Raw genomic sequence first — 263,087 nt, forward strand, 5'->3', positions numbered from 1 at the left:
AAAAGTTCAATTTTGGTTTCATCTGACCAGAGCACCTTCTTCCACATGTTTGGTGTGTCTCCCAGGTGGCTTGTGGCAAACTTTAAACGACACTTTTTTATGGATATCTTTAAGAAATGGCTTTATTCTTGCCACTCTTCCATAAAGGCCAGATTTGTGCAAAATACGACTGATTGTTGTCCTATGGACAGAGTCTCCCACCTCAGCTGTAGATCTCTGCAGTTCATCCAGAGTGATCATGGGCCTCTTGGCTGCATCTCTGATCAGTCATCTCTGATCAGTCTCTTTGTATGAGCTGAAAGTTGAGGGACGGCCAGGTCTTGGTAGATTTGCAGTGGTCTGATACTCCTTCCATTTCAATATTATCGCTTGCACAGTGCTCCTTGGGATGTTTAAAGCTTGGGAAATCTTTTTTTTATCCTAATTCGGCTTTAAACTTCTTCACAACAGTATCTCGGACCTGCCTGGTGTGTTCCTTGTTCTTCATGATGCTCTCTGCGCTTTTAATGGACCTCTGAGACTATCCCAGTGCAGGTGCATTTATACGGAGACTTGATTACACACAGGTGGATTGTATTTATCATCATTAGTCATTTAGGTCAACATTGGATCATTCAGAGATCCTCACTGAACTTCTGGAGAGAGTTTGCTGCACTGAAAGTAAAGGGGCTGAATAATTTTGCACGCCCAATTTTTCAGTTTTTGATTTGTTAAAAAAGTTTGAAATATCCAATAAATGTCGTTCCACTTCATGATTGTGTCCCACTTGTTGATTCTTCACAAAAAAATACAGTTTTATATCTTTATGTTTGAAGCCTGAAATGTGGCAAAAGGTCGCAAAGTTCAAGGGGGCCGAATACTTTTGCAAGGCACTGTAAATACCCCTTGAAACTTTTCCCATTCATGAAAATGGCAAATGAAATGAAATAAATATATTCAAACACAAGCTTAGCCTTTTGTTAACAATACTGTCATCTCAGATTTTCAAAATATGCGTTACAGCCAACGCTAGACAAGCATTTGTGTAAGTTTATCATGGCATAATGGCATAACCTTTGAAGAACTTCAGATGCTTTCACTCAGGAGACTCCCAGTTAGATAGCAAATGTTCCTTTTTTCCAATAATATTATTTTTTGTAGGCGAAATAGCTCCCGTTTCTTCATCATGCTTGGCTGAGAAATCGACCGGAAAATGCTGCAACTATAACGCCAAACTGTTTTCAAAATTTGCTCCATAATATCAACAGAAAGACGGCAAACGTTGTTTAGGATCCATCCTCAAGGTGTTTTTAACATACATATTCGATAATATATCCGTTGAGGCAATTGGTTTCTCATAAGAAGCGATTGGAAAAATGGCTACCTCAGTATTTTACGCAAGATTTTCTGCGGGAGACACCATGTGACCACATGCTATATATGGTCCCTTACAGCCATTCTTCAATGGAAATGCCTAAAAAGACGTCACAATGCTGTAGACACCTTGGGGAAAACGTGGAAAACGTAAGCTCATTCGTAGCTCATTCACAGCCATATAAGGAGTCATTGGCATGAGGCGGTTTCAGAAAATGCGGCACTTCCTGGTTGGATTTTTATCTGGGTTTCGCCTGTAACATCATTTCTGTGGCACTCACAGACAATATCTTTGCAGTTTTGGAAACGTCAGAGTGTTTTTTCTTTCCAAAGCTGTCAATTATATGCATAGTCGAGCATCTTTTCGTAACAAAATATCTTGTTTAAAACGGGAACGTTTTTCATCCAACATTTTTAATTAGCGCCCCCTAATGCATAACTGGTTTTAAGATGTTGCTTCAATATATCCACATAATGTTCCTACCTCATGATTCCATCTATTTTGTGAAGTGCACCAGACTCTCCTGCAGAAAAGCACCCCCACAACATGATGCTGCCACCCCCGTGCTTTACGGTTGGGATGGTGTTCTTCGGCTTGCAAGCGTTCCCCTTTTTCCTACAAACATAACGATGGTCATTATGGCCAAACAGTTTTGTTTCATCCGACCAGAGGACATTTCTCCAAAAAGTACAATCTTTGTCCCATGTGCAACAGCAAACCGTAGGTCTGGCTTTTTTATGGCGGTTTTGGAGCAGTGGCTTCTTCCTTGCTGAGAGGCCTTTCAGGTTATGTTGATATAGGACTCGTTTTACTGTGGATATAGATACTTTTGTACCTATTTCCTCCAGCATCTTCAGAAGGTCCTTTGCTTTTGTTCTGGGATTGATTTGTGCTTTTCGCACCAAAGTACGTTCTTCTCTAGGAGATAGAACATGTCTCCTTCCTGAGCGGTATGATGGCTGCGTGGTCCCATTGTAACGCCCTGACCATAGTGAGCCTTGTTATTCTCTATTTTGGTTAGGTCGGGGTGCGACTAGGGGGGGTGTTCCTATCTAGGTTAATTATTTATATTTTGGCCTGGTATGGTTCCCAATCAGAGGCAGCTGTTTATCGTTGTCTCTGATTGTGGATCATATTTAGGCAGCCATTTCCCCACTGGTTTTTGTGGGATCTTGTTTCTGTGTAGTTGCCTGTGAGCACTGCTTGAGCTTCACATATTGTTTTTTGTGCATTTGGACTATCAATAAAATGTGGCAAACCGATTCCACGCTGCTCTTTGGTCTGAGTATGATTACAACGACAATTGTGACACCCATGGTGTTTATACTTGTGTATTATTACCTTCAGGCGTTCGCCTAAATGGCACAAAAAATGTATCCCTTTTTATTTTACTACTACAAGCTGTTCATCGGGCAAAACTGGAAAAAAACGACTTGTGTAGAAAGTAAACATCCACACCTCGACGGTGTCAACTGTGCTTAAGTCTGCATAATGAAAAGGTAGAGAAAAAATAAAAAAACTTCTGACTATTTCTGGTCTAGCGATCGATGCTCGGTCTTACATAATTACAGAGGAGATTCTCTTGATAAAAATGGTGCCCGACTTGAAAAAAATCTTAATATACACAGTGAGATATTTGGCAAAATAGACCCCCATAGGAAACAATGGGAAGACCGCAGAGTTCCAATATCATTTTTTTGTTGTTAACATTTGAACTATAAAACAATGTGAGCAGGTCTCTTTGCCAACAATAGCGAAGCAGGCATTGTGACGTTGAACAATATGCTGGGAATAGAACATTCAGAAGGCGAGTTGGTGCCACGGTGCTCAATAAAACTAATAGGAGCTGGCAGGGTGAAAAATGCACAAAAATTAGGCCTGTTTTTTCGCGATTGCTTAAAAACGACGGCAAGCAGCTGGGAAATATGGTCATATTATGAAACTGGCTGTCCCCAGTCCAACTGGTCGTGCTGCAACTCCAGTTTTAACTGTTCTGCCTGCAGCTATGGAACCCTGTCCTGTTTACTGGACGTGCTACCTTGTCCCGGACCTGCTGTTTTCGACTCTCCGTCTGTCTCTACCGCACCTGCTGTCTCGACCTCTGAAAACTCGGCTATGAAAAGCCAACTGACATTTACTCCAGAGTTTCTGACCTATTGTACCCTCTACAACCACTGTGATTATTTGACCCTGCTGGTAATCTATGAACTTTTGAACATCTTGAAGAACAAACTGGCCTTAATGCCCAAATACTGTACTCTTCACCCGGCACAGCCAGAAGAAGACTGGCCACCCATTAGAGCCTGGTTCCTCTCTAGGGTTCTTCCTAGGTTCATGCCTTGCTAGGGAGTTTGTCCTAGCCACCGTGCTTCTACATCTGCATTGTTTGCTGGGGTTTTAGTCTGGGTGGAAAATGAATGACAGTCATCCACTCCTGTAAGTGATGCTCATTGTAATAAGATGTCTTTAATAGAAATAAGGCCATGCTCATAAAAAAAATGTCCTCATGTTAAAAAGCATCGACTGCCACTGGTGTCTACATATAGACTGTCTTAAAGATGTCTTCATTTTCTAAGACATATCTCGAGATTGTCTCAAGACATGGTGATGGCTGGGTATGTGGAAAATGATACAAGGGTACAGTGAGCCTGTTCTTATCTTGAGGTAGGGAGCAGGGTCAGAGCAGATAATTCCAGCACCAGCAGCATAGCTACTCTTTACCACAGCCCATTCTGTTAAAAACACAATTTATTTCCCCCCTTTATCCAGAGTTCGAGATAACAGAGCAATTCAAGGGAATTCACCCATGACAGGTCTGGGTTATAAAGAAGTCTCATTGACGATTTCAGCCACGTTTTGTTGCAAGCTGCCCAGGTGCCCACAGCTCCAGCCTGCCTGTGCATGCCAAACTGTATTATCCACACCTACTGTCAGTGTCTGCTTTTCTCTATTCAAGATCTGACTTCTGCCTAACCACACTCAGCCCATGTCCTCTGACCCCAGCTATCTCCTCCAATCACCAGTATTGCCTGGTGTCTGCCACTTCAAAGCAACTGCAGAGGGAACTGGAGGAGGAGGATAAATTATCAGAGGAGGCACATTTTACAAAGCTTCCCGTCGAATGAGATTCAAGAGAGGACGTTACACTGCATAAAAGCTCGTTTCGAAATTATTTCTAAATTCTGCACAATTAATTGTGTATTGACTTATGTCAAAGGCTGGTTCTTCAGGAGTGTCACGGCTTTCTTCTGTTGAAGGAGAGGCGGACCAAAACGCAGCGTGGTTATTGTGATACATCTTTAATAAAGATGAAAATAGAACAATATACAAAAACCATGAAAACCCGAAACCAGCCCTATCTGGTGTAACAAACACAAAGACAGGAACAATCACCCACAAAACCCAACACAAAACAGGCTACCTAAATATGGTTCCCAATCAGAGATAATGACTAACACCTGCCTCTGATTGAGAACCATATCAGGCCAAACACAGAAACAGACAAACTAGACACACAACATAGAATGCCCACTCAGATCACACCCTGACCAAACAAAACATGCAAACATACAAAGCAAACTATGGTCAGGGTGTGACAAGGAGACAATTATTTTAAGGTGAGAAAGCAGTTATATGATTGTCTTGAATCCCCTTTGAATTGCTGTTTGCACTTTTCTTCAGTCTTTTGTTGGGATATCAAGTTGAAGGTTCTGTTTGAGATTGAGATTCAGATTGTGGGCATTTAATCTGTTTGCACAAAGGCTCCATTGTGAAGCTGGAAGATTAAATCTCAGGCCTCTATTTTACAGTTACAGTTTAGGATAGGGCAGAGGCAAAATGGGAGCTTCACGGTCTTGTGTCAATTTTAGGATTTAGATTTAATGTGAATAATATCAGTCAGCATCAAAAGAACTTGACACGAGAGCAGAATACAAACAAAATGACAAACTGCATAGGGGGAAATCCTTTTGTAAATATATTTTATCTAGAGTGTAATTTCCATGGTGAAAGATCAGACTCAGTGCCAATTAAAGAAGATAATGAAAATACATTCCCATCACAAGATTAAACCCTCTCCCCCTCCTCTCAAAGTGCACACATGATTTTATCCAAAGAAAACATCACAGTCCAATATTTTAACCCTTACATTACCATCTATGCACAGACCAGGTAAAACAATTGGTTTCACAGTTGGACTATACTGCTGTGGAATTGCAATTTCTATTCTTGATTGCCAGTGAAATATTACATATACACACACCCAGGAAAAATATGACAAGTTTTTTTAAACATAGAAGTGAGCACTTAGTTATCATTTTCACATTTCCATACATTTTTGGTAATTACGTTTACTAAATCATTTGTGATAAATCTATAGCAATATAGAGTGGGAAGTAGCCGTGCGTTTGAACAATTAATAGACACTGCAGTAAATAAAACCATCTGTCTTTGCCCAGGACCTGCGTCTACGCTGACTGGTGTGCCATAGCAAACCAGAGTTACAGTAGGCTTGTATGCAAATAAGCCGTTTTACCACACAGACCTGCCACCATTCACTTTGAACTGGACTGTGTTCTTACAGGCTGTTGCAACAGCGCAACTTTAGTTCGACGTTTCTTAAAGTATGGGTCGTGACCCACGTACAACGTAAATGTATCATTATTACTGGAATTGATTTGGCCAACTGCGCTCTCAGTTCAGTTTGGCAGCTGCGCAAGTGGGAGTGGTAAGAGGGAGATGCCCATGTGCTTTACCTGATCTTTTATCTGCAGTTTTCTTGAAGATCATTCCGCAACCCACACGCTGCAGCACTGTGGTTCAAACCACTGACTTATTATTTTTTTTATTTATCAATTTTTATTTTACCAGGTAAATTGACTGAGAACATGCTCTCATTTACAGCAATGACCTGCGGAATAGTTACAGGGGAGAGGAGGGGGATGAATGATCCAATTGTAAACTGGGGATTATTAGGTGACCGTGATGGTTTGAGGGCCAGATTGGGAATTTAGCCAGGACACCAGGGTTAACACCCCTACTCTTACAATAAGTGCCATGGGATCTTTAATGAACTCAAAGAGTCAGCACACCCATTTAACATCCCATCCAAAAGACAGCACCCTACACAGGGCAGTGTCCCCAATCACTGCCCTGGGGCATTGGGATATTGTTTTAGAGCAGAGGAAAAAGCACCTCCTACTGGCCCTCCAACACCACTTCCAGCAGCATCTGGTCTCCCATCCAGGGACTGACCAGGACCAACCCTGCTTAGCTTCAGAAGCAAGCCAGCAGTGGTATGCAGAGTGGTATTCCCACTCACCATCACTCACCTCTGTCATGAAATGGACTCATGCTAGCCACAAGTTCTGACTGAGCTCAATCGTCATGAAACACATATACAGTGATGACTTTTTGTCTCTTCAATACAAACTTTGAGAAATAACGAGGAGCGCACTAAATTTGTTTTGTGTGGGGAAGTGCTTAGTAATGAGTTACTCAAAATGAACAAATTAATAAAACGACATGTCCTGACCAAACATCCAGGCACAACATGGGAATTAGGGAATTAGGGAATTATTTCAGAACAGGGCAGAATGGTTCAGGAAACACTGCTTTGAAAATGGAAAAGTAAGTCAACTATCAAGGCATTGTTGTAATTTTATAACAGGTGATGATAAGCAGGAGTACTATCTCTCATAGTAGTAGATGTTAGTTTATCTTTCAAACAAACCCCTGGCCTTGTAACGTTACACAGCAAATAGCTAACAATAGTGCAACCATAAGAAACAGTACAGATGAAGATGAAAAATTCAGGCCTACATTTTACTGTAGAAATTGTTGAAAACAAGTCTAGGTTGGAACTGTTGCAAGTAATATTTTTTATTCTGAACTGGAATAAACTGATTGAAGAAAGATGCTATTTGGGGCAAACACTCACACAGTTCCTTGTTGTGCATCTGCAGCAGGAAGCGGTCTCCTGCCTGACTGAGAAAGCAGTAGATGTTCTGATCAAGTTTTTGCACTACATACCTATGCAAATCAGGGTTCTCAAGTACAGAAACAGTGTCAATGCTGAACATGACTTAAGTGTTGCACTGTCAAAAACTGAGCCCAGAATAGACATGCTTGTTGAAAACTTCAACCAGCCATCACAGTCTACATCTGTGTGATATGATCAGTTTATTCCAGTTCAGAATGCATTTTAACAGCAGCAGTTCCAACCTAGACTTTTTATCAACAATAATTTATACAATAAGATGTACAGTAGGCCTGAACATGAAAAGATTTATGGGTATTTCATTATTCATTTTTTTCTATATTGACTTTTCTTTTGGCATGGCAATGAAATGTATCGATATTTATGTATAGTTGCATATTTTCCAACGCTTGGGTCCCAGGAAAACACTGAATTGCTTATTTGGGTCCCAGGGTGAAAAAGTTTAAGAACCCCCCTGCTTTAGATCATTGGAATGCATTTGCCAAAAGCCACAAAATACACCTGAATGAATGTCTGCAAATATATACAGTGCCTTGCGAAAGTATTCGGCCCCCTTGAACTTTGCGACCTTTTGCCACATTTCAGGCTTCAAACATAAAGATATAAAACTGTATTTTTTTGTGAAGAATCAACAAGAAGTGGGACACAATCATGAAGTAGAACGACATTTATTGGATATTTCAAACTTTTTTAACAAATCAAAAACTGAAAAATTGGGCGTGCAAAATTATTCAGCCCCTTAAGTTAATACTTTGTAGCGCCACCTTTTGCTACGATTACAGCTGTAAGTCGCTTGGGGTATGTCTCTATCAGTTTTGCACGTCGAGAGACTGAAATGTTTTCCCATTCCTCCTTGCAAAACAGCTCGAGCTCAGTGAGGTTGGATGGAGAGCATTTGTGAACAGCAGTTTTCAGTTCTTTCCACAGATTCTCGATTGGATTCAGGTCTGGACTTTGACTTGGCCATTCTAACACCTGGATATGTTTATTTTTGAACCATTCCATTGTAGATTTTGCTTTATGTTTTGGATCATTGTCTTGTTGGAAGACAAATCTCCGTCCCAGTCTCAGGTTTTTTGCAGACTCCATCAGGTTTTCTTCCAGAATGGTCCTGTATTTGGCTCCATCCATCTTCCCATCAATTTGAACCATCTTCCCTGTCCCTGCTGAAGAAAAGCAGGCCCAAACCATGATGCTGCCACCACCATGTTTGACAGTGGGGATGGTGTGTTGCTTTTACGCCAAACATAACGTTTTGCATTGTTGCCAAAAAGTTCAATTTTGGTTTCATCTGACCAGAGCACCTTCTTCCACATGTTTGGTGTGTCTCCCAGGTGGCTTGTGGCAAACTTTAACCAACACTTTTTATGGATATCTTTAAGAAATGGCTTTCTTCTTGCCACTCTTCCATAAAGGCCAGATTTGTTTAATATACAACTGATTGTTGTCCTGTGGACAGAGTCTCCCACCTCAGCTGTAGATCTCTGCAGTTCATCCAGAGTGATCATGGGCCTCTTGGCTGCATCTCTGATCAGTCTTCTCCTTGTATGAGCTGAAAGTTTAGAGGGACGGCCAGGTCTTGGTAGATTTGCAGTGGTCTGATACTCCTTCCATTTCAAAATTATCGCTTGCTCCTTGGGATGTTTAAAGCTTGGGAAATATTTTTGTATCCAAATCCGGCTTTAAACTTCTTCACAACAGTATCTCGGACCTGCCTGGTGTGTTCCTTGTTCTTCATGATGCTCTCTGCGCTTTTGACGGACCTCTGAGACTATCACAGTGCAGGTGCATTTATACGGAGACTTGATTACACATAGGTGGATTGTATTTATCATCATTAGTCATTTAGGTCAACATTGGATCATTCAGAGATCCTCACTGAACTTCTGGAGAGAGTTTGCTGCACTGAAAGTAAAGGGGCTGAATAATTTTGCACGCCCAATTTTTCAGTTTTTGATTTGTTAAAAAAGTTTGAAATATCCAATAAATGTCGTTCCACTTCATGATTGTGTCCCACTTGTTGTTGATTCTTCACAAAAAACAGTTTTATATCTTTATGTTTGAAGCCTGAAATGTGGCAAAAGGTCGCAAAGTTCAAGGGGGCCGAATACTTTCGCAAGGCACTGTATATATATATATAAATACCACGGTACCACGTTAGCTGTAACGATGTACGCTGAGAGTCGGGAAGCAAGTTCAGGGAGTGAATACATTTAATAAATAAATGAACAAAACAAGAATCACGAACAGTGCACCGACGTGAAACAGAAACAATGATGACTGGGGAAGAAACCAAAGAGAGTGACATAAAAAGGGCAGGTAATCAATGAGGTGATTGAGTCCAGGTGACTGTCATTACGCGCGTAATGCTGGTGACAGGTGTGCTGCCGGAGAGGGAGCACACATGACAGTACCCCCTCCATGACGTGCAGCTTCAGCCGCAGGACAGTGACCAAGATGACAATCCCGGGGATCAGGAGAGGACCGGTCACCTCTGCCAAGGCGCAGGAACCTGTCGATCCGGCTGAGGCGCGGGACCATGCCGACCTAAAGCGCCGGAGAGAGAACATACGTGACAGTACCCCCTCCCTGGCGCGTTCGAGCTACAGCCGCAGGACGCCAACCAAAGGGTCGATCGCGGGGATCTGGAGCGGACCGGTCGCCTCCGTGGGGGCGTAGAAACCTGATGAACCGGCTAAAGCATGAGAGCCTGATGGCTTTGCTGAGACCTCCCTGGTTGCCTCGGTCGAGACACGGGAACCTGTACACCAGCTGAGGCATGGGAGCCTATCGAGGCCGCTGAGACATGGGAGCCTATCGAGGCCGCTGAGACATGGAAGCCTATCGAACCCACCGAGGAATGGCAGCCCGTCGAGCCAGCTGAGGCATCAGAGCCCATCAATCCCACTGAGGTATGGAAATCTGTTGGGCCAGCTGAGGCAGGGGAACCTGACAAACCCTCTGAGGCCTCCCAGGAAGCTCCGGTTCGAACACCCGGACCAACATCACCCCCAACACCAAAAAAAAAACACTCCTTGATGCTTCCCTTTGTTGAGTCGGATAGGTCAAATTAGCAAGCAAGTGCAAGCTAACTAGCTAAATTGCCATAAATGTTTAATGCTTTTCGACCTGTCCCCAAATTAATGTCATTGGTTTAGAGTTTGTTTTGATATTTTAACCTGTGTGTCGTGATCGCGTGTGGTGTGGGGGGACAAAATATATGTATGCACGATGCCGGTTTGGGTTCCTTGTTAGGCTGTTTACATGTTGTCTAGAGAGTTCAACTATTACATTTTTTGCCTACCTTTACTGACACCGGACATATTCCACGGGTGTTGCCCATTCCTAAATTTATCCGTTATTTTGTGGTCTGGCACACTCAAGGCGAGAGTGCTCTGAAATCGGAGTAGATAGCCAGAGTGAATTTGCAAACGCAAGAGATATGCTAACTGGATAACAACCAAATTACAATTGTAGCTGTAGCTATGTATGGCCACCGCAAAAATGTATAAATACGCTAGCCTATTAGCCAAGTTATGGCTGACTTGTGATCATTTCCCTTGCTAGTGTGATTGTTTTGACATTCCCATCCTTAGTTACATAAGTGTGTTTTTGTCCAAAATATTGAGGTATTCATACTGAAACAGTGCATCCCGAATGGAGGCAGCAAACAACGTATCAGGCCAGCTGTGATTTAAAACCCGATAAAAATATTTTTTGGACTACCAAGAAATATCAGTGAATTCTATTAATTATGCATTATTAAACTGCATCCATCTACTCTGCAAATAATGCCTTAGTGTACATCATGGAACGTTCAGTCAAATAGAACCTAATTTTAAAATCTCTTAAAAAGTTGTTTTTTGTAGCATCAACTGGGAATTGGATATTTTTGACTGATTATGATTGTCTGTTTCATTACTGCAAAGTAGTTAAAACACTGTCTGTTCCACTTTAAAACTCGTAAACAATTCATGGTAACCTGGTAAACAATACATTTAGATCTGGCGTTTATCTGAAACAGGCATTTATTTGCTGAAATATGTGCTTAAAAGTTAAAAGGTACAGGTGGCTATTTGAAACTGTGTTTAATTGGCGTTTTACGTTAATAACCATGATAAATGCATAGAATATACTGTACCCTACTATGGATATAGCCATACTATTTACTTATCCACTTTTTAGTAAGTAAGTAGGTTAAACTTACTAGTTTAAGACAGGGCCCCCCTAGTGAAAATAATGTAGTCTTTAAAGAGTTCTGCTAACTTGTGGTTATTTTGTCAATGGCATGTGACTCCAAGCTCAGAGACAGCCAAGGTCACCATGTTTGAGCTGGTGAAATACACTATACAGTTGAAGTCGGAAGTTTACATACACCTTAGCCAAATACACTCAGTTGTTCATAATTCCTGACATTTAATCCTAGTAAAAATTAGGTCAATTAGGATCACCACCTTATTTAAAGAATGTGAAATGTCAGAAAAATAGTTTAATGATTTATTTCAGCTTTTATTTATTTCATCACATTTTCAGTGGGTAAAAAGTTTACATACTCTCAATTAGTATTTGGTAGCATTGCCTTTACATTGTTTCACTTGGGTCAAACGTTTCGGGGTAGCCTTCCACAATAAATTGGGTAAATTCTGGCCCATTCCTCCTGACAGAGCTGGTGTAACTGAGTCAGGTTTGTAGGCCTCCTTGCTCGCACACGCTTTTTCAGTTCTGCCCACACATTTTCTATAGGATTGAGGTCAGGGCTTTGTGATGGCCACTCCAATACCTTGATGTCCTTAAGCCATTTTTCCACAACTTTGGACGTGTGCTTGGGGTCATTGTCCATTTGGAAGACCCATTTTCTACCAAGCTTTAACTTCCTGACTGATGTCTTGAGATGTTGCTTGAATATATCCACATAATCTATTTTGTGGAGTGCACCAGTCCCTCCTGCAGCAAAGCACCCCCACAACATGATGCTGCCACTCCCATGCTTCACAGTTGGGATGGTGTTCTTCAGGTTGCAAGCCTTCCCCATTTTTCCTCCAAACATAACAATGTTCATTATGGCCAAACAGTTCTATTTTTGTTTCATCAGACCAGAGGACATTTCTCCAAAAAGTATGATCTTTGTCCCCCTGTGCAGTTGCAAACCGTAGTCTGGCTTTTTTATGGCGGTTTTGGAGCAGTGGCTTCTTCCTTGCTTAGCGGCCTTTCAGGTTATGTCAATATAGGACTTGTTTTACTGTGGATATAGATACTTTTGTACCTATTTCCTCCAGCATCTTCACAAGGTCCATTGCTGTTATTCTGGGATTGATTTACACTTTTCGCACCAAAGTACATTCATCTCTAGGAGACAGAAAGCATCTCCTTCCTGAGCGGTATGATGGCTGCGTGGTCCCATGGTGTTTATACTTGTGTATTATTGTTTGTACAGATGAACGTGGTACCTACAGGCATTTAGAAATTGCTCCCAAGGATGAACCAGACTTGTGGAGGTCTACAATTTTTTCTCTGAGGTCTTGGCTGATTTCTTTTAATTTTCCCATTATGTCAAGCAAAGAGGCACTGAGTTTGAAGGTAGGCCTTGAAATACATCCACAGGTACACCTCCAATTGACTCAAATGATGTAAATTAGCCTATCAGAAGCTTATAAAGCCATGACATCATTTTCTGGAATTTTCCAAGCTGTTTAAAGGCACCGTCAACTTAGTGTAGGTAAACTTCTGACCCACTGGAATTGTGATACAGTGAAATATAAGTGAAATAGTCTGTCTGTAAACAATTGTTGGAAAAATTACTTGTGTCATGCACAAGGTAGATATCCTGACTGACTTGAAAAAACTATAGTTTGTTAACCAGAAATTAGGTGAGTGGTTGAAAAACGTGTTTTAATGACTCCAACCTAAGTGTACGTAAACTGCTGACTTCAACTGTACATACAAAAGTATGTGGACATCCCTTCAAATGAGTGGATCCGGCTAGTTCAGCCACACCAGTTGCCAAAAGGTGTATCGAGCACACAGCAATGCAACCTCCATAGACAAACATTGACAGTAGAATGACCTTACTGAAGAGCACAGTGACTTTCAACGTAGCACCGTCATACATTGCCACCTTTCCAATAAGTCAGTTCGTCAAATTTCTTCCCTATCAGAGCTGCCCCGGTCAACTGTAAGTACAGTTATTGTGAAGTGGAGCAACAACGGCTCAACCGTGAAGTGGTAGGCCACACAAGAAAAGACGAGTGCTGAAGCACAAAGTGCATAAAAATTGTCTGCCCTCGGTTGCAACACTGACTATCGAGTTCCAAACTGCCTCTGGAAGCAACATCAGCACAAGAACTGTTCGTCGGGAGCTTCATGAAATTAGTTTCCATAGCTGAGCAGCCGAACACAAGCCTAAGATCACATGTGCAATGCCAAGCGTCAGTAGGAGTGGTGTAAAGCTCTCCGCCATTGGACTCTGCAGCAGTGGAAACGCTTTCTCTTTAGTGATGAATCACTCTTCACCATCTGGCAGTCCGACAGAGAAATCTGGGTTTGGCGGATGCCAGGAGAGGCTACCTGCCCCAATGGTTAGTGCCAACTGTAATGTTTAGTGATGGAGGAATAATGGTTTGGGGCTGTTTTTCATTGTTTGGGCTCGGCCCCTTAGTTCCAGTGAAGGGAAATCTCAGCGCTATGGTTTGTTGAGATAGGTGTGGAAGAACTTGACTGGCCTGCACAGAGCCATGACCTCAACTCCAAAGAAAACCTTTGGAATGAATTGGAATGCTGACCACAGCAATGTTCCAACATCTAGTGGAATGTTTTTCCCAGAAGAGTGGAGGCTGTTATAGCAGCAAAGGGAGGGACAAACTCAATATTAATGCCAATGATTTTGGAATGAGATGTTCAAAGAGCAGGTGTCCACAAACGTTTGGTCATGTAGTGTATAACGGGGGAGCAGTGTGGTTTATCCACTGACACATGCAGAGGTGATGACAAGGAGGAGATAGCAGGTCAGGTGGTTAGGCTGTGCTCTGTGCTGATGGTTTGTCTGTTCTGGGAAGGTAATCTAATCACTGAGGAGGTGGGGATCCTGAAAAATGCTAATGAAATCAGAGAATGAATAAGAAAGGCTAAACATGGACACTTTTGTGACAAGGGAAATGTCAGACCGGCGTCGACTCTAACACATTTTACCAAATTGATTTTTGGGGGGGAATTAATCGTGGGTACAGGCTATGTGATCATCTTGGAGCAGAGAAGGGTGAGAAAATGAACATAAATATTAATGGGTACGCTTTATTCTGTATCTGCATGGTTGATGATTAAATCATTATGGAAAATAACAATTATATCTATAAATACAGAGGAATATTGTTGATGATTGAAACCTTTGTGTGAGGTTACCATTACAAGGCAAATCTGATTCATTAGTCATTATAAGTACCGAAAATGCAAAGGGAGAAATATGCTCTGCGCGCAGTAGCCTTCTATAACAATGGACAAGTAGCTCCCTGGGATAACACACCAGGTGTGGTCAACAAGTGTGAAGGCTTTTGTTCCAGCCCAGCTGGAATATGTTTTACAGTATGGAAAATAGTGCTGGGAAATATATTACAGCATTTCTACTGTAAAGCAAAATTACAGTAATGCTGCCAGTATAATGTTGTACATTCACAGTGAAATTCTCCCTGAAATCGAAATATTTGTACATAGAATAGATGTATTAAAATTGTTAACAGAATTGTTATTAGAAGTAACAACAGTTAACACTTATAACCAAAGAAGAGCATCATTACAACATTGATTTTAAAATTATAGTGCCTGTGTGTGTGTGTGTGTGTGGTAGAGAGAGACAAAGTAAGAGAGAGAGGGAGTGAAGTTAAAATTGGGTTTGGTTACAATCCTAGATCTATTTTTCAGGAGCAAACTATATCCAGGGTAAAGGTGTTAAGAGGTGTTGAAACACACAACGGCACAACCCTCAGTCTGGATGCGTCTCGCCCCTCACCCAGTCTCACCCCGTGGATTCTTCTCACCCCTAGGGCAAGCATAGAAAAAGAAAGTATAGTATGAGAGACAGAGAGCACAAGGTCTGTTACTCTGTGGGTAAAAAGACAGGTGACAAGGGACATATCAAGCTGGTGTCGTGTGCGTGTACTTACCTCAGTAGAGGTCTTCATATAAAGTCTGTGGGCTTTTGGAAGAAAGGGGCAATATGGGGGTTGAGAACAGCTGGAATCTCAACCAGGAATCTGTACAGCCATATATCGAATATAGTTTATGAAATAAATTGAGCGATTGAACAAATACAAATAAGACCGCTAGATACATAGGGTTAAAGCAAAAAAAATCCCATAATTGAAACTTAATTTGATATCAGATTGATTGTCTGGGGCCAAGTTGTCACGACTTTTGCCAAAGTCGAAGCCTCTCCTTGTTCGGGCGGTGCTCGGCGGTCGACGTCACCGGTCTTCTAGCCATCATTGATCCATTTTTCATTTTCCATTGGTTTTGTCTTGTCTTCCTACACACCTGGTTTCAATCCCATTCATTACCTGTTGTGTATTTAACCCTCTGTTCCCCCTCATGTTTTTGTCAGAGATTGTTTGTTATACAGTGTTGTGTTGTTTGTATTGGTGCTCGACGGGTCCTCGTACCCATTTAGTTTTATTGTTACATTTAGTGTTGGAGTTATGTTTTGTTTATTGTTGTTAAATACCTCCATTACATTCAGTTTGATTCTCCTGCACCTGACTTCCCTGCCACCTATACACACGACTCTGACACAAGTAAACCTCCCCTTTCATGTAAGAAAATCATGACCATCATGCTTTTGGGAAAGAGGATAATTTTGTACATACACCGAGAGTACAAAACCTTAGGAACTCCTGCTCTTTCATTGACATAGACCGACCAGCTGAAAACTATGATCCCTTATTGATATCACCTATTATATCCACCTAATTCAGTGTAGACAAAGGGGAGGAGACAGGTTAAAGAGGGATATTTAAGCTTTGAGACTGATTGTGCATGTGTGCTATTCAGAGGATGAATGAGCAAGACAAAAGATTGAAGTGCACGGGGTATGGTAGTAGTGAGTGAGTGTGTCAAGAACTGCAGCGCTGCTGGGTTTTTAACCTCAACAGTTTTCTGTGTGTATCAAGAATGGTCCACCACCCAAAGGACATCCAGCCAATGGCAGGCCAGTAGTCAAAAATGGGTCATTGATGAAAGATGACAAAGGAGGCTGACGAATTGTGCAGAGCAACATACGGTCCACCGTTAGTCTAATGACAGTCCTGTACAACATTGGTGCCCAAAGACCTATAAAAGAATGCACAACTCGTCGTACTCATGACAACACGACCAACTTCTTCAATATAGCGTACCCCCAACAGTGCACATGTTCATTGTAGCCCTGTACAAACACACCTCATTCAACTCATTGAGGGCTTGATGATTAGTTGACAAGTTGAATCACGCGTGCTTGGCCAGGGCTACAATGAAAATGTGTACTGTTAGGGGTTCATATTCCCAAAGTAGCCATATAACAAACTACCATCTCTAATGTAATATTAGATAGACCATTATAATTTTAGGTTTTGGCTCTATGCATCCTAAAACAGTAGAATTTTACAGGTGAACGGACAGTTGATCTGTTGCAATGAAGTGTGTCTACTACTGTAGGCCACTGTAGTTTAAAATGTTTTCTGAGTAAACAATGTTTCAGACTTCGCTGGCAGTGCAGCATATTTAGGTTTTGGAAGAAGTAAATGCAAAACATTGAATTCAAACGATCTGTTTACTGATCCACGACAATATGCAACTGTTTTTCTTTCATAAAACGGTCATACAGCAAACGTCACTGCAAAAGAAAACATTCGGCCAAACACCTCCAAAGACATTTGATCAAGTTTACCATTGTTCTTTCCTTTCAGCTACTGTTTTGGCTGAATTCCAATGCTTCCAGAGTATACAGCAAATAAGAGTGTTAAAGGTGAATGATGGGTAAGTTTTTCAAGCGTTATAATGCTCGTTCAGGCAGTTTTACGACAAGTCTGATTTATAACGGGAAATGTGTATGTATTACATGCGCCACGTTTATAAATCTCAATATTGTTGTGCGTGCGTCTTTTCAGAAATGACACACACAGATGAGGCCCCTGAAACGGTGTATGTTCAGTAGGTGTCATTCCTCATGCTGAACAAATTTGTCTCAAGGATCCGTAAGGTCTGTCAGGAAAGACTTTCCTCCATCTTGGAAAAACTTCCTCCAAATAAGTCCAAATAACACCAATTTGGGTTTGTAGGCCCTAACTTAGTTTGAGAAAAGCTCAGGGATTGGTTAAGAGATGGCTGAGTTATTGATAAATCATGAAATCAGATTTTAGGGGTCCGTTTTAAATCCTTTGTAAATTCACTCGAGAATGGCCTAACATGATGAACCATGTTAAGTTTGACATTGATAACTTTCAAATTAAGGAACTACTAACAATGAACTTGTTTGAATATGTAACGCTAATGCTTAAAATAATCATAAACAATCTTCTCATGGACAAGCCAGATTCACTTCAAATGTGATATTTTGACTATCACAAAAGTCCCTAAAGAGTTTGAGAAAATGGCCACACTATACCAGTAGATTCATATTAGCACATACAGTGCATTCGGAAATTATTCAAACCCCTTGACTTTTTCCACATTTTGTTACGTTTCAGCCTTATTCTAAAACTGATTAAATACAATTCCCATCAATCTACACACAATAACCCATAACGACAAAGTAAAAACCTGGAAAAATGTTTTGTGCAAATTTATTACAAATAAAAATACAGAAAAAACGTATTTACATATAGTAAGTATTCTGACCCTTTGCTGAGACTCAAAATTGTGCTCAGGTGCATCCTGTTTCCATTGATCACCCTTGAGATGTTTAAACAACTTGATTGCTAGAGTCAGTTGATTGGACATGATTTGGAAAGGCACACACCTGTCCATATACAGTTGGCAGTGCATGTCAGAGAGAAAACCAAGCCATGAGGTTGAAGGAATTGTCCGTAGAGCTCCCGAGACAGGATTGTGTCCGGGCAAGGATCTCGGGAAGGGTACCAACACATTTATGAAGCATTGAAGGTCCCCAAGAACACAGTGGCATCCATCATTCTTAAATGGATGAAGTTTGGAACCACCAAGTGTCACGTTCTGACCTTTATTTCCTTTGTTTTGTATTTATTTAGTATGGTCAGGGCGTGAGATGGGTGGGCAGTCTATGTTTGTTTTTCTATGATTTGGGGATTTGTATGTTTCGGCCTAGTATGGTTCTCAATCAGAGGCAGGTGTCATTAGTTGTCTCTGATTGAGAATCGTAGCCTGGGTTGTGGGTGATTGTCTATGTTAGTGGCTTGTGTCAGCACAGGTCTCATTTGTGGCTTCACGGTCGTTGTTGTGGGTGATTGTCTATGTTAGTGGCTTGTGTCAGCACAGGTCTCATTTGTGGCTTCACGGTCGTTATTTGTTTATTGTTTTTGTATGCAGTGTTCAGTACTTTCTTTAATTAAATATTCACTATGAACACATACCACGCCGCGTTTTGGTCCTCTGATCCTTCTTGCCTCTCCTCTTCAGATGAAGAGCCATGACAGAATCACCCACCAACCAAGGACCAGGCGACGTGGTAAAGGACAGCGACGACAGCAGCAACAACAGCGGCCAGCATCACAGGACTCCTGGACATGGGAGGAGATATTGAACGGAGAGGGACCCTGGGCACAGGCTGGGGAATATCGCCGCCCCAAAGCAGAGTTGGAGGCAGCGAAAGCTGAGCGGCGGCGATATGAGGAGGCAGCACGGCAGCGCGACAGGTACGAGAGGCAGCCCCCCAAAACATTTTGGGGGGAGGGCAGACGAGGTGTGGGGCTAAGCCAGGTAGCAGACCTGAGCTCACTCCTCGTGCTTATTATAAGCAGCGCGTTACTGGTCAGGCACCGTGTTATGCGGTTAAGCGCACGGTGTCGCCAGTACGTGCCCATAGCCCGGTGCGCTATAGGACAGCCCCCCGAAAGTGCCATGCGAGTGTGGCCATCGAGCCAGGGCATATGGTGCCTGCTCAGCGTGTCTGGTCGCCGGTTTTGGTCCAGGGTATCCTGCGCCGGCTCTGCGTACTGTGTCTCCGGGGCGCTGGGAGGGTGCAGTGCGTCCCATGCCTGCGCTCCGCTCGTGCCGGGCAAATGTGGGAGTGGAGCCTAAGGGAGAGGTGCACGTAGTAGGCACTAGATCTCCAGTGCTTACCCACAGCCCGGTTCAACCTGTGCCTGCACTCTGGAGGGTCCGGGCTAGAGTAGTGATCCAGCCTGGGGGAGTGGTGCCAAGGCTGCGCACCAGAGCTCCAGTGCTCCCCCACAGCCCGGTCCTTCAGGTGCCTCCTCCTAACACCAAGCCTCCTGGAGGTCTCCCTACAGGTGCTCCCGCCTGTCCGGCGCTGCCGGAGTCTCCGCCGGAGTCTGTCCGCTGTGTTTTGGTCCTCTGATCCTTCTCGCCTCTCCTCTTCAGATGAAGACGACCGTGACACCAAGACTCTTCCTAGAGCTGGCCACCTGGCCAAACTGAGCAATCGGGGGAGAAGGGCCTTGGTCAGGGAGGTGACCAAGAACCCGATGGTCACTCTGAAAGAGCTCCAGAGTTCCACTGTGGAGATGGGACAACCTTCCAGAAGGACAACCATCTCTGCAACCCTCCACCAATCAGGCCTTTATGGTAGAGTGGCCAGACGGAAGCCACTCCTCAATAAATGGCAAATGACAGTCTGCTTGGAGTTTGCCAAAGGGCACCTAAAGACTCTGATGAAACCAATATTGAACTATTTGGCCTGAATGCCAAGAGTCATGTCTGGAGGAAACCTGGCCCATCTAATCAATCACTAAAGCAATGTTCACTGATAGATAAAACATGCTAGCTACCAGTAATGAAACACAACTATGGCTAGCTAACGTTAGTTATATGACATTCAAGGCCATACCAGGGTATTCTGCACAACCAATAGAAGCCATTTTTTGTGATTATGGGTCATTGCAAAGCAATTTATCGAGCCGTAGAACACCATTGGGTACCTTAAGTTAAGGTAGATGTCTGTAAATGTTATGGTAGATGTCTGTAAAACATTTTTATAGGCAACTACATGTGTGCTGTTGCCCTATGATCAGATTAGGTCAGAATACCATAAATAGTCTGCTATAATCACATGCATCTTCAGAAAATAGACAACACTCAAAAGGTTGTACATTTAACAATATTAAATGCATGTCAACATGGAACATACCTAAACTATACATGGAGGGCATTTGATCACAGCCTGGAAGAACACGTTGTGCGCGCATCGCCTCTAATTCGGAAGAAGACAGACATACACCATGTGTAGAATTAAGAGCATTGCTTCAAAAGATAAATTGGGCGGTTTAAGAGGGCAGCAACTGAAAATGTCTCATAGGGTAGGATAAAGTGTGGGTCTCTTTTCTATAGTGTGTCGCTCATCATTCAACGGTTGTTATGGTGGTATCTCACAGAGGGGAAAGTTTCAGATTTGATTGAAGAGAAGGAGCGCGACTACAGGGATGGAGTCCACATAAACTACTAACTATAGCAGGACACGGTCAGTAAGAACGCAAGGTCCTCATTTGGGTACCTGTCACAGGAGTAGCAAGAAAGGCTGCCTTTCTGATGACTTCTGGAGTCTACGTCACACTCCTCTTACAGAGAGAAAAACGACATGGCTGCTGTTTAAATGAAGTGAAGAATACTATTAAAAACAACCAATCAGGGTGAATAACAGGGATAGAGGATATAACCACAAACTACACTATACTACCACAGATGTTATAACAACCACTACAAAACAGAAGACCTTAAGCATAGACCCAACAGAAACTAGAGTAGAGGGGAGAAAATAGAAAAGGAGACCATGAGCATAGACTCAACACCAGCAGATGATGCCAAATGTAGTTCGGGTGGTCTGCAGGAGGTTCGGGTGACAGGGGGAGGTGTCCTCGGCTTTACGGGCATCTAAAGGGCTTTTGAAAACTTCAGTGTGGTGTAGAGAGAAATGAGAGAACATGGATCGAGAACACAACCATAAACATGAAACTAAACACTAGCCTATATAAGCAATGGCCGGGAGTACCAGGGAAGAGGTTTAAAAAACAACTTGATGTTGTAGATTCCCAGAAACTGCAAAAGGCCTCTCCTGCTCCTGAAAAGAGTAGACGCTGCTCTCGCAATTACTCAGAAGGAAGATTTGGCTGACGTAGGGACATCAGTCGGCAGAAGTCCTTTGAGGATCTGAAGAAAGGGGGTTATGCTGTGTGCGAGGAGCACTTTGAATGGTGTTTTATTCGGATTTAAGGTACCGATTTAAGGTACCGCTATTTCAGTCAAATGATACTTTTCTGGTAAAAATGTGTCTCTTTCAACAGGGTTTACAGAAGACACTGTCCTCCGAGGCAGCACCTACCAGAATAAATTGCAGGAATCCCACCCCTCAATCTGCAACAGATGCACGGCGTAGTAGACTAAAATGAGACAGAGGAGGCAGGAGGCATCCTCACAAGCATACAGGAAGGAGCATGAAGCACAGGTGTCATGCAGGACGAGGCCATCATGCAATTGAAGGAGGTCTATCGTATATTAATAATACACCCGCAGTGATTGATTGCACACACATTGAAACAAAAATATCACAAAGTTAATCTCAGAGAATACAGTTCTTGAAAAACGACAGCAAATGAAAAGCAGGCATGCCTCAAGACTAAAAGCTATCAAAACCAACTAAGTCGTCATCTTATAGATTGGCGTAACATGTATGTTGACTTCAAATAGACAAGCTTAGGATTGATTACACAATTAAATGGTGATTTCATCATCATGCATCTACAGTATACTCTTTATAATTTGTAGAACAAAACAAGATCCAATGTTGGAGGCCATGGAGTTGCTACCTCCACAACTAAATGACTTCAAACTTCAGTGCAGTGTGCAGAGAAATAAGAGAGAGTGGAGGTTCTCTGTGGAGATAAAAACAACTTGAAATATAGCTGTACCACCAGTCCTTCCACGTAGATTTCTTCCCCCTGCCATCCCGTAATAGCCTCCATCACTACCTTCCCGTGCCATTGGTTTCTTCTTATTTTTAACCTTTTTTTAACTAGGCAAGTCAGTTAAGAACAAATTCTTATTTTCAATGACAGCCTAGGAACAGTGGGTTAACTGCCTGTTCAGGGGCAGAACAACAGATTTGTACCTTGTCAGCTCGGGGATTTGAACTTGCAACCTTTCGGTTACTAGTCCAACACTCTAACCACTAGGCTACCCTTCTTTTCTGAAAGGATACATATTACATGTTGTTTTTACATGAGGATTAATTTGTTGGACTGCATGTTTTCAGAAATTATCTAAAAGATGGTATACATTATTATTTATTTTTTTGATGCCTGGATTCCATGACATCGACAAGATGGAACTCAGAGTCAGAAATATGAGCACAAAACAAAGAAATGTGTCCCTCTTCTATGAGGAAATGGCAATAAAAAAAACCCATCTAGATTACAATCGCGAAAGGGACGCCATCGACGGCTTAACCATCAAGTCCAATGTTGCCAATCAGGCAACCGTTGTTATGGTTAGGAGTGTCACATCGAAATGGAAACAGGTATTTATGTGACCGAGCTATCAGACAACTACATGACTACGGTTGAACTTTCCTGAAATTCCGCTCCCTAATAAGACACTTCGTTTTTTCCAATTGCCTAACACACTAAAATGTCATGCACAGCACAATTAATTAAACTGACACACAGAGAGCAAAACCTCTTCTCAAGTCTCCAAAAGTCTAAACACATTTTCTGCTTTACACACATTTTGCAATTCAAAATGGCATCTTTTAAATGCACTACACACGGTTCTCTGCATAAGACACAAGAATCCGACAAAGTCACGTTTCCCATTTCAAAACACTGCCATTCAAAATGACACTACATGAGCTAATTGGCCAATACATGTGCCACTTGGCCAAACAGCTCAATGGTTAACTGTTACCACTTCAATCAGGAAGCAAGCACTATGAAAAGACCACAGCACCTTTTGTTTTACAACAACAATGGAAGCCGTTGCAGAGAGAGGAAGAGGAAGAGGGAAGGTGAGAATGAGAGGGGGAGGAAGAGTGAGAGGTAGGGGTAGAGCTGATAGAGGAGTTCATGGCCAAAGAAGACAACAACTTTCAAATGAAATCAGAGCAACCTTAGTTGATCATGTCATCAACCATGGGCTGACAATGCGAGAGGCTGGACAGAGAGTGCAGACCAACTTGAGCCGTTTTACTGTCGCCTGTGTCATCCGAACACTTAGACTGGAGTACAGGTATGTAACCAACATTTATTTCACACTATGTTGTACACCCCATGTCATAGTGTATCAGTTGGGTGACACCTGTTTACTTCATGAATGGCTGATGTCATACACTAACTGCACACATTTCCTGTAGAATTTACTCTACTGTGGGGGAAATATCTTTAGGCTGCATTGTCCAAGAACCTATATTTTTGTTTTTCTAAAGGACTGAGAGACGCAGCCATGGTGGAGAAAGGGGCCAAATGTTCACCGGGGTACAGGAAGCTGCCATTGTAAACTTGGTTTTGGAAAATAATGAAATCAGATTACGAGAAATTCAAAGCCACATCATCCAAGACAGCACCATATTCAACAACGTTCAACGAGTCAGTTTGTCCACATAGGCTCGCATTCTCAAGCGAAACCAAATCAGAATAAAACAACTTAATAAGGTGCCGTTTGAGAGAAACTCTCAAAGAAACAAAGAGGTCAGACGAGCATATGTGGATGTAAGTACAATATTGACTGCAGTACACTACACTCAACATTGTAATGGATAACACCATATTGACTGACTGCTTTTGTTCTTTGTTTTCAGGGAGTACTGGAAATGGATGCTCATGCAATCCCACATGAGTTCATCTTTATAGATGAGGCTGGGTTCAACCTAGCAAAGACCAGAAGAAGAGGGAGAAACGTCATTGGCCACAGAGCCATTATAGATGTTCCTGGCTCACAATGTGCGCTGCCTCTTGCACATGCCTCTTGTGCAGGCTATGGAAGAGGCATGTGATGAGATTGATGTGGGTGCGATTCAGGGATGGATAAGGCACTCAAGGCGCTTCTTCCCTCGATGTCGGGCAAAGGAAGATATTGCCTGTGATGTGTTCGAGGCGTTGTGGCCAGACCCAGCTGTGATGTGGTCGAGGCGTGTGGCCAGACCCAGCTTTGCGGCAAGATGCTGCCTAATTATTTTTCTTGCCTCTTTTTTCGATATATTTTTTCTGAAATTTTCTTTTTCAGTTTACTGTTTTTTTTGTGCGCACATTTTTGTTCAGTCCAATGTAAATATATCTGCTGTGCATATGTTGCACTGACTTGTTTGGTGAAAAATAAAATGTTTCAACAGCATGTGTGTGTATCTGCAAATATGTCTGTGCATCTGAAGAATTTTCTACAATTTGAACTATTTTAGTATTATGGCAAAGCATACTAAAGTTGAGAGTGCTTTTCATTATGCCCAACAGTGTGTAGTTGGTTCGACAAAAATCTCGTAATATGAATGAAGTGTGTGCCATTTCGTGCAAACGTTTGCTTTTGATAATGCTATATGTAGTTTTGGTTGCAGTGCTTCCTTTTTCACGATATAAGAGGTATTTTACAGTTTGGGTGTGTGGTTTTGTGAATTGTGTTAAGTCTTTTGATAAAACCAGCCTAGTTTGCAAAATTGTGTTTTAGCAATTGGGAAAAACTGTAATTCTGTCATGTACTGTCATGTTGTGTCTTGTTTCTGTCCTTTCCCTTCACCCTGTCTCCCTCTGCTGGTCGGTGTTAGGTTACCTTTTCTCCCCCTCTTTTCCCCAGCTGTGCCTTGTCTCCTCCTAACTACCTCGTCACCCCTTTTCCCACCTGTTCCCTTTTTCCCTCTGATTAGGTCTCTATATCTCTCTCTGTTCCTGCTCCTGTCCTTGTCGGATTCTTGTTTGTGTTGTTCATGCCTGAACCAGACTATCGTCATGTTTGCTGCAACCTTGTCCTGTCCTGTCGGAACCTGCCGGTCCATCTGAGCCTACGTTTTGTTTTGTTATTAAAGAAGCTCTGTTTACGTTAATTCGCTTTTGGGTCCTCATTCACGCACCGTAACAGAAGAATCCGACCAAGAATGGACCCAGCGACTTCGGATCCTCTCCACTCAGCCGTCGAGATCCAGGGAGCGATGCTAGGCAGACACAAGCAGGAATTGTCTGCTGCTCGGCATGCCGTTGAGACCCTGGCCACCCAAGTCTCCAACCTCACAGAACAGGTTCACCATCTCCGCCTCGATCCACCGGCCACTTCCAGGGCTTTCGAATCTCCGGAGCCCAGAATCAATAACCCGCCGTGTTACTCTGGGGAGCCCACTGAATGCCGCTCGTTCCTCACCCAGTGTGATATTGTGTTTTCTCTCCAGCCCAACACTTACTCCAGGAGCACTGCTCGTGTCGCCTACGTCATATCTCTCCTTACTGGACGGGCTCGTGAGTGGGGCACGGCAATCTGGGAGGCAAGGGCTGAGTGTACTAACCAGTATCAGGACTTTAAGGAGGAGATGATACGGGTTTTTGATCGATCTGTTTTTGGGGAGGAGGCTTCCAGGGCCCTGTCTTCCCTATGTCAGGGTAATCGATCCATAACAGACTACTCTATTGAGTTTCGCACTCTTGCTGCCTCCAGTGGCTGGAACGAGCCGGCTTTGCTTGCTCGTTTTCTGGAGGGTCTCCGCGCAGAGGTAAAGGATGAGATTCTCTCCCGGGAGGTTCCTTCCAGCGTGGATTCCTTGATTGAACTCGCTATTCGCATTGAGCGACGGGTTGATCTTCGTCACCGAGCTCGTGGAAAGGAGCTCGCGTTCTCCGTTGCCCCCCTCTCCGCATCACTACCATCTTCCTCTGCCGGCTCGGGTGCTGAGCCTATGCAGCTGGGAGGTATCCGCATCTCGACTAAGGAGAGGGAACGGAGAATCACCAACCGCCTCTGTCTCTATTGCGGTTCTGCTGGTCATTTTGTCACTTCATGTCCAGTAAAAGCCAGAGCTCATCAGTAAGCGGAGGGCTACTGGTGAGCGCTACTACTCCTGTCTCTCCTTCAAGATCCTGCACTACCTTGTCGGTCCATCTACGCTGGACCGGTTCGTCAGCTTCCTGCAGTGCCTTAATAGACTCTGGGGCGGAGGGCTGTTTTATGGACGAGACCTGGGCTCGGGAACATGACATTCCTCTCAGACAGTTAAGGGAGTCCACGGCCTTGTTCGCCCTGGATGGTAGTCCTCTCCCCAGGATTCAGCGTGAGACGCTACCTTTAACCCTCACTGTTTCTGGTAATCATAGCGAAACCATTTCTTTTTTAATTTTTCGTTCACCTTTTACACCTGTTGTTTTGGGCCATCCCTGGCTAGTTTGTCATAATCCTTCCATTAATTGGTCTAGTAATTCTATCCTCTCCTGGAACGTCTCTTGTCATGTGAAATGTTTAATGTCTGCTATCCCTCCTGTTTCCTCTGTCTCTTCTTCACAGGAGGAGCCTGGTGATTTGACAGGGGTGCCGGAGGAATATCACGATCTGCGCACGGTGTTCAGTCGGTCCAGGGCCACCTCTCTTCCTCCACACCGGTCGTATGATTGTAGTATTGATCTCCTTCCGGGAACCACTCCCCCCCGGGGTAGACTATACTCTCTGTCGGCCCCCGAACGTAAGGCTCTCAAAGATTATTTGTCTGTAGCTCTTGCCGCCGGTACCATAGTCCCCTCCTCCTCTCCCGCCGGAGCGGGGGTTTTTTTTGTTAAGAAGAAGGACGGGTCCCTGCGCCCCTGCATAGATTATCGAGGGCTGAATGACATAACAGTGAAGAATCGTTATCCGCTTCCTCTTATGTCTTCAGCCTTCGAGATCCTGCAGGGAGCCAGGTTTTTCACTAAGTTGGACCTTCGTAACGCTTACCATCTCGTGCGCATCAGGGAGGGGGACGAGTGGAAGACGGCGTTTAACACTCCGTTAGGGCACTTTGAATACCGGGTTCTTCCTTTCGGCCTCGCTAACGCTCCAGCTGTCTTTCAGGCATTAGTCAATGATGTCCTGAGAGACATGCTGAACATCTTTGTTTTCGTTTACCTTGACGATATCCTGATTTTTTTCACCGTCACTCCAGATTCATGTTCAGCACGTTCGACGTGTCCTCCAGCGCCTTTTAGAGAATTGTCTTTTTGTGAAGGCTGAGAAGTGCTCTTTTCATGCCTCCTCCGTCACATTTCTCGGTTCTGTTATTTCCGCTGAAGGCATTAAGATGGATCCCGCTAAGGTCCAAGCTGTCATTGATTGGCCCGTCCCTAAGTCACGCGTCGAGCTGCAGCGCTTTCTCGGCTTTGCGAACTTCTATCGTCGTTTCATCCGTAATTTCGGTCAGGTGGCAGCTCCTCTCACAGCCCTTACTTCTGTCAAGACGTGCTTTAAGTGGTCCGTTTCCGCCCAGGGAGCTTTTGATCTCCTCAAGAATCGTTTTACATCCGCACCTATCCTTGTTACACCTGACGTCTCTAGACAGTTCATTGTCGAGGTTGACGCGTCAGAGGTGGGCGTGGGAGCCATTCTTTCTCAGCGCTCCTTCTCTGACGACAAGGTCCACCCTTGCGCGTATTTTTCTCATCGCCTGTCGCCGTCGGAACGTAACTATGATGTGGGAAACCGCGAACTGCTCGCCATCCGCTTAGCCCTAGGCGAATGGCGACAGTGGTTGGAGGGGGCGACCGTTCCTTTTGTCGTTTGGACTGACCATAGGAACCTTGAGTACATCCGTTCTGCCAAACGACTTAATGCGCGTCAGGCGCGCTGGGCGCTGTTTTTCGCTCGTTTCGAGTTCGTGATTTCTTATCGTCCGGGCTCTAAGAACACCAAGCCTGATGCTTTATCTCGTCTCTTCAGTTCTTCAGTAGCCTCCACTGACCCCGAGGGGATTCTCCCTGAGGGGCGTGTTGTCGGGTTGACTGTCTGGGGAATTGAGAGGCAGGTAAAGCAAGCACTCACTCAAACTCCGTCGCCGCGCGCTTGTCCCAGGAACCTTCTTTTCGTTCCCGTTCCTACTCGTCTGGCCGTTCTTCAGTGGGCTCACTCTGCCAAGTTAGCCGGCCACCCTGGGGTTCGGGGTACGCTTGCTTCCATTCGCCAGCGCTTTTGGTGGCCCACCCGGGAGCATGACACGCGTCGCTTCGTGGCTGCTTGTTCGGTCTGCGCGCAGACTAAGTCCGGTAACTCTCCTCCTGCCGGCCGTCTCAGGCCGCTTCCCATTCCCTCTCGACCGTGGTCTCACATCGCCTTAGATTTTGTCACCGGACTGCCTTCGTCAGCGGGGAAGACTGTTATTCTTACGGTTGTCGACAGGTTCTCTAAGGCGGCTCATTTTATTCCCCTTGCTAAGCTTCCTTCTGCTAAAGAGACGGCACAAATCATCATCGAGAATGTTTTCAGAATTCATGGCCTTCCGTCAGACGTCGTTTCGGACAGAGGTCCGCAATTCACGTCTCAATTTTGGAGGGAGTTTTGCCGTTTGATTGGGGCTTCCGTCAGTCTCTCTTCCGGCTTTCACCCCCAGTCTAACGGTCAAGCAGAACGGGCCAATCAGACTATTGGTCGCATCTTACGCAGTCTTTCTTTTCGCAACCCTGCGTCTTGGTCAGAACAGCTCCCCTGGGCAGAATACGCCCACAACTCGCTTCCTTCGTCTGCGACCGGGCTATCTCCTTTTCAGAGTAGCCTCGGGTACCAGCCTCCGCTGTTCTCATCTCAGTTCGCCGAGTCCAGCGTCCCCTCCGCTCAGGCTTTTGTCCAACGTTGCGAGCGCACCTGGAAGAGGGTCAGGTCTGCACTTTGCCGTTATAGGGCGCAGACTGTGAGGGCTGCTAATAAGCGTAGAACTAAGAGTCCTAGATATTGTCGCGGTCAGAGAGTTTGGCTCTCCACTCAGAACCTTCCCCTTAAGACCACTTCTCGCAAGTTGACCCCGCGGTTCATTGGTCCGTTCCATATTTCTCAGGTCATTAATCCTGTCGCAGTTCGACTTCTTCTTCCGCGATACCTTCGTCGCGTCCACCCGGTCTTCCATGTCTCCTGTATCAAGCCCGTTCTTCGCGCCCCCGCTCGTCTTCCCCCCCCCCCCCCCCCATCCTTGTCGAGGGCGCACCCATCTACAGGGTCCGTAGGATTTTGGACATGCGTCCTCGGGGCCGTGGTCATCAGTACCTAGTAGATTGGGAGGGGTACGGTCCTGAGGAGAGGAGTTGGGTTCCCTCTCGGGACGTGCTGGACCGTGCGCTGATTCGATGATTTCCTCCGTTGCCGCCAGGTTTCCTCCTCGAGTGCGCCAGGAGGCGCTCGGTGAGTGGGGGGGTACTGTCATGTACTGTCATGTTGTGTCTTGTTTCTGTCCTTTCCCTTCACCCTGTCTCCCTCTGCTGGTCGTTGTTAGGTTACCTTTTCTCCCCCTCTTTTCCCCAGCTGTGCCTTGTCTCCTCCTAACTACCTCGTCACCCCTTTTCCCACCTGTTCCCTTTTTCCCTCTGATTAGGTCTCTATATCTCTCTCTGTTCCTGCTCCTGTCCTTGTCGGATTCTTGTTTGTGTTGTTCATGCCTGAACCAGACTATCGTCATGTTTGCTGCAACCTTGTCCTGTCCTGTCGGAACCTGCCGGTCCATCTGAGCCTACGTTTTGTTTTGTTATTAAAGAAGCTCTGTTTACGTTAATTCGCTTTTGGGTCCTCATTCACGCACCGTAACAAATTCACTTACCTCTGTCTTGTTTACGTCTCCCACGCAGGCATTTGGTTAAATTGGCAATGCCAGCCAAAGAGACCACTGACACAGTGGCTCAGGCAATAAAGAGACTAAAAAGCATAGGACTAACTGTGTAACAATGTCTATATACAATACTCCAGTTTCATCACTACTATACGTTTGGTATATACAGTAATTACTTTAAATGCGACAGGTCATCAATGTGGTGTGTGACCAGTGACCCTGTAATATGAAGTCCTTAAAAGCTCCTTGGAGTAAGTCTAAATGTTGAGGAGCACACTGACGTGGCACACTGCATCACAGTTGAAGACCACAATATCCCCATCATCTTTGAATATCCGCACTTGCTAAAATCCATGCGGAACAACTTTAAGCGTCATGGGATGAAGGTAGATTCAAAATTATCATATTTACAATTGAATATACATTTTTAACAATAAAAATGGACTGCTGTCATTCCTTTTAACTTACCAAATCGGAGATGATGAAATCCTTTGGGACCATCTGGTGTCGTTTTACAACCTGGACAAAAGGCACCCAATCAGGATGAGAGGGACAAACACATTCATCTAGCACCCTTCACAAACATGCCACACTGTCTCTGCAGGTAAATAAGCACATTAACATATGCTGTTTAACAGTCAATCATAATATCTACAAATACAATAATTTACTAATCCTGTACTACCACATAACTATTCAAGTATAACTAGATTTTGGCATGGAAAGATGGAACATCGTAAAAATGATGTAGTAGTACTAACGAATGCTTCATTTACTCAAACTGCCTGAGATGGAATGCACAGCCAATTTCCTTGAAAAAATTAACAAATTGTTTGACGTTCTGAACTGAGGGTATGTTCAATCAAATGTAAATGCAATCAGTACAGGGTGTATTACACAGTTGAAAACCTCGTACATAGAAATCACTATCAAACCAACACAAGCTTTTTCCTTCCATCTCTTGCTGGGAAAGAAATCCATGAAGGAGGGCACTCAGGCGAGAACAGCTTCAAGTTGGACTTCCTTCGGGAAGCAATATGATGGACTGACACATGGAAATTTAAGCAAGTTGATTTAAATATGCCATGCTTCTTCAACCTCAAGCACTTCCAGACTAAGACCCACTTACTGACACACTATTTGTGGAGTTTCTCTCATTCTTCTCTGGAGATCCACTCAAACTCTATCAGGTTAGATGGGGAGTGTCGCCGCACAGCTATTTTCAGGTCTTACCAGAGATTTTAGATCGGGCTCATTTCTGGGCTCTAGCTGGGCCACTCAAGGACATTCTGAGACTTGTCCCAAAGCCACTCCTTTTCTTGGCTGTATGCTTAGGGTTGTTGTCCTGTTGGAAGGTGAACCTTTGCCCCAGTCTGAGGTCCTGAGTGAGTGCTCTGAGCAGGTTTTTATCAAGGACCTCTTTGTACTTTGCTCTGTTCATCTTTACCTTGATCCTGACTAGTCTCCCAGTCCCTGCGGCTGAAAAACATGCTGCCACCACCATGCTTCACCTTAGGGATGGTGACATTTCCTCCAGACGTGATGCTTGGCATTCAGGCTTGGCGCTTGGCATTCTTGATATCATCAGACCAGAGAATTTTGTATCTCATGGTCTGATAGTTCTTTAGGTGCCTTTTGGCAAACTCCAAGTGGGCTGTCATGTGCCTTCTACTGAGGAGTGGCTTCCATCTGGCCACTCTACCATAAAGGCCTGATTGATGGAGTGCTGCAGAGATGGTTGTCCTTCTGGAAGGTTCTCCCATGTCCACAGAGGAACTCTAGAGCATCGTCAGAGTGACCATCGGGTTCTTGCTCACCTCCCTGACCAAGGCCCTTCTACCTCGATTGCTTAGTTTGGCCTGGCGGCCAGCTCTGGGAAGACTCTTGGTGGTTATAAAATTCTTCCATTTAAGAATGATGGAAGTCACTGTGTTCTTGGGGACCTTCAATGCTGCAGAAATGTTTGGTACCCTTCCTCAGATCTGTGCCTCAACACAATCCTGTCTTGGAGCTCTAAGGACAATTCCTTCGACCTCATGGCTTGGTTTTTGCTTTGACATGCACTGTTAACTGTGGGACCTTATATAGACAGGTGTGTAACTTTCCAAATCATATCCAATCAATTGAATTTACCACAGGTGGACACCAATCAAATTGTAGAAACATCTGAAGGATGATCAATGGAAACAGGATCAATTTTGAGTCTCATAGCAAAGGGTCTGAATACTCATGTAAATACATTTTTTCTATTTGATACCACCACGAGCCCGTTCTCTCAGATATGCAGTCCTAGCTACCTAGCTACAGTTTGCTATTTCTCTGGCACGTGCAGAATCGGATTTATTGATTTACTAACTTAAGGTTAGCAAAAACAACTCAAATAAGCAAAGAGAAACGACAGTCCATCATTACTTTAAGACATGAATGTCAGTCATTCCAGAACAGAATGACTGACATGGGTCCCCATCAAGTGCTATGAGGAAACTGTGGTGGTCCTCACAGGAAAGGAAAACCCAGAGCTACCTACCTCTGCTGCAGACAATTTTTATTTATTTATTTGACCTTTATTTAACTAGGCAAGTCAGAACAAATTCTTATTTACAACGACAACTAACCGAAACCCAGAAGACACTGGGCCAATTGTGCACCACCCTATGGTATTATACTCCCAATCACAGCCGGTTGTGATGCAGCCTGGATTCGAACCAGGGTGTCTGTAGTGACTAAGACGCAGTGCCTTAGACCAGTGCGCCACACAGGACCACACAAAAAAATTCACTAGAGTTACCAGCCTCAGAAATTACAGCCCAAATAAATGATTCAGAGTTCAAGTAACAGCCACATCTCAACATCAACTGTTCAGAATGACTGTGTGAATCAAGCCTTCATGGTCACATTGCTGCAAAGAAACCACTACTAAAAGACACCAATAATAAGAAGAGACTTGCTTGGGCCAAGAAACACCCGCAATGGACATTAGACCAGTGGAGATCTGTCCTTTGATCTGATGAGTCCAAATTTGCGCATTTTGGTTCCAACCGTCTAGTCTTTGTGAAATGCAGAGTAGGTGAACGGATGATCTCTGCATGTGTGGTTCCCACCGTGAAGCACGGAGGAGGTGTGATTGTGTTTTTCTGATGACACTGGTGATTTATTTAGAATTCAAGGCACACTAAACCAGCATGGCTACCACAGCATTCAGCAGCGATACGCCATCCCATCTGATTTGCGCTTTGTGAGAAAATCATTTGTTTTTCAACAAGACTAAGTCCCAACACACCTCCAGGCTGTGTAAGGGCTATTTGATCAAGAAGGAGAGTGATGGAGTGCTGCATCAGATGACCTGTTCTCCACAATCACCCGACCTCAATCCAATTGAGATGGTTTGGGATGAGTTGGACCGCAGAGTGAAGGATAAGCAGCCAACAAGTGCTCAAGACTGTTGAAAAAGGATTCCAGGTGAAGCTGGTTGAGAGAATGCCAAGAGTTTGCCAAGCTGTCATGAAGGCAAAGGATGGCTACTTTGAAGAATCTACATTCTAAAATATGTATAAAATATAAAACACTTTTTTGGTTACTACATGGTTACTATACTTTACTATATGTATTATTTCACAATTTTGATGTCTTCACTATTATTCTACAATGTAGAAAATAGTAAGAAATAAATAAAAAACATTGAATGAGTAGGTGTGTCCAAACTTTTGACTGGTACTGTATATATCAAGCTAGCAACTATTTCTCTCTTCGACAAATATTACGAAAACAAGCAACAACCAAACATGATGGAGAGTAAACAAAGAGAACCAATCTCCAAAAGAAAATGCGACTCCTCGACGGACACAGACGGTTTAAGCTTTTCACCACCGGGGGATGGTAAGGGTGGAAACCGATCGATGAAAATCGATAAATGACAAACTGGGCATACTTGAATTACACAGTAAAGATATATAGGAGTTGTAGGCGAGCCTCGAGATGAGTGACGAAAAAGCTGCGACAATGGAGAAAGAAACAAACAAGCTAAAAGGGACAGTCAATAAGATTGAAACAGATATGAATGAATTTAAAAAGGCGAATGTCTTTCTGAGAGAAGCCTTACTTGATATACAAACTAGATCTAAGAGAGAAAATCTGGTACTTACTGGTATCCAAAAGAAAGACTAAGTTCCTGAGGGTGCGGTGAGGGAGTTTCTTCTTACAGCACTTCAGATACCATGCGAATCTTTGGACAAAATCCAACTCGAAAGTGTACAACGTTTCGGACAGAGATGTGAGCGTCCAGTTGTTGTCAAATGTGACCCATTTCAGGAAACTGTCGTGGGCGTGGGTCACTACTACACAGGAGGGCTATTTGAACGTAAAGACACAGTTTTGGTCAAAATTAGTTTTTTGTCAGAAATGCCTTCTTGAACATGTGAACTTTCATGTGCCTTAATAACAAACTTGTATGCCATCTGTAAATACGAATATCTATAAATACGAATTGTTAAATTACGATTTGTTGGCTTAGCCACATAAAAAGACAACTTTCCCGCTAGCCATGATTGGCTGAGATAATGAGTGGGCTTGACATGCTGTGCAATCAGTTGGGATTGATCTGCCATATAGCACGCTTCTGTCTATTTCAGTTGGTCAGTATGTCTAGGTAATCCTGTCTAGCACGGCTTTTTTTTCAAATGTATCATGTGGTACTAAAACTGCATACAGTGGTTGCTCAACTAAACGTTTTCGATGATGCTGCGGTACTTAGAGCAAATGTGTGGTTTAGTACGGTACCCTACGTCAACACTTCATTGCTCCAGACCAGCACAAGGGGGAGTTAGAGCACTGATTATGCTTTTGGGTCTACTGTGTCTCTAACTGACAATGAATGGGTGACATAAACCTAAATAGAAACTGATGATTGTGTACGACTTCAGTATTACTTAATAAAACTGTTGTTACACTAAGGTTTTTATTATTTTATATTATTTTGCTCTTACTGTAGTAGTGTAGCCCACTCCCGACTGATCACGCTGTACAGCGCCTCAGTGTTGCTACGGTCTAAGACACTGCATAGCAGTGCAATCTGTGTTGTTACAATTGCTGTGCTGGCCTTGACTGGGAGACCCCATGAGATGACTGTAGGTTTTTTGGTTTCTCTCCCTCTAAAAACAGAAATAAAGAATTAAAAATAACAATCTGGCTTTATTTACAAATTAGTAACAATGTCTCACCCCATGTTCAAGAATGGGTCTTTTTTTCACTCATTTTACATTATTTGAAAACAAATAACAAATCTCCAAAATATTGTTATTTTTTAAACAAAGCGATTTATCACTATTATTATTTAGAATTATATAAAAGCCCCTTGGATATTCTAACATATATTATGAACCCTGTTAGCAAGACATATATTGGTCATATCTCCTGGGATTACCTTGCAGTTCTCCAGCTGTATCCACCATTATGTATCACATCCGACCGTGATTATGAGTCCCATAGGGCGGCGCACAATTGGCCCAGCGTTCCTCTCCCTCTAAAAACAGAAATAAATGTTTTGGCCTTTACAAATATTATTTTGGCCTTTTCCGAAATGTTGTTATATTATCAAGTTGATGGCACAGTCATGTAGCGGCACCTACATAAAGCTGAGTGACTCACCCATTTATGGCTTTGGATCAAAATGAATAAGGACAAACATTCTTTCTGATAGTTTTTAATAAAGAAAGATTGTTTATCCTGACCTGGACCCCATGTACAGTATTATAATAGCCCATTATGGGCTATTAGCAGGACAATATACCTTTACCAACACCTCTGTATTTTGATACTTTGTGGATGGGGCTTCCCCAGTGGCGCAGCTGTCTAAGTCACCGCATCGCAATGCAAAATGGGTAGCTACACGTGCCAGGAGACCCATGAGGCGTTTTTTGTTTTTAACTTCTTATGGCTGGGAGATGCTGTTTCCACATTCGGATGAAAAGCATGCCCAGAGTAAACTGCCTGCTACTGAGGCGCAGAAGCTAAGATATGCATATTATTAGTAGATTTGGATAGAATACACTCTGAAGTTTCCAAAACTGTTTGAATGATGTCTGTGAGTATAACAGAACTCATATGGTGGCCGAAAACCTGAGAAAAATCCAACCAGGAAGTGGGAAATCTGAGGTTTGTAGTTAATCAAGTGATTGCCTATCCAATATACAGTGTACATTTGGTCCGATTGCACTTCCTAAGGCTTCCACTAGATGTCAACAGTCTTTAGAATGTTGTTTCAAGCTTCTACTGTGAAGGGGGAGCGAATAAGAACTATTTGAACCAGTGGTCTGGTCGAAAGCCTTTAGTTTAGTCACGCACAAGCTCTGTTCCTTTACATTTCTAAAGACAAAGGAATTGTCCTGTTGAAACATTATTGAAGATTTATGATAAAAACATCCTAAAGATTGATTCTATACATCGTTTGACAAGTTTCTACGAACTGTAATATAACTTTTTTGACTTTTCGTCTGGACTTCGTGCTCGCGCGTTGTGCATTTGGATTACTGGACTAAACGAGCGAACAAAAAGGAGGTAATTGGACATAAATTATGGACTTTATCGAACAAAACAAACATTTATTGTGGAACTGGGATTCCTGGGAGTGCATTCCGATGAAGATCATCAAAGGTAAGTGACTATTTATAAAATGCTATTTCTGACTTCTGTTGACTCCAACATGGCGGATATCTGTTTTGCTTTATTTGTTGTCTGAGCTCTGTACTCAGATTATTGCATGGTTTGCTTTTTCCGTAAATTAAAAAAAAAATCTAACAGGTTTCATTAAGGAGAGGTATATATTTATTTCTGTGAATAACAGTTGTATCTTTTATCAATGAGTATTTCTGTAAATTGATTTTGATCTCTGCAAAATCACCATATGTTTTGGAAGCAAAACATTGCTGACAGTAACGCGCCAATGTAAACTGAGATTTTTGGAAATAAATATGCACTTTATCGAACAAAACATACATCTATTGTGTAACATGATGTCCTATGAGTGTCATCTGATGAAGATCATCAAAAGGTTAGTGATTAATTTTATCTATATTTCTGCTTTTTGTGACTCCTCTCTTTGACAGGAAAAATGGCTGTGTGTGTTTTTGTGACTTGGCTCTGACCTAACATAATCATATGTTGTGCTTTCGCTGTAAAGCCTTTTTGAAATCGGACACGAGGGGTAGATTAACAAGAGGTTTCTTTCATTTGGTGTATTCATTTGGTGTAATATATGAAAGTTACATATTTCAAAAAAATATGTTTGAATTTCGCTCGCTGCCTTTTCAGCGGAATGTTGTCGAAGGGTTGCCGCTAGAGGAACCCCTAGCCATAAGAAGTTATGATTTTGTAAATTGGAAGGGTAGTTATGTCCTTCATGTGTTTATCTGCATTGTACGGGAAGGTCTGCTCAATCCAAGAGTAAAACCAATTGATTACTGCATTACCCCAAAAATGGAGGAGGCAGGTGGCAATGGTCTGTCTGCCCAATATAAAGGATCAAAACTGTTGGAGGAATACAAATATCATAAATAGGAAAGTATACCAGTTTTATTTGAGGACCAGGATGTTGACAACTGCCATAAAGATTGCAAAATAGTTGGGAAGAGATTTTTGATCTTCCGACTCCATGGTAAAGGGTATATGAGTTAATATATAAAACAATGGAAGATTCAAGACTTTGTACTTTTCAGCTAAAATTATTATATAGAATTCTTGCCACCAACAACAATTTGAATATCGAAGCTCTGTAGATTTTGTTGTGAGGATACAGAATCAATAGACCAGGTAGGTAGCCTGGTCTCAGGTTCAGTAATGGCTGAAAATGCATAGCACTGACTTAAAATTTAAACAATTTAATTTAATTTAATGCTTCAGTTTGTTTTTAGACCCCATCATAGCACTGAGACTGCACTTGTGAAGGTGGTAAATGACGTCAGATCAAGGCTCTGCATCTGTCCTCGTGCTCCAAGACCTTAGTACTGCTTTTGATACCATCGATCACCACATTCTTTTGGAGAGATTGGAAACCCAAATTGGTCTACACGGACAAGTTCTGGCCCGGTTTAGATCTTATCTGGTGAAAAGATATCAGATTGTCTCTGTGGATGGTTTGTCCTCTGACAAACCAACTAAATTTCCTGTGTTCCTCGAGGTTCCGTTTTAGGACCACTATTGTTTTCACTATATATTTTGTACATTTCAATGAAACATGGTGAAGCACCAAAATTCCCCTCCCTAGAAGCCTGTCTTTCAGACATAAGGAAGTGGATGGCAGCAATTTTTTCACTTTTAAACTCGGACAAAACAGAGATGCTAGTTCTCGGACCCAAGAAACAAAGATCTTCTGTAGGATCTGACAATTAATCTTGATGGTTGTACAGTCGTCTCAAATAAAACTGTGAAGGACCTCGGCTTTACTCTGGACCCTGATCTCTCTTTTGACGAACATATCAAGACTGTTTCAAGGACAGCTTTTTTCCATTTACTTAACATTGCAAAAATGAATCCATGCGTTTGTCACTTCTAGATTACTACTGCAATGCTCTACTTTCCTGGATACCCGGATAAAGCACTAAATAAACTTCAGTTAGTGCTAAACACTGCCAAAATTTTGACTAGAAACAAAAAAAATGTATCATATTACTCCAGTGCTAGCCTTTCCACTGGCTTTCTGTTAAAGGCTAGTGCTGATTTCAAAGTGTTACTGCTAACCTACAGAGCATTACATGGGCTTACTCCTACCTATTTTTCCAATTTGGTCCTGCCGTACATACCTACACGTACTCTACGGTCACAAGCCGCAGGCCTCTTTATTGTCCCTAGAATTTCTAAGCAAACAGCTGGAGGCAGGTCTTGCTTCATTTTTATGGAATGGTCTGCCTATCCATGAGAGATGCAGACTATGTCTTGACCTTGAAGTCTTTATTGAAGACTCATCTCTTCAGTAGGTCCTACGATTGAGTGTAGTCGGGTTCGTGCCGTGGGGTAGATGTTCGTGGGCTAGATCTTCGTGGGCTATACTCAGCCTTTAAGTATGCTCCCTCTAATTCTCTCTCACTCTCGCTCTCTTTTTCCTCTCGGAGGAAGCTGAGCCCTAGGACCATGCCTCAGGACTACATAAATGGATAGCGTACGATCATAGATACAATTTGGCTACATAAGCCTACAAACATTTACAATAGCAAAATCACAAGAATGGCTTCAGATCAGTCTATTTAAATTATTTAAATTAAAGATCCAGGCAGCCTCTCGTTTTACCAATAAATTGTCGAGGTCACCCCCTCTCCTAGGGAGGATGGCATGTTCGATGCCAATATAACGTAGAGATGAAATCGAGTGGTTTTCTTCCAAAAAGTGTGCCGCAACTGGGTCAGTCGCGTTTTTGCATCTAATGGTGCTATGATGCTCTGAGATACGTTCTTGTAATTCACACTTTGTTTTACCCACACAATTTTCACCACAAGGACAAAAATTGTGTAGGTAAAAACAAAGTGTGAATTAAAGGAACGTATCTCAGAGCATCATAGCACCATTAGGTGCTAAAACGCGACTTACCCAGTTGCGACACACTTTTTGGAAGAAAACCTCCCTTATCTCTGAGGTTTCTGCCCCGCGAGAATACGACCAAGGGAAGGTCCGAAAACACATTACCGATACTATCATCGGATCTTAGAATGTGCCAATGTTTGTGAACGATTCCCTTAACTAGTTCAGAGCACTTTGAAAAGCGGGTAGTTAGAACGCAACAATGCTTATTTTTGTGAAACTGACCTTGAAAAAGGTCATGTCTCATTTTGGTTTGAATTTTCTCAATGGCAGTATTCATCTGATCATTTTTCTACCCCCTCTCCTTTAATTTATTTGATTTCTGTCGAAATATGATTGTTTTTTACAAATTCTTTTGATTCGACAGAATTGGCTGTAGGGCAAACTGTTTTTCAAAGGAAGTGGGTGACAACTATCAGCCCTCAACAAACTGTTAAGATCAGTTGGTTTCCTGTAAAGATCACACAAGATCAGAAGATCAAGAAAACTGATTTGATGTGTATGAGATTGCATAGTGAATCTCAGATGCTCAGAACAGGAGTTAAGAACATGGAACGCCTGGAGCTGTTTTGCATCACCCCTCCATAGAACAAAAATATCAATAAAATACATTTTCCAAATAATGATGTTATGCAAGAAAATATTTTTTAGAAGAGGGTGTGGGAAGTCTTCTCTGCTAACATGCCAGTGTTCTTTCTGGAAGATTCTTCTCTCAAACTAGTAGATCTGATGTTGCTTCATGTTGCATTGATGGCAAGCAAGGAAATCGCATTGAGAGGAGAAAGAAAACATGTTTGAGTAAAACATTCATAATATTTTTGGGTAAATCTGACAGCCCACCTTGTCCCATTTTTTCAGTGTAGCTACCTCGACAAAGCCTTTTGAGAGATGGAGCTGCAAACAAGTTTTGATGGCTTGGAATACGTCTCAACCACAGCTAACTTGTGGAGAGCATACAACAAAGTTTTATGCTAATGACAGCCCACTTAATCCATCCCTCTACTTTGCAGCGTGGGAAAGCTGTGATTGCATGCAGAAGAGTCAGGGGAAGAAACACATATGACACGATTGCCGGTGAAAGGGAGCAGATACCTTCATCATATGGCCTGAGTCAAAAAGTGACTGCCACCGTCACTGACAACGGCTCCAATTTTGTGAAGGCATTTAAAATGTTTAAGACTGATTCTGAGGATCAGTGAAGATTTTACATTTGCGGATTTAGATGCAGTGCTCAACGGCAGTGGCGAAATTGATTCCAACGACAACAAACAGATTGTTCTCACGCCACAACACAGGTGCGCAACCCACAACCTCATTCTTATATCAAGTAACGACGTTGACAAATGGCTGTTGGCAAACGGTGATTCAAAAGCTGTGTACAGGAGCGCCATTGGAAAGTGCTCGGCCCTGTGGACCAAAGCTAGTCGATCAACGTTGGAAATAAAGAGCTTGGAGGAGTATAGCAGGAGAAAAGCTTCTGGTAGCCACTACAACCAGGTGGAACTCATTTCTCAATTTAACCTTTATTTATCTAGGCAAGTCAGTTAAGAACAAATTCTTATTTACAATGACGGCCTGCCCCGGCCAAATCCGGACGACGCTGAGATGCAGTGCCTTAGACAGCTGCGCCTTTCGGGAGCTCTTGGGAGTGCCCTGTGCATGGTCACCGACTGGACATCAAGTGCATGACAAACAGAGAATACCATGTCCTGAAAGAGGACTGCCTGATACTGAAGCCACTCTTGATGGCCTTGGATATCCAGACAAATGCTTTCATGGTAGTCTACAGCCAACACTTGAGGTCCTGATGGCTAGAACTGTGGCATTGAAGGACTACCTCTCCCATATGATAGCTGGCCTCCCAGATGCCATAGTCCAGGTACACAAGTTTTTGTTAATTAGGCTCTCAATAATAATTGTGCCTCAGCGCACCTTTGTTCTTTATCAAAGTACATTTTTGTTTCTTCCATTATCAATTTAGTCTTTAAACTTTTCCTTATTAACATAATAAAGTGATACAAGCAAATCCAGCACATCGAATGGTTTTATAATGTTTAGTAATTTATTAGATGTAAATCTAATCTTGCAGGCCATCAAGACACAATGCTCATACACGCCGGACAGCAATGAGGCTTTACTGGCTGCGTTGACTCTTCCCAAGTTCAAGCTGTGCTGGGTGAGACACAGGCAAAAGACAGCATCAAGTTGCTGCTCAGGAACCAGCTCTCCGACAGACGCTTTGAGAGACTTCTGCTCCTGCGTTAGTTGCTACTTTGTAGAAAAGCTCTCTGCGCTTTTAACGGACCTCTGAGACTATCACAGTGCAGGTGCATTTATACGGAGACTTGATTACACACAGGTGGATTGTATTCATCATCATTAGTCATTTAGGTCAACATTGGATCATTCAGAGATCCTCACTGAACTTCTGGAGAGAGTTTGCTGCACTGAAAGTAAAGGGGCTGAATAATTTTGCACGCCCAATTTTTCAGTTTTTGATTTGTTAAAAAAGTTTGAAATATCCAATAAATGTTATTCCACTTCATTAATTTGTCCCACTTGTTGTTGATTCTTCACAAAAAAATACAGTTTTATATCTTTATGTTTGAAGCCTGAAATGTGGCAAAAGGTCGCAAAGTTCAAGTGGTCTGCTTGAAACATGTTATTACAGACTCGGTCAGGGACAGCTTGAAAATGTCAGTGAAGACACTTACAAGTTGGTCAGCTCATACTCGGAGAGTGTGATCATACATGCTCTGATGCATGCTTCAATGTTGCTTGCCTCGAAGCAAGCATAGACATTATTTAGCTCGTCTGGTAGGCTCGTGACTCTGGGCAGCTTGCACTTTGTAGTCCGTAATAGTTTGCAAGCCCTGCCATATCTGTCAGAGCTTGCATAGTACGATTAAATCTTAGCCCTGTATTGACAATTTCTTATAAGCGTTTGGGTTAGATTCCCACTCCTTGAAAGGAGCAACTCTACCCTTTAGCTCAGTGAGGATGACCTATGGCTTCTGGTTGTTATGTACGTACGGTTACTGTGGGGACGTCTTCAATGCACTTATTGATGAAGCCAGTGACTGATGTGGTGTACTCCTCAAACATATTCCAGTCTGTGCTAGCAAAACAGTTCCTATAGCTTAGCATCTGCATCCTCTGACCACTTCCTTATTGAGTCACTAGTACTTCTTGCTTTAGTTTTGAAGCTGCCTAAATATTGGTGTCACTTATGCTCTCTCTCCGGCGCTCTAGGTCGACATGCTCCAGCGCCTCACCTCTGCGGTGACTGGTCTGCTCCTGATCCCCGGGATTGTCATTTTCGTCTGCGTCCTGCTGCTGAAGGGGGTACTGTAGTGTGTGTTCCCTCTCCGGCCTCTAGGTCACCATGCTGCTGATTATTGCGCACACCTGTCACCATCGTCACGTGCACCAGCGCCTCATGACACTCACCTGGACTCCATCAACTCCTTGATTATCTGCCCTATACATTTGTCACTTCCCCTGGTTCTTTCTTCAGGTGTTATTGACTCATATGTCAGTGCGTTGTTTGTGTTTCTTATTTTATGTTCCGTTTATTTATTAAAACACTCACTCCCTTGCTTCCGGACTCTCAGCGTACATCATTACAATTGGTTTTGATTTATGGACAATGTTCCTTTGTTTCCTTTCGATTGATTAAGATATAATTTTGTTTAAATGCAATACTTCTTTGCATTCATCAGACATTTCAATCGTTTAGTATGGAATTTCATTAGAACCCTTGGACATAGGTTATTATTTATACATCTTCACATCATTAATATGTGTATACATTTCTCCTCCTTCATGCATTTTTGTGGAACAGTTACATTTCAATATAGCCTGCTGATCTTCATAGTCCAAATAAATTGATGAAAAAAACAAACATTTTATTGCAAAATACACAGTTCAATTTACTAAAACAACTATTAGGAAATCTGAAAGATCTAGGTCTTGAGCTCCCATGATGTCCGATTGCATCAGTGCTGCTGACAGTGTGGCGCATTGACAACTCTTTGTGCTTAGCGGAAAATATTCCACTTTGAATATCCCGCAAGTACTAAGTAGGCAAGCCATTCTAAAGAATTGTGCACCCTCGACTGGGAATAAGAATGAACAATGCATAAGGCATTTGAGGATTTCCTGTTTTTGGCAACGCAAAAGTAGCGTTGCAGTGCAACCTAATGAGATACTTTTAAAACTAAATGTTCCCCAATGGAAGTCAAACAACCTTGGCTCTGACACATTCCATGGAGTCCATCAGTGGAATCAATTAAGTGTGTAATATCCCATAATATAGCATTGGTCTTGCTTTTAACACATTTTGGACACCCCCAAAGAAAGCAGGCAAAGGCACAGAAACATGATTAATGGCATCTATGGGCCTGGACAATGATCCAGAATAAAAACATTTCTGCCTGCGGTAGAAAAGCATCCATCGCAAGTTAATTGTGCTTGAAAAAAGCTGAATTGTCTGAATGAAATAAAACCCTTCCTCCCTACTGATATTCAAAAGGGTTGCAGCAATAGTCACATTGAACAGGGTGCTGCTGATTATTTCCCAAACAAATTGGAAAACTGACTGTGTCACTAGCTGTGCAAGAAAATAATTTGTATTGGAAAGCCTGCAGTGTTTATGGTGGAATTTTCCTTTAAAGATCTGCCTGTAATACATACTCTAAGTGGCCCCCATTGATCAGAGAACTAATTTCCCTCGGCAAGACACTCTGTCTTACGTACTCGGGCTTGCATCCCAAATGGCACCCTATTCTCTATATGGTGTACTACAGTAGCCCTATAGGTCCTGGTCAAAAGTAGAGCACTATATAGTAAATAGGGTGCCATTTGGGATGCATCCCTGAGCAAGATGTGGCGTAAGCCTCCATAAAGCTAAATGCTCCTTGTTAATAGGGACAGAAGTGCTCAGTCATGCACACACAAGCAATATGCATGGGTCTATGAAAGTCTCATCAGTGAACCATTTTAACAGTGGAGGTCAATATTTGGGTGTAGGCATTTTTTTGCTAAGGAGGAAGCCTAACATCCTAAATACCAGTGGCCCTATAAAACTGACTGACAGAGCAATGTCACCACCTGGTGGACAATACATATTTTCATTTGGTCAATTGCACCAAATCTGAATGCACTAAGTGGCGACTGAATAGACACGTGATAATCATGTCTAAAATTGTTGTCAAATTAAGGTGCCTTCTCTCACACAGAGATGGAAGAACTCATTAATTTTAATTCCTATTAAAATGGGCTGGCAAAGGACACTCAGCATCAGTAGTGCCTAACTAGTAATGGCACTGGTTACTTTCCCCAGCAGGAAGGGGGAACTAACAAAAAGTCACTGACAAGCATAACTAGACAGGTGGGTGTTCATGGTGGGGGTCTTAGGTTAGTTCCTATATTTGGCCAAGAGGCAGCAAACAAAACAAAAAAAAACACACCAAACTTAAAGACAGGAAGGAAAAGAAAGTGGAGGAAAACAAAAACAGGGAAGACCAGATAAAGGGTGGCTTTTCAAATACGGACCGCCAACTAAAGGTGTAAACCCTCCACATCTCTCTAGACAACTGAAGCACTGTGTCAGCCACTCTTTTTTGTCCATTAAAATAACATCTAATGGATCAGAAATACAGTGTTAATGTTGTAAATGACTATTGCAGCTGGAAACGGCAGATTTTTTATGGAATATCTACATAGGCGTACAGAGGCCCATTGTCAGCAACCATCACTCCTGTGTTCCAATGACACATTGTGTTAGCTAATCCAAGTTGATCATTTTAAAAAGGCTAATTGATCATTAGAAAACCCGTTTACAAATATGTTAGCACGTCTGAAAACTGTTTTCCTATTAAAGTCATTAGACTATTTGAGTATCTGGAGCATCAGCATTTGTGGCTTCGAGTAAAGTCTTAAAATGGCCAGAAACAGAACTTTCTTCTGAAACTAATCAGTCTATTCTTGTTCTGAGAAATGAAGGCTATTCCATGCGAGAAATTGCTAAGAAACGGAAGATCTTGTACAACATTGTGTACTACTCTCTTCACAGAACAGCGCAAACTGGCTCTAACCAGAATAGAAAGAGGAGTGGAAGGCCCCGGTGCACAACTGAGCAAGAGGACAAGTACATTAGTGTGTCTAGTTTGAGAAACAGACGCCTCACAAGTCCTCAACTGTCAGCTTCATTAAATAGTACCCACAAAACACCAGTCTCGACATCAACATTGAGAGGCAAATCCAGGATGCTGGCCTTCTAGGCAGAGTTGCAAAGAAAAAGCCATATTGCAGACTGGCCAATAAAAATAAAAGATGTTATGGACAGACATCTAAGTTTGAGGTGTTCGCATCACAAAGAAGAACATTCATGAGACGCAGAAAAAATGTAAAGATGCTGGAGGAGTGCTTTGACGCCATCTGTCAAGCATGGTGGGGGCAATGTGGTGGTCTGGGGTAGAGGTCAACCGATTAATCGGAATGGCCGATTAATTAGGGCTGAATTCAAGTTTTCATAACAATCGGTAATCTGCATTTTTGGACACCGATTATGGCCTATTACATTGCACTCCACAAGGAGACTGTGTGGCAGGCTGACTACCTGTTATGCGAGTGCAGCAAGGAGCCAATGTAAGGTGCTAGCTAGCATTAAACTTATCTTATAAAAAACAATCAATCTTAACATAATCTAGTTAACTACACATGGTTGATGATATTACTAGTTTATCAATATTGTCCTGCGTTGCATAAAATCAATGTGGTGCCTGTTAATTTATCATTGAATCACAGCCTACTTCACCAAACGGGTGATTTATCAAGTGCATTCGCGAAAAAAGCACTGTCATTGCACCAATGTGTACCTAACCATAAACATCAACGCCTTTCTTAAAATCAATACACAAGTATATATTTTGAAACCTGCATATTTTGTTGATATTGCCTGCTAACATTAATTTATTTTAATTAGTGAAATTGTGTCACTTCTCTTGCGTTCTGTGCAAGAGTCAGGGTATATATGCAGCAGTTTGGGCCGCCTGGCTCGTTTGGGCCGCCTGACTATTTCTGTCATGTTCTGACCTTAGTTCTGTTGTTATGTCTTTGTTTTAGTATGGTCAGGGCGTGTAGTGGGTTGGTTGTCTATGTTCCTTTTTCTGTTTTGGGATTTCTGTGTTTGGCCTGGTATGGTTCTCAATCAGAGGCAGATGTCAATCGTTGTCCCTGATTGAGAACCATTCTTAGGTAGCCTGGTTTCACTTTTGAGTGGTGGGTGATTGTTTCCTGTTGTAATGTTTGTTTCACATTTCAGGACTGTTTTGGTTTTGGTTTGTATCATTCACTTTGTTATTTTGTATTTTGTAGTGTTCAGTTTTACATATTAAAATGGACGCTTACCACACTGCGCATTGGTCCGACATCTCTTACTCCTCGCCAGAAGAAGAGGAGAGTTGTTACAGAATCACCCACCACCAAAGGACCAAGCAGTGTGGTAACGGGCAGCAGCAGCCATCTCAGGACTCCTGGACATGGGAGGAGATTCTGGACGGCAAGGGACCATGGGCACAGGCTGGAGAATATCGCCACCCCAAGGCAGAGCTGGAGGCAGCGAAAGCTGAAAGGCGGCGGTATGAGTAGGCAGCACGGCAGCGCGGTTGGAAGCCCGAGAGGCAGCCCCAAAAAATGTATTGGGGGGGGCACACGGGGAGTGTGGCGAGGCACACGGGGAGTGTGGCGAAGTCAGGTAGGAGACAGGAGTTCTCTCGATCGAGGATCCGCCGGAGTTCATCCATAACCTGACACACAGACAGACAGTGTAAGACTCTGTCTATCTAGCTGGAGGCGTAGGAAGCATTAGCCTGGTTACTACCAGACCGAATTCTCGCAAGCTCACTGTTTTACATTTGCCCAAAGTAGTTTACCCCCGTCCCTGCTACTATGGCTTCCCACGCTGCTCAGTTCCAACACCATATCTCATTTGAGATTCGGTCTGGTGTTAACCAGGCTAAAGAAGCATAGGCCTACTTAAAATTAATACATTTGCTTACATGATCCAGTTCTCTGAAGCAGGGATACGCTTGAAGTATCATGGTAGGCCTGTCCTGCTCCTTAGTAGCATCAGAGTCTATGAAGGCCCGTCTTACTTGGAATTCAAGGTCCAGGAGCTGGGAACCATCCTTCTGGTTGGGTCTGGCCTTGGTTTTGTGCATCTCCTGTAGAGTTTTATAATGTCTCGCCTGGTTCTGTAGGCTCTCAGTAGTTTCTGAAGCCAGAAAATATAACAAACCCGACCAATTAACATTTAAAAATGTAGACTGAAATTAAGACCAGTGATTCCGCTGCTACTACCCCCCCCCCCCCCCCCCCCCCCAACAAAAAAAATAAATAAGCTCTCATTCCACAGGAAACACTGAAGACTAAATAGTCACTTTGTTTCTAGTCCCTCATTTAGAGTAGTAGTAGAAGTTGCATTTATACAGAAACACTATCCACCATCTGCATCTAGATAGTGGGGATCTCTCCAAGATCAGGATTGAGGAGGTGGATTCGTCAGTCTCATCAGTGGACATCTCCTGGCTGCTCTGAAATCTAAGGCTTCGTGGCCTCTTTCTTGAAGGGGTCGCTCCCTGCTTCTTTTTGGGGGTTGTCACATTCTGAATCCTTTTCAAAAGCTGCTTCTTCACAGATTCCTAACAAACAACAAATTGTTTGTGTTATAAAATCACATGAAACAAATTTGAATCCAGAAATGAAACGATACAAGCATACACATTTTGCCCTGATTGTTCTGGATCCCTCCTATTTTGAGTGTCAGAAGTTTGCAATTTGGCTGCCAGGTATCCAACAGTGCTGCGTTTGGAAACATGTTGAATACCTGAGTAGTGACTTACCCACTCAGCTCCACTTGTTGTAGATCTGTCCCGCAGCATTGGGTAGTATTTTATGAGACGCTTCGCCATTACAGTGAGTTCGAGGCTGCATGGATACTGGAAGTCATCCCCTGCCGCTCTCGTAATGGAAATCATGCTTGTTACTGTATTCCTGATTAATCGACAGCGAAGATCTTTGGAAAGGATATAGTCTCCTTGTCCAGCACGCTGTTTTTCAAAAAAGGTGCTTATTGATTGCTCTAAATCTGTGTCTGTGTATAAGACATGACAAGCTGTACGGTTCTGGTGGTACCATGTTGGTCTCTTGGGTTTGGAGAGGGTTGGGGGGATGGAGGGTGAAGGAAGGGGGGGGGGGGCTGAAATCACAGGTCCCAGAGGAGGTGCCTGGTGCCTGAGGAGGTGCCTGGTCTACAGGTCTGATTCTTAACCCTGTGTAAGACATAGAATTATTCAATGGTAATTATAAATACAAAATTGAAATACAATCCTAACAGCAAACACCAAAATAACTACATATTTAGATACATGTATTGTAATGATGGCCAGGAAATGCTACTTTGATAACAGGAAACACTGACTACATGGTTAGATTAAATGTCCAAATCTAACATTACCTCATTTTCACCATGAGTAAATCTCCAAATTGTTCTCCTGAAGAAGTGCTCTGGCACGGGAAAGAGAGCAGGTAAATCCTCTTTAGAGAGGCTGGGCAGCATGTCTGTGCTTATATTAGCAGCTGAAAACACATTTAACCACATGGTAAATAGTTAAGTAATTTGCAACTATATCATAGTTTATAGACGCAAAGTTTCAGGTTGATATAGATTGAGACATTAGCATAATGTCTTTCCTTTCTAGTTAATGCAGGAATGATTTACCAAGCTAGCTAATGTTAGCTAACCAAATTAGACTACCAGTATATCATTAACGTCGACGTCAATTACTTTAAACCAAAAGGTAGTGCCTAGTTATTTCTAGTTATTTTCTATTGTTAATAGAAAGGGGGCCAAAGACCGCGAAGCTAAATATTATCAACGGTGTCAGTCATTAGGGCACATTTACACCTCATTAACACTATTTCTGGCAATAAAGCAGTCTCAATCTAACCAAAATGCTAGTTTTTTTCAACTAATGGCCGTTCGTGCAGTTATTAACTGCTAAAAGTCAATGTTGCCTAGTTAAAATTAGCATGCTAACTTGGCTTGCCAACTTTCCAATTCAAATGAACGTTAGCTTACTAAGGAGAAAGGTAGACAGGTATAAACAAATTAACATGACCTTTTAATACTGCGGTTGATATATGATCCATGCCTGGATATATGTCATCCATTCCATTTTGGTATTGGAAGACCATTTCTTCCTAATGTTAGATTGCGTCAGGATAAATATGACAATGAGTCACCGATTGTATGCTATGTATTTTTTATTAGCTAAGCAATAAGTGGTAAATGCAATTTTCGTATATACGGGCTCACTGTCCCACCTCGCAGGGCAAACAGAGAACTGACTTGTTCCTGACAAAGATATTATAATATACCCTGATGACAGTAGTAGTTCCTGCTTCCGAGCCGGCCTGTCAGGGTAGAGACTGGAAGTGGTTTAAACTCACCCAGCCTATCGTTGATTGTTGTCGTACGAGCTGGTACCAGCCCCCGGGCGCTCCAGTTGATAGATGTAACTTGCTGTGTTGAGTATCTATGCGCTCATTCCCTAGATACCGTTATCACATATCTGGTTTCTGTTAAGTTTGAGTTCTAACAAAAACAGTCTGTGGTTTGCTACACTACGTTCTGTATGTGTCCGTTTTTATGTTATTCTGTATTTTTCCATCATGAGAAAGGCCCATGGCCCTGAAACTGTTAACAATGTTTCAAGTCAGCTATGTTGCATAACACCTACATACATCCACACAAGCCAACAGCAGATAATATTCAATCACATATATGGTAACGGGCTATAGTGCATAACACAGAATCCTCATAATCCCCCTTTTTACACCCCCAAGGGGTGTAACCACACCATCCGATATACTAGGTTGCTGATGAATCCAGGAACTTTAAACGTTTATTTTGTGAATATATGAAGTGATGCACGTCCCTTTGTTGAATAACATATATATTAACTGGAGTTTTTGATTCCCACTTTTGACACTCATTATCCTTTATTTCAGCGGTCCCAACATAGTATATGTTAATAGCATTTCATGAGAATAATAAAACGTTTATTATTAATAAAACACTATAAACAAATATATATATCTTTATTATTTTACAGAAAAACAGAAAAGAAAAATTAACCAAGAGAAATAGAAAAAATAAAAATCATCAAGTGATACATGCTTTTGTCTCCCCCTTTTGACACCCACAAAGGTGTCACTTAGCAAAAACAGGATAAAACTTTATTGACATGTAAGATATAGGATAAAACTTTGGTCATGGAAAACAGAGTAAAGCAGAGCAAAGCATTATTATAAACCATCTGGTCCTCTCAGCTACTCCTATCCTGTACCAGGTGGGCTCCTTGCCACCCAGGGACTCTAAACCTTCACATAAGAGAGGACAAGTTATATCGTACACGTTAAGTATTTAAGAAGGTATCATTCCACGACCTCACCCACAGCAAACCAGGGGTCATCCTTAGTCAGCCCCATCTGTCTCCGGAAGTTAGATTCCGTATCTGCATCTCCTTCAGGAGCATCAAGCAAGGGCATCATACCTGAAGCCTGTACCACATCTGTAACAGACTTCTTCAAACAAGGTATGATGCAAGCAGCACAACACATCAATAACAAAAATACAAGAATTAGGGTCAGAAATCCAGTAACCACCCAGCCACACCCCCACCCAAGACATCCAGCCAGACTCCTACACCCCAGCCATGCCTGTCACGATTCTTCAAAATCGAACCCAGAAGCAGACCAGGACAAGGAGAGTAGGAAAAAGGTGAGTATTTATTTACAAGTGAATGGGTAGATATATCCAGGTGGTGTAGCGGGTAGCGGTGATGAGTTGATGGGAGTAAATAGGTGGATCCAATGGGGAAGCGGAATCCTCTGAAGACCAGGCGGGAATGGGGTAAATGATCCGGGTGAATAACTGAAGACAGAACAAACAGAGGTAAGTTCAAGGCAAGCAATACGTAACAAACAACAAAACAAATACTATCCAACTTGAGGCTGATACTCTGGCACAACATACTGTTCATGGCTAACGATCCGGCAGGGAATGGATGTCAGGTCAGAGCTTTTGAAGGGGAGAGGTGATGATCAGGACAGGTGTGCAGATTACTGATGGGATACAGGTGCGGGTGAACATCGATCTCCCAACAAGCTAAATCGCCCGGCAACCAGACAGGGTGCATTCCAGGACACCGGAAACACACTCCAGGACAGAAACACAGGCAAACAGACTCAGGAAGCGAGATTCGTGACAATGCCCTTCATTTCTGTCAAAAGCTCGTCCAACCCAATCAAGGCCTTTGAAATGCTCCCATCTGGGCTAGTGTTATTGGGGATAAAGGCGCAACACTGTTCCCCAAACATTTTACCGACATCTCCCTGGTTGGCCAGTATCATATCTAGGGCAAGCCTATTCTGTCTAGCAGTCCGGGAAGTGGCTTCCAACTATTCTGCCATTCCCGTGAGTGCAGTGTGGGTGTAGTTAACAAATCGTTGTTGGTTATAGTAAATGTAATTTATCCAGGCAGTTTGTTTGGCATTAAATATTGCAGGACCACTAATGGGCAACAAGTACTATAAGCCACCATTTCTATTTAGAGCCTGGAACTCTTGGGGGACCCCTATTGGGACCCCCAACATGTTGGTGCGAATGCTATCGGTACTCTCAGACCAGGGAGCATCGCGTTTCTGTCTGTTATTAGACCGTCCCTGAGACTCTGAGTCATGAGTGGATCCCAGTAGTTGGTTAGCTGTAATTTCAATAATAGTTATTGGAATTATGAGACTGGTCAGGGCATAGGTTCCCTGCCAATCGCCCCTTAAAATGGGTGTCAATCTCCTGTTTGGTCCACACATCCACCATACTTCAGCAACACCCCTTGTCTGGTTCAGGCCTTCTACAGGCCAGGTTGCGTTAGTGGTGGTGTTGGTACTGCAGTCCTCCTCAGGGAGGCTCCCATAATCTGTGCCCCTACCTGTGCCCATCACACAGCTGTGGTTTCCTCCGTACGCTCTGACCCCCACGGAGCCTTCTGAGGTGGGATGTCTGGGAACACAAGACTCAGGGCTTTACGCAGGGTAGAAGTAGGCTCATTATGATAGAAGGCTTGTAAAGTACACCTCCACCCTTCCCCACTTCTAAGTGCAAAAGGGTGAGTGGCCAGTACAGGCCTGGCATGTCCACAAATAACACAGTCCTTTCTATTAAGTGTCTTGGCAGTGAATCTCATGTAGGCTAACCACATGTTTTCCCTACCTTCGTAGCCAGTTTCAGTACCCAATTGATCATCTGCCGAAATGTCCCTTATATTGATTACCTGTACCGGGTTGGCGAGCTTAGGTGGTGGGGCGGGAGTTGACCCAGGGGCGGAAGAGGAGCCCAACTGTTCCCTGTCCGCCAGGGCAACAGGTGGCCTTGGCAGCACTTTTATGGTAAACATCCCCATCGTGTCTGCCTCGATTCTTTCCAATCCCAGGGTATAAGTACCTGCATCAGTGATCTTAACAGCCTGAATGGTTAGTAGGATTTCATCACCTTTACATTTATCTAACGGAGTCCCCATTCCCCCCCCCCCCCCCCCCCCACTTCATGGAAAACCTATCCACTTTTGTTGGATCTCCAATGCTGTATGGATGGCCTCGTCTTCATTCCCAAAACCTTCCCGTGTTGGTTACCACCATTTTTCATTACACAAATACGCTGGTATCCCTCTATAGGACCTTACCAGCCTAACCTCATAATCGTCCGAGTTACACCGTGAGTGGCAGGTACAAATGTCCTGGTTCCTTCCTCCTACAGTCAGAATGTCACATGCTTCTAATACGATCACACTGGAATCTCCCTCAGTCAATGTTACCACCACAGGAGCTAACCCAGACAGTATCCTCTCCCCAGTCCTACAACGTCTGTTATAACCTGATCTAGGGTTCTACCTGGAGTCTTTAGCACAATGAGTTCTGTGATACCACGTGTCCTTCTTCTCTGAGTTCACTCTCAAGGAGTGACTTGATACCTCTTTCACCTGGGCTCAGTCCACTTCCTGGAGTGCACCTTCACTCTCACCCAGTCTCCCACCAGGATGTCCCTGTTTTCGTCTGTGGTTTCCACTGCAGGTGTGCGGACCTCCACCACCTGTTTTGACAGCCTTTGAACAAGAGAGGTTAGAGTTTGCATGTAATCTGTGTATCTTATTTTAGCAATGTCTAGCCTGGGCAAACTCATGTTATCAGCAGGTGGACCTGGCATTCTTCTCCCTGTCAACAGTTCATGTGGCGTGAGGTGTGTGTCTGACCCTGGCGAGTTTCTCATGGACATTAAGGCTAGAGGTAATGCATCTACCCATTTTATCTTTGTCCCGGCCATAATATTGGCAATTTTTCGTTTCAAAGTTTGGTTGGCTCTCTCTACGAGGCCCTGGGATTGGGGGTGATACACTGACCTGAATTTGTGGGTGATCCCTAGTGCCTGTTCCACTTCCTTCAGATGCTCATTCTTGAAATGGGAGCCATTGTCAGACCTGATTATTCGGGGAACTCCAAACCTTGGGATGAGGTATCTTCGCAGCCATTTAATAACAGCCTTGGCATCCTCTTTGGCAGTTGGTATGGCCTCCACACATCTGGTGAACCTTTCCACCATTACTAACAGGTATCTTTTTCCTTCCACTCGGTTGTCTTGTCCCATGTCAGTAAAGTCAATGCATATATCCTGGAAAGGTGCATCTGGTATAGGGAAACTCCCTATCACTGCTCCCAATGAGATCTTGTTGTTGTAACCTTTACAGACTTCACAGCTCTCCGAAACTTCTCTCGCCCATGTCCTGCATGTGGGGGTGCCACCACACAATTTCCAGAGCTTTAGATACACTCTTCCAACCCCCATGTGCCTTGTTATGTTCTTCTCGTATCATTGACCGGAGCAGTTTGATGGATGCTACTGTCTTTCCCATGTGTGATCTCCAGATCCCTTGGTGGTCTCTTCTGGCTCCATGCCTATTCCAAACAGTTTGTTCATATACACCTGCAGCTTCTTGTAACTGCCTGACTGTGTCCATTGTAAGTTCATCTTGTATTTCTCCAGTTCTCTGCACCATCTGTTGTGCAGTGTATCCTCCTGCTTCCTTGGCTGCTTGGTCTGCCCTGTCATTACCTTCTCTCACTCTGGTGTTCTCTTTACTGTGTCAAGTGCATTTCATAATGGCCACACTTGTTGGTAGTTGGATTGCTTCAATCAGTCATTGTACTTCCTGTTTGTGTTTTACGGGTTCATTTGAGCTGGTCAGGTAACCCCTCCTCATCCACTGTGGTCCATCTATGTGTGCAATTCCATGTGCATATGCAGAGTCTGTGTAGATGTTTGCTCTTTTCCCTCTGCTCAACTCCAGAGCTCTCCTGAGTGCTCTTAGCTCAGCCAGCTGGGCTGAGGCCTCAGAGGGGTCCAATTTCTTTGCTTCCACCACCTCATGCGTTCCTGAAAGTCCTTCCTGTTTCACCACTGCATAGGATGCTATGTTGCCTTCTCCTGGGTCCTTTGACCTGTAACAGCATCCATCTGTAAAAGGGTCTCCGCTGGTCCCTCCAGTGGGACATTTTCAAGGTCCATTCTCACCTTTACTTGCTTTGCTGCCCTGTCCTCACAGATGTGTGGTTCTCCATTCCCCATCCCATCAGTCATGTTGGTCCCTTCTGTCACGTAGGTAATATGCTTTGCCGTGATCATTTTTGTGATATTTGATTTTCTCTTGCTTGACAGGGTAAACAGCTTTGAGCCAATGAAAGCCGTCACTCCATGGTCTGTGTTTATTTCCAATGGGTGTCTCATCACTATGTGTGCAGTTTTCCCTATGGCTTTTGCTAGGGCTGCAATATGCCTTGCACAATCAGTTTGGCCACATTCAATGTTGTCCAGTTGGGCACTGTAGTAATGTAACACTCTTCTCTCCCCCTTTTGTTTCTGGTAAAGGATGGAGTGAACATACCCATCCTGTTCAGAAACATCCAAACGGAAAGGGATGGTGTAATCAGGCAGGGACAGGGCCTTCGCCTGAGCCAGGGTCTGTTTGAGGGCAATGAACGCAGCTTCAGCGTCAGTGGTCCAGGTGAGTTTGGCAGTCAGGTTCCTGTTTCCAGCTTCTCTCAACATTCCTCGCAGAGGGTCAACCTTAAGGCAATATTCAGGCACATGTGTTCTGCTATAGCCCGTAAGTCCCAGGAAAGATAAAAGGTGTTGCACTGTGATGGGTTTGGGGTGTTCCAGGATGGAGGTCCTCTGGGCTGTGGACACAGCCTGACCTTTCCCAGACATCACCCTGCCCAGGAATTGTACAGTTTTTCTGCAGCATTGTACTTTTTCCTTCTTGACCTTGTATCCTTTGTCAGCCACATGTTCAAGCAGCAGTTCAGTTGCTTGAAGACAGGTTTCGGCAGTAGGAGCGGCCAACAGCAAGTCATCCACATATTGGAGGAGTGTGACACCTTCAGGTAAGGTGAGCTCCTCCAGATGTTCCTTTAGGATAGAGTTAAACATTCCGGTACCCCTGTGGAATTCTCGTATACATAAATTGATGATTTTGATACGAAAAGGCAAACAAAGGCTGTGAGTCCTCATGGAGTGGTATGCAGAAGAACGCATTTGCCAAATCAATAACAGAAAACCAGTCTTGGGTTGGTGAAATGTTCTGTAGAGCCAGGTATGGGTCTGGAACAGGTCTGACATCAGGCACGGTAACATCATTAATCGGCCTGAAATCCTGAACCATCCTCCACTTTCCATTATCTCCTTTCTTAACAGGGAGGATGGGTGTGTTCCATTGGGACCTCGTAGGTGTTAACACCTGGCTTCCGCGTAAGCCCTTAATGGTAGATTCAATACCCCTTACCTTTTCATCACTCAGTGGGTACTGAGGTTTGTAAATCGGAAGGTGAGTTTGGACATCCGTTCTGATCCTGATCTTGATGGGTTCAACATCCACCAGTCCGACATCCTCAGGACTGGTGGTCCATAGTTGACCTGGAACTCGAGAGAGAATATTCTCCGTGTCAGGGTGATCTGTCATTTCTCTTCCATGGAAACGAGCCCTTCGTACCACCTCAGGAATCTAGGTGTCCTCCACATTGATCTTTATTCTCCACACTTGTGTTTCCCCCATGTGAGCCGTTGAGATATTAGAGAGGTTGGTTTTACTCCATGTCAGAGCTTCAGCCTTTTTTACAGCAGGACCAAGGGAACGAGCCTCGTATCCGAACCCGACCATCAGTGTAACATGTGGTATAGAGTCCAAATCCTTTGTGATCCATTTGTCTCTGAGACCCACATCTCCGTCCATCATTACGCAGCTGGTGGCCACGCCTTTCTTGAGGACATATAAATGATTGCTGTGTATAATAGGTCATCTGTCAACCATATATTCATACCATGCTTCATCATATATTTCATCCCTCTCCCTAGAGTAGTTCATTGTAACATGTGGAGGGTCATCCGGTGGGTAGTAGGCGTTCAGTGTTTGCATCCATGGTTTCCACATCTGGAAAGTTCGACACAGTCTCGGAGTATCAGGGTCACAATCAAACAGCTTCAGCCAGTAGATATATGTTTTGTCTTCCAGGTCCTCCTGAGCGTCCCCTAAGTACAGCATCCTGGGTGGGTCTGAAAACTTTTCAGTCATGAGTATGGGCATCAGTTCACGTGGAGAAATGGTGGTGGCATGTAAGCCCTTTCCATTGCAGTAGATACTGCAGCCTAATTTCAGAGAGTAGGTCTCTTCCCATCAGGCCAATTGAACATTCAGGGTTGTATAGAAATTGATGGGTAACTTTTTGATCATCCCAGTAGACATCCAGTGGTATAGTAAAAGGCTTTCTCATAATTGTTCGCGAGACCCCTGAGAAAGCTTGTGTTTTGTTGGTAAGGGGGTATGATGCTTGAACAGAGGACCAGGTGCATCCTGTGTCAATTAGCATACGTTGTTGTTTTCCTCCAATTAAACAATTAACTACTGGTTCTTCACTAGGTGGAAATGTGAAGATGGTGGCACTGCAGTTGTTTGGGGTCTCTGGGCAACTTCATTGGTGTGGTCCAGTCTCATGACCCAGCCAAGCCATGCTAGGGACAAGGCTAGGGTTAGGGACTTCCGTTGCCAGGACTCTCCATGTTCAGCACCATCGGGTCTTTTTTTATAATTTATGGTAGCCGTGAGGTCCAGCACGGGGGCCATTACCCGCGGACCTTCGTAGGGTGGGGGTGAAATAGGGAGTTGCGGGTATAATTTGTTGGGAGTGGTTTTCTCCTTCTCACACATTTTCTTGAGTTTCTCCAATATAGCCAATCCTATGCGCTCCTTTAATTTAGCCTTCTCCATTGCTTCTTTATTTTTACCCTTGGTGGACTCCCCACCCTGTTTCCATTCGGAACAGGTTTTGTTCACTTTCCGCTTCAACGTCTCCAATATCCTACCAGGTTCCCCCTCGACTGGGAGTCCGTTGGGCGCGGCAATGCTGCCCTCTTCTGTCCACTCCCCGTATAGTTTGTATCCTTTCTTCTTCCAGTCCTTTCCCTCTTTTCCTCCATTGGTCTCTAATGTTGATTTCAATGTTTTCAACACCTTCTCTACCTCCTGATTAGCCATTGTCTAATGTATTTCAATTACTTGTTTTAATTTGAATACAATATAAATTATCAGGTTCAATTGTGTGCTGCCTTAGAATGTGTCCCAATCTAGCCACTGTCTAGTAAACACCGTGCACTTCTCTTTTACCGTTTCAAAACATAACCTAGTACATCGACTTAATACCTACTGTACCACAATCATACAGTTCGACTCTCTCAAACCTTCAAACATACATCAGTTCGAATCACTCAAACCTCACAAATATACACGGTTGAATCACTCAAACCTTACAAACATACGTCAGTTCCAATCACTCAATTTAAATAAGAAAAATGGGCAGTTATTTATCCTCCCTTAATCTTATGCAATACAATCAGGTACTATAACCCTTATGAGGATCTATAAACCTTTCATTCAAACTTGATACCAGCTACAACTGAAATATCTAATGTACTACATATGCTTCAGCAACCATCCAATGTAACACAGGTCTTTTTAATTTGTTGGCCTGCAAATTCTATCCGTAGATCATTCACGCTGATACAGTGCGCCCACTTATATCCCAGTGTTACTGCACTCACTCTAAATTTACCCAAAGTAAATATTCATTTATACTAGAAACATTTCCTCCTGCACACCAGTACACAGCATTCATTGTTACATTGCGATCCTGCTCACACACACACTAGTGAATTGCTTTAACCAATCCGATTCACCGTCTTTCAAACAACTGGGTACGCGTTACATCAACCGACCCATTTAGTACATTACATTCATTGTTATTTCATGAGAGCGATCGATCAGTTCAAAATTGCATTTACCACAGCATATGTCATATTCAATTATAGTATTCACATAATTTGGTAACTTACATCAAACAGTTGTCTCACAAAACTAAATTTGGATAACTCCAATGTGCAGAACAGGTGTCTGCTTACCTTTTTTAGTTGACCGGTCAGGATTTGTGAGACACACCGTCCGACGACAGTACTGGCCAATCGGCTGGCACACCAATGTCCAGCGAAATCCTTCACCAGATCACGTTCGGGGTCACCAATTGTTAGATTGCGTCAATTCGAATCTGGTATCAGGATAAATATGACAATGAGTCACCGATTGTATACTATGTATTTTTTATTAGCTAAGCAATAAGTGGTAAATGCAATTTTCGTGTATACGGGCTCACTGTCCCACCCCGCAGGGCAAACAGAGAACGGACTTGTTCCTGACAAAGATATTATAATATACCCTGATGACAGTAGTAGTTCCTGCTTCCGAGCCGGCCTGTCAGGGTAGAGACTGGGCGTGGTTTAAACTCACCCAGCCTATCGTTGATTGTTGTCGTTCGAGCTGGCACCAGCCCCCGGGCACTCCAGTTGATAGATGTAACTTGCTGTGTTGAGTATCTATGTGCTCATTCCCTAGATACCGTTATCACATATCTGGTTTCTGTTATTGTTAAGTTTGAGTTCTAACAAAAACAGTCTGTGGTTTGCTACACTACGTTCTGTATGTGTCCGTTTTTATGTTATTCTGTATTTTGTCATCATGAGAAAGGCAGATGGCCCTGAAACTGTTAACAATGTTTCAAGTCAGCTATGTTGCATAACACCTACATACATCCACACAAGCCAACAGCAGATAATATTCAATCACATATATGGTAACGGGCTATAGTGCATAACACAGAATCCTCATACTAACAAAGACCGTAATTAATTTGCCAGAATTTTACATAATTATGACATTGAGGTTGTGCAATGTAACAGTAATATTTAGACTTATGGATGCCACCAGTTAGATAAAATACGGAACGGTTCCGTATTTCACTGAAAGAATGAACGTTTTGTTTTCGAAATGATAGTTTCCAGATTTGACCATATAAAAGACCTAAGGCTCGTATTTCTGTGTGTTATTATATTATAATTAAGTCTTTGATTTGATAGCGCAGTCTGACTGAGCGGTGGTAGGCAGCAGCAGGCTCGTCAGCAGTGTTGCCAATTTAGCGACTTCGTCGCTATATTTATCGAGTATTCAGACCCCTCTAGCGACACATTTTTTAAAAAGCGACTACCGACAAATCTAGCGACTTTTTCTGTTGTTATTGGAGACTCTAACGCGAAAAAACCTATTGTTCTTACTCTTCTCAACTCCGTCCCAAAGCACTCACAGGCGGCCCAGTCCTTGCGCAGCAGTCCCTCCCAGCTGCGGTCAGAGCAGGTGATGCTCACCCCTCCGCTTCCAGACTGCAAATGAATCGTACATGCGGGAAGCTGCCGCTGGCTGATCCCGCCCTGGCTTACATTAAAAAAATGACCTGAATTAGGGCCAGACTAGTTACCATAATATTCTCACATTGCCATTGACAGTTTTTTCTATTGTCTCTTTTTGGTACATTTAAAATGTTAATGTTTTACTGTGACTTGTTGTAGGCTCCTAAGTGGACCATAAGGTTAAAAACCAAACCGAAAACTAAAATAAAAATAAACAAACTCCCCCAGAGTGTCTCTTTTGGGTCACTTTTGCCGGTTCTGTTAAGGGTTGCGTCAATCGAATCTGGTATCAGGATAAATATGACACTGAGTCACCGATTGTATACTATGCACTTTTTATTAGCTAAGCAATAAGTGGTCAATAAAATTTTCGTATATACGGGTTCGCTGTAACACCACGCAGGGTAGAACAGAGAACTGACTTGTTCCTGACAGTTATTATAATATACTCTGACAGAAGTAGTTCCTGCTTCCGAGCTGGCCTGTCACAGAGTAGAGACTGGGCGTGGTTTAAACTCACCCAGCCTATCGTTGATTGTTGGCGCACGAGCTTGTCCCAGCGCCCTAGGCGCTTCAGTGGTCAGGCGTTGTTGTGTAGAATATCTGTGCGCTCATCCTCTCGATACAGTTATCACACCTGGCTCCTGTTATCTAACAAAAGACCATTTGTTCCCTACACTACGTTCTGTATGTGTCCTCCGCAACTCATTGCACCATTCCTGTTTTGTGTTATTCTGTATTTTTCCATCACGAGAAAGGCCCATGGACCTGAAACTGTTAACAGTGTCTCAAGTCAGCTATGTTGCATAACACATACACCCACACAAGCCAACAGCAGATAATATTCAATCACATATGATATGGTAACGGGCTATAGTGCATAACACAGAACCTCACAGTTCCAAGCCCGGATAAAGGAGGAGGGTTCGAATTGTGACATAAAAAAAAAAACAAGAATCGACAGAAGAAAGTTAATTTGTAGTTCTAAACATATTTAGGGTGTTTTTTACCCACTTTTTGTCTTTCCCACAATGTTATTCCGCTCTCTTACAGCGTCCATCACAATTATACAAATTAGGCGATGACGTAATTTAGCGACTTTTAGGACAGCCAACAGCTACTTTCCTTACTGAGGAGTTGGCAACACTGCTCCTCAGCATTCACTCAAACAGCACTTTCCTGCGTCTGCCAGCAGCTCTTCGCAATGCTTCAAGCATTGCGCTGTTTATGACTTCAAGCCTATCAACTCCCGAGATTAGGCTGGCAATACTAAAGTACCTATTAGAACGTCCAATAGTCAACGGAAATACAAATGGTATAGAGAGAAATAGTCCTATAATAACTACAACTTATAATAACTACAACCTAAAACGTATCACCTGGGAATATTGAAGACTCATGTTAAAAGGAACCACCAGCTTTCATATGTTCTCATTTTCTGAGCAAGGAACTTAAATGTTAGCTTTTTTACATGGCACATATTGCACCTTTACTTTCTTCTCCAACACTTTTTTAAAAATTATTTAAACCAAATTGAACATGTTTGTTTATTTATTTGAGACTAAATTGATTTTATTGATGTATTATATTAAGTTAAAATAAAAGTGTTCATTGTTCAATCAGTATTGTTGTAAATGTCATTATTACAAATATATATATAAAAATCGGCCGATTAATCGGTATTGGCTTTTTTTGGTACTCCAATAATCTGTATCGGCGTTGATAAATCATAATCAGTCACCCTCTAGTCTGGGGGTGCTTTGGTGGTGGTAAAATGGGAGATTTGTACAGGGTAAAAGGGATTCTGATTAAGAAAGGCTATCACTCCATTTTGCAACGCTATGCCATACCCTGTGGACGGCGCTTAATTGGAGCCAATTTCCTCCTACAACAGGACCATGAGCCAAAGCACAGATCCAAAATATGCAATAACTATTTAGGGAAGATATATATCCTGTATATACAGTACCAGTCAACATTTTGATTTATATATACACCACCGGTAAAATGTTTTAGAACACCTACTCATTCAAGGATTTATATTAGTGAAGACATCAGTACAGTAGTAATCAAAACAGTGTTAAACAAATCAACATATATTTGAGATTCTTCAACTAGCCACCCTTTGCCTTGATGACAGCTTTGCACACCTTCTTGGCATTCTCTCAACCAGCTTCATGAGGTATTTACCTAGGATGCATTTCAATCAACAGGTGTACCTTCTTAAAAGTGAATTTGTGGAAATCCTTTCCTTAATGCGTTTGAGCCAATCAGTTGTATTGTGACAAGGTAGGGGTGGTATACAGAAGATAGCCCTATTTGGTAAAAGACCAAGTCCATATTATGGCAAGAACAGCTGAAATAAGCAAAGAGAAACAGTCCAACATTACTTTAATACATGGTCAGTCAACACTGAACATTTCAAGAACCTTGAAGGTTTCTTCAAGTACAATCACAATAACCATCAAGCGCTATGATGAAACAGGCTCTCATGAGGACAGCCACAGGAATGGAAGACCCAGATTTACCTCTGCTGCAGTTCATTAGAGTTACCAGCCTGATAAATTTCAGCCCAAATAAATGCTTCACCGAGTTTAAGTAAGAGACACATCTCAACATCAACTGTCCTTCATGGTCAAATTGCTGCAAAGAAACCACTACTAAGAGACACCAATAAGAAGAAGAGACTTGCTTGGGCAAAGAAACACGGGCAATGGACATTAGACCATTGGAAATTTGTCCTTTGGTCTGCAGTCTGAATTTGAGATTTCTGGTTCTAACCGCCATTTCATTGTTTGACCCAGTGTGGATGAACGGATGATCTCATGACTATTTCCCACCGTAAAGCACGGATGAGGTGTTATGGTATGTGGGTGCTTTGGTGGTGATTTATTTAGAATTCAAGGCACACTTAACCAGCAGGGCTACCGCACCATTCTGCAGCAATACGCCATCCCATCTGGTTTGGGCTTAGTGGGACTATTATTTGTTTTTCAACAGGACAGTGACCCAACACACCTCAAGGACTATTTTACCAAGAAGGAGAGAAATGGAGTGCTGCATCAGGTGACCTGGCGTCCACAATCCCACGACCTCGACCAAATTGAGATGGCTTGGGATGAGTTGGACCGCAGAGTGAAGGATAAGCAGCCAACAAGTGCTCAGCATATGTGGGAACCCCTCCAAGACCGTTGGAAAAGCAATCCAGGTAAAGCTGGTTGAGAGAATGCCAAGATTGTGCAAAGCTGTCATCAAGGGAAAAGGTGGCTATTTAAAGAATCTCAAATATAAAATATATTTTTATTTGTTTGAAACTTTTTGGGTTACTACATATGTGTTATTTCATAGTTATTCTACAATGTAGAATATAGTAAACAAAGTAAAACCGTTAAATTAGTTGGTGTTCTAAAACTTTTGACTGGTAGTGTATGTCTGTATATACACTACCATTCAAAAGTTTGGGGTCACTTAGAAATGTATTTGTTTTTGAAAGAAAAGCACATTTTTTGTCCATTAAAATAACCTGAAATTGATCAGACCTACAGTGTAGACATTGTTAATGTTGTAAATTACCTTGTTCCCTTGTGAATGGTGGTTTCCAGCATTGACTCTCCATGACTCTAGAGGGGCCTCTCTACTCCAATGACCAGGTTCATTACCATCTCTGGTGGTGTGTAGACCATCCTGGAGACTTTCTGAGAGCAGAGGTAATTGTGGAGCACAGTCGCGGCAAGGACAAGATCTCTAACTTTCTCTGGATCCAAATTGATGGTGGTCCTGAACACACGCCATCGGTTTGCAAACACTCCAAATGCGTCCTCCACACAACTTATAGCACTGGACAATCTGAAATAAAAGTAGTAATGAGTATATATAATATACTGTATACAGTGAGCATGAACTACACCTTTTTCGTAGATCACATCGGCTACCACCACATCGGCTACCCCCCATCGCTCACTCTACCATCCACATAGGTACATTGGAGGTCTGCATCCACTAGAGACATTAGTACAATGGAATGGTTACCCTTGTAATTGTGGTACTGGGATCTATTGTGTTTGGGGGTTGGATGTTGACGTGTTAGCCCATGCCTACACCAATCGAAATGCTTTCAGATTTTTGCAAAGTAGCGAAAGAATATACACTTCCGGACAGTGTCGTGAGTGGGAAGTCAGGCGCAGGGAACAGAGAGTTCCATATAGTGCTCTTTTAATGCACACACAGTGAACAATGGCCACCCCACGAAAAACTGGGTGCTCAAAACAAATGCCCCAGACACGAGGGACGAAAACTGTCCAGCAAACATAAACCAACACGTTCGTCTACACCAAACACAAAGGTTACAATAATTAATGCCGCACAGAGAAACGGGCGGGACGGCTGACTAATAAAGCCCAACTAATTACAACAAACTCAAAACAGGTGTAACCAATAAACACATAAGGAGGGGGAGGAAAGAATCTGTGGCAGCTAGTAGGCCGGCGACGACGACCGCTGAGCGCCACCCGAACGGGAAGGGGAGCCACCTTCGGTCGGAGTCGTGACAGTATACCCCCCTGACGCGCGGCTCCAGCAGCACACCGACACCGGCCTCGAGGTCGACCCGGAGGACGAGGCGCAGGGTGATCCGGATGGAGGCGATGGAAATCCCTCAACATTGATGGATCAAAAATGTCCCCCACCGGTACACAGCACCTCCCCTCCGGACCTCCCAGTCCACGATGTACTGCTGGCCCCTCACCCTCGTCTCGAGTCCAGAAGGGCCCGTATCGTGTACGCCGGGGACCCCTCGATGTCTAGAGGTGGAGGAGGGACCTCCGTCACCTCACCGTCCTGCAGGGGACCAGCTACCACTGGCCAGAGGAGAGACACATGAAACGAGGGGTTAATACGATAATAGGAAGGGAGTTGTAATCGATAACAGACCTCGTTTATTCTCCTCAGGACTTTGAAGGGCCCTACACACTGTGGCTCCAGCTTCCGGCAGGGCAAGCGGAGGGGCAGGTTTCGGGTCGAGAGCCAGACCCTGTCCCCCGGTACAAACACGGGGGCCTCACTGCGGTGTCGGTCAGCACTCCTTTTCTGCCGTCCACTAGCTTGTTGGAGGGATTCCTGGACGGCCCTCCAGGTCTCCTTGGAGCGCTGCACCAATTCCTCCACTGCAGGAGCCTCGGTCTGGCTCGGATGCCATGGTGCTAGGACCGGCTGGTACCCCAACACACACTGAAAGGGGGACACGTTAGTAGAGGAGTGGCGTAGTGAGTTCTGGGCCATTTCGGCCCAGGGGATGTATCTTGCCCACTCCCCTGGCCGGTCCTGGCAATACGACCGCAGAAACCTACCTACTTCCTGGTTCACTCTCTCCACCTGCCCATTACTCTCGGGGTGATCACCAGAGGTCAGGCTGACCGAGACCCCCAGACGCTCCATGAATGCCCTCCATACTCGGGATGTGAACTGGGGGCCCCGATTAGAAAAGATGTCCTGCAGCACCCCGTAGTGCCGGAAGACGTGGGTGAATAATGCCTCCGCAGTCTGTAGGGCTGTAGGGATACCGGGCAACGGGAGGAGACGGCAGGACTTAGAGAACCGATCTACAATCACCTGAACCGTAGTGTTCCCCTGAGACGGGGGGAGATCGGTCAGGAAATCTGCGGATAGATGAGACCATGGCCGTTGTGGAACGGGGAGGGGTTGTAACTTCCCTCTAGGAAGGTGCCTAGGAGCCTTACTCTGGGCGCATACCGGACAGGAGGAGACATAAACCCTAACATTCCTAGCCAAGGTGGGCCACCAATATCTCCCCCGAAGGCTCCCCACTGTCCTCGCCACCCCAGGGTGACCCGAGGAGGGTAGGACGTGAGCCCACCGAATCAGTTGGTCCCGGACACCAAGCGGCAAGTACTTCCACCCCGCCGGACACTGAGGAGGCGCGGGTTCCGCCGGTAACGCCCGCTCGATGTCCGAGTCCACCTCCTATACCACTGGTGCTATCAGCCTCGAGGCGGGAAGGATGGGAGTAGGTTCGGTGGACCGATCCTCCGTGTCGTAAAGGCGGGACAGTGCGTCAGCCTTTACATTCTGGGAGCACGGTCAATATGATAATGTAAACCGGAATCGGGTGAAGAACATGGCCCACTTTGCCTGACGTGGGTTCAGTCTCCTAGCTGCCCGAATATACTCCAGATTCTGGTGGTCGGTCCAGATGAGAAAGGGGTGCTTAGCCCCCTCAAACCAGTGTCTCCACACCTTCAGAGCTCTGACCACCGCTAACACCTTCAGAGCCCGGTCCCCCACATCATAGTTGCGCTCCGCTGGGCTGAGCTTCCTCGAGAAGAAAGTGCAGGGGCGGAGTTTTAGTGGCTTACCCGAGCGCTGTGATAGCACGGCACCCACCCCAGCCTCAGACGCGTCCACCTCCACTATGAATGCTACAGAGGGGTCCGGATGCACCAACACGGGTGCATCCGTGAACAGCGCCTTCAAACTGTTGAAAGCTCCGTCCTCCTCTGCTGATCACCGCAACCGCACCGGGCCCCCCTTCAACAGTGAGGTAATGGGAGCCGGGCCCCCCTTCAACAGTGAGGTAATGGGAGCCGCTACCTGGCCAAAACCCCGGATAAACCTCCGGTAGTAGTTGGCAAAACCCCAAAACCACTGCACCTCTTTTACCGTGGTCGGAGTCGGCCAATTACTCACGGCCTTAATGCGGTCACATTCCATCACCACCCCGAGGTGGAAATGCGATAACCCAGGAAGGAGACGGCTCGTTTGGAGAACACACACTTCTCAGCCTTGACATATAGGTCATGCTCCAGTAGTCTACCAAGCACCTTGCGCAGCGTGAGTGGCTGAGTAGATCAGAATGTCATCGATATAAACAACCACTCCATGCCCTGCAGGTCCCTGAGAATTTTGTCTACAAAGGATTGAAAAACGGCTGGAGCATTCTTTAACCCATACGGCATGACGAGGTACTCATAGTGGCCGGATGTGGTACTAAATGCGGTTTTCCACTCGTCTCCCTTCCGAATACGCACCAGACTACACGCCCACCTGAGATCCAGTTTTGTGAAGAACTGCGCTCTGTGAAATGATTCCACTGTTGTAGCGATGAGAGGTAGTGGGTAACTAAACCCCACTGTGATGGCATTTAGACCTCTACTATCAATACACGGACGCAAACCTCCCTCCTTTTTCTTCACAAAAAAGAAACTCGAGGAGACGGGTGAGATGGAGGGCTGAATGTACCCCTGTCCCAGAGACTCTGTGACATATGTCTCCATAGCCAAAGGCCTAAAGGTGAAATCCCTGAGTGGTTTCCTTCGTCTCCGGCAACTGCATTAGGAAGGATACCTGTATCTTTCTCATGACTGGGTGCATTGATACACCATCCAAAGTGTAATTAATAACTTCACCCATGCTCAAAGGGATATTCAATGTCTGCTCCCTCCCATCTACCAATAGGTTCCCTTCTTTGTGAGGCATTGGACAACCTCCCTGGTCCTTCTGGTTTGAAATTCACTGCTCAACTGCGGGACCTTACAGACAATTGTATGTGGGGGGTACAGAGATGAGGTAGTGATTCAAAAATCATGTTAAACACTTTTATTGCACACAGAGAGAGTCCATGCAACTTCTTATGTGACTTGTTAAGCACATTTTTACTCATTTACTTATTTAGGCTTGCCATGACAAAGGGGTGGAATACTTATGAACTTGAGACAATTCAGTTTCAAATGTTTTATTCATTTGTAAACATTTCTGAAAACATAATTCCACTTTGACATTATGGGGTATTGTGTGTAGGCCAGTGACAGAACATATCCATATTAAATTCAGGCTGTAAGACAACAAAATCTGGGAAAAGTCTAAGGGTGTGAATACTTTCTGAAGGCACTGTATTCTCCATTTGTACATGGCATCTACTTGTCCCGATCTACTTGTCCACAAGATGGAGCTGTTGTGCTATGTTGGGCTCTTTTCCCAACTGCTACATGTTTTGTTGTTTTTGCCTTTTTTGCTCAGTTGGTTTGTCCCTCACATGGAGAGGTATGGGCCTGGATAAGATCAGAGGCAAGGTGGGGCACATCCATCAGAACACCAAGGCGCTGCATCTGGACTGCCTCAAAGCCCACTGATTCAACCGCACCAAGGCTGTGTGCACTTACAAGGCCAAGGACACTGAAAGTATGGAATGTGAGTAATAGTATGCATCACAAATGGCACCCAATTCCTTATGTAGTGCATTATTTTTGGCCAGAGCCTTTAAAAAGTAGTGCACTATGTAGGTAATAGGGTGCCATTTGGAACACAGACATGGACACCACTTTGATGCTCTCAATGTTATTCTCACCTCTGCAGTTGCCTAGCATAATTACTAATTCAGAGACGTTCATACTTTTATTTTATCCTGTCTTCAGGTCCTCCCTTCCCTCCAGAGAGGTCTGTCTGGGTGCTGCTGTACGCTCCTTGTAGCAGTCTGGGACAGAGCCCCAGCATGGCTTGCACCTGGAGCCTGGAGGAGATCTGTTCCTACCAGCCTTTACAGCGCAAGCTCTTCCGCACACTTTGTCTCACACACGCACAAACACACACACAGATGCATGCACGCACGCTGGAACACATGCCCGCTCGAGTACAGACACAAGCACACAGTGGCTGTGACATGCATGCACGCATACTTACCTCACATAACATTGGCTGTGACCAGTCCTGACCAGTAGAGGACAGTGTTGGCAACACAGATTGTTGTAGAGCTCTGGGCTACGCTACTCTGATGGAAAGTTTAAGTACAGCCGGCAGATGGATTACTGTGTAGAGATTAGGGTCCAATAGTGAGCACATCACTTATCCCAGCGGCACAAAGCGCTCCATCAGTGTCCACTGGAGTTTCCTGAAGGCCATTTAATATCTAGGCTCTGGAGAGACTGCAGTAAGGTGAACATGTGTGTATGTTTGTGTGTGTACAGTGCTGTACTAGCGTTTGGACAATGCAATTTCTATCTATTGAGAGATTAGGGCCTGTTAAGGAGTTTTTACTGTGAGTGTGACCTTGGTGTGTGTCTGTTTAGTGTGTCTGTATATAATTGGCAGGTGGTACGGCTCCTGAAATGCGGTGGGGTCCTGGTGTACAGCAGCTGCACTGTGACTCTGGCAGAAAACGAGGAGCAGGTGTCCTGGGCCCCTCAACACCTTCCCCTGCCTCAAACTGCAGCCTCGTTTAACACAGGCACACCAACCCTCTCTGTCAGGAGCCCCACATCGGAGTAGAGGGCATCCTCCAGAGGTTCAGTCCAGAGTTGGGCTGGAGCGTGGCCGAGGCTAGAGCGAAGGACGGCCCCACAGAGCAACCAGAGTCCCCTACCCCAACCCCCCTTGCTCACCAAGCCAAAAAGGACCCTATCGGCTTCTTCATCGCCAATTTCCTGAAGAGCTGACAGGACTAGACTAGTGGTACTCTCCCCTACCTGGTCAGAACAAAGATGTTCTCCCTGCCTTCACATGGAGCCTGCAGAGAGGAAGAATTGTGATTACACCTCTCCCTGTGCTGTTTACAACATCTACCTCTTAGTGCCTGTCTGGCTGCCTACTAAAACACTGGGCCATGTAGGGATGAGTTGCATAAACAGAGAGGAGAGAGGAGGGGAGTAAGGGAGAAAATGCAGAGAGAGTGAGTATCAGCGAATGCAGTTCTGCCGTTGCCATAACAACAGTGACGACACAGCTACCATGGTGACATTGGATTTGCTGGCTCTGGAAGTGGAGATCAGGAAGTAGCGTGCTGAAAGAGGTCACAAGCGGTATTAACAATTTACTGCCTTTTAAGGTGGATTTACATGAGTTAAATATGTTTAGCGAGATCTCTCTCTTTTCAACATCATATTTGAAGACTGTTTACACAAGTATTGAATGTGGTGTGGCCAAAGCAGAGACTTAGATAGACATCGCTTCATTATATCTGTCCCATTATGGCATCTGTGAATGCACGGGCAGCGCCATTAAGGCCACCTCCATTTTGAAGTAGTACATTTTCTTCTACTACTAATATGAGTTGGCAAAAAAAACTCAAAGGGTGCATACTGCCACCTGGACTGTGTTGTTTGCACAGGTATAATAGTTTTTGTAAAAATGTTTTGGGGATTTTATTAGGATCCACATTAGCCGATGACAGTGGTGACAGCTAGTCTTACTGGGGTCCGACACATAATGAAAAAGACATTACAAACATTTTTTTATTTATTTATTTTTTTTATTTTACCTTTATTTAACCAGGCAAGTCAGTTAAGAACAAATTCTTATTTTCAATGACGGCCTGGGAACAGTGGGTTAACTGCCTGTTCAGGGGCAGAACGACAGATTTGTACCTTGTCAGCTCGGGGGTTTGAACTCACAACCTTCCGGTTACTAGTCCAACGCTCTAACCACTAGGCTACCCTGCCGCCCACATTAACGTGTTGTGTGTGTACATCTGTCAGTAACACATACATGTCAGTAAATACAAAAAGTAGGTCACATGGGGAGAGATATTGTCCCATGAGGTGGTGCTTTATTTTTAGCAGGTTTGGTGTTCACTTGCGCTATAAGAGATGTAAGGGAGTTCCATGCAATCATGGCTCTGTATAATACTGTACGTTTCCTTGAATTTGTTGTTCTGACCCAGGGGACTGTGAAAAGACCCCTGGTGGCATGTCTGGTACGGTGTGTGTGTGTGTGTGTGTGTGTGTGTGTGTGTGTGTGTGTGTGTGTGTGTGTGTGTGTGTGTGTGTGTGTGTGTGTGTGTGTGTGTGTGTGTGTGTGTGTGTGTGTGTGTGTGTGTGTGTGTGTGTCAATGCTGTGTGTAAGTTGACTATGCAAACAGTTTGGAATTTCCAACACATGAATGTTCTTATAAAAACAAGAAATGATGCAGTCAGTCTTTCCTCAACTCTTAGCCAAGAGAGACTGGCATGCATAATATTGATATTAGTCTGCTTACAATGAAGAGCAAACAGGCCGCTCTGTTCTGTGCTATCTGCAGTTTAACTAGGTCCTTCTTTGCAGCACTTGAACAAATGACTGGACAATAATTGTTAGAGCCATTTGTTAGATCCGTTTATAGAAGTAACCTTTTAGTGTATGGAAGCTTAGCCATTACAATAATCAAGATAAGAACAAACTAGAGTGTTGGGTCAAAAAAGCAGAGCATCTCAGACAGACTTCCCCCCATCTTTACAACCATTGAATATACAGTTGAAGTCGGAAGTTTACATACACCTTAGCCAAATACAATAAAACAATTCCTGACATTTCATCCTAGTAAAAATTCCCCGTCTTATGTCAGTTAGGATCACCACTTTATTTTAAGAAAGTGAAATGTCAGAATAATAGTACAGAGAATGATTTATTTCAGCTTTTATTTATTTCATCACATTCCCAGTGGGTCAGAAGTTTACATACACTCAATTAGTATTTGGTAGCATTGCCTTTTAAATTGTTTAACCTTTCGGGTAGCCTTCCACAAGCTTCAAACAATAAGTTGGGTGAATTTTGTCCCATTCCTCCTGACAGAGCTGGTGTAACTGAGTCAGGTGTGTAGGCCTCCTTGCTCGCACACGCTTTTTCAGTTCTGCCCCACAAATATTCTATACGATTGAGGACAGGGCTTTGTGATGGCCACTTCAATACCTTGACTTTGTTTTCCTTAAGCCATTTTGCCACAACTTTGGAGGTATGCTTGGGGTCATTGTCCATTTGGAAGACCCGTTTACGACCAAGCTTTAACTTCCTGACTGATGTCTTGAGATGTTGTTTCAATATATCCACATCACTTTCCTGCCTCATGATGTCATCTATTTTGTGAAGTGCACCAGCCCCTTCGGCAGCAAAGGACCCCCACAACATGATGCTGCCACCCCCGTGCTTCACGGTTGGGATGGTGTTCTTCGGCTTGCAAGCCTCCCCCTTTTTCCTCCAAACATAACAATGGTCATTATGACCAAACAGTTCTATATATTTTTCATCAGACCAGAGGACATTTCTCCCAAAAGTATGGTCTTTGTCCCCACGTGCAGTTGCAAACCGTAGTCTGTTTTTTATGGAGGTTTTTGAGCAGTGGCTTCTTCCTTGCTGAGTGGCCTTTCAGGTTATGTCGATATAGGACTCGTTTTACTGTGGAAATAGATACTTTTGTGCCTTTGTCCTCCAGCATCTTCACAAGATCCTTTGCTGTTGTTTTGGGATTTATTTGCACTTTTCACACCAAAGTACGTTCATCTCTAGGAAACAGAACACGTAACCTTCCTGAGCGGTATGACGGCTGCGTGGTCCCATGGTGTTTATACTTGTGTACTATTGTTTATACAGATGGATGTGGTCTACATTTTTTTTCTTGGCTGATTTCTGAGGCACTGAGTTTGAAGGTAGGCCTTGAAATACATCCATAGGTACACCTCCAATTGACTCAAATGATGTCAATTAGGCTTCTAAAGTCATGACATCATTTTCTGGAAATTTCCAAGCTGTTTAAAGGCACATTCAACTTAGTGTATGTAACTTCTGAACCACTGGAGTTGCGATACAGTGAATTATAAGTGAAATAGCCTGTCTAAACCATTGTTGGAAAAATTACTTGTGTCATTCATAAAGTACATGTCCTAACCGACTTGCAAAACTATATTTTTGTGGATTGGTAATTTGTGGATTGGTTGAAAAACAAGTTTTAATGACTCCAACCTAAGTGTATGTAAATGCCCGAATTCAACTGTATCTGTTTTCACCATGACAGTTTACAATCTAAGGTAACACCAAGTAATTTAGTCTCCTCTACTTGCTCAACAGTCACACCATTCGTTACCAGATTCAGCTGAGGTATATAACTTAGGGAATGATTTATACCAAATACAATGCTCTTAGTTTTATCATGTTCAGGACCAGTTTATTATTGGCCACCCATTCTAAAACTGACTGCAACTCTTTGTTTAGGGTTTCAGTGACTTCTCTAGCTGTGCTTGCTGATGCATATAGGGTTGAATCATCAGCATACATGGACACACAGGCTCTGTTTAATGTTAGTGGCAGGTCATTAGTAAAAATAGAAAAGAGTAGAGGGCCAAGAGAGCTGCCCTGCGGTACACCAAACTTTACATGTTTAACATTAGAGAATCTTCCATTAAAGAAACACCTCTGTGTTCTATTAGATACATGTAGATAGCTCTGAATCCACGATATGACAAAAGTTGAAAAGCAATTACATTTTCTCAACAGGTTATGGTCAATAATATTAAAGGCTGCACTGAAATCTAACAGTACAACTCCCCCAACCTTATTATCAATGTATTTTAACCAATCATCAGTCATTTGTGTCAGTGCGGTACATTTTGAGTTCCCTTCTCTACAACCATGCCAAAAGTCTGTGGTTAATTTGGTTACAGAGAAATAGCATTGTATTTTCCAACAGTTTGCTGAGAGTTGGCAGCAAGTGGTCAGCTGTTAGAACCAGTAAAGGCCGATTTGGGTAGCGGAATGACTTTGGTTTCCCTCCAGGTCTGAGGACAAATATTTTCCTCTACGCTCAGATTAAAGATAAAACAGATAGGAGTGGCTATCGAGTCAGCTACCACCCTCAGTATCTTTCCATCTAAGGTGTCAATGCCAGGAGGTTTGTCATTATTGATCAATAACAATAATCATTCCACCTCTCCCACATTAACCTTTTGCGACTAGGGGGCAGTATTTTAATTTTTGGATAAAAAACGTTCCCGTTTTAAATGGGATATTTTGTCACGACAAGATGCTCGACTATGCATATAATTGACAGCTTTGGATAGAAAACACTCTGACGTTTTCAAAAGTGCAAAGATATTGTCTGTGAGTGCAACAGAACTGATGTTACAGGCGAAACCCAGATAAAAATCCAATCAGGAAGTGCCGCATTTTTTGAAACCGCTTCATGCCAATGACTCCTTATGTGGCTGTGAATGGGCTACGAATGAGCTTACGCTTTCTACCTATTCCCCAAGGTGTCTACGGCATTGTGACATCTTTTTACGCATTTATGTTGAAGAATAGCCGTAAGGGACCACATTGATCAAGTGGTCAAATGATGGCTCCCGCAGAAAATCTTGCTTAAAGTACTGAGGTAGCCATTTTTCCAATCGCTTCTTACGAGAAACCAATTGATCTATCTGAGATGACAGTGTGATTAACAAAAGGCTAAGCTGTGTCTCAATATATTTCATTTGTGATTTTCATGAATAGGAAGATTTTCTAGGAAGATTTATGTCCGCTGCTAATTAGATTGAGGCGATGATTACGCTCCCGGATCCAGGTTTGAGAGTCAAATGAAGTTAATTTTACAAAGTTCTAACTTACAATGCTTTTTTTTTCATTATTAGTTTATTTATGCATGACTACGATGGCTCACAGTTCGTTGTTATCACCTTTCAAGTAAGACCCAGATGCAGACAGTGTCGGAAGTAATAAAAGTTCATTACTAGTACAGGGCCAGGCAAAACGACAGGTCAGGTGTAGGCAGGGGTCAGTAATCCAGTGTGATGTGGCAAGATACAGAACGGCAGGCAGGGTCAGGTCAAGGCAGGCAGAATAGTCAAAACCGGGAAAAACTAGAAAACAGGAACTAGAATCGACCGGATCAAGGGGAAACACACTGGTAGTTTTCACGAAACAAAAACGAACTGGCAACAGACAAACAGAGAACACAGGTATACACTGGGGATAATGGGGAATATTGGCCACTTGAGGGGGGTGGAGACAAGCACAAAGACAGGTGAAACAGATCACGATGTGACAGTTGTTGGTATTTCCTGCATAAGTTTGCCGACTTTGCCCCAGAAATAATGATTCAAATAATTGGCAATATCAAATAGTTCTGTGATGAATCAGCCTTCTGATTCGATGAAAGATGGACATTAATGTCTTTCTGCCCATCATTTCATTTAAAGTACTCCAAAGTTATTTCTATAGCAATGATCTTGGCTTCATAAAACAGTTTCTTCTTTTTGTTGACTTTAGATGTGCAGCCAGACTTACTAGTCACTCCTTTTGCCCCATCTATTTCAACCATACAGTTTCTCAATTCATGGAGCCTTTAAAACATTTTTTGGCCCTTTTTCGTGATTCCAGTTGGTAGTTACAGTCTTGTCCCAATGCTGAAACTCCCGTACGGACTCGGGAGGGGTACAGGTCAAGAGCCATGCATCCTCCGAAACACAACCCTTCTTCTTGACATACTGCTCGCTTAACCTGGAAGCCAGCCGCACCAACATGTTGGAGGTAGCACCATACAACTGGTGACCAGAGTCAGCTTGCAGGTGCCCGGCCCACTACAAGGAGTCATTAGAGCGCGATGGGACAAAGATGTCCTGGCTGGCCAAACCCTCCCCTAACCCAGAAGACGCTGGGCCAATTCTGTGTCGCCTCATGGGTCTCCCAGTCACTGGCCGGCTGAGACACAGCCTAAGACCGCTGAGCCACTCCGCAGGCCCAGCCTTAACATTTTTAACAGTAAGTTTCTTAACAGGTGTATGTTGATCAATAATTGAAATAAGCAATTTTATAAATTCATCAAGTGCAACATCTGGATGCTTCACTTGACTATGCTAAACAGAATTATTAATAGTGGGTGATCTTAATATGAATTGGTTGATGCCCGTATCTGATAGCCAGAACGATATTTGTACTAAGCTAAATCTAACTCAGTTGATAACTAAACAAGCTAGTCCCAACTTTAAACACCCTGAAAAATCTACTCTTTTAGATATTATTCTAACAAAAGCTCCTCATAAATTTACAACCAATGGGATATTTGCTAATGAGTTCAGTGACCATTGTCCTGCCTGCATAAGAGATGTTATGTTATGATGTTATGGCTGCAGGGGCAGTATTGAGTAGCTTGGATGAAAAGGTTCCCATAGTAAACGGCCAGCTCCTCAGTCTCAGTTGTTAATATATGCATATTATTAATATAATTAATATAATATATTAATATAATATAATTAATATATTATTAATATAATTAATATCAAAATATTGTCTGTGAGTATAACAGAACTGATATTGCACGCAAAAACCTGAGGACAATCAAGGTGTCAACAGTCTTCAGACATAGTTTCAGGCTTTTATTTTGAAAAATGAGCCAGAAAGATAACATCGTGTCAGGTGTTCGCATGAGTTTTGCGCGCGCAACAGAGTTTGAGCAGCCATTGCCTTTCCCTCTCCTACTGAAAAATACAGTTGCGGTTGATATATTATCGGTTATATATTTTAAAAACAACCTGAGGATTGATTATAAAAAAAACATTTGACATGTTTCTGTGGACATTACGGATATTATTTGGAATTATTGTCTGCGTTGTCGTGACCGCTCTTTCCTGTGAATTTCTTAACATAACGCGCCAAACAAACTGAGGTATTTTGGATATAAAAATAATCTTTATGGAACAAAAGGAACATTTATTGTGTAACTGGGAGTCTCGTGAGTGAAAACATCCGAAGATCATCAAAGGTAAACGATTAATTTTATTGCTTTTCTGATTTTCGTGACCAAGCTACTTGATGCTAAGTGTACATAATGTTTTGTCAAGCGATTGATATACTTACACAAACGCTTGGATTGCTTTCGCTGTAAAGCATATTTTCAAATTCTGAGATGACAGGTGGATTAACAAAAGACTAAGCTGTGTTTTGCAATATGGCACTTGTGCTTTCATGAATATAAATATTTTTAGTAATATTATTTTAATGTGGCGCTATGCAATTCAGCAGTTGTTGATGCGATGTTATCGTTCTGGCTCATTTTTCAAAATAAAAGCCTGAAACTATGTCTGAAGACTGTTGACACCACGAGGAAGCGATAGGAAAAGGAATCTGGTTGATATCCCTTTAAATGGAGCAATGGGAGGCAATGGAACATGGAGTTTTCAAAATAGAAGCCACCTCCTGGTTTGATTTTCCTCATGGTTTCGCGTGCAATATCAGTTCTGTTATACTCACAGACAATATTTTGACAGTTTTGGAAACTTTAGAGTGTTTTCTATCATAATCTGTCAATTATGTGCGCTACCTTGGAAAATAGTTAATAGAAGGTGTGTATAATAGACGGGAGTGAGAAATCTAAAACACCCTAGACACAGTCGGGAGAGGTTTGGGAATAATAACTTTTCATATAGCGACAGATGACCCGATTCTCCAAGCAGAGCTAGAGGGTTTTAATAAAGCCATGGAGTCACTGAAAGAAGTGCACTAGCATTCTACAAATTCAGCTCGAATATGGGGAATTAATAGAGGTACTTAGCTACAAAAAGACTGGGTACTTGAGTACAGTGCCTTGCGAAAGTATTCGGCCCCCTTGAACTTTGCGACCTTTTGCCACACTTTTGCTTCAAACATAAAGATATAAAACTGTATTTTTTTGTGAAGAATCAACAACAAGTAGGACACAATCATGAAGTGGAACGACATTTATTGGATATTTCAAACTTTTTTAACAAATCAAAAACTGAAAAATTGGGCGTGCAAAATTATTCAGCCCCTTTACTTTCAGTGCAGCAAACTCTCTCCAGAAGTTCAGTGATGATCTCTGAATTATCCAATGTTGACCTAAATGACTAATGATGATAAATACAATCCACCTGTGTGTAATCAAGTCTCCGTATAAATGCACCTGCACTGTGATAGTCTCAGAGGTCCGTTAAAAGTGCAGAGAGCATCATGAAGAACAAGGAACACACCAGGCAGGTCCGAGATACTGCTGTGAAGAAGTTTAAAGCCGGATTTGGATACAAAAAGATTTCCCAAGCTTTAAACATCCCAAGGAGCACTGTGCAAGCGATAATATTGAAATGGAAGGAGTATCAGACCACTGCAAATCTACCAAGACCTGGCCGTCCCTCTAAACTTTCAGCTCATACAAGGAGAAGACTGATCAGAGATGCAGCCAAGAGGCCCATGATCACTCTGGATGAACTGCAGAGATCTACAGCTGAGGTGGGAGACTCTGTCTATAGGACAACAATCCGTTGTATATTGCACAAATCTGGCCTTTATGGAAGAGTGGCAAGAAGAAAGCCATTTCTTAAAGATATCCATAAAAAGTTTTTTTTAAAGTTTGCCACAAGCCACCTGGGAGACACACCAAACATGTGGAAGAAGGTGCTCTGGTCAGATGAAACCAAAATTTAACTTTTTGGCAACAATGCAAAACGTTATGTTTGGCGTAAAAGCAACACAGCTGAACACACCATCCCCACTGTCAAACATGGTGGTGGCAGTATCATGGTTTGGGCCTGCTTTTCTTCAGCAGGGACAGGGAAGATGGTTAAAATTGATGGGAAGATGGATGGAGCCAAATACAGGACCATTCTGGAAGAAAACCTGATGGAGTCTGCAAAAGACCTGAGACTGGGACGGAGATTTGTCTTCCAACAAGACAATGATCCAAAACATAAAGCAAAATCTACAATGGAATGGTTCAAAAATAAACATATCCAGGTGTTAGAATGGCCAAGTCAAAGTCCAGACCTGAATCCAATCGAGAATCTGTGGAAAGAACTGAAAACTGCTGTTCACAAATGCTCTCCATCCAACCTCACTGAGCTCGAGCTGTTTTGCAAGGAGGAATGGGAAAATATTTCAGTCTCTCGATGTGCAAAACTGATAGAGACATACCCCAAGCGACTTACAGCTGTAATCACAGCAAAAGGTGGCGCTACAAAGTATTAACTTAAGGGGGCTGAATAATTTTGCACGCCCAATTTTTCAGTTTTTGATTTGTTAAAAAAAGTTTGAAATATCCAATAAATGTCGTTCCACTTCATGATTGTGTCCCACTTGTTGTTGATTCTTCACAAAAAAATACAGTTTTATATCTTTATGTTTGAAGCCTGAAATGTGGCAAAAGGTCGCAAAGTTCAAGGGGGCCGAATACTTTCGCAAGGCACTGTACATGGAAGAATGAGTGTAAGTAGATATGGAGCCTGCTGTATTTGGAGGGAATGCCGCTATGCAAGTGTTTGCGTGTTTCTGTTCGATCGATAGTGGTTCATAGAGACTACAGTTTCGATGTGAAGGAAGACGAGTGAGATCACGTCTTACCTAACTTTTTAGTAGAGCCCAGGGATCAAATATCACAGATTCCTTATGATAAGAAATGGTCTAAATTTGCCACAGGAAAATGTATTTTGGGTTGAAGAATCTAGTCGAAATGCCAGGGGAATGGATTCTAGAGGTAACAAATTCAAATGATCGGTTATAGTACATGCTAAAAAAAAGATGCATAAACGTTCGTGGATTGAAACAAACATTTAATGTTTGGGAGGTTTTGAAATGGTTTCTGAAGGACAGGGAAAGGAAAGGGAGGAAATATTTAATGGTGTCGAATGCCCTGTATCCTGACGTTTTGGTGAGGCCTGTTCTATCTCACTAGAAATTATAGAAACAGGTGGGTTTTAATTATCAAATGAATGAGAAACACCAGTTTCTGTTCTATTTTACCATTGCTTTATGAGATAAGTTGATTGGTTATTCGAATGTGTTTCTTTTTGATTTAACATGTTGTTTTTGAATCACGATGTGAATCGTGTTTGAAGGAAAAATGACCAATTCCCTGGTGTTTGGGTACATTTTCAAATGTACATTGTTCAGTCTGCATATAGAAGGAAAAATATGTTAAATATGGATGACAGTTACTCCCAATAGATTGTGATATGTGTATTGCTGATTTCTTCTTCTTTTCTTTTTGATACAAATTTCACCAGATTGGGATTTCTGGGGTGGGGGATTTCCGGATGGGTTAGGGTGCTAACTTCCTGATCTGGTAACTCTTCCGAGAGGTCGCCAGTAAAATAAGGGAGTATGAACTAATTTTGAAAATGTTTTTTTAGCAGTAACAGTATGTTGTTATGCTCTTTGACATTTGTTGTAGAGATAAGGTTAGTAAGAAAAGGTTAATGTAATAATTTGTCAAATAGTCAATGCTTGTCTGGATTTCCTGAAACAGAAATTAATTGAACTAAACTGTTGATCTGATCTGTCCTTTTTGAGGTTATTATGGAAGGTGGCGTCAGATCGTGTCTTAATGCATGGTAGGAATAATTTGACCGCAAACAGTGTGTGAACCTCAAAACCCACCCTAACCGGCTGAAGAAAGAGCGACAAAGGCGCTAAATGCGACAGTGACTTTTAACACTTCTATCTGAGTCCGAGTCATTAACCTGGGTACAGGCGGCAGGAAAACCAGAGTCCTGAGACTGCGCGTTTTGCGTCGTGAGCGTGGAGAGAGATAATGGCTCAGGTGAGAGACTCGTGTACGTGGGAGAAACGGATGTATCTATTTGGATATTGAAAAGGTCTACACACACTGCAAACAATTTGGACCGAGAATGCATTGAGATACCGGTCTTTCATTACCAGGCCACTCGTGAAAGGAAAACAGGGACAAAGGGGGACTGTATAATGAGAAGAGTTATTACTGGCAATAAAAGGTCTCATTTATAAATGTACATTCTAACCATGATGATGTGTGCTAGGTTGAGAAGATTCAAAGGAAGCACTAAGGACTGTTGTTCTAAATTTGGGTTGGATCATTTATAAAATGTTTAGGTTATGATTCGGATACAGCGAAAGATAGTTGCGAACGGCGCTGCTCAAATTGATGAGGCCTAGGGAGGCTCTAGAAACCTTATCTAAGTATCCTGATACGGGGGGTTGTTAGAGAACTCACTGGATGATAGCTTGGGTCAACCATGGAGGTTTTTTTTGTTCTCTTTTGTTTTACCATGTCATCAGAATTATAATGTTAAATCACATCGATGAATAGAGATGGCGGGATGATACGGTACAATTAATTGCATACAAGGCTCATAGTTTCGCGATAACACCCAAGGATGAAAATGAAGGAGAGGGCATGGAGACCAGCATAACCTGGGCATAGAATGTAATGGGTGGACGGTTCTTTCCCCAATTTTAGTCGCATAAAGTGTGGAGTGAAGTTATTAAACACGTCTTTTTTTTTCTCTTTCCTTTTCAAGTCAATATGTTTTTAGGTTTCGTGGAACATAAGAGTGATCATTGTTCCAGAGGAGGGACTGATGTATGTTGACTAATTGATTTGAGAATGTTTGTGTATGTTTATAACTGTAGAAGTGCGTTAGGAGTAGTGACTAGTGTGTTATGGGTTAGATGGAATGATATATGTGCAAATGTATCTGTAGCAAGAGGTGAGGTGTTTGAGACATAATGTTTACATAGGGCTGTTAAGTGGGATGGAACATGCCTGCAGTGGAGATTTGTGGTGGCTCATAAAATAAGGTTGCGGTGGTAGAGGGGTATCATTCCCAGAGACTATGTATATTGTTATAGGAGATGGCTCGTAGGAGAGGGAGGACAGCTAACTATGCATAATAGGGACTATTATGAAGATAAATTGAACATTACATATACCCAGATCATGGTGAGAGTAGAAGAGATAGTGGTGGCATTTCAGACACCTTGGTAAACTTTCAAGAAACCTGTGACTCAGGGTTTTGTTAGGTTGGATATTCTTCCAACTCATTCAATATCTTTAACAGCTGGAAAACGCTTGAGAGATTACATGCAGAAGTTATTCTCAAGCAGTCGCTGTAGGGACCGTAATTGTTTTTTATTTTATTTTCTATTTCACCTTGATTTAACCAGGTAGGCAAGTTGAGAACAAGTTCTCATTTACAACTGCGACCTGGCCAAGATAAAGCAAAGCGGTTCAACACATACAACAACACAGAGTTACACATGGAATAAACAAACATACAGTCAATAATACAGTAGAAAAAGTATATTACAGTGTGTGCAAATGATGTAAAATAAGGGAGGTAAGGCAATAAATAGGCCATGGTGGTGAAGTAATTACAATATAGCAATTAAACACTGGAGTGATAGATGTGCAAAAGATGAATGTGCAAGTAGAGATACTGGGGTGCAAAGGAGTAAATAAATAAATAAATATCATATGGGGCTGAGAAAGATTGGATGGGCTATTTACAGATGGGCTATGTACAGGTGGGGTGATCTGTGAGCGGCTCTGACAGCTGGTGCTTAAAGTTAGTGAGGGAGATATGAGTCTCCAGCTTCAGTGATTTTTGCAGTTCGTTCCAGTCATTGGCAGCAGAGAATTGGAAGGAAAGGCAGCCATACAAGGAATTGGCTTTGGGGGTGACCAGTGAAATATACCTGCTGGAGCGCGTGCTACGGGTGGGTGCTGCTATGGTGACCAGTGAGCTGAGGTAAGGTGGGGCTTTACCTAGCAAAGACTTGTAGATGACCTGGAGCCAGTGGGTTGGGTGACGAGTATGAAGTGAGGGCCAGCCAACGAGACCGTACAGGTCGCAGTGGTGGGTCGTATATGGGGCTTTGGTAAGAAAACGGATGGCACTGTGATAGACTGCATCCAGTTTGTTGAGTAGATGTTGGAGGATATTTTGTAAATGACATCGCTGAAATGTGTCTTACATCATTTATAAGCTTAACTTCTTGTTGATCCAGTCAGATTTCAAAAAGGATTTACAGCGAAAGCATACCATGCGATTATCTAAGGAAAAGCATTAAAAACATTTTCCAACCAAGCAGATGCATCGCGAAAGTCAGAAATAGCGATAAAATAAATCCCTTACCTTTGAGAACCTTCATCTGGTTGCAATCACAAGGGTCCCTGTTACATAACAAATAGTCATTTTATTCGATAATCCACTTGTTTCCCCTCGTTCAAAATGAATCCTAAACGTTACCAATAAACTTGGCCCAAACATGACAAACACTGTTCCTAATCAATCTTCAGGTACCCTAATATGTAAATTAACCATCAAATTTAAGACGGAAAATAGTATATTCAATACAGGAGATACATAACCAAGTGCGTGCCTTCACCGGAGAGAGTCACAAACATTTTCCAACCAAGCAGATTCATCACGTAAGTCAGAAATAGCGATTAAATAAATTGCTTACCCATGAAAATCTTCATCTTTTTGCAATCCCAAAGGGCCCAGTTTCACAATGAATGGTCCTTTTGTTCGATAAAGTCCTTCTTTATATCCCAAAAATGTCTGTATATTTGGCACGTTTGATTCAGAAATACACCTATTCCAACTCGCCCAACATGCCTACAAAGGAATGTAAAAGGTAACCTGTAAACTTGGCCCAAATATTTCAAAAAAAAATTCTAATCCAACCTTAGGTACCCTAATATGTAAATAATCGATCAAATTTAAGACGGAATAAACTGTTCAATACCGGAGAAAACAACGAGGAGTGTGCACTCATTTACGTGCACCAAAAGACTACAGTCCTTTTGAGTGACACTTAGAAAGAATACAAATACTTCCTCATAAAAAAAAAGAGTCTGTTGACATCTAGTGGAAGCCATAGGAAATGCAATCTGGGTCCTAATAATTAGGCTTTCCCATAGAAAAGCATTTCTAAAACTTATAACATAACTGATTTGGTAGGTGAAACCCTGAGGAAAGTCCTTTCCATTAAATGTTTGTTTTAGGTCATTGGACTTTCCTCAGGGTTTCACCTACCAAATCAGTTATGTTATAAGTTTTAGAAACTTTAGAGTGTTTTCTAATCCAATACTACTACTATGACTACATATGCATATCCTAGCTTCTGGGCCTGAGTAACAGGTAGTTTACTATGGGCATCTCAGTCATCAAAACTTCAGAATTCTGCCCCCTATCCCTAAAAAGTTAATGTGAGTCTGGAAGGACAGTTTACAGTTAACCAGACACCTAGGTATTTGTAGTTGTCCGCATATACTAAGTCAGAACCGTCTAGAGTAGTGATGCTGGACTGAAGGAGGCTATAGTCATGGGCCATGTTAGTAGTAGCAGAGGTTACTTCAGTAGCATTGTTTGGATATCAGTTTATGAAGACTCGTGCCACATGGCTTGGTAACTGGTTACTGGTAGACCGATGGGAGTACAGGGGGGGGGGGGGGGGGGGGGGCTGTTAATCAAATGTCACAAATTAGTGATCTTGCCATAAGAGGAGAGTCTTTGTTGTCAGGAAATGACCCATGTGTTGCAGTGTGTACATCCTCAGGTGAAAGCAGCACATGAGGAGCCAGAGATAACTGAGGGCACGGGCTGAATTCTGGAGATTGAGTGTATATCAGGGGTGTTGGGACAGTGTTGGTCTGGTCCACACACAGTACTCCTTACAACACCTGCAGCGGTAAATATCGTCATGTGGGCGCATAGTTTTCATGTGAAGTGGGTTCCAGCTGCATAATGGGAGAGCTTGAAGAACAGATGACAGAGGAAGCGGAGCTAAAGAGAGAGAGAGAGAGAGAGAGAGAGAGAGACTAGATTCCACTGTAAGACATGCAGATGGGTTGAGTCTGGGAGCTACTTTGAACATCATAGTTGGGTTGGAGTTAGCTGCTTTATTGGTTAATACATCATATGAAAGAGGATAAATGTTGGGGTAATTGTACTCTAAACAACATTTTGAAGGCATTGATGTGAAAGCATATACAGTGCTGAGTTACCTCAAGAGGATGTAGGGTTGATTAGTGATACGCACTTTCCTATCAGGTGACGTGCCTATCAGCTGGCAAAGGAGGAGATGGGGGAACAAAGTGAAAGTTACATGGCTTGGGAACACCTCTCGGAACCTGGGGCTGGAAAGGGGAAGACTGGGTAAAAGCACGAGGAGGCTTTTTAGAGCTTTCTTTTTGTGGAATCCAACAGAAAAGTATCCTGGAGGCATAGAGTCAGGTGAAGAGAGTGGGAATTGTCATGGTCTCAGACTTTGGTTTTCATGCATATACAATTATGCATAGCTTACCACATTGTTAATACTGTTATGTTTCGTGTGTCTTTTTGTTGTTTTCCAAGTGTTATGCTATCACTCTCTTGGGAACCAGAAGGAGAAAGTGGAGAAACTAACAGCAGCTCCAGCTGGAGGGGAGGAAGCCAACAGATTCAGTTGGAATGGCATTCTGTTGTATGATGAGAGATGGAAATAAGAGTGTTGGGGGTAGGTTTGACAGTCATAAATACCTCTTCCCCCCTTTTTCATCTCTCTACCCTACTGATGTTACATTTGCAAACCCCTTTGGTTAACATAGAGATTCTGGGAACATCAGAAGGTGGGGGGAAATTAACTATATTCTGGTAATCTGACCAATTGAACATATGCGGTGGTACTTAATGAATGTGATGTCAGTTCGGTTGTCATCTGAGACATTCTCACCAATGATAAGATGACATAAACTCTACAGTGGAAAGTCTACACATCAGAGTTATCGGATTCACATGGAATTGTTGTTCAATTTAAATGTTTGAATATGAAATGATTCGTGATGGGATGAAATGTAAAATATGACTATGTCTGTAAGAGTTTATTCGGAAGATAACAGCTCTATAAATATTATTTGTGGTGCCCCGACTCTCTAGTTAATCACATTTACATGATTAGCTCAATCAGGTAATATTAATTACGGAGAAATTATTTTATAGAAATGCATGTCATATCACTTAATCCAGCATAGCCAAAGACACGACAGTGTGCATTTAGAACAGAGGCTGTAAGCCTAACTGTGAATGTTAATCATGTTTTATTTTTTGTTCATGTTTTATTATTATTGTTTGTCCATTTAGAAGTAATTTTCAAGTGTATGTAATGTTGAACAGTATGGAGTTAAAATGTTCAAAATGTGGGACTGTTAGATTCTGTGTTAACCTTGTTATACTCAGAAGTATCGTATCTAAGGAGTGATAGAGACATTTTTTTACATCAGAAGCTAATCGTTATCTGTAGGAGCCAGATGGCTTTGGAATGTGTTGGGTGGTCGGGAGGAAGTCACAGGATTGCTATAGGGGATACAGATGGACATCTGTGGATTAGGCAAATGAAGGGTTGAGGTCAGGTCAGATCCCCTTAACTTTTTATGGCTGCAGGGGCAGTTTTGAGTAGCTTGGATGAAAAGGTGCCCATTGTAAACGGCCAGCTCCTCAGTCTCAGTTGCTAATGTATGCATAATAACATTAGTATTGGATAGAAAACAACCTAAAGTTTCCAAAACTGTCAAAATATATTCTGTGAGTATAACAGAACTGATATTGCAGGCGAAACCCTGAGGAAAATCAAAACAGGAAGTGGCTTCTATTTTGAAAACTCCATGTTCCATAGCCTCCCTTTGCTCCATTTAAAGGGATATGAACCAGATTCCTTTTCCTATTACTCCCTCAAAGAGTCAACAGGCTTCAGACATAGTTTCAGGCTTTTATTTTGAAAAATGAGCCAGAACGATAACATTGCGTCAAGTGGTCAAATGAGTTTTGCTCGCGCAACAGAGTTTGAATAGGTATTGCTTTTCCCTCTCTTACTGTGAAAGACATTTGTGGTTGATCTATTATCGATTATATATTTTAAAAACAACCTGAGGATTGATTATAAAAAACGTTTGACATGTTTCTGTGGACATTATGGAAACTATTTGGAATTTGTCTGCGTTGTCGTGACCACTCTTTTCTGTGGATTTCTGAACATAACGTGACAAACAAACAGAGGTTTTTTGGATTTAAAATAATCTTTATGGAACAAAAGGAACATTTGTTGTGTAACTGTGAGTCTCGTGAGTGAAAACATCCAAAGATCATCAAAGGTAAACGATTAATTTGATTGCTTTTCTGATTTTCGTAACCGAGCTACCTGATGCTAAGTGTACTTAATGTTTTATCGTGCGATCGATAAACTTACACTAACGCTTGGATTGCTTTCGCTGTAAAGCATAATTTCAAAATCTGACACGACAGGTGGATTAACAAAAGGCTAAGCTGTGTTTTCCTATATTACACTTGTGATTTCATGAATATAAATATTTATAGTAATATTTATTGTATGTAGTGCTATGCTATTCAGAGGTTGTTGATGACACGTATCCCGATATCGGGATCGCAGCCATAACAAGTTAACCTCTAGCGTCGAGCAATCCCGTATCCGGGAGCGTAATCATCGCCTCTAGCTCATTACCATAACGCAACGTTTCCTATTCATGAAAATCGCAAATTAAATGAAATAAATATATTGAAACACAAGCTTAGCCTTTTGTTAACAACACTGTCAACTCAGATTTTCAAAATAAGCTTTAACCAAAGCTACACAAGCATTTGTGTAAGAGTATTGATATCCTAGCATAGCATTAAGCCTAGCATTCAGCAGGCAACATTTTCACAAAAACAAGAAAAGCATTCAAATAAAATAATTTACCTTTGAAGAACTTTGGATGTTTCAATGACGAGACTCTCAGTTAGATAGCAAATGTTCATTTTTTCCAAAATATTATTTGTGTAAGAGAAATTGCTCCGTTTTGTTCATCACGTTTGGCTAAGAAAAAAAAAACGAAAATGCAGTCACTTACAACGCCAAACTTTTTTCCAAATTAGCTCCATAATATCGACAGAAACATGGCAAAAGTTGTTTAGAATCAATCCTCAAGGTGTTTTTCACATATCTATTCGATAATCTATCAGTGGTGGCAGCTGGCTTCTCATCGGAAGAAAACTGAAAAATACTGCAGCTGGAGATTACGCAATAATTGTGACGGAGGACACCAAGCGACCACCTGGTAAATGTAGTCTCTTATGGTCAATCTTCCAATGATATGCCTACAAATACGTCACAATGCTGCCGACACCTTGGGGAAAACGTGGAAAAGGTAAGCTGACTCCTATCTCCTCCACAGCCATATAAGGAGTCATTGCCATGAGGCGGTTTCAAAAAATGCGGCACTTCCTGATTGTATTTTTATCTGTTTTTTTTCTGTAACATCAGTTCTGTGGCACTCACAGACAATATCTTTGCAGTTTTGGAAACGTCAGAGTGTTTTCTTTCCAAAGCTGTCAATTATATGCATAGTCGAGCATCTTTTCGTGACAAAATATCTTGTTTAAAACGGGAATGTTTTTCATACAAAAATTAAAATACTGCCCCCTATATCGAAGAAGTTAAGGGAGAAATTATGGTTTATTACCCTATTACTTCGTCTTCCTGTTGAACCATAAAAGATGTAAGGATTGGAGAGAAGGAGGTGTGCCTATATTTGTGGTGGTGGAAACATGTTTTGTCTGAATGCCGCTGTATTGACCCTCTGGGAAGAATTAAACTTGGTCAAGCTTTCCTAATGAGTGAGTGTTTTACTTTGAGAATTAGAACCTAACACTGGTTAGAAAAGCAAAATAGACTTATTTCTTGAATTGTGTATAGGAGAGTGGTGGTAATCCAGCCAACTTCTGGTAAGTGGTCAAATCTTTTAAACAAAACTGAGGCTCACTAACTTTATTTTCATTTCAACTGTACTGAGTGGTTTGCTAAAGATTGATGTTTAAAAAAGCTGTAAGGGCTGATTCACTTGATCACTTCTTACTGCATCTCTCTGCCCCACTTATTGCAGAACCAGTGACCTACATTTTTTACTTGACAATTGTCTGTTGTGTTATCCCTACAATCTGGAAAGCGGCACATGTCCTTCCCTTACATAAAGGAGGAGATTCTCCTGACTTAGATAACTACAGTCCAATTTCCAAATGATCTTGTCTTTCAAAAGTTTTAGAATCGCTGGCCAACTCAGCTAAGAACGTTAACATCTCACTCTATTCTTAATGTGCAGCAACACAGTTTTAGACCTTGACATAGCGCCGGTTCAGCTGCTACGCTTGTTTTAGATATATTAAATTGCTTAGCTCATAAAAGTCATTGTGTTGCCTTATTTATAGACCTTTCCAAAGCCTTCGACACTATTGGCCATCACATTCAAAGGTTGACTGAAGTAGGCTTGGATGAGGCTTCTCGCAAGTGGTTTGAGAATTATCTGTCAGACAGGACACAATGTGTAATTTCTGATGGTGTTGTCTAGTGTCCTGGATATTATGAAAGGTGTGCAGTACAGGTGTCGGTTTTGGGACCTGTCTTTACTATTTATATAAATAATATTGGTCTATCTGTTAACTTGTAATATTCATCTGTATGCAGATGATACTATTATGTATGCCATTGTCCCAACTGTAGATCAGGCGTTGTTAGAGCTGCAATCTGACTTTGTTGACTTACAAAAAGCCCTGGTGGGTTTCAAATTAATTCTCAACCACAAAAAATCAGACTACATATTTATTCATTGAATGGTTCTCCCACCTATAAATATCTGGGTATTTGTATTGACAAGGATTTGTTTAAAAAATATACTGATGAGCTATTACATTTTTTTTTTTAAAGTGGGCTTCTTTTTTATTAACAGAACTTGCATCTCCCTCAACAGCAGGAAGACGATTGTACAGTGAACTTTCCTGACAGTCCTTAACTATGGTGACACCATTTACCAGAATGCAGCAGCTACTACTCTTAAACCTTTGTCACAGGTGACAGTTTTAGTAATGATCACTGCATCAAAAATTTGTCTGGCCCTCATTAAAGTCCAGTATTTCATTTCATTATTCCATTTTTTGTTTACAAAGCTCTATTACACAAGCTTCCGACTTAACTTCGTTGTTGAAGTATAAGAACATGGGCTACCAAACCCTTTCACGGGGTTTGAGGTTTCTCGGGTCTCCACCCAATTAATAAGTAAATCCTCCCCATTTTTGGAATAACCTGCAGAACCCCTGCATCTTGATTCCCTGGTGCCGCTACGGCAGTTTAGTAGTCGAATGTTGATTTAGTTAAATGAGAATTGCATTTGTCTTGATTACATGTGAAAAATGTATTGTTGTGTTGAAATGGTAGTTTTTCAAATTGTAACCTGTCATTTTTATACATTTTATTGGAATGTTCGTGTTGAATTTGTTGTCCCGGGGGTACTATTTAAAATGAAACTATGATGTCAATGGGCTCCCTTGATTAAATAAAAGTTGAATAACACATTTATAAAAATTAAACATTCCTGGTCAGAGTGCCAACGTCAGCTGCAAATGTCATTCTCAGAGGGAGCAGTTGCTTTTACACACACACACACACACACACACACACACACACACACACACGGTAAAGACAGACAGCACAGCTTTGTAAGAAACAGCATTTCATGAAACATATTTCCAATAGATCCAAGACCAATAGATATTATTGTACATCAATTCTTTGTTGCCAAGTTTATTTTTTTGTATTGATACATATGTACATACATATGTACACTCTTAAAAATGTGTAGTGCTACTAGAGTAGCATATAAATGGATAATCATAATATTTTAGGCAAAAATAAAAGCAAAAACTTTAAATTGTTCTAGGGGACTGGCTGGTTGGTGGTAATGTAAACAGAGGGCCAGAGTATGTGACCTCGTATGCATCTCAAATTGTACCCTATTCCCTAAATTGTGCACTACTTTTGAGTAGATCTCTATGGGCCCCGGTCAAAAGTAGTGCACTATATATAGGGAGCAGGGTGACATTTGGGGCACATACCCCTAACCTCCTTACAGAGGGCAGCCTGAACTAAGAAACCTCACTAGGGATCTACTTCTTATAACTCAGACATTCACCTAAATCACATTTCCTCAAGTAAGGACCCTATAACCTCATCATCAATGCAAACTTTATAAATAGCTCTTGTCCAGTGCGTTATGTGGGGCTAGCCGACACTGAGGCTCAGCGTTAGAAAGCCACATGTAACGCCCTGGACTGGAGCTATGTTATAGCTATGTTATAACTAGGTTATTACAACTGTTCTTGAGCACCATAGCCTGGCAGAAAGGCTAACCTTTAGCATCCAGTTGATTTCACTCAGTGGTTGTGATTGATTTTCAATTAGACATCGAAAATAAATATAATTCAAGGGAATATTTTTGGGGTATCTCATAACGCACATTTATAGCTAATTGGACTGTACTAAGTGCATGGAACTGTCCATAAGAAAGGGTTTCACTTAAAAAGACATACCATCATGGAATAAAGTGGATTGATTTTACCCGATAACTCTACTCTAAAATATAAAATAGTTGTACACCTGACACCAACAATGTGATTCAGTCTACAGTATGTTGTACTAAAAGTGCTGAACAGAGTGTGTATCAATGTTACAAAATGTTTCTGGACCCTTTAAAAATTGAACAACAGTACTGTAATGTCACTATTCTTTTTGTCTTGTAAGGCCAGACTAAGGTGTGGCCCAATGGAGAGGCAGCATCAACATCAGAGGACCAAACACCGAAAATGAACAATGCAGATTTTTTTTGGAAACGCAAGCAAGAAAACAGGAACAATTAAATTAAACAAAAACAATTGCAAATATATAGCATTTAACCCAGTTACATGGTTTCCCACTTCTCAGTCATTGCTAACAGTAGTCTGAATGAACAAATTCTTCTTTTAAGTGGCAGCATACAAAAAATAAATAAAAAAACCCTGACAAATATTTTTTAAATGCTAGTCACAGAAAGCAGTACAGTACAGAAGATAATTCTGCTGTTGTGTCATGCTTCATCAAACACAGGTTTAAAATATGCATATTTGAGAAGATCCATGCATATCCACACATAAACGAAAATGTCTATGTATCGATACACACACACACACACACACACACACACACACACACACACACAGACACACACACACACACACACACACACACATATATATATATATATTTATTTACTATATATAATAAAAATACTGCCATTGCTAAGGATGCAACGGCCTTTACAAAGGAAGCATACATAAACGGGTGTAGCAGCAAGATGGGACAACAGAACGGTTTCAGAGAGAGGGGAGTCCTACCACTGTCTCAGTGTGTGAGGGGTTGGAGTCTCGGGGCTAGGCTGTCACTGGTGAATATAGGGGTCTCTGGCCCAGTCCTCTGTGTCACCCCTCTTTTTGGGGGCAACCTCCCCCTCCCTGTCCCGGTCGCGGTCATAGTACTGGTGGTGGTGGTGGTCGCGGGCCGGTCGTTGATGGTGGTGACTGCGCGGCTTGTTGCGCTCGTTGTGGTCCTGCTCGTTACGCTCCTTAGAACGGTGGTGTCCTATTGTGCTTTGGCCCGCCTCCTCGCCAGCGCGGTGATGGTGGTGGTGGTGATGATGATGGTCCCTGGGTTGGGGCTGGGCCTCGTAGCGCCCCTGCTGCTGCTGGGGGTGCCCCCCCTCTCCAAGCCCCTCCTCATCATACTCCTCTCCAAAATCATCCTCCTCTTCCTGGTGTAGGAGTTGAGACAGGGGCTCTATGTACGCTGAGTCTCTGCTTTCTCTGCTCTCCCGGCTCTCGGGGGTCTCTGAGTCCTGTGTCTCCCCCCGGGAGAGACCCTTGCCACCACGATGATGGTGGTGGTGGTTGTGGTGCTGCTCAGTTCGCTGGGAGGAGGAGCGGTGGTGGATGTGCTGGGGTCTCCTGGAAGACTCTGTCCTTAGGGGCCTCTCCTCCTCCTCCCTCTCCTCCTCCCCATCTGGCTGCTCCTGGCTCTGATGCTGGCTGTGGTGGTGATGGTGGTGCTGGTGGTCCTCTCTGGAGCCCTTCCTCTCCCCACCTTGTCCTGCCTTGTCCCCTGCTTTCTCCTCTGCCCCGCTGCCCTGGGGTTAGCAACACAACACGCCTGTTAGTACAGTTAGACACACCAACACGCATATGCAGAGTAAAAAAGACAAACACACACCCTCAATCACATGCAAATCAAACACACATTTCAACCATTTCCAGACAACATTTCAAATTCACACACGGAAACCTGCATGCATGAAATTCAAACAGCACACTTGTACACATACACACATGTGCACTGCACACTCAAAGGTTGAATATAGGTTATCAACCAATCACTGAAGGTTGACTATGGTCCTGGAGAATACAGTTTCCCTAAAAATCCTCATATCCGTTTGCTTTCAGATTAATTTGGCCTGGTTTATTATTTTAAGTCTCCAGAACCAAGGCCGAATCCCCATGGAATACTAACACTTGGTCCAAGTCCCAAATGGCACCCTATTTCCTACTTAGTGTACTACTTTTGACCAGAGCCCTATGGGCACTGGTCATTAGTAGTGCACCATATAGGGAATAGGGTGCCATTTTAGATGTATCCCTGAAGTCCACACAGCTCTTATGACGGAGTATCTCACTCACCACAATCACAGACATGTTAACCTCACTCATCAGACGCATTTTCATCAGCATTTTCAAGAGTTTCAAAAGGACTCTCATTGTCAGGAGTTTCAGTCTTACATTTCCCAATGGGGGAGCAATGGATGGGGATGGGGAAAAGACGTGGACATTTTAAAAACAACTGAAACAGACCTGAATCAATCAAATGACCCAAACAAATTGTTCGCTACTCACCGTTAAATACAGAACCTTCAAATAGATCATTATTTTCAAACTGACAGAGGTGCATAATGCAAAACACATCATGATCACCTTATTCATTCATTTTCCTCTAAGTATTAATTATTTCAAAGGAATTCATTATAGCAACCCACTGTGTTAAACCAATTAAAATGACAAGCTCCTGAGTTGTCAGCGTACTTTCCTGACTTAATGACCTTTGACTAGTCATGGTTAGCAGGCCCACCACCGGTCATGTTCCTCGTCTCTCTATTCCTATTACTCTCTCTGCCCTGCTCTTTCCTACCGTGGTCAGTGTGTCATGACTCTGACTCAGTGGCGGTACAGGCTGCTCATGGCCAGTGAGCTACTGGTCTCCCCGCTATCCCTGTCTGGACCATGGAGCAGGCTGCCCATGTTGGCCTAAAGCCTGGTCAGCACCTGTACCTGCATGCTGGAGACGGGAGCGGGGCTGGAGGGCAGGGCGTCTGTGGCCAGCTTGGCCAGCAGCGGGTTGGGGGGGTTGCAGCTGGCGGGGTGGGTGCTCTTCCAGTAGGCCTCCAGGTAATCAGCCATGTGCTCACACGCATCCTCCAGCTGGTTCTCATCCAGGATGATGTCAAACATCTCCTACATGAGCGATAAACAGAGGGAGGGAGGAGGGGAAAACGGTATACTCTTAAAAAAATAAAATGCTATCTAGAACCTAAAAGGGTTCTTCTGCTGTCCCCATAAGACATCTCTTTGAAGAACCCTTTTTGGTTCCAGGTAGAACATTATTGGGTTCCATGTAGAACCCTTTCCCAAGAAGGTTCTACATGGAACCCAAAAGCGTTCTACCTGGAACCAAAAATAGCTCTCCTAAGGGACAGCCAAAGAACCCTTTTGGAGCCCTTTTTTCTGACTGTATTGTTAGTGTTTTATGTGCCCAAAACAGAGAGATAAAGAGAGGAAGAAAGGAGGATAGGAAAAAACTCTATTGTTAGTGTTTTAAGAGCTGAAAACAGAGAAATAAAGAGAGAGAAAGGAGGATTGGAAAAAACTCAATTGTTAGTGTTTTAAGGGCTGAAAAACAGCATGTGTATGTGCTATGTATGGGCCAAGAATAGCATCATAACAATTTTAAAACAGCGGATCTACTTTTTCTTCGTGATAAAAAAGGACAGACTTCGGGATTCTTTGGGAATAACTTCCAAATCGCTTCTCGGATTAAGAAAGTTAGACAAAAACTCAAAAAATTAAGAAATTAAATAAAATATTCATTTGGCAAGAATTTTCTGATCAGTGAGATTGTTGAAAGCTAAATCCCACTAGGGATGCAATGGCGCTACAGAGGGTAGTGCGTACGGCCCAGTACATGACTGTACCTGACATCCACGACCTATATACTAGGCGATGAGGAAGGCCCAAAAAAATGTCAGTCTCCAGTCACCCAAGTCATAGACTGTTCTCTCTGCTACAGCACGGCAAGCAGTACCGGAGCGCCAAGTCTAGGACCAAGAGGCTCCTTAACAGCTTCTACCCACAAGCCATGAAACTAATTCATCAAAAGCCACCTAGACAATTGACATTTACCCCCCCCCCCCCCCTTTGTTTTTACACTGCTGCTACTCGCTGTTTATTATCTATGCACACTTTACAAATTACCTCGACTAACCTGTACATTCACTGGGTAACACCACCCCCTGTATATAGCCTCGTTATTGTCATTTTCTTGTTACTTTTTTTCCCCCATATTTTTTTTTCTCACTTTAGTCTATGCAGCAAATATTGTCTTAACTATTTCTTGAACTGTACTGCTGGTTAAGGGCTTGTAAGTAAGCATTTCACGGTAAGGTTGTACCTGTTGTATTCGACGCATGTGACAAATACAATTTAATTTGATGCTATTGGATGTACATTAGGGCAGATGTTCCACAAGGCTGAAATGATTGCACTCATATTCTAAAAGAATATCCAAGAAGATCACAGAAGGACGGAAATAGAATTGGCAGGAGATATGAGTCTTTCTGAAGCATTCCACAACAGTATTATTAATATACGGGCAGAATCCTACCGGGAGATATACGCACACGACTCAAAACCTCCACGCAAATCTGTGATCAACATCAGTGGCAATACACATAAGACTTCAAGTAACTCGAGTGTGTATTTTCAGTGTGAGTTCGCAAGTTAGGATTCAGCCCGCAATAGTCTCCTTTACAGTATCAACAGAGGCTTGATGCACAGAATCCCAAATCTTCAATCGGCACACTGAAACAATATTATGAAATGTCCAGGATGTGTTAGATGTGATATGTGGTGGGTGTCATCCAGGTAACAGTGATCTCCGGGCAGTGGTGTGGCTATACTCACGGCAGGGCACTGGGCCAGTTTGTCTGCAGCAACCATCTGGACATTGAGGTGCTTAGCCTGGGACTTCCCTCTGGACTTGATGAGCCTCTGCAGAACCTGTGGGACATATGAGCGAGGGGCATGAGAGGCCATCAGCACCATAACGGAGTAAACTCGATCCCATTAAAGTGTTGTCAGCACCGAAACTAAGTCAACTCCAACACATCACAGCATCATCAGCACTGTGAGGAAGTCAACTCCGATGTAGCAGCAACGTGGAAACTTGAGCCTAACATCAGCACTAAAGTAGAACTGTGGTTTTACTGATTCACAGCAGCAGACGTTGATAAAAAGAGGAGTCAAATACACTTGGTTTATCCCATCGAGGTGCGATTCAGACTACCGACACTTTGATTTAGAGCCGTAATTCACATTCCTTCAGCGACGCCTTCTTTCCTTTTCTATCTTACTCAAATGCCAGCGTTTTTTGAAGGATATTTGAATTATGGGTGTTATTTACACTAAGGCTGAAGGTTAGCGTGATGAATCAGTCGCCCCCACTTCACTCTCTCCCATTCAGACGAGCGGAGTAGTCAGCGCTGACAGGCCGTGTTTAATAACCCAAACAGGACGCCGTTCAGTTAGAAAAATGCGATATGAGCAGTGACAAGACATCCATACACCACTTGCTCCCCAATGCATCAGGGACATCCATAGACCTCCATAAACCAGTAGGAGACTACTTCCCTACTCAGGAGACTTTCACTTCAGCTCAGTTTACTTCATCAATCTGTCACTCACTGCTCTCACACTGGACCGTTTACACGTGTTCTCCTGGCCTGCATCTACCTTTCCACAATTACACATAATATTACTGTGTGTGATATGGAAGGTTGGCTGAATACATTACTAGAAAATAAAGGTTAGTATTAGAATATGAACCATGTAATACACTAGGGCACACTGTACACTAGTACACTGCATTCAGTTTGACATGTCAAGTTTAAACTACCAAAGTGCATTTTGTGGAATGGAAATGTAAGTTGCCATTTTTTTGCATTGCTTGGCCTCACCTTAGGAGAGGAGATCTTGACGTAGACGATGATAGGGGCCAGGGATGTCTTGCCCAGTTGGGCTGGGTGGTTGATGGTGTCTGCGTCCAGAACCACCAGCTGTAAGGTCCGGGCCAGTTCAAAGATACGCTCTATCTCACTCTGCACTTCAGCTACTAAGAGAGAACGAGAGGGGCAGAGGGAGGGACAGACGAGTCACAGACAGAGAGAGAGAGAGCGAGAACGAAAGTCAAACCATAGATCCGTTTCCATTCTGCCGTTCAGTTAGGCGGCGGTGAGAGAAGGAGATATTAGCAAGACAATGATTATAATTTTTTTTTAAAGTGAAATATTAGCTTTTCCCTCAAAAAAAGGAAATTCAAAAGCTAATTTGACCTTTGTACAAACAAGGATTTTCAACATAAGCAGCTTGACTACTGCTAGACTACTCCAAGATTTATTAGTCAGATTAGTAAGGAAGAGGTTGTATTTGCTCGGTTGCATCTAGGACACTGTACATTGAACTCATTACACCTGGTTCGCAAGCATGTGAACGGCTTGTGTATGGAGTGTATGGTTGATGAAACAGTGAAGCATGTGTTTGTTTCTTTATTCATTTATATATCATAACCGGCATCGATAAAAGACAGTACTGTGCAGCCGTTTTCATCGACCTGGCCAAGGCTTTCGACTCTGTCAATCACCGTAGACTCAACAGCAGACTCAACAGCCTTGGTTTCTCAAATGACTGCCTCGCCTGGTTCACCAACTACTTCTCAGATAGAGTTCAGTGTGTCAAATTGGAGGGCCTGTTGTCTGGACCTCAGGCAGTCTCTATGGGGGTACAACAGGGTTAAATTCTCGGACTGACTCTTTTCTCTGAAAATGTCAACGATGTCGCTCTTGCTGTGGGTGATTCCTTGATCCACCTCTATGCAGACGACACCATTCTGTATACATCTGGCCCTTCTTTGGACATTGTGTTAAAACCTCCAAACGAGCTTCAATGTGATACAACACTCATTCCGTGGCCTCCAAGTGCTCTTAAATGCAAGTAAAACTAAATGCATGCTCATCAACCGAATCGCTGCCCGCACCCGCCCGCCCAACTAGCATCACTACTCTGGACGGTTCTGATTTAGAATATATGGACTACAAATACCTAGGTCTCTGGCTAGACTGTAAACTCTCCTTCCAGACTCATATTAAGCATCCTCAAATTAAATCTAGAATCGCTTCCCATTTCTCAACAAAGATTCCTTCAACGACGTTGCCAAAACTACCCTCGTAAAACTAACTATCCTACCGATCCTTGACTTCGGCGATGTCATTTACAAAATAGCCTCCAACACTCTACTCAGCAAACTGGACGCAGTCTATCACAGTGCCATCCATTATGTCACCAAAGCCCCATATACCACCCACCACTGCGACCTCAATGCGCTAGTCGGCTGGCCCTCGCTACATTTTCGTCGCCAAACCCACTGGCCCCAGGTCATCTATAAGTCTTTGCTAGGTAAATCTCCGCCTTATCTCAGCTCACTGGTCACCATAGCAACACCCACCCGTAGCACACACTCCAGCAGGTATATCTCACTGGTCATCCCCAAAGCCAAGACCTGGATTGGCTGCCTTTCCTTCCAAGTCTCTGCTGCCAATGACTGGAATTAATTGCAAAATCGTTGAAGTTGGAGACTTATATCTCCCTCACTAACTTTAAGCATCAGCTATCTGAGCAGCTTACCGATCGCTGCAGCTGTACACAGCCAATCTGTAAATAGCCCATCCAACTCCCTACCTCATCCCCACATTGCTTTTATTTACTTTTTTTGCTCTTTTGCACACCAGTGTTTCTACTTGCACATCGTCATCTGCACATCTATCACTCCAGTGTTAATTTGCTAAATTGTAATTACTTCGCTGCTATGGCCTATTTATTGCCTTACCTCCTCACTCTATTTGCACACACTGTATTTGGATGTTTCTATTGTGTTATTGACTGCTTTTGTTATCCCACTTGTAACTTTGTGTTGTTGTTGTTTTTCGAACTGCTTTGTTTTATCTTGGCCAGATTGCAGTTGTAAATTGGAACTTGTTCTCAACTGGCCAACCTGGTTAAAACCTCTTGAAGCTAGGGGTCACTATTTTTATGTTTGGAAAAACAACATTCCCAAAGAAATTGCCTATTTCTCAGGACCAGATGCTAGAATAGGCATATAATTGACAGATTAGGATAGAAAACTCTCTAAAGTTTCCAAAACTGTCAAAATATTGTCTGTGAGTATAACAGAACTGATATTGCAGGCGAAACCCTGAGGAAAATCAAATCAGGAAGTGCCTCTTATTTTGAAACCCTTCTGTTCCTTTGCATGCCTATCCTCCATTTAAAGGGATATCAACCAGATTCCTTTTTCTCTGGCTTCCCTAAGGTGTCAACAGTCTTCAGACATAGTTGCAGGCTTTTATTATGAAAAATGAGCCAGAAAGATAACATCGCGTCAGGTGGTCGCATGAGTTTTGCTCGCGCAACAGAGTTTTGGCTGCCATTGCCTTTCACTCTCCTACCGTGAAAGACATTTGCGGTTGATATATTATCGATGATATATTTTAAAAACATCCTGAGGATTGCTTATAAAAAATGTTTGACATGTTTCTGTGGACATTACGGAAACTATTTGGAATTTGTCTGCGTTGTCGTGACCACTCTTTCCTGTGGATTTCTGAACATAATGCGCCAAACAAATGGAGGTATTTTGGATATAAAAATAATCTTTATGGAACAAAAGGAACATTTATTGTGTAACTGGGAGTCTCGTGAGTGAAAACATCCGAAGATCGTCAAAGGTAAACAATTAATTTGATTGCTTTTCTGATTTTCGTGACCAAGCTGCTTGATGCTAAGTATACATAATGTTTTGTCAAACGATCGATAAACTTACACAAATGCTTGGATTGCTTTCACTGTAAAGCATATTTTCAAAATCTGACACGACAGGTAGATTAACAAAAGGCTAAACTGTGTTTTCCTATATTGCACTTGTGATTTCATGAATGTAAATATTTTTAGTAATATTCATTGAATGTGGCTATGCAATTCAGCGGTTCTTGATGGCAATTATCCCGTTAACGGGATTGCAGCCATAACAAGTTAACAGAGCTTGAGAAAATCTGAAAGGAAGAATGGGACACAATCCCCAAATCCAAATGTGCAAAGATGATACAGGCATACCCAAGACGACTCAAAGCTGTAATCGCCGCCAGAGGCGCTTCTACAAAGTGCTGATTCAGAGGTGGGAATATGTAAATGAGATATTTCTGTATTTAATTTTCAATACATTTGCAAACATTTCTAAAAACATGTTTTCACTTTGTCATTATTGGATATTGTGTGTAGATGGGTGGACAAAAAACATCTATTTAATACATTTTGAATTCAGACTGTAACTAAACAAAATGTGGAATAAGTCAAGGGGTTTGAATACTTTGAAGACACTGCATCTGGGACTGGGAAATAGTGTGACACCAATCAGACCCCCGAGGGCTGGAGTACCAGATCGAGATGGAATCAACAGACTCGACACAAGATCCAGCATGATCTGATGCAGGGCTCCCCTAGAGAGTTAGCGTCTTGTAGGTTTTTCTCCAACCCTAATCTAGTGCACCTGATTCTAATAACTATTTGATCGATAAGCTACAGGAGGGTAACTCTCCATGAGATCTGAACCTCCACCTAGTCCCCCCCACCCTTTTCTCTTGTACTCCACCTCTCTTTCTCTACTATAGCTGTCTTTAGTGATTGGACTGAGAGAGATGGAAACACAGACAGCCGGCCGCTACGACATTTAACAATGTGTCATTCATTCGCCATTAAATCATCATGTAAAATAAAGTAAATCTTTGTTTCATATTCTTGTTTGTTTGTACTAAGGACGTCCAGTAGGTTAATATGAATAGTACTGATGACTGTATTACAATCATGTTGGTAAGATATTGTAATACTTTCTGTAAAGTGAGAATACATCAGGCTAAGATGCTGCAACATCAGTCAACAACCATTGTAGTGCAGAACAACATTGCCTTAACACTTGTGATGAGACTCTATTGGAGATATGGCCAAAGAGTAGCTTATACCAATGATCAAGGTAAGAATATACATAGCTATAAAGTTCTATTTCTGTTTGATTAAATTGTTGCGGCATTATGCTATGTAATTTGAGCATTGGTTTAAATTGATGCAACAAAATGAACATTTGTAGCCGATCTGAGCTCATGCCTGCATGTTAGATAGTTAATCTACCTTGAATAATACTGTGAGTATTGCTGAGATAATTTAACAAAAGAAGTATGTTGAGGGTCAATGTTGTCACAACGAGGGAACAAAAGAAGTATGTTGAGGGTCAATGTTGTCACAACGAGGGAAGAAAAGAAGTATGCCGAGGGTCAATGTTAACGTAAACTCGTACATAGCCTTGGTCCGTACAATTGCCCTTATTTTAGCGCCCCAAAAACGTAATACTTCCAGATCAACTGTAATGTAAATACCATTGTGAAGCACAATTTCTCCCCCTTCCAACAAAATCAATTACATGACCTAAACGCTGCCCTTTCTGCATAATTCAAGCAGGCAATGAGCCCGTCGAGTCTTTTTAAAAATGGCGGGTGGGGAAGCGAAACAAATGTGTGATAGTGAGAAGGAGAGATGTCGTGTGGGAAAATTGCTATTTTTCACTCGATCTGTCCAACTTATCACCTTATCGCCTCTAAAAATGTAAATAAAACACTATAAAGAGTTTATATAATGTGTCATTACATACCTATTTGAAGGTTTGTGTCGAATTTGAATCGGGTTTTTAGGGCGGTGCTAAAGTGATCTTAGAAGTAAACAGCGGCTTTGAGAATGATGATCCCGTCACTGTCCATTTCTTGTTTTTAAAGGATGATAGAAGTGCTACACCTGGTGGAGAGAGATTCTAAGAAATAGTTGCTTTATGCGTGCTGTACGTTGCGCCATGACACGTCACAATGTAACGGAGGGTCAGTTCTTTCAACTTTTCTCCAATACTATAGCGCCATTACCATGTCGATCAACGCTTGAATAGAAACCTAGTTCACACCCCTGATTTTGACGTCAACACAGTCACTACAATCCCATTAGTTTTCTTTGTAGCCTCGTTTGAATGTTGCGGTTGCGCACATCTGTACGGTATGGGGTGTGTTTACGTTAACTAGCTAGCCAACTTGTGCCATAGTTGGGCTGCTCAGACGAGATGTGAACCCGTGAGCCTGGCTGGCTAGCAAGCTACCTAGCTAGTAGATAGCGTTACGATGTCAACTAATTAAACATACAATTTCAACAGTGTAGGCTATCTGGCTTGAATTCTATTTTGAATATGGCTTAGATATGTCTGAGAACAAAAATATATTGTGCATCAATGTTGTCAAGATATAACGTTAGCTAGTTAATTAATAACTTGTGTAGGTAACTAGCTAGCTACTGTTGCTAAGATACAAGAGTGGCTTGGTTTCAGTTTTACGTCACGGCTCAGTACATAGAACAGATATATCGTCAATGAGGACCTGCTGCATTTCTCACCTTGCATGGGACTGTATGATTTCTGATCCTGCTTCTGTCTGTCTTATCTTTTCTGTTTCGCCTTCAACCACAATTAAATATTAGCCTGCTAGCCCCCCATGTAATTACTTAGCTTTCCGTCATGAGTTGCTGTAAAAGAGCAGTGAAAATATTGTTTTCAAATACATCCACAACACATTTCTCGGTTAATCAAATGGAAGGCACTTCCGCCAACTTTCTTGGTCTTTCGAGCGTAACTGTTGACAACTTAGTGGAACTTCTTAAATGTCTTCTTAGAGAATCCTGACGGGAGAAGGGTACATTTTATAGATTATTTTAGCAAGAAAAATCCATCTGCTGACCATTTAAGGAATTGAGTCCTCAACCGGTGGGCCAAATTTCATTCTGTGATATGGAATATTGACAAGCGCAACTATTGCCACGTCTATAATACTATAGGATTGTGTGGAAATCGGAAGTATTCTTTTTTTAATTTAACCTTTATTTAACTAGGCAAGTCAGTTAAAAGCAAATTCTTATTTATAATGCCGGCCTACCCCAGCGAAACCTATGTGACTGCCACGGCCGGATGTGATTTAGCCTGGATTCGAACTGAAGACTGTAGTGTCGCCTCTTGCACTGAGATGCTGTGCCTTAGACCGCTGTGCCACTTGGGAGTAACCAGTATTAACTAATGCATTTTTCTCCAGTTGGGTCAAATACATATATCATGAACAGTCCAGGAAATCTCCCTAGCAACACTTTTTATTACATTTCATTAGCAGCTCAAACAAAGCTTGTGTTTGCCCATCGAGAGCTGCCCATGACTAAGATACACCCACCTCTTGCCCTATTCGTTTGTGATCGGAAATTGCACTGATGGTCCAGATGTGTGTCTGATAATTAATAATTCAGAGATTGTCATTAGGCCCACTAAACTTGTAGCCAGAATTGATGTGTACACTGTTGTATGCGCGAGTCTTGGTCTTGAACACTTATCTCCGCTTTGGAAAAATATTAGTGTTCTCGTGAACCACAAAGCAATTTGGAGGGTATACTGCCCATTTTCAAGTCAAGAATTGTCATGCAGCTGACATGCGTAATGTTAAATAATGATGTAATTGCCTATAGTTTTCTTGCATTGACCTACCCCTACTATTTATTTTGCCAGGACGCCGTACAGGACCGTACTGGCTTAGTCCACTTTCACCCCTGTATCTATCACCATCAAGACAGAGTCAGGGTTCAGCATACAGTCAAAACATCAGTCCCCAAAGTGACAAAATAATTATCCAGTTGCATTGGCTTCAAGTTAAAGCTTTTAGTCAAAAGTGGAGCACAAAGAGTAATGTTTGTGCAGCGTTTTGAGTGTGTCCCAGTGCTAATGTATCTTTAAAGATGGGCGGGTTTATCCCATAACTACTCTCTTAGAAAAAAAAAGATTCCACCCCTATGGGGACAGCCGAAGAACCGTTTTAGTTTTCTAGATAGCACCTTTTATTCTAAGAGTGTAATGGAGCAACCGGCACACCATGGATGCATCCCAGATGGCACCGTACTCCCTATTTAGTGCACTACTTTTGACCAGGGCCCATACGACTCTGGTCAAAGGTAGTGCACTATGAAGTGAATAGTGTGCCATTTGGGACACAGCCCATGAGTAACGTTACAGAGCACCACGGCGATCCAACACAAAGATTAGCTACATGGCTTCCGTAGTTTCGTTGGCTCAGTGAGGTCCTGTTTCATTGTTATCGCAGTTTGTTACTCAAGCCTGGTAAAAACAGCTGCGTTCTTGACCTTGTTATCTGGCAGCAGGTATCTAGTCTCTCCTTTCTTTCTCTCTCTTTCGTCCCAAAAGCAAACCTTTTTAATCACAGGCCTGGCCAGGTCATTCTTCGCCTCCAACATCTGTAGGTCTGCATTATAACCATCTCCAAGGTTGCGCCAAAAATTGCACCCTATTCCCTATATAATGCACTACTTTCAACTAGAGCCCTTTGGGCCCTGGTCAAAAGTGGTCCACTATATAGGAAATAGGGTGCCTTTTGGGAAACATCCGAAGACTTTCTTTCATCTTTTATTCTTTCTCTTCTCTCTATGCAATGAATTAGTCTCTCTACAAACAATGGGCCCTAGAAGAACACAGAGGTTCCCCAACCTCATACCTCCAAACTTACCAAGGTTGGAGCGTGTGTTGGATCGCTCGATGATGGCGTGTTTACTAGGGTTGTTGAGGACGGAGCGTTTGGCAAGAGAGATGTCTGCAGTGACTCGAGTGATTGATATTCTGATAGGAAGGCAGAGAGAAAATAACTGGTCACCGAGAGACTAGAGTGTGCTCTGATTTCTGAAACAGCCTTATCAATCAAATATTTAACACTTGGGAAAAAGTACAGAATTAGAAACAAAAAGGCATAGCAGCAAAATCACCATCCATAAGGAAGAGGGGAGAGTTTTGGGATTTCTAAGCAAGGTTTGGTAGAAGAGGGAAGAGAGTGGTGAGAGTATGCTTTGTAAAACTCATTGTTGGTTATCAAAAGGGTTGCACCTTGAGAGGGATATAAAACAATGCACAGTATATGCTAATGATCCTATGTTTTGTAAAATAACTTCCCTACTGCGAATGGGAAAGTGGCCAGGCAGCCGGAGAGGAGAGGAGCTGAGGAGATCCCTGCACTGCACTAGGGCCCACTATAGCCTATTAAGGACATGGAGAGGGCCTATTTAAAGTAGCAGCGAGCACACATCTCCAGGCCAAACAAACTTGTTACACACTCCCTCTGCGAAACCTCCAGGGATGACTAAATACCAGCCTATAGGACTCGGGCAGAGCATACTGAACAAGGATACAGAGAGAGAGAGAGAGAAAGAGGGAGGGAAGAAAGGAAAGCAGGAACAGCTCAACTTACCTTCCCTCAAATCTGTGTTTCAAAAAGTCAAACAGTGCTTTTTGCATCATATCTGTCACCTGAAACCAAAGGGGCAATAAAAACATAGTGAACATTTTAGAAATCACCATCATGAAAACAGACAATATGTGTGTGTGCATGGGTGGGTGAATCAAAGCAAGCTCTTTGTTGCTGAAAAAGGGAGCCCCACAGCACAGATTGCTGTTTCAGTATTGACTGAGGGCACGTCAGCCTTCCCCTGTGATCCTCCTCAGCTTAGTGTGTCCTGTTCTCACCAGGTTCCAGATACCCCTGTCCCTGTCTGCATCCCACAAATACAGTGCCTTGCGAAAGTATTCGGCCCCCTTGAACTTTGCGACCTTTTGCCACATTTCAGGCTTCAAACATAAAGATATAAAACTGTATTTGTGAAGAATCAACAACAAGTGGGACACAATCATGAAGTGGAACGACATTTATTGGATATTTCAAACTTTTTTAACAAATCAAAAACTGAAAAATTGGGCGTGCAAAATGATTCAGCCCCTTTACTTTCAGTTTAGCAAACTCTCCAGAAGTTCAGTGAGGATCTCTGAATGATCCAATGTTGCCCTAAATGACTAATGATGATAAATACAATCCACCTGTGTGTAATCAAGTCTCCGTATAAATGCACCTGCACTGTGATAGTCTCAGAGGTCCGTTAAAAGCGCAGAGAGCATCATGAAGAACAAGGAACACACCAGGCAGGTCCGAGATACTGTTGTGAAGAAGTTTAAAGCCGGATTTGGATACAAAAAGATTTCCCAAGCTTTAAACATCCCAAGGAGCACTGTGCAAGCGATAATATTGAAATGGAAGGAGTATCAGACCACTGCAAATCTACCAAGATCTGGCCGTCCCTCTAAACTTTCAGCTCATACAAGGAGAAGACTGATCAGAGATGCAGCCAAGAGGCCCATGATCACTCTGGATGAACTGCAGAGATCTACAGCTGAGGTGGGAGACTCTGTCCATAGGACAACAATCAGTCGTATATTGCACAAATCTGGCCTTTATGGAAGAGTGGCAAGAAAAAAGCCATTTCTTAAAGATATCCATAAAAAGTGTTGTTTAAAGTTTGCCACAAGCCACCTGGGAGACACACCAAACATGTGGAAGAAGGTGCTCTGGTCAGATGAAACCAAAATTGAACTTTTTGGCAACAATGCAAAACGTTATGTTTGGCGTAAAAGCAACACAGCTCATCACCCTGAACACACCATCCTCACTGTCAAACATGGTGGTGGCAGCATCATGGTTTGGGCCTGCTTTTCTTCAGCAGGGACAGGGAAGATGGTTAAAATTGATGGGAAGATGGATGGAGCCAAATACAGGACCATTCTGGAAGAAAACCTGATGGAGTCTGCAAAAGACTTGAGACTGGGACGGAGATTTGTCTTCCAACAAGACAATGATCCAAAACATAAAGCAAAATCTACAATGGAATGGTTCAAAAATAAACATATCCAGGTGTTAGAATGGCCAAGTCAAAGTCCAGACCTGAATCCAATCGAGAATCTGTGGAAAGAACTGAAAACTGCTGTTCACAAATGCTCTCCATCCAACCTCACTGAGCTCGAGCTGTTTTGCAAGTAGGAATGGGAAAGAATTTCAGTCTCTCGATGTGCAAAACTGATAGAGACATACCCCAAGCGACTTACAGCTGTAATCGCAGCAAAAGGTGGCGCTACAAAGTATTAACTTAAGGGGGCTGAATATTTTGCACGCCCAATTTTTCAGTTTTTGATTTGTTAAAAAAGTTTGAAATATCCAATAAATGTCGTTCCACTTCATGATTGTGTCCCACTTGTTGTTGATTCTTCACAAAAAAATACAGTTTTATATCTTTATGTTTGAAGCCTGAAATGTGGCAAAAGGTCGCAAAGTTCAAGGGGGCTGAATACTTTCGCAAGGCACTGTACACAGAGACAAAGCTCAACTCTGTCATTGTATCTACAATGTAAACTAGTAGTAGAAGTGTAGTTAGTGTAAACAGTATGCATTAGTAAATTGAGTAGTGGTGCTAGTTCAAGTAGAAGGGTTTCAAAATTCCAGCAACTTTTCCAAAATGTCTAGGTTTTCCAGAAATCAGAAGGGAATAAGCAGGACATCCAGAATCCTCCAACCAGGACTTCTGGAAAACCGGGGTAGTTTGGGAACGTTACACATTGGTTTCCTTACCCTGTAAACAGTCTATGGACAAGGTATGACAGCAATCCATCGTTTGGTTTCATTTCCCTGGCAGTTGCTTGCACAAGTCCCATTGAAGTCATGGGATCGATATTAGCATTTTCCAAATCATATCATATATAAAAGTGACTTTGTTGAGCTTCACAATAAATTGTAGTTACATTCGAATGATTTGGACATGATGTGTGAAAAAAATTATAATATCAGTCCCATGACTTGAATGGGATTTGTGCCACAAATGCTAAAACGTTAATATTTGGAAACAGTGCCCGGGAAACTAAACCACCTCATTAGTTTGCTGTCATACCTTAAAGGGTAAGGAATGGTAATAAAGGGTTAATGCGTAAGGGTAAGGAAGGGTTGCTGTCATAGCTTAAAGGGTAAGGAAACCAATATATAATTTAAACATTTGGGTGAACTATCCCTTTAACAAGTAGGTCACATTCCACTGCTTAGACATTGCATGCATCAACCAATGGTTGACACGTCATCAACTGTGTCATTGACTGACAGATTGCTATAACATATGATGTGGTTAGCTGTAAAATGCCTATCAAGGTGATGTAAGATCTGGCAACATAAGTATTGGAATGCGACCATTGTGATCTAAATAGAATGTCCTTGTGAGTGTAGTAGTGGTAGTGTCAGTAATAATCCCTTATAAAAACTTTACAGCAATTTATAACAATTATGTTACCTCGTAGCCCTTCAGTGACGGTCCAACCAGGACCACAGGTCGCATGGAAGGCACAACGTCGTATGGAGGAATGTGTTCCGTCTGCCCAACGAGAGAAAACAAACCATCAGCTTCACATCCAGGGAGATTATTAGACATAGGATGCATCCCAAATGGCAACCTATTCCCTACACAGTGCAGGGCCCTGGTAAAAAAAGTAGTCCACTCAATAGGGAATAGGGTGGCATTTGGTACGCATACACAGAATTACACACACACAGAATTACACACTACGTCCAGCAGGGAACAGCAAAGCACAACCCATTAGACCAGGGTTTCCCAAACTCAGTCCTGGGGCCCCCCTGGGAGCCAGTTTTGGTTTTGCGCAGCAAAACTAACTCATCATCAAGCTTTGATTATATGAATCAGCTGTGTACTGCTAGGGCAAATAAGTAAACGTGCATCCGGGAGAGGGGCAGGACCCAGTTTGGGAAGCCCTGCACTAGACCATTTAATAGAACTGAAAGGAACTATGAAATTAGTTGTCCTAATTGCGAGTCCCAGTTTACACTCAACACACAAGGATGCCAGCTAGAATGTTCGGACCCATAGAGATAGGGGTGTTCTGTTTTCAAAAGTAACAAATGATACCGAATTATATCACACACTGAACAAATATTAAGATAATCTATTAGTATTTGCTCTTAGAATACAACATTCTTATCTTCACCCAACCCCTAAATGAATTGAAAAGAAGCGTCACATGAACAACAATCAATCAATGTGTGGAAGTCAAGGTATACAGTGGCTTGCGAAAGTGTTCACCCCCCCTTGGCATTTATCCTACTTTGCTGCCTTACTACCTGGAATTAAAATCAATTTTGGGGGGGGTTGTATATTTTGATTTACACAACATGCCTACCACTTTGAAGATGCAAAATATGTTTTATTGTGAAAATAACAAGAAATAAGGCAAAAAAACTTGTGAGTGTGCAATACTACCCCCCATCAATACTTTATAGAGCCACCTTTTGCAGCAATTACAGCAGCAAGTCTATTGGGGTATGTTTCTATAAGCTTTGCTCATTTTTCAAGGCAAAACTGCTCTAGCTCCTTCAAGTTGGATGGGTTCCGCTGGTGTACAGCAATCTTTAAGTCATACCACATATTCTCAATTGGATTGAGGTCTGGGCTTTGACTAGGCCATTCCAAGACATTTAAATGTTTCCCCTTAAACCACTCGAGTGTTGCTTTAGCAGTATACTTAGGGTCATTATCCTGCTGGAAGGTGAACCTCTATCCCAGTCACAAATATCTCTGGAAGACTGAAACAGGTTTCCCTCAAGAATTTCCCTGTATTTAGTGCCATCCATCATTCCATCATTGGGGCGGCAGGGTAGCCTAGTGGTTAGAGCGTTGGACTAGTGAAGGTTGCAAGTTCAAACCCCCGAGCTGACAAGGTACAAATCTGTCGTTCTGCCCCTGAACAGGCAGTTAACCCACTGTTCCTAGGCTGTTATTGGAAATAAGAACTTGGTCTAAACTGACTTTCATAATTAAATTAAATTCCTTCAATTCTGACCAGTTTCCCAGTCCCTGCCGATGAAAAACATCCCCACAGTATGATGCTGCCACCACCATGCTTCACTGTGAGGATGGTGTTCTTGGAGTGATGTAAGGTGCTGGGTTTGCGGCAGACATAGCATTTTCCTTGATGGCCAAAAAGCTCAATTTTAGTCTCATCTGACCAGAGTACCTTCTTCCATATGTTTGGGGAATCTCCCACATGCCTTCTGACAAACACCAAACATGTTTGGTTATTGTTTTCTTTGGCTTTTTATCTTTTTATCTTTTTATCTGAACACTCTTCCTTAAAGCCCAGCTCTGTGGAGTGTACGGATTAAAGTGGTCCTATGGACAGATTCTCCACTGTGCAGCTCCTTCAGGGTTATCTTTGGTCTCTTTGTTGCCTCTCTGATTAATGCCCTCCTTGCCTGGTCCGTGAGTTTTGGTAGGTGGCCCGCTCTTGGCAGGTTTGTTGTGGTGCCATATTCTTTCTATTTTTTAATAATGGATTTAATGGTGCTCTGTGGGATGTTCAAAGTTTGGGATATGTTTTTATAACCCAACCCTGATCTGTACTTCTCCACAACCTCCAAAACCCTGCTCCTGTTTGGTGAGCTCCTTGGTCTTTATGGTGCCGCCCCTTGCTTAGGGGTGTTGCAGACTCTGGAGTCTTTCAGAACAGGTGTATATATACTGAGATTATGTGACAGATCATGTGACACTTAGATTGCACACAGGTGTCACTTCTGAAGGTAATTGGTTGCACCAGATCTTATTTAGGGGCTTCATAGAAAAAGAGGTGAATACATATGCACGCACCACTTTTCTGTTTTTATTTTTTTGCATTTCACTTCACCAATTTGGACTATTATGTGTGTGTCCATTACATGAAATCCAAATAAAAATCCATTTAAATTACAGGTTTTAATGCAACAAAATTGGAAAAACGCCAAGGGGGGTGAATACTTTTGCAAGGCACTGTACTTGTGTTGAGTGTGGAGACAGCAGAATCTCTAATTTCACAATTCTTATCTACTCAAAGGGGAATGTCAGTAGAGGAACTTGTTAGTCAGAACAGGGATAATCACAACAGAAGGCTAGAAATGCAAACGAGAGAGGAGCAGACTAGCAGAATAAAAAACACCCAGTCACACAGCAACAGAGTAGGAGCTCAGTGTATCTCAGTGACAGCTTCAGAGGGATCCGTCTGTGTGTGTGTGTGTGACAGTGAGGCAGTAGACTTCTAATGCCACATCTGCGTGTGCTGTCACAGTGGTGTGACAGTGCAGTGTGAGGAACACTCCGACAAACTGACAGACAGACAGACACGCCATTGCTTTGCAGGGAAATGAAAGCAGAGCGAGCAAGCGAGAGAGAGAGGCAGACGTTGCACTGAGTCGGTTTGTCACACTTCTACCTCCTCTTCTGTGCAAAATTAATGGACAATAACGTTTTCAAATGTGATCTAATCTTCTTTCACGACTCTGCTACACTGAACTACACTGAACAAAAATATATACGCAATTTCAAATATTTTACTGAGTTACAGTTCATACAAGGAAATCGGTCAATTCAAATAAATTAATGAGGCCCTAATCTATTGATTTCACATAACTGTTAATACAGATATGCATCTGTTGGTCACAGATACCTTAAAAAAAAGGTAGAGCGTGGATCAAACCAGTCAGTATCAGATGTGACCACCATTTGCCTCATGCTGCGTGACAAATCTCCTTCGTATAGAGTTGATCAAGCTGTTGATTTTGGCCTGTGGAATGTTGTCCCACTCCTCTTCAAATGGCTGTGTGAAGTTGCTAGATATTGTCTGGAACTGGAACATGCTGCCGTACACGTCAATCCAGAGCATCCCAAACATGCTCAATGAGTGACATATCTGGTGAGTATGCAGGCCATTGAAGAACTGGGATATTTTCAGCTTCCAGGAATTGTGTGTACAGATCCTTGCGACATGGGGCAGTGCATTATCATGCTGAAACACGAGGTGATGGTGATGGATGAATGGCAGACAATGGGCCTCAGGATCTCGTCAAAGTATCTCTGTGCATTCAAAATGCCATTGATAAAATGCAATTGTGTTTGTTGTCCATAGCTCATGCCTGCCCATACCATAACCCCAGCGCCACTACTCTGTTCACAATGTTGACATCAGCAAATCACTCGCCCACACGACGCCATCTGCCCGGTACAGTTGAAACTGGGATTCATCCGATTCTCCAGAGTACCAGTGGCCATGGAAGGTGAGCATTTGCCCACTGAAGTCTGTTACAACGCCGAACTGCAGTCAGGTCAAGACCCTTTCCTGAGACGGATTCTGGATTCTGACAGTTTGTGCAGTAATTCTTTGTATGTACATCATCAGCTGTCTGGGTGGTTGGTCTCAGATAACCGCGCAGGTGAAGAAGCCGGATGTGGAGGTCCTGGGCTGGCGGTGGTTACACGTGGTCTGCAGTTGAGAGGCCGTTTGAACGTACTGCCAAATTCTCTAAAACGACGTGGTTGAGAAATTATCATTAAATTCTCTGGCAACAGCTCTGGTGGACATTCCTGGAGTCAGCATTCCAATTCCACGCTCCCTAAAAACTTGTGTTGTGTGACAAAACTGCACATTTTAGAGTGGCATTTTATTGTTCCCAGCACAAGGTGCACCTGTGTAATGATAATTCTGTTTAATCAACTTCTTGATATGGCCAAGAAGAAATGGTCACTAACAGAGACATTTTACAGATTAGCTTTTGGAACATTTCTGGGATCTTTTATTTCAGCTCATTAAAACATTGGAGCAACAATTTACATGTCGCGTTTATATTTTTGTTCAGAGTACCTATTGCTCTTGCAGTTTTTTTCTCCATCTCACCCTTTTTTTAATATCTTAGTCTCTCTGCTGTCTACCTGTCTTTTCCTCTCTCCATCTCATTCCCTCTCTCCATCTCATTCCCTCTGTCCCTCTCTCCATCTCTTTCCCTCTGTCCCTCTCTCCATCTCTTTCCCTCTCTCCATCTCATTCCCTCTCTCCATCTCATTCCCTCTCGCCATCTCATTCCCTCTCTCCATCTCTTTTCCTCTCTCCATCTCTTTTCCTCTCTCCATCTCATTCCCTCTCTCCATCTCATTCCCTCTCTCCATCTCTTTTCCTCTCTCCATCTCTTTTCCTCTCTCCATCTCATTCCCTCTCTCCATCTCATTCCCTCTCTCCAGCTCTTTTCCTCTCTCCATCTCATTCCCTCTCTCCATCTCATTCCCTCTCTCCATCTCTTTTCCTCTCTCCATCTCATTCCCTCTCTCCATCTCATTCCCTCTCTCCATCTCTTTTCCTCTCTCCATCTCATTCCCTCTCTCCATCTCATTCCCTCTCTCCATCTATTTTCCTCTCTCCATCTCATTCCCTCTCTCCATCTCATTCCCTCTCTCCATCTCTTTTCCTCTCTCCATCTCATTCCCTCTCTCCATCTCATTCCCTCTCTCCATCTTATTCCCTCTCTCCATCTCTTTTCCTCTCTCCATCTCATTCCCTCTCTCCATCTCATTCCCTCTCTCCATCTCTTTTCCTCTCTCCATCTCATTCCCTCTCTCCATCTCTTTTCCTCTCTCCATCTCATTCCCTCTCTCCATCTCTTTTCCTCTCTCCATCTCATTCCCTCTCTCCATCTCTTTTCCTCTCTCCATCTCTTTAACTCTCTCCATCTCTTTAACTCGCTCCATCTCTTTTCCTCTCTCCATCTCTTTTCCTCTCTCCATCTCTTTTCCTCTCTCCATCTCTTTTCCTCTCTCCATCTCTTTTCCTTTCTCCATCTCTTCTTCTCTCCATCTCTTCTTCTCTCCATCTCTTTTCCTCTCTCCATCTCTTTTCCTCTCTCCATCTCTTCCCCCCCCTTCCCCTCTTTCTCTCTCTCTATCTCTCTCCCAGTATCTGTCTCTCTCACTTTCATTTTTCTTCTGCTACCGTCACTGGCGGTCCCTGGGGAACTCTTGTTACATCCGAGTGGGGAAAGTGCTGCTAGATGCGGGCCAAAGCTGACCACGTCTGGAGAACCACCGGTCACTGTAGTCACAGATATTTTAGGGCATATTTTCCTGGCCTCGACTACAGGGTTATTGTTACAAAAGAAAATGCATGCTGCTAGATGATTGAAAACGGTGGCTATTGTCGCCATAGTTGTTGTATGGTCTTAGAAAGGACATTAGGCTGTACCTCTGTATCCATTTGGTATGCTGATTATTGTGAAAAGAAAATGAAAAAAAAAAATGTTTTAAAGAAAGAGGATGGAGATGACGTTGGGGTTTGACAAGATTTGCTCCATGTCAAGACACGGAGTGCACACTTGGACTAAGAACGCTTGTGTTTGTTATGTGTATAAGGTATGCCTACACACACATCCCGTCATGTGCCAAGAAAGCCCTGACGGGATGTTCCTAACTCCTTTGGAATGGTGTATTAAACGTAGCAGTGCTTTACATAAGAATAGATTTACGTAAGTTGTTTCATAATAAGACAAACACAAGAAGAGTTGTTGTATTTGTTCTAAAAGAGGTCACACTTGATTCATGCTGCTGTGTGATAAACACAACCAAACCAACAAGAGGACAGCAATCGCAGTTACTGTGGATATACACTTCTGGTTTTAGAGCTGGATACGCTGAGTTCCCACTAAATCTGCATCACGCACGTACACACGCACACACACAGAGACCACAGCGACGACAGTGAGTAAGAGGGGAGTCAAGAACGACCACAACCACCGCAGAGAAATCACAGAGGCACATCCCCCAGACCCCCAAGGCCCTGCTGGGGGTTTGGTGTGTGCTGCATGCTAACTTAACTTACCGACTTCTGCTTCTGCTTAGCTACAGCCCAGATGGAAGAGGAGAGAGAAAGAGCGTTAAGAAACAGCGCAACATGCATGCTAATGGCTCAAACGCCCAGCGGGGGAGAAGAGACACGGACTGCGGCAGTAAGACACGTAGGATAAACAGAACGGACAGACAAACGTATTTTGGACAGAGTGATGCTGAGCAGCCACAGTCAGGAAGTTGTCATGGGTAGCCGGACGGATGGACGGAGAGAGGAGATACAGGTCGAGAAAGAATACCAGCGTACTGCCATGTTTACCTTCTTAAAGAAGGGCATTCGTTTGTCTTTGGCTAGGGTGGGTGACATGACAGTGTTTGGCTGACTGACTTTAGGGGAGCGAAGGTGGACTGGAAGCTCATTGTCCTCGGGGTCTAAGCCTGTGGCGTCTATGTCAACGGCTATGCACACAGACATACAAGGCCACCGTCACACAGAAGCAATACACCAAAAGGCTACAGAGGTAACAATGAACACCTAACACTGAACAGATACACAGGTTATTCCAGCACATATAAAAACTATACAAACCATAAACGCGCCATAGCCAACTATGGTCATACTATGGTTTGACTATTCAGAAAAAGAGCACTGACAGTAACCAATAGCACATAAGTTAAGCAAACATTTAAGGCCACAGTAAAACAAAAATACCATTCTAACATTTTTACTATGGGCCTACATCCTGTTGATTTAACTACTGATTGGTCAAATTTCCTGACGTGTACTAATGACAGGTCAGCAGTAAAGTCAAAATAATGACCTTACTAATAAAACTTACCATCGTCTTCTATTTCTGTCCCCCTTCATACTCAAGCCCTCTTAGAGGTTGATGGAAGTTTGATAATACTCAAGTGTTAAGAGTAAAGAGTTTGTGTTAGTGAAAAACATGTCGACCACTGTCAAAACCCTGCTCCAAAACCCTGCTCCTGTGTCCTATACTCACCAGAGGAAGGGGGGGTGGATTTCCGCGAGTTAGGAACCACTTCACCTAAACTGGTAGAGGAGTTTGCTCCCGATTTACTGCGAAGATAAATTTCATATCAGTATATCATTCATATCAGCATATTTGAGGTGTTGCTAGTTGATAGTGTGGGATATCTCAAGCGGGGCTTGACATGAACTTTTTTAGCCACTTGTCTTTCGGGACAAATAGGACAGATTTTTGACTTGTCCGAAAGCTGAAGTCACTTGTATGGCCTTTAATACCATGGACCAAACAGTGACTGAAAATTGTGTTCTATGATGCAAGGAACCACGTCACAATATACATTCGTTATTGTCACTGGTATGGAATGGAAGGCTGCTGGTTTCTGATCCCATGTATTATATCTCCTGCCGTTGTGGCCTTCAGCAAGGCACTTAACCCCCCCCACAAAGTAAAATACTTCACTGAAAGGCTACTGTATAAAAACACATGTGGTCTGTTATCTGGAGAACTGCTGGGTGTGCTGACTGTTGAACCAACCCTGCTCAAACACACCAGAGTCAGCTTATCAAGGTCCTGTTGAGCAGCCGATTTTTTGACTATGTGGTGTGTTCATGCAGGACTGGAGCAAAAGCCTAAAGTAGCTCTCCTGGACTCTCCAGGAGGATGGTTGGCCACCCTGAAACATTACAATTATCAACCAAATACTTTTTATGTATTTTAGAAAATAATTCCTTCACTCACTCACCCACGGATCAGATGGGGCGGCAGGGTAGCCTAGTGGTTAGAGCATTGGACTAGTAACCGAAAGGTTGCAAGTTCAAATCCCCGAGCTGACAAGGTACAAAATCTGTCGTTCTGCCCCTGAACAGGCAGTTAACCCACTGTTCCTAGGCCGTCATTGAAAATAAGAATTTGTTCTTAACTGACTTGCCTAGTAAAATAAAGGTAAAAAAAAAAAAAATGGCTAAGGTCGGTGAGGTAGCGAACTAAGATGTTTTTCTATTTGTAACATATTCAGTGTTCAGTCCAGGGAGATATTGACAGCACAGGAGTTAGGCTACTTGTCAATTAGGCTGTTCTTTAAAAAAAATACTTTGTCAGAATTACATGGCTGGTATTGAATAGAGGCGAATCCTAGACAATTTGGAGCGCTTGAGAGACTGTTTTACAACTGGGGTATGCAGCATTGGTTTCATCAACTGCACACCTACAAAGTATGTGGGCACTTGCACATCGAACATCTCATTCCAAAATTATGGGAATTAATATGGAGTTGGTACCCCTTTGCTGCTATAACAGCCTCCACTCTTCTGGGCAGGCTTTCCACAGATGTTGGAACATTGCTGCGGGGGCTTGCTTCTGTTCAGCCACAGGAGCATTAGTGAGGTCGGGCACTGATATTGGGGGATTAGGCCTGGCTCGCAGTTGGCGTTCCAATTAATCCCGATGGGGTTGAGGTCAGGGCTCTGTGCAGGCCAGTCTAGTTCTTCCACATCGATCTCGACAAACCATTTCTGTATGGACCTCACTTTGTGCACGGGGGCATTGTCATGCTGAAATAGAAAAGGGCCCTCCCCAAACTGTTGCCACAAAGTAGGAAGCACAGAATAATTTAAAATATAATTGTATGATTTAGCATTAAGATTTCCCTTCACTGGAACTAAGGGGCCTTGCCTGAACCATGAAAAACAGCCCCAGACCATTATTTATCATCCACCAAACTTTCCAGTTGGCACTATGCATTGCGACAGGTAGCGTTCTCCTGGCATCCACCAAACCCAGATTCGTCCACTGGACTGCCATATGGTGAAGCGTGGTTCATCACTCCAGAGAACTTGTTTCCAATGGCGGAAAGCTTTACACCACTCCAACCGACGCTTGGCATTGAGCATGTCGATTTTAGGCTTGTGTGCGAATGCTCGGCCATTGAAACCCATTTCATGAAGCTTCCGACGAACAGTTCTTGTTCTGACGTTGCTTCCAGAGGCAGTTTGGAGCTCGGAAGTAAGTGTTGCAACCGAGAAGAGACGATTTTTACGCACTACGCACATCAGCCTCAGCGGTCCCATTCTGTGAGCTTGCGTGGCCTACCACTTTACGACTGATCCATTGTTGCTCCTAGATGTTTCCACTTCACAATGTCAGCACTTACAGTTGACCGGGGAAGCTCTAGCAGGGCATACATTTGACCAACTGACTTGTTGGAAAGGTGGCATCCTATGACGGTGCCACGTTAAAAGTCACTGAGCTCTTCAGTACGGGCCATTCTACTGCCAATGTTTGTCTATGGAGATTGCATGGCTTTGTGCTCATTGTATACACCTGTCAGCAACGGGTGTGGCTGAAATAGCCAAATCCACTCATTTGAAGGTGTGTCTATCAACTGCGTGTTGGCCATTTGCGGTTATAGCCTAGACGAGTGTCGGTGGAAATGTATTTTAGGACATTGGACACGACAATGACATTAATACATTCCAGTAGCGAAATAGTTAGTCTGTTATTTTACCTGCTGCGCAATGTCTCTCGCTCTCCTTCTCATTTGGCAATGGCCCACTGGTAAACAGGTGATGCACACACCATGACTTTTCCAGGACTTCAGTGCTGACCAAAAATTTGCTATAAATGTGCAAATAACTCTCTAACTAACAATGAATATCAATAAATTGTGCAAATGCAGCTAGGCTCACTTTTATCTCAAAAAACGGCATCTGGCGACTGCATGATTGAAATACCGCTCGGGCCTGTCAGAGCAGGCCTACAATAATTATACCCCAACGCGCTCTGCAGAGGTTGGGAGGTAAGTGTGTAATTTACCTCCCAATCTCTGATACAATTCTCATAGAAGTAGCTTAATTGTTTGATATTGTGATTTTTGCATGATTCTTCTGCACTTGTTCATGCGGACAATTGAATCGGTAACCTGCTTGTCAGGCAATTACTTTTACTTGACCCGAGCAAGCGGACAAGCGTTAATGTCGAGTCCTGTCAAGTGTTGGCTCCATGGCAGCATCATGATTGGGTGAGGTGCATGTTAGTTTCCGTGATGATTTTAATGAGTGAGGGGGCTGGTAGCTACCTGGAGTGGAACTTGCCCTGTTTGGCTCTCTGCTCGTGTTGTACCCGAGTGTTCTCGATCTTCACAGGACTGGGGATGAAACCGATTTCACAGCCTTCCTTCACCAGACGACCTATCCACCAGTCATTATTAAATTTCTACAACAGTGGGACAGATGTAAGACAGATCAGCCTTCTCCTTTTGCTCATCATCACCAACATCATTGTTACCCTCATCATTGTCGTCATGGTTATCGTCATCATAGTTGTCATCATCATCATCACCACCTTTATCATAATCATATTTAACCTCACCCTCCTCCTCCTCATCGTCATCATTGTTATCGCCATCATCATAATCATCATCATCATCCTTCTCCACCACATCATGATGTGATATTACTGTGACCCCTGACCTCTTTGACGTGGAGGAAGTCTTTAGCCTCAAAGGAGATGGCCATGCCCGGCACGGGGACGCCATCATCATTGGTGGCGCAGTAGTTGACATTTGTGCGGACAGCAAATGCAACTGGTTTAGTCTGCCAAAGGAAGAAAACGGAGGGGTTAAAAGTTTTGGCTCCACAAGACATGATACTTATGGGTGTGAATGTTTAAACATTCAAACGATTCAAGTAAATTGGGATCCTTAACTTTATGAAAAATCCCTAACTGAAAATTGATGTTAGTGGGTCAATTTGTGGGGAATAGTGGGTCGAGTTCATCAACAACTAAGAGCGTTGAAGCGCGAGGCTACACTTCTCTGCTGTTTGGGGCCCTGGCTACCAAGCTGAAGCGAACCCGTGCACATGCGCACATTATATTCTTCAATAATTAAGGGGTACATATCATTAATTTATAAGTCACTAAATGGATGTAACAACTACAGATTGAGTTATTCAGAATGTGTCTGACTCCAACAACAAATACAAGCATTGCACCCTATGCAAGTTAGTTACGGTACATTGAATATTGAGCGATGACTTGGCCAAAGGTGACTGTGTGAGAAAGAAGTGTTGCATCTCGCTCATCTCAATATCCTAGCCTACTAATTGAAGTTGCGAGACATTGCAAGCAAAGAAATGACAAGATACAGCATTCAGATACAGATAGTGATCCTAAACTTGTGAATACCAGTGCTGGACAAAAAAGTTATACTGAGATATACACTAGAAATGAGAGGACTGTACACATCATTTTGCTGCTCTGCAGTGCTTTAGTACACAACATTCCCACTTCACATAAGTCAAAGCTGAACTCCACGGAATCGGGAGACAGCAGCGTTCGTTCCCTGAATGTAATTATACGTGATGTTTTTTTATAGCTGAGAAGAGAGTTGTGCTATTCGCGGGGCTATTTTCTCCCCCATTGTGTGAGGTGTAAAAATAACTGCAGTCAGAGATGCTGCCTGGCAGGCAGATTGTGACTCCCGCACACTCACTTCTTTCTTTATCAATGACCACGCTGATGTGCTGGATTGCGTTCCAAATGACACCCTATTCCCTATGTAGTGCGCTACTTTTGACGAGAGTCTGGTCAAACGTAGTGCACTAGATAGGGAATAGAGTGCCATTTGGGATGTATAGATTCTCTGCCCCTTCCTCTACCACCCTGCTATAGGCTACACAGCCTGGATGACAATCAACTGGAGGAAAGCAACACAACATGAGTTAGTGGCATAACCAACATACTGTATGAGCAAAAAGATCAACTAGGGTTGGAGCCTTGGAGCGATTGGACGGTTTCATAGCCAAGCTTTGTTTTTGTCTTGTGTTTCCTTCTGACTAACAATGAGCCAACTGTACAAATGCAAATGATCGGTAAATATAACCGGTACAATGGCTGGATCAATGTGTCCCAACATGTCCCCCTCTGGGACAGCCATTCATCCAGGTTGTGTCCCAAATGACACCCTATTCCCGTTTTTAGTGCACTCCTTTTGATCAGGGCTCATAGGGCCAAACGTATAGGGAATAGGGTCGAGATTTGGGATGCAATGCCAGTCCATCTGAATAAAACAAACAGAATAAAATGTTTTCCCTCCTAGGGCCTGACACAACAGCTTTAAGACAGAGAGATCGATCCAACGCAAGAGAATGCAACGAGGTCAAATCCCCCCCCCCCCTCCCAAACTTTCTAAGAGACAGGAGGGAGCAACATGTCGTGCAAATCCACCCCCACTGTAGTAAAGGCATCACACTTTCTGGAAAAATGAATTTAGAACATAAAGACCTTTTAAAAAATAGGTCACTGACAACAGAAAAGAGACAGAGGAACAAATCGTAACCTGACCGTGGCCTTAAAGAATATCCTTTTTTATAACTTGTTTCGAGAATGACATAAAATGTTATGGGACATTATCGTAATCTGTGCTGAGTCTGGCCGTGGCAACGGGTAGTGGCAGTTGGTAACATGGACATGGCCCTATCCGGATGACATTTCCTCTGCCTGTGAAAGCATGACAAGCCCCTCGGCCACTGGCGGTCGACGGAGAGCCAAGCCAAATGCACAATGATTACAACCCACATTAATCTCCACTGGCCCTTTTGCTAAATGTTTACCTGAAGATGAAAGAGAGAGGGAAGGGGAGCTATCAGAGAGTCATACAGCATAAACCCAATGTGAAACCTTGAAAAATGCTATGCAAACACCAAAGGAATCATAAAGCTAAATCTGACTGGCCATTGTGCAGTTTGGGAAAATTCCAGAAGGGCTGATCAATCTTTAGCACAGTGCAACTGACTAAATTGTGTTTTTTGCATAGAATGATCATTATTTTGCTAATTATTGGGGCCTGCGTGGTGTGTACAGACGTTGGATCATAATTTGAGCCAGTTTGCTACAGCAGGAAAATAATCCTGCAGCAACAGGAAATGTGAATTATTATGTGGATTATAATTAATGGACATTTTTGCGAGGGTGGATACATTTTTCGTAAGGGAAAGGGGAGAGTCTGAAATTACAAAGTGGAAATTACAAACTTCAGAAGCCGTTTTAAGCCTCAAATACACAACACATTTTAAATAGTTCTCCTGCAACATGGCGATCCAATTAAGATCCTACATCTGTAATGCCCAGACTCATTTCTGGTCCCAGTCCTTCCCTGTGTTGAAGAAGCCATACAAATGGCCCTGGAAAGCACTTAAGCCTGTATTAAAACCCAGAGATGTTGCAACAACTGTTAGGTAAGAATCCTCACTCGGAGGAGGGAGTGTAATTCTTCCCAGTCACCTTCAGCCGTCGGCCTAGCTTATGGGACCATCGGCTGTCACCAGGGGCTCAGTCGTGAAGACCAGGGGCTGGGGGGGGGGGGGGGTTGTGGGTCCCTTTCCTGCAATTCTACATCATTTTACATGACTGGAGACATTACGAGGATATTTACTTCTACCACACAAATTATCCAGATGACAAGCTGACATTTATAAAATGAAAGACCCATGTCTTAAATGCAACCAATAGCATGGGCCAATGGAAACAGTGGACACACAGCTTTTAGGCCTACAACATGAAGAGATTTCCGTCCACCGACTCTACAGTGGCACTCACTTATTCAAACAGGTTTTTCCCACCTTTGCATTTTGAAATATTGCGAAATACCTTCTACCTGCTGCCTGCTGTTCATTGACAGCCACAACTCAACAATCAGCAGTTTTACATGTTGTTGCCCAATTGCGTGATTCCCGACTGTGGACTAGGCCTATGTGCTCATAATGTGACAAAACACAATCCACAGGAATTTGTCATAATAAGCTAGTGATCCTCTGTGGCTAAATTCTGCAGGTGTGGTATTTTCAAAGATGTCATCTATCTTCATAGAGAAAGGAGTAATTATGTAAATTGGCAAATGTACTTCAATATATCTGCAGCACTTCCTGCAGCGCTATGTTTCCTTCCATGTTCCAAGGCCAAATCAATGAATCAACACTTCTTAATATTCATTCAATCGATTGTGGCCAGTAAACCCCATATGAGGTTGTGTAGGTAGGCCTACTGTTACAATTATTTAAAATAATCTATCCGCAAGTAGCCTAGCCTACAATTACAATGAGAATCAATTCAGTAAGTCAATGAAGCCAGTAGTAGTTTCAGCTATATTGTTATTGAAACGATGTAGGCCTTGTGAACTTTTTAAACGACGAAACAAATGTGTCAAATGACTTCGCAAAAGTAGACTGAAATGACTGAAATGCATCATAAAAGGATTGGAAAGTTCAGGAAAACAACAGGGGAGCTCATCGGGTAAGCTACAGTATAGGCATAATGTGTGTGTAGAGAGAAAATCTGTATTGCTTTCAATTGCAAGACTAATGGTCATGAGCACTCACCTCAATTTAGATAACATTTCCTAGCCTAATTGTGACCAAACATCCAAGCGGAGATTCAGTGAAAGCAAAAAATATGAGTTCCCATGCTTGTCTCAAAGCAGGGCATTGAAGCTGTCCCAATTAAAACGGTGCTCGAATTATCAGTTGACCGCACATGGCAATTGCTTCAAAAACAATTTTTTAGGTATCCTGCCGGAGCACCATTTTTTAAATGATTACTAAGCCATCATTTCTGAATGAAAGTTGATACCGAAGCCTATTGTATAAAATAATTGTAGTATATACTGACAATGCATCATCCAAATTGGATGATTGCCTGTGCCGACACATAGTGTAAGTGGCTAAAGGAAAAGGTTCTATTTTGTTCATCCTAAAACACCAAATTAGGCCCACCTTATCATACATTAGGCCTACCCTATCATACATTAGGCCTACCTTATCAGAAATTAGGCCTATCTTGAATGATGTAAGTGAGGGTGGCTAACCAGCCGAACCAATAGAAGTATAGAGCAGCCACCGCATGACAAAAAAAACATTCTACCATGAATGTGCACCATTAGACTGATTGCCCAGATTTATCTTGATCTGTAAATGGGTTTTTCCACTGTAAAAAACACCGTCTTCCCTATATACGCACTACTTTTGATCAGAGCCTTAATGGCCCTGGTGAAAGTAGCACACTATCAAATGGAATGGAGTACCATTTAAAACACCGTCAGCTAGTGTGTGCTTGTGTGGTCTGGAGAACTGGGACTACCTTACTTATGCTCCACTGCTTCTCGCTCTCTAGCTATTCAGGGATCAATTACCTGGTCTGTGACGTCCGTAGCCCATGCTAGCCCAATCATATGATCATCAATCATATGTTTTGCCAGCTGTATTTCTGCCTGCTTGAGCAGCAATAGCTCAGATACACATGAAAACGCGAAATGACCCCGGAAATCGATAGAATATCGCTCAGAGATGCACAAAAACGACATAGCATTCAAAATGTGTGAATCTTTCTTTTAATGCTATTTCAGAGACCTGTGTGCATCTGTGTATCTCCTCTCCTGACCTTGTATGGCACCTAGGTACACTGTGTACACTATCACCCCCCTGTTCCTCTCCTGTCATCCCCCTGTCCATCCCTGTGTTCCTCTCCTGTCCATCCCTCTGTTCCTCTCCTGTCATCCCCATTTTCCTCATCTCCTCTCCTGTCCATCCCCCTGTTCCTCTCCTGTCTATCCCCCTGTTCCTCTCCTCATCTCCTCTCCTGTCCATCCCTCTGTTCCTCTCCTGTCCATCCCCCTGTTCCTCTGCTCATCTCCTCTCCTATCGATCCCCCTGTTGCTCTCCTCTCCTGTCCATCACCCTGTTCCTCTCCTGTCCATCCCCCTGTTCCTCTCCTCATCTCTCCCCTCCCATCCATCCCCCTGTTGCTCTCCTCTCCTCTTGTCCATCCTCCTATTCCTCTCCTCATCGCTCCTCTCCTGTCCATCCCCCTGTTCCTCTCCTCATCGCTCCTCTCCTGTCCATCCCCCTGTTCCTCTCCTCATCGCTCCCTCTCCTGTCCATCCCCCTGTTCCTCTTCTGTCCATCCCCCTGTTCCTCTCCTCATCTATCTATCCCCCTGTTGCTCTCCCCTCCTCATCGCTCCTCTCCATCAACCTGTTCCTCTCCTGTACATCCCCATGTTCCTCTCCTCATCTCTCCCCTCCCATCCATCCCTCGGTTGCTCTTCTCTCCTCATCTCCCTGTCCATCCCCCTGTTCCTCTCCTTTATGCAACACAGAAAGGCGTTCATTAGGCATGCAGTATTGACCGCAGCAAGAGAGAGGGTGAGAGAAAGCGAGGGGAAGAGAAAGAAGGCTGGTGAGAGTGAGTGAGGGGAGAGGGAGAGAAAAGAGAGGGATGAAGAGGGAGAGAATAGGACAGAGGGGGGAAAGGCCGGTGAGAGAATGAGGGGTTGGAGAAGAGCGAGTGAGGGCATAGGGAAAGAGAAAGAAGGGAGGAAGAGAATGGAATAAAGAGTGGAACCCTGGTAGGTTGCGCTGTGGTTGATGGCCAATTAACACCACAGAGACCTCTCTCTTTCTCTCTCTCTCTCTTCCTTGTCTTTCTCTCTCTCTCTCTCTTCCTTGTCTTTCTCTCTCTCTCTCTCTCTCTTCCTTGTCTTTCTCTCTCTCTCTGTCAATATGCATATTTTATTGGCCAATAACCTGGAGCCTTCTCTGTGCCCGTACTGACAGTGTTATTAGACACCTGTCCTGTGTGTTGCTGTGCCCGCCTTGTAACTTGTAATCTGGCACCGTCATTGCATAAGCACGCAACGGTGGATCTCGCACCATAAATAAAGATTCTCGTATCATTTCACCTTGAGCAAACGTTTCAAATTGTTCTGAAGTCAATTGTAAATCCTTACTGCGCGCAGAGCGGGCACAATGTGTTAGCTGTGAAGTAGGAGCCCGTAAAATGTGCCGAGGTAAGGTCCCCTTAAAACTTCATCAATCCAGCATTTTTTATTTTTTATTTTTTTCAGAAATGAGCAGAGCCATATGGTCATTTCAGCACTGCCTATGCATAATGCAATAGATAATGAGGACAGTTCTCAGAAGTCCAGACAACTGAATATTTTACATTCATATTGTACGTAATTGGGTGACATTGATTGATTGTTGGGGGTATTTTTACAGAGGAAACGAGAGGTTCGCCTTGGTTTGAATCTGGGGTTATGTCTGAAACTGAGCCCCATTCCCTATAGTGCACTACTTTTAACCAGAGCCCTCTTTCTTTAACACTATAATTTTCTCTCTCTCTCTGTCAATCTCTCTGTCACTCTATATATGTTGCTCTGTCTCTCTCTGTCACTCTCTCTGTCACTCTATATATGTTGCTCCCTCTGTCACTCTCTCTTTCACTCTATATATGTTGCTCTCTCTCCCTCTGTCACTCTCTCTTTCACTCTATATATGTCGCTCTCTCTCCCTCTGTCACTCTCCCTCTGTGTTTTTCTCCGTTTTGCTGACTCGTGTATCACTGACTCCTTGGTGTTGCTCTGAGGTGATGGAGGGGAGGAGGGCAGACAGACAGCGTTGGTTTGCTGTCAGAGTGTGTTTTGGGAACAGCCTGTAGAGCTGATTAGAGCTGTGCAGTCAGACAGAGGGGCTCAAATGCATGTGAGGGGCTACTGATGAGAGAGAGAGAGAGAGAGAGAAAGAGAGAGAGAGAGAGAGAGAGAGAGAGAGAGGTACCTTGGCCTTGTCGAGCTGTGCCTGAGCCTGCCGCTCTGCTTCTCGTCGCACTGCCTCCTTATCCTCCTCCAGGGAAACATCGGAGTCTGATGGACGGCTGGTGTAGGAGTCCGCCGAACCCTGCAGAGTAGAGGGAAACACACATTAAGGAAAGATACATGACAGATTAATGCATCCGACCTCAATAACACACAACAAGAGACTAACTCTTCAGCCCTCAACATCAAACAACAGACTTACTCTTCAGCCCTCTACATCAAACAACAGACTTACTCTTCAGCCCTCAACATCAAATAACAGACTTACCCTTCAGCTCTCTACATCAAACAACAGACTTACTCTTCAGCCCTCAACATCAAACAACAGACTTACTCTTCAGCCCTCTACATCAAACAACAGACTTACTCTTCAGCCCTCAACATCAAACAACAGACTTCCTCTTCAGCCCTCAACATCAAACAACAGACTTACTCTTCAGCCCTCAACATCAAACAACAGACTTACTCTTCAGCCCTCAACATCAAACAACAGACTTACTCTTCAGCCCTCAACATCAAACAACAGGCTTACTCTTCAGCCCTCAAAATCAAACAACAGACTTACTCTTCAGCCCTCAACATCAAACAACAGACTTACTCTTCAGCCCTCAACATCAAACAAACAGACTTACTCTTCAGCCCTCAACATCAAACAACAGGCTTACTCTTCAGCCCCCAACATCAAACAACAGACTTACTCTTCAGCCCTCTACATCAAACAACAGACTTACTCTTCAGCCCTCAACATCAAACAACAGACTTACTCTTCAGCCCTCAACATCAAACAACATACTTACTCTTCAGCCCTCAAAATCAAACAACAGACTTACTCTTCAGCCCTCAACATCAAACAACAGACTTACTCTTCAGATCTTAACATCAAACAACAGACTTACTCTTCAGCCCTCGACATCAAACAACAGACTTACTCTTCAGCCCTCGACATCAAACAACAGACTTACTCTTCAGCCCTCAACATCAAACAACAGACTTACTCTTCAGCCCTCAACATCAAACAACAGACTTACTCTTCAGCCCTCGACATCAAACAACAGACTTACTCTTCAGCCCTCAACATCAAACAACAGACTTACTCTTCAGCCCTCAACATCAAACAACAGACTTACTCTTCAGCCCTCAACATCAAACAACAGACTTACTCTTCAGCCCTCAACATCAAGCAACAGACTTACTCTTCAGCCCTCAACATCAAACAACAGACTTACTCTTCAGCCCTCAACATCAAACAACAGACTTACTCTTCAGCCCTCTACATCAAACAACAGACTTACTCTTCAGCCCTCTACATCAAACAACAGACTTACTCTTCAGACCTCAACATCACACAAGAGATGAACTCTTCAGACTCACACTCATCAGTCACACCAACACTCACTGTCACAGAATCTATACACCATGCCCGTGCTGTCAGTGAGGCATCACATTTGAAAGGTCCAAATTTGAAGACAATTGCTGGTAAACTAGTTTGCAATGGACATTCCTGCCTTGTTCAGCAGTGTCTCACTGAAACTCAAGCAGAAGCACTATTTTTTGGAGAGGGGTTCTGTCAAAAACGAAAAAGTAGTTAAAAAACACTATGAGACCACAAATATATTAATGACCACACTCAACGCCAGAGGTACAATGCATCGTCGGAGAGCATCAGAACCTAGTTAAGTGAACTTAGTGAACAGGCGCACAACGTCTAAATCACACAATATTCAAACCCAGAGGGAGGAGAGGCAGAAAGAAATCACAATAGCTAATTGGATGCATGTTTCAAATGGACATTCCCCTGCTTCTCATAAAGCAGCGGGACAACCACTATCTCACATTGCCTAAGGACACATCAGTAACTATAGGGTACTATAGCTGTAGGTTTGTCTTCCATGACGTGAGCGCCCTCTCTCTCTCTCTCTCTCTCTCTCTCTCCTCTCTTACTATTTTCTACATTGTAGAATAACAGTGAAGACATCAAAACTATGAAATAACACATGGAATCATGTAGTAAACAACTAAATTGTTCAACAAATCAAAACATATTTTACATTTGAGATTCTTCAAAGTAGCCACCCTTTGCCTTGATGACAGCTTTGCACACTTTTGGCATTCTCTCAACCAGCTTCGTGAGGAATGCTTTTCCAACAGTCTTGAAGGAGTTCCCACATATGCTGAGTACTTGTTGGCTGGTTTTCCTTCACTCTGCGTCCAACTCATCACAAACCATCTCAATTGGGATGAGGTCAGGTGATTGTGGAGGCCAGGTCATCTGATGCAGCACTCCGTCACTCTCCATGAGCCTGGAAGTGTGTTGGGTCATTGTCCTGATGAAAAACAAATGATAGTCCCACTAAGCGCAAACCAGATGAGAAGGGGTATTGCTGCAGAATGCTCTGGTAGCCATGCTGATTAAGTGTGCCTTGAATTCTAAATGAATCACTGACAGTGTCACCAGCAAAGCACACCCACACCATAACACCTCCTCCTCCATGCTTCACAGTCGGAACCACACAGTTTATACACACAGGCAGGCACAGACAAGCTGGAACACACGCACATACACACACTCAGACACACACACACACACACACTCTGCAAAGTTACAATGTGGGCAGGCAGCCCAGTATGTTTATAGCCCTGTTTTGTTATTGTCAGACTCAGAGGGACTTTTTGAACAGAAGGAAGGGTGATGCATTCTCTTACCTGCACAGAGAGGCATGGCACTGCCAGCCACACAATATCCTCACTGCACCATTACACTGCTCTCTGTTCTCCTCTGTCTGGGTTCAAAATAAAAAATAAATAACCTCAAACTCTACCCGGCTGATTTAAAACTATCCAAGCATCCCGTAACCCTTACAAAAATATCCATTAATTATAATCCACCTAATAATTGACATTTCCTGTTGCTACAGGATCATTGTAATGCTGTAGCAAACTGGCTCACATTAAGATCCTACATCTGTAGATGAGACACTGCTCATTAACAATTTTTTTTTATTTTTTATTTTTTTATTTCACCTTTATTTAACCAGGTAGGCTAGTTGAGAACAAGTTCTCATTTGCAACTGCGACCTGGCCAAGATAAGGCATAGCAGTGTGAACAGACAACACAGAGTTACACATGGAGTAAACAATTAACAAGTCAATAACACAGTAGAAAAAAGGGGAGTCTATATATACATTGTGTGCAAAAGGCATGAGAAGGTAGGCAAATAATTACAATTATGCAGATTAACACTGGAGTGATAAATGATCAGATGGTTACGTACAGGTAGAGATTGGTGTGCAAAAGAGCAGAAAAATAAAAATAAATAAATAAAAACAGTATGGGGATGAGGTAGGTGAAAATGGGTGGGCTATTTACCAATAGACTATGTACAGCTGCAGCGATCGGTTAGCTGCTCGGAGAGCAGATGTTTGAAGTTGGTGAGGGAGATAAAAGTCTCCAACTTCAGCGATTTTTGCAATTCGTTCCAGTCACAGGCAGCAGAGAACTGGAACGAAAGGCGGCCAAATGAGGTGTTGGCTTTAGGGATGATCAGTGAGATACACCTGCTGGAGCGCGTGCTACGGATGGGTGTTGCCATCGTAACCAGTGAACTGAGATAAGGCGGAGCTTTACCTAGCATGGACTTGTAGATGACCTGGAGCCAGTGGGTCTGGCGACGAATATGTAGCGAGGGCCAGCCGACTAGAGCATACAAGTCGCAGTGGTGGGTGGTATAAGGTGCTTTAGTGACAAAACGGATGGCACTGTGATAAACTGCATCCAGTTTGCTGAGTAGAGTGTTGGAAGCAATTTTGTAGATGACGTCGCCGAAGTCGAGGATCGGTAGGATAGTCAGTTTTACTAGGGTAAGTTTGGCGGCGTGAGTGAAGGAGGCTTTGTTGCGGAATAGAAAGCCGACTCTTGATTTGATTTTCGATTGGAGATGTTTGATATGGGTCTGGAAGGAGAGTTTAGAGTCTAGCCAGACACCTAGGTACTTATAGATGTCCACATATTCAAGGTCGGAACCATCCAGGGTGGTGATGCTGGTCAGGCGTGCGGGTGCAGGCAGCGAACGGTTGAAAAGCATGCATTTGGTTTTACTAGCGTTTAAGAGCAGTTGGAGGCCACGGAAGGAGTGCTGTATGGCATTGAAGCTCGTTTGGAGGTTAGATAGCACAGTGTCCAAGGACGGGCCGGAAGTATATAGAATGGTGTCGTCTGCGTAGAGGTGGATCAGGGAATCGCCCGCAGCATGAGAAACATCATTGATATATACAGAGAAAAGAGTCGGCCCGAGAATTGAACCCTGTGGCACCCCCATAGAGACTGCCAGAGGACCGGACAGCATGCCCTCCGATTTGACACACTGAACTCTGTCTGCAAAGTAATTCGTGAACCAGGCAAGGCAGTCATCCGAAAAACCGAGGCTACTGAGTCTGCCGATAAGAATACGGTGATTGACAGAGTCGAAAGCCTTGGCAAGGTCTATGAAGACGGCTGCACAGTACTGTCTTTTATCGATGGCGGTTATGATATCGTTTAGTACCTTGAGCGTGGCTGAGGTACACCCGTGACCGGCTCGGAAACCAGATTGCACAGCGGAGAAGGTACGGTGGGATTCAAGATGGTCAGTGACCTGTTTGTTGACTTGGCTTTCGAAGACCTTAGATAGGCAGGGCAGGATGGATATAGGTCTGTAACAGTTTGGGTCCAGGGTGTCGCCCCCTTTGAAGAGGGGGATGACTGCGGCAGCTTTCCAATCCTTGGGGATCTCAGACGATATGAAAGAGAGGTTGAACAGGCTGGTAATAGGGGTTGCGACAATGGCGGCGGATAGTTTCAGGAATAGAGGGTCCAGATTGTCCAGCCCAGCTGATTTGTACGGGTCCAGGTTTTGCAGCTCTTTCAGGACATCTGCTATCTGGATTTGGGTAAAGGAGAACCTGGAGAGGCTTGGGCGAGTAGCTGCGGGGGGGGGGGGAGCTGTTGTCCGAGGTTGGAGTAGCCAGGCGGAAGGCATGGCCAGCCGTTGAGAAATGCTTGTTGAAGTTTTCGATAATCATGGATTTATCGGTGGTGACCATGTTACCTAGTCTCAGTGCAGTGGGCAGCTGGGAGGAGGTGCTCTTGTTCTCCATGGACTTCACAGTGTCCCAGAACTTTTTGGAGTTGGAGCTACAGGATGCAAACTTCTGCCTGAAGAAGTTGGCTTTAGCTTTCCTGACTGACTGTGTGTATTGGTTCCTGACTTCCCTGAACAGTTGCATATCGCGGGGACTATTCGATGTTAGCGCAGTCCGCCACAGGATGTTTTTGTGCTGGTCGAGGGCAGTCAGGTCTGGAGTGAACCAGGGGCTATATCTGTTCTTAGTTCTGCATTTTTTGAACGGAGCATGCTTATCTAAAATGGTGAGGAAGTTACTTTTAAAGAAAGACCAGGCATCCTCAACTGACGGGATGAGGTCAATGTCCTTCCAGGATACCCGGGCCAGGTCGATTAGAAAGGCCTGCTCACAGAAGTGTTTTAGGGAGCGTTTGACAGTGATGAGGGGTGGTCGTTTGACTGCGGCTCCGTAGCGGATACAGGCAATGAGGCAGTGATCGCTGAGATCCTGGTTGTAGACAGCGGAGGTGTATTTGGAGGGCCAGTTGGTCAGGATGACGTCAATGAGGGTGCCCTTGTTTACAGAGTTAGGGTTGTACCTGGTGGGTTCCTTGATGATTTGAGTGAGATTGAGGGCATCTAGCTTAGATTGTAGGACTGCCGGGGTGTTAAGCATATCCCAGTTTAGGTCACCTAACAGAACAAACTCTGAAGCTAGATGGGGGGCGATCAATTCACAAATGGTGTCCAGGGCACAGCTGGGAGCTGAGGGGGGTCGGTAGCAGGCGGCAACAGTGAGAGACTTATTTCTGGAGAGAGTAATTTTCAAAATTAGTAGTTCGAACTGTTTGGGTATGGACCTGGAGAGTATGACATTACTTTGCAGGCTATCTCTGCAGTAGACTGCAACTCCTCCCCCTTTGGCAGTTCTATCTTGACGGAATATGTTATAGTTGGGTATGGAAATCTCAGAATTTTTGGTGGCCTTCCTGAGCCAGGATTCAGACACGGCAAGGACATCAGGGTTAGCAGAGTGTGCTAGAGCAGTGAGTAAGACACACTTAGGGAGGAGGCTTCTGATGTTGACATGCATGAAACCAAGGCTTTTTCGATCACAGAAGTCAACAAATGAGGGTGCCTGGGGACATGCAGGGCCTGGGTTTACCTCCACATCACCCGCGAACTATCCATGTTTCTTCTCCTACGGTGTACCTGAGACACCGTCTATAAATAACTCTCTACTCTTTATCTGAAACACCGCTTATGTTTCATGCATTTTGCTTCATGCTTTGGATATCGGTGTCTTACCTCATTCATTAAAGCCTACCTAAAAATAGTTTTAGTACCCACACTTCACCATCACAGGAGCTATGCACACACATGTACACATAGTCGCGCACGTAAGCACGCACGCACGCACGAGCCAACTGCACATGGTAGTGTAGGTTACTTTCCAAATGTAATCCGTTACAGTTACAAGTGACCTATTATTACTCTCAGCTACTTATGGATTACTTTCCCCTTAGAAGAAGACAAGAAAAGGATCCATCAAACGCATGTGGTGTGTCATTAGAGTGGTCTCTGTCTTGTGGTCAGACTCGTTCAGGCTGAACAAACGTTGTGCTTATTTTCAGCGCTGAATTGAATTTCATTGAGAAAACAGAAAGGTGTCAATACATTCGATTCGCAAACATCCTTTCTGAATGTAAAAGTAATCCAAGAAGTAATCTAGTTTTTTCAAAAGTATCTGTAATCTGATTACAAAATATTTGCTGGTAATGTAACTGATTACTGTTAAAGTTTTTTGGATAATAAGTTACTCCCCAACCCTACGCACACACGCTCACAAACACTACAGTATAACATACAACCACACCAACCACACCAACCTCATGTATCCTGGTATCCTCATGTGACTGACACTGTTCAAACCATCATTCCATTATGTCCAGAGTAAAGCAGGGGTCTGACCAAGAGAGTTACGACATAATGAGGACTCTGACAGTGATGACAGACAACCCCACTGACCCTTATCATCCCTAGCGCAGCGTGACAATACCACCCCCTGACCCCTATACAGGCACGCACAGGTGCATGCGATGATGTACATTCAGTACACACACCAGTGGACGTATACGTTCACGCACACACAAACGTGCACACGCACACAAACAGGAGATAAAGGAAGCATGTTTGAATAATCGGCTTACACAGTCATCGGCGCTCTTGACGCGACCTCCCTTGGATCTTTTCAGCAGCCGAATCCAGGTGGCCTTCATCAGTCACACTTGTCATTCAGTGTCCCGGGCCACTGTTAAGTATCCCTACTGTGACTAAAGATACCTGGACTGCTTTTGCTACGAATACCTCTACAGCTATGGCTACCTTTGTTAGGGTTACCTTTGGTGTGGCTGCCAATACTGCAGCGACAGATGTGCTACCTTTGCTCCTGCTCCTGCCGTTGATACTGTTAGGTCAAAAGCTACTGATACATGTAATGCTCCAACTATCGTTAATGGTGCTGCTACGTTGTCCACGTGAGCTCTCCAATCTCAGCAGCTGCCTGCCTCTCCTCAAGCCTAGTCTATCTGCCGGCGTTGGTGCTGAAGCCGCATGGCCTGTGTGAGCTGGGCGGCCGCGATGCTGCTTCACTCCCCTGCTTCCTCATGCCTCAGTCCAGCTCCAGCCCCAGCCCTGTTGTCCTTCCTCCACAGGCTGGGCTGCCATGCTCCTTCCTCGGGGACAGATAAGAGCACGCCTGCCTGGATCCTGGATGATCAGTGTGAGGATGCTAATTTTATTGCTACTGCTGCTACTTAGGTGGTGCCTGCTGCATGCAATCTCAGCTCTCCTTAGCCTGTAAATATATCTCTCTCACACTCTCTCTCGCTTTCTCTTACCGGATTTCTTGCATTTTGTTTCTACCTCTGTGGTTCTGCCTGTCTCTCACTCTCTTCCCATCTCTCTCTCGCTCTCTCTCTGGCTCCCTTCCGTATCGCTCCCCCTCCTCCTTGCTTGTTCTCTCGTTTTCCCCTGTTCCTCCTCACAGTTCCTCTATCTGTTCGGGTGTCTCCGCTGTGATTATCGCTGCCCAATACAGAGGGCCTGTTTGCGTGCGTGTGTCATGTTTGTAAACTATGCATTGATCGATGAATCGATGCAAACATTAAATGTTGCACAGATATTTCAAATCAAATCAAATTGTATTTGTCACATGTGCCGAATAGAACTGGTGTAGACTTTACCATGAAATGCTTACTTACGAGCCCTTCCCAACAATACAGAGTTTAAAATTAAAATAGTAACACGAGGAATCAAATCAAACACACAAGAATGGCGCTATATACAGTTGAAGTCAGAGGTTTACATATACGTAGGTTGGAGTCATTAAAACTCGTTTTTCAACCACTCCACACATTTCTTGTTAACAAACTATAGTTTTGGCAAGTCGGTTAGGGCATCTACTTTGTGCATGACACAAGTCATTTTTCCAACAATTGTTTACAGACAGATTATTTCACTTATAATTCACTGTATCACAATTCCAGTGGGTCAGAAGTTTACATACACTAAGTTGACTGTGCCTTTAAACAGCATGGAAAATTCCAGAAAATTATGTCATGGCTTTTGAAGCTTCTGATAGGCTAATTGACATCATTTGAGTCAATTGGAGGTGTACCTGTGGATGTATTTCAAGGCCTACCTTCAAACTCCCTGCTTCTTTGCTTGACATCATGGGAAAATCTAAAGAAATCAGCCAAGACCTCCACAAGTCTGGTTCATCCTTGGGAGCAATTACCAAACGGCTGAAGGTATCACGTTCATCTGTACAAACAATAGTACGCAAGTATAAACACCATGGGAACACGCATCCGTCATACCGCTCAGGAAAGAGACGTATTCTGTCTTCTAGAGATTAACATACTTTGGTGCGAAAAGTCCAAATCAATCCCAGAACAACAGCAAAGGACCTTGTGAAGATGCTGGAGGAAACAGGTACAAAAGTATCTATATCCACAGTAAAACGAGTCCTATATCGACATAACCTGAAAGGCCGCTCAGCAAGGAAGAAGCCACTGCTCCAAAACCGCCATAAAAAAGTCAGACCACAGTTTGCAACTGCACATGGTGACAAAGATCGTACTTTTTGAAGAAATGTCCTCTGGTCTGATGAAACAAAAATAGAACTGTTTGGCCATAATGACCATCATTATGTTTGGAGGGAAAAGGGGGAGGCTTGCAAGCCAAAGAACATCATCCCAAACGTGAAGCACGGGGGTGGCAGCATCATGTTGTGGGGATGCTTTGTAGCGAGAGGGACTGGTGCACTTCACAAAATAGATGGCTTTATGAGGAAGAAAAAAAATGTGGATATACTGAAGCAACATCTCAAGTCAGGAAGTTAAAGCTTGGTCGCAAATGGGTCTTCCAAATGGACAATGACTCCAAGCATACTTCCAAAGTTGTGGCAAAATGGCTTAAGGACAACAAAGTCAAGGTATTCGAGTGGCCATCACAAAGGCCTGACCTCAATCCTATAGAAAATTTGTGGGCAGAACTGAAAAAGTGTGTGCGAGCAAGGAGGCCTATAAACCTGACTCTGTCAGGAGGAATGGGCCAAAATTCATCCAACTTATTGTGGGGAGCTTGTGGAAGGCCAGATCAATGTGGAGCTATATACAGGGAGTACCAGTACCAGATCAATCTGGAGCTATATACAGGGAGTACCAGTATCAGATCAATCTGGAGCTATATACAGGGAGTACCAGTACCAAATCATTCTGGAGCTATATACAGGGAGTACCAGTACCAGATCAATGTGGAGCTACAGTGCCTTAAGAAAGTATTTGGCCCCCTTGAACTTTGCGACCTTTTGCCACATTTCAGGCTTCAAACATAAAGATATAAAACTGTATTTTTTTGTGAAGAATCAACAACAAGTGGGACACAATCATGAAGTGGAACGACATTTATGGGATATTTCAAACTTTTTTAACAAATCAAAAACTGAAAAATTATTCAGCCCCCTTAAGTTAATACTTTGTAGCACCACCTTTTGCTGCGATTACAGCTGTAAGTCGCTTGGGGTATGTCTCTATCAGTTTTGCACATCGAGAGACTGAAATTTTTTCCCATTCCTCCTTGCAAAACAGCTCGAGCTCAGTGAGGTTGGATGGAGAACATTTGTGAACAGCAGTTTTCAGTTCTTTCCACAGATTCTCGATTGGATTCAGGTCTGGACTTTGACTTGGCCATTCTAACACCTGGATATGTTTATTTTTGAACCATTCCATTGTAGATTTTGCTTTATGTTTTGGATCATTGTCTTGTTGGAAGACAAATCTCCGTCCCAGTCTCAGGTCTTTTGCAGACTCCATCAGGTTTTCTTCCAGAATGGTCCTGTATTTGGCTCCATCCATCTTCCCATCAATTTTAACCATCTTCTCTGTCCCTGCTGAAGAAAAGCAGAACCAAACCATGATGCTGCCACCACCATGTTTGACAGTGGGGATGGTGTGTAGAGCTGTGTTGCTTTTACGCCAAACATAACGTTTTGCATTGTTGCCAAAAAGTTCAATTTTGGTTTCATCTGACCAGAGCACCTTCTTCCACATGTTTGGTGTGTCTCCCAGGTGGTTTGTGGCAAACTTTAAACAACACTTTTTATGGATATCTTTAAGAAATGGCTTTCTTCTTGCCACTCTTCCATGAAGGCCAGATTTGTGCAATATACGACTGATTGTTGTCCTATGGACAGAGTCTCCCACCTCAGCTGTAGATCTCTGCAGTTCATCCAGTGATCATGGGCCTCTTGGCTGCATCTCTGATCAGTCTTCTCCTTGTATGAGCTGAAAGTTTAGAGGGACGGCCAGGTCTTGGTAGATTTGCAGTGGTCTGATACTCCTTCCATTTCAATATTATCGCTTGCACAGTGCTCCTTGGGATGTTTAAAGCTTGGGAAATCTTTTTGTATCCAAATCCGGCTTTAAACTTCTTCACAACAGTATCTCGGACCTGCCTGGCGTGTTCCTTGTTCTTCATGATGCTCTCTGCGCTTTTAACGGACCTCTGAGACTATCACAGTGCAGGTGCATTTATACGGAGACTTGATTACACACAGGTGGATTGTATTTATCATCATTAGTCATTTAGGTCAACATTGGATCATTCAGAGATCCTCACTGAACTTCTGGAGAGAGTTTGCTGTGGCGGAGGTGTTGTTGCCTACCCTCACCACCTGGGGCCGGCACATCCGGAAATTCAGGATCCAGTTGCAGAGGGAGGGTTTCAGTCCCAGGGTCCCTAGCTTAGAGATGAGTTTGGAGAGGACTATAGTGTTGAATAGCTGTAGTCTATGAACAGAATTCTCACATAGCTATTTCCCCTCTTGTCCAGTTGGGAGAGGGAAGTGTGAAGTGCAATTGAGATTGCGTCATCTGTGGATCTGTTGGGGCGGTATGCGAATTGGAGTGGGTCCAGGGTGCCTGGGATGATGGTGTTGATGTGGGTCATGTCCAGCCTTTCAAAGCACTTCATAATTGCAGATGTGAGTGCTACAGGCTAATAGTCATTTAGGCAGGTTACCTTGGAGCTTGGCGCATGCTTTGAGAACGAGCCCTGGTATTCCGTCTGGCCCGGCGGCCTTGTGATTATTAACCTGTTTAAACATTTTGCTCACACCGGCCACTGAGAGCGAGATCACACAGTCATCTGGAAAAACAGGGGCTTTCATTCAAGGCATAGTGTTATTTATATGCCTCGAATCGAGCATAGGAGGCATTTAGCTGGTTTGGGAGTCAAGCATCGCTGGGCAACTCACGGCTGGGTTTCCCTTTGCAATCCATTATCGTCTGCAAGCCCTGTCACATACAACGAGTGTCTGAGCTGGTGTAGTAGGATGCCACCTTCCTCCTATATTGTCCTTTTGCATGTTTGATGTCTCATTGGAGGTCGTTGCGGGCTTTCTTGTATGCTTCCATGTCAGTGTCCCATTCCTTGTAAACAGTAGCTCCAGCCTTTAGCCCAGCGCGGATATCCCAAAACATATCCCAGTCTGTAATAGCAATACAGTCTTGCAGCCTTGCGTCTGCTTCATCCAACCTCTTCCGTATTGAGCGCATGACTGGTACATCCTGTTTGAGCTGTTGTTTATACACAGGAAGCAGGAGAATTGAATCATGGTCAGATTTGCCGAAGAGCGGACGAGGGAGGGCCCTGTATGCGTTTCTGTGGGTAGAATTAAAGTGGTCTAGAGCTTTAGCGCCCCTAGTGGCGCAGAAGACGCGTTGGTTGACGTGAGGTAGGAGGGTTTTACATCTCCCTGCGTTAAAGTCTCCGCCCACCAGAAACGCTGCCTCTGGGTGTGCGGTTTCTTGTTTGTCTATGGCCCCATACAGTTCGTTGAGTGCTAGAGTGGTGTTGGCTTGGGGCGTGATGTAGACAGTAGGGATAATTATGGATGAGAACTCTCTAATGGTAACTGGTTGAGGCAGAGATTGGAGCAGTAAAACTGATCCAGGACTAATAAGTCGGCAACCCCATTCCAGAGCTGGGTTAAACTGTGTGACCTTAAGTTAGGTCAGCACAGGTCAGGAGAGCAGGAAGAGGTCAGTGGTCACCACCATGCACGTCAGCACTGGGATGGGTTTAGCGGTTTGTCTAATGGCTAGCAGTCATTCCCCTAGGGGACGATAACCGCTAACCGCACAGCAATGGATATAACACGCGTATCAGTCCTGCTTATCATAACCAATCAATGTCATAGTTCCATCCGCCCAGGGGTCACCTCAACCAGCTCTGGGTTGCATCCCAAAAAGCACCCTATTCCTTACTAAGTGCGCTACTTTCAACCAGGGCCCATTGTGCTCTGGTCAAAAGTAGTGTACCACAGTATATAGGGAATAGGGTGCTTTTTGGGACGAAGCCTAGTGGGGAAGATGACGTGCTGATTTAGCTGTGTCCTACAAGAAAAGAAAGGCTGGCGGAGAAAATAATATAATTTTAGCTCGTTAAGACCAATTAGCCTAACGACAAAGGCAATTACCACAGTCATATTCAGATTTGGACAGACACAGATTGGAATGACTATGCAAGTAGCAAGTTTTATGTACTATTACAACATCCATTACAAATTGGCCTACTGTATGGACTACTTTCAAATGTAGCCTGAGTGCCAGTCTGCTTGTGTCATCATGTTTGGCTTGACAATGAGCAATGGCGATGGCAAGAGCACAAACGGATCTGGGACCAGGCTAGTTTAGATGGACCTAATATAACTTGTAAAAACAGCTGAGAAAATACACAATTTCATGAGAAAATATATATATAGTTGCCAGACTACACTGCACCTCAAGTGAAACAGGTCCCATGAAAATAAGAGCAGGCAGTAGCATTGCGAAAGCCTCTACCAATGCTATTGCTGACGCTGAATGTATAGTCTTAGGTGAAGCGACCTTCCAGGGCATTGTGTGTGTCAGACATGGCTTGAACATTGTCTAATCCGGGTGAGCTAGTGTGATGGGAAGTGTTGCTACCCTCCAGAGCGTGGCACAGATGTTTTCCATGTAGAGCCTGGTGCCCACTGCCACTGCCCAGAGTAAGGGGCCCTCAGACCGGGCTTGTGTCAGTCTGTGAACACTGGGCACAGTGGCCAGTGAGGGAGGTTGACATGGACTCAGTCTGACAGAGAGAGCCTCTGGCTTCATGACACAGCTGCCCTAAGGTCCTACTCACACACTGAGAATTTAGAGAACAGAGCATAGAGAGTTCACTGTAGCCACCCTGAGGAGAGAGAGAGGGTGGGGAGAGAGTGAGGGAGAGAGGGGTGGAGGAAGGGTGGGTTTGTTTTTGTGTGCATACGTGCATCATGTGTCTTGTGTGTGTATGTATGTATGTGCGTGAGTGTGTGTGTGTATGGCGATGGAGTCAATGTTGCTTTTAGGGTCCCATTTTGTGCGTGTGTGTGTATGGCAATGGAGTCAATGTTGCTTTATGGTGTATGTGTGTTTGTGTGTGTGTGTGTGTGTGTGTGTGTCGGCGGTGCTCCTGTGGTCTGCTGTAATGGACTTATTGATCCCTCTGGGCTACTTTGCTTGCAAAACCCCAAACCATCGCTACATATGGCGGTCACATGACGGTCAACGCATTAGAACAGCACAAATCACTAAGGCTAATTACATACATCGAACGGCTATTGGGCTGTACATAGGTAGGTAGTAGCCTCAGTCCCAGGGCAATGTCAGCATTCCCTTCAGTAGAGGGCATACACACATCACTGGGGAATCGCAATTCTTTTCTGTATGTTATAAATAGGGGTTATTCTAGGTGTACGCAGTTTACAAATAGCGTTGAGGTACCGTCATGTTACATCAAATGATTGAAAATAAAGCTTTGTTAAATAAAGGAGAAATAAAAAATATGCAAAATGATTTAGTCTTCCTAAGCCAGATTGATCATGGTCCATCACTCCTTGTTCACCTCTCCACACACCTTAGCCCCATCTCTTCCCCTTTCCCTGACCCTCTGGTAGCACACTCTCTCCACTCTGTCTCTCTCTCTCACTTATACTCTTCTTCCAATCTCCATCACATCCCCAGCCCACGGCCTCTCTCTCCTCTTTGTCTCCCCCTCCCCTAGTTTCCCATTATATTGCCCGCATTCTCCCTCTCTCCCTCCAACTTTCCCCCTCTCTCTCTCTCTCCACCTTATAACACCTTCCCATCACAGCACTGCCCTCCCCTCTCCTCTCCTCTCTTGTGGGACAGTCGGTGGCTTTCTAGCCCTCCCAGTATTCCTCAGAAAGAGAAGAGCAGAAGGGAAAAGTGCATCTCTGGCATTTTCTGCTCATTAATACGCTCTGAATAATGTGTCACAGCAGCAGGAATGCATAACAATGCACAGATTTGAATGGGGTTTCACTTTTAGCGTGCATCACTAATGTAGCCTACCTGAAAGGTTAAGAATATAAGAATGCTCTGAGATAAGCTACAACTTATCATCTGCAAAGGTTAGATTGGATGTCCGCAAAACAGACAGATGTATTGCAAAAGGAAATAGTAAAATGGTAGTGAACTGGGAAAGATGGATTAGACTGTGGACATCTGAGAGTTGGAATTAAGATTGGAGTGGTTGATTGGTTGACCGATACACTTGGAGTCCAGTGTGATTAGGAAATAAACTTTATATATATTGAATTGTAATATTTTCCACCAAGTTCTCCAATCAGGGGAGACGGGGGTAGGGGCATAATAATAAATAAACAAATATATACAGTACCAGTCAAAAGTTTGGGCACACTCATTTCAGGGTTTTCCTTTATTTTTACTATTGTCTACACTGTAGAATAATAGTAAAGATATCAAAACTATGAAATAACACATATGGAATCATATAGTAAACAAAAAAGTGTTAAATAAATCAAAAAATATTTTTGATTTTAGATTCTTCAAAGTAGCCACTCTTTGCCTTGATGAAAGCTTTGCACACTATTGGCATTCTCTCAACCAGCTTCATGAGGTAGTCACATGGAATGCATTTAAATGAACAGGTGAGCATTGTTAAAGGTGAATTTGTGGAATTTCTTCCTTCTAAATGCGTTTGACCCAATCAATTGTGTTGTGACAAGGTAGGGTTGTTATACAGTAGACAGCCCTGTTTGGTAAAAGACCAAGTCCATATTATGGCAAGAACAGCTTTAATAAGCAAAGAGAAATGGAGTTGGTTCCCCTTTGCTGCCTCCACTCTTCTGCCTCCACTCTTCTGCCTCCACTCTTCTGGGAAAGTTTTCCACTAGATGTTGGAACATTGCCGCAGGGACTTGCATTCATTCAGCCACGAGCATTAGTGAGGTCGGGCACTGATGTTGGGGCGATTAGGCCTGGCTCGCAGTCGGCATTCCAATTCTTCCCAAAGGTGTTCGATTGTGTTGAGGTCAGGGCTCTGTGCAGGCCAGTCAAGTTCTTTCACACCGATCTCGACAAACCATTTCTGTATGGACCTCGCTTTGTGCATTGGCATGCTGAAACAGGAAAGGGCCTACCACAAAGTTGGAAGCACAGAATCGTCTAGAATGTAATTGTGTGCTGTAGCGTTAAGATTTCCCTTCACTGAAACTAAGGGGACTAGCCCGAACCATAAACAACAGCCCAAGACCATTATTCCTCCTCCACCAAAATATATACTCTATAAATACAAAAGTATGTGGACACCCCTTCAAATGAGTGGATTTGGCTATTTCAGACACACCTGTTGCTGACAGGTGTATCAATCTCCATAGCCAAACATTGGCAGTAGAATGGCCTTACTGAAGAGCTCATTGACTTTCAACGTGCCACCGTCATATGATGCCACCGTTTGTCACATTTCTGCCCTGCTAGAGCTGCCCTGGTATATATATATACTAAAAAACAAGTTTTAATGACTCCAACCTAAGTGTATGTAAACTTTCGACTTCAACTGTATAAATATATTTTAAAAAGGCGATTACAAATGATGCAGGTAATTGTATTTTAAATATTTAAATTTTATCTGCCAATTTTCTATCCTTTATTTTCCATGAATCCTTAGATTCAGGCTCTGCCGCAGCCGGCCGTGACCGGGAGACCCATGGGGCGGTGCACAATTGGCCCAGTGTCGGCAGGGATGTCCTTGTCCCATCGGGCTCTAGTGACTCCAGTGGCGGGCCGGGTGCATGCACGCTGACACGGTCGCCAGGTGTACGGTGTTTCCTCCGACACATTGGTGTGGCTGGCTTCCGGGTTAAGCGGGCATTGTGTCAAGAAGCAGTTGGGTCGTGTTTCGGAGGACGCATGGCTCTCGACGTTCGCCTCTCCCGAGTCCGTACAGGAGTTGAAGCGATGACACCAGACTGTAACTCCCAATTGGATACCAAGAAATTGGGGAGAAAAAGGGGTAAAAAAATAAAAAATAAAAATCCTATTCCAAGAACCAGTACTAAGAAGATGGAAATTACTTTATCTCGGAACATATTTTTTCCTGGACCATCAGATGTCAGTATTTTGGATTGTTGCTTTTTTTTCTAGTCTCCTGTGACAGACTGCAGTGTTGACATTCAGGAATACAGGTTAGCATCCCAAATGGAACCATATTCCCTACATAGTGCACTACGTTTGACCAAATCCTGGTCAAAAGTAGTGCACTATACAAGGAATAGGGTGCCATTTGGGACGTACAGAGTTATTTGTGACTCATCCTGTAACTGTGTTCATTCTTTAGCTGGAACAAAAGGTTGCTGCTTCACAGCCATCTGCCTGTAAATGTCACATCACTGACAGGAACAGAAAGTCTATCAAATCATCATCTGGTACACTATGACTACTTTCTCCTTCTACTGCACAGAGACAATGGCACACAAAAAAAGACATGACAACGGATGCACTGTTAGAACATGTTTGACTCCTGCCACTGCTTCCCACTCGAACTGACAATGAAGAACAGAAGCAGAGAAAAAGGGTGTGTGTGTGTGAGAGAGGGAGAGCAAAGGAGAGACAAAAGGGAGAGAAAAAAAAGAAAGTGTGAGCGGGTAATTGAGAGATTGATAGAATGAGTGAATGAATATGCGTGTACGTGCCTTCCTGCATGAGCGCGTGCGTTGCCTGCCATAATCCATATGTATGTCGTAGTGTGAGTGCGTGGGAGAGATCGGTCAGTACTGAAGTAATGGCTTCTCTGGCGTGGGGAGCAGGATTGGCTGCTTGGACCTCAAGGTGACACTTAGGGAACAGGGAGGAACAGGGGAATGTGTTTACCCAGCATTCCGCCAAGCGATTTCCTCTTAAATAAGTGCATCATCCCATCCGGGTGTTGGGTATCTCCGGCTTTCGATAAAACCACACTGTCTCAGGTAGCAGGACTGTGTCTCAAATAGCACCCTATTCTCTATGTGGTGCATAGGGCTTGGTCAAAAGCAGTGCACTATATAGGCAGTAGGGTGCCATCCCCTGGTCAAAAGTAGTGCACTATATAGGCAGTAGGGTGCCATCCCCTGGTCAAAAGTGTTGCACTATATAGGCAGTAGGATGCCATCCACCGGTCAAAAGTAGTGCACTATATAGGCAGTAGGGTGCCATCCCCTGGTCAAAAGTAGTGCACTATATAGGCAGTAGGGTGCCATGCCCTGGTCAAAAGTAGTGCACTATGTAGGGAATATACTATCCGCCATATCCGTCACAACCCAGGATGGTTAAGGCCGGCTTCGAAGCACACTGGACCATGTAGGAACACAGCACTACAGAAAGCACAGAGGGAATAATCAAACCTTAATAGGCAGGGAGCTGATGAAGGGATATGGTTTGATGAAGGGAATACGGTTAGGGGGAGACGGGAGGGCCATGGGGGTGTGTCGCACTCGTTCGCAGTGCTTGCATCATCAATATTGTGGCAGGAGCTGGGTTTTAGGGGGCAAGCGGTACCTGTGGATGATTGATGAGCGCTGGGCTGGTTATGAGAGGACTCACTCTGCTGAGACCTCAAGTTCCATCCTCAGAAACGGATTGGGCATAGTGCAGCCTGGGCAAATGTCGGATGGGCTGCTCCATCTTAAGCCCAGTGGGTCTGTATAAATGTGTGTCTTTGTGAAGAATGATCTTTAGCAAGGATGGACAGGGAAGGACTGGGACTAGCAAACAGCCCGGCCCATATTTTTTACTCTCTCGAGGCCCCCTGAGAGAGTAAAAAATATGGGCCCGGGCTGTTTTCTGGTCCCAGTCCTTCCCTGTCCATCCTCACTAGAGTAGCAGACAACACCAGAACACCAGGACCATTAGAATGACTGCCAGTACTGTGAGTGTCTGTCCTAGCAGTCCCACAGTGTGAAATACACTCTGTACTACTGCTGTTTAGGCCCATTCTGCTCCCACGCAGCCATGTGTGTTGTAACAACACTGTCATGTAATACGTGTCCATATCAGCCATGTGTGTTGTAACAACACTGTCATGTAATACGTGTCCATATCAGCCATGTGTGTTGTAACAACACTGTCATGTAATACGTGTCCATATCAGCCATGTGTGTTGTAACAACACTGTCATGTAATACGTGTCCATATCAGCCATGTGTGTTCTAACAACACTGTCATGTAATACGTGTCCATATCAGCCATGTGTGTTGTAACAACACTGTCATGTAATACGTGTCCATATTAGCCATGTGTGTTGTAACAATACTGTCATGTAATACGTGTCCATATCAGCCATGTGTGTTGTAACAACACTGTCATGTAATACGTGTCCATATCAGCCATGTGTGTTGTAACAACACTGTCATGTAATACGTGTCCATATCAGCCATGTGTGTTGTAACAACACTGTCATGTAATACGTGTCCATATCAGCCATGTGTGTTGTAACAACACTGTCATGTAATACGTGTCCATATCAGCCATGTGTGTTGTAACAACACTGTCATGTAATACGTGTCCATATCAGCCATGTGTGTTGTAACAACACTGTCATGTAATACGTGTCCATATCAGCCATGTGTGTTGTTACAACACTGTCATGTAATACGTGTCCATATCAGCCATGTGTGTTGTTACAACACTGTTTTATTGTATGTGTTGTTTTACAGGGACAAATACGGTAGTTATCAGAGCAGGCTATTGATTAAGCAAGCTAGGTTAGTGTGACCACATAATAGTTACCAGTATGGTTTAACCAAGGGAACTGTAGCTTGCTAGCTAAGTTAATGAGGGGTTAGTAGAGATGGGGGTCTTGGAAGACCAGCATGACTGGGAGGGAGTGGCGAAGAAGTGAGAGGCAGGGGGGAGGACAGACAGGGAAGGCTTTCACTGGGGAAGATGCCCTTGATTGAGATGGGGTGAGTGGGAGCCAAGAGAGATCAAACTACGAACTAAATAGCCAATATTGTAAACCGCTAATGGCATACTTTGAGATACAGTCTATTTGAAATACAGATTTGATTACTTTTTAGGGGCCCCCGAGTGGCGCAGCGGTCTAAGGCACTGCATCTCTGTGCTGGAGGCGTCACTACAGACCCTGGTTCGATTCCAGGCAGTATCACAACCGGCTGCGGTTGGGAGTCCCATAGGGCGGCGCACAATTGGCCCAGTGTCGTCCGGGTTAAGGTTTGGCCGTCATTGAAAATAAGAATTTGTTCTTAACTGACTTGCCTAGTTAAATAAAGGTTAAATACAATACTCTGGCAGTTACAATGAAAGAGGATGACCTCTAACCATCTTCTAAGTGGTGGGGAAGTTGACAGAGAGAGGAGTCCATTCTGTTTCAAGTACCTTGGGTCTCTTCTATGCACAGCCCTCTGTGGGCTTTCTGCAGGTATTCATAACTTATATCAATCACCCCTGCAACTTAATCATTGGTGGTACTGAGTTCCTCTAATTGCTTTGATGCTGTGTGGAGGCATTGTTATGAGGACATTGTCACGTAGAGAGGATGCCATGTTATTGACTTTGACCACCTGCTGTCTTTTTGGTTAGAAATATGGTTCTACATAGAGGATGGTTCTATACTGAATGTGTACAAGTAGGTTAGGTAAGGGATGAAGTGAAAACTAATAGGAGGATAGCTCTCCACGATGAGGGTCGGGCATTAAATGACAGCAGGCTGTTCAATACTGAGCCATACTGACTGATGAGTGGTGTGGATTGATACAGCTTGTATACAGTATTATCACTTATTTGGCTAAATGATTATCCATAGTTGGACACGTATTCCTCTTTTAATCCAGCTGCAGTCTTAAAATGGATCGTAAACCTTGAATGCAACACTAAGATGTTAAAACCTTTCAACTCCAATTGAACCCTGTCTATTTTTAATCTCTATCTGTTCATTACAAATGAATGGGGAAAAATATATGCCGATAGGTGTGCTATTAGCAATAAGTATTATCACCTGCAGCCCATCTGATTCAGTATAGTGGCTATAAATAACTAGGCTGAAGCATGGGGTTGCCTACCTGCCTTTACCATTGTGCTAATCGTTAGCTAGATCCCCAATGGGGTATTTTAACTAGTTAGCATGTCCAGTGTTGATATATTTTATCTCCCAAAAAAACCTGTATAAACAATTTGTAACATTTTGGGCGACATTACCAAATTTACATAGAAATGTGTGTTTATAGATCGGTCATTGGTATTGAAAGCATGTCTATGTGCGCAATTTCTATGCTCCCAGTTATTAAAGCTGCAAAATGTAACTTTTTGGGCAGCCCGACCAAATTCACACATAAAACGTATGTTAATGATATGACATTCTCATTGAAAGCAAGTCTGAGGGTGTTTTCACATACAGTGAGGGGAAAAAGTATTTGATCCCCTGCTGATTTTGCACGTTTGCCCACTGACAAAGAAATGATCAGTCTATAATTTTAATGGTAGGTTTATTTGAACAGTGAGAGACAGAATAACAACCTAAATATCCAGAAAAACGCATGTCAAAAATGTTATAAATTGATTTGCATTTTAATGAGGGAAATAAGTATTTGACCCCCTCTCAATCAGAAATATGTCTGCCTCCCAGGTGTCTTTTATACAGGTAACGAGCTGAGATTAGGTGCACACTCTTGAAGGGAGTGCTCCTAATCTGTTTGTTACCTGTATAAAAGGTACCTGTCCACAGAAGCAATCAATCAGATTCCAAACTCTCCACCATAGCCAAGACCAAAGAGCTCTCCAAGGATGTCAGGGAAAAGATTGTAGACCTATACAAGGCTAGAATGGGCTACAAGACCATTGCCAAGCAGCTTGGTGAGAAGGTGACAACAGTTGGTGTGATTATTCGCAAATGGAAGAAACACAAAAGAACTGTCAATCTCCCTCGGCCTGGGGCTCCATGCAAGATCTCACCTCGTGGAGTTGCAATGATCATGAGATCGGTGAGGAATCAGCCCAGAACTACACGGAAGGATCTTGTCAATGATCTCAAGGCAGCTGGGACCATAGTCACCAAGAAAACAATTGGTAAAACACTACGCCGTGAAGGACTGAAATCCTGCAGCGCCCGCAAGGTCCACCTGCTCAAGAAAGCACATATACATGCCCGTCTGAGGTTTGCCAATGAACATCTGAATGATTCAGAGGACAACTGGGTGAAAGTATTGTGGTCAGATGAGACCAAAATGGAGCTCTTTGGCATCAACTCAACTCGCCGTGTTTGGAGGAGGAGGAATGCTGCCTATGACCCCAAGAACACCATCCCCACCGTCAAACATGGATGTGGAAACATTATGCTTGGGGGTGTTTTTCTGCTAAGGGGACAGGAAAACTTCACCACATCAAAGGGACGATGGACGGGGCCATGTACCGTCAAATCTTGGGTGAGAACCTCCTTCCCTCAGCCAGGACATTGAAAATGGGTCGTGGATGGGTATTCCAGCATGACAATGACCCAAAACACACGGCCAAGGCAACAAAGGAGTGGCTCAAGAAGAAGCACATTAAGGTCCTGGAGTGGCCTAGCCAGTCTCCAGACCTTAATCCAAAAGAAAATCTGTGGAGGGAGCTGAAGGTTCGAGTTGCCAAACGTCAGCCTCGAAACCTTAATGACTTGGAGAAGATCTGCAAAGGGGAGTGGGACAAAATCCCTCCTGAGATGTGTGCCAACCTGGTGGCCAACTACAAGAAACGTCTGACCTCTGTGATTGCCAACAAGGGTTTTGCCACCAAGTACTAAGTCATGTTTTGCAGAGGTGTCAAATACTTATTTCCCTCATTAAAATGCAAATCAATTTATAAAATTTTTGACATGCGTTTTTCTGGATTTTTGTTGTTGTTATTCTGTCTCTCACTGTTCAAATAAACCTACCATTAAAATTATAGACTGATCATTTCTTTGTCAGTGTGCAAACATACAAAATCAGCAGGGGATCAAATAATTGTTTCCCTCACTGTATAGTCCTCTTTAAAATAACCGATATCAGTCCTCTTTAAAGTGAACTCTAGGGTAAATAAAAGCAAAATAACTCGGTTCTCTTTTCATTCACACTGCCCTTGCCTTTGAATGAGGACTCAGACCTCTTGCTGGTTTATTTCACCTCTGTTGAGGTCTCAGTCCTCTTTGCAATCACATTGCCATGATTCATGAGAACTGAGACCATTTACAGATGTGCATTTTGGGTATTCAAATCAAATAACGTCTTAAAATTAAGCACATTCATCCACTTTACAAGGGGTGTAAGAGCCTAACTGGCAAAAAGGTTTCAAGTTTGGGGAAGATCCTTTAGATTTGCAAATTGAAAAAGATGGCAGCCCCTGCGAATTAAAAGCAGGGACAGGAACAAGCTAAACACAAAATGTGCCTGCACCAACTGAGGAAGAAACACGGTTGAAGAAGGCTTTTGATGAACCAAAACCAAAAACTGTACAGACGTGATACTACTAGCAACACTGGCAGTCCAGAATGCATGTTTGCCTCCCTAGTATGACACACAACTTGAATACGCCTTAAGAGGAATATTTGTCTCGCTTAGAACGCACAACAACAAGCCGACTAGGTAAATTGATCAACTATTCTACTATGGGGTTGTCTTGTTTTTCTAGTCATTAATAGTTTTGCTTGCAGAGGAAAAGTACATGTGGACGGTTCTTGCAGCTTCAAAGCGCACCTGTCAGAAATATTGTTTTAGGCGTGGTGGAAATAACTGCAGCGGAGACACTGTTGTGTACCCACGTTATTCCTAACAATGGAGTCATTATATTCAGCTATATAAAATGATGTCCAGTAGCTAGTGTACAGCAGGATGAATTAACTTGTTAGATCACAGCCACATTATGTCCATACTCCATCTATTATTTAATAACCTGGGGTTAACTCCCTCATATCAAGAAAATACATATCAGGCACTTTATGAAAAGGTGAAGAAAAACAATTAGCTACTGGTGGACTATGATGTTACTTAGCTAGAGGTAGGCTGGACAATAAGAACGAGTCAGAATTCACCCAAGGTTGAAAAATAGCAAAAGAACGTTGGCTAGCTGGAACACTAGCGCAAGCCTATAGCATATGAATGGAGTCAAACGTTCACAGAGCTGGGGCACGACTTCCGCCGAAGTCGGTCCCTCTCCTTGTTCGGGCGGTGTTCAGCGGTCGACGCCACCGACCTTCTAGCCATCGCTGATCCATTTTTCATTTTCCATTGTTATTGTCTTGTCTTCCATCAAACCTGGTTCCAATCCCATCAATTACAGTGCCTTGCGAAAGTATTCGGCCCCCTTGAACTTTGCGACCTTTTGCCACATTTCAGGCTTCAAACATAAAGATATAAAACTGTATTTTTTTGTGAAGAATCAACAACAAGTGGGACACAATCATGAAGTGGAACGACATTTATTGGATATTTCAAACTTTTTTAACAAATCAAAAACTGAAAAATTGGGCGTGCAAAATTATTCAGCCCCCTTAAGTTAATACTTTGTAGCGCCACCTTTTGCTGCGATTACAGCTGTAAGTCGCTTGGGGTATGTCTCTATCAGTTTTGCACATCGAGAGACTGACATTTTTTCCCATTCCTCCTTGCAAAACAGCTCGAGCTCAGTGAGGTTGGATGGAGAGCATTTGTGAACAGCAGTTTTCAGTTCTTTCCACAGATTCTCGATTGGATTCAGGTCTGTACTTTGACTTGGCCATACTAACACCTGGATATGTTTATTTTTGAACCATTCCATTGTAGATTTTGCTTTATGTTTTGGATCATTGTCTTGTTGGAAGACAAATCTCCACCCCAGTCTCAGGTCTTTTGCAGACTCCATCAGGAGTCCTGAATGGTCCTGTATTTGGCTCCATCCATCTTCCCATCAATTTTAACCATCTTCCCTGTCCCTGCTGAAGAAAAGCAGGCCCAAACCATGATGCTGCCACCACCATGTTTGACAGTGGGGATGGTGTGTTCAGCTGTGTTGCTTTTACGCCAAACATAACGTTTTGCATTGTTGCCAAAAAGTTCAATTTTGGTTTCATCTGACCAGAGCACCTTCTTCCACATGTTTGGTGTGTCTCCCAGGTGGCTTGTGGCAAACTTTAAACAACACTTTTTATGGATATCTTTAAGAAATGGCTTTCTTCTTGCCACTCTTCATTAAAGGCCAGATTTGTGCAATATACGACTGATTGTTGTCCTATGGACAGAGTCTCCCACCTCAGCTGCAGTTCATCCAGAGTGATCATGGGCCTCTTGGCTGCATCTCTGATCAGTCTTCTCCTTGTATGAGCTGAAAGTTTAGAGGGACGGCCAGGTCTTGGTAGATTTGCAGTGGTCTGATACTCCTTCCATTTCAATATTATCGCTTGCACAGTGCTCCTTGGGATGTTTAAAGCTTGGGAAATCTTTTTGTATCCAAATCCGGCTTTAAACTTCTTCACAACAGTATCTCGGACCTGCCTGGTGTGTTCCTTGTTCTTCATGATGCTCTCTGCGCTTTTGACGGACCTCTGAGACTATCACAGTGCAGGTGCATTTATACGGAGACTTGATTACACACAGGTGGATTGTATTTATCATCATTAGTCATTTAGGTCAACATTGGATCATTCAGAGATCCTCACTGAACTTCTGGAGAGAGTTTGCTGCATTGAAAGTAAAGGGGCTGAATAACTTTGCACGCCCAATTTTTCAGTTTTTGATTTGTTAAAAAAGTTTGAAATATCCAATAAATGTCGTTCCACTTCATGATTGTGTCCCACTTGTTGTTGATTCTTCACAAAACAATACAGTTTTATATCTTTATGTTTGAAGCCTGAAATGTGGCAAAAGGTCGCAAAGTTCAAGGGGGCCGAATACTTTCGCAAGGCACTGTACATGTTGTTTATTTAACCCTCTGTTTCCCCTCATTTCCTTGTCGGAGATTGTTTGTTGTATTTATTGGTGCAAGTTATGTTCTGGTGTGCGACGGGTTTTGCACCCTCTTATTTTATTTGGTATATTTTGGTTTTCTGAGTTTTTGTATATTCATTAAACTGCTCCGTTTATACCAAGTTCACTCTCCTGCGCCTGACTTCCCTGCCACCAGCACGCACCCTTTAAAGCCTGTTTTTACTGGAGTGAAGCTTAGAATTCCATTTAGCCCAAATGGCACCAAAAATGTATCCCTTTTTATTTTACCACTACATTCTGTTCTTAGGACGAAACTGAAAAATAACAACTTGTGTAGAAAGTCAACATCAGCACCTCGATGGTGCCAAGTGTGCTTATGTCTGCATAACGAGGAAGTAGGAATGGCAACTTCTGACCATTTCTGGTCTAGCGTTTGATGACAACGTAATACACTGCCCAGGCTTACATAATTAGAAAGAGGAGATTCTCATGATTAAAATGGTGTCCGACTCGAAAAAAAATCTAAATGCACACATTGCGAAATATTTGGAGATTTATACCAGCATGCCTCGCCATAGGAAAACAATGGGTGGAGCTCAGTCTTCTAAGGGCAAAAGGTAATTGGTGGCTAGTGTTTGATGAGAACGGAACACACTGCCCAGACTTACATAATTAGAAAGAGGAGATTCTCATGATTTAAAATGGTGTCCAATTTAAAACCAAATCTAAATATACACATTGCGAGATATTTTCCGAAATAGTCAGACATACCTATATTTCCTTAAAGGGAACAACGGGACGACCTCAGGAGTAATTTTTTGTTGTTTGCATTTTAACTACCAGCAACATGGGCAGGTCTCATTGCCAGGCATTGTGACGTAGAACAAAAGGCTGGGAATAGAACTTTCAGAAGGCGAGTTGGTGCCACAGTGCTCAATAAAACTAATAGGAGCTGGCAGGGTGAAAAATGCCCTAAAATAAGGCCCCCTTTTTTGTGATTACTTCAAAACTACAGCAAGTAGCTGGGACATATGGTAATATTATGAAACTGGGCTCCACGGCGGATGCAATGAACTAGTTTTTATCCGAAAAAAAGCATTGTTAAAAATGTGAGGTGTCCAGCCTACTTGAGGCGCGACTGTCCCCTTTTCGTCTTACAGACAAATCTTGCTTGCTAGCAAGCAATTAGATAGCTAGCTTACTTTAGCAAGTAGATTCCACTCACCTCAAGGTATAGTATAGCTAATTAATGTATGCTTATGTATGAAGTTGAAGCTGGGTTTCCCAAGTCGCTCGGGGCTTACTGTTCAAGCTGGCTAGCAAGCTAAACAGACAACTCAGAAGCACATCTGTTTAATGTCATGCACCCAAGAAGACTCAACCAATCACACGATACAACACTGGATTGGCCAACGGTCATGGCTAGAAGGGATACAGCTTGTCAAATGAACGTCTAAAGGTTCCTTTTATCATTTTAGCTCATTCTAACCCTAACCCTTTACCTAACAATAACCTAATTATCCTAACCTGCAACATTAATTATCCTTACCTGCTGCATAGGTTCTCCTAACCTGCTACGAAAAGTCTAATCTAACAAAAGCAGTATGCTAACTAGTCCACACCCTGGCCATGTGCAAGCATTTGTTAGTTCGTCCATCACTGCAGTGAAAATGACTAATGTAAGGTTTCTAGACACACACCTGCCTCTAAGCCCGCACCCCCACCAACCTGAAATCCAATCGAGAAAAAAGAGACTCAAAGGTGCCAAGACTTGAGAGAGAGCAACTTGAGAAATTAAGAGTGAAAAGTAGACAAATCCTATGGCAAGGCATGCTAGTATAAATTTGATGCTTTCACATTTCGTTTCTTACACATTTGAACCATGTTTCTTGGCTTGCAGTTGTATATTTTTTTATTCAGACATTCTTATGTTCTTCTCACGGGACAAGCTCTTCTATCTCGACTAAGTTTCGTCGCGGGACACATCCTCTGCGCTCGACTGTTCGCTTCACCTTGCTCGACAGCGGTATCATGCGCGCAATGAACTTTAAAGGCTGATTTGACGCGATACGTCCCCAGAACACATATTCCCCATGGAGGTAGCGGTTCGATCCCCATTCCACCACTCACTTTCTCTGCTATATCCCTCTCATCTGTCCCCCCCCCATCTACATTTCTAAAATATGTGTGTCATTGGTATTTGCAGGCCAGTTTGAGTGGAACAGCAAACAGCAGCAGATTGGGAAGAGACAGCTGTTCAGGTAGTCCCCTGTCTGTCTCCAGCTCTCTCTTACACCCCAAAGAGTCAACTAGGGAGCAGGAAGATAGACAACAGCATCTGCCACAGACACAGACTCCCAGACTCATAAGGACAGACAGAGACAGAGGCACAGACACAGACACAAAACAAAGTAGTACAGAAAGGTAATAGATTTTAAGTGATGATCCAGTGTCAGTAATGCCCTGTATAACGCCAACCTTTCACATGGGCAGAGTTAATTAGGAGTGCAGAAGTTGATGACAGCATCCCAAATGGCATCCTATTCCCTATATAGTGAGCCCAGAGGGCTCTGGTAAAATGTAGTGCACTAAATAAGGAATAGGCAGACATTTGGGATGCATAAATATCTTATGTGAGGCTACTCTTTGTAGTAAGATGGGTTATTAGAGGATAACGCATGATGGCAGTGTGTGGATGTGACATGACCCCACACACACACACACATTCACATTCCTTCACACTCTTCACATACGTTGCGGCTACTCTCTGTTTATTACCTATGCATAGTCACTATACCCCTAGCTACATGTACATATTACCTCAACTACCTCGACTAACCCGTACCCCTACACATTGACTCGAAACTGGTACCCCCTGTATATAGCCTCATTATTGTTGTTTTACTGCGTTACTATTTATCCTTCAGTTCATTAAACACATTTTTCAAACAAATTTCACGGTAAGGTCTACTCTTGTTGTATTCGGCACATGTGACAAATCAAATTTGACTTGGTGTCTATTTCTGACTGTCATCAACACACAGGGTTCTTCCAGCTTTCAGCACTGTATACTCAGTCACATCAAACACCATTTAATATATACACAACGCACACGCATGTACAGACATTCCTAACACACAAACATGCACACACACACGCACGGGATTGTTCCGAGGCACAGATCTGGGGAAGGGTACTAATACATTTCTGCTGCATTGAAGGTCCCCAAGAACACAGTGTCCTACATCATTCTTGAATGGAAGAAGTTTGGAACCAACAAGACTCTTCCTAGAGTTGGCCGCCCGGGAAAACTGAGCAAGTTTTTCAGCGGCAGGGACCGGGAGACTAGTCAGGATCGAAGGAAAGATGAACGGAGCAAAGTACACAAAGATTCTTGATGAAAACCTAATCCAGAGCGGTCAGGACCTCAGACTGGGGCAAAGGTTCACCTTCCAACAGGACAGCGAACCTAAGCATACAGCCAAGACAACGTAGGAGTGGCTTTGGGACAAGTCTCTGAATGTCCTTGAGGGTCCCAGCCAGAGCCCAGACTTGAACCTGATCGAACATCTCTGGAGAGACCTGAAATTAGCTGTGCAGTGATGCTCCTCATCCAACCTGACAGAGCTTGAGAGGATCTGCAGAGAACAATAGGAGAAACTCCCCGAATACAGGTTTGCCAAGTTTGTAGCGGCATACCGAAGAAGACTCTGTAATCGCTGCCAAAGATGCTTCAACAAATTACTGAGTAAAGGGTCTGAATACATATGTAAATGTGATATTTCCATTTTTATTTTTAATACATTTTTGCTAACATTTCTAAAAAACAGTTTTTTGCTTTGATATTATGGGGTATTGTGTGTAGACTGATGAGGAAAACAAACAATTTAATCAGTTTTAGAATAAGGCTGTAATGTAACAAAATGTGGAAAAAGTGAAGGGGTCTGAATACTTTCCGAATGCACTGTAGCTGACTAACTTAACAAGTTAAGGGGTCACAAACAGTTAGCTTAATGAACTAGAGTGTAAGAAATTCACTACAGAAGTTTTGCATGCACTTTAAGGATGTCAGTAAAGTCTCATCGAATCAAAACTATGTAGTAAACCTCGAAATGGTCCGTTCGTGTTTTTAAAAATGAATATGATACGGAGATATTTACAGTGAGACAGACTTGGATGAACAAACTGTACGGCCAGGAAGCAGAGGCAGAGAAACAAAATACAAGGAGTTCTGAACAGCCACGGTTAAAGAAAGGGGGCTTTTTGAAAGGCTTTACGTTCACTAACTAAACAGTCTCTGTAACCGGAGGACCAGTCATGTCCCTGGTGTTTATTTTCCTAACTTCACACCAGCCATTAATAAACTGACGCAGCTTTCCACCTTTGGCTAGCAACGTTGAGATGCAAATCCAGACAAGATGCCCAAACAATCCACTACCCGCAAAATGACCTCCGTTGCACACGCTACATAAGAGCCAGAGTCGCGACACTCTCACGCAACAAACTGGCTTCCAGGAAAAGTTCTAAGGAAACAAAATAGGAAGCCTAACATTACGCCCTTTGGAATTTGGTCGAAAAACAAAACTCTCCAAGATTCCAGAACTCTCCTCCATTGTTCAGAGAGGAGAGTGAGAAAGAACAAGATAATTATTGCTGAATCTGTACAGCATACAGATTCAAGAAAATGTAGGCTAAGTATGTTTGCAGTACGTGTCTGTGTTGGGAATACTTTAAAGGACTTACCACGTCGGACTCCTCACTGCCAGAGAGATACATATCTGTCCGAACCGGCTCTGCTGTTTCTCTGCTCTCCTCTGCCCAGCCCGGAAGAAAAACTCATCAACTGCTGCCCATCTCCTCCCAGTCCCGGCACAGACAGACAAACTCTTACTTACTACTCCTTGTCTCCTTTCAGTAAAACCCACTGAAACTACATAGAGGAGAGGCCTCTTGTTCTTCCTCTTTCAAACTGCAGTCAAGTGAACCACTGAGATTTGGGAGTTTCAGCCCTTGTTGACCCAGTCCTGTCCCCTCTTTCTGGGAGAACACTCCTTCGGTGCTCTGTGACCGTTCTCCAGTCCCCGAAAACAAGCCCCCCGCCCCCTGAACCCCTCCCACACACACACACACACACACACACACACACACACACACACACACACACACACACACACACACACACACACACACACACACACACACACACACAGCTAGGAAGTAAGAACTCTGGCCAACAAGGCAGGCCTGAAAATTCCAGAATGCAACAAAAGCAGCTGCAATAGCTTTTTGTGTGTGTGTGTGTGTGTGTGTGTGTGTGTGTGTGTGGGAGGGGTTCAGGGGGCGGGGGGCGGGGGGCTTACACTTTTAGGAGAGGAAGGGTAAAGACTTAACCTAATGTACGTAGAGGCCCAACACATGTTCCTGAAACCAAACTTCAGGAAATAATTATCTTTACTATGTTGAAAATATGCCATTTACCAGAGGCTTGATCAATTTAGAAAAGGACACAAAAAGGGGCGAATGTACTTTGAACATGTTTCAATCATCAAGATAATGAAATGTGTGATGGTTCTCAAAGAATTTGAGGAAATATTTTTTATAATATATAGCATATCTTGCTTTCTTTCATCATAGTTAAAACATAGTTAAAACATTGTTCTAACAACCACCAATTGAGTACAAAATGTTCCTAACATACATGTAGCCTAAACCAGACAGAGATCCTATTGTTCTATTTAATTATTGTTCTATTATATTTAATTATCAAATTAAAGCTTATTTGTTTTATAAACAGATTTGCAGATATTAAAGCAGGTGCAGCAAAAAATATATGTTTTTATTTGAGTTAACAAGTCATAAATTCTTATTTTACAATGACCCCGGCCAAACCCTCCTCTATCCCGGACGATGCTGGGCCAATTGTGCGCTGCCCTATAGGACTCCTGGTCACGGCTGGTTGTGATACAGCCTGGGATCGATCCAAGGTCTGTAGTGACGCCTCTAGCACTGAGATGCAGTGACTTAGAACGCTGTGCAACTCGGGAGCCCCTGAGATACGTGAAATACTTGTTTCTAGCTCCAGCGATGCAGTAAATGTCTAACATTACAATACTAGTACACAAATACATTTGAAATATTTAGCAAGAATCACATGAGTGGGTGATATTGTAGTCAGTAAACAATATTGTATTCAGTCAATAGCTGACAGTCAAATTAGGTGATTGGCAGTCAGTGTCCCAGCGAGAAAATCTGTCATGCTGACGATTTTCATTGGTGGCCATGAAGCCTTTAGTTAGTTTTCAGTGTATAGTTTGGGCATTCCTTTGGTATTTTTCCTATTTATGTTTTGTCACCATCTGAACAACTATTAGTCTGCTTGGACTGGCCCAATCAAGAGGTCAAGAAAGAACTGGCCCTGGACCTACGGTAAGGTAGCTGTCTCCTGGGTACATGTACATTCAAAACCTGGTCGCATATGCTTACTTCTCACATGTATGCACAGATCAAATCAGGTTACAGACCGTGTAGCTAGACCTGAATTTTTTTTTTTTTTTTTAAGTGTGACACCAGATGAGCAAATCCCATGATACACCACTCCTCCTCAGCCTCCTGGCATTGCCCAGATGTTTGAAAGCCATGGAGAGAACCACGTGTTTGGTGGGTAAATCCTACGAGATTATGTGACCACGTTTGGTCTGCTTTAACCCCTTTACAAGGATTCTAATCCAGAGTGGGTGCTGGGCACGTGGATCAGTGTTAGAGACTGTTGCCTTGTCAGGACAGTGATCCATGACCACCACCTAAGCCCCTTTTTGAGCCAGGAAAAACCCTGAGGTACTCTACAGAACACACCTGGTAACCTGGTTATATATCTGGTATAACACTTCCTGTTATACCCAATTTAAGATATTGGATATTGTCTCCAATCGCTGGGGCACACTAACACAAAGGTCTGCTCACATCGACTAGACACTGTTCCCCAGACTTAGGCCCTGTATCGAAAACATCTATCTTAAAACAGTGCCATACCTCAACATATTGCCCTAGTTATCTCATGGTCAAAGGCCCACAAGCAGAACTAATAGTAATCTGGGGTGAGCGAGGGTGAATCTGCTGCTGGAGAGGAGAGCAGGGCCATGGCTAATTAGGCTCCATCTGCCCTCAGGTGGACTAGGATGTGTGTCCCCCAAAATGGCACACTATTCCCTATGTAGTGCACTACTTTTACCAGAGCCCATATGGGCTCTGGTAAAAGTAGTACACTCACTATAAAGACAATAGGGTGCCATTTGGGACGCAGGGAAAGGTCTGTTCACACATAGTGTGAAGACAGTAGATTGGAGGTGTGATCTGGGAGGTGAGTCCTCACTCTTAGCCATATTTGATTTATTTTACCTTTATTTAACTAGGCAAGTATGTTAAGAACAAATTCTTATTTTCAATGACGGCCTAGGAACAGTGGGTTAACTGCCTTGTTCAGGGGCAGAACGACAGATTTTACCATGTCAGCTCAGGGGGTTTCGATTTTGCAACCTTCTGGTTACTAGTCCAACGCCCTGACCACTAGGCTACCTAATTCCTGTTGTTGGAGTGAATGACTGCTTTATTCTCATACTCATCTCATGTAACATCTGTAGCGTTACAACACTCCGATAATTTACCCCAAATTCCCAGGTGTTCCAGAAGAATCCCAGTTGGAAGATTCTAGGAAGAATTTCCCTACCCTAAACATCTGAGAGTCTGTAACATGTAGCTTATTTAGGATGACATTTGCCTTAGTGCCTTTCATGTGATGGAGAAAGAATTCTGATCATTCTGTACATTCTCTTTTATTATTAGAAAAAAATGTATGTGTCATTCTTGGGTTTTTATTAGGAGGATGTGGGTGAGCTCTCTGCGATTGACTAACTAGTGGGCTGTGTGTGGTGTGTGTGTTCGTGCATGCGTGACATATATCAATAATTTGTGTGGGTGGAGCCAAACTTTGAATAGATCAATTGCCCACTCGCTCTGCCAGTGTCGGGTAACAAATGCCCTAGTTACCTTTGGCTTATTGATTCACACACATACTGATGCAGTGATGTAAAAAAGCATTACATACATACAGTGAGGTCTCTCCACAACAGCTCATGAAAGAAAAAAGCAGACACTTTTATCCAGGTGAGTAGTGGGTATTACATTATAGTATGGGTTGCCCCACACAGCTCATGGTGAATGTTTACAAAATATGAACTCTCATGAACAAACTGGCATAACGTGATCCTGTAAAGTACAAGTAAAATAGTTTATTTACATTTTTACCCCTTTTCTCCCCAATTTCATGGTGTCCAATTGTTGTACTATCTTGTCTCATCGCTACAACTCCCGTACGGGCTCGGGAGAGACGAAGGTTGAAGGTTGAAAGTCATGCGTCCTCCGATACACAACCCAACCTAGCCGCACTGCTTCTTAACACAGCGCGCATCCAACCCAGAAGCCAGAAAGTTGCCAATCAAAAGTTGCCAATTGACTAGAAACGATTCGGTTAACCGTTTTATGTGTGGATTAATTGGTGGAATTTGTGCATTTCAGGTAAAATAACAACTCAATGTTTATATCCCAGGACAAATTAGCTAGCAACAGCAAGCTAGCTAAAAAAGGACAAATTAGCTAGCAAGTGCAAGCTAGCTAGTTAAATTGCCATAAATGTTTAATGCTTTTCGACCGGTCCCCAAATTAATATATTGGTTCAGAGTTTGTTTTGATATTTTAACCTGTGTGTCGTGATCGCGTTTGGTGTGGGGGGACAAAATACATTCATCACACTCAACTTGGTAACAAATAGCACATGCAGCATGCCAAAGCTTATCATCTGTCCATTCTTACCAAATAGAGCGGGAAAAAGTTTAAAATGTCAAATTATATTTACATTACACGTAACATTTTCCAAATCACTTTTGTGTATTGATGCACTGTGCATTCAGCAAGGGCTGTCAAATCAAATCTATTCCCTTTATTAGGCCTTCCGAAAAAGATCTGTGTTACCTCTCGAACAAACACAATGAAGGGGAGGAGAGGAAGAGAAACACGGAGATCACTCCTCCTGCAAGAACATTTGAACTCAACACGCCTGGCAGACTGTGTAAACCACATGTATTATTCTAGTGAATGTCTCGTCTATACATAAACTGGGTTGGGTCCAATTCCAATTATCCTCAATACATTTCAATGAAATTGGTATTTAAGTTTACTTTCGCAATTGACTGAATTTAAATATGGAATAGACCCTAACCAGAAAAGCCATACAAAGCTAAATACCTAGGTCCATTATGAGGTCTCAGAAATCTCCAACAATCAGAAAGCAAAGCTTACCCTGACAACCAGGTGTTTGGTTCTTGAAGGCTTTGGTTCAACTGGAGGCTTGTCCAGCATCCCAAGGGAAATCAGAATCATAAGCACGGATAGGAGAGTTCCCCAATGCTTAAATGACTAGAGACTAGGCTACTTACACTGCCTAAGCACAAGCACAGACTAGCCCAGTCGATAGACTGCTATGCAGATCACTGCACCAGTGTGGCAGTGACTCTGTGCAAAACTGAACACAGAGTCACTTTACGCTTACTGAACACATCAACACATCGGCTGTCCCACATGGACTCGTAGGAAAAACTCTTCAGCCAGTAAATTAGTTGGGACTGCTGTCCCGATATAATCAGGCATGGGCAGGCAAGCAAACAAACCACACACACACACACACACACACACACACACACACACACACACACACACACACACACACACAGATGCTACCATCAGACAGAAAGACAGACACACTCCTATACTCCTTGTAGTTTGAGGGCAGGTTGCCATGGCACTGCCATCATTAATTAGCTGGATGAGTGGGAAGACTGTCTCTCTTATGCTGCTATGACGTGAAACACACACACACTCTCACTCAAAAATGTAAGCACACACACACACACCAGTGGTGAGCGGGTCAGCTGTTTGTTCAACCGCACCTGCCCGCAATTGCTAATAACTCATCTGCAACCGCCCGACTATATGTGATAAAATGAACATCTGAGGCTACTCCCAACCTTAACGAGCAAATATAGAAAATGCGAGATAGGACACAGTCAATAACTGCATAATTATTTTTTTTTGACAGGGGGTGCAGGATTTTTTGTTGTTGCCTGATTTAGATATGTTTCTTCTGCTTATAATTTACAACATTTTGGAAGGCTATTTGTTAGTCAACTTGTCTATAATTAGATACATGTAGCTTCTCTTTTGTAATTATACAGTATGTTGCGCTAGAAAACCAGATAAACCCTTGCTCAACAGAATCATGTAATAGATCGATCAAATTAATGCTTCAATCTAGTTGACATCGGTGAAGTTTTATCTGTCATCTTTCGCGGACCATAGACATTTAGGGACAGGGGAGAAAAAACAATAAAGTATTTTTTTTACATTTTGAAGTAAAAATGATTTTCTATGCAAAATGTCCAAAATGTCCAGTTTGACCGGTTGTAAGGAAATATAAATCTGTGAAAACGACCCAACATGTGTCTGATAAGATTTGAGTTCAGCTTCGATGCATATTTTATATGGTTGAAATACTGTCAGGTTTAGTGATGCTTTTATGATGAAGACAGCACCTCTATAGATGGTATCTACCTGAGCATTTCTGCATGAGTTTTTATTAAGGCTACATAGACCTATTCGCACGGGACTAGTACTACTAGAGAACGTAGGTTATGTATTTATTACTTCAGAAGGTCCTTTATTCCAGATGATAATGATGCATTTGGCGATGTTCAATTCATTCGCACAAAACATATAAACACAAGCATTCACTGTGGATACATGTAGGCCCTTCATATATAGGTCATGCACAGCCATTTGTTCAATTTATCGAATAATTGATTGTTTTCTTGCTCAAACCGCGAACAACACCTTTCAAACATGTTGATGTTGATTGGCTCGGGACTAGTATTGTTAGTGTTTGGCAATTAGAGTAGGTAATTTATTCTGCCGAGTCAATGTCCAGATTTCAGTTTCCATTTAACCAATCTAAACAGAAGGCTACAGTTCCCTTGACATGCCATAGGCCTATTTGAAGTCCCATCTTGTGACTTTCGAAATTGTATAGAGCCTCACACAATCATCACACATAACATAGCCGGCACTGCTATATCATCCTCTTTTAACACTTCACCAAATCTTTTCTAAACATTACTTTTCTGGCCTTCCCTTCTCTTTACTTTCAACTCTCCTTTCGCAGCTTTTGTCTTATTGAATTAAACTTTTGACTATGTCATTTTTGCCTCGGTGAATTGACGTTAACTTGTTCTGCCCGTTTCCAAAAGCATTATTTGGCAATTGGCTTGCTTGGCAATTTGGCGCGTGTACAGTTAAGCCCTAAAGTTTAGGCTTATGCAGTAATACAAGATAGCCTAAAATAATGGAAGAAAGCCTCAATGTAGCCTATATAAATTGCACAATAACGATACATTCATGGATTTATTAAGGTATTGTTTCTCTTTATTCAACCCGCTCGCCACCGACCCGTCCCTTCAGCCACACAATATTTAATGACCCTAAAAACGTCCACCAGATATAACCGCAGGGACCCGGTTAATGAGTAAACACACGCATCACTAACACACTCACAATTAATTGTGTTCTTTGAAAAAGGATTAGCTGAAGAGGTCATCTCTTTTTTAATTTTACATTTTATTATTTGTTTAGTCACTCAACCAAGGCTGTCCAGAATATACAGTGCATTCTGAAAATATTCAGATCCCTTGACTTTTTTCACTTTTTGTTAAGTTATAGCCTTGTTCTAAAATTGATTACATTATTTTATCCCTCATCAATCTACACACAATACCCCATAATGACAAAGCAAAAACAGGTTTTTAGAAAATGTTGCAAATGTATTATATTTTTTAAACTGATACATCACATTTACATAAGTATTCAGACCCTTTACTAGACACCTTTGGCAGCGATTTCAGGCTCGAGTCTTCTTGGGTATGACACTAGAAGCTTGGTACACCTGTATTTGGGGAGTTTCGCCCATTCTTCTCTGCAGATCCTCTCAAGCGCTGTCAGGTCAGATGGAGTGCATCGCTGCCGGGCTCTGGCTGGACTACTCAAGGACATTCAGAGACTTGCCCCGAAGCCACTCCTGCATTGTCTTGGCTGTGTGCTTAGAGTCGTTGTCCTGTTGGAAGATGAACCATTGCCCCAGTCTGAGGTCCTGAGCGCTCTGGAGAAGGTTTTCACCAAAGACTTTCCTCTGTTCATCTTTGCTTCTATCCTGACTTAGTCTCCCAGTCCCTGCACTGAAAAACATCCCCACAGCATGATGCTGCCACCACTATGCTTCACTGTAGGGATTGTGCCAGGTTGCCTCCAGACGTGACGCTTTGCATTCAGTCCAATCTTGGTTTCATCAGACCAGAGAATCTTGTTTCTCATGGTCTGAGAATCCTTTAGGTGCCTTTTGCCAAACTCCAAGCGGGCTGTCATGTTCCTTTTACTGAGGAGTGGCCTTCGTCTGGCCACTCTACCATAAGGGGCCTATTGGTGGAGTGCTGCAGAGATGGTTGTCCTTCTGGAAGTTTCTCCCATCTCCACAGAAGAACTCTGGAGCTCCGTCAGAGTCACCTCCCTGACCAAGGCCCTTCTCCTAACTATTGCTCAGTTTGGCAGTGCGACCAACTATAGGAAGAGTCTTGGTGGTTCCCAACTACTTCCATTTAAGAATGATGGAGGCCACTGCGTTCTTGGGAACCTTCAATACTGCAGAAATGTTTTGGTCCCCTTTCCCAGATCTGTGCCTCAACACAATCCAGTCTCGGAGCTCTACGGACAATTCCTTCAACCTCATGGCTTGGTTTTTGCTATGACATGTACTGTCAACTGTGGGACCTTATATAGACAGGTATGTGCCTTTCCAAATCATGTCCAATAAATTACATTTACCACAGGTGGACTCCAATCAAGTTGTAGAAACATCTCAAGGATGATCAATGGTCTGAATACTTTTGTAAATAAGAAATGCAAACATTTCTAAAAACCTGTTTTCATTATGTGAATCTGAAATTACTAGTAATCTGGAATTACTATCTGAAAAAGGGGAATTACTATCAGAACCCAAATAAATCAAAGATTCTCCCCAGTCTATAAAGAACTGTACATCTCTTTCTAAAATAATTAAGAACTCCTCCTCTCTTAACAGAAGAAGCCACCTCATTGGTAGCCCAAATATCTCTCAATGAACTCAAAAGGGCATTTGATAGCATGAATAAACGCAAATCACCTGGATGGGACAGTATTCCTCCTGAGGTCTATTTAACATTTTGGAATCAATTAATAGATTAATTGGGAATCAACAAACAACTCTGTCGTCACTTCCCGTCACACTTCTGTGTTGTCTCCGTGATGGTGTGCTGTTTGTTGCTACTTGGCTGCCTGCCAAACATTTAGCTTTTTACCTTTAATAACGTTTAATCAAACTCTGTATTTAATAAGTTTACCAACGTCTTATTATTTTTCGGATATATCTCTTGACACTTTCACGAAAATAGTCATGGCCTCTAAACCCTCCAGCTGTCTACTGGACCCTATTCCAACTAAACTACTGAAAGAGCTACTTCCTGTGCTTGGCCCTCCTATGTGGAACATAATAAAGGGCTCCACATCCTCTGGAAGTACATCAAACTCACTAAAAGTAGTAGTAATAAAGTCTCTCCTGAAGAAGCCGAAACTTGACAAGGAAAATCTAAAAAACTAAATCGGCCTATATCGAATCTCCTATTCCTCAAAGATTTTTGGGGAAAAAGCTGTTGCTCAGAAACTCACTGCCTTCCTGAAGACAAATAATGTATATGAAAAACTCTAGTCTGCTTTTAGACCCCATCATAGTCCTCAGGCCGCACTCATGAAGGTGGTAAATTACCTCCCTGTGCTCCTTTACCTTAGTGCCACTTTCGACACCATCGATTACTATACATTGGGCGGCAGATAGCCTAGCGGTTAGAGTGTTGGGCCTGTAACCGAAAGGTTGCTAGATCGAATCCCAGAGGTGACTAGGTAAACCTCTGTTCCTGAACAAGGAAGTCAAACCACTGTTCCTAAGCCGTCATTGTAAATAAGAAGTTGTTCTTAACTGACTTGCCTAGTTAAATAAAAAATGCATTATTTTGGAGAGATTGGAACGCGGACAAGTTTTTGCCTGGTTTATATTTTATCTGTCGGAAAGATATCACTTAGTCTCTGTGGATGGTTTGTCCTCTGACAAATCAATGGTAAGTTTTGGTGTTCCTCAAATGTTCTGTTATAGGACCACTATTGTTTTCAATATATATGCTACCTCTTGGTGATGCCATTCGGAAACACAATTTCAACTTTCACTGCTATGCAGACGACACACAGCTTTCCATTTCAATGAAACATGGTGAAGCCCCAAAATTGCTACCCTGGAAGCCTGTGTTTCAGAAATAAGAAAGTGGCCATTGGTAAATATTTTACTTTTAAACTCGGAGAAAACAGAGATGCTAGTTCTAGGTCCCAAGAAACAAAGAGATCTGCTGTCTGATCTGACAATGAATCTCTATGGTTGTACAGTCGTCTCAAATAAAACTGTGAACGCCTCAGGCTTACTCTGGATCATGATCCCTTTTTATAAAAAAATGTGACAATTTTGGTCCAAAAATTACACAGAAAATCAAATCCATGCTTTTGTCATGTCAATATTAGACTACTGCAATGCTTCTACTCTTCAACTACCTGGATAAGGCACTGAATAACCTTCAACTAGTGCTAAATACGGCTGCTATAATCTTGACTAGAACCCCAAAATTTGATCATTTAACTCCAGCGCTAGCTTCCTGTTAAGGCTAGGGCTGATTTCAAGGTTTTACTGTTAACCTACAAATCTCTCCTATTTGGTGCTGCCATACATACCTACACGTACACTACGGCCACAAGACACGGCCCTCCTTATTGTTCCTAGAATTTCTAAGCAAACAGCTGGAAGCAGAGCCTTCTCATATAGAACTACATTTTCATGGAATGGTCTGTCGATTCATGTGAGAGACGCAGACTCGTTCATAACCTTTAAATCTTTAGTGAATACTTATCTGCCAAGGCAGCAGCTACTCTTCCTGGGGTCTGTCAAAATTAAGGCAGTTTTACAATTTTACCACTGATTTCAATGCCTGGCACTTTTATAATATGGCGAAATCGTCCCCAATTGCAGTTCCTAGGGCTTCCACTAGATGTCAACAGTCTTCAGAAAGAGTTTCAGGCTGGTTTTTGGAAAAATTAGGGAAAGGTTGTAGTTTTTCTAAGTGGCTCCCTATTTGGCTGTAGTGTTTCCAAGTGCATGGCTGAGAGAGCGTGTTCCTTTTGCTTATCTCCGGTAAAGACAATAACAATTCTCCGTCTTAAATTGTATTATTTATTTGCGTATTAGGGTACCTAAGGATTGATTATAAATGTTGATTGACTTGTTTGGATAAGTTTATTGGTAACGTTTGGGATTAATTTTGAATGCATTTTGACGGAGGGAAACTGAGTGGATTATTGACTGAAGCACGCCAGCTTAAACTGAGTTTTTATGGATATAAAGAAGGAATTTATTGAACAAAAGGACCATTTGTAATGTAACTGAGACCTTTTGGAGTGCCAACAGAAGATCTTCAAAGGTAAGGCATATATAATATAGCTATTTCTGACATTCGTGTCGCAACTCCCTGGTTGAAAATGATTTGTTATGCATTTGTGTGCTGGACGCTGTCCTCAGATAATCGCATGGTTTGCTTTTGCCGTAAAGCCTTTTTGAAACCTGACACATTGGCTGGATTAACAAGAAGTTAAGCTTTATTTTGATGTATTGCACTTGTGATTTTATGAAAGTTTAATATTTATAATAATTTTATATGAATTTGGCGCTCTGCCATTTCACCGGATGTTGGCCAGGTGGGACGCTACCGTCCCACCTATCCCAAATAAGTTTTAACAGGGATATAAACAAATTGGTGTACAAAATCTGAGAGAAATACACTTTTTGTAAATTTTTATTTCAGCTCATGATACATGGGACCAACACTTTACATGTTGCATTTATATTTTGGTTCAGTATATATACCTATTTTAATATTTTTTCCTTTCTTTGCTTTCAGTCCCACTGGGAAGGGGTGGTATTGGGAGTGGTATTTTCTCTGGTAGCTGGAAGGGGGTGGGGTGTCTGAGGGGTAACTGCCGAGCAACCCTAGTTGGGGATGGGAAGTATCAAGCAAAAATAAATGACACAGAAGATGATACATGGCAGTGTGAAACTCTAGCCTCTGTAGAAGTGTAACACCCCACATAATACACAACACCCACGAGCGCAATTGCTCCATGTCTATCTGATCCCCTTCTCACTTTGTAATGATTGCTTCTCGGTAAGGAGATTAAAAGCGGCTTGCACCAATCCAGGATTTACAGAGAAAGAAATCATTGCCATCCTTCTTCTTGAAGGACAAATGTGTTTGTCAGTGTTTTGGTTGGCAAAGACACTTTTGATACATTTTGCATAAAAAAAGCATAATAGAGGATAATATAAAATATAATATCAAGTCCAATGGTGATGTTATGGAAATACCCATGAAAAGGCTTTGGTTTAGCTATAAGGCAAGACCCAGTTCTTCGAGCTAGATAGAAATGGAAAGATGAGCCTACAGCTCATCTTTCAGCCAAAGAGAGGTCTCATTCATACCTGGGTCGTATTCATTAGGCACCAAACGGACGAAAAACGCACTGACACAAGGAGGGACTACATGGATTTGTCCAATAAGAAATGCTAATGTCCCTTTTCTGTTGCAAAAATGTTTTCCATTGCATTTAAAAGTTAGAGTTTACACACATTCTAGCACCACACACACACACACACACACACACACACACACACACACACACGCATACATCCAGGCCAAACTAAACAAAAGCTAGGTACTGGAACACAGACATATGAAACATATGTGTACGAAAGTAATGTAGTAGTGTGTAGTAATGTACACCTAACAAAAGAGAAAATAATTACTTATCTCGGTTAGAAATGAATCATCCCACCAACATAGATAGACGCAAACAATTCCAAATAGCTGTTGTTATTTTACCTTAGGCTTCTTTGACATGCTCGTTGTCCCAGACTGCCAGAGACACCTGTGTCCCCTCTCTGTTCCAGCGCGGCTGCAATGAATTATGCAAATCCCCTGGATTTGTTCAGAGTACCATGACACATGGGTAAAAGCAGCTGACGCCTTACATAAAAAATACCCAACCTATTTACCCTCAGTCAAATCGGAATTAAACGCTCAAAATGTAACGTTCTGCTGACAAGTGGTTCTCCATTATAACAATCGACCAATCCCAAAACTATGGATGCTCTGCTGTCTGGGCAGTTAGCTTCCATAGTACCAGAAGGGATGAGACGGGGATGGGGTCAGCCACGGTAAGGTCCCTTCTCAGGAGCGTCTCCAACTGGAAATGACATGCCTCATGTTGACGGAGCCCATCTGAGGATCTCTGGGGCAGATGCACACACACACACCGCAGGGCAGGCGCCTCTGTTCAGTGTGCGTGCACACACCCATACACACAAACACACACACACAGAGCTGGGCAGACGGGACAGAGAGAAAGAGAGTGTGTGGAGGGAGGGAGGATCAGCGGTGTAATGGTTTGCTCCAGAGTGTTTTTCTTCAGCTCGCTGGGCATTAGGCTTTAATTTGATATTGTGACATCTGTCGCCTGGGCTGGACGGATACACTATGACCTCAGGCTGACCGCCGGCCTGCACTGAGCTGACTTACTTCACACACACACACACACACACACACACACACACACTTAATATGTTGTGAAATATGTTGTGAATTTATTGTAATTTTTTTGAAAAATTTCTAACTGCCTTAATTTTGCTGGACACCAGGAAGAGTAGCTGCTGCCTTGTTTGTTAATTTCTCTACCAAAAGCCACCTCCAATGACGTTTTAGAGAATTTGGAAGTACGTCCAACCGGCCTCACAACCGCAGACCAAGTGTATAGCGTAGTGTGGGCAAGCGATTTACTGATGTCAGCTTTGTGAACAGACTGCTCCATGGTGGCGGTGGGGTTACGGTATGGGCAGGCATGAGCTACAGACAACGAACACCATTGCATTTTATCTATGTCAATTTGAATGCACAGAGATATCGTGATGAGATCCTGTGGCCCATTGTCGTGCCATTCATCCTCCACCATCACCTCATGTTTCAGCATGGTAACACATGGCCCGATCCCACAAGGATCTGTACACAATTCCTGGAGGCTGAAAAGTTATTCCATGGCCTGCATACTCACCAGCGTTGTCACTATAAAAATACATTAAAATGACAGGTTGTAACGCAACAAAATAGTAAAAACGCCAAGGGGAAGAATACTTTTGCAAGGCGCTGTATATGCAAGAGTATTTGTACGTTGGACTTGGAGAAAGTGACTGGCAGCAGGTTAAATAATAATAATAAACAGTACGGCAGCAAAACAAAACGCTTTCACATGTGGAAAATCACATGGTGCAGTCGATCAACGTGTACCACAGCGTGTTCCAGTTCCCACCAATATCCAGCAACTTCACACACCCATTGAAGAGGAGTGGGAAAACATTCTACAGGCCACAGTCAACAGCCTGATCGACTCTATGCAAAGTAGATGTGTCGGCAGATGGTGGTCACACCAGACACTGACTGCTTTTCTGATCCACATCCCTACCTTTTTTTAAAGGTATCTGTAACCAACAGATGCATATCTGCATTCCCAGTAATGTGAAATCCTTAGAGTAGGACCTAATACACTTATTTTAATTGACTGATTTCCTTCCTTGTATGAAATGGTTGCATGTTGCTTTTATATTTTTGTTCAGTACAGTATAACTAATAAAACATTTAAATGAACACGAGAAATAAGCAATAAGAGATGAAGCTACAATGCCTTGCGACAGTATTCACCCCCTTGGCATTTTTCCTATTTTGTTTTCTTACATCCTGGAATTAAAATGGATTTTTTTTATTGTGAAACAAACAAGAAATGACAAAAAACAGAAAACTTGAGTGCGCATAACTATTCACCCCCCCAAAGTCAATATTTTATAGAGCTACCTTTTGCAGCAAATACACGTCTCTGGGGTATGTCTCTATAAGCTTGGCACATTTAGCCACTGGGATTTTTGCCCATTCTTCAAGGCAAAACTGCTCCAGCTCCTTCAAGTAGGATGTGTTTCGCTGGTGTACAGAAATCTTTAAGTCATACCACAGATTCTCAATTGGATTAATGTCTGGTCTTTGACCAGGCCATTCAAAGATATTTAAATGTTTTCCCTTAAACCACTCGAGTGTTGCTTTAGCAGTATGCTTTGGGTCATTGTCCTGCTGGAAGGTGAACCTCCATCCCAGTCTCAAATCTCTGGACGGCTGAAACAGGTTTCCCTTAAGAATTTCCCCGTATTTAGCACCATCCATCATACCTTCAATTCTGACCAGTTTCCCAGGCCCTGCTGATGAAAAACATCCCCACAGCATGATGCTGCCACCACCATGCTTCACTGTGATGACGGTGTTCTCTGGGTGATGAGAGGTGTTGGGTTTGCGCCAGACATAGCATTTTCCTTGATGGCCAAAAAGCTCAATTTTAGTCTCATCTGACCAGAGTACCTTCTTCCATATGTTTGGGGAGTCTCCCACATGCCTTTTGGAAAACACCAAACACGTTTGCTCATTTTTGTCTGTAAGCAATTACTTTTTTTCTGTCCACTCTTCCATAAAACCCAGCTCTGTGGAGTGTACGGTTTAAAGTGGTCCTATGGACAGATACTCCAATCTCCACTGTGGAGCTTTGCAGCTCCTTCAGGGTTATCTTTGGTCTCTTTGTTGCCTCTCTGATTAATGCCCTCCTTGCCTGGTCCGTGAGTTTTGGTGGGCGGCCCTCTCTTGGCAGGTTTGTTGTGGTGCCATATTCTTTCCATTTTATAATAATGGATTTCATGGTGCTCTTTTGGATGTTAAACATTTTTTTTAACCCAAACCTGAACTGTACTTCTCCACAACCTTGTCCCTGACCTGTTTGGAGAGCTCCTTGGTCTTCATAGTGCCGCTTGCTTGGTGGTGTTACAGACTCTGTGGCCTTTCAGAGCAGGTGTATATATACTGCTGCTCGTTGAACATCTCAATCCAAAATCATGGGCATTAATATGGAGTTGTCCCCCCTTTGCTGCTATAACAGACTCCACTGTTCTAGGAAGGCTTTCCACTACATGTTGGAACATTGCTGCGGGGACTTGCTTCTATTCAACCACATAAGCATTGGTGAAGTTGGGCACTGATGTTGGGCAATTAGGCCTGGCTCGCAGTCGGCGTTCCATTTCATCCCAAAGGTGTTCGATGGGGTTGAGGTCAGGGCTCTGTGCAGGCCAGTCAGTGCAAAAAATATCTAAAAAACAGTTCTCTTTGTTATTATGGAATATTGTGTTTAGATTGATGAGGAAAAAACTGTATGCAACAAAATGTAGAAAAAGTCAAGGGGTCTGAATACTTTCCGACTGCATTGTACACCCTTTAATACCCACCAAAAGCAGGTCTTAACAGTAACGCAGTTGGAAATGGTATGGATTTTGAGAGAGGAAGTGCAACCTATCCAGCCGTGACACACAATGCCCATGGAACGAGAGATGTGCATTTTGTGCTGGTGAATCTCGTATTTAGAAACATAAAAAACTATTGGTTTCCTTCAATTTTGTTTAATTTGAATAAAAAACCAAGCATAGCCGACCCTCCCCTTAATCAATTATGATTTAGCAGCTTCGCATAGTGGCATCTTTTTTATCCTGGCCATGCATTAGCAAAATTAACCCATGAATAAAGGGGTTTTAATGGTCTTCTGAGAGTGCCTTGAAATATTAGAGGTTTTTCCACTAATGCTTTTTTATGATTCATAATTCACATACCTGCTTTATATTTGGGAGAAGTCTCTTTATATTGGATCTGTGATAATGTTGCGTTTAGTAGGTAGGTGAAGGAGTCAGGCGCAGGAGAGCAGAGATGTCTGAGAAGCGTACTTTAATTGGCAAGTCCAGCAACACAGGTATGGCACAATCAAAAAAGTACAACGCCCTCGACAACTGAGAACCCGTACAAACGCACGGAGGAACAAACAAAGTTCAGACAATAACACTCTAATGAATCCGTGAAAACAAAGAATGGCATAACCTCACCGAGCACATCACAATGAAAGAATAATCCCGCACAAACGTAGGCAGGCAACAGGGTAAATATATACACACAGAAATTAAAGCAAATGAAATCAGGTGAGAAAAAGAACCAAAGACAAAACAAACAGAAAAGGAAAAAGGGATCCGTGATGGCTAGTAGACCGACGTCGTCGACCGCCGCCCGAACAGGGAGAGGAACTACCTTCGGTAGAAGTCGTGACAGGATCTTTGTCCAGCTCCTGTAAAAAAAACGCCTCAATTGTCGACCTTAATATTTCAGTGTCTTCAGAAAGTATTCCTACCCATTGACTTATTCAACAATTTGTTGTGCTACAGCCTTAATTCTAAATGGATTAAATATTTCTTTTTCAGTGTACATTTGGCATTGTGTTTAGGTTATTGTCCTGCTGAAAGGTGAATGTGTTTCCCAGTGTCTGTTGGAAAGCAGACTAAACCAGGGTTTCCTCTAGGATACTGCCTGGGCTTAGCTCTATTCTGTTTTTTTTTTATCCTACAAAACTCCCAAATCCTTGCTGATGACAAGATTCCCATAACATGATGCAGCCACCACCATGCTTGAAAATATGAAGAGTGCTACAGTGATGTGTTGGATTTGCCCCAAACATAATGGTTTGGATTCAGGACATGAAGTTAATTTCTTTGCTATTTTTTTTGCAGTTTTACTTTAGTGCCTTATTGCAAGCAGGATACATGTTTTGAAATATTTGTATTCTGTACAGGCTTCCTTCTTTTCACTCTGTCATTTAGGTTAGTATTGTGGAGTAACTACAATGCTGTTGATCGCTTCGAGGCAAGTAACACTGAAACATGCATGAGAGCATCAGCTGTTCCGGACAACTGTGTGATCACGCTCTCGGCAGCCGATGTGAGTAAGCTCTTTAAACAGGTCAACATTCACAAGGCTGCAGGGCCAGACGGATTACCAGGACGTGTACTCCGAGCCTGCGCTGACCAACTGGCAAGTGTCTTCACTGACATTTTCAACCTGTCTGAGTCTGTAATACCAACACGTTTCATGCAGACCACCATAGTCCCGGTGTCCAAGAACACTAAGGTAACCTGCCTAAATGCCTACCGACCCATAGCACTCACGTCTGTAGCCATGAAGTGCTTTGAAAGGCTGGTAATGGCTCACATCAACACCATCATCCCAGAAACACTAGACCCACTCCAATTTGCATACTGCCCTAACAGATTCACAGATGATACAATCTCTATTGCACTCCACACTGCCCTTTCCCACCTGGACAAAAGGAAAACCTATGTGAGAATGCTATTCATTGACTACAGATCAGCGTTCAACACCACACGCCCTCAAAGCTCATCACTAAGCTAAGGACCCTGGGACTAAACACCTCCCTCTGCAACTGGATCCTGGACTTCCAGATGGGCCGCCCCCCCAGGTGGTAAGGGTAGGTAACAACACATCCGCCACACTGATCCTCAACACTGGGGACCCTCAGTCCCCTCCTGTACTCCCTGTTCACTCATGACTGCACGGCCAAGCACAACTCCAACACCATCATTAACCTAAATAGGGTACGCTAGCGTCCCACCTCGTCAACAGCCAGTGAAACTGCAGGGCGCCAAATTCAAAACAACAGAAATCCCATAATTAAAATATTATTTTACACCATTTTAAAGATACACTTGTTGTAAATCCAGCCACAGTGTCCGATTTCAAAAAGGCTTTACGACGAAAGCACACCAAACGATTATGTTAGGTCAGAGCCAAGTCACAGAAAAACACAGCCATTTTTCCAGCCAAAGCGAGGAGTCACAAAAAGCAGAAATAGAGATAAAATGAATCACTAACCTTTGATGATCTTCATCAGATGACACTCATAGGACTTCATGTTACACAATACATGTATCTTTTGTTCGGTAAAGTTCATATTTATATCCAAAAATCTGAGTTTACATTGGCGCGTTATGTTCAGCAGTTCCAAAACATCCGGTGATTTTGCAGAGAGCCACATCAATTTACAGAAATACTTATAATAAACATTGCTAAAAGATACAACTGTTATGCATGGCATTTTAGATCCACTTCTCCTTAATGCAACCACTGTGTCAGATTTTTTTAAAAACTTTACGGTAAAAGCAAACCATGCAATAATCTGAGTACAGTGCTCAGACAACAAATCAAGCCAAACAGATATCCGCCATGATGGAGTCAACAGAAGTCAGAAATAGCATTATAAATATTCACTTACCTTTGATGATCTTCATCAGAATGCACTACCAGGAATTCCAGGTCCACAATAAATGTTTGTTTTGTTCAATAACGTCCATCATTTATGTCCAAATACCTCCTTTTTGTTCGCATGTTTAGCCCAGTATTCCAACTTCATGACGTGCGATCACTAGGAGCAGACGAAAAGTCAAAAAGTTCCGTTGCAGTCCGTAGAAACATGTCAAAAGATGTATAGAATCAATCTTTAGGATGTTTTTAACATGAATATTCAATAATGTTCGAACCGGAAAATTCCTTTATCTTCAGAATTGCAATGGAACGCAACATTGCGTCAGTGGTCAGCTGAAGTCTCTCATAGTGTTTGGTGCGTAAAGGACAAATGCGGTCATTGTTTCTCTCTCTCCTACTAAGAAACCACCAGTCCCGGTTGATATATTATCGAATAGATATTTGAAAAACACCTTGAGTATTGATTATAAACAACATTTGCCATGTTTCTGTCGATATTATGGAGCTAATTTTGAACATTATTCGCCGTTTTCGTGACTGCAATTTCCGGGCGATTTCTCAGCCAAACGTGAAGAACAAACGGAGCTATTTCGCCTACAAAAATTGTATTTTTGGAAAAAAGGAACATTTGCTATCTAACTGGGAGTCTCGTGAGTGAAAACATCCGAAGCTCAAAGGTAAACGATTTCATTTGATTGCTTTTCTGATTTCAGTGACCTGCTGCTTGCTGGACAAAATGCTATGCTAGGCTATCGATAAACTTACACAAATGCTTGTCTAGCTTTGGCTGTTAAGCATATTTTTAAAATCTGAGATGACAGGGTGATTAACAAAAGGCTAAGCTGTGTCTCAATTAATTTAATTTGTGATTTTCATGAATATGAATATTTTCAAGGAATATTTATGTCCGTTGCGTTATGCTAATTAGTGTCAGATGATGACAACGGTCCCGTTCACGGGATGGGGTGTCACTAGAGGTTAAGTTAACACGCCATAAAGGAAGCAAAACATTGTTAACTTCTTGGATATAGGGGGCGCTCTTTTAATTTTTGGATAAAAAAAACATTCCCGTTTTAAACAAGATATTTTGTCACAAAAATATGCTAGACTATGCATATAATTGACAGCTTTAGAAAGAAAACACTCTGACGTTTCCAAAACTGCAAAGATATTGTCTGTGAGTGCCACAGAACTGATGCTACAGGCGAAACCAAGATGAAATTTCAAACAGTGCCCCAGATTTTGAAGGCGCTGTGTTCCAATGTCTCCTTATATGGCTGTGAATGGGCCAGGAATGAGCTTACACTTTCTGTCATTTCCCCAAGGAGTCTGCAGCATTGTGACGTATTTGTAGGCATATCATTGGAAGATTGACCATTTTACACTACATCGACGAGGTGCTTGGTGTCCTCCGTCGCAATTATTGCGTAATCTCCAGCTGCGTGTATTTTTCCATTTGCTTCCGAGGAGAAACCCAACTGCCACGAATGATTTATCATCGGATAGATATGTGAAAAACACCTTCAGGATTGATTCTAAACAACGTTTGCCACGTTTCTGTCGATATTATGGAGTTAATTTGGGAAAAAGTTCGGCGTTGTAATGACTGAACTTTCATTTTTTTTCTCTTAGCCAAACGTGATGAACAAAACGGAGCGATTTCTCCTACACAAATAATATTTTTGGAAAAAAATGAACATTTGCTATCTAACTGAGAGTCTCCTCATTGAAAACATCCAAAGTTCTTCAAAGGTAAATTATTTTATTTGAATGCTTTTCTTGTTTTTGTGAAAATATTGCCTGCTGAATGCTAGGCTTAATGCTATGCTAGCTATCAATACTCTTACACAAATGCTTGTGTAGCTATGGTTGAAAAGCATATTTTGAAAATCTGAGATGACAGTGTTGTTAACAAAAGGCTAAGCTTGTGAGTGAATATATTTCTTTCATTTCATTTGCAATTTTCATGAATAGTTAATGTTGCGTTATGGTAATGAGCTTGAGGCTATGATTACGCTCCCGGGTACGGGATTGCTCGACGCAAGAAGTTAAGAAAGTTGCTTTTAGTTGTCTGGTTTGCTAGATTGCCATATAATAAATTCATTTTTAAACGGGTGAGTTTATTGGTGTTAAAATGCACTAGTTATGTTATTTTGGACCACCAGGCTGCTGATGTCACACAGCCTGTAGTTTTTGTGTTCATACTTTTTCATAACGACAACGACAAGTTTGATGTCGGACGACAATAGAATGTTCATGATGTCACTGCGACCACTATCAATAGACGTAGGATAAACCAGCCTTCAGTCTTGAAATCTTTGGTTGTTCTGTACGTGGCCTCACATGTGAATCCTTAAAGAGATGGGTGGGGCTAAGGCTTAAGAGGGTGTGAACGATGCTGAATGGATGTAGATAAAGAAGAGCTCTCCAGTAGGTACCAAAACATTCAAGGGCCATTTTCTCAAAAGTGAGGTTACAAGTTTATCAACTTTCAATGGAGGAATACTTTCCCATTGTTCCTCAACTGCAGTGTGTGATATACAAGTTTCTAGCTCTGAGTCTCTACTTGTATCGAATCCTACGTCAGACAAAATCAACTTGGTCAGTCACAAATGCTACTGCACTGTTCCATATCCTTCCGATGCAGCATGAGGGTAGAATGTAGAAAGCAGCATGTACGCACCATATGGGTGGGCAGAAGAAAAGTGGAGCAGTGTTTTCCCTCTGGAGGAAAAAATACAAAATACATCCATGTTTATGCACACATGCACACACGCTTTTAAGTGAACTCACAGCATTACGTACCACAAAACAAGAGTGCATTTCTTAAAGCATATGCTATAAACCTAGTATAGCCTCAGGTTCACCACATCCAATCGCTCAACATCATTTTATCCAAAGGTTACAACTAATTATAATAAATTACATCATTAAATGGCTTAATAGCCTAGTAGTTAGAGTATTGTGCCAGTAACTGGAAGGTTGTTGGATCGAATCCCCGAGCTGACGAGGTAAAAATCTGTCTGCTCCTGAGCAAGGCACTGTTCCCCGGGTGCCGTTGATGTTGATTAAGGCAGCCCCCCCACCTCTCTGATTCAGAGGTTAAATACAGAAGATACATTCAGTTGGACAACTGAATAGGTTTTCCCCTAATGAGTGAGGTTTAGGTTTTTGAGTTTAGAGGTAGTGGTATCATAGCCATCTCTGCCTCATCATTGGGCTACTGCAGAGAGAGAGAGAGAAACTTATCCAACCAAAAACACAGAGAACCAGAAAACCTTAGCTTACACCTTCACTCTGGTGAAACACTAAAACAATACAGAAATACACTAAGAATAAATAAAGAACAGCATGACAACAAACAGCTCATTGTGATTGAAGAATCCACAGATTCAAATCATTTCTGGGAAATTGGAACACACTAAACAAACAACAACAACACAAAGAGCTATCTATCTAAAATTGAGATATATGGATAGACCACTTCTCCAACCTTTTCGGCCATTTAAAAACATATACATGATAATTGTGACCGACCGCATTGATTCAGTCTTAGGTAGCAAAATTTGAAATTGTGTTTTTTACATTGGATAAAAGCAGAGACACAGAGCTACATAATGGTATATCATACACTGCATTTGAGGAACAATGGGAAAGTAATTCTGCTTTGAAAGTTGATAAACTTGTAACCTCACTTTTGAGAAAATGGCACTGTTTGTTTTGGTACCTACTCGAGAGCTATTTTTTGTCTACACCCATTTGGCATCATTCACACCCTCTTAAACATTAGCTCCACCAATTTCTTTAAGGGTTGATCCAAGCATTCTGTCCTAACAACAGCAGTCAAGCACCCAAGCTAACTGGCTAACAGTTGGTGCAGTGACATTCTATTAAAACAGACACTAGCATAGTGCAGTATTTTGTTACGACATGTAGCTAGCTAGCTAAACAATGAACCGTAATCCCAATTCATGATGTTACTACCCTGCACGAATCTGCAGGTAGCTAACCGACCAGGTTCAATGTTAGCTAGCGAACATTAGGCTATAACAAGCAAAGCAAATGGCTCCGAGATATGAATAATAAGATAATACACGTAAAGTTAGCTAGCTAGCTAACAGTAAACTTAATAAGATCATACACGTAAAGTTAGCTAGCTAGCTAACAGTAACTTGAAATGAAAATACTTCAAAATTAGAAACGTGTAATATCTGAAAATGTAGCTAGCTAGCCTATCTTACCCGTGGTCTGAAATTGTAGTAGATAGCCAGACAGTTGCATAGTGGAGTCTTTTTGTGAGACAAGGATGCAGCTTTAGCCCCACACTCTTCAATATATATATCAATGAATTGGCGAGGGCACTAGAACAGTCTGCAGCACCCGGCCTCACCATACTGGACTCACTGAAATCAAATGTATACTGTTTGCCGATTATCTGGTGCTTCTGTCCCCAACCAAGGAGAGCCTACAGTAGCACCTAGATCTTCTGCCCAGATTGTGTCAGACTTGGGCCCTGACAGTGAATCTCAGTGAGACTAAAATAATGATGTTCCAAAAAAGGTCTAGTAGCCAAGACAACAAATACATTGCTCTAGAGCACACAAATAATTATACCTACCTCCGCCTAAACATCAACACCACAGGTAACTTCCACAAAGCTGTGAGTGATCTAGGAGACAAGGCAAGAAGGGCCTTCTATGCCATCAAAAATTAACATAAAACTCAACATCTCAATTAGGATTTTGCTATAAATACTTCAATCAGTTATTGAACCCATTTCCCTTTATGGTTGTGAGGTCTGGGGTCCACTCACCAACCAATAATTCACAAAATGGGACAAACACCTAATTGAGACTCTGCATGCAGAATTCTGTAAAAAATATACAAAATCACAAACAATTCATGCAGAGAATAATTAGGACTATACCCGCTAGTTATCAAAATCCAGAAGAGTGCTGTTAAATTCTACAACCATTCAAAAGGAAGCAATGCCCACGCATTCCATCACAAAGCCCTCACCTACAGAGAGATGAACCTAGAGAAGAGTCCCATCAGCCAGCTGGATCTGTTCACAAACACAAACAGACCCCACAGAGCCCCAGGACAGAAACACATTTAGACCCAACCAAATTATGAGAAAGCCAAAAGATAAATATTTGACCTAACAGAAAGAATCAACCTTAACAACAGAGCAAATTGAATTGCTATCTGGCCCTAAACAGAGAGTACACAGTGGCAGAATACCTGATGACCATGACTGACCACAAATTAAGAAAATCCTATGTACAGACTTAATGAGCATAGCCTTGCTATTGAGAGAGGCCAAATGTATGACCACATTAGAGACACATATTTCCACAGATCACACAGACCTACAACGAATGTGAAAACAAATCAAACATTGATAAACTCCCATACCTCTTCCGCAAAACACCGCAGTGTGCAATCACAGCAGCAAGATTTGTGGCCCGTTGCCATGGGAAAAGGGCCACCGGTGGAGCACAAACAACATTGAAAATACAACCTACATCTATCTGCTTATTTCTATTCCCTTTACATACTTCAACTACTTGCACATTGTTACAACACTGTACATAGCCAATAATATAACATTTGAAATGTCTATATTCTTTAAAAAAAATTATTGAGTGTAATGTTTACTAATGTTTCCCTTGTTTATCTTCCTTTTGTTTATCGTCTATTCCATTTGCTTTGGCAATGTAAACATATGTTTCCCATGCCAATAAAGCCCTTTGAATTGAATTGAGGAAGAGAGAGAGAGAGAGCAAGAGTGAGAGAGAGAGAGAGAGAGAGGGGGGAGAAAGTGAGCGAGAAAGAAAGAAAGTCTGAGGAAGCAGAGGCCTGTGGGTAAATGGGCACCAGACTAAGCCACTCTCCCCTCCCCAACTCGTTGATTTCATCTGAGTAAAACCTCTCTCTAATCTCCCCTGATCCATCTGCACTGGCCCAGAGTCAGAAATGACACTCCCACACACACCAACATAATAACGACACATTTTTGTAAATGCAAATTCAGATAACAATTGTACCCACACAAATACTGTGCAAGACAATCCCTAAGGTAAATCAATTTAAATGTAAGCTAACACGTATGTGACGATTCACCGATACGCATCGGTCCTCGGGTTCAAATGTTTAAGATGTGTAAGATGGGAGTGCATCTGTCCGTGAGACCCCAAGCCAATCCAAATGTAGCATGCATCATCAGAAAATCGATTCAAACTTTACGAATCGACAGTTCACAAATAGTTTTTGCTCATATTACTTTCTTTCCACCTTCCGAAAATACCTCTCATCTTTTGTGACAACTGATGCGTCCTCTTATTTAGTGTTAAACTAAACATGTAACCGTTGACAGTCATTGGTCAACAAGTCATTTTGCATGCCCGAACAACCCAGGCAACATCAGAACAACCCAGGCAATAACAGTAGCCTAATCAAACTGTGCGCTGTCACCTGTCAACTGTATTCAAATGTTTTCAAAATGGCTTGCGCAATATTAGGCTTTATTAGTTGAGTGACAACCAATGTAATTTTCTAGGTACTTTACTGGAATGAAGTTGCCTAAGCAACCGCCTGCGACATGACTCTTCTTTGGCTATATGTTGATCTGTCAGTAGGCTAAATAAGATTTGATTTTGATTGTTCAGTTTCACCATCAGAAATAGTTTCGGTCATTTTGCTCTAAACAGTGTATATGGTCATTTTTAGATATACAGGCTAAAGACGATCATTTCATAACGAGGGCAGCAATCAATCAACAATCACTTTTTCTACCCGCACTGCAAGGTGGAAGCAGCAGGGAAATTTCACTCAGTGGAATCCAAAGTTGTGCTGTATCATCTAAAGATACATTTCTTAAAGATAAATATTGATACATTAATAGCTCAAACTAATTAGTGGGTGATGATGATTTCAGATCAAAAGTGGGGGGACAAAGAGCAAACATTATCCCCCCTTATGTGATAGTGGGGTTGTAGATGCCAAGTTTCCCTTATAGCTCAGCTCAGGTGCCTAGATACAGCATTGACATACGCAGGCATGCGCAGACACACACACACACTCACACACACACACACACACACACACACACACACACACACACACACACACACACACACACACACACACACACACACACACACACACACACACACACACACAGGAAGTAAGTCAGCTCAGACAGAACCAGCTCAGAGGCCCGGCTCGAGAACTCCATTTAGAATGGAAAATGAACGCGTGAATGCAGCAAATGTTTGCGCATCGTATCTTATCATATAGCATCAAACTAAATCACATGAATTTGTCAATATTAAATTTCATGCCGGGCTGAGTTCTTTGAAAATAAATACAAATTAAAAAACGTTTGCCGTTTGGGAACAATTGGGAACAATTGATGTATACAAGTCCCAACATTTCTCAGAATTCCCATGAATCACATGACTTGATCATCTTGAGGCTCATGGCAAACTTTCCACCTCCCTACCGAGTAAAACTCATTAACTAATGGAGCCAACCCTTTCAAGGAGCCAACACACAAGCATCTACAATGTCATTGACTTTCAAGTTGACGTTATACTCTTCCACAAGCATCGCCGTCATGAAAAGACAAAGTAGTGGACTGATAAAGTGGGTATGTGGTAGTTATATAATTCCAAAATCTCTAAGCCTCCCCTAAAATAGCCATTGGATGGGCTCAGGAGCAAACCAAAACCACAGCTATCTATCCCAGGCTTTAGTACTGCCACTATCAGCTGCCTCCAGGGAACCAGTGGGAATCTCAACATTCTCCTTCAGATCAAGTCAAGTCCAAAGATTATAGAAATGCTTGACAAATCCCAAACACAAATGTTATTGTTGCTTGTTACTTGTCATAACCATAATCTGGGCTCGAAGACTTCAATAATAACTATGTCAACTGTGGAATGCTTTTTTCATTAGTACTACATGCTTAGATAACAGCTGGCGATAGATGTACTGGACTACATACAAATACTGTGATTTCAGCAATAGTGCTTTTTGAATAGGTTAGGTAGGAAAATAAATGCATACAACTTGCAGTTCCTTATAACTGAACGATCTGCTTTATGATATTTTTTACAACACCTTTAAACACACCTGACTTCTGCTTAGACGTAGAGGTTCCGTAAGAAACTCGCAAGCACCGCTTTTAGAATGAACACTAAATTAACAATTCGTTGTCTCGCAATCTAGATTTAAATACTTTTTAAATATACATTGGTACCGATTGCTATGATTCAATATGATTTCCTGACAGAGCAAATGTAGAACAAGTGATTGTACATGTGTTGTGTTTTAAGAGTGCCTAGACAAAGCACAGAGACGAGTAATGGGTAAGGTGCCCCCCCCCCCCCCCCCTCCGCAACTCCCTACATCCCAGAGCACCTCCTGCACATAACCCACTTACCCAGGATACATTTTTATTCTTGGGTGGTTTGAGCATGGCAACAGGAGCAGCCTGGCAGCATGGATGGAGAGGGGAACCCTTTCCTCAGCAACTCTTAGCCCCACAGTCGGTGCCTGTTCGGTGGGCAGGTGAGAGCGGGGCGGGGGTAAGGGCCAAGGGGCCACGGTGGGACTCAGCCATGGGTTTTTTGCAAACTGTCAAATCCAAATCCTTGTCCGTTCTAGACGACTCCAACATCCGTTAGGAGTGGCGGACACATCCAATCTCAGTACCGCAAACACACCCACAGGAAAAAATAAAGAGGTGCAGGTAGAAAACAAGGCGTCAACACCTTCCTGACTCTCCAAGTGGTGCGATTGTTGCCATTATCAAGACCTTAGAAAATGTAGATAATTCCTTCAAAAAGTTTTTCTTCTTTTTCTTCGTCTTACTCCTTCTGGTAGTTCTGAGTAACCTCCTGGACTGATTATGTATTTACACTGGCTATGAATATGCAATGCAGGTTTAAAACCCGCCCTCCTGCTGTGCCGGAGCAAACGTCCAATCGCTGATCAGGTCTTTGCTGGTGGCTCCGCGGGTAGGCTTATGGAAGTATTATGAGGAAAACACTGATTCTGCTGGTAACGGAGACGGTTTCATGGAGTTCTCCTCAGACAGGCAGATCAGAGATCAGCAACACTCCCAGATAGGGTTGCAAAATTCCTTTCCCAAAATTCCCAGGTTTTCCAAAATCCGGAATTTACCAGGAAATATGGGATCCTAAAACCAGAATTTCTGGAAAACCTGGGAATTTGGGGGAAATTACTGGATTTTTGCAACCCTACTCCCAGAGTTCTGAGAGGGTGAGAGAGTCAAGAGAGCGTCCGCTGGGGATGAGACACCTGATCTGCTGACTCACTATGGAAATCTCTGTCTCTACATCTTTCTTCTTCTTCTTCCCTCTTTCTGAAGTAATCGCTCATTCTCTTTCAAGTAGATCCTCATCCTACCTTGTGTTGCTGAAGCTCCCCGATCACATCTCTTCTCTCTCTCATTTTCTCTCTCCTCCTTTCTCAATCTTTCTCTTCCTCCCTCCTCCCCATCTCTCTAGGGTATTAGATGTGCTCTCGCCAGGCTGGCACCTGTTGTTATGGCACCCCGACATAGAGACAGGTACTTTGACAAGCTAATGGGGAGAGGGTAAACCACTGGGAATTAAATGTTATTTTGTCTTCCCTCTTCTCTTTTCATTCCTAACACTTCAGTCTTTCCCTTTTCTTATCCTCTATCCACACAATTACACTCACTCCCTTCCGCTATCTGACCACAATCTGGTATCTCAATTCTCTATTGACTCTTAACTCCCCCCCCCCCCCCGCTCTATCCCACTTTCAGTCCTTCTCTTACTCAATAAACCTCTCTTCTCTTTCACGCTCACAATTTCTCTTACTCAACCTCCCGCCTCTCTCTTTCCCCTTTCCCTTTGCAGTCTGTCTATTTGTTTATACAACATGTCAATCCAGATTAACTGAGGAGATTGTCGCAGAGTTTTGCAGCTATCACTGCTGATTTGCGTTAGGTCATTTAGATTGGATAGCGTAGGGTCTTAAGTTACCCACTATAGTGACACGCGTGGAGGTGCACGCTCTCACACGCGCACACCATCCATAATGCCTTCTAAAGAACCTAGACCTACTGTACATAATCATGAGCAAACACTTAAAACCCCATCCCATAAACGTATGAGTTCAGGTTTAATGGTAGCCTTTATGTAACGTTTTATGTTGCCCTAATACATTTCTAACGTCTGTCACTAATTAATTGTGCTCAAGTATCCATATGGGTTAATGACCCTCTCCCAGTGCATGGAGGAGAGGAGAGGGAGTCCTCCACATCCCCACCTTTAATTGGATACTAAGAAACATCTGTTCCCTTTTTATGTGACGCTTGACTTAGTGTGGATGCTCAATCAGTCTGAGGTGTCCGTTATTAAATGAGCATGAGCCGTGCCCAAGAACTGCTAGGCTGCTTTTTCACAGGTGCATCAGGAATGGTCCACCAACCAAAGGATATCCAGCCAACTTGACACCACTGTGGGAAGCATTGGAGTCAACATGGGCCAGCATCCCGTGTGGAATGCTTTCGACACCTTGTAGAGTCCATGCCCTGATGAATTAAGGCTGTTCGGAGGGCAAAAGGGGGCGCAACGCATTAGGAAGGTGTTCCTAATGTTTTGTACACAGTGTATATTGTCTGCACTTTCATCCCACCTATCCTACTGTATTCATTTATGAAACGCTGGTAGTAGCACAATTCTTCATATGCACCCAACCCTAGCTGGCAATGACTTTCTTCTACAGCTTATCAGCCCACATTGGATGTCATTATGATCAGTGTTGGGGAAGCTATAGCATACCAAGCAACCAATTACTTCACACTGGAAGAAGTTAAGCATAGCATCAAGAAAAATTATAATTTACTTAACTAAAGTTCATTTGAAAAAGTAGTTTACCACATCCAAACTACTAATAGGGAAAAGTATCATATGTAAATCTGAAATGCCATAGACTACAAATTGCAAGACAGATCACTTTGGGGTCATATGCAATTTTGCCTAAACACAAAAACAATGTTTCCAGTGAGAGTCAGGCAGGTCGGAGTCAGGAAAATAAAGTGTGCGTAATTCACCCATATTTATTTGTGTGTGCAAATAGAGTAGTGTGTAGTTCCAAGATTTGAATTTAGTTCAACTACCACCAAGCTACTGAAAAATGTAGTTAAATTAGTTGAACTAAATGTAGTTCACTACCCCAACACTGATTATGATTCTGGTAAATAGCCTACGATCAATCAAATGTCAGAAAGTGCAAACTCTACAACAAAAAAGTGGCTGCATTCTTTTTCCAAACAGATGCTTTCTACTGACAGCAGTGAGCCAATCTGATGTGTTAGTGGTCAGAGACAGGGGTTCCCAAACTTTTGCAATCAGGGCCCCTCTTCCAGCATTGGGGAACATCTATAAATAGCTCTAAGGTAGGCAATGACTAACATGACAAGTAGAACTGATGATGCACGACACAAATTCGACTATTACAACTTTCAAGAGTAAATTTAATGCGGGACTGAGTTCTTTAATTAAAAATAAGTGTTTGCCGACCGCTCACGCCCACTCCAGTGATGCATGCAAAGTTGCAACATTTCTCAGAATTCCCATGTTTATTCCCTCCTGATTGCAGGAATCTTCCAATCGGGATTTCTGAAATACCTGGTGCATTTTAGGAATAACTGGAATTTTACAACCCTACTGCAAAACTCAGAAATGACAACAGTGTATACATCATTAATAAATGACCACGAGCACTCAATCACTAGTGAGTAAATTCTAAGAAAAAGCAACTTAAGGATAAGTTGATGATATTATCAAGGCACAAGGTGAGACCCAAATGCAGACACAGGAGGCAGATGTTTGGAGTCTTACAATGTTTATTAATCCAAAGGAGTAGGCAAGAGAATGGTCGTGGACAGGCAAAAAGGTCAAAACCAGATCAGAGTCCAGGAGGTACAGAGTGGCAGACAGGCTCGTTGTCAGGCAGGTGGGTACAAAGTCCCGAACAGGCAAGAGTCAAAACCGTGAGGACTAGAAAAAGGAGAACGCAAAGAGCAGGAGAACGTGGGAAAAAAATGCTGTTTGACTTGGAAACATACAAGACAAACTGGCACAGAGAGACAAGAAACAGATAAATACACAGGGGAAGACGAGGACTGGAGACAAGGACAGTGAGACAGGCTTAATCCTAGACACATGGAAAGTAGGGTGAATACGGAGGGTACGGGGTAACACAAGATGGACAGCAGTGGAACTCAGGTCTCTTGAGATGGGAAAAGGGCCAATGAACCGGGGAGACAGCTCGCATCACTTGCGGGACCGAAGAGGCAGATCGAGTGGAAAGCCATACCCTCTGCCCAATCGGGAGCTGGGGTCTTGCGACGGTCAGCTTGTCAACAATACCTGGAGTTGGTCTTGAAAATAGCCGCCCTGGTTCTTCTCCAGGTATGTCGACAGCGGTGGACAAACATCTGGGCCAAGGGTACACTGACCTCTTGTTCAGGGAAGAGGAGGCTGATACCCCATGGAGCACTCATGGCAGAACAGGGAGGAGTGTTCCGGGCATACTCCACCCAGACCAGTTGATGGCTCCAGGTAGTGGGGTTAGTTGAGACCAGGCACCTTAAGGCGGTCTCCAGGTCTTGGTTGGCTCACTCCGACTGACCGTTAGTTTGTGGATGGAATCCGGATGACCGACGACCCAATAAGGGTGCAGAATGCCTTCCAGAACTTAGATGAGAATGTTGAATGGACACCATGTCTACCGGGAGTCCATGGATCCGGAAGACATGCTGCACCATAAGCTGGGCCGTCTCCTTGGCAGGAGGTAGTTTGGGAGAGGCATGACATGGGTGGACTTGGAGAACCGGTTGACTACCATTAGAATGACAGTGTTGCAATCAGACGGAGGGAGCCCAGTGACAAAATCAAGAGACCTATGAGACCAGGGACGATGAGGAACCAGTAGTGGCTGCAGGAGGCCAGAAGGAGCATGCCGTGGAGCCTTGTTGAGCACACACAGTGCATGCAGTGATGAAGGCAGAGACGTGAGGGACCGTTGTGGGCCACCAAAAACAAGGAAGGCTAGTGTGTCCTGTTCCAGGACCGGACTGGTTTAGGGACAAACAGCCGGTTAGCCGGGCCCCCTTCAGGTCCAGGTTGGGAGCATTGGGCCAGGTTCTCAATACCCCAATCTAAAGTGGCAGCAAGGCATAAGGTAGGGTGAATCGTTTCAGAAGTCGAGGGTGTGGCAGAGGAACTGTATAGGCGGGAGAGAGCATCAGGCTTCACATTTTTAGACCCAGGACGGTAGGAAATGGTAAAGTTGAATCTGGTAAACAGGAGGGCCCACCTTGCCTGCCTTGAGGCGCTTGGCTGAACGGAGATATTCTAAGTTATGTTCGGTCCAGACCAGAAATGGCTGTTCTGCTCCTTCCAGCCAGTGTCTCCACTCTTCCAACGCCATCTTCACCACCAGGAGTTCCCGGTTGCCAACATCGTAGTTCCTCTCAGCAGGATTGAGACGATGGGACAGGAAGGCACAGGGATGAAGCTTCTGGGCAGATCGCTGGGAGAGGATGGCTCCCACTGCAACATTCGAAGCATCCACTTCCACCACAAATTGACACGAGGGGTCCGGATGGATGAGGATGGGTGCTGTTGTGAACTGATGCTTCAGGTCCACAAAGGCTTTGTCAACAGCTGGAGACCATTTGAACGGTACCTTGGGGGAGGTGAGTGCCGAGAGGGGGGCCCCCAGGGTGCAAACCCAAGAAACCGTTGCAACTGCACGTTGGTTGATGTGACATCAGTGGTAGATTGGCCTTTGAGAATCCATCTAAACATTGCCCTCAGCAATGACATATCCCAGAAAGGTGATAGAAGAGCGGTGGACCTCACTTCTCAGCTTTCACAAACAATTGGTTCTCCAGGAGGTGCTGAAGGACCTGTCTGACATGGAGTACATGTTCTTGGGCAGATCGGGAAAAAAACAGGATGTCGTCCAGGTAGACGAAAACAAACCGGTTTAGCATGTCCCTAAACACATCATTGACCAAAGCCTGAGTTCAAATGGCATGACCTGGTACACATAATGTCCACTAGTTGTGTTGAAGGCTGTCTTCCACTCATCCCTCGCGTATCCGAACCAGGTGGTAGGCATTCCGAAGGTCCAACTTGAAAAACATGGTAGCCCCCTGGAGAGGTTCAAACGCAGAGGAGAGGTAGGGGGGGGTTAACTATTTTTGACAATGATATTGTTAAGTCCCTGGTAGTCAATGCACAGGGTATTGTCCTTCTCCACAAAGAAAGGACCCTGCACCGGCAAGAGATGCAGAAGGATTGACGGCCCAAGTGGCCAGAGACTCCTCCATAGCTTTGGTCTCTGGTCCAGACAGATAATTCAACCAACCCCGAGGTGGTGTAGTGCCTGGGAGAAGGTCAATGACATAATCATAAGGGTGCCGGGGAAGGGAAGTAGCACGTGCCTTACTGAACACTTCCAGGAGTTCATAGTATTCAGTAGGAATAGCAGAGACATCAGCAGTCTTGCTAACATCCTGAGGAGGACGACTTGGGGAAGGCTGTGCTGCTTAAAGGAAGTTTGAATGGCAAAAATGACTCCAACCTAGGATGGAGCTTGTGGTCCAGTCAATAACAGGGTTGGAGCCAGGAAAATCCCAACACAACATGGGGAGACGCAATGAGGAGTAACTGTGGTCTCACTGGTTACCAGAAACCCGTAATTTAACAGGCACCGTACTATAGGAGCAGCTGTCCAGTGCCTTAGCATCAATGGGCACAGAGAGAGGCTGAGCGGGAACACCAAGCTCCGAAGCTATCATGGCATCCATAAGACATTCATCAGCCACAGAGTCAATGAGCACTCGGAGAGACTTAGATTGTGGTGCAGGGGATGGGAATTAAGGAACTCCTAGTCTGACTCACCATAGTACTGGTACCCACTAGAGACAAGTGTTTCCTAATAGGGCAGGTAGCTATAAATAGCTATAAAATGCCCTGCCCCTCACAGTACCCTGTAGCAACTCCTGATGTCTCCCAATGGTACGCAAGAGTCGTGGACAGGCAAAAAGGTCAAAACCAGATCAGAGTCCAGGAGGTACAGAGTGGCAGATAGGCTCGTGGTCAAGGCAGGCAGAACGGTCAGGCAGGCGGGTACAAAGTCCAGAAACAGGGAAGGGTAAAAACCGGGAGGACTAGAGAAAGGAGAAACATTTGAAACAAACTGGCACAAAGAGACAGGAAACACAGGGATAAATACACTGGGGAAAATAAGCGACACCTGGAGGAGGTGGAAACAATCACAAGGACAGGTGAAACAGATCAGGGCGTGACAGATATAGGAAAGAGAGGGAAGCTGTATTTTGAGAAGCGCCTAACCAGACACCACCAGACACTATTACGGTTTACATGTTCAGCATCAATCTCGTAAAAGCCGAGCCAAAGGAGAGTGGTGCCACTTCGCCATCATCATTACTTCACTGTTTCCAGGGTTGTATTAATTAGGAACCAAACAGAAGCAAGCCAAAATGGGGAGAGGCCTACCTGAATTAGTCCTCTAATGTATACGAACCAGGCCTGTAGTAGGGCTATTTACAAAGCAGCACCTACAGACAGATCCCACTGATCCAGGATCTGTCCACATCACACTCACACCCACTCTGTGAGGTATGTTACATACACAAGGCCTCTACAGACATATCACAGTTTCCACTAGTCTGAGGGTGAGATGATAGATTATGTAAAAAACCTGTAAAAACGGTGAAACTAAGACATTCCGTTAGGAGTCCCTACTACACTCTGGAAAAGTGGAGGAACGCACATCCACTGCCAAGGAAGCCCAGCTCCAGACAAAGTGTCCACAGCTCCAGACAAAGTGCCCAATGTTCCGGTTCTGATCCCATAGCCTGAAAAAATGGGAATTCCTGGCCACACACTCACCAGGGGAGATTAGCTCACCGCTAGCATTCATTAATTTAACTACAGTTTCAGGTAAAAATGTATTATTTTTTTAAATGCTCTGTCTCATTTACACTGTGTAATATATTGACGGTCCCTAACTAGCCACGGAGAAAGGCTATCCAAAGTCAGACCAATTTTGCTACGGTAGCACATCAGCCAGTTGAAGCTAATTGGCGAAAGAATTTGGCTAACTCTTAAGAAACAAACACACAAAACCAACTCACGTTAGAATTCAGTCATGGCCACCAGCATTTCTTAATGAACCAAATCCAAAAACGAGGCAAATCAGGATGTTCAGCAACCCTTTAAAAGCACAAGCACACACATCTAACAACCTACAGTATCAAAATCCCACACTTCCCATTAGAAAGTAAGGGGAGGTTACCTAGACACAGATTAAGCCCCTGAAATAATAAACACTTTCAATGGAATGTCCCCTAAAACCCTCCCAAACTTTTACAGATGCACAATTGAGAGCATCCTGTCGGGCTGTATCACCGCCTGGTACGGCAACTGCACCGCCCACAACCACAAGGCTCTCCAGAGGGTGGTGCGGTCTGCACAACGCATTACCGGGGGCAAACTACCTGCCCTCCAGGAGACCTACAGCACCCGATGGCACAGGAAGGCCAAAAAGATCATCAAGGCAGTGGCTCGGGTGGTTGTTGTAACCACCCGAGCCACTGCCTGTTCACCCCGCTATCATCCAGAAGGTGAGGTCAGTAAAGGTGCATCAAAGCTGGGACCAAGAGACTGAAAAACAGCTTCTATATCAAGGCCATCAGACTGTTAAACAGCCATCACTAACACAGAGAGGCTGCTGCCTACATACAGAATTGAAATCATTGGCCACTTTAATAAATGGATCACTAGTCACTTTAATAATGCCACTTTAATAATGTTTATATTACTCATCTCATATCTATATACTGTATTTTATACCATCCATTGCATCTTGCCTACGCCGCTCTGTCAATGCTCATCCATTTATTTATTTGTATATATTCTCATTCCATTCCTTTACTTAGATTTGTGTGTATTAGGTAGTTGTTGTGGAGTTGTTCGATTACATGTCAGATACTGCAGCACTGTCGGAACTAGAAGCACAAGCATTTCACTGCACTCGCAAAAACATCTGCTAACCATGTGTATGTGACCAATACAATTTGATTTGATTTTAAATGCTCCCTTAGTCCAGGACTAGGCTTAACCTGTGTCCAGGAAACAGTTTCTACTCTGTTGCTGCTACGCTGGCTTGGTTGCCGTCTCTGTTCAGCTATTACATTCCACTCCTTGCCACTCCTGTCATTTGCCAAAGAGGCTGGCCAATCGGCAATCTTCAAATATTAACATTCTATCATGAATGAGCTCGAGGAGATTTGATTCCTGATTCAATATCCCTCAGCGCTATCGTCCAATGACAATGTTTATGCAAATGAGACTGTCAGGAAACACTGGGCATTCTGACATAATACATGCCATTGTAAACATAAACATTAGACGCAAGGAGAAAAGAGTATTCCCGTTTATTGCATTTTACCACCAGCAAATTTGATCACAAATATATATATTTTGGATTGTTCAAAATAAGTGACCAAATTATAGCTTATTGCTACTTCTGGGACACGCATTGGGTTAGGCTACTGGTTCAAGAGCTATAAAAGGGAATACACAGTGGATGGAAAAGGGGGGCCAGTGTAGATGCCAGGGGAGATGGATGAATTGCACAATTAGGAAACAGAGAAGACATATGTGTAAGTTAGAAGTTAATTAATTCATTAGGTTGGGCTATTAATTCACCATTTGTATGCTAGCCAATATATTAGGCCCAGCCTACTACAGTGAATTTAGGTGACCAACTGTACCTATGCTATGCAAGCCAGAAATAAAACAACATTTCTGATGAATGTTTTGTGCCAATGAATTGAAGTTGAACATGGCTAAATGTGTCAATTTAATAAAATAAATGAAATACAAAAAGTATAGTGACTACTGTCTAGGCCTATTTAATGAAACCCTGGCTGTTGACATAGGGAACAGATTGCAAAGCAGGCAATCAACGATTCCCCTCTGAGCTCCTTTTGGGAAATGGCTACTTCACGTTCTCATCCATAAACACATATCAAATGCAAGTGTGCTGTCCAGCAGCTCACAGCAGGATGGTCTTTTCATTAGGAGGGGCGTCAACTGTCCAGCAGCTCACAGCAGGATGGTCTTTTCATTAGGAGGGGCGTCAACTGTCCAGCAGCTCACAGCAAGATGGCCTTTTCATTAGGAGGGGCGTCAACTGTCCAGCAGCTCACAGCAGGGTGGTATTTTCATTAGGAGGGGCATCAACTGTCCAGTAGCTCACAGCGTGATGGCCTTTTCATTAGGAGAGGCATCAACTATGGATTGAAAAATAATGATTATGAGCACATTTCCTCAATTTAAATATTAGGCCTATGTGGACATCTATACAATTGGCAGCGAAGCCTGAGTGATCAGTGTAGCCTTTTATCATCTAGACATGATGTCAAATTATCTTTGTGCCTAGAATAAAAACCACTTTGTTTCCGTCATAGACTCAATTGAATGAAAATAATGTAGAATTACAGTGGGCAGATTGGGAAAACGAATGTCCATTCTGAAAGTATCCTAAAGTAGCCTGTCTGGACTCTGTCTGGACTCCAAGGTAGGATGGACAAATAATATAACTGAAATGAGCATTTCAACATTTCAGAAATGTAAGCAACTGATTAACGGTATGCAAGTGAAACAAACCTATCTCTATTGAATCTTGTAGCCTAATACCTTCTGTGTCATTATTTATCTTTCTCTCATCTACAGTCCTCTCTTGCCACTTTGATCAACATGATCTTACGTTGACACTGCCTTCTCACAAGGGAATGGCTGCAGCAGGCCGTAACGGTATTGCTTATTGTTGTTCTTAAAATGATCATTCTAGATTGCGACAGATTTGCACACACCTCATGTTCCATTTACGTTCCATGACGTTGATTTACGGTGCAACTGCGCCGTGAATCTGCCTGCATATTGAACGTGGAGATTGACAAAAGGCCAATGTCTTTGGCAAACGACAGGAGTGGTAAGGAGTTTAATTCTAGCTAAAAAAAGACCAGAACCAAGACTACTGCTACGCTGAATGTGCTGCTAAGCTCTTATACAGGCTACAAATGTACTACTCTCCAGTCCCGTTGCACGATGGGAACCAGTAAGAGTGAACAAAACAGTTAGGCTGGGCCTGCTGTCTTCAATTAGCCCAGTTTCCGTGCAGTGTCTGAGACTGCCATGGCCCTTTAGTCTGCTGCGTGTCAGAGTCAGAACGAGTCCCATTCAGCAAGGTCTCCCTCCGTGCTCTAAATTCCATCGCGAGCGGAATTGTGTTCCGCCCCATTTCCGACGTAAAACAGCGGTTTGGGCCTCCATACTGGAAACATGTGAGAGGAGTGTCATAGAAAGAGTGGTGTGTCACGGAAGGAAGCCGTCTCGGAGTTCAAAAGCAGATAGACTCACATGAACGTGCTTGGGCTCTTACCACACCATATGCACCATATACTTCATACTTTTGGCCATAGTGTACACAGAATGTACAAAACATTAGCAACACCAGCTCTTTCCATGACATAGACTGATCTGGTAAATCCAGGTGAACGCTATGATCCCTTTTTGATGTCACTTGTTAAATCCACTTCAAATCAGTGGATGTTTAAGCCTTGAGACAATTGAGACATGGATTGTGTTTGTGTGCCATTCAGAGGGTGAACGGGCAAGACAAAAGATGTAAGTGCCTTTGAACGGGGTATGGCTCTTGGTGTTCTTGGGGGAGAATATACACGACTGTGATTATTCTCTTCGATCATAATCCCAGTTGTGTATATTCCGCCCCAAGCAGACACATCGGCGGCCCTGAACGAACTTCATTGGACTCTATGTAAACGGGAAACCACATATACTGAGGCTGCTTTCATTGTAGCTGGGGATTTTAACAAGGCTAATCTGAAAACAAGGCTCCCTAATATTGTTATTCTAACTTCAGCGATGCATATAAGGCCCTCCCCCGCCCTCCTTTCGGAAAAGCTGACTACTAAAACAGGAAACACCCGTGCTCAGGTCTGTTCAACGCTGGTCCAAAAAATCGGATTCCACGCTTCAAGATTGCTTCGATCACGTGGACTGGGATATGTTCCGCATAGCGTCGAACAACAACATTGATGAATACGCTGATTCGGTGAGCGAGTTTATTAGCAAGTGCTTCGGCGATGTTGTACCCACAGCGTCTATTAAAACTTTCCCCAACCAGAAACCGTGGATTGATGGCAGCATTCGTGCAAAACTGAAAGCGCGAACCACTGCTTTTAATCAGGGCAAGGTGACCGGAAACATGACCGAATACAAACAGTGTAGCTATTCCCTCCAAAAGGCAATCAAACAAGCTAAGCGTCAGTATAGAGACAAAGTAGAGTCACAATTCAACGGCTCAGACACGAGAGGTATGTGGCAGGGTCTACAGTCAATCACAGACTACAAAAGAAAAACCAGCCCCGTCGCGGACCACGATGTCTTGCTCCCAGACAAACTAAACAACTTCTTTGCTCGCTTTGAGGACAATACAGTGCCACTGACACGGCCCACTAACAAAACCTGCAGGTTCTCCTTCACTGATTTGATTTGATTTAATGTTTTGTACACTCGGTGAATACACAAATTAAATCATTACATTCTTTATTAGTTTCACCCTTCCACAAGGAATGCCTTTTGCATTTTTAAAAGCATCCCACACACAGAGAGAGTTCTTGGCCTCTGCTCAGAGCATCCTGCAAAGTACGGAGTAGGACAACAGCCATCTCTCCAGCTGTACAGGAGCAGTAAGCCTAAATCCTGCCTGCAGCCCTGCACTAATCCACTCATCACTCAGATTAAAATCCACTCTTTGTAAATGTTAATCCAGACCACAGCAGCATGAGTGTGCATGCCGCTCAGACATGGTCAAATTGACTTAGACAGAGACCATTGAGGAAGAGCGGTAATGAGGATTTTGTTGTCGTTGCAGTGGATAATATACAACCATTATGCCAGCAAAAAGACTTAAATTGTCTGATATAACAGCTGTTCTGGGAGCACATTGCATGTGTTGTATGCTGATTGGACTGGAGTAATTTGTCCATATAAATTAATGTAGAACCTGTATGGCTTTGTCCTAAATTATACCCTATTCCCCATATAGTGACTTAACTATACTAAATAGGGAATAGGGTGTATTTTGGGACGAACACTGTATGTATGTAGCCTACTGTAAGCACTGGTTGGCTCTGATTTGGACCAGTGAAATCATCCTAATGGAATGACATACTATAGACCAATTCTAAGAGCATTCTATTCACATTAACATCCAAGCTCTGTCTGAGATCTGGAATGACATCATTATTCATACAAAGGTGAACCCAATGAAATGTCACTACTGCACTATTGCATCATGAGTTGATTATAGTAACATAAAAGCTGCGGTACTAGGTGCATGTGTAAAATGTGTGTGTGTGTGTGTGTGTGTGTGTGTGTGTGTGTGTGTGTGTGTGTGTGTATAAATCATCTAATCTGAAAGGTGCTATAGGGGCATCTAGTGGTGACAGTAGTCATGCAATAAAACGATTATCTCTTGTCTATGCAGTCATTTTGTTATAGATTGTTTGTGTGTGTGTGTGTGTGTGTGTGTGTGTGTGTGTGTGTGTGTGTGTGTGTGTGTGTGTGTGTGTGTGTGTGTGTGTGTGTGTGGCAAAAACAGTTGCTACTATGTCAGAGTATACTGTGCAGAGCCAAGATACTTCTATTTATCCTGTCTATAACTGGGCATGAGTCCACCCAAACACTCATACCAAGACAATCAGACACTGTTAGAGACCTGAACCAGCCCAAAGTCAAATTTTGGGGAAAAAGCAACACAAATGGCAGATATTTCAAATTTTCAGAAGCACCTCGTCTCATGTTGACCAAGTCTGCCGCTGCCCTGCCATTCCCCCCCTTAAATGCCAGGGAGGAGGAACCCTTGAATGTTTGCTCCATTAGGCTGATGTACAAATGAAAAGCCTGTCCCCCCTTAAACTCATTCTATCTGTTAGACAGCATTACAGCCCAGACGCTCACACACAAAGAAGAGAGATGAAATAAACGGAGTAAAGCCCATTAAAAACTCTGCCGTCAGCCAAGCATGAGCCATGTGGACATCGCTCTCAGCCACCCACTGACTGCATCCTAATCTCTCTCCGTCCGTCCGTCCCCATATAAACATGGGATAAATCAATCGACTGCCTCTTAGTGTGGTTTGCTGGCTGGGCGCACATGATGCCAAACGGCGGAGTTCTGTAGAGAGAGCTGCCGGTCTGCTGAGAGTCGATAGAGAAAAAAAATGGTCTCAGTAAGACCGTGTGTAGTCTCAGTTAGACAGGGTGCAGAGAAATCTGCAAGGTTGCAGATAAACAGGTGTGTGTGTGTGTGTGTGTGTGCGTGCGTGCGTGCGTGCGTGCGCGTGTATGTGTTTACACTTTCAGGCAAACATGTACATACATACACTCCGAAAACATGTGCATGTGCCTGCATGTACACACACGCATGCGCACATACACATGACTTTTGAACGAGCTACAGGTATTCCTAGAAAGCGTCATTACATGAACCGTTTCCTCAGTGTATTTGTTGTTGACAACAGCAGAGCATTACTAAGACTCATGCAGTACGCAGTATGCCTCCGGTGTTCCCTCTCTGTCTCTGTCCTAAATTGAGAGAATTAGGCAGCAGACTCACGTATGGAAGCTGTGCTCTCCGGCGATGGCCCAGCCCACAGCACGGCATGAAGGGAACCAGGGGGGTTCAGGAATGGACGGCAGCCGCCTCACAAACACTGTGTCAGGCAGCAGCATCCACTCAGCCTCGGTCCATGGCTTTACACTCTGCCCGCAGGGGGGAGCAGGAGAGGAGAGGAGGGGCGGAGGTGGAGAGAGAGAGAGAGAGAGGTACGAAGGAAGGAGACAGAGGGACGGAGTAGCAATAGAGAGCAGAGGAGACTGTCGTATCCACGCCGAGCCCCCCTCCTCCCCTTCCACACGTGCACTTAGATCCTCACAGACAGACCCAAGCACTATCTAACTCTCGGCAGGGCAGTTTCCACGGTGAATTCGACCCTGTGCCTCCTTAGCCTCCAGCCCGCCCACATGTCCCACAGCACAGCAGAGAGGCAAAGAGAGTAGAGTGCCTCTGAGTGAGGCACAGGTCTGTTGCAGCACTGCCAGTTACCCCACCTTAAATCCTTATTCTCTTCAGCACCCCAGGGTTGCTCCTCTATCTAGCTTTAACCAAATCCTCTGCAGTGCTGCTGCTTTTCAGCTCCCTGCTGTGGCTGGCTGGCTCCCTTGGTTCTGGTGTGTGTGCTGTGACAATGTCCTGTAGAGGCTCCTGGGGGACACGCGGTGCAGACATGGGTTCTGACTCAGACGCGGAGGTGGAGCTACCGGTGTCCTTTATTGACCGCTGTTCTTCCTGATGGGGGGCGCCGCCTTCGCCACTTCTCCCTCTCTGCCACCTTGGGTTCAGTCAGATGGGTGGACAGGAAAGTCAACAGGGCTTTTTTCTCTCTTCTTCTTCTTCTTTCTCTCTCTTCTGTAGAACGTGTTTTGCTGGCAGGGAGAGTTCTACAGGGCAGTGGTCAGGGCAGAGGCTCAGACAGAGAGCTGGCTGCTGGGCTGGCTGGGGAAAACAGAGACGGTGTGTCTTGTTGTGTCTGTTTGTCTGGTGCAGAGAGCAGCAGCAGTAGCAGGACTCTCTCTCTCTTACTCTCTCCCTCTGGTGCAGAGAGCAGTCACAGATTCTCTGGCTCAGTCATGTCTGAGAACTGAGTGGAACGCTGGCTTCATCGCCCCCCCCCCCTCCTCTTTCCTTACCCTGCCCAGTGCACTCCGCCTAACAGATGATTAAGTCCAGACCTTATATACTCACTGCTGTGTCTCTGCTGTGATCAAGCCTTCCATCTCCTTACCACCCCCCCCCCCCACTTGCTCAACCTACCCTTCCCCCGAGAGGAGAGGGGCATAACAGAAAGATAGCGAAGGAGACGGAGAGAGAAGCTTAGAGAGGAAAGGGGGCATAACAGAGGGATAGGGAAGGAGAGAGAGAGAGAGACTGTTGCTGTGCGTTTCCCCCTATCTTTACCATTGTCGCCTCCCTGCATTGAAGACACACACAGAATGAATTTCAATTGGCCACCGGCACTACCAGCTTATAACATTAGCTTTACCCTCACGTTCTCTCCCTCTGCCTCCATCAACCCTGACGGCACACCCCAACTTTCTTTCTTTATTTCTCACTCCCTCTACTATCCGTCTCTCCCTCATTCTTGTTCCCTCTCTCTCTACCGCTCACCATCTCTTTTACTTTCTCTCCCTCTCTCTCTCCCATTGATGGGAATCCTCTCCCTTTCGGTGTCTTAAAGGCCGGTATTAATGAGTACATTCACTCTGCCTCCAGGGGAGAGCTGTGCTGTTAGCGTCACACACTTTCAGTAAGCAGCAGCATTTCTTCAGACTCTCTTCATTCTACAGGAACCGCAGTGTTTTTATTCCTCCTGCCAGGGAGTCACTTCAAATCAAATCAAAGTTTACTGGCCGCGTACACAGTTTAGCAGATGTTATAGCGGGTGCAGCAACATGCTTAGCGCCGAACAATGCAGCAAAATGTCAACAAGTGTCTTCAGTGTCTGCCGTCCTTATAGCACAATGTTGCTCTTTGTTTGATTCCGGCTAATGTATTAATATTATGCAGAGATGACACTGATAAAGCGGCATCTGCTGTGCTGTGACTACAACAGACAGCGGTAAACACGGGTGTCCCCTACACCGCTCCATGGGGCAAGGGCCGCCACTGATGGTGTCTCTCTCTCCTCTCCTCCACTGCTGCTGCTAATATACAGTGACTTCGGAAAGTATTCAGACCCCTTTACTTTTTCCACATTTTGTTACGTTACCACATCATTCTAAAATGGATGAAATAAAATACATTCCTAAGCAATCTACACAAAACACCCCAAAATGGCAAAGCAAAACAGTTTTGAAAAATTATAATAATACAAAAAACAGAAATACATTATTTACATAAGTACTCAGACTCAAAATTGAGCTCAAGTGCATCTGTTTTCATTGATCATCCTTTGATCATCCTTTACCTGTGGTAAATTCAATTGATTGGACATGATTTGGTAAGGCACACACCTGTCTATATAAGGTCTCCCAGTTGACAGTGCATGTCAGAGCAAAAGCCATGAGTTCGAAGGAATTGTCCACAGAGCTCCGAGACAAGACTGTGTCGAGCACAGATTTGGCGAAGGGTACCAAAACATTTCTGCAGCATTAAAGATCCCTAAGAATGAAAGAAGTTTGGAACCACCAAGACGCTTCCTAGAGCTGGCTGTCTGGTGAAACTGAGCAATCGGGGGAGAAGGGACTTGGTCAGGGAGGTGACCAAGAACCCGATGGTCACTGACAGAGTGTTAGAGTTCCTAAAGAATCTTCCTGGAGGACAACCATCTCTGAAGCACTCCACCAATCAGGCCTTTATGGTAGAGTAGTATGACGGAAGCCACTCCTCAATAAAAGGCACATGACAGCCTGCTTGGAGTCAATGTAAATAGTCCGGGTGACCATTTGATAAATTGTTCAGCAGTATTTTTGCTTGGGCGAAGAAGCTGTTAAGGAGCCTTTTGCACCTTGACTTGGCGCTCCGGTACAGCTAGCATAGAGAACAGTCTATGACTTGGGTGACAGCAGTCTTTGACAATTTTCTTTGGCACCAGATAGTATATATGTCCTGGATGGCAGGAAGCTTGGCCCCAGTGATGTACTGGGCTGTACACACTACCCTCTGTAGTGGCTTATGGTCAGATGCCGAGCAGTTACCATACCAAGTGGGGATGTAACCGGTCAGGATGCTCTAGATGGTGCAGCTGTAGAACTTTTTGAGGATCTGGGGACCCATAACAATTTTTTTCTTCACGACTGTCTTGGTGTGTTTGGACCATGATAGTTTGTTGGTGATGTGGACACCAAGGAACTTGAAACTCTCGATCCACTCCACTACAGCCCCATTGATGTTAATGGGGGTCTGTTCGGCCCTCCTTTTCCTGTAGTCCACAATCAGCTCCTTTGTCGTGCTCACATTGAGGGAGAGGCTGTTATCCTGGCACCACACGGCCAGGTCTCTGACCTCCTCCCTATAGACTGTCTCATCGTTGTGTCGTCAGCAAACTTAATGATGGTGTTGGAGTCATGCTTGGCTATGCAGTCGTGGTTGAATAGGGAGTCCAGGAGGGGACAAAGCCTACCCTTACCACCTGGGGGCGGCCCATCAGGAAGTCCAGGATCCAGTTGCAGAGGGAGTTGTTTAGTCCCAGGGTCCTTAGCTTAGTGATGAGCTTTATGGGCACTATGGTGTCGAACGCTGAGCTGCAGTCAATGAACAGCATTCTCACATAGGTGTTCCTTTTGTCCAGGTGGGAAAGGGTAGTGTGGCGTGCGATTGAGATTGCATCATCTGTGGATTTGTTGGGGCCTCCAACGTGAGTGCTATGGGGTGGTAGTCATTTAGGCAGGTTACCTTCGCTTTCTTGGTTATTACAAACTCGGTCAGGGAGATGTTGAAAATGTCAGTGAAGACACTTGCCTGTTGGCCAGGAGTACACGTCCTGGTAATCTGTTTGGCCCTGCGGCCTTGTGAATGTTGACCTGTTTAAAGGTCTTGCTCACATTGGCTACGGAGAGCATGATCACACAGTTGTCCAGAACAGCTGGTGCTCTCATGCACACTTCCGTGTTGCTTGCCTTGATGCTAGCATTAAAAGGCATTTAGCTCATCTGGTAAACTTGCGTCACTGGGCAGCTCGCGGCTGGGTTTCCCTTTGTAGTCCGTAATAGTTTGCAAGCCCTGCCTTATCCGACCAGTGTCAGAGCCGGTGTACTAGGATTCAATCTTAGTCCTATATTGTCGCTTCGCCTGTTTGATGGTTCATCTGAGGGCATGGCGCGATTTCTTATAAGCATCCGGATCAGTGTCCTGCTCCTTGAAAGCGGCAGCTCTAGCCTTTAGCTCCGTGTGGATGTTGCCTGTAATCCATGGCTTCTGGTTGGGATATGTACACACGGTCACTGTGGGGACAACGTCGTTGATGCACTTATTGATTTAGCCGGTGACTGAGGTGCTATACTCCTCAATACCATTGGATGAATCCTGGAACATATTCCAGACTGTGCTACAAAACAGTCCTGTAGCATAGCATCTGCGTCATCTGACCACTTCCGTATTGAGCGAGTCACTGGTACTTCCTGCTTCGGTTTCTTCTTGTAAGCAGGAATCAGGAGGATAGAATTATGGTCATTTTTGCCAAATGGATGGCGAGGGAGAGCTTTGTATGCGTCTCTGTGTGTGGAGTAAAGGTGGTCTATAGTTTTTTTCCCTCTTTTTGGACATGACATGCTGGTAGAAATTAGCTAAGTTTGCTTGCATTAAAGTTCCCGGCCACTAGGAGCGCAGCTTCTGGATGAGAATTTTCTTGTTTGGTTATGGCCTTACACAGCTCTTTGAGTGCGGTCTTATTGCCAGTATCGGTTTGTGGTGGTAAATAGACGGCTACAAATAATATAGATGAAAACACTCTTGGTAGATAGTGTTGTCTACAGTTTATCATGAGTTACTCTACCTCAGGCGAGCAATACCTCAAGACTTCTTTAGACTTCGCGCACCAGCTGTTATCGACTAATAGACTCACACCCCCACCCCTCGTCTTACTAGACGTAGCTGTTCTGTCCTGCCGATGCATGGAATACCCAGACAGTTCTATATTATCCGTGCTGTCGATCAGCCACGACTCGGTGAAACATCAAATATTACTGTTTTTAATGTCCCATTGGTAGGATAATCTCGAACAGAGATCATCCAGTTTATTTTCCAGTGATTGCACGTTGGCCAATAGAATGGATGGTGGAGGTGGGTTACCCACTCACTGACAAATCCTCACAAGGCACCCCGTCTTCGCCCCCTATATTTCCGTCTTTACTTCGCGTGAATGACAGGGATTTGGGCCCGGTCATGAGGAAGCAGTATATCCTTTGCGTCAGGCTCATTAAAGAAAAAATATTTCTCCAGTTCGAGGTGAGTAAAACAAACAAACTAGCACAGTTGGTTAGGGGCTCACAAAACAGCAGCTATCCCCTCTGGCGCCATTATCCATTTGGGACCCTATTCCCAATATAGTGCACTACTATTTTTTTTAACCCTTTTTCTCCCCAATTTAGTGGTATCCAATTGGCAGTCTTGTCTCATCGTCCCATATGGACTCAGGAGAGATGAAGGTCGAGAGCCGTCCATCCACCTGAAACACACCCAACCAAGCCACATTACTTCTTGACACAATGCCCGCTTAACCCGGAAGCCAACCTCACCCATGTGTCAGAGGAAACACCATACACCTGGTCCACCGTATCAGCATGCATGCACCTGTCCCGCCACTGGAGTCGCTAGAGCACAATGGAACAAGGACATCCCTGCCGGAAAATCCTGCCCGAAACCGGATGATGCTGGGCCAGCTACGACAGCACCTGGATTCGAATCAGGATCACTAGTGGCACAGCTAGCACTACGATGCAGTGCCTTAGACTACTGCACAACTCAGGTGGCAATAGAGCACTACATTTGACCAGAGCACTATAGGATATATGGTGCCAGTTGAGACGCAGCCATAATCTCTCTGTGACGTGCCCCTCTCTTTGTTCATGCTGCTACTCTCTCTGCTCCATCTAGTACGCTCCACAGGTTCCAAAGAGCCATTTGTCACAAGGACAATCGCAATGTGACTTCTGCTGTCAAATCATAGGCTAGAGAGCTGGTCTGGGACAAGGGGCAAACACAGTTCTCTATAGGCCAGGCCAGTTTGACAAAAGAACAGTCTGCGTCCCAAATGGTACCGTATTCCCTATACAGTGCATTCGGAAAGTATTCAGACCCCTTGACTTTTGCCACATTTTGTTACAATTCCTTATTCTAAAATGGATTACATTGTTTTTTTTCACTCATCAATCTACACACAATACCCCATAATGACAAAGTAAAAACAGGTTTTTAGAATAATTTTTTGTAAATGTATTAAAAATATAAAACTGAAATTTGACATTTACATAAGTATTCAGACACTTTACTCAGCACTTTGCTGAAGCACCTTAGGCAGCGATTACAGAGTCTTCTTCGGTATGACGCTGCAAGCTTGAAACACCTGTATTTGGGGAGTTTCTCCCATTCTTCATTGCAGATCCTCTCAAGCTCTGTCAGGTTGGATGGGGAGCATCGCTTTACAGATATTTTCAGGTCTCTCCAGTGATGTTCGATCGAGTTCAAGTCTGAGCTCTGGCTGGGCCACTCAAGGACATTCAAAGACTTGTCCCGAAGCCACTCCTGCATTGTCTTGGCAGTGTGCTTAGGGTCGTTGTCCTGTTGGAAGGTGAATCTTTGCCCCAGTCTGAGGTCCTGAGCGCTTTGGAGCAGGTTTTCATCAAGGATCTCTCTGTACTTTGCTCCGTTCATCTTTCCCTTGATCCTGACTAGTCTCTCAATCCCTGCCGTTGAAAAACATCCCCACAGGATGATGCTGCCACCACCATGCTTCACCGTAGGGATGGTATTGGCCAGGTGATGAGCGGTGCCTGGGTTCCTCCAGAAGTGACCCTTGGCATTCAGGCCAAAGAGTTCAATCTTGGTTTCATCAAGCCAGATAATCTTGTTTCTCATGGTCTGAGAGTCCTTTAGGTGCCTTTTGGCTGTCATGTGTCTTTTACTGAGGAGTGGCTTCCCTCTGGCCACTCTACCATATAGGCCTGATTGGTATAGTGCTGCAGAGATGGTTGCCCTTCTGGAAGGTTCTCCCATCTCCACAGAGGAACTCTGGAGCTCTGTCACCTCTCTGACCAAGGCCCTTCTCCCCCAATTGCTCAGTTTGGCCGGACGGCCAGCTCTAGGAAGAGTCTTGGTGGTTCCAAACTTCTTACATGTAAGGATGATGGAGGCCACTGTGCTCTTGGGGAACTTCAACGCTGCAGGAATGTTTTGGTACCCTTCCCCAGATCTGTGCCTCAACACAATCCTGTCTCAGAGCTCTACGGACAATTCCTCGTGGCTTGGTTTTTGCTCTGACATACACGGTCAACTGTGGGACCTTATATAGACAGGTGTGTGCCTTTCCAAATCATGTCCAATCAATTGAATTTACCACAGGTGGACTCCAAATCAAGTTGTAGAAACATCTCAAGGATGATCCATGGAAACAGGATGCACCTGAGCTCAGTCTCATAGCAAAGGGTCTGAATACTTACGTAAATAATGTATTTCAGTTTTTTATTTGTAATAAATGTGCTACAATTTCTAAAAACCTGTTTTCACTTTGTCATTATGCTGTATTTTTTTATTATGCAAAAGGGAAGTGGTCTGAATACTTTCCGAATGCACTGTAACAGTACGTACAGATAACCTCCAGTGATGCTTTCACACCTACTGTAATCAATCAATATATATTAATTCCCTATCTGGACTGGGTAAACCTTTTTAGAGCTCACTTGTCAGAATTAAACACGGCGCATTCTTTCCTCGATGCGTTGATAAATCACGTCAATGCTCTGTGGCAGGTGTAGCAGGTGTCACTGTTTTGATGAAGGAGCATCAATGCAGGCAGAGACCTCTCCACCTTTCGGAGGCAATGGGGGGAGGGTAGAGGAGGGGGGTACTTTCACAATCGATCAGAGAAGTGATCATCACTCACTCTCTGGTGACACAGTGACCATGACAAATAGCTGAGGGTCGTGATACACCGCTCTGCAACACAATCTGTGCTATCTGAATAAGAACACATGGAAATGAGTAGCGTTGTGAGGGTGCAGAGTATCTTTCAGGGACATGGACCTAACAGGTACTATACTATTCCACTCGAGGCCACCAGTTACAGTTGAAGTTGGAAGTTTACATACACCTTAGCCAAATACATTTAAACTCAGTTTTTACATTTCCTGAAACTTAATCCTAGGAAAAATTCCCTGTCTTAGGTCAGTTAGGATCACAACTTTATTTTAAGAATGTGAAATGTCAGAGTAATAGTAGAGAGAATGATTTATTTAAACTTTTATTTCTTTCATCACATTCTCAGTGGGTCAGAAGTATACATACAGTCAATTAGCATTTGGTAGCAATGCCTTTAAATTGTTGGGTGAATTTTGGCCCATTCCTCCTGACAGAGCTGGTGTAACTGAGTCAGGTTTGTAGGCCTCCTTGCTCGCACACGCTTTTTCAGTTCTGCTCACACATTTTCTACAGGACACATTTTCTACAGGATTGAGGTCAGGGCTTTGTGATGGCCATTCCATTACCTTAACTTTGTTGTCCTAAAGCCATTTTGCCACAACTTGGAAGTATGCTTGGGGTCATTGTCCATTTGGAAGACCCATTTACGACCAAGCTTTAACTTTAACTGATGTCTTAAGATGTTGCTTCAATATATCCAGATTATTTTCCTCCCTCGTGATGTCATCTATTTTGTTAAGTGCACCAGTCCTCCTGCAGCAAAGCACCCCCACAACATGATGCTGCCCCCCACGTGCTTCACGGTTAGGATGGTGTTCTTCGGCTTGCAGGCCACCCCCTTTTTCCTCCAAACATAACGATGGTCATTATAGTCAAACAGTTCTATTTTTGTTTCATCAGACCAGAGGACATTTCTCCAAAAAGTACGATCTTTGTCGCCATGTGCAGTTGCAAACCGTAGTCTGGCTTTTTTATGGTGGTTTTGGAGCAGTGGCTTCTTCCTTGCTGAGCGGCCTTTCAGGTTATGTCGATATAGGACCCGTTTTACTGTGGCTATAGATACATTTGTACCTGTTTCCTCTAGCATATTCACAAGGTCCGTTGCTGTTGTTCTGGGATTGATTTGCACTTTTCGCACCAAAGTACGTTCATCTGTAGGAGACAGAACGCGTCTCCTTCCTGAGTGGTTTGACGGCTGCGTGGTCCCATGGTGTTTATACTTGTGTACTATTGTTTGTACAGATGAACTTGGTACCTTCAGGAGTTTGGAAATTGCTCCCAAGGATGAACCAGACTTGTGGAGGTCTACAATTTTCTTCTGAGGTCTTGGCTGATTTATCTTGAGTTTCCCATGATGCCAAGCAAAGCGGCACGGAGTTTGAAGGTAGGCCTTGAAATACATCCACAGGTATACCTCCAATTGACTCAAATTATGTCAATTAACCTATCAGATGCTTCTAAAGCCACGACATTATTTTCTGGAAATTTCCAAGCTGTTTAAAGGCACAGTTAACTTAGTGTATGTAAACTTCTTACCCACTGGAATTGTGATACAGTGAAATATAAGTGAAATGATCTGTCTGTAAACAATTGTTGGAAAAATGATTTGTGTCGTGCACACGGTAGATGTCCTAACCGACTTGACAAAACTATAGTTTGTTAACCTCTCTGGGATATGTTGGACGGTAGCGTCCCACCTGGCCAAAAGCCAGGAAAAATGCAGAGCGCCAAATTCAAATAAATTACTATGAAAATCTAACTTTCATGAAATGACACATGCAAGATAGCAAATTAAAGCTATAATTGTTGTTAATCCAGCCAGCATGTCAGATTTCAAAAGGCTTTTCGGTGAAAGCACACAAAGCTATTATCTGAGGATAGCACCTCCGTAAACAAAGAGAGAACACATATTTCAACCCTGCAGGCGCGACACAAAACGCATAAATAAAAATATAATTAATGCCTTACCTTTGACAAGCTTCTTTTGCTGGCACTCCAATATGTCCCATAAACATCACAAATGGTCCTTTTGTTTGATTACTTCCGTCGATATATATCCAAAATGTCCATTTATTTGGCGCGTTTGATCCAGAAAAACACTGGTTCCAACTTGAGCAATGTGACTACAATATATCTCAAAAGTTACCTGTAAACTTTGCCAAAACATTTCAAACTACTCTTGTAATACAACTTTAGGTATTTTTTAACGTAAATAATCGATCAAATTGAAGACGGGATGATCTGTGTTCAATACAGGAAGAAAACAAACTGAAGCATGCTTTCTGGTCACGCGCCTCTATCTAACAGTACACTTCAAGTGACCCTCGTTCAAGATGGCCGTACTTCTTCATTGCACAAAGGAATAACCTCAACCAATTTCTAAATACTGTTGACATCCAGTGGAAGTGATAGGAACTGCAAGAAGGTCCCTTAGAAATCTGGATTCCCAATGAAAACCGTTGAAAAGAGAGTGACCTCAAAAAAAGACAAATCTGAATGGTTTGTCCTCGGGTTTCGCTTGTTATACTTACAGACTATGATTCAAAAGTTTTAGAAACTTCAGAGTGTTTCCTATCCAAATCTACTAATATGCATATCTTATCTTCTGGGGATGAGTAGCAGGCAGTTGAATTTGGGCATGCATTTCATCCGGACGTGAAAATACTGCCCGCCGTCACCAAGAAGTTTTAACAAGACTGGTGGACTGGTTGAAAAACGAGTTTTAATGACTCCAACCTAAGTGAATGTAAACTTCTGACATCAGCTGTATGTATCAATACTACAAGCTGCCACGGGTTTAATGAAAATACCAGCACACCACTATTTATCAGAAATACAAAGTAATGATTCACAGTGATACAAAAAATACAAGGACACAGAGGATTCAGATACAAGGATGTCATTGTCTATTATTCTGAGGAAAGTACAACGCGACTTGGCAGGTCTCAGTCAATGTCTGTCCTGCAGACATTCTCAATCAATCACTGATAATGCATCCCAAATGGCACCCTCTTCCCATGTACAGTACACTACTTTTGACATGATCCCATAGGGCTCTGGTCAAAAATGTTGCACTATATCGGGAATAGGGTGACATTTGGGACGCACACATCCTGAAACAGCAGGTGCCTGAAGATAAAAACTGCCCTGCTTGTAACAGAGGGCACTGTTCTCTAATGCTTCCTCTCCTGACAGGACAGAGGAAGGAAGGAGAATATGCAGGCATCCATCTTACATCTTGCACTCAGATAAACAAAACAAGGTTACTCCTGGATATATTACACTGATTCTATGCCATTCATGGGCATTATAGACCATACAATTAACATAGAAACAATCTACTCTAATACTGCAACAGAAACAAAACATTTTATATTTTAATTTCGTCTCCTAGATAGTTTAGTACCTATTCACAGTGGCGACCCGTCATTCAGGGCAGGTGGGGCAGAGCCTGTTTTGAGACCGACATTTTTAGCAAAAAAATGTTAAATCAAATTATTAAAATATATATTTTTGGGGTGGGGCTTGCCTGTTTTGCATGTTATCACATTTGCAAACAACGTAAAAAATTATATATATCATTGAGTTAATAAAACAAACAAACATGGTCTCTTTTTTGTTTTCTTGAGAAAGGCAGCTCCAAAATGCAGGTGTTTCAGCCTAGCTCAATGCTTTCTGTGGTGGTAGCGCGAGCCAGCAGAAAATAGGAGCATTGCGCCGTGATTGGATCAGTGTTCTGCCACTCATGGGGACACTACATCACAGGCCAAGTCTAAGTCCTTAGTAAGAGTAGACGTTGAACATTTAAGCCCTTTGGGTCCTGCCATAGAGTTACATTAGAAGAGCCCTTCCAAGAAGGCTCAAGGTCAATGGCCACAGATAAAATGACTGATCATGTCAACATCTTAGCTAGCAGTCATCATCATGAATCAAGTCGACAATCTCCTGGCAAATCCTTTTTAATTATTTTCATTTGAAGAGAAATAATGAAGATAAATGACAGATACAACACATCGGTGCTCATCGGCAATTGGGCATAAACAAGTTGGAAATAGCAAATTCAACAATGAGTGGTTTGGAAGGAATCAGTGGCTAACTGCAAGCATTGCAAAGCAACCACTTGCCTGCTATTCATTGGAGTGGCTGTGTGTGTTTTGTTTCTGAGTTCCCACTATAAATCCAGAGAATGCCAGACTTTGATGACAAATAACAACATTTGCCCACAAAGGAGGCTGTCTAGTTTGAGAAACAGACACCTCACAAGTCCTCAACTGGCAGCTTCATTAAATAGTAACCGCAAAACACCAGTCTCAAGGGGCGACTCCAGAATGCTGGCCTTCTAGGCAGAGTTCCTCTGTACAGTGTCTGTGTTCTTTTGCCCATCTTTATCTTTTATTTTTATTGGCCAATCTGAGATATGGCTTTTTCTTTGCAACGCTGCCTAGAAGGCCAGCATCCGGAGTCACCTCTTCACTGTTGACGTTGAGACTGGTGTTTTGAGGGTACTATTTAATGAAACTGCCAGTTGAGGACTTGTGAGGTATCTGTTTCTCAAACTAGACACTCTAATGTACTTGTCCTCTTGCACAGTTGTGCACCGGGGCCTCTCACTCCTCTTCTGGTTAGAGCCAGTTTGCTCTGGCGCCGACAGAGATGGCAGCCTCGCTTTGCATTCCTAGGAAACTATGCAGTATTTTGTTTTTTTACGTGTTATTTATTACATTGATAACCCAGGTAATCTTAGGTTTTATTACATACAGTCGGGAGGAACTACTAGATATAAGAGCAACGTCAACTCACCATCATTACGACCAGGAATACGACTTTCCCGAAGCGGATCCTGTGTTTTGCCCACCACCCGGGACAATGGGTCGGATCCTAGCCGGTGAACCAATACAACGACGCCGTAAAAGGGGCAGACGAAGTGGTCTTCTGGTCAGGCCCCCGGGGACAGGCACACCGCACACCGCTTCCGAGCATACTACTCACCAATGTCCAGTCTCTTGACAACAAGGTTGATGAAATCCGAGCAAGGGTAGCATTCCAGAGAGACATCAGAGACTGTAACGTTCTTTGCTTCACGGAAACATGGCTCACTCGAGACACGCTATCGGAGTGGGTACAGCCAGCTGGTTTCTTCAGGCATCGCGCCGACAGAAACAAACATCTTTATGGTAAGAAGAGGGGTGGGGGGGGGTATGCCTTATGATTAACGAGACGTGGTGTGATCATAACGACATACAGGAACTCAAGTCCTTCTGTTCACCTGACTTAGAATTCCTCACAATCAAATGTTGACCGCATTCTCTACCAAGAGAATTCTCTTCGATTATAATCACATACGCATATATTCCCCCCCAAGCAGACACATCGATGGCCCTGAACAAACTTTATTTGACTCTATGTAAACTGGAAACCACATAGCCTGATGCTGCATTCATTGTAGCTGTGGATTTTAACAAGGCTAATGTGAAAACAAGACTCCCTAAATTCTATCAGCAGATTGTGCTACCAGGGCTGGTAAAACCCTGGATCATTGTTATTGTAACTTCCGCGTCGCATATAAGGCCCTCCCCCGCCCACCTTTCGGAAAAGCTGACCACGACTCCATTTTGTTGCTTCCAGCCTATAGACAGAAAGTAAAACAGGAAGCTCCCGCTCTCAGGTCTGTTCAACGCTGGTCCGACCAATCTGATTCCAAAATTGCTTCGATCACGTGGATTGGGATATGTTCCGCATTCCGCAAACAACAACATTGACGAATACGCTGATTCTGTGAGCGAGTTCATGTTGTGTAGTAAGCTGTTAGAAGCCCATGTGCCTCACCCTAATAATTTGGTCTATTTTAACCAACTCGGTATTGTAAACACATTGTTCGTTGCCAGGGTGTGCTTTTTGCAGACTTTTTTGTACAGCTTTGACAGTGCTACTGATAGTAGTGGTGGCGCTTGGCTTGCACATGCAAATTCAGCATACACAAGATTCTATAATAGAATTGTGTTATTATTTAGTGTTTTTTTCACATATATCTGTTTTGACACGCAAAGACCCAAACGGCCTTCAATGTGCCTCACTCTAATAATTTGGTCTATTTTTACCTCTTAATTTCGCCTCCTGTTATAACTTGGTGGTGCACATGTAGCCTATAACCTGTTTTAGAGAAATGTAATCATTGAATATTGTAAGATCTTTCATTGTCTGATTATATGCACCCTTTATTTATCCTACAGTTTTGACTTGGTGTACAGCGAGTACACTGTAAGAATGGCCCATGTTCTGAATTCTGTCGCTGTACATTTCAAAATTGCTGAACAAAAAGTTATATTGACTACGTCCGTCGTCGCTCGCTCACTAATGTCTTAATCAAAATGACGGATTGCCTCTTATCCGCTTGTCGTCTCCTTATGCCATAGTTTGTACATCTCAATTGTCAATAGAAACCACATTTGTTTAAGGAAGTCAGCCATATCAGCTATGTTTTTTTTAAAGGCAGTAAATGAGGCTGAATGAACTGTTCGCAGACATGCCTCTGCTGATGTAGCAGTGGTAAGGTGTTGGTACTGCTGTTGGGACTCTGCTGTTGGGACAGCTTTATGTAGACCTTAACAGTTTGTGGGCACCTTTTGTCATCATTATAGTGCAATGAATGTATTGTTTAGGGTTGTGTTGTGTAGTGGCATTTCTGCCATGCATCCCACATTTTTTGCTTGTTTGCCTCACCAAGACATAAATGCTGAAATGGCCACTGCCTATTCATATAACTTCAACTCTAAGGATAGGTCAAACATGCATGCAAACACTGACTGACAGTCATTAGCTCATAGTCATGATGGATGTATAACTCTCTTTATTTCTTACCACCTGATGGCAGTCTTGCTGTTCTGTGCCGGTAGCTTAAACTGTGAAACGATGTGCTACCATAAACCGGCTTACAGCAGCCAGGCCATCCGTCCTTCTCCTAAGCCATTTATTTAGTATTCATGCGCATTTAAAATAAATGGTTATTCTGTTATTATGATAAAAACAAAAGCACTGCATATGTAACCAACAAGAAGCAGCATGCTCGGGTCAGTTGTCTTTGGCTCATAGATCACAAAAAAGAAGTACAGTTGGAGACTTTGGTACATTCTCTCCACATTTGGTGTATCTCTAAACATTGTCAGCAGGGCTCAGGTCTATAAGGTTGTCAGCAGGGCTCAGGTCTATAAGGTTGTCAGCGGTCTGAACAGAGGCGACTAGGTTACTCCATGCCCTGTCTGTGTCCCTTGTATCCATTACATAAAACCCCCTAGGGTTGCCAGATCTGATAAGGAAAATAGCCAATAGGACGCTTACGTAACCCCTTCCCTTCATTAATGGGAGAAAACATAATCTGGCGGATGAAAAGAAAAGAAAAAAAGTCTGTAATCAAGATAACGAAAAAGGGGTTTCCTCCAACCACACCACACCCTGCCTTTTAGACACCCCACCACCACTAGCTCCACTCCTATCCGTATGGAGAGAGGATCAGCATCCCAAATGGCATCCTATTCCCTACTTACATAGTGCACAAAGTATTACCAGGGCCCATAGGGTGCATCATAGTGCACTATATAGGGCACTTTGTAGGTTATAGGATTACATTTGGGACGCATGCTGAGAATCATTCCATTTTGGACACACAAAGGGCCTAAAATCTCAAACAAATTAGACTGCGATGCCCTTCAATCTTTTATCCCTGCGATTATACAGTATCAGTTACTATCCCCTCAATGACATTCAGCTCGATTCCACTTTTTTTATGGAATCCATCACTCAATTTAGTAGAAACTACTCCTTCTTCCCCCAGAGCTGGGCTGTGAGTTAAAGCAGATAGTGACCACACCACCACTACTCCCACTGCTGACTGAGTGATCCAGACCGCCACTGCTCTCAACTTCCTCCATCCTATACTGTTAACCTCATGGGCAGTAAGAGTCACAGGGCACCTCTTTCTTTCTTTCTTTGCCCTCTCACTCTTCTCTCTCACACTGTCAACTTAATTAAATTCAAAAGGGGCTTTATTGGCATGGCAAACATATGTTTACCAATGATATATACACTAGATGACTGACAGGGGCACTGTTTTGAAGCCAACACGCCTCCATGTTGGTACTACTCCTCCTTTGTATAATAGATTTTTGAAGCTATAGAAATGCATTTATTCATGTCTACATTCGTTTTTGACAGGTATATTCTATTACAGACACCTTAATGCATATGTTCAAATTATATGTGAGCTAAACATAACATTTGTTAATGTAAAAATCCTTAACGTATATTTTTTAAGAGTACTAATCTTACTGTCCCCACTACAACAACAAAAAACTGTAATACGTGTCATTTTGTTCTTGAAACGTTTAATTGAAATACTGTAGAATTCCATTTATTCTGAAGAGCCTTCGATGTACTGAACACTCTGAACACTCGCCCACATGAATGCTGGGATTGAGTCACCATTGCAACAGGTGTGGTGTTGAGGGAGACGGGAGAAGAGTAGAAGGCACTCAACCAACGTCAGACAAGTCGCAACCCAAAATAATATGAGCATTTGGAAGGAATAGGAGAGACTCCCCACTTGACACACAATGGTTGAATCAACGTTGTTTTAGAGCTGGGCGATATGGATAAAATTGACCAATGAGCTGGGCGATATCGCAATAAATTGACCAATGTTTTTGGCTATAGACACATATTTTCTCTAGTGCCAAGTAATTACAACTGAGATGGGAAATAAGCTACAATGAAATTTTCCATACGCACAAAATGCTTATTTCTCAAAAATGTTATGCACAAGTGTATTTAGATCTCTGATAGTGAGCATTTCTCCTTTGCCAAGATAATGCATCCACCTGAAAGGTGTGGCATATCAAGAAGCTAATTAAACAGGTGCACCTTGTGCTGTGGATAATAAATGGCCACTCTAAAATGTGCAGTTTTGTCACACAACACTATGCCACAGATGTCTCAAGTTTGGAGGGAGCATGCAATTGGCATGCTGACTGCAAGAATGTCCAACAAAGCTGTTGCCAGCAAACTGAATGATAATTTATCTACCATAAGCTGCCTCCAACATCATTTTAGAGAATTTGGCAGTATGTCCAAGCGGCCTCACAACCGCAGACCACGTGTAACCACGCCTGCCCAGCACCACCACATCCGGCTTATTCATCTGTGGGATCGTCTAAGACCAGCCACTCGGACAGCTGATGAAACTGAGGAGTATTTCTGTCTGTAATAGAGACCTTTTGTGGGGAAAAACTAATTCTGATTGGCTGGGCCTGGCTCCCAAGTGGGTGGGCCTATGCCCTCCCAGGCCCCTGCCCAGTCATGTGAAATCCATAGATTAGGGCCTAATGAATTTATTTCAATTGACTGATTTCCTTAAATGAACAGTAACTCAGTAAAATCATTGAAATTGTTGCATGTTGCATTTATATTTTTGTTCATAATAGATGACAACAGTACTAGTTGATTACTTTTTTCAAATCCAATGTATTTTCCACGTCAGGGCCAGTTCCAGGCATAAGTGACAAAAGCAGGGGTCGCTTAGAATACACTAGGTGCAAATTAGAAGTTTGATTGAGAATCAGCAGCTTTTAGCAGTTTTTCTCTTGTTATGTCCGTCACTGACAGTCCCTCAATTAGCCATTTCAGCTAACAATTTTTTGATTGGTAGTTAGTCTAGCCAGCTTTCTAAACTTGTAGTAATCATGGCCGAATACCGACCGGGCACGCAGGGCACGTGCCCTGGCACCTTGACCTCCAGGTGGCCCCCCATGATTTTGAGAGTCATTCTCACTCAGATATCATATTTATATGGCATAAATCACATAATGTACCTCAAACTATTATTATAGTTTTAAAAAGATATCTAATTTCAATATGTATACATTTGGGGCTGAACATGGTGAGAGTCCTGATAACAAAGAGGGAAGATGATTAGACAATAAAAAATAACTTGACAGCTTGATGAATAGGCTAGTGAAACAACACATTTTCCTCCTCATATTTGAAACCCAGTTCCCAGTATGGTGTTAGTTTAAAGTTTTAAACACTGCAGCCTCATACTTGTGTGAGAAGTGAAAATAATCACGTCCAACAAGATGGAGAGAGTGAGGAGGAGGGAAAGAAGGTCAGCTTAACCACTGTTATGATAAAACAATTCACAACTGTGTATTTATGTTAGTTCCTAACAGAGTTCCTGGAATGGCTGCTATTCCTGGGGTCCTCTTCCAGGAAACATCTAAAAGGGGATACTATGTCTGCTCTTCACTTTGCCCGTCTGATCTTGTTAAAACCTTTCCCCCCTCTCAGTTTTTTTTATATCTCTCTCTACTTTTCTCTCACTCCCCATCCTACTTGCTACATCATGTCTGGGTATCTCTCTCAGTAGGGTTGTGTCTCAGATGTACTGTAGTTGCTTGTCTGACCCTCGTACTGAACAACATTCCTGCCTCTCTCTTTTTTTTATTTTCTCTCTCCTACTTTTCTTTCCTCTTCCCTATCCTAATTTCCACTTAAATCCAGGTATCTTCTGCAGTGTTGTGTCTCAGAGATGTAAGTTACTCTCAGTCTAATTGAGTTTAGCCACGATGACTCAGAGACGTTAAAGGGGGTGGGCCTAATGAGCCTGTTGGAATACCCAGGGGGATTGTGGGAATGGACGTGTGACAGCTTCACAGGACCAGTCTTCCCTCGGGGGTCGAGACATATCATATCACTGCCGAGAAGACCTTCATCACCACCCCCTAATCTACCCAGCAGGTCCTCGCTGATCCGCTGTCAGTGCAATATAAACACATGGAAAAAGCAAATGCGAACATCTCGTAGCCTCAATTCAAACACCTTTTCTGTCTGAGAGAAAGGAGGTGGCAATTCCACAGCGTGCCATATTGGTCCGATACACTTCGATTGGCGACAAAGAGGAGGCGATCTTTAACTCCTCCAAAAAAGGCAGAAATATTTCGGCAGAGGCGCCTATCCGTAACCCGGTCTCTCCCACTCTGTCCCTGCAGGTCTGCTGCTCAACAAAGACCAGACACCGTGAGTGCTTCACATACACACTGTGTAGCACAGAGGGTCTGTTTTATAACAGGCCACAGTGTCAGCAGCCACTCTCAAGCACTTTGACTGCAAAGCTAAAGAGCCGCCTGCAGTTCACAGAGACCGTTAACATCCTGAACCCAAGCTATGTTTATAACGGGGGCTTTCATTGCAACATGCATTGATTTATATCAATGACTTTGCATTTTTTTGCTCTTACGCCAGTCTGAACATACCGGCTATGTACTGTAAACCATAGAAATAGAATGTTCTAATTACAGTATATGCTGTAAACATCCAGTGCAGACACGATGTCATAAGTGTCCGATGAACGGTTATTGAATCATATATGCCTTGAGATGTCATCACATTCATTCCATTAAGGTTACACTCATGGCCCATCTCTAACACATTCACAGTCAGATCACTCTCACTCTCACACCACACACTCTCACTTCAGCTCAGATTCACACTGCTAACAATTGAAATCACTGCCTTTACAGAAAAGTAGAGACCTCCAAGATACCCAGGTGGTAAACGCCTTGTAAATGGAATGTGTCTTCCCTTTAGATAAGCTGAACACAATGTGCTACTGCTTCCCTTACCTGTCGCACAAAGCTGTTGGTTGTTGTATCTGAAGAGGTGCTGCCGTCTGATCCTTTGAATCTGCCTTTTCTCCGTGCTCCTTTTCCATGTGACTTTAGCAGAAGGAGAAAAGAGAAGAATAACATGAAAGGACCATTATCAGCAGGTAACACAGTAGAACCTGAAAAACAAGACATATTGGGAATTGATCGTTAATAGAGTGATATGAGCAAAGTTTCTGGTGACGTTGAGACTGGTGTTTTGCGGGTACTATTTAATGAAGCAGCCAGTTGAGGACTTGTGAGGCGTCTGTTTCTCAAATTAGACACTCTAATGTACTTGTCCTATTGCCCAGTTGTGCACCGGGGCCTCCCACTCCTCTTTCTATTCTGGTTAGGGCCAGTTTGCGCTGTTCTGTGAAGGGAGTAGTACACAACGTTGTATGAGATCTTCAGTTTCTTGGCAATTTCTCGCATGGAATAGCCTTAATTTCTCACAACCAGAATAGACTGACAAGTTTCAGAAGAAAGTTATTTGTTCCTGGCCATTTTGAGCCTGTAATCGAACCCACAAATGCTGTTGCTCCAGATACTCAACTAGTCTAAAGAAGGACAGTTTTATTGCTTCTTTAAATCAGAACAACAGTTTTCAGCTGTGCTAACATAATTGCAAAGGGTTTTTCTAATGATCAATTAGCCTTTTAAAATTATAAACTTGAATTAGCTAACACAACGTGCCATTGGAACACAGGAGTGATGGTTACTGAAAATGGGCCTCTGTACGCCTATATTCCATTAAAAAAATCTGTTGTTTCCAGCTATAATAGTCATTTACAACATTAACAATGTCTACACTGTATTTCTGATCAATTTGATTATTTTTTAATGGACAAAAAAATGTATTTTCTTACAAAAACAAGGACATTTCTAAGTGACCCCAAATGTTTGAACAGTAGTTTACATATTACCTAATTTACCTCGACTAACCTGTGCCCCTGCACAATGACTCTGTACCGGTACCCCCTGTATATAGCCTCGCTACTGTTATTTTACCGTTGCTCTTTAATTATTTGTTATGTTTATTTTTTACTTATCTCTTTTTACTTAACACTTATTTTTCTTAAAACTGCATTGTTGGTTAAGGGCTTGTAAGTAAGCATTTCACTGTTGTATTGTCTCACAAATACTATTTGATTTGATTTGACTTGACTTGACTTATCGGGAATATACAGTGCTGTATTACAGGGATGAGGTGTTCATGTTGCTAGTAGCAACTGAAAAACCCCCAACCATCCCAAAGATGCTTTTTTTTCATTCCCACAGGTCATGTAAAGGATGAATATAAAAATAAAGCTATTCTGTTGGTTACTTAGAAACCGGGTATGTATGTCTATTTACTCGAAAATACCCATTTTGGTGTAGGCACTCAATATGCAGCGATGTTAGGCAATGCTGAATGCCATTTATAGTGCATATATTTGCTACCTTTTTTATAAGAGTAGTAGTCATTTGAACATTCTGAATTGAATTCACTACATTCATAAAGAGACAGGCAAGTGGAAATAGTGCAGCTTCCAGTAGGCTACTTCCAGCAATTTGCTCTTTCAGTAGATCAAAACCAAGGCTATTATACTGTGTACTGTAATGTAATAAAATGACAGCAGGTCAGAAGACCATATATTTACTTAATCAAAGCATGGCTGGGAGACAAATCTCAGTTTAGCTGTGGATCAACACCAACCCCTAGGCTACTGTAGCGGACAAAACGGCACTCCATGGTGAAGGAAGTTTCTGATGAACTTCACCAACGACATGGAGCCGAAACCAGGCTTTGTGGAATCTAGCTCCGACTACATCGATAGCCCCAAAAAATGTAAATTATGAAAACGGCCACCTTGTAACTATATTTGTCCTCTGTAGTCGCAGTGTCTTTCTTTGTTTGCTGAAAGACATACATTTTCAATAAACATGAATTAAATACCACCACTGACGGTTTCCTTGTTGAGATTAAGCAAACAGTCGGTGGTTGTCTTTGAATAATGTTTATTGAAAAAGTATGGGTTTCAGCAAAAAACTAAATAAACTTGTCCAAATTAGTTATAACTGTGTAACACGTCTGAAACAACTGTAACCTAGCTGTTTCACATCACAGAAAAACATTTGTCCTTATTAGCAGGTTATACCACCTGACATAACGCAGACTACACCAACTTCCGGTTGGAGTTTACTTTATGGCGTTACATTTGTCGCCAAGACGAGCGAAATGGAAATTTGATATTTGCTGCTATTTATTACCATACACATGCGATATAGACATAGAAATCACAAAATACAACAACTTACTGTGCATACTTGTAGTCCAGGGTTTTCGAGCGAATCCATGTGTCTGTCCAAAAGTGAGTGCGTATTTTGCAAGTTATTATGGACCATTTGACATCCAACAGTCGGTCTATCGTTGAGATAGAAAATACACTTTTTCAAGGGTCGGTGGTCATGCGTGACTCCCCGATCTCTTAAAAATGTAGAGCCGATTTTTTTGTTTTGACACGAAGTAACGTCCAAATTAATATAAATAGTTGTGTGAAAGAGACTTTGGTGGCGCAGAAGTGAAGTGACTCGCTCCTATTTTTCTCAGCCTCTGCTTTGCAGTCTTAAGTTTGAGTCGGACCACAATCGGGAAGCTTGGGAAGGAGGAGCAGTTTGCGCAAAAATCTTTTTCCTAAAGGATGTGTTTCCTCCGCTTTGGTGCACAAATAAAATATGACTGCATGTCATTCAAAAGCGCAGTTCCTTTACCGAGTATCTGCCCCTCACTCCCACGTTATCTCACAGGCAGTTTTTCCCACCAACTGATAATAGCTGCTGGAAGCAGGTACACTCGCGCATATCCAGCAAAGGCACAGTCTATGCGATGTCTCGAGCTGACTAATACGTGTGTAAGTATGACTAATCATAGCTGCTGGAGTTTTTAGCATAACAATAGTTCGTTTTATGATGGGGTTGAAACCAAAAGGGGTTGATAAGTGTGTTTGTAGCCTAATTCATCTCGTTGACCAGACACTTCCGCCAATGGACAATTACACTGAACAAAAATGTAAATTAAACATGTAAAGGATTGATCCCATGTTTCATGAGCTGAAATAATTCAGGCCAGGTGTACCAGAAATGTTCCATATGCACAAAAAGCTTATTTCTTTCAAATATTGTGCACAAATGTGTTTTCATGTTAGTGAGCATTTCTCATTGCCAAGATAATCCATCCTCCTAACAGGTGTGGCATATCAAGAAGTTGATTAAACAGCATGATCATTACAGATGCACCTTGTGCTGGGGACATTGAAAGGCCACTCTAATATGTGCAGTTTTTGTCACACAACACAATGCCACAGATGTCTCAAGTTTTGAGGGAGCATGTAATTGGCATGCTGACTGCAGGAATGACTCCAGAACTGTTGGTAGATAATTTAAAGTTAATTTCTCTACCATAAACTGACTCCAATGTCGTTTTAGAGAATTTGTCAGTACGTCCAACCGGCCTCACAACCCCTTACAAAACAATATTGCAGTTTTGAAACTGCAGTAAAAGTGCAGTAACTGCAGTCAACTGTGGTATTTTGGAAGTAGTAATTGCAGAATAACCGCACTTCCTGCTATAAAAAAATGGTTTTGGATGCAGTATTTGCAGAATAACTGCAGTGTACTGCCAACGTTGTGAACAGAGGGCCCTATGATGACGGTGGGGTTATGGTATGGGCAGACATAAGCTACGGACAATGAACACAATTAAATTTTATCGATGGCAATTTGCATGCACAGAGATACCATGCCAAGATCCTGAGGCCCATTGTCTTGTCATTCATCAGCCGCCATCCCCTCATGTTTCAGCATGCTAATGCACAGCCCCATGTCGCAAGGATCTGTACACAATTACTGGAAGCTGAAAATGTCCCAGTTCTTCCATGGCCTGCGTACTCACCAAACATGTCACCCATTGAGCATGTTTGGGATGCTCTGGATTGACGTGTACGACAGCGTGTTCCAGTTCCCACCAATATCCAGCAACTTCACACAGCCATTGAAGAGGAGTGGGACAACATTCCACAGACCACAATCAACAGCCTGATCAACTCTATGCGAGCGATGTGTCACTCTGCATGACGCAAATGGTGGTCACACTGACCAGATACTGACTGGTTTTCTGATCCACGCCACTGTGACCAGCAGATACATATCTATATTTCTAATCGTGAAAAAAATCCATAGTTTAGGGCCTAATTCATTTATCAGTAAAATCTTAGAAATTAATGCATGCTGCGTTTACATTTTTGTTCAGTATAGCTTGGGGACAAGGTTCATTGCACCATCAGTGCCATTGAGGCCATCTCCATTTTGTAGTAGTCAATATTCTTCTTCTATGAGTTGGTTAACAAACTGAAAGGGTGCGTACTGCCACCTGTAGTGTGTTGTTTGAACAGGTATAAAGTAGGGCTGGGTGATATATCAAGTTGTACAGATGGCTTCTTTACGTTTCTACGTGGCTAGATGAGGTATGCCTACAGCTCCATCTACTAGGCGCGTCGGGGACAACAGTTGTTGACAACTGCAGCATTGTAGCTTTTATTTTTATTTTTCACCTTTATTTAACCAGGTAGGCCAGTTGAGAACAAGTTCTCATTTACAACTGTGACCTGGCCAAGATAAAGCAAAGCAGTGCGACAAAAGCAACAACACAGAGTTACACATGGAATAAACAAACGTACAGTCAATAACACAATAGAAAAAAATATAAATCTATATACAGTGTGTGTAAATGTAGTAAGATTAGGGAGGTAAGGCCATAGTGGCGAAATAATTACAATTTAGCATTAACACTGGAGTGATAGATATACAGATGAAGTAGATGTGCAAGTAGAGATACTGGGGTGCAAAAGAGCAAAAATACATAACAATATGGGGATGAGGTAGTTGGGTGGGCTATTTACAGATGGGCTGTGTACAGGGGCAGTGATCGGTAAGCTGCTCTGACAGCTGATGCTTAAAGTTAGTGAGGGAGATATAAGTCTCCAGCTTCAGTGATTTTTGCATTTCATTCCAGCAATTGGCAGCAGAGAACTGGAAGGAAAGGCGGCCAAAGTAGGAGTTGGCTTTGGGGATGACCAGTAAAATATAACTGCTAAGCACGTGCTACGGGTGGATGTTGCTATAATGACCAGTGAGATGAGATAAGGTGGGGCTTTACCTAGCAAAGACTTATAGATGACCTGGAGCCAGTGGGTTTGGTGACGAATATGAAGTAAGGGCCAGCCAACAGGAGCATACAGGTCGCAGTGGTGTGTAGTATATGGGGCTTTGGAGACAAAACGATGGCACTGTGATAGACTACATCCATTTTGCTGAGTAGGGTGTTGGAGGTTATTTTGTAAATGACATCGCCGTAGTCAAGGATCGGTAGGATAGTCAGTTTTACAAGGGTATATTTAGCAGCATGAGTGAAGGAGACTTTGTTGCGAAATAGGAAGCAGATTCTAGATTACATTTGGATTGGACATGCTTAATGTGAGTCTGGAAAGAGAGTTTACAGTCTAGGCAGACACCTAGGTATTTGTAGTTGTCCACATATTCTAAGTCAGAACCGTCCGGAGTAGTGATGCTAGTCGGGCGGGCAGGTGCGGGCAGCGATGGGTTGAAAATCATACATTTAGTTTTACTTGCATTTAAGAGTAGTTGGAGGCCACAGAAGGAGTGTTGTATGTCATTGAAGCTTGTTTGGAGGTTTGTTAGCACAGTGTCCAAAGAAGGGCCAGAAGTATACAGAATGGTGTCGTCTGCGTAGAGGTGGATCAGAGAATCACAATCAGCAAGAGCGCCATCATTGAAGAGTCGGCCCGAGAATTGAACCCTGTGGCACCCCATAGAGAGTGCCAGAGGTCCGGACAACAGGCCCTCCGATTTGACACACTGAACTCTATCAGAGAAGTAGTTGGTGAACCATACAAGTCAGTCATTTGAGAAACCAAGGCTGTTGAGTCTACCGATAAGAATGCGGTGAAGCCTTGGCCAAGTCGATGAAGACGGCTGCACAGTACTGTCTTTTATCAATGGCGGTTATGATATCGTGGCAGAGGTGCACCCATGACCAGCTTGGAAACCAGATTGCATAGCGGAGAAGGTATGGTGGGATTCAAAATGGTCAGTGATCTGTTTGTTAACTTGGCTTTAGAAAGGCAGGGCTGGATGGATTTAGGTCTATAACAGTTTGGGTCTAGAGTGTCTCCCCCTTAGAAGAGGCGGGATGACCGCGGCAGCTTTCCAATCTTTAGGGATCTCAGACGATATGAAAGAGTTTGAACAGGCTAGTAATAGGGGTTGCAACAGGGGTCCAGATGGTCTACTCCAGCTGATTTGTACGGGTCCAGATTTTGCAACTCTTTCAGAACATCAGCTAACTGGATCTGGGTGAAGGAGAAGTGGGAGGAGCTTTGGCAAGTTGCTGTGGGGGGTGCAAAGCTGTTGGCCCGGGGTAGGGGTAGCCAGGTGGAAGTCATGGCCATCTGTAGAAAAATGCTTGTTGAAATTCTCGATTATCGTGGATTTATCAGTGGTGACAGTGTTTCTTAGCCTCAGTGCAGTGGGCAGCTGGGAAGAGGGGCTCTTATTCTCCATGGACTTTACAGTGTCCCAAAACGTTTTGGAATTTGTGCTACAGGATGCAGATTTCTGTTTGAAAAAGTTAGCCTTTGCTTTCCTAACTGACTGTGTATATTGGTTCCTAACTTCCCTGAAAAGTTGCTTATCGCGGGGGCTATTCGATGCTAATGCAGTACGCGACAGGATGTTTTTGTGCTGGTCAAGGGCAGTCAAGTCTGGAGTGAACCAAAGGCTACATTTTTTGAATGGGGCACACTTATTTAAGATTTTGAGGAAAGCACTTTTAAAGGATAACCAGGCATCCTCTACTGACGGGATGTGATCAATATCCTTCCAGGATACCTGGGCCAGGACGATTAGAAAGGCCTGCTCGCCTGCTCGCTGAAGTGTTTTGAAGTGCCCTCAATCTCATTTGTGTGAGATTGAGGGCATCTAGCTTAGATTGTAGGATGGCCGGGGTGTTAAGCATGTCCCAGTTCAGTTCAATTAACAGTACGAACTCTGAAGGTAAATGGGGGGCAATCAATTCGCAGGGCACAACTGGGGGCTGAGGGGAGGTCTATAGCAAGCAGAAACAGTGAGGGACTTATTTCTGGAAAGATGGATTTTTAAAAGTAGAAGCTTGAACTGTTTGGGCACAGACCTGGATAGCATGACAGAACTCTGCAGACTATCTCTGCAGTAGATTGCGACCCCTCCCCCTTTGGCAGTTCTGTCTTGGCGGAAAATGTTGTAGTTGGGGATGGAAATTTCTGAATTTTTGGTGTCCTTCCCAAGCCAGGATTCAGACACAGCTAGGACATCAGGGTTGGCAGAGTGTGATTAAGCAGTGAATAAAACAAACTTAGGGAGGAAGCTTCTGATGTTAACATGCATGAAACCAAGGCTTTTACGGTTACAGAAGTCAACAAATGATAGCGCCTGGGGAATAGGTGTGGTACTGGAGTCTACAGGGACTGGGTTAACCTCTACATCACCAGAGGAACAGAGGAGGAGTAGGATAAGGGTACAAGGCTATAAGAACTGGTTGTCTAGTGCGTTGGGAACAGAGAATAAAAGGAGCAGAATTCTGGGCGTGGTAGAATAGATTCAGGGCATAATGTACAGACAAGGGTATGGTAGGATGTGAGTACAGTGGAGGTAAACCTAGGCGTCGAGTGACGATGAGAGAGGTTTCGTCTCTGGTGGGACCAGCTAAGCCTAACCCTTTTCCTAACCTTAACCTTATCCTAACCTGCTATGTTAATTCACCTAACCTGCTGCGTTAGAGCTCCTAGCCTGCCATGTTAATTCACCTTACCTGTCACTTGAATTTTCCTAACCAACTATGTTAGTTATCCTAACCTGCTATGTAAGCAAACCATCTGTGGCAACAAGTCATCAGCATTACCACACCCACACACACACCAAGCCCCTCCCCCTGTCATTATTTTATGATTATGGAGAACTTAACCTTTCTAACGATACCCTCTTTATTAGGGGTGTGACTGGCCAGACTCGTATTCGTAATCGTATCCGTAGATCGACAGTTGATTGTCGGACTGGATCGGATGATACTCGTGAACAGAAAACACAGAAGTGTTTTAACATGCTTAAGTAGACTAAATGTTGGCAAAATACTGCACAGTTATGGAGCAAAAAATGTGCAGATTAGGAGCAGTACGCAGAGGCATAGGCTGCGGGAAGTTGGGGTGCAGAGGGTTCTGCAGAACCCCCTGAAAAATCAGAATTGCAAAAAAGATTAATAAAAATAAGTAGTATTTTTTTTAAGAAAGAAAAGAACACAAAAATTGTGCACTGGACCTTTACTAGTCCTGCGCTAAGGGGTGGTTGTGTGTGTGACTGGTGTCCTCAACAGCGGGCAGACAAGTTTGCTGTCACTCAGTCAGAATGCGAATCAGTGTTTCATCTTTTTTCCTTACCCTCACCCCGTTTGTTAGATGCTATGCACATGGATAGCTTGTAGCAAACGTCCTCAACAGTTGATGTATCATAGTAGCAGGCTAACAGGATCCAGCAGCAATCTAAATGAACCGACCAAAACATGCAAGGAGAAGTGATTGGATTAATTAAGCAACGCGAGTGGATGGAGAAATACAGCTTCGCCCTATCCAATCAGAGCAGCAGGGTCAACGTACACCCCACCCTTCTCTTTACAGACTGGCAAGCTAGCCAGTTGAGTTATTTAGACCACGTCGCACCATGCACTTGATTGAAAGATATTAACAAAACATACTCTGATCATAATCGTATCAGGACAATTACCCATATCCATTATGATACTCGTTTTGTCCGACTACTCCGCACACCCCTACTCTTTATGTTTTAGTTCCCATAATTGCGCACAGAGCAGACTACTAACTGGAAGTATCAATTAACATTGATTCTGTAAAAATGCTGAGTTTCTGTCAGCACTGCATTAAGGTACCACCACCTACCGCTAGCAGTATTTTAGCGACAGAGTGTTATGTGCTAGCTGTTTACTCTGTGTTTTATGCATTTGTAATTAACTTTAAAAAAATGTCATCTAATTTACATTACTGGAATTACCGATGCAGCAACATATTAACCAGTGTTCTTTGCAAGTTCAAATTTACACATTTACATTTTGGTCATTTAGCAGGCGCTTTTGTCCTTAGCAACTTAGTGAGTGCATTCAAACAAGGTTGATAATAAAACATATATGACAGTCATAGTAAGTAAAACGTTTCTGTTACTGTTACTGAAAATGTTGTTGTAGTAAAGGATATATTGGTCTTCAAAATAATTGTAATTGCAACAAGAAATCGTATATGATATATGATAAATGACTGTCTCTGGGTAGTGCCAATACAATACTGAGATATATTCACAGTAACTTGATGCCAGTAAGAGTTACTATTAAACTATAATATTTTTCTACAGTATTTTATTGTAATTACAAGGGATTAGAGCAACCAGGGTGGTTGTAGGCATTTGCATATTACAGCATATTATTGAATACTTGGTATTTTATATCTACACTATATATACATAGGTATGTGGACTAGAGGTCGACCGATTATGATTTTTCAATACCGATACCGATTATTGAAGGACCAAAAAATGGCCGATACCGATTAATCGTCCAATTTTTTTTCGTTATTTGTAATAATGGCAATTAAAACATTACTGAATGAACACTTATTTTAACTTAATATAATACATCAATAAAATAAATTTAGCCTCAAATAAATAATGCAACATGTTCAATTTGGTTTAAATAATGCAAAAACAAAGTGTTTGAGAAGAAAGTAAAAGTGCAATATGTGCCATGTAAGAAAGCTAACGTTTAAGTTCCTTGTTCAGAACATGAGAACATATGAAAGCTGGTGGTTCCTTTTAACATGACTCTTCAATATTCCCAGGTAAGAATGTTACGGTGCGTGAATGAGGACCCAAAAGCGAATCAACTTAAACAGAGCTTCTTTAATTACCAAACATAGGTAGGCTCAGATGGACCGGCAGATTCCGACAGGACAGGACAAGGTTACAGCAAACATGACGACAGTCTGGTTCAGGCATGAATGACACAAACAAACAAGAATCCGACAAGGACAGGAGCAGAAACAGAGAGAGATATAGGGACCTAATCAGAGGGAAAAAAGGGAACAGGTGGGGAACGGGGTGAATGGGTAGTTAGAGGAGACAAGGGACAGCTGGGGGAAAGCGGGGGAGAAAAGGTAACCTAACACGACCAGCAGAGGGAGACAGGGTGAAGGGAAAGGACAGAGACAAGACAACATGACAGTACATGACAGTACCCCCCCACTCACCGAGCGCCTCCTGGCGCACTCGAGGAGGAAACCTGGCGGCAACGGAGGAAATCATCAATCAGCGCACGGTCCAGCACGTCCCGAGAGGGAACCCAACTCCTCTCCTCAGGACCGTACCCCTCCCAGTCAACTAGGTACTGATGACCACGGCCCCGAGGACGCATGTCCAAGATTTTACGGACCCTGTAGATAGGTGCGCCCTCGACAAGGATGGGGGGGGGGGGGGGGAAGACGAGCGGGGGCGCGAAGAACGGGCTTAACACAGGAGACATGGAAGACCGGGTGGACGCGACGAAGATATCGCGGAAGAAGAAGTCGCACTGCGACAGGATTAATGACCTGAGAGATACGGAATGGACCAATGAACCGCGGGGTCAACTTGCGAGAAGCCGTCTTAAGGGGAAGGTTCTGAGTGGAGAGCCAAACTCTCTGACCGCGACAATATCTAGGGCTCTTAGTTCTACGCTTATTAGCAGCTCTCACAGTCTGCGCCCTATAACGGCAAAGTGCAGACCTGACCCTCTTCCAGGTGCGCTCGCAACGTTGGACAAAAGCCTGAGCGGAGGGGACGCTGGACTCGGCGAACTGAGATGAGAACAACGGAGGCTGGTACCCGAGGCTACTCTGAAAAGGAGATAGCCCGGTCGCAGACGAAGGAAGCGAGTTGTGGGCGTATTCTGCCCAGGGGAGCTGTTCTGACCAAGACGCAGGGTTGCGAAAAGAAAGACTGCGTAAGATGCGACCAATAGTCTGATTGGCCCGTTCTGCTTGACCGTTAGACTGGGGGTGAAAGCCGGAAGAGAGACTGACGGAAGCCCCAATCAAACGGCAAAACTCCCTCCAAAATTGAGACGTGAATTGCGGACCTCTGTCCGAAACGACGTCTGACGGAAGGCCATGAATTCTGAAAACATTCTCGATGATGATTTGTGCCGTCTCTTTAGCAGAAGGAAGCTTAGCAAGGGGAATGAAATGAGCCGCCTTAGAGAACCTATCGACAACCGTAAGAATAACAGTCTTCCCCGCTGACGAAGGCAGTCCGGTGACAAAATCTAAGGCGATGTGAGACCACGGTCGAGAGGGAATAGGAAGCGGCCTGAGACGGCCGGCAGGAGGAGAGTTACAGGACCTATTCTGCGCGCAGACCGAACAAGCAGCCACGAAACGACGCGTGTCATGCTCCCGGGTGGGCCACCAGAAACGCTGGCGAATGGAAGCAAGCGTACCCCGAACGCCAGGGTGGCCGGCTAACTTGGCAGAGTGAGCCCACTGAAGAACGGCCAGACGAGTAGGAACGGGAACGAAAAGAAGGTTCCTAGGACAAGCGCGCGGCGACGGAGTTTGAGTGAGTGCTTGCTTTACCTGCCTCTCAATTCCCCAGACAGTCAACCCGACAACACGCCCCTCAGGGAGAATCCCCTCGGGGTCAGTGGAGGCTACTGAAGAACTGAAGAGACGAGACAAAGCATCAGGCTTGGTGTTCTTAGAGCCCGGACGATAAGAAATCACGAACTCGAAACGAGCGAAAAACAGCGCCCAACGCGCCTGACGCGCATTAAGTCGTTTGGCAGAACGGATGTACTCAAGGTTCCTATGGTCAGTCCAAACGACAAAAGGAACGGTCGCCCCCTCCAACCACTGTCGCCATTCGCCTAGGGCTAACCGGATGGCGAGCAGTTCGCGGTTACCCACATCATAGTTACGTTCCGACGGCGACAGGCGATGAGAAAAATACGCGCATGGGTGGACCTTGTCGTCAGAGAGGGAGCGCTGAGAAAGGATGGCTCCCACTCCCACCTCTGACGCGTCAACCTCGACAACGAACTGTCTAGAGACGTCAGGTGTAACAAGGATAGGAGCGGATGTAAAACGATTCTTGAGGAGATCAAAAGCTCCCTGGGCGGAAACGGACCACTTAAAGCACGTCTTGACAGAAGTAAGGGCTGTGAGAGGAGCTGCCACCTGACCGAAATTACGGATGAAACGACGATAGAAGTTCGCGAAGCCGAGAAAGCGCTGCAGCTCGACGCGTGACTTAGGGACGGGCCAATCAATGACAGCTTGGACCTTAGCGGGATCCATCTTAATGCCTTCAGCGGAAATAACAGAACCGAGAAATGTGACGGAGGAGGCATGAAAAGTGCACTTCTCAGCCTTCACAAAAAGACAATTCTCTAAAAGGCGCTGGAGGACACGTCGAACGTGCTGAACATGAATCTGGAGTGACGGTGAAAAAATCAGGATATCGTCAAGGTAAACGAAAACAAAGATGTTCAGCATGTCTCTCAGGACATCATTGACTAATGCCTGAAAGACAGCTGGAGCGTTAGCGAGGCCGAAAGGAAGAACCCGGTATTCAAAGTGCCCTAACGGAGTGTTAAACGCCGTCTTCCACTCGTCCCCCTCCCTGATGCGCACGAGATGGTAAGCGTTACGAAGGTCCAACTTAGTGAAAAACCTGGCTCCCTGCAGGATCTCGAAGGCTGAAGACATAAGAGGAAGCGGATAACGATTCTTCACTGTTATGTCATTCAGCCCTCGATAATCTATGCAGGGGCGCAGAGACCCGTCCTTCTTCTTGACAAAAAAAAACCCCGCTCCGGCGGGAGAGGAGGAGGGGACTATGGTACCGGCGTCAAGAGCTACAGACAAATAATCTTCGAGAGCCTTACGTTCGGGAGCCGACAGAGAGTATAGTCTACCCCGGGGGGGGGTGGTTCCCGGAAGGAGATCAATACTACAATCATACGACCGGTGTGGAGGAAGAGAGGTGGCCCTGGACCGACTGAACACCGTGCGCAGATCGTGATATTCCTCCGGCACCCCTGTCAAATCACCAGGCTCCTCCTGTGAAGAAGAGACAGAGGAAACAGGAGGGATAGCAGACATTAAACATTTCACATGACAAGAGACGTTCCAGGAGAGGATAGAATTACTAGACCAATTAATGGAAGGATTATGACAAACTAGCCAGGGATGGCCCAAAACAACAGGTGTAAAAGGTGAACGAAAAATTAAAAAAGAAATGGTTTCACTATGATTACCAGAAACAGTGAGGGTTAAAGGTAGCGTCTCACGCTGAATCCTGGGGAGAGGACTACCATCCAGGGCGAACAAGGCCGTGGGCTCCTTTAACTGTCTGAGAGGAATGTCATGTTCCCGAGCCCAGGTCTCGTCCATAAAACAGCCCTCCGCCCCAGAGTCTATTAAGGCACTGCAGGAAGCTGACGAACCGGTCCAGCGTAGATGGACCGACAAGGTAGTGCAGGATCTTGAAGGAGAGACAGGAGTAGTAGCGCTCACCAGTAGCCCTCCGCTTACTGACGAGCTCTGGCCTTTTACTGGACATGAAGTGACAAAATGACCAGCGGAACCGCAATAGAGACAGAGGCGGTTGGTGATTCTCCGTTCCCTCTCCTCAGTCGAGATGCGGATACCTCCCAGCTGCATGGGCTCAGCACCCGAGCCGGCAGAGGAAGATGGTAGTGATGCGGAGAGGGAGGCGACGGAGAGCGCGAGCTCCTTTCCACGAGCTCGGTGACGAAGATCAACCCGTCGCTCAATGCGAATAGCGAGTTCAATCAAGGAATCCACGCTGGAAGGAACCTCCCGGGAGAGAATCTCATCCTTTACCTCTGCGCGGAAACCCTCCAGAAGACGAGCGAGCAAGGCCGGCTCGTTCCAGCCACTGGAGACAGCAAGAGTGCGAAACTCAATAGAATAGTCTGTTATGGATCGATTGCCTTGACATAGGGAAGACAGGGCCCTGGAAGCCTCCTCCCCAAAAACAGATCGATCAAAAACCCGTATCATCTCCTCCTTAAAGTCTTGATACTGGTTAGTACACTCAGCCCTTGCCTCCCAGATTGCCGTGCCCCACTCACGAGCCCGTCCAATAAGGAGAGATATGACGTAGGCGACACGAGCAGTGCTCCTGGAGTAAGTGTTGGGCTGGAGAGAAAACACAATATCACACTGGGTGAGGAACGAGCGGCATTCAGTGGGCTCCCCAGAGTAACACGGCGGGTTATTGATTCTGGGCTCCGGAGATTCGAAAGCCCTGGAAGTGGCCGGTGGATCGAGGCGGAGATGGTGAACCTGTTCTGTGAGGTTGGAGACTTGGGTGGCCAGGGTCTCAACGGCATGTCGAGCAGCAGACAATTCCTGCTTGTGTCTGCCTAGCATCGCTCCCTGGATCTCGACGGCTGAGTGGAGAGGATCCGAAGTCGCTGGGTCCATTCTTGGTCGGATTCTTCTGTTACGGTGCGTGAATGAGGACCCAAAAGCGAATCAACTTAAACAGAGCTTCTTTAATTACCAAACATAGGTAGGCTCAGATGGACCGGCAGATTCCGACAGGACAGGACAAGGTTACAGCAAACATGACGACAGTCTGGTTCAGGCATGAATGACACAAACAAACAAGAATCCGACAAGGACAGGAGCAGAAACAGAGAGAGATATAGGGACCTAATCAGAGGGAAAAAAGGGAACAGGTGGGGAACGGGGTGAATGGGTAGTTAGAGGAGACAAGGGACAGCTGGGGGAAAGCGGGGGAGAAAAGGTAACCTAACACGACCAGCAGAGGGAGACAGGGTGAAGGGAAAGGACAGAGACAAGACAACATGACAGTACATGACAAAGAAGTTTTAGGTTGTAGTTATAATAGGAATTATAGAACCATTTCTCTCTTTACCATTTGTATGTCATTAACCTTTGACTATTGGATGTTCTTATAGGCACTTTAGTATTGCCAGTGTAACAGTATAGCTTCCATCCCTCTCCTCGCCGCTCCTGGGCTCGAACCAGGAACACATTGACAACAGTCACCCTCGAAGCAGCGTTACCCATCACTCCACAAAAGCCGCATCCCTTGCAGAGCAAGGGGAATAGCCACTCCAAGTCTCAGAGCGAGTGACGTTTGAAACGCTATAGCGCGCACCCCGCTAACTAGCTAGCCATTTCACATTGGTTACACCAGCCTAATCTTGAGAGTTGATAGGCTTGAAGTCATAAACAGCACAATGCTTGAAGCATTGCGAAGAGCTGCTGGCAAAACGCACAAAAGTGTTGTTTGAATGAACGCCTGCTGCTGCCTACCACCGCTCAGTCAGACTGCTCTATCAAATCATAGACTTAGTTATAACATAACACACAGAAATACGAGCCTTTGGTCATTAATATGTTCGAATACGGAAACTATCATTTCGAAAACAAAACATTTATTATTTCAGTGAAATACGGAACTGTTCGGTATTTTTTCTAACGGGTGGCATCCATAAGTCTAAATATTCCTGTTACATTGCACAACCTTCAATGTTAAGTCATAATTATGTAAAATTCTGGCTAATTAGTTCGCAATGAGCCAGGCTGCCCAAACTGTTGCATATACCCTGACTCTGCGTGCAATGAACGCAAGAGAAGTGACACAATTTCACCTGGCTAATATTGCCTGCTAACCTGGATTTCTTTTAGCTAAATATGCAGGTTTAAAAATATATACTTCTGTGTATTGATTTTAAGAAAGGCATAGGTGTTTATGATTGGGTACAGTCCTGCAACGATTGTGCTTTTTACGCAAATGCGCTTTTGTTAAATCATCCCCCTGCGTTGCATTGATTATATGCAACGCAGGACATGCTAGATAAACTAGTAATGTCATCAACCATGTGTAGTTAACTAGTGATTATGATTGATTGTTTTTTATAAGATAAGTTTAATGCTAGCTAGCAACTTACCTTGGCTTCTTACTGCATTCGCGTAACAGGCAGGCTCCTCGTGGAGTGCAATGAGAGGCAGGTGGTTAGAGCGTTGGACTCGTTAACTGTAAGGTTGCAAGATTGAATCCCGGAGGTAAAAATCTGTAGTTCTGCCAACCCAGCTGCTGAAAGGTGTATAAAACAGAGCACACGGCAATGCAATCTCTATAGAAAAACATCGGCAGTAGAATGTGCCGTACTGAAGGAAATCTTAACGCGACAGCATACATACATTCTAGACAATTCTGTTATTCGTAATTAGTGGCAACAGTTTGGGGAAGGCCCTTTCCCGTTTCAGCATGGCAATCTCCCCTTGCACAACGCGAGGTCCATACAGAAATGGTTTGTCGAGATCGGTGTGGACGAACTTGACTGGCCTGCACAGAGCCAAGACCTCAACTCCATCGAACACCTTTGGGATGAATTGGAACGCTGACAGCGAGCCAGGACTAATTGTCCAACATCAGTGCACAACCACACTAATGTTCTTGTGGCTGAATGGAAGCAAGTCCCCGCAGCAATGTTCCAACATGTAGTGGAAAGCCTTCGTAGGAGAGTGGAGGCTGTTATAGCAGCAATGGGGGGACCAACCCTATACTAATGCCCATGATTTTGGAATGAGATGCTCGACAAGCAGGTGTCTAAATACTTTTGGTCATATAGTGTATATAAACAACGGCTTCGAAACAGATCAAATGAACATGGGTAAATATCCATCCATAAAAACGTTTAACCCTTACAGAAAAACATATGAATTTCAAATGCTCTCATGTGATCTTATTTGAAGTTAATGTGATACATCTAAAACATCTAAAAGCAACATGAGAAAGCTACACATGACAGGCGCAAGCGCATACCGATGGGAAACATAGGGAGATAGTAGCTCTGTTTTGTACTGTCAAAACTGATAGTATGTACCAGCCAGACAACATAGTTTAAATGAAGTCTTTAAAAATCGATAGATCATTATATCCACAAGTAACCAGGAGAGAGTGAGCGGTCGGTTATACACAACAGCAAACCAATCTGTGAGTAAAGCAATGCTGAGACTAGAACCCAACACTCCATGGCTTCCCTAAGAGGAAAAGACAAAGAAAACTTCCAGATGTAAATGAGAGCAACAAACAGCCAAAGGACATCCAGGAATACATAGCTAAAATTCTCAATGCTCACCACAACAAACAAAATGCTACAATCTCCCGCAACCGGGAGACCCTTGGGGCGGCGCACAATTGGCCAGGTTAGGGGAGGGTTTGGCCAGCAGGGATGTTTTTGTCTCATCGCTCAATAGTGACTCCTGTAGCGGGCTGGTCGCAGTGCACGCTGACACGGTCGCCAGGTGTACGGTGTTTCCTCCGACACATTATTGCTGTTGGCTTCCGTGTTAAGAGGGCATTGTGTCAAGAAGCAGTGTGGCTTGGCTGGGTTGTATTTTGGAGGACGCACGGCTCATGACCTTCTCCTCTCCCGAATCCGTACGGGAGTTGTAGTGATGGGACAAGACTGTAACTATCAATAGGATACCACAAAATTGGGGAGACAAAGGGGTATAATATATATATATTTTTTTATGAATACAAATATAAAAAAAACAGTAGATTTGCCCAAAAGGAAAGTAGAGTCTATCATGTCAGATAGCCATATACAGGGCAGGTGCGTGGGTGAACAAGACAACAGAATTGTCCTTCTGGAAAACAGGTGCAAACTTAACAAGATGAACTGGATCAGCTAGAAAATAGGGAGAGACAAGATAATATGAGAATGTTGTCCTGACCGGAGGACGAGGAAAAAGGGGACCTTTCCAGCCACGTGATCAAGCTGATATCGGAGGAGCTTGGAATAGATGTGTCGCCAGAGGATCTGGAGCGATGCCCTTGCATGGTAATCTTTAAACTGTGGAACTCTCAGAGCAAAGTCAACATTCTGAGGGCACAGGGGGGAAAGGTGATCAAGGGCCAGTGCCAGGACCAGTCATTCGATTTGTTCAGGACCTGTCTGCCAGACTGAGGAAAAAACACCAGCAATTAATTCCGATCAGACAGTCACTGGAGGAAAAAGGAATCAAGTCTCAACTCCGATTCCCGGCAGTATTGTGGGTATGGAAGGGAACACAGAGAATGGAGTTCACAAGCGCTGATGAATCCCTAAGCAAGCTGCAGCAGACATTTCCAGTTGAAACAGAGCCCAGTGCCCTGAGGAGAGGCAGATGTGGAAAAAACTGATAAGCACACTAGGCTACATATAGTGATGCTCAAGTTCGGCTTATCATAAATTTAGACAATACTCATTCCCCCACAATACAATGTAGACTCTATTGTCCCTAAGTAACTGTTCTTCTCTATGAAGTAAAGATTGAATTAGCCGATGCCAATGAGATACATGGACACTGAAAAAACAATATAAAAGAGGAATTATATACTGAACAAAAATATACAACACTGCAGAGCTCCCCCTGTCCTCTGCCGTGCCTTGATTGTTTTACTGTTCATGATTACTGGAAATGTGCATGTACACCCTGGCCCATCTACAGTTGCTAGCCCCAATTCTAACTTGTACTCTGATATCTGTTTCACTGATTTCTGCTCTCGTAAAAGCCTGGGTTTTCTGCACATTAACACTAGAAAACGTATTACCTAAAATGGATCAAACAGCTCCAATACAGATGTGTTGGTCATTACTAAGACGTGGTTAAGAAAGAGTGTTCTGAAAACTGATGTTAACCTTTATTGTTATAACCCTTTTCAGCAAGACAGATCTTCCAAAGGTGAGGGAGTGGCAATCTTTACCAAAACAATTTGATTTGCTGGTTTTAAGCATTAAACTTTCAAATAGCTCTTCGTTGACTGTTGCTGGGTCTTCTTGTCCTCCATCAACACCGGCCTGTATCCTACCTGCCCTAAACTCTCTCATGGCCCCTTACACTAAGTCTGAATTTGCCATGCTAGGTGGCCTAAACTGGGACATGCTTAAACCACCTGACCAAGTCCTAAAGCAATGGGACTCCCTAAATCTTTCTCAAATTATTACCAATTCCACAAGGTATGACTCCCAAACACACAGAAAAGGCTACTCTCCTCGATATTATCCTCACAAATAATCAGTTGTGGCTGATTTGCGTGATGTATTGTTATCTCTACCTTCTTGCCCTTTGTGCTGTTGTCTGTGCCCAACAATGTTTGTGCCCTGTTTTGTGCTGCTGCCATGTTGTGCTGCTGTCATGTTGTGTTGCTACCAAGTTGTTGTCATGTTGTGTTGCTACCATGCTGTGTTGTCATGTGTTGCTACCATGCTATGTTGTTGTCTTAGGTCTCTCTTTATGTAGAGTTGAGTTGTCTATCTTGTCGTGATGTGTGTTTTGTCCTATATTTGTATTTTATTTATTTAGATTTTTAATCCCAGCTTTTTGCCTTTTGGTAGGCCGTCATTGACTTGCCTAGTTAAAGAAAGGTTACATGAAAAAAATGGTTGGTCCCATGTTTAATGAGCTGAAATAAAAGATCCCAGAAATGTTCCATACACACAAAACGCTTATTTCTATATTCTTTGGGGCGCAAATTTGTTTACATCATCTTTCCTTTGCCAAGATAATCCATCCACCTGACAGGTGTGGCATATCAAGAAGATGATTGAACAGCATGACCATTACACAGGTGCACCTTGTGCTGGTGATCATTAAAGGCCACTCTAAAATGTGAAGTTTTGTCACACAACACCATGCCACAGATAACTCAAGTTTTCAGGGAGTGTGCAATTTGCATCCTGACTGCAGGAATGCCCACCAGAGATGTTGCCAGGCAATGGAATGTTGTTTTATAGAATCTGGCAGTACATCCATCCGGCCTCACAACCGGTAACCACGCTAGCCCAGGACCTCCATATCCAGCTTCTTCACCTTCCAGATTGTCTGAGAACAGCCAACTGGACAGCTGATGAAACTGAGTACTTATGTCTGTAATAAAGCCCTTTTGTGGGGAAAAACTGATTCTGATTGGCTGGGCCTGGCTCTCCAGTCGGTGGGCCTGGCTTCCAAATGGGTGGGCCTACACCCTCCCAGGTCCACATATTGCTGCGCCCCTGCCCAGTTGTGAAATCCATATACAGTGCCTTGCGAAAGTATTCGGCCCCTTTGAACTTTGCGACTTTTTGCCACATTTCAGGCTTCAAACATAAATATATAAAACTGTATTTTTTTGTGAAGAATCAACAACAAGTGGGACACAATCATGAAGTGGAACGACATTTATTGGATATTTCAAACTTTTTTAACAAATCAAAAACTGAAAAATTGGGCGTGCAAAATTATTCAGCCCCTTTACTTTCAGTGCAGCAAACTCTCTCCAGAAGTTCAGTGAGGATCTCTGAATGATCCAGTGTTGACCTAAATGACTAATGATGATAAATACAATCCACCTGTGTGTAATCAAGTCTCCGTATAAATGCACCTGCACTGTGATAGTCTCAGAGGTCCGTTAAAAGCGCAGAGAGCATCATGAAGAACAAGGAACACACCAGGCAGGTCCGAGATACTGTTGTGAAGAAGTTTAAAGCCGGATTTGGATACAAAAAGATTTCCCAAGCTTTAAACATCCCAAGGAGCACTGTGCAAGCGATAATATTGAAATGGAAGGAGTATCAGACCACTGCAAATCTACCAAGACCTGGCCGTCCCTCTAAACTTTCAGCTCATACAAGGAGAAGACTGATCAGAGATGCAGTCAAGAGGCCCATGATCACTCTGGATGAACTGCAGAGATCTACAGCTGAGGTGGGAGACTCTGTCCATAGGACAACAATCAGTCGTATATTGCACAAATCTGGCCTTTATGGAAGAGTGGCAAGAAGAAAGCTATTTCTTAAAGATATCCATAAAAAGTGTTGTTTAAAGTTTGCCACCTGGGAGACACACCAAACATGTGGAAGAAGGTGCTCTGGTCAGATGAAACCAAAATTGAACTTTTTGGCAACAATGCAAAACGTTATGTTTGGCGTAAAAGCAACACACTATCCCCACTGTCAAACATGGTAGTGGCAGCATCATGGTTTGGGCCTGCTTTTCTTCAGCAGGGACAGGGAAGATGGTTAAAATTGATGGGAAGATGGATGGAGCCAAATACAGGACCATTCTGGAAGAAAACCTGATGGAGTCTGCAAAAGACCTGAGACTGGGACGGAGATTTGTCTTCCAACAAGACAATGATCCAAAACATAAAGCAAAATCTACAATGGAATGGTTCAAAAATAAACATATCCAGGTGTTAGAATGGCCAAGTCAAAGTCCAGACCTGAATCCAATCGAGAATCTGTGGAAAGAACTGAAAACTGCTGTTCACAAATGCTCTCCATCCAACCTCACTGAGCTCGAGCTGTTTTGCAAGGAGGAATGGGAAAAAATTTCAGTCTCTCGATGTGCAAAACTGATAGAGACATACCCCAAGCGACTTACAGCTGTAATCACAGCAAAAGGTGGTGCTACAAAATATTAACTTAAGGGGGCTGAATAATTTTGCACGCCCAGGTTTTCAGTTTTTGTTTTGTTAAAAAAGTTTGAAATATCCAATAAATGTCGTTCCACTTCATGATTGTGTCCCACTTGTTGTTGATTCTTCACAAAAAAATACAGTCTTATATCTTTATGTTTGAAGCCTGAAATGTGGCAAAAGGTCGCAAAGTTCAAGGGGGCCGAATACTTTCGCAAGGCACTGTATTAGGGCTTAATGAATTGATTTAAATTGACTGATTTCCTCATGTGAATTGTAACTCAGTCAAATCCTTGAAATTGTTGCATGTTGTGTTTAAATTTTCGTTCAGTATAAAACACAGGACAAACTTAATTTTGACTGTACTGGGCCTTTAATTGACCAATAAGAACGAGTTCCAAACCTCTGTCAATAAGAGCAAATTTTCTGTTTTGCCCTCCCCACTCAGACAACTTCCAGACAATCCGAGCAAAATTCTTTGCATGAGAAATTGCTTTTTGGTAAGAAGCTAAATTCAACAAGAAAAGACAAGCAAACTTAACATGTGTAAATACTTGTATGGACATATCATGATTCAACAACTGAGACATAAACTGAACAAGTTCCACAGACATGTGACCAACAGAAATTGAATATTGGAACAATGGAACGGGGGGGGGGGGGGTCAAAATCAATAGTAACATTCAGTATCTGGTGTATCCATCAGCTGCATTAAGTACTGCAGTGCATATCCTCATGGACTGCACCAGATTTGCCCGTTTTTGCTGTGAGATGTTAAACCACTCTTCCACCAAGGCACCTGCAAGTTCCCAGACACCCTCTGATCCAACAGGTCTCAGACGTGCTCAATGGGATTGAGATCCGGGCTCTTCGCTGGCCATGGCAAAACACTGACATTCCTGTCTTGCAGGAAATCACGCACAGAACGAGCAGTTTGGCTTGTGGCATTGTCATGATGGAGGGTCATGTCAGGATGAGCCTGCAGGAAGGGTACCACATAAAGGAGGAGGATGTCTTCCCTGTAATGCACAGCATTGAGATTGCCTGCAATGACAAGACCATGACGGATGCTCCACCTTCAAATCGATCCCGCTCCAGAGTACAGGCCTCGGTGTAACACTCATTCCTTCGACGATGAACGCGAATCCGACCATCAAGCACTTTTTGCCAGTCCCGTCAGGTCCAGACTTCACCGACAACAACGTTACGTATGGGTTTCTGCCCATAGGGGACGTTGTTGTCGGTGATGTCTGGTGAGGACCTGCCTTACAACAGGCCTACAAGCCCTCAGTCCAGCCTCTCTCTTTATTCAATACTATAACTCTTGACACATCAAAACCTGACTCTTACCTCACACACAAGACGCTAACGTCAACATCTACAAGGCAGTTGGCATGTTCAGTTGGCACATTTACTGTACATGTATTGCGTCAGAGCAGCAACCCGGTTTAAAATCCAACAGGAAAACATCTGAGTACATCGCTTGCATATCCCATTGTATGTCTGTCTTAGCTTTTCCCCTCATGTCTATGCTCACTGTGTCCTCCTGACCCCTGACCTATGCTCTGCTTTGGGGACTCTTTGCCGAGCGAGTGAGGATGGCTGCAGATACAGAAGTGCACTCACATTCACAGCCCAGATAAAAAGCCCTTCATTTCTCTATCCTGGCAGCAGATGCCTTTCTAAACACACACACATGACACACACAAGCATGTCAACGAGTATCTTTAAGAACAAGACATGCGCACATAGACACACAGACACACTCGCATGTGCACAGACATTGTTGTAGAATGAGTAGAATATTCACAGCTTTGACACCAACCCCAAGCCAAACCATCTCAGCACCCTCTATTTGCAGATCTGAGATTATGCTGTGGTTATGAATAAACATATTTTCAGACTTGTAAAGTTACCGGCAGATGATCTCCAGCTTGTGGACCAGGCTATTGTGAAATGATGTTACTGTACTGTTTCGAGTACTCAACATAAACCAGGGGGGTATCCTACGAAGCAGGTTTGAGGAGATAGCGAGGTAACTTTGGTCAGTTGAGTTGAACTCGGGATAACCGGTCATACGAAAGTGTCTCACCCTTTAGCCAGGTACATTTCTATGGCAACGAATCCTTCAGAACTAACCTGCTCCGTGGCAGGCTAACTCACGGCTAACTCCACTTACCCTGAATGAAATTACTGAGCCGCAAGTTGAGGACCAGATTCCCTCCCTCTTGCAAAGATTGATTAAATAATGTGTTAATCAAAATGTTTTTTTTTGTGTACATTTTTTAAATGTTAACCCAGCTAGCAATGAGGAATCGGCCCAGAAGCACTCCTCTTCCGGGGGGCCAGAACTGATTGAATCAGCCCGGAATCGGGTGTCGGATTCGGCCCGGAATCAAAATGAATGACTGCCCAGAATCGGCCCAAGTACATCGGGCCGTTTCCTTCTACCTGGAATTCAGCTTTGCCAGCATCTTACCAGAATCCCCCCAGAAGCGGCCCGATGCAAATTTAAATAAATGTATACAAAATTACCTGATTTAGTCATTTTAAATATTACTATTTTATACATACAAATTGTACCCATCCACAAAAATAAACGTTTTGTGTCGGAGGAAACGCCATACACCTGGTGACCGTGTCAGTGTGCATGCACTTGGCCCGCCACAGGAGTTGCTACAGTGCAATGGGACATCCCGGGCCGGCCAAACCCTTCCCTTAACTCGGACGACGCTGGGCCAATTGTGCATCACCTCATGGGTCTCCCGGTCACGGCTGGCACGGGTCTTGAACCAGCATCTGTAGCAGCACAGTTTGCACTGCGATGCAGTGTCTTACCCGGAACCCAAACCGTCTGCGCACGTGTGCCATTGTGCGACATCGTGCATACATTTATTTTGTCCCACTATACCAAACGTGATCATGACACGCAGGTTAAATTATCAAAACAAATCTGAACCAATTACATTAATTACATTAATTTCGGGACAAGTCGCTAGGCATTAAACATGCATGGCAATTTAGCTAGTTAGCTTGCACTTACTAGCTAATTTGGCCTATTTATCTAGCTTGCTGTTGCTAGATAATTTGTCCTGGAATATAAGCGTTGAGTTGTTATTTTACCTGAAATGCACTAGGTCTTCTACTCCGACAATTAATCCACACATAAAACGGCCAACAGAATCGTTTCTAGTCATCTCTCCTCCTTCTAGGCTTTTTCATCTTTGAACTTATATGGTGATTGGCATCTACACTTTCATACTATTACCACGACAACCGGCAAAACATTTCATCTTTCAATCACCCACGTGGGTATAACCATTGAGGAGATGGCATGTGGGTACCTGCTTCTATAAACCGATGGGAGAGGACTTGCAGCGCGATCTGCGTCAGAAATAGGAATGACTTCTATTTTAGCCCTTCGCATCACAGACGCTCGTTGGCGCAAGCGAGCAGTGTGGGTGCTCGCGCACGCGACGTGTCCAGTCTGGTCAGCATGTTAGACCGCTGTGCCACTCAGGAGGCTCCAGCCACAAAGTTTTTAATGCTTATCAATTGCATTGCACAAAGTATGAAAATACTAAAAATACTACGCAGAATTTAATTTAAATGTTAATTGTATTCTTTGATCACAGAAACAATGAGAAAATATGGAAAAATAAATAATTAAATGTTAATTATATAAAGGAGCCCATGTAATCATCTGCCAGAGAGTAGCCCCAATCAGCCTGAGCCCATAGTAATAAATTTGGGCCAGATAACTTTCACCAGAATCGTCCCAATCCACAAGAAATACATTTGGCCCAGATAACTCACACCGGAATAGGCCTGAGCTCAATCCCCTGCATCCCAGCCATAGGTAATACTGCCGAAGGCGGCCTAGACTCGAGCCACATGACGTCAGCCGAGTTTGACACAGCCGAGTGCCCCAACTCTCAGCCGGAATCGGCCCAGATCCACTGTGCTAGCTGGGAATATTTCACATTACACATTTAGTAATGACATAATGCATTTTAAACTTCACTCAATATAACACTTTTGTATGACTTAATAATCAAAATAATATTGATAGGAGTGGGAAAAAAGTGCTTGTGCATTGATAAGCACACCAAAGACGGTTTAACGATAAGCAGTTCAAGTTCAACTTTATGACTATAATTATCCTATTTACACTTTGTAGTCAATTTTGGCACTAGAATATCTGTTACTGACTCATATCGATGACACATAGGCCATTTTCAAAGGGATTTGTTGCTTTTTAAAGTAGTCGCTCTTTAAAGCTAGAATCCTTAATTGAAACAACAACAAAGCCGTCACCCAGCCTGTGTTTTGGTAAAAAGCTGAGGGATGGGCCTTAAGAAATGTAACCACTCTCAAATTCATAGACATACACTACCGTTAAAAAGTTTGGGGTCACTTAGAAATGTCCTTGGATGAAAGGACATGGATGCAAGGACTGACCATCCATGATTATAGTTTAACCATGCTGTGAATCTATACAGTGTTTGTTTACATTAATAGTGTTTACAGACATTGGAGTAAAACAAGTTTTTATTTTGGGTTCTGATGGGGTTTAACTAAGCTCATGAGGCATTTATAAGACATTATTCTTCAAGAATCAATGGGTATATATCAATAATTTATAAATCCAAAAGTGGATGATGTAGAACTAAGAATTCCAGAGACCATCTCATCAGAATTGTATATAAACTTGATCTTGTATAAAATTGAATCATAGTTGTGGCATCATACAGTAGATTCAAGATCACACATGCATCAATTGTCTCATTAATATAGTATAAGTGACTATTTTGTATACAGTAGGTTTCTATTATTCTTTCTTTGTCCCTCTTATACCTCTTCCTCCACCTCCTTATCTAGACCCACTCTGGCCTTAGAAAGAGGGAGCGCAGTACAGCACTATGTGGCCAGGATCCCTATGGAGTCTCCAACTTGTTGAGTGTGGATTTATCAGCCCAGACCAAATATGAACAGAGCAGTACAGAGAGGTCCTTGATGAAAACCTGCTCCAGATTGCTCAGGACCTCAGAATGGGGCGAAGGTTCACCTTCCAACAGGACAACGACCCTTAGCACATAGCCAAGACAATGCAGGAGTGGCTTCGGGACAAGTCTCTGAATGTCCTTGAGTGGCCCAGCCAGAGCTCGGACTTGAACCCGATCTAACATCTCTGGAGAGACCTTAAAATAGCTGTGCAGCAACTCTCCCCATCCCACCTGGCAGAGCTTGAGAGGATCTGCAATGAAGAATGGGAGAAACTCCCCAAATACAGGTGTGCCAAGCTTGTAGCGTCATACCCAAGAAGACTCTGTAATCGCTGCCGAAGTTGCTTTAACGAAGTGCTGAGTAAAGGGTCTGAATACTTACGTAAATGTGATATTTCCAACAACAACAAAATTATAAATTAGCAAACATTTCTAAAAATCAGTTTTTGCTTTGTCATTATGGGGTATTGTGTGTAGATTGATTAGGGGGGGACGAAAAAGTCAAGGGGTCTGAATTCTTTCCGATTGCACAACCTACTAAAATAAAGGAAACACCAACATAAAGCATCTTAATAGGGCCTTGGGCCACCACAAGCCAGAACAGATTCAATGCATCGTGAGAGTGCCTCGCACTCTATTGGAGGGATTCCATCATTTGGTGTTTTGTTGATGGTGTTGGAAAATGCTGTCTCAGGTGCCACTCCAGAATCTCCCATAATTGTTCAATTGAGTTGAGATCTGGTGACTGAAATGGCCATGGCATGTGGCTTACATCGTTTTAATGCTCATCAAACCATTCAGTGACCACTAATGCACTGTGGATGGGAGAATTGTCATCCCATGGCGGCATAGCCATGGTAGCCAAACTAATGGCCTGCCCAGCATTTTTATACATGACCCTAAGCATGATGTGTTGTTAATTGCTTAATCAACTCAGGAACCGCACTTGTGTGGAAGCACCTGCTTTTAATATACTTTGTATCGCTCATTTACTTAAGTGTTTCCATTATATTGGCATGTTACCTGTACATACATACAATGTACCTGTTATAAAGGTTTTGTCTAAAAATATAGCTCTTTGGCCACACACACCAGGGGAAGCATATGCAGAAAGTACCCCATACCTATGTTAAAATATGGTGGTGCATCTTTGATGTTATGGGGATATTTTGCTTCCACTGGTCCTGGGGCCCCTGTTAAGGCCAACGGCATCATGAACTTTACCAAGTACCAGGACATTTTAGCCCAAATCCTGGTTTGCTTCTGCCAGGAGGCTGATACTTGGCCGCAAGTGGATCTTCCAGCAAGACAATAACCCCAAGCAGTAATACAAATCCATAAAGAAATGGCTAATTGACATAAAAATCAACATTTTACAATGGCCATCTCAGTCTCCGGACCCAATTGAAATCCTGTGGTTTGAATTGAAGAGGGCAGTCCATAAGAGTCTCAGACTCCAGACTTGAACCCCATTGAAAACATGCGGTTTGAATTGAAGAGGGCAGTCCATAAGAGTCTCAGACTCCAGACTTGAACCCCATTGAAAACATGTGGTTTGAATTGAAGAGGGCAGTCCATAAGAGTCTCAGACTCCAGACTTGAACCCCATTGAAAACATGTGGTTTGTGGTTTGAATTGAAGAGGGCAGTCCACAAGAGCAGATGAAGGATATCAAGGATCTGGGAAGATTCTGTATGGAAGAATGGTCTAAGATCCCTCTCAACGTGTTCTCCAATCTCACAAAACGAGTGCTGAAAACAGGGGTGCTAATAATTTTTATGTTTTTCTTTTTTTTTACGTTTTCTTTAAATTACTTGTTAAAGAAACTCCCTTTCTCGGAGCAATTGTATTAGTATAAAATAACATAATTTCCTTTATTTTTTAATACAATATATCTCAGTATTTTTATCATTTATATTATACAGTATTTTCTGCTTATTTAAAAAAAAAATCAAAGATGACACTTATGGACCTGACTGTAGGTGTGCCAGACATACTGTAAGCTAGCTATGTGCCCTATGATACACAGTACGTCAAACAAAATAAATCATCACATAGAAAATGTGTGCATGTCCTGAAGCTCACATGCAGGCATCTGATTTAAACAAATGTGGATTCATCCAGCTCTAACACACGTGTCTAACCACTGGATCAGAAATTACATTTGATTGTCACTGCTATTATTCACCTTACTTTAATATCGCTATCACTTGCATAAAATGCCTTGTGGCGTTTCAAATAGGCAGTTCGATGCCTTCATCTAGTGTAATACTTACACAATTATGACAAGTAGCAGTAAATAATATAGTAATCAACAAGATAATGATAAAAAGCAAGACCAGAAAGTCAACATTGCCATCAATTACACATATTGTATGGCAGATACCATAGGCCAAGGTTCTGCAGAAGGAACATGAGACAGGGCCTGTTGGTCTTCACACGAAAGAGAGAAAGATGAGGAAGAGAGAGAAATTAGGGTTTGGGAGTTCGAGTAGTGGGCACATCTCTCTATCCCAAGTCACCTGTGAATTGTAACAATCTATTACCTATCAATAGGGCCAGAAAATGTTCTTGACTGTGAGCTGACTGATCAGGGGGGGACACGGTCTGGTCAAACTCCAGTCCCTACCTATCACTGTGTTTTTACTAAGAACAGCAGTAGCCCAGTCTCACCATCTCTACCAGTGTCAGATATAGGAAGATCCCTGTGGTAACCCTAAAGATCCACTGCTGGATCTCTGGTTCTGAGGAGACGAAGAGGCCGAAGAAGGCCGTCAGAGCACTGAGTAAGTTCATCATCACTGCATTCCTCACAGAGAGACCTGAGCTGAGCAACACAGCAAAGTCACCTGGGATAGAGAAAGAAGAAGAAGATGCTATTTAAGGTAATTTGGGACCAGCGTTTTCAGTTCTTCGCAACTGGGACACAAATTACTCAAGTCGTGTCTGGTTTGGTTTGACAAAGGGACCCAGAGAAGAACAACAACGCTGCCACCCCATACCAACTACCTTTGACCTTTGAGCCGTTGCTCTGTGACTTGTGACCTATCACCAATTTCATGAAGGATTTCGTGGCAGAGGATGGCTACGGTGGTCGCCATGCCCGTCTCGGCGGATGAGGAGAAGGCCGCCCCCACCACTAGGCCATCAGCAAAGTTATGGAGGCTGTCTCCCACGATAACCATCACAGCCAGGAAAGGAATACCCTGTCCTGGGAACACAAAAAAAACATGTTTGTGTGGCGGCTCATCCTCTACGCTTCCTAGTCCAGTAATTACACACAGCACAATGGACAGAACTAAACAGAACAGGATCAAATTAAACAGGGAGAGAACTGTGGGACAATGAGTGAAGATGAATGGAAAAGGAGGATGAGGATATATCTAACTTACTTGTCTGATGTGTAAGGGTTCTTGGTTCAGGCTCCTCTAATGGGATTTCTGTGCATTCTAAGTCCTCCACAGTTCCCTGTGGGGGAGCGACAACTAATAGGGTAATTCCTTTCAATACACATCATTACAATTACACGTAATTACTCCCATCCATACCAAAATCAGCAAATCAGTGACCACAGTTCCCCCTGCCTATATTAAAAACAGTCGAGAGGAAGTTCACCAAAACCGTTCAGTTTCTCTATCTCCTCCTACACTATCTGCATAAGGCCTGAATGATTCAGCAGCAGCATCAAGGTCTCCTGCACAATAGTCTGTTTCACATTTACTCCCACCCACACCACTCTTCACTTTCCCTGCAATGCAACACTCTGTAGATGTCTACATCAAAGCACAAACTGTTCAAAAGTATTGCCAAAATAATTGTGAATCCTGTAGGCCTACCTCTTTTGAATTCCTGTGCTTTTATATTAGCCTCCCACCCCCACACAGTGAGGACAGCACATTGTCAGATCAAGACTGCTACTCCCACTCCAAACCTCCTCCAGGTTTGTCTTGTCTGTGACAATGAGGGCTGGTAAATATGACACATTTTGTAACAACAATTGTGTTTAACCAGGTGAGTATATATATATATATTTTTTTTATAAGCTCTAATGGTAATCATGTGAAGAGGAACACAGATATGCCACTGCAGTCTGCCATCTTCAAAGCACAAACCTCAAAAGCTTTTTTTTTTTAAACACAGTTTTCCTTTCACAATTCCAAACAAATCCAAAAAGAGACATTTGCGTGAGGATGCACCTTTAATCGAGTTATCTATTTCTGCTTTCATTTGAGGAAGTGAAATAGGGTTAATACCATATAATTCTGCCCTCCATTGATGCAGTCACTGAACATCATTTATTTTAAGAGCTGCCAATTGCACATTTGGAGTAGAGTATGGGTGCCAGATAGAGACAAACAAACTCACCAGCTGCATGGTGGAGATGGACTTGCCCCTTTGTGAGTGGCCATTGCAGTTGTGCTCCAGGGGAAGGTCATGGGAATGGCCCAGGCCCCCGTGACCCTGCCGGAGAAAAAGAGACTCAGTCTCCAGTCCCTCTGTGGCAATGAGCCATCAGCCACCTGCACAGTCAGCTCAGCCTGTGTCCCAAATGGTAACCTATTCCCTATATAGTGCACTACGTTTGACCGGGGCCCATTGGGATCTGCTCAAAAGTAGTGCACTAAGTACAGAATAGGGTGCCATTTGCGATGCAACTTTAGTCCGTGTTCAGCCAGAGCCAATGGGAACCCACAGATAAGCACCATCATGACAAACTGTAATGAATGACTTAGATGGATTTCCAAAGCAAACGTTCAGACATAGACATGCTGAAGAGTGAAACAGTTATTGTTATAAGGAGTTATTACCTCTTGTGTTTTGTTGAGTTACCACAGGATGTGGAATTTGTCTTACCGTGGACTGATAAACATCAAGGCTTTTAGAGATACTTTTGTTACCCTTTCTAGCTTTACGCAAGTCAACAATTCTTAATCTTTGGTCTTCTGAGATCTCTTTTGTTCGAGGCATGGTTCACATCAGGCAATGCTTCTTGTGATTAGCAAACTCAAATTTTGTGAGTGTTTTTTATAGGGCAGGGCAGCTCCAACCAACATCTCCAATCTCGTCTCAATGATTGGATTATTATTAGCTTTTGGAAAAGTCATTAGCCTAGAGGTTTGCATACTTTTTCCCAACTTACACTGTGAATGTTTAAATGATGTATTCAATATAGACAAGACAAATATATGAATTTATGCGTTATTAGTTTAAGCACACTGTGTTTGTCTATTGGTGTGACTAAAATGAAGATCAGATCAAATTTTATGACTAATTCATGCCGAAATCCAGGTAATTCCAAAGGGTTCACATACTTTTTCTTGTCACTGTAAAACCTACCTGGAAACTTGCGAAATGAGTCAGGCAGATATGACTACAGTACAATTGACTTTCCCAAGTGGATTTACTGTTTACTCATTTTAATCCAGATTAAACTGATCAGCCGTACAATAAAATGGATAGAGTGATTAATAAGAAATCAGTAAATGTGACTTAATTTTGGTACTGGTTCGGGCAGACATTTACGATTATAAATCTATCTGTGGATACCGTAGATTGAAATGGCTTGCATTGAGCAATAGCCCTGATGCCCAAGTACACAGGAGTATTGAGCCTGTGTGACATAGGATGTGGAATCTGACACCACTTGAAGCAGGGATGTCCCTCCTACCATTTAATTTGTTCTTCTGACTGTCCATCAACTCCTGGCTGAAACCTACATCACAGCCACTGACAAAGCACAGATCATTACATCATAGTGCAGCAGGAGAGAGTGGTATCATCACGGTAGCACATTCAGAGATCAATTTCTAGCCATTAATCTAAATAATTCATAGATTTTTAAAGAAAAATACTCTCTGTCATAGACAGACAATATTAATATGAGATGAAAGGCGAGTTCCTAACGAGTTCAGGAAGCTCTGTGGGATGTTCACAGAACATATGCACATGTTCTCTAACACTAAACATACAAATATGTATTTTACTGTTATAAGGAAGGTGAAACCTTATAATTAGCCGTTTTATAATTTGATTATGCTATATTCGGAAGCATATGTGTCAGGGATCATCAACTGAATTCAGCAGCGGGCCAATTTTTCTGGAGCGGAACATCAGGGGGCCAGAACATAATTTAAAATAATTTGTAGATTGCAAATTGACTGCAACAAGCCCGAACAGATATATTTGACTAAAACCTAACAATAATTTTTAACCTTGTATACGATCACATACAATGGGGAGAACAAGTATTTGATACACTGCCGATTTTGCAGGTTTTCCTACTTACAAAGCATGTAGAGGTCTGTAATTTTTATCATAGGTACACTTCAACTGTGAGAGACGGAATCTAAAAATCTAAAATCCAGAAAATGTATCTAAAATTAAGTAATTCATTTGCATTTTATTGCAAGACATAAGTATTTGATCACCTACCAACCAGTAAGTATTCCGGCTCTCACAGACCTTGTTACGGTGAGTGAATGAGGACCCAAAAGCGACTTAACGTAAACAGAGCTTCTTTAATAGCAAAACAAACGTAGGCTCAGATGGACCGGCAGATTCCGACAGGACAGGACAAGGTTGCAGCAAACATGACGATAGTCTGGTTCAGGCATGAACAACACAAACAAGAATCCGACAAGGACAGGAACAAAAACAGAGAGAGATATAGGGACCTAATCAGAGGGAAAAAGGGAACAGGTGGGAAAAGGGGTGAAGAGGTAGTTAGGAGGAGACAAGGAACAGCTGGGGGAAAGCGGGGGAGAAAAGGTAACCTAATACGACCAGCAGAGGGAGACAGGGTGAAAGGAAAGGACAGAAAGACACAACATGACAATACATGACAGTACCCCCCCACTCACCGAGCGCCTCCTGGCGCACTCGAGGAGGAAACCTGGCGGCAACGGAGGAAATCCTCGATCAGCGCACGGTCCAGCACGTCCCGAGAGGGAACCCAACTCCTCTCCTCAGGGCCGTACCCCTCCCAATCTACGAGGTACTGGTGACCACGGCCCCGAGGACGCATGTCCAAAATCCTGCGGACCCTGTAGATGGGTGCGCCCTCGACAAGGATGGGGGGGGGGGGGGGAAGACGAGCGGGGGCGCGAAGAACGGGCTTGATACAGGAGACATGGAAGACCGGGTGGACGCGACGAAGGTATCGCGGAAGAAGAAGTCGAACTGCGACAGGATTAATGACCCGAGAAATACGGAACGGACCAATGAACCGCGGGGTCAACTTGCGAGAAGCCGTCTTAAGGGGAAGGTTCTGAGTGGAGAGCCAAACTCTCTGACCGCGACAATATCTAGGACTCTTAGTTCTACGCTTATTAGCAGCCCTCACAGTCTGCGTCCTATAACGGCAAAGTGCAGACCTGACCCTCTTCCAGGTGCGCTCGCAACGTTGGACAAAAGCCTGAGCGGAGGGGACGCTGGACTCGGCGAACTGAGATGAGAACAGCGGAGGCTGGTACTCGAGGCTACTCTGAAAAGGAGATAGCCCGGTCGCAGACGAAGGAAGCGAGTTGTGGGCGTATTCTGCCCAGGGGAGCTGTTCTGACCAAGACGCAGGGTTGCGAAAAGAAAGACTGCGTAAGATGCGACCAATAGTCTGATTGGCCCGTTCTGCTTGACCGTTAGACTGGGGGTGAAAGCCGGAAGAGAGACTGACGGAAGCCCCAATCAAACGGCAAAACTCCCTCCAAAATTGAGACGTGAATTGCGGACCTCTGTCCGAAACGACGTCTGACGGAAGGCCATGAATTCTGAAAACATTCTCGATGATGATTTGTGCCGTCTCTTTAGCAGAAGGAAGCTTAGCAAGGGGAATGAAATGAGCCGCCTTAGAGAACCTATCGACAACCGTAAGAATAACAGTCTTCCCCGCTGACGAAGGCAGTCCGGTGACAAAATCTAAGGCGATGTGAGACCACGGTCGAGAGGGAATGGGAAGCGGCCTGAGACGGCCGGCAGGAGGAGAGTTACCGGACTTAGTCTGCGCGCAGACCGAACAAGCAGCCACGAAACGACGCGTGTCATGCTCCCGGGTGGGCCACCAAAAACGCTGGCGAATGGAAGCAAGCGTACCCCGAACGCCAGGGTGGCCGGCTAACTTGGCAGAGTGAGCCCACTGAAGAACGGCCAGACGAGTAGGAACGGGAACGAAAAGAAGGTTCCTAGGACAAGCGCGCGGCGACGGAGTGTGAGTGAGCGCTTGCTTTACCTGCCTCTCAATTCCCCAGACAGTCAACCCGACAACACGCCCCTCAGGGAGAATCCCCTCGGGGTCAGTGGAGGCTACTGAAGAACTGAAGAGACGAGATAAAGCATCAGGCTTGGTGTTCTTAGAGCCCGGACGATAAGAAATCACGAACTCGAAACGCGCGAAAAACAGCGCCCAACGCGCCTGACGCGCATTAAGTCGTTTGGCAGAACGGATGTACTCAAGGTTCCTATGGTCAGTCCAAACGACAAAAGGAACGGTCGCCCCCTCCAACCACTGTCGCCATTCGCCTAGGGCTAACCGGATGGCGAGCAGTTCGCGGTTTCCCACATCATAGTTACGTTCCGACGGCGACAGGCGATGAGAAAAATACGCGCATGGGTGGACCTTGTCGTCAGAGAGGGAGCGCTGAGAAAGAATGGCTCCCACGCCCACCTCTGACGCGTCAACCTCGACAACGAACTGTCTAGAGACGTCAGGTGTAACAAGGATAGGAGCGGATGTAAAACGATTCTTGAGGAGATCAAAAGCTCCCTGGGCGGAAACGGACCACTTAAAGCACGTCTTGACAGAAGTAAGGGCTGTGAGAGGAGCTGCCACCTGACCGAAATTACGGATGAAACGACGATAGAAGTTCGCGAAGCCGAGAAAGCGCTGCAGCTCGACGCGTGACTTAGGGGCGGGCCAATCAATGACAGCTTGGACCTTAGCGGGATCCATCTTAATGCCTTCAGCGGAAATAACAGAACCGAGAAATGTGACGGAGGAGGCATGAAAAGTGCACTTCTCAGCCTTCACAAAAAGACAATTCTCTAAAAGGCGCTGGAGGACACGTCGAACGTGCTGAACATGAATCTGGAGTGACGGTGAAAAAATCAGGATATCGTCAAGGTAAACGAAAACAAAGATGTTCAGCATGTCTCTCAGGACATCATTGACTAATGCCTGAAAGACAGCTGGAGCGTTAGCGAGGCCGAAAGGAAGAACCCGGTATTCAAAGTGCCCTAACGGAGTGTTAAACGCCGTCTTCCACTCGTCCCCCTCCCTGATGCGCACGAGATGGTAAGCGTTACGAAGGTCCAACTTAGTGAAAAACCTGGCTCCCTGCAGGATCTCGAAGGCTGAAGACATAAGAGGAAGCGGATCACGATTCTTCACTGTTATGTCATTCAGCCCTCGATAATCTATGCAGGGGCGCAGAGACCCGTCCTTCTTCTTGACAAAAAAAAACCCCGCTCCGGCGGGAGAGGAGGAGGGGACTATGGTACCGGCGTCAAGAGCTACAGACAAATAATCCTCGAGAGCCTTACGTTCGGGAGCCGACAGAGAGTATAGTCTACCCCGGGGGGGAGTGGTTCCCGGAAGGAGATCAATACTACAATCATACGACCGGTGTGGAGGAAGAGAGGTGGCCCTGGACCGACTGAACACCGTGCGCAGATCGTGATATTCCTCCGGCACCCCTGTCAAATCACCAGGCTCCTCCTGTGAAGAAGAGACAGAGGAAACAGGAGGGATAGCAGACATTAAACATTTCACATGACAAGAGACGTTCCAGGAGAGGATAGAATTACTAGACCAATTAATGGAAGGATTATGACAAACTAGCCAGGGATGGCCCAAAACAACAGGTGTAAAAGGTGAACGAAAAATTAAAAAAGAAATGGTTTCGCTATGATTACCAGAAACAGTGAGGGTTAAAGGTAGCGTCTCACGCTGAATCCTGGGGAGAGGACTACCATCCAGGGCGAACAAGGCCGTGGACTCCCTTAACTGTCTGAGAGGAATGTCATGTTCCCGAGCCCAGGTCTCGTCCATAAAACAGCCCTCCGCCCCAGAGTCTATTAAGGCACTGCAGGAAGCTGACGAACCGGTCCAGCGTAGATGGACCGACAAGGTAGTGCAGGATCTTGAAGGAGAGACAGGAGTAGTAGCGCTCACCAGTAGCCCTCCGCTTACTGATGAGCTCTGGCTTTTACTGGACATGAAGTGACAAAATGACCAGCAGAACCGCAATAGAGACAGAGGCGGTTGGTGATTCTCCGTTCCCTCTCCTTAGTCGAGATGCGGATACCTCCCAGCTGCATAGGCTCAGCTCCCGAGCCGGCAGAGGAAGATGGTAGTGATGCGGAGAGGGGGGCAACGGAGAGCGCGAGCTCCTTTCCACGAGCTCGGTGACGAAGATCAACCCGTCGCTCAATGCGAATAGCGAGTTCAATCAAGGAATCCACGCTGGAAGGAACCTCCCGGGAGAGAATCTCATCCTTTACCTCTGCGCGGAGACCCTCCAGAAGACGAGCGAGCAAAGCCGGCTCGTTCCAGCCACTGGAGGCAGCAAGAGTGCGAAACTCAATAGAGTAGTCTGTTATGGATCGATTGCCTTGACATAGGGAAGACAGGGCCCTGGAAGCCTCCTCCCCAAAAACAGATCGATCAAAAACCCGTATCATCTCCTCCTTAAAGTCCTGATACTGGTTAGTACACTCAGCCCTTGCCTCCCAGATTGCCGTGCCCCACTCACGAGCCCGTCCAGTAAGGAGAGATATGACGTAGGCGACACGAGCAGTGCTCCTGGCGTAAGTGTTGGGCTGGAGAGAAAACACAATATCACACTGGGTGAGGAACGAGCGGCATTCAGTGGGCTCCCCAGAGTAACACGGCGGGTTATTGATTCTGGGCTCCGGAGATTCGAAAGCCCTGGAAGTGGCCGGTGGATCGAGGCGGAGATGGTGAACCTGTTCTGTGAGGTTGGAGACTTGGGTGGCCAGGGTCTCAACGGCATGTCGAGCAGCAGACAATTCCTGCTCGTGTCTGCCTAGCATCGCTCCCTGGATCTCGACGGCTGAGTGGAGAGGATCCGAAGTCGCTGGGTCCATTCTTGGTCGGATTCTTCTGTTACGGTGAGTGAATGAGGACCCAAAAGCGACTTAACGTAAACAGAGCTTCTTTAATAGCAAAACAAACGTAGGCTCAGATGGACCGGCAGATTCCGACAGGACAGGACAAGGTTGCAGCAAACATGACGATAGTCTGGTTCAGGCATGAACAACACAAACAAGAATCCGACAAGGACAGGAACAAAAACAGAGAGAGATATAGGGACCTAATCAGAGGGAAAAAGGGAACAGGTGGGAAAAGGGGTGAAGAGGTAGTTAGGAGGAGACAAGGAACAGCTGGGGGAAAGCGGGGGAGAAAAGGTAACCTAATACGACCAGCAGAGGGAGACAGGGTGAAAGGAAAGGACAGAAAGACACAACATGACAATACATGACAGACCTGTTCGTTTTTCTTTAAGAAGCCCTCCTGTTCTCCACTCATTACCTGTATTAACCGCACCTGTTTGAACTCGTTAGCTGTATAAAAGACACCTGTCCACACACTCAATCAAACAGACTCCAACCTCTCCACAATGGCCAAGACCAGAGAGCTGTTTAAGGACATCAGGGATAGAATTGTAGACCTGCACAAGGCTCGGATGGGCCACAGGACAATAGGCAAGCAGCTGGGTGAGAAGGCAACAACTGTTGGCACAATTATTAGAAAATGGAATAAGTTCAAGATGATGGTCAATCACCCTCGGTCTGGGGCTCCATACAAGATCTCACCTCGTGGGGCATCAATGATCATGAGGAAGGTGAGGGATCTGCCCACAACTACACGGCCGGACCTGGTCAATGACCTGAAGAGAGCTGGGACCACAGTCTCAAAGACAACCATTAGTAACACACTACGCCGTCATGGATTAAAATTCTGCAGCGCACGCAAGGTCCCCCTGCTCAAGCCAGCGCATGTCCAGGCCCGTCTGAAGTTTGCCAATGACCATCTGGATGATCCAGAGGAGGAATGGGAGAAGGTCATGTGGTCTGATGGCTTTTTGGTCTAAACTCCACTCGCCGTGTTTGGAGGAAGAAGAAGGATGAGTACAACCCCAAGAACACCATCCCAACCGTGAAGCATGGAGGTGGAAACATCAATCTTTGGTGATGCTTTTCTGCAAAGGGGACAGGACGACTGCACCGTATTGAGGGGAGGATGGATGGGGCCATGTATCGCGAGATGTTGGCCAACAACCTCCTTCCCTCAGTAAGAGCATTGAAGATGGGTTGTGGCTTCCAGCATGACAATGACCCAAAACACACAGCCAGGGCAACTAAGGAGTGGCTCCGTAAGAAGCATCTCAAGGTCCTGGAGTTGTTTAGCCAGTCTCCAGACCTGAACCCAATAGAAAATCTTTGGAGGGAGCTGAATGTCTGTATTGCCCAGCGACAGCCCCGAAACCTGAAGGATCTGGAGAAGGTCTGTATGGAGGAGTGGGCCAAAATCCCTGCTGCAGTGTGTGCAAACATGTGTGCAAACCTGGTCAAGAACTACAGGATGTCTGTAATTGCAAACAAAGGTTTCTGTACCAAATATTACGTTTTGCTTTTATGATGCATCAAATACTTATGTCATGCAATAAAATGCAAATTAATTACTTAAAAATCATACAATGCGATTTTCTGGATTTTTGTTTTAGATTCCGTCTCTCAGTTGAAGTGTACTTATGATAAAAATTACAGACCTCTACATGCTTTGTAAGTAGGAAAATCAGCAGTGTATCAAATACTTGTTCTCCACACTGTATATCACTATTATGTGTAGGAATACTTTGGATCAGATTTCCCAAATTCAAATCCCTTGGAGATGATTTGTCTTTTATGTCCAAGAATAAATCAATAGAACTTTTATTTGCCAACAAAATCACCCACCAGTTGAGGAACCCTGATATAAGTAATTTCAAGCCTTATTCATACTGTTTTGTTGAATAGGAAATATTTCATATATTCATATTTGTATCATACTTGAACTGTGTACTTGAGCTTGTGTCCTCAAAAGTGACTACACCTCAGAAATTTATAACAATTTTAACTAGAAAGGTCAGATAAAATATTTAGTTGATTGATGCTCCCATCAAGGTTTGACAGTTTAAGCTAGAGATATCTGGGTTTTTTTTGCGTTGAATGCGTCTCAATCCACTGCATCCATCAATGTCCGCAGGTGGCAGATCTAAAGCAAAATCAGATAGCTAAATGATCCTGTCACGACTTCCGCCGAGGTCGGTCCCTCTCCTTGTTCGAGCGGCGGTCGACGTCACCGGTCTTCTAGACATCGCTGATCCATCTTTCATTTTCCATTGGTTTTGTCTTTATTTTCTACACACCTGGTTTTCATTATCCAATTACATGTTCAGTTTGGTTCATGAGGGCTGGTTTTTCGACGGGTGCTGTGTTCACCCGTGCGTAATATTTACCGTTGGTTATTTTGGTCAAGAGTATTTGTTTTACATTGTGCCTTCATTTTTTGAGTAAAGTACGTTGCTCACTCATTTTGCTCTCCTGCGTCTGACTACATGCACCAGCTACACTCATCTTCTGACAGATCCATCTTCATCTTCAAATTTTTAAACAATTCCATGTGTCAGTTTAGACCCCCCCCCCCCTTTTGGGGATTACGTACATTACATTTAGTGACATTTATTAAAGGACTAAAAAATAGTTTGTTCTAAATATCCAAGGCATGTTCTTTGTCACATTATTTGTTCTGTTGTGAGGTGATGTCAATTAAGAGGTACTCTAATGTGCTGTCCCCCTGTGAAATGCAATTAAATTCACATTTTTCTCTTTCCGTCCCTTCGTCATCTGATAATAGGCCTCTTTTACCCATTTAGGGGCTTTGTGTTAGTGTGAATACAGCCCTGGCCAGACACACGCAAAAAAACATACAAAAGTCCACAGGGGCAAGAGTGGGCGAAGCACTAGCCCTTGCAAATATTTTCAATGAAATTCAATGGTGAACAAAATCTAAATGTTTCAGGATCATAAGATTATTTTTTCAATTAATTAGTTGCTTTCCTAATTTCTAAATCCCCTGTTCAGCTGAGAACTTCATTCTGTGCTTCACACACACACACACACACACACACACACACACACACACACACACACACACACACACACACACACACACACACACAGTGTGACTGACCTCTAAAGTCAATCAGCATGAGTGCTGCACAGGGGTCAAGCCCTTAAAGGGTGACTGCACTTCCTGATTTGGCCTAGTTTTTCATCAATTCTCATTAAGAAATGCTGAAGGATTGATGGCAAACAAGAGTTGTCTTGGGGATGTGGTTTGATGTCTGTGTCTTTGCCATTCAATAATAACAAACAAGTGCAGTATTGAGTACAGCGAGATAAGCTAAGCTAGCTTTGCTAAGGAGAGAAAAACGTTTTGAAGCTGAGGACTTCTCCCCTCCTGACTGACTCGCCTTGTTTTGATCTTGTGCTTGGCACCAGAGCTGTGTTCGAAATCCCCATACTGTATACTACATACTTAATGAGTATACACTACATACTATAGTGTACTAGCGCATCTACTGGAAGTTGATGCTGTTGCTATGCAGCTTATTGCTAGCATAGCTAACAAATTACTAGCTAGACATCGTACGACTTCATTAACAATGTCCATTGAGAACGCACAACGACTATACCACTTAGCTAAGCGTAAACAAGTCAAAAAACGTTGGGTAGTTAGTTAGATAGCATATAGTTAACTTCTTAAGGCTGGGGGGCAGTATTGAGTAGCTTGAATGAATAAGGCGCCCAGAGTAAACTGCCTGCTACTCAGGCCCAGAAGCTAAGATATGCATATTATTAGTATAGGATAGAAAACGCTCTGAAGTTTCTAAAACTGTTTCAATGATGTCTGTGAGTATAACAGAACTCATATGGCAGGCAAAAACCTGAGAAAAATTCCAACCAGGAAGTGGGAAATCTGAGGTTTGTAGGTTTTCAAGTCTTTGGCTATCCAATATAAAGTGTAAAATTTGGTCCGATTGCACTTCCTAAGGCTTCCACTAGATGTCAACAGTCTTTAGAACCTTGTTTCAGGCTTCTACTGTGAAGGGGGAACAAATAAGAGCTGTTTGAGTCAAGTGTCTGGCAGAATGCCTTGAGCTCAGTCTTGCGCGCGGCCGTGAGCACGAGCTCTGTTCCTTTTCCTTTCTAAAGACAAAGGAATTGTCCGGTTGGAATATTATTGAAGATTTATGATAAAACATCCTAAAGATTGATTCTATACATCGTTTGACATGTTTCTACGAACTGTAATGGAACTGTCATCTGAACTAAGTGCCTGCGCCTTGTGAATTTTTATTTGTGAACTAAACGCGCAAACAAAAAGGAGGTATTTGGACATAAATTATGGACTTTATCGAACAAAACAACATTTATTGTGGAACTGGGATTCCTGGGAGTGCATTCGGATGAAGATCATCAAAGGTAAGTGAATATGATCATCAAAGGTAAGTGAATATTTATAATGTTATTTCTGACTTCTGTTGACTGCACAATATGGCGGATATCTTTTTGGCTTGTTTGGTCTCTGAGCGCAGTACTCAGATTATTGCATGATATGCTTTTTCCGTTTTATGTTTTTTTGAAATCTGACACAGCAGTTGCATTAAGGAGAAGTTTATGCAAAGTTCCATCTATAATAGTTGTATCTTTTATCAATGTTTATTATTAGTATTTCTGTAAATTGACGTGGCTCTCTGCAAAATCACTGCATGTTTTGGAACTACTGAACACAACACGCCGATGTAAAATGAGATTTTTGGATATAAATGTGCACTTTATCGAACAAAACATACATGTATTGTGTAACATGAAGTCCTATGAGTGTCATCTTTTTTTACCTTTATTTAACTAGGCAAGTCAGTTAAGAACAAATTCTTATTTTCAATGATGGCCTAGGAACAGTGGGTTAACTGCCTGTTCAGGGGCAGAATGACAGATTTGTACCTTGTCAGCTCGGGGGTTTGAACTTGCAACCTTCCGGTTACTAGTCCAACGTTCTAACCACTAGGCTACGCTGCTGAAGATCATCAAAGGTTAGTGATTAATTTTATCTATATTTCTGCTTTTTGTGACTGTTTTTCTGTGACTTGGTGGTGACCTAACATAATCGTTTGTGGTGCTTTTGCTGTAAAGCCTTTTTGAAATCAGACACTGTGGCTGGATTAACGAGAATTGTATCTTTAAAATGGTGTAAAATATTTGTATGCTTGAGGAATTTTAATTATGAGATTTTTGTTGTTTTGAATTTGGCACCCTGCATTTTCACTGGCTGTTGGCGGGGTGGGATGCTACCGTTCCGAATATCCCAGAGAGGTTAGAGCCCGGAACTATTTTTTCAACATTTTGTTAAAAATCGTGCAAAAGTCCTGCTACTCATGCCAGGAATATAGTATATGCATATGATTAGTATGTGTGGATAGAAAACACTCTGAAGTTTCTAAAACTGGTTAAACCATGTCTGTGACTATAACAGGACGTGTTTAACATGCGAAACCCCAAGGAAAACTGTTCATTCAAAAAAAAAAAAAAAGATCAATCCGCCAGTTGGCTGTATTGTCTATTGCCTGCGAAAATATATACCTCCCAGTTTACAAGTCCTACAGCTTCCACACGATGTCGCCAGTCTTGGCAATTTCCTTGAAATTATTCATTGGTCAAACGAAGAAGAGACACTTGATTTCATCCAGTACACGACAGGATGTTTTGGAAGAGAGAATTATCGCACATCATTTCAAGACGTGGAGCTATTGTATACACATCGCCCCGCGATCAATTTGATCGATTATTAACGTTTACTAATACCTAAAGTTGGATTACAAAAGTACATTATTTGAAAAGTCATTAATATATTACATTGCTCAACATTTTCTTAACATTTGTCATAATTTGTTAAAGCAATTAATTTTTATCTGCTCTCGTCAGACTTTTTTTCTTAAAATCTGAAAATGTTGTGAAGCCACGCCCATTTTATGAAGAATTGCATTATGGGCCCTAAAAGCACAGAAATTGTGTCCACTGCTTGTAAATTTTGGAATTTGGCAAATGTAGTATGACATCCGGGAACTTTTGGCATACTAACTATATCCATACTATCACCAATAAACATACTACATACTCAATTTAGTCACAAATTGTACAGTTAGTGTGGTTAGTTTGAATATGTTGAAAGTTGGAGAGGGAACAACTGTAGGTAGGTCTCTTCATGTTCCATTTATTTCCAATTGTAGTTTTGGACGGGTATTCAGTTTTATATCATTTGAGTTTTACAGAAGTGTGTATTTGTCTGACATGCATGGTACATGGTGTGTGGGAGGATGTTGGAAAGACATTGGAGTCTTGTGCAAGTGTTCAGAGGTAGCGTTGGCGTGCATGCACTTGTGCGTTTCATCTGTGGTGACTCAGGGATCATACAGCATAAACACTTTGTATGTTGATGTCTGGGGAGCTGCTATACAGGCCTCTGGGACTGTTACACAGCATGCGGCTTCCTGTATTAGAAATCCTC

General features: G+C 43.4%; 1 protein-coding gene across 8 annotated transcripts; it reads right to left on the minus strand.

The window, feature by feature from the left end:
* Nucleotides 1–92,028: 92,028 nt before the first annotated feature.
* LOC110535617 (voltage-dependent L-type calcium channel subunit beta-2) lies at nt 92,029–221,690 on the minus strand. Of its 8 annotated transcripts, none has more exons than XM_036935349.1 (14): nt 221,124–221,690; nt 218,802–218,894; nt 126,796–126,915; nt 119,657–119,779; nt 119,263–119,399; nt 116,202–116,278; nt 115,517–115,656; nt 108,844–108,924; nt 105,936–105,994; nt 105,204–105,313; nt 97,473–97,624; nt 96,421–96,516; nt 94,513–94,695; nt 92,029–93,320 (listed from the first exon to the last, which is right to left on the minus strand). In XM_036935349.1, exons 1-14 carry the CDS (start codon nt 221,208–221,210, stop codon nt 92,580–92,582), a joined length of 2,199 nt encoding a protein of 732 aa, XP_036791244.1. In that variant the 5' UTR covers nt 221,211–221,690; the 3' UTR covers nt 92,029–92,579. The 8 variants fall into 8 exon arrangements, with proteins under 8 accessions (XP_036791244.1, XP_036791243.1, XP_036791246.1 ...); XM_036935348.1 differs by having other exon boundaries at nt 97,473–97,627; nt 221,124–221,688; XM_036935351.1 differs by lacking the exon at nt 115,517–115,656 and adding an exon at nt 115,232–115,251 and having other exon boundaries at nt 221,124–221,683.
* Between the last annotated feature and the right edge of the window lie 41,397 nt (nt 221,691–263,087).

The sequence above is a fragment of the Oncorhynchus mykiss genome, chromosome 11 (genome assembly GCF_013265735.2).
Source record: "Oncorhynchus mykiss isolate Arlee chromosome 11, USDA_OmykA_1.1, whole genome shotgun sequence".
Taxonomy (NCBI): Eukaryota; Metazoa; Chordata; class Actinopteri; order Salmoniformes; family Salmonidae; genus Oncorhynchus; species Oncorhynchus mykiss.

Coding starts and splice junctions, on each gene's coding strand:
- LOC110535617 (XM_036935348.1), bottom strand. CDS start 221,210: ATGGTCCATAATAACTTGCAAAATACGCACTCACTTTTGGACAGACAC. Junction 115,657..116,201: donor ATCCACCCCCCCTTCCTCTG/GTGAGTATAGGA, acceptor CTGTGTGCATAG/CCGTTGACATAGACGCCACA. Junction 96,517..97,472: donor TCAAGATCTCCTCTCCTAAG/GTGAGGCCAAGC, acceptor TATGTCCCACAG/GTTCTGCAGAGGCTCATCAA.